This window comes from Ranitomeya variabilis, chromosome 5 (genome assembly GCF_051348905.1).
Source record: "Ranitomeya variabilis isolate aRanVar5 chromosome 5, aRanVar5.hap1, whole genome shotgun sequence".
Classification (NCBI taxonomy): domain Eukaryota; kingdom Metazoa; phylum Chordata; class Amphibia; order Anura; family Dendrobatidae; genus Ranitomeya; species Ranitomeya variabilis.
The window spans coordinates 624,978,251-625,266,608 of record NC_135236.1 but is presented as its reverse complement, the minus strand read 5'-3'; the positions used below and the strand labels follow the sequence as shown (position 1 = coordinate 625,266,608).

Below are 288,358 nucleotides of genomic sequence, written 5' to 3'. Positions count from 1 at the left end.
GTTCTGGGCTGATTCCTGACCTTTCTCAGAATCATCCTTACCCCACGAGGTGAGAACTTCCATGGAGCCCCAAACCGAGGAAGATTGACAGTCATCTTGTGTTTCTTCCATTTTCTAATAATAGTGCCACAGCTGTTGCCTTGCCACCAAGCTGTTTGCCTATCGTCCTGTATCCCATCCCAGCCTTGTGGAGTTCTACAAATTTGTCCCTGGTGTCCTTAGACAGCTCTTTGGTCTTGGCCATGGTGGAGAGGTTGGAGTTGATTGATTGAGTGTATGGACAGGTGTCTGTTATACAGGTAACAAGTTCAAACAGGTGCAATTAATACAGACAATGAGTGCAGAGTAGGAGGGCTTCTTAAAGAAAAACTAACATGTCTGTGTAAGTTGAATTCTAGCTGGTTAGTAGGTGATCAAATACTTATTTTATGCAATAAAATGCAATTTAATTATTTAAAAATCATACAATGTGGCTTTTGATTTTTTTTATTTTAAGATTCTGTCTCTCACAGTTGAAGTATATGGGATAAAAATTACACACATCTCCATTCTTTGTAGGTGGGAAAACGTGCAAAATCGGCAGTGTATGAAATACTTATTTTCATCACTGTAAGTACCTTATACTCAAATGTCTTGTTATTCCCTATAACATAATATTCACAGATATGATGAAGATAAAGAGAGACTTTGGCATTTGAATTTTGAAATGTTCTTTTCAAACAATCGGGTGTATGTTTTGTGTTGTTATTTGTGTATGGAACATATAAAATGTTTGTGATTTGTATTTAATATTTCACAATAAAAATGATCTGATTAAAAAAAAAAAAGAAATGGCTGCCTCTCGTATTCTAGCTACTAGTGCATACATAGTGTAAATGTGAGCACATAATGTACATATATTGTCCTGCATCGGTGAATGACCTACAGACCTAATGTCCATTAGTAATTCCACTATTCTGCAGTCCTCTTGCTGCATCGCCCCTGAGCCTCCACCACAATCTTGAAAGGATTCCCAACTAATTTTTCTAATGGCGCTGACTTTGGAAGAAGGATAAGTGTATTTGCAATTATATGAGACACTTCTCTGGTCTGCTGACTCATTTCCATTAATCTAGCACTGCACCACTCCAAGTGCTTCCCGTTAAAGGCACTGCTGCCCCAAAAAATGTTAAATAATCGATCTGAAAAATGTAAATGCATGTAGTTTTTTGTGCCACACAAAAAAAAAAGTTATGGTAGATCCCCAAGTGGTGTCGAGACGTTAAAGTTAAACAAGCACTCTTATCAAAATGATTATTGTCTCAATATATTGCAGTCATCATATTACACGGCATTGTGTACTTACAATTTCTCATTTCTACCCAGCTATTTCTTCTCTTTCCCATTAGGTCTATGACATCACATAAATAAAAACGGACTATCTGAATCCTACTAAGCTCTATATAGACAAAGAAAGTATTTTCCCCCGCGTGAGTCATCACTGCAAAAGTGGGAAGAGCAGCTGGGTCAGGACTTCAAGAGGGGGATGACTCATGCAGCGAAAAGAGACTTCCTGTTTCTACATAGAGCAGAGAAAAGAGAAGAATTAGCTGGGTAGAAAGACAAAATGAGCAATTGTAAGTACACAGTGCTGTATAATATGATGACTGCATACCTCCCAACCATCCCGGATCCAGCGGGACTGTCCCGATTTTGACAGTCAGCCCCGCGATCCCGGGCGGGACATTAGTTGTCCCGCACTACGTGCCTAGGGCGGGGACAATGCAGGGGGCGGCACCTGAGCAAGGTTTGTTGCTGTGTTTTTTTGTTTTTTTTTATAAAAGCTAGGTCACCCCCCCGACCGACCCCTCCCCCCCGGCCGCCCGCCTGCCTCCCACCCACCCTCCTTGAAAACGATACTCACCCTGCTCCAGCGAAGCCTGGTCTCGGCTTCTGCAGCGCTCCTGAATGAGCGGTCACGTTGTACCGCTCATTAAGGTCATTAATATGCGCATATTCATGACCTTAATGAGCGGTATCACATGACCGCTCACGCAGGAAGAAGGTGCTGAGCCGAGAGTCGGGACAGAGCGAGAGGGATGGCCGCGCGGTGAGGAACAGGTAAGTATGAGGGACGGGGGGACAGGGTAGGGGGGATGAAGGAGGACGGTAAGCCGCGCCATTCAAGATGGGAGCGGGGGGGTGGGGTGGGGTGGAGAGATGAGCCATGCATACAGGGGGGGAAAAAATGAGTCATGCATACAGGAGGGGGAAATATGAGCCATGCATAGGGGGGGGAATATGAGCCAAGCATATAGGGGGGGAATATGAGCCAAGCATACAGGGGGGAATATGAACCAAGCATACAGGGAGGGGGGCATATGAGCCATGCATACAGGAGGGGGAAATATGAGCCATGCATACAGGGGGAGGGGGAATATGAGCCATACATACAGGAGGGGGAGGATATGAGCCATGCATACAGGGGGGGAATATGAGCCATGCATACAGGAGGGGGAAATATGAGCCATGCATACGGGGGGGGGGGGAGGAATATGAGCCATGCATACAGGAAGGGGAAATATGAGCCATGCATACAGGGGGAGGGGGAATATGAGCCATGCATACAGGGGGGAATATGAGCCATGCATACAGGAGGGGGGTCATTATACAGTATTAAGCATCATGTGGGATCATTATACAGTATGGAGAACTGTGTGGCCATTATACAGTATGGAGCGTCATGTGTGGCCATTATACAGTATGGAGCGTCATGTGTGGCCATTATACAGTATGGAGCATCATGTGGAGCCATTATACAGTAAGAAGCATCATGTGTGGCCATTATACAGTATGGAGCTGACTTTGTCCTTCTTTCCCTTCCTCAAAAGTTGGGAGGTATGTGACTGCAATGTATTAAGAGGATAAAACCTTGGGTGAGATTCTGTAATATTCAGTATGGCACAGTATATTTTTTATATTCAGGGTAGTAGACTATATTTTATATTCATGATGCACATTACAGTATACATAGGAGAGTGTTAGTTGTATTTTTATGGGGCACAGTATATTGATTATATTTTCTGGGGGCATAGTATATTCATTATACATTCAGGGGACATAGTATAATGATTTAATATTCAGGGGGCACAGTATATTCAAATCTGGCTTTGAATTCACATATAATAACCTGACATCTCTGTTTTCTGTTGAAAAATAATTTCAAAAAATCAAAGATCAGGTCGCAAGTTAAAGGGAATCTGTCAGCAGGTTTTTGCTATGTAATCTGAGGGCAGCATGAGGTAGGGGCTGGGACACAGATTTCAGTGATGTGTCACCTATCAGGCTGTGTGCTGCTGTTTCAATACAATGACTATTTTATCATCAGCAAATTATCATTGTCAGACCGATACCCGCGTGCATCCTCATTTTCCTCCCCTTCTTTCAAGAGGCATAACTTTTCAATTGTACTGTCAAATAGCTGTATAAGGACATGATTTTTTTAGAGGACAAGTCTTTTAAAAGACACTGTTCATTTTACGGTACAATGAACTGGAATATTTTGGGGAAAAAAATTATTTCTCTGTCGATGGAGCTGTGTGAGGGCTGTTTACTTGTGTGGTGGGCTGACCATTGTATTGTTACCAGTGATGCAATGTTTTGATCTTTTTAATGACATTTTTTAAGGAGGTAAGGTGACTGAAAAACCACAACTCTGGAGGTTTTTTTAGTCTATTTTTTCTCTTTACTGCATTTACCATTTTGGTTAACTTTACATTTTGATAGATTTGCAATACCAGAAACGTATATTTTTTAAAAAAATTTCTTTATTTTTAATGGGTGAAAATTGGGTGATTCAAGTTTCTTTATATATATATATATATATATATATATATATATATATATATATATATACAGTGGGGCAAAAAAGTATTTAGTCAGTCAGCAATAGTGCAAGTTCCACCACTTAAAAAGATGAGAGGCGTCTGTAATTTACATCATAGGTAGACCTCAACTATGGGAGACAAACTGAGACAAAAAAATCCAGAAAATCACATTGTCTGTTTTTTTAATCATTTTATTTGCATATTATGGTGGAAAATAAGTATTTGGTCAGAAACAAAATTTCATCTCAATACTTTGTAATATATCCTTTGTTGGCAATGACAGAGGTCAAACGTTTTCTGTAAGTCTTCACAAGGTTGCCACACACTGCTGTTGGTATGTTGGCCCATTCCTCCATGCAGATCTCCTCTAGAGCAGTGATGTTTTTGGCTTTTCGCTTGGCAACACGGACTTTCAACTCCCTCCAAAGGTTTTCTATAGGGTTGAGATCTGGAGACTGGCTAGGCCACTCCAGGACCTTGAAATGCTTCTTACGAAGCCACTCCTTCGTTGCCCTGGCGGTGTGCTTTGGATCATTGTCATGTTGAAAGACCCAGCCACGTTTCATCTTCAATGCCCTTGCTGATGGAAGGAGCTTTGCACTCAAAATCTCACGATACATGGCCCCATTCATTCTTTCATGTACCCGGATCAGTCGTCCTGGCCCCTTTGCAGAGAAACAGCCCCAAAGCATGATGTTTCCACCACCATGCTTTACAGTAGGTATGGTGTTTGATGGATGCAACTCAGTATTCTTTTTCCTCCAAACACGACAAGTTGTGTTTCTACCAAACAGTTCCAGTTTGGTTTCATCAGACCATAGGACATTCTCCCAAAACTCCTCTGGATCATCCAAATGCTCTCTAGCAAACTTCAGACGGGCCCGGACATGTACTGGCTTAAGCAGTGGGACACGTCTGGCACTGCAGGATCTGAGTCCATGGTGGCGTAGTGTGTTACTTATGGTAGGCCTTGTTACATTGGTCCCAGCTCTCTGCAGTTCATTCACTAGGTCCCCCCGCGTGGTTCTGGGATTTTTGCTCACCGTTCTTGTGATCATTCTGACCCCACGGGGTGGGATTTTGCGTGGAGCCCCAGATTGAGGGAGATTATCAGTGGTCTTGAATGTCTTCCATTTTCTAATTATTGCTCCCACTGTTGATTTCTTCACTCCAAGCTGGTTGCCTATTGCAGATTCAGTCTTCCCAGCCTGGTGCAGGGCTACAATTTTGTTTCTGGTGTCCTTTGACAGCTCTTTGGTCTTCACCATAGTGGAGTTTGGAGTCAGACTGTTTGAGGGTGTGCACAGGTGTCTTTTTATACTGGTAACAAGTTTAAACAGGTGCCATTACTACAGGTAATGAGTGGAGGAAAGAGGAGACTCTTAAAGAAGAAGTTACAGGTCTGTGAGAGCCAGAAATCTTGATTGTTTGTTTCTGACCAAATACTTATCTTCCACCATAATATGCAAATAAAATGATAAAAAAACAGACAATGTGATTTTCTGGATTTTTTTTTCTCAGTTTGTCTCCCATAGTTGAGGTCTACCTATGATGTAAATTACAGACGCCTCTCATCTTTTTAAGTGGTGGAACTTGCACTATTGCTGACTGACTAAATACTTTTTTGCCCCACTGTGTATATATATATATATATATATATATATATATATATATATTTAAATTTTGAAAAACGTTTTTTTCCAACTATTTATTTTGTCCCCTAAGGGGACTTAACCTGTGATCATCTGATTGCTTATACCATTGACTGACATACATTAGTACTGCAGAATATAGTGTAAATCACCTGCACCTACCTTCAGCAGACCGCCAGCTGCCATGGTGTTTCATCGGTCCCCCATGATCTCATCGCAGGTGACCGTTGTGTGTGCCCCCAGACAACTTCTCCATTTAAATGTCGCTATCAGCGGTATCTAAATGGTTACCACAAATGATCGTAGCTCAGCTCCTGAGCCCCCTTCACACACGCTGATGCCAACACCGACCTACATGTACATCCTTTTGCGCTAAGGGGTAAAGGTTCCTTTAAAGGGATCTTGTCATCACATTTATACTGCCCGAAGCACAAGCAACATGAATCAGACAATGGATCATCACAGCCAGTTTCATAGTAGAGAGTAAACTGTTGTGAATTTGGATTCTGGGCTCCCCCGGTGGCCGCTTGTGGAATTGGACTTGTCATCCTCTTTCCTGTTTCTCCTGATTCCATCAGTAGTGGGTGTCGCTATTTAAGCTCATTTCTCTGGTGGTTTCTTGCCGGTCAACAATGTTATCTGATGCCTCTCAGTGCTTGTTCCTGCTTCTAGACAACTACTGATAAGTTGGACTTTTGTCCATGTTTTGTTTTGCCTATTTGTTCCAGTTCGCAGCTGAAGTTTTGTTACTGTGTCTGGAAAGCTCTCGTCGATCAGGGATTGCTACTCTGGCGTTATGAGTTAATGCCAGAGTTTAAGGTAATCTCTGGATGGTGTTTTGTTAGTATTTTTCTGCTGACCATGAAAGTATACTATCTGTCTTCTGCTATCTAGTAAGCGGACCTCAAATTTGCTAAGACTATTTTCCTGCTGCGTTTGTTGTTTCATCTGAACTCACCGTCATTATATGTGGGGGGCTACTGTCTTCTTTGGAATATTTCTCTAGAGGTGAGCCAGGTCTTATATTTCCCTCTGCTAGCTATTTAGGTCTTAGGCCAGAGCTGGGCATCTAGCTATAAATAGGAAATGCTACCTGGCTATTTCTAGTTGCGCGGCAGGCTTAGTTCATGGTCAGTATAGTTCCATCTTCCGAGAGCTTGTCCCTCTATAGGCTTGCTATGATCTCTGCCTGCAGAGATCATGACAGTTTGACCGGCCCACTAAAGTGTTAAAGACCCAGGTTGAGAAAGGAGAGTTATAAGAAGTCTGCTGGAATTTTTTTTTTTTTTTTTCCTCCAGTCTGCCTTGCTGCAGTCTTTTTTCTCTCTCTCCTCCTAATCTCTGTATGCTCTGTGTGCACCTGACAATAATGGATCTCCAGAGTGTAACTGCGGGTTTGAATAATCTCATCACGAAAGTACAAAATTTACAAGATTTTGTAGTACATGCTCCGGTATCTGAGCCGAGAATTCCTTTGCCGGAGTTCTTCACAGGGAATAGAGCTAGCTTCCAGAATTTCCGAAATAATTGTAAGCTTTATTTGTCCCTGAAGTCTCGTTCAGCTGGAGACCCTGCTCAGCAGGTTAGGATTGTGATTTCCTTGCTCAGGGGTGACCCTCAAGATTGGGCCTTCTCATTGCCAGCAGGGGATCCTGCGTTACGCGATGTGGATGCGTTTTTTCTGGCCTTGGGCTTGCTTTATGAGGAACCTCATTTGGAACTTCAGGCAGAAAAAACTTTGATGGCACTATCTCAGGGGCAAGACGAAGCTGAAGTTTTCTGCCAAAAATTCCGTAAATGGTCTGTGCTTACTCAGTGGAATGAGTGCGCCTTGGCGGCAACTTTCAGAGAAGGTCTCTCTGATGCCGTTAAGGATGTTATGGTGGGGTTCCCTTTGCCTGCAGGTCTGAATGAGTCCATGACAATGGCTATTCAGATTGATAGGCGTCTGCGGGAGCGCAAACCGATGCACCATCTGGCGGTGTCTATGGAAAAGACGCCAGAAAGTATGCAGTGTGATAGAATTCTGTCCAGGAGTGAGCGACAGAATTTTAGACGGAAGAATGGATTGTGTTTCTATTGTGGGGATTCTACTCATGTTATATCGGCATGCTCTAGGCGTACAAAGAAGCTTGATAAGTCTGTTTCCATTGGCACCATTCAGTCTAAGTTTATTTTGTCTGTAACCCTGATTTGCTCTTTGTCATCCATTGCCACGGACGCCTATATTGACTCTGGCGCCGCTCTGAGTCTTATGGATTGGTCCTTTGCCAATCGTTGTGGTTTTGATTTAGAGCCTTTGGAGACTCTTATTCCTCTGAAGGGGATTGACTCCACCCCATTGGCTAATAATAAACCACAATACTGGACACAAGTAACCATGCGTATCAATCCGGATCACCAGGAGATTATTCGTTTCCTGGTGCTGTATAATTTACATGACGATTTGGTACTGGGATTGCCATGGTTGCAGTCTCACAACCCAGTCTTGGACTGGAGAGCTATGTCTGTGTTGAGCTGGGGATGTAAGGGTATTCATGGGGACGTACCTTTGGTTTCTATTTCGTCGTCCATTCCCTCTGAAGTCCCTGAGTTCCTCTCTGATTATCAAGACGTCTTTGACGAACCCAAGCTTGGGTCGTTACCTCCGCACCGTGAGTGCGATTGTGCCATAGATTTGATACCGGGTTGTAAATATCCAAAGGGTCGTTTGTTTAATTTGTCTGTGCCGGAACATGCTGCTATGCGGGAATATATAAAGGAGTCTTTGGAAAAGGGACATATTCGTCCATCTTCTTCTCCCTTGGGAGCTGGGTTTTTCTTTGTCTCAAAAAAAGACGGCTCTTTGAGACCATGTATTGATTATCGGCTTCTGAATAAGATCACTGTTAAGTATCAATACCCATTGCCATTGCTTACTGATTTGTTTGCTCGTATAGAGGGTGCTAAGTGGTTCTCTAAAATTGATCTTCGTGGGGCGTATAATTTGGTGCGGATCAGGCAGGGGGATGAGTGGAAGACCGCATTTAATACGCCCGAGGGCCACTTTGAGTATTTGGTCATGCCTTTTGGTCTTTCTAATGCCCCTTCAGTTTTCCAGTCTTTTATGCATGATATTTTCCGCGATTTTCTGGATAAATTTATGATAATATATCTGGATGATATTCTGATTTTTTCTGATGACTGGGACTCTCATGTCCAGCAGGTCAGGAGAGTTTTTCAGGTTCTGCGGTCTAATTCTTTATGTGTGAAGGGGTCTAAGTGCGTTTTTGGGGTCCAGAAAATTTCCTTTTTGGGGTATATTTTTTCTCCCTCTTCCATTGAGATGGATCCCGTCAAGGTGCAAGCTATTTGTGACTGGACTCAGCCCTCCTCTCTTAAGGGTCTTCAGAGATTTTTGGGCTTTGCCAACTTTTACCGCCGATTTATTGCTGGTTTTTCGGATGTCGTTAAACCACTGACTGATTTGACCAGACAACGCGCTGATGTTGCTAATTGGTCCCCTCATGCTGTAGAGGCCTTTCAGGAGCTTAAGCGCCGTTTTGCCTCTGCCCCTGTGTTGCGTCAGCCTGATGTGAATCTGCCTTTTCAGGTTGAGGTTGACGCTTCGGAGATCGGAGCTGGGGCAGTGTTGTCGCAGAAAGGTTCCGACTGCTCCGTCATTAGGCCTTGTGCCTTCTTTTCTCGCAAATTTTCGCCCGCAGAGCGGAATTATGATGTTGGGAATCGGGAGCTTTTGGCCATGAAGTGGGCGTTTGAGGAGTGGCGCCATTGGCTCGAGGGGGCTAGGCATCAGGTGGTGGTATTGACTGACCACAAAAATTTGATTTATCTTGAGACTGCCAGACGCCTGAATCCTAGACAGGCGCGCTGGTCTTTATTTTTTTCTCGCTTTAATTTTGTGGTGTCATACCTACCGGGTTCTAAGAATGTTAAGGCAGATGCCCTTTCTAGGAGTTTTGACCCGGACTCTCCTGGTAATTCTGAACCCACAGGTATCCTTAGGGAGGGAGTAATTTTGTCGGCCGTTTCTCCTGATCTGCGGCGGTCCTTGCAAGAGTTTCAGGCGGATAGACCGGATCGTTGTCCGCCTGATAGACTGTTTGTTCCGGATGATTGGACCAGCAGAGTCATCTCTGAGGTACATTCTTCTGCATTGGCAGGTCATCCCGGAATTTTTGGTACCAGGGATTTGGTGGCAAGATCCTTCTGGTGGCCTTCTCTGTCACGAGATGTGCGAGTCTTTGTGCAGTCATGTGACGTTTGTGCTCGGGCCAAGTCTTGTAGTTCTCGGGCTAGCGGACTGCTGTTGCCCTTGCCTATTCCTAAGAGGCCTTGGACACACATCTCGATGGATTTTATTTCAGATCTGCCTGTTTCCCAGAAGATGTCTGTCATCTGGGTGGTCTGTGACCGTTTCTCTAAAATGGTCCATTTGGTTCCTCTGCCCAAGTTGCCTTCTTCTTCTGAGTTGGTTCCTCTGTTTTTTCAGAATGTTGTCCGATTGCACGGTATTCCTGAGAATATTGTTTCTGACAGAGGTACCCAATTTGTGTCTAGATTTTGGCGGGCATTCTGTGCTAGGATGGGCATAGATTTGTCTTTTTCATCTGCTTTTCACCCTCAGACTAATGGCCAGACCGAGCGGACTAATCAGACCCTTGAGACATATCTGAGGTGTTTTGTCTCTGCTGACCAGGATGATTGGGTTGCTTTTTTGCCATTGGCAGAGTTCGCCCTCAATAATCGGGCCAGTTCTTCCACCTTGGTGTCCCCGTTTTTCTGTAATTCGGGGTTTCACCCTCGATTTTCCTCCGGTCAGGTGGAATCCTCGGATTGTCCTGGAGTGGATGCGGTGGTGGAGAGATTGCATCACATCTGGGGGCAGGTTATGGACAATTTGAAGTTGTCACAGGAGAAGACTCAGCGTTTTGCCAACCGTCATCGTCGTGTTGGTTCTCGGCTTTGTGTTGGAGATTTAGTGTGGTTGTCTTCTCGTTTTGTCCCTATGAGGGTCTCTTCTCCTAAGTTTAAACCTCGGTTCATCGGCCCTTATAGAATATTGGAGATTCTTAATCCTGTTTCTTTCCGTTTGGACCTCCCTGCGTCCTTTTCCATTCATAACGTTTTTTCATCGGTCGTTATTGCGCAGGTATGAGGTACCTGTTGTACCTTCTCTTGAGCCTCCTGCTCCGGTGTTGGTTGAGGGTGAGTTGGAGTACGTTGTGGAGAAAATTTTGGACTCTCGTGTTTCCAGACGGAAACTCCAGTATCTGGTCAACTGGAAGGGTTACGGCCAGGAGGATAATTCTTGGGTCAATGCATCTGATGTTCATGCTTCTGATCTTGTTCGTGCCTTCCATAGGGCTCATCCTGGTCGCCCTGGTGGATCTGGTGAGGGTTCGGTGCCCCCTCCTTGAGGGGGGGGTACTGTTGTGAATTTGGATTCTGGGCTCCCCCGGTGGCCGCTTGTGGAATTGGACTTGTCATCCTCTTTCCTGTTTCTCCTGATTCCATCAGTAGTGGGTGTCGCTATTTAAGCTCATTTCTCTGGTGGTTTCTTGCCGGTCAACAATGTTATCTGATGCCTCTCAGTGCTTGTTCCTGCTTCTAGACAACTACTGATAAGTTGGACTTTTGTCCATGTTTTGTTTTGCCTATTTGTTCCAGTTCGCAGCTGAAGTTTTGTTACTGTGTCTGGAAAGCTCTCGTCGATCAGGGATTGCTACTCTGGCGTTATGAGTTAATGCCAGAGTTTAAGGTAATCTCTGGATGGTGTTTTGTTAGTATTTTTCTGCTGACCATGAAAGTATACTATCTGTCTTCTGCTATCTAGTAAGCGGACCTCAAATTTGCTAAGACTATTTTCCTGCTGCGTTTGTTGTTTCATCTGAACTCACCGTCATTATATGTGGGGGGCTACTGTCTTCTTTGGAATATTTCTCTAGAGGTGAGCCAGGTCTTATATTTCCCTCTGCTAGCTATTTAGGTCTTAGGCCAGAGCTGGGCATCTAGCTATAAATAGGAAATGCTACCTGGCTATTTCTAGTTGCGCGGCAGGCTTAGTTCATGGTCAGTATAGTTCCATCTTCCGAGAGCTTGTCCCTCTATAGGCTTGCTATGATCTCTGCCTGCAGAGATCATGACAGTAAACATAATTGGAAAAGCCATTAAGTGTCTCAGTGGCCTAGAAGGTCCCCGGCCATCTGTCAGTTCACTGGCCTCTGCCCTCTTAGTCAAAGGGAGCGGGGCGGAGAGAAGCTGGCCAAGGACCGGCATCAGAATGATCAGCTGAGACATTGTGTCCATGGCCGGCATATCAAAGTATTGGGGCAGCATGAATCTCATGAAAGATTTCCTTTAAAAGATATATTAGTGGCTCCACAGGTCACAAGGCTGGGTTTGATCATTATACTTTATTATTGGCCAACGTTCACATTGGTTATGTCTCGTGTATTTGGAGTAAGGACAAGAATGAGTGAATTACCTCTCTGGGATGTACGGCCAGCAGCGTATCAGTCACTTCAATGACCGCTTCAGTCCAGTGTTCCCCGAGTGTGGTACTGATCATGTCCTCTATTGCACTATTTAAGACATCCATTCCTGAAAGATAAAGACAGGCACTTCAGTTGTTCTTACTATGTACTGTATATACGGTAATAGTTGCTCCCGGTATATGGGTCAAACCTATTTGTCTGACTCCATTCACCTAAAGTGTTTGATTGATAGAGAGGAAAATTCTCTGAGGATATAAAATAAATTTGACTTAAAGGACCCATACATGATGTGAAGGTGCAAACAGTACCTAACTCATGAACAGCAGCCCCGCTTTACTCTAACATCCATTTACAATGTCATTTTTCACGAAGTTGCCTTGTTATCTAGATCACCAGGATTCCAGAGGTAGCGCACAGCAGTTATGGCTATGCTTGCTCTGGTGCAGAAATGCTCAGTATATCTGCCAACTCATCCCCATTTAGGCATTGTGTACATACACAGACACACACACACATATGAATAAATACACACACGTATGTACATACTGCACATACACATGTATATACATACATACACGTATACACACATACTGCACATACACATGTATATACATACATACACATATACACACATACTGCACATACACATGTACATACGGTACACATCAGCATGTCTCCTCTTCTGTTCCTTTGGACTCCAGCAGTTATAGGACCTTTGGTGACAACATGGCGACATGACCGTGATCTCACCAAGGTTCCTTAAGCAGTCAACCTCAAAATAGAAACACTGGGGACCCCTAAGAGAGTGGGGGCCTTTGGCAATTGCCCAATTTCCTCCCAAAGCTGGCCATGATTTATTTTTGAGTAGGGCTTATATTGCAAGCATACTCCAAAAATCCTGTAAAATCATGCTATGGCTTATTTTTGGGTTAGGTTTGATTTTTGGAGAAACACAGTACATATGGAACAGAACTGCAGTATAATGTAGGATCTCATATGACCAGAACCTTCAGGATTTGAAGAGTGTTTGTGTGGAAGAGTGGGCCAAAATCACAACAGAGCAATGCATGCAACTAGTTTCTCCATACAGGAGACATCTTGAAGCTTTTATCAACAAAGGCTTTTGTACGAAATATTAATTCAATTTCAGTAAGCCTTTTCAATACTTGTTCTCTCTGTCATTTCTCATTATTACACATAAATTAATTTATGGATATCTACAGTTTGATTTCTTTGCATGTGTGGATTGTGTTCAACACTTATCTCACCCGCTATATATACATATATAGTAGTCAGATAGATCGATAGACACAAACACACACACACATGTGTATATATATATATATATATATATATATATATATATATATATATATACAGTATATAGTATTAGTCAAAAGTCATGCAGTTGTTTCCTTTTTCTTATTGGAATGTGCACATTGTAGATTCAAACTGAAGGCATCAAAATTATGAACGAGCAAATGTAGAAACAAGGAGTAAAGAAACATGTGTGAAACAAAATAGAATGTGTTAATCATTAGATTTCTTAAAGTACTCCCTTTTTACTTTGATGACAGCTGATAAGGAGGACGAAGATGATGAGATACAGTTGTCGCTAAGTCTTGCTGCTGTTAAGTCACAACGTTAGGAGGACCATGGTGCGGTGGTGGAAGATGAAGTGGTGGATGATGAAGTCACTGACCCAACTTGGGAAGCTGACATGTAGAGCGAGGCCAGCAGCGCTAAAGGGGAGAGATCAGCAGCACCAAAACAGACAGGAAAAGGCAATGGGGTGACCAGACGGACAAGGCAGGAAACTGTTCCGCAGAGTACCGAAATTCATGCATTTCTCCGTCAAAGAGTTAGGTGTTCCCCAGTTTGGGACTTTTTTAAATAAAGTTCTAAGACTAACAAAATGGCAATTTGCAACCTGTGCCATGCCAAGATCAGCAGGGGCACGACCACTAGGAACCTAACCACCACCAGCATGATCAGTCACATGCAATCTAAGCACCCGATATGGATGGCCAATCCTCTGGCTCCACAGTTAGTGCCATCGAGTGACACCACTACCTCTCCCCCTGTGCTAGGTGCTTCCCAATCCCTGTCCTAAACACTGGCGCAGATGCCTCCTGCCCTGCACCTATCCTTGCACATTCTGACTTACCATCATCAGGCACTTTCAAATCCTTGTCCCAGCCCAGAGTTCAGCTGTCCCTATCCCAGGCCTTGGAATGAAATAGAAAGCTCCCAGCCACCCACCACAGTCCCAAATGCTAAACGGCACATTCCCAGGCTTGTAAACACAGAGGATTTCCACTAACTCATGGCGGTAGCTGTCCCTCGGTACTCGGTCCCCAGCCACTACTTTTTCTGCCGCTGTGGCGTCCCTGCCTTGTACCAACACGTGTCCAGGAACATTACCCATGCCCTAACCAAGGCACTTACTGGCATCATCCACTTAACGACCAACTCGTGGACAAGCACTTGTGGCCATGGACACTACATTTCCCTGGTAGCACACTGGATGAGCATTGTGGAGGCTGGGGCCGAGTCACAACCTGGCACGGCGAATGTGTTCCCGATGCTGAGTATTTCCAGCCCTACTTCTATCAGGGTTTCCTCCACCTCCTACAGCAGTTCCTGCACCCCATCCTGCTCCTCCTCCATCTCCGATGTGGTATCTCAGAGCATATTATCCAGATCAGCCAGAAGTGACTTTTGGACCCAGTGGCAACCTCCCTCTGGCTCTAACTGACACACCTGGACCTGGGTATTTATAGACTCCCAGTCTGTTTCAGGGAGTTGCCGGTGATATACACATGTACCCCTTGTGAAGGCTTGGAGCTATTGCAGTCTGCTTACTTCCTCTCTAGTGCTGTTGGAGGACGTTTGGTGTTACCTCTCTGAGTCTGCTCAAGATAAGTTGCTTCCCCGTTGTTTGTCTCCCTTCTCTTTAGTGTACAGTGGTGATTGACAAGTGCTGATCCCCCTTCCCTACACAGGCCTTAGCTCTAGGGATATACAGGGCTTAGGTTCATGCTCGGTGATTGGTGTGGAGCCAATACACTGTGTTCCAAATTATTATGAAAATTGGATTTAAGTGTCTTAAAGATTTAATTGTTTTGTTTTTCAAATAAACTCGTGGATGGTATTGTGTCTCAGGGCTCAATGAATCACTGAAATCAATCTTAAACACATGTGATAATTAGTTTTCCAGGTGATTCTAATTAAAGGAAAACTACTCAAAAATGATGTTCCACATTATTATGCAGGTCACAGGTTTCAAGCAATATGGGAAATAAAAAAGATCTCTCTGCTGCTGAAAAGCCTTAAATAGTGCAATGCCTTGGACAAGGTATGAAAAAATTAGATATTTCACAAAAACTTAAGAGTGATCATCATACTCTGATGAGATTTGTGACTGAAACAGAGCACAGACAGAGTTCATGCAAATAAAGGCATAATGAGGAAGTTTTCTGGCAGACAAATTCATTGGATTAAGAGAGCAGCTGCCAAAATACCATTACAAAGCAGCAAACAGTTATTTGAAGCTGCTGGTGCGTCTGGAGTCCCTCGAACCTCAAGGTGTAGGATCCTTCAAAGGCTTGCTGTGGTGCATAAGCCTACTATTCGGCCATTCCAAAACAGTGTTCACAAGCAGAAACGGCTGCAGTGGGCCCAGACATACATGAAGACTAATTTTCAAACAGTCTTGTTTACTGATGAGTGTCGAGCAACTCTGGACGGTCCAGATGGATGGAGTAGTGGATGGTTGGTGGATGGCCACCATGTCCCAACAAGGCTGCGACGTCAGCAAGGAGGTGGAGGAGTCATGTTTTGGGCTGGAATCATGGGGAACCAGCTGGTAGGGCCCTTTAAGGTTCCTGAAGGTGTGAAAATGACCTCAGCAAAGTAAATAGAGTTTCTGACTGACAACTTTCTTCCATGGTCTAAAAAGCAGAAAAGTGCCTTCAGGAACAAAATCATCTTCATGCATGACAATGAATACCTCTGAGTCATTGGCTGCTATGGGCATAAAAGGAGATAAACTCATGGTGTGGCCACCATCTTCCCCTGACCTCAACCCTATAGAGAACCTTTGGAGTATCATCAAGCAAAAGATCTATGAGGGTGGGAGGCAGTTCACATCAAAACAGCAGCTCTGGGAGGCTATTCTGACTTCATGCAAAGAAATACAAGCAGAAACTCTCCATAAACTCACAAGTTCAATGGATGCAAGAATTGTGAAGGTGATATCAATAAAGGGTTCCTATGTTAACATGTAACTTGGCCTGTTAGGATGTTTTGGAGTTAAATAGCTTTTTTGTTCAGTGAATGTGACCTCCTAATGCTGCAAATTCCACAAATGAGCATTTTCAGTTCTTTAAAACATATCAAATGTTTAGAAATTCTACTGTGCCTAATAATTTGGAACAGTGCATTTTGAGTTTTTGTTCATTTTGGAGATTATACTGTTATCATTGGGAGGTTTCTTCAATAAAATTCGATGTATACTCTAATGGGTGATGACTTTTATTAGACTGACTGTCATTTGCACTGACCATTTAGGAAAATCCGAGAAAAATGTAATTTGCATAATAATTTGGAACATAGTGTATAGGGACGGTAGGGGAGGCAGGGTGCTATTAGATCAGCCTAGGTTTCTCCACTCCTGCTTTCCCTAGCATTTGGGCTTTCTTCCCCTCATGTTGCACTTAGTCTTCCCACACTGTGCATGACAGTTACTTAAAGGAATAATAGACCAGACAGATCTGTGGTTGTTGCCGCTGAACCTCCAACCAGGCATGATTGTGTGTGATAATGGTTGTAATCTGGTGGCGGCTGTGAAACATGGCAAGCTCACACATGTACCATGCTTGGCACATGTGCTCAACTTGGTAGTTCAGTGGTTTCTGAAAACATACCCAGATTTGCTAGAACCTCTGGTCAAGGTATGACGCATCAGCGCCCATTTCCGCAAGTCGGCTACAGCTGCTGCCGCTCGCTCTGGCAGTGCTGAAGCAGCGCATACAAGTGCCAGCTCACCGACTGGTGTGCGACTTGACCACGTACTGGAACTCCACACTTAACATGTTGGCAAGGCTTTGTGAGCAGAAGAGGCAAGTGGTTGAGCACCAGCTCCAACACGCTGGTGGCTATCGCAACAGAGGCTAGTACCCACACAACCTTCTTTCCATCTCTCCTACGTGGATTGACTGAGGATGGGAATGAGGAGGAAGAGAAGGAGGAGGAGATGGAGAGTTGTCATCATGGTGGAGACAGGTAAGTGTTGGCTGTATGGAGCTTGGCACATATGGCTGACTTTATGTACCTCTGCCTTTCCCGTGATCCTCGCATTACATTCATCTTGGCCAAAAAAAGAGTACTCGTTATTCATCCTGCTAGACCCATGCTACAAGGAGAACTTTGCATCTAGTATCTCCACTAAAAGCACATGAAATCTTTATGTGGCATATTTACTTATTAACAAAATAGAATATCATTAACCTCAATTGTATTCAGGTTTGGACTGGCCCACAGGAGAACAGGAGAATCCTCCGGTGGGCCCCTGTAGAAGAGTGGGTGGGCCACCACCCGCTTATATGACCAGTACTTGGCACAATATACTTGAATCACTATGTGCAGATAAAGGCAGCATCTTATTCATGTAACATTCTACACATTTCATTGCTATATACATTTTTGATTGAGGATAATGTCACATTTGCATATTGCCGAAAAGTGGGGGCCTGGAATTGGTTCCTAGTGGGCCCTTGGCATCCCAATCCGACACTGATTGTTTAAGTACTGTGTCAGTCTGAAGAATAACTCACCCATTGGTTTTGAGACAGGCAGACTGCCAAGGTAAAGCACTTCATATTTCTGAATGGACTCCCGCACGGTGTCCAGAATATCAACTAGAACAACAAGATACTACAAACTGTCATCATTACATACAGAATAATACAGATATAAAGAACAAAACGTGACACTAAAATGCTAATAGTCATCCAACAGATGATCATTGTACAGTTATTCCACATTATTTGTAGAAAATGAGTCTGTTTGTTGAGTTCAGGTGATGCTTTTTGCTTTTAGTACCCACTTTGCACCTGTAAGTAGATGGAAATGCTGCCCATGTTCCCCATTGTAGATGTGTGTATTGTTGAAATGTGGTATTATGTTTGTGTGTATAATAATCTGTATTGTTAGTGATGAAGCTGTATTCTGCCCAGCAACAGGTAGTTATCTGTTGTGAATTAGACTTTTTTGGCTCCCTCTAGTGGTTACTAGTGATATGACTCTGGGATTTCCTTCCCTCTGTTTGCACCCAGCTGGGTCGTTACTTCAGGGGTGTTGCTATATAAACCTCCTGGAACCTTAGTCCAGTGCCTGGCATCGGTGTTATCAGACACATTCTGTTTGCTCCTGTTTGCTGGTCCTGGTTCGTGTTTAATTAAGCTAAGTCTTGCTTCTTTGTTTTTTGGGTTATTTGTTTGCTATCATTTTTGTCCAGCTTGTACTAAATGTGATTCCTGACCTTGCTGGAAGCTCTAGGGGGCTGGTGTTCTCCCCCCGGGCCGTTAGACGGTTCGGGGGTTCTTGAATTTCCAGTGTGGATATTTTTGATAGGATTTTTTGCTGACCATATAAGTTATCTTTCTATATTCTGCTATTAGCTAGTGGGCCTCTCTTTGCTAAATTCCTAGCTCATTCTTATGTTTGTCTTTTCCTCTTACCTCACCGTTATTATTTGTGGGGGGCTTCTATCCAACTTTTTGGGGTATTTCCTCTGGAGGCAAGAAAGGTCTTTCTTTTCCCTTCTAGGGGTAGTTAGCTCTCCGGCTGGCGCGAGACGTCTAGGATCAACGTAGGAACGTTCCCCGGCTGCTGGTATTTGTGGTGCTAGGATTAGTTATATGGTCAGCCCAGTTACCACTGCCCTATGAGCTGGTTTTCTGTATTTACTGACTTAGCATTATTCCTGAGACCCTCTGCCATTGGGGTCATAACAGTATGCCAGGCCAATATTGAATGTTTAAAGCATTGCAGAAGTGGGATAATAAGAAAGGAAATTCTGAGGTTTTTTTTTCCTTCCTTCTCTTCCTCCCCTTTACCTTTGAGTGGCGTGTGCTTGCTGCAGACATGAATGTGCAGACCTTGATTACAAGTGTTGACCAGCTGGCAGCTCGTGTGCAGGGTATACAAGATTTTGTTACCAGTAGTCCTATGTCTGAACCTAAAATACCTATTCCGGAATTGTTTTCTGGAGATCGATTTAGGTTTAGGAATTTCAAGAATAATTGTAAATTGTTTCTTTCTCTGAGACCCCGTTCATCTGGAGATTCTGCTCAGCAAGTTAAAATTGTTATTTCTTTTTTACGGGGCGACCCTCAGGATTGGGCTTTCTCGCTAGCGCCAGGAGATCCGGCATTGGCGAATATTGATGCGTTTTTTCTGGCGCTCGGATTGCTTTACGAGGAACCCAATCTTGAAATTCAGGCAGAAAAAGCCTTGCTGGCTATTTCTCAGGGTCAGGATGAAGCTGAAGTGTATTGCCAAAAATTTCGGAAATGGTCCGTGCTTACTCAGTGGAATGAGTGTGCTCTGGCCGCAAATTTCAGAAATGGCCTTTCTGAAGCCATTAAGATTGTGATGGTGGGTTTCCCCATTCCTACAAGTCTGAATGATTCTATGGCGCTTGCTATTCAAATTGACCGGCGTTTGCGGGAGCGCAAAACCGCTAATCCTCTGGTGGTGTTGTCTGAACAAACACCTGATTTAATGCAATGTGATAGAATTCAGACTAGAAATGAACGGAAAAATCATAGACGTCAGAATGGTTTGTGTTTTTACTGTGGTGATTCTACACATGTTATATCAGCATGCTCTAAACGCCTAACAAGGGTTGTTAGTCCTGTCGCCATTGGTAATTTGCAACCTAAATTTATTTTGTCTGTGACTTTAATTTGCTCTTTGTCTTCTTACCCTGTTATGGCGTTTGTGGATTCAGGTGCCGCCCTGAGTCTTATGGATCTGTCATTTGCCAAGCGCTGTGGTTTTGTTCTTGAACCGTTAGTAAATCCTATTCCTCTTAGAGGTATTGATGCTACGCCATTGGCGGAAAATAAACCGCAGTTTTGGACGCAGGTGACCATGTGCATGACTCCTGAACATCGGGAGGTGATTCGTTTTCTTGTTCTGCATAAAATGCATGATTTGGTCATTTTGGGTCTGCCATGGTTACAGACCCACAATCCAGTCCTGGATTGGAAGGCAATGTCTGTGTCAAGTTGGGGCTGTCAGGGAATTCATGCTGATTCCCCGCCGGTGTCTATTGCTTCCTCTACTCCTTCAGAAGTTCCTGAGTATTTGTCTGATTATCAGGATGTATTCAGTGAGTCCAGATCCAGTGCTCTGCCTCCTCATAGGGACTGTGACTGCGCCATAGATTTGATTCCAGGTAGTAAATTTCCTAAGGGAAGATTATTTAATCTGTCAGTACCTGAGCATGCCGCAATGCGTTCATATATCAAGGAGTCTCTGGAGAAGGGGCATATCCGTCCATCCTCTTCCCCTCTTGGTGCGGGATTCTTTTTTGTGGCTAAGAAGGACGGATCTTTGAGACCTTGTATTGACTATCGGCTACTGAATAAAATCACTGTAAAATTTCAGTATCCTTTGCCTCTCTTGTCGGACTTGTTTGCCCGGATTAAGGGTGCCAAGTGGTTCACCAAGATAGATCTTCGTGGTGCATACAACCTTGTGCGCATTAAGCAAGGTGATGAATGGAAGACTGCATTTAATACGCCCGAAGGTCATTTTGAGTACTTGGTGATGCCTTTTGGGCTTTCTAATGCTCCCTCAGTATTTCAGTCCTTTATGCATGATATTTTCCGGAAGTATCTGGATAAATTTATGATTGTTTATCTGGACGATATTCTGGTTTTCTCTGAAGATTGGGACTCACATGTGGAGCAGGTCAGGATGGTGTTTCAGGTTTTGCGTGAGAATGCCTTGTTTGTTAAAGGCTCAAAGTGTCTCTTTGGAGTACAGAAGGTTCCCTTTTTGGGGTTTATTTTTTCCCCTTCTGCTGTAGATATGGACCCAGTCAAGGTCCGAGCTATTCATGAGTGGACTCAACCCACGTCAGTTAAGAGTCTTCAGAAGCTCTTGGGTTTTGCTAACTTCTACCGTCGTTTTATCGCTAATTTTTCTAGCGTTGTTAAACCTTTGACGGATATGACCAAGAAAGGTTCTGATGTTGCTAACTGGGCTCCTGCAGCCGTGGAGGCGTTCCAGGAGTTGAAGCGCCGGTTTACTTCGGCGCCTGTTTTGTGCCAGCCTGATGTCTCACTTCCCTTTCAGGTCGAGGTGGATGCTTCTGAGATTGGGGCAGGGGCCGTTTTGTCACAGAGAGGCCCTGGTTGCTCGGTAATGAGACCATATGCTTTCTTCTCTAGGAAGTTTTTGGCTCGAGGGTGCTAAGCATCGTGTGGTGGTCTTGACTGATCACAAAAATTTGATGTATCTCGAGTCTGCTAAACGCTTGAATCCTAGACAGGCCCGCTGGTCATTGTTTTTCTCCCGTTTTGACTTTGTGGTCTCGTATTTACCAGGTTCAAAGAATGTGAAAGCTGATGCTCTCCTGGAGTCACAGAACCTGTTGGTATTCTTAAAGAAGGAGTTATTTTGTCAGCCATTTCTCCTGATTTGCGACGTGTGTTGCAGAGATTTCAAGCTGGTAGACCTGACTCTTGTCCACCTGACAGACTGTTTGTTCCTGATAAGTGGACCAGCAGAGTCATTTCCGAGGTTCATTCCTCGGTGTTGGCAGGTCATCCGGGAATTTTTGGCACCAGAGATCTGGTGGCTAGGTCATTTTGGTGGCCTTCCTGGTCACGGGATGTACGGTCATTTGTGCAGTCCTGTGGGACTTGTGCTCGAGCTAAGCCTTGCTGTTCCCGTGCCAGCGGGTTGCTCTTGCCCTTGCCTGTCCCGAAGAGGCCTTGGACACATATTTCCATGGATTTCATTTCTGATCTCCCGGTGTCTCGGGGTATGTCTGTCATCTGGGTGGTATGTGATCGCTTTTCAAAAATGGTCCATTTGGTGCCTTTGCCTAAGCTGCCTTCCTCTTCCGATCTGGTTCCTGTGTTCCTTCAGAATGTGGTTCGTTTACACGGCATTCCTGAGAATATTGTGTCTGACAGAGGATCCCAGTTTGTTTCCAGGTTCTGGCGATCCTTTTGTGCTAGGATGGGCATTGATTTATCGTTCTCGTCTGCCTTTCATCCTCAGACTAATGGACAAACTGAGCGAACTAATCAGACTCTGGAAGCTTACTTGAGGAATTTTGTTTCGGCAGATCAGGATGATTGGGTGACCTTCTTGCCGTTGGCTGAGTTTGCCCTAAATAATCGGGCTAGTTCCGCTACTTTGGTTTCGCCATTTTTCTGCAACTCTGGTTTCCATCCTCGTTTTTCCTCGGGACATGTGGAGCCTTCTGACTGTCCTGGAGTAGATTCTGTGGTGGATAGGTTGCAGCAGATCTGGAATCATGTGGTGGACAACTTGAAGTTGTCACAGGAGAAGGCTCAGCGTTTTGCCATCCGCCGCCGCGGTGTGGGTCCCCGACTTCGTGTTGGGGATTTGGTGTGGCTGTCTTCTCGATTTGTTCCTATGAAGGTCTCCTCTCCTAAATTTAAGCCTCGCTTCATCGATCCTTACAAGATATTGGAAATCCTTAATCCTGTGTCCTTTCGCTTGGATCTTCCGGTTTCGTTTGCCATTCACAACGTGTTCCATAGGTCTTTGTTACGACGCTACGTTGTGCCTGTGGTTCCTTCTGCTGAGCCTCCTGCTCCGGTGTTGGTTGAGGGCGAGTTGGAGTACGTGGTGGAGAAGATCTTGGATTCTCGTCTCTCCAGGCGGAGGCTTCAGTATTTGGTCAAGTGGAAGGGTTATGGTCAGGAGGATAATTCCTGGGTGGTTGCCTCTGATGTGCATGCGGCCGATTTGGTTCGTGCCTTTCACGCTGCTCATCCTGATCGCCCTGGTGGTCTTGGTGAGGGTTCGGTGACCCCTCCTTAAGGGGGGGGTACTGTTGTGAATTAGACTTTTTTGGCTCCCTCTAGTGGTTACTAGTGATATGACTCTGGGATTTCCTTCCCTCTGTCTGCACCCAGCTGGGTCGTTACTTCAGGGGTGTTGCTATATAAACCTCCTGGAACCTTAGTCCAGTGCCTGGACTAGTGCCTCCTGGAAACACATTCTGTTTGCTCCTGTTTGCTGGTCCTGGTTCGTGTTTAATTAAGCTAAGTCTTGCTTCTTTGTTTTTTGGGTTATTTGTTTGCTATCATTTTTGTCCAGCTTGTACTAAATGTGATTCCTGACCTTGCTGGAAGCTCTAGGGGGCTGGTGTTCTCCCCCCGGGCCGTTAGACGGTTCGGGGGTTCTTGAATTTCCAGTGTGGATATTTTTGATAGGATTTTTTGCTGACCATATAAGTTATCTTTCTATATTCTGCTATTAGCTAGTGGGCCTCTCTTTGCTAAATTCCTAGCTCATTCTTATGTTTGTCTTTTCCTCTTACCTCACCGTTATTATTTGTGGGGGGCTTCTATCCAACTTTTTGGGGTATTTCCTCTGGAGGCAAGAAAGGTCTTTCTTTTCCCTTCTAGGGGTAGTTAGCTCTCCGGCTGGCGCGAGACGTCTAGGATCAACGTAGGAACGTTCCCAGGCTGCTGGTATTTGTGGTGCTAGGATTAGTTATATGGTCAGCCCAGTTACCACTGCTGCCCTATGAGCTGGTTTTCTGTATTTACTGACTTAGCATTATTCCTGAGACCCTCTGCCATTGGGGTCATAACAGTTATCAGAAACAGTTAGGACTAGCCCAGAGTGGGAGGGGCTAAAGTAAAGAGACAGAGAGAGAGTTTACTGTCAGGATTTAGACAGAGCCTAGCTTGTACCTAGGCCGATTACTCAGCAGAGCCGCATGACGTGGTGTCCCTAACGTGAGAAGAGACCAAGAGGATGGTAGTGTGATCCAGAGGAGAGACAAGAGAAAGTGACAAAAAGAGGAGTAAGTGATTCTCCGGAGACGAGGTCTGAGGCAGGCAGCCCAGCAGAGGAAAATCAAGTGTGCAGGTCCAGGAGGTAATGGGACTTATCAGAGCAAGGAACGTGAAACAAGGCAGTAGTTCTAAAGCGTCGGCGAGCAGAGAAGCTCAGCAACAGCCATAGTGGCAAGGTAGCTTCCCTAAGGGGAAAAGGACGCGGAACCGTGAGTTGTAGTACAGTACTCTCACTTACTGACTGCAGTACCGTCGTTGGGGACGAGGGAGGTTCCTGAATTACTGCGCTGGGTAATGGTGAAGATATAGCATTGAGTTAGGCAGAACAGAAAATGTATATGAAGATGTTGAAGATATTCCATGCACTAAGAGAAACGTTCATGTATCTATGCACCCGCTATCTGTTGTACATAATACCTATTAAGTAGTGATGGGTGAGTAGCATTGTGGCTCGGGTCTCCCCGAGCACGCTCGGGTGGTTTCCGAGTATTTTTGTGTGCTAGGAGATTTAGTTTTTACTTGCCTCAGCTGCATGATTTAAGGCTGCTGGACAGCCTGAATACATGTGAGGAAAATCAAACGTCTATCAAAAATGGATCATTTTTGGATTGGAAGATCTGGCCCGACCGCCGGGTCTCCAGATCTGAGCGAACTACTTCATAGGCATATAGTGTAAGAAATCATTATCGAATATTGTTCACCTCGGCAGCTATTTTTTTATAGATCCAATTCATTAAAAGCAAAAAAATAAATCAAAAGGAAAAAATAAAATACGGTAAGTGGAAGTAAAACATGATAACAGGACCACAGTTTTTTCATATTCAATTCCATGGATACAAATAGCTCTGCATGGGAGGTGTATAAGCAAAACGGTAAGATATTTTTAACTGTTTGCTAAATAGATTTATTTTTAATTTAAAAAAAAAGTCTTCCGAGTGGCGTCACATGTATCATACCACATGCGCTATTTGTACCAAATTCACACCTTGTAGAATAATGCATTTTTTGGACTTTTCTTGTTTTGTACAATGAAATGTTCTACTTCTTTTTTCAGACTGTTACACACCTTGTACGGGTAAGTCTTCCGGTGAGATGGTCTCTAAGGTAACAGACCGGGTGATGGTATTATTGGCAACTGCTCTTTCTGCCATGATCTGAAGGGGGTAACAAGACAAGATTTACTACAACATGGTTTAAAATAAAGAAGTTGTCCACTACTAGGAAAACCCCTTCTTATACCCCACTCTTGGCCCTGATAAAATAAATAAGCCTATACTCGCCTCTCGTACCGGTGCTGTTCCAGCGGTGTCGGCACTCGCATTCTCAGGGCTCTCGAGCAGTTGTTATGACACAAGAGTCTGGCACCCATTGTTGGCGTCACTGTCTCCGCCTTTGGACAAACTGAACATCACGAGGAAGTCAGAGCTTCTCTCTCACTTCCTCTTCCTCAATTTGTCCGAAGGTGGAGGCGGTGACGCCAAGAATGGGTGCCAGACTATTGTGTCATAACAACTGCACAAGAGCCCTGCGAATGCTGACACAGCTGGAACAGCGCCCATACGAGAGGCGAGTATACTTTTTTTATCATCACTAAACATTTAGATCAAGAATGGGTTGTACTAGTGGTGGACAAACCCTTTAACAATGAAGTCATTTCTACATAACATCATAAAAGAAGTTGTCCCATATCGGACGTTTGCCGATGGATTCCATATCTATCAGACATTTTTGGCATATCCAGTGGACATGCCATAAATGTATGAGATATAAATATTCTTTAACCATATTAATATATGAGCATAGGTAAATATTATAATACAGGCTATAAATTCTATATGCACCAACAAGAAATATGGAAAGGATACACACAGATAAAATTGAATATAATTGTGGAGGAGGGAGCAGTCAGATCCCTACTCCACCAGCCCGTCTGTATAGAGATTGGAAAATCTACAAGTCACATGACGTTTTCAGGTCATGTGACTTGGCAGCAGGTACAAACTCAGCAACAGAGGAGAAGGAATAGCCAGTGGGATGCCCGTGTAGGTCCTGCTGGGGCGAGGACTCCATACAGTGTACGTGAAGCAGTATCATGCTGTGTGGGTGATACTGTGGGGGCATCATATTCGGTGGTGGGATACTGTGGGGTACTGTAGCATGGCTATTTAATCCTGATAGAACTAGATTAAAAAAAAATACTAAATTGAATATCAGGCAGGAAAAATTTAAAAAAGATTATGCAGCCATTCTCGCATGGATTGTCATAGTAAGTACACCCGCTTCATTGGGTCATTCACCAGCCTCATTGGGTCTAAGAGATCTATTTAGTAATATATGCTGTTTATATTTTGTAATCTGTTGAAATACCCCTTTAATGCTTCCTAAAAGGTGAGCCAAATATTAAGAATTCCTGTTTACCTTGGAGCACATATCATGGAGGGCACTGGCAATGGCCTTGGCTGGGACATCACAATGGAACACATGGCACTTCAGCATGCAGGTATCTTTGTCATTAGCCACAAATGCAAAGTCCCTAAAAGAACACATTATTATAAATATTAATATTATAAAAGCAGAAGTACATGTGAGGAGCCTGCATGGCCTAAACATGCTACCATGGGCTGTAGCATCTCTGGACTTGTCTCCCATCGATCACATCTGGGATGTCATTGGTCGGCAGTTGCAAAGGAGCTGCCAGCAGTGGATTTTGATTATGTGTCCAAGTGCATTCAGCTGGGCAGATCATTCTTCAATCATTAATAACCTCATTGATAGCAGCTAAGGCTGCAACTGTGGGGATTTCTGCACGTGGGCAACCTGTTATATCACACAGGGCACCGGCCACCAGCCTACAGTTGGCATCATCTCTGACTCACGTCACCAGAGCTGCAGCCAATCACTGAGATCAGCAGCTCATGTCATCTACACGGGTACTAGGATGGGTTTGTGTCCTTTCTTTGAAAAACATAGAACACGTACGTGAAAAATTTAGATAGAACTTAATGAGGTTGGATGAAAGGTCATAACACTATAGAGAAGGAGTTAAGAGGAAGGTCTTCCGCTTTATTAAGCAGCGCAGAAAGGCACCGCCAACATGAATGGGTGCCATGTAATATTCCACCTGCTTCTCAGAAACATGTACAGTTTATACCAGGATTATATACAGATAGTACCAATCAGCTGATTGCCAGAAGAAGCCCTGGTGGAAGAAGGAGCATTCTTGGCTGTAAACTGCCCCTTTCTCAATAGCTTGCTACAGCTAGTCACTTGTCACTGGCTAAAATGAGACAACATGTCCGGGTAGGAAGGCAATGACTATAGCAGAAAGAGGGGGCCGGCAGAGGACCCAAAAATGTCAAAACCAGACAGGGTTAGTATTGCGATTATAGCCTCTTTTCTTAATTTACATAATTCTACATTGTTTTCAAAATTATTTTGCGTAGCTGGAGAACCACTTTAATTTCATCTTCTGTTTGTTTGTTTTTTTTAAATCAGAGCCTTATTGAAATGGACATTAAGTTACTTATTAATGTATATTTTCATGTATGCTAGGAAAAGGTATAAACTATGGAAAATATTTGCACTCAATCTATATCTTTACCCTGTGCCACAGTGCACCTTAGGCCCCCTTCACCAGTCGTTGTTTGCTGTTCAGCGTTAGACATTAGGCCTTAGCGTTTACATATGCAATGCAGTTTTGGTCCAAACACGTGCATTTTTTATTGCTTTCTCCAGTTTGCACAGCACCAAAACAAACTCAAACATAGATCCCTAGCCTTGTCCAGGCGCTATCTATATAGAACTAACCCTGGCTACTCATACGCGGCTAAGCTAGCATCAGCTCAGTCAACCAAAACAGCTATTGTCTATAGCAACCACTGATACACACGGACTGTGCAGACTCTTCTCAGACAGGGACTCTGTACTGTCTCCCTCTTCAGCTCCAAGACACATCCAGTCTGGTCAGCTTCCCTGAGCTGATTAAGGAGAACAGCTAGCCTGGTTTTATTCATGGCTAGCCAGCTGATTTAATCAGAACCTGTAAAGCTAAGATTTAACCCTAGCCTACCAGGCTTTGCTACACCATTATAACCTGTGCTGCTATACATATGTTCTCTTTTTACCGGCAGCATGGATGACAAGGGCCAATACAAGTCTATGGGTCAATGTAAAACAAGATGGCATCCGTGTGGCATCCATGTGCCATATGTGTTTAAGATTGCAAAGTATAGGAGAATACTTGTAATTTCCTTTTCCATATCGGAAAACACTGATGATGCACTGATCCAATACACTGATGACACTGGTACTATTTCTTCAAGTACCAATTTTTTCCGGATGTGTGAAGGAGTTTTTTATAGACTACCCTATTCAGTGAAACTGTGCCCTCAAGCAGACTTTTTTTCCCCCATCATGACTGGGCAGATTGCTAATTAAGCTCACTGCCCAATCTATGAAAGAAATGTGTAGCCCAGCTGCACTGTTCTATCTCCCTGCATTCATCTCTAGGACCTGTATAAGGAGATGACAGGAAGCAAAACTATCAGTCAGTTCAGCTTCCTGCTACTAACAATGGGGTCACTAGGAGGAAAGTGAAGGTTGCATATGAAGGCATCACAAAACCTACAAGAAACAAAATGAGTGGCCTCCCTTTCCTGAGCTGGTAATTACATTTAAAGGCTTCCCTAGACTGGGGTCCACTGGTTGGGACTCGGTCCTTTTGTCTGCCATTATTCACACACTGAGGTCAACTCTGACACATGGTAAGGTTTTAATATTAGACAGTGTAGGACCGTCCCAATCAGAGTCACCTTGTCAATGGTGGGATGGCTTTTATGCTATTTTTGGTTAAAAAACAGTATTACTAAGAACTCTGTGTTATTCAAATGCACTTTTGCTTTTTACTTATTTAGCTACAGCAGGTTCTTTGCTCATTTTGTTTCTTGTAGGTTTTGTAGGTTTTAGGGCCAATGTGCACTTGCGTTTATGTGCTGCATGTATACCAACTCAAACAAAGCTCAATTTTTGTGTATGTTTTTATATGAAGGCGTCAGTAAAAGGGAGGCATGGAGAGCAATCTGAGTAGATGGGAAGCTGGGTTGTCAACTGTCCATAAATTTATGGACAGTCTGTAAAAATCCTGGCTTTTCTCTTCCTTCCAACGAAAAAAACACCATCTGCAAGTACAAAGTTTGTACTGTGCATGCGCAGTGTGTCCCCTATGTGCCATATATAGAACCGCAGTGTGTGTCCTATGTGTGATATATACAAGCGCAGTATGTGCCATATATACAGCCACAGTGTGTGTCCTATGTGCCATACAATGAAGTAAATAATTATTTGAACCCTTGCTGATTTTGTAAGTTTGCCCACTGACAAAGACAGGAACAGGCCATAATTTTAAGGGTAGGTTCACTTTAACATTGAAAGATAGAATATTAAAAACAAAATCCAGAAAATCACATTGTATAAATTATATACATTTATTTGCATTTTGCAGTGAGAAATAAGTATTTGATCCCTCTGGCAAACAAGACTTAATACTTGGTGGCAAAACCCTTGTTGGCAATACAAGGAGAAATACCGCCACAACATAACTAGTGTACTGAATAATAGTGACCGAATAATACTACATGCAGGGGATAAATACTGCCTCACCATGACCAGACCACAAATTGCCACCACATAGTGACCGAATAATGACACATGCAGGGGATAAATACTGCCACACCGTGACCAGACCACAAATTACCACCCACATAGTGACAGAATACCACCACATACAAGAGACAAATACTGCCATATTGTGACCAGACCACAAATTACCACCACATGGTGACCGAATAATACCACATACAGGGGATAAATACTGCCATGCAATGACCAGACCACAAATTACCACCACATAGTGACCGAATACTAGAATACTGATCATAAATCAAAACCACAATACTAACAACACTGTTATTACCATAAGTGACATTATACACAAGAGATCTGTATATAGTGTATAGGTAATACAGTGATCACCAGTGACATTATACACAGGAGCTCTGTATATAGTGTATAGTATAAAGGTAATACAGTGATCACCAGTCACATTATACACAGGAGCTCTGTATATAGTGTCAGTGTACAGATAATACAGTGATCACTAGTGACATTATACACAGGAGCCCTGTATATAGTGTATAGTGTACAAGTAATACAGTGATCACCAGTGACATTATACATAGGAGTTCTGTATATAGTGTTTAGTGTACAGGTAATACAGTGATCACCAGTGACATTATACACTGGACTTCAAGAACATTGTGCTGCTGGGGCCAGCGTGTACCGGTATTTCAAAGCAGTTGGAAGCCCTACTGGAATTCCAAGTGGATGCCCCTGTCGCGTCCAGAGCCCACGGTCTTGCATAGAAACTGCGAGGCATATGGTGTCCTCTGACGTACAGGGAAGATGGACAGAGAAGGTTGTGGATCCCAGGTGCACTGCTGATGTGGACAGAAAATTCCTGAGACTGACAGAGTCAGTGAGCTTAGAGAAAGTTCAGGAGGAACGAGTGGTAGAGCTGAAGATGCATTGTTATAAGGCAAGTAAGAAACATGAAGTGCTGTGCTTATCCCACGTTACACCCTGATGAACTTGAACTGAGTGAGCACCAAATGTTTTCTTGTTGCAGTGAACTTGGTGTCCCCTGAATTATGTGCAGTGGCTCCTGAGGATGGGGGCCGGGAGACAGAGGTGGCCTGGGGCCTAAAAATTAGTATGATGCACCCCACACCTGACAGCACACTGGGACTGGGACACTGTGTTCCTGTGCGGCTTTTAGCAACTTTACAAGATTACATAGCAAAAACTTGCTGATAGATTCCCTTTAACATTTTGGGTCCACGGTCAGCAAGTTCTCATATCTTAACCCCATTGAGAACCTGTGGACAAACCTCAAAAGGCGAGTGGACAAAAAAAAAACCAAGGAAATTGTGATAAACTTCAAGCTCTGATTAGGTAAGAATGGGTTGTCATCAGTCAGGATTTGGCCCAGTTATCAGGGCAAAGTGCAGAAGTCTTGAAAAATGGGGGTCAACACTGGAAATATTGAGTCATTGCATAAACTTGATGTATTTGTCAATGAAAGTGTAAAAACTTAGGAAACAGCTAAACCTACATCAAAACCTCCAAAAAACCCTCAAATTTGGAGATCACAGAGGCCCCTACCCGGCGCTGTCTGAGCCCTGTGCCGAGGGAGGCTTCTTGAGGAGGAGACGAGCGGCCAGGGAGCCGGGAGGCAAGGAGGGGGATTGCGGCGCAGCGCAGAAGAGCCCGGTGAGTCGGGGAACACCGGCGGAGCAGGGGGAGACCGCCATTACATCGGCGGCCATCACCGCACAGAGGCCACCGTGACTCAGACGGCCCACTGACTAAGGACGCTCACGCCGCCTATCACTACCGTCCCCTCACACTTGCCTCCTTCATATCGCTCTCGCCGGGTGCAAGCAGTGAGCAGGGTCCTGTGGAGGACCGGAGCGGTGGTTGCCCTGGTCCCCCCTCCTTCTTCTCTAGCTCTCCTTTTGGCGCCAAAAGTCGCCATAATACACAGGAGCCAGCTCTGCTCCTCCACACGGTCACTGAACCGTCCCTGGGTGCAGCGTTGGATAGTGTGTGCTGCCCAGCCCCTGCAAGGCTCCAGATTATCCCCCTAAATAAATAAATAAAGGGGAGATCTCCCTGGGGAGAGGTTTCTGCTAGGTGTGGAGTGAGATACCTGATGTAACTCCTCGGATTTCGCATGTACCCACCGCGGCCAACTATTAGCCTATAAAAATCACTTATGTCCATGGGCAAGTCCAGAAAACGCTTGGAAGTACTTTTGGACTCTACAGCCCACTCCACAGATATGGATCGCTTCTTAACCACTAATAAGCAATACAGAAACACTAGATCTCAGTCCTCCAATAAGATTTCAGAGGACCGTTTATCTTCACAAGACTCAATGACCCCACACAACTCTCCTGAAAGGGCAACTGAGGAAGGTGATGATAGCAATGAACTTCCTGAGGACCTGAACGTATAGGATCTCGGCAAATTTATAAGATCCCTCCCCACCAAAATAGACTTGGAGAAATTTGCTTGTAGAATAGAAAACTCCTTTAAAAAGGAGCTCCAAGCCCTAAAATCAGAATTCACAACCAGGGTGGAAGAGGTAGAGAAAACTCAGGAACTCGTATTGCAAGAGCTGCAAACTCACAGAGAGATCATAACAAGTCATACTTTGAGATTGGAAGAATAGGCAACCGGAATGGAGGACCTAGAAAACCGTAACAGACGTAACAACATCAGGATCCGTGGTCTACCGGAGTCCATAGGCCCATCTGAACTAGACCCCACAGTTCAGAAATTATTTCTTGAAATCCTAAATGAAGAGGGGACAGGTGCCATAGAATTTGACCGAATTCACAGATCCCTTGGCCCAAAACCACAATCAGACTCAAGGCCCAGAGACGTTATTTGCAGAGTACACTACTACAAAACTAAGGAGTCTATAATGCTGGCCGCTAGACGGAAGGGTACAATCCAATTCTGTGGAACACAGATTGTAATACTCTCGGACTTGTCCAGGCGAACCCTGCAACTGAGAAGGGCTCTGCGTCCACTTCTGTCCCTCCTCCAGGAAAAAGACATTCCTTATAAATGGGGCTTTCCATTCCAACTGATAGCCTTCAAAGGAGGGAAAACAGCTACCTTTCGTAATCTAGGTGATCTGGCCAATTTCTTAGGTACTTTCGAGTTGCCGATGACTTCCCTGCCTGACTGGCCAAGCTCTCCTCAGCTTCCAAATATATCACCGAGATGGTCAAAGGTCCCACGCTCCAAGCACCACAAGAAACATGACTTGCCATCAGATCAGACCTGAGAGTTTTTTTCCTTTTTCTTTCTTTTCTCTTCTTTTTTCTCTAAATTCTGTTTGCTCTCAATGCGATTTAAATTAACCACTCTTGCCCTTCTGAGCCACTCTAACTTTGGGCTTGCTATGTGATGGGATTTAGTTATGTTCCGTTATATGAACCGCCTCCATACAAGTTAAATTTGAATGTATATCATTGATGTTTGGTATAATACTGAGGTTTTATTAACTTAATTTTCTTCTTCAACATTTGTATTATCTAGTTAGGGAGCTACCTATGCTGTATATAGTGCTCTGTGCTGTATATATATTGCTCTGTGGGCTGTGCTATATATAGTACTCTGTGGGCTGTGCTATATATAGTACTCTGTGGGCTGTGCTGTATATATTGCTCTGTGGGCTGTGCTGTATATATTGCTCTGTGGGCTGTGCTGTATATATTGCTCTGTGGGCTGTGCTATATATAGTACTCTGTGGGCTGTGCTGTATATATTACTCTGTGGGCTGTGCTGTATATAGTACTCTGTGGGTTGTGCTGTATATAGTACTCTGTGGGCTGTGCTGTATATAGTACTCTCTGGGCTGTGCTGTATATAGTACTCTGTGGGCTGTGCTGTATATAGTACTCTGTGGGCTGTGCTGTATATATTACTCTGTGGGCTGTGCTGTATATATTGCTCTGTGGGCTGTGCTATATATAGTACTCTGTGGGCTGTGCTGTATATATTACTCTGTGGGCTGTGCTATATATAGTACTCTGTGGGCTGTGCTGTATATATTACTCTGTGGGCTGTGCTATATATAGTACTCTGTGGGCTGTGCTATATATAGTACTCTGTGGGCTGTGCTGTATATATTACTCTGTGGGCTGTGCTGTATATAGTACTCTGTGGGCTGTGCTGTATATAGTACTCTGGGCTGTGCTGTATATAGTGCTCTGTGGGCTGTGCTGTATGTAGTACTCTGTGGGCTGTGCTGTATATAGTACTCTGTGGGCTGTGCTGTATACTACTGTTTGGTCTGTGCTGTATACTACTGCGTGGGCTGTGCTGTATACTACTGCATGGTCTGTGCTGTATACTACTGCGTGGTCTGTGCTGTATACTGCTGCGTGGGCTGTGCTGTATACTGCTGCGTGGGCTGTGCTGTATACTGCTGCGTGGGCTGTGTTATCTACTACACGCGCTGTGCTATATTATGCAGGCTGTGCTATATACTATGCGGGCTTTGCTATATACTATGGGGAGTATATTATATTATATGGGGGAGGCCATGTTATGTACTATGTGGCTGTGTTATATACTATTGTGGGGGTATATTATCTTCTATGGGGGAGGCTGTGTTATATATTATGGGGAGGCTGTGTTATATACTATGGGGGGCTGCATTATATATTATGGGGAGGTGGGCTGTATTATATTCTATGGGGGTTACATTATACTCTGTGGGGTGGCTGCATTATACTCTGGGGTGGCTGCATTATACTATATGTGGGCTGCATTATAGTGTATTGAGGACTATGGGGAATACGTTATACTATATGAAGAACCATGGGGTGTATTATACTATGGGAAGTGAATTGTACTACATGGATGACTATGGAGGTGCATTATACTATATGGAGCACTATGAGGAGTGTATTATACTATGTGGAGGACTGAGCAGTGTATTTTAATATATTGAGGACTATAGGAAGTGTATTATACTATATGGAGGACTGTGGAGCACATTATAATATATGGAGGACTATGGGGTGTATTTTACTAAACAAGTAAAATGCTGCATATTCAGATTGTTTTTGCTGGAACAAAAATCATTGTTCTCAGCAGCACATCGTGGGTGTAAACTGTAGATGTGCTGCTTATAACATGATACTGTATGGTGATCTGTTAGTGATCGTTCTGTCCCATCATTATTCCTCAGTTGGTGGAAAGAGGCCGGGAAACAAGCGTTGAACAACTTCCGTATTGTCAATCAAACTCATTTAGCGGCCTGAACTCAGCGCACGTAAATGCAACAGAAATGCTTTTGTGTGATGTGCAATATGTTAGCATTTGGGGCCCCATTTTAAACTCTACCTAGGGCCCCACTTTGCCTAAAACCGGCCCTGCCTACAAGTGTACAAAGATATTATACAGTCACCATGTGACAAGTGGGCCTGTGTAACTTCAAATGCCAGGGCTGAATTTTAGTCCCTGTCCGGCCCTGGATCCAAGTGTCTCCTTCATACATTCAGATCTTCGTTGTGCGCTGACCATCAAGAGAGAAGCTATAAACTACTGTCTCGATGGTATAGATGCCCGGACAGTATCCACAGCACAATATGTTCCCATCCACTCCAGATGTTTGTTGGAGGTGTTGGACTGAAAAGGGATCGTACTCGCATATTTGGTGGTCTTGTCCTCCCATTCATAAATTCTGGAAGGATGTATTTGATCTTCACAACAAATTATCCCTCTATAGGATGCAGCCGGCTATAGAGCTGGCCTTGTTATCGTTATGTGATCTCTCCATTGCCAGGTTTAAGAGAGGTCTTCTTAGGGTACCGTCACACAGTGAAATTTCCATCGCTGCGACGGCACGATTCGTGACGTCGCAGCGTCGTATGAATATCGCTCCAGCGTCGTAGACTGCGGTCACACTTTGCAATCACGGCGCTGGAGCGATGCCGAAGTCCCCGGGTAACCAGGGTAAACATCGGGTTACTAAGTGCAGGGCCGCGCTTAGTAACCCGATGTTTACCCTGGTTACCAGCGTTAACGTAAAAAAACCAAACAGTACATACTCACATTCCGGTGTCTGTCCCCGGCTTTCTGCTTCTCTCCACTGTGTAAGCGCCATAGCCGGAAAGCAGAGCGGTGACGTCTCGCTTTCCGGCCGGCAGGCGCTCACACAGTGGAGAGAAGCTGAGACGCCGGAGGACTGACACCGGAATGTAAGTATGTACTGTTTGTTTTTTTTACGTTTACGCTTGTAACCAGGGTAAACATCGGGTTACTAAGCGCGGCCCTGCGCTTAGTTACCCGATGTTTACCCTGGTTACAAGCGAACACATCGCTGGATCGCTGTCACACACAACGATCCAGCGATGTCAGCGGGTGATCAAGCGACGAAAGAAAGTTCCATACGATCTGCTACGACGTACGATTCTCAGCAGGGTCCCTGATCGCTGCTGCGTGTCAGACACTGCGATATCGTAACGATATCGCTAGAACGTCACGAATCGTACCGTCGTAGCGATGGAAATTTCACTGTGTGACGGCACCCTTAGACACTTCCTCACAGCCACACGCAACCTGATACCTCGGTATTGGAAACAATCCAAATCTCCATCGCGCTCTGACCTTGTTATGGAATTGAACCACATATATAGAATGGAGCAGTTGATTGGGCAGGACACAGGAACCCTGGACAGAGTGCTGAACATATGGTCTCCATGGATCATGTGCAGAGAGACTCCGGATTTGATATCTTGGATAGAGCATGGTTGATTGTAGACGGGAAACCAGGTCCTATTCCGCACCCTCCCTTGTTCCTCCCCTCTTTCCCCCCTTTCTCTCTTCTTTCTTCTCTATTTTCTCTCAAACATAATTAGAGTTTAAGCTATTTTGAAATTATCACATAACGCTATCATATAGTTGTTTCAGCTCGTACAGTGTAATCGACTCCTTGGGTTCACACTAAGGAGGACAGAAAGTATTTTAACAACTGAAGTTACAGACAATAAAATGCATTGTGATTTAAAGTAAGTGCTAGCACTGAAATTGTTTAATCACATATTTGTCTGATGATGATTGGATCTGTCATGAATATTTTCTTGCAATTTGTTTCAATAAAATATTTACACAAAAAACTTAGGAAACACTTGTAATTGTACTTCAGTGATCATAGAAACATCCGACTAAGGATCTAAAACCACTGAAGCAGAAAACTGTGTGAAAAACAAAATTAGTGTCAGTCTCAAAACTTTTAGCTATGACTGTCGAGACATTAACCCTCTATTCCCCTACAGTATTAGAGATAGCAACATTGACCCCTTCTCTGCTTCAGACCCCAGAGATGAAACTATAAATCTATTAAATGGGTTACTCATGACTATTTCATTTTTTCTCATGGAGCCAATAACTGACAGGCAGGTCCTATCTAACTATCTGCTCTTCTTGGCCCTGTCTCAGGACAGTAATGGACCACTCCTGCTGGCGATTCTACTGCTTCATTTGACCTCGCGTCAACAGAGCAGCTCTTCCTCTTCTAGAATGCTCTGGCGATGGGGCATCACTGCCGTTGCCATGCTGATTGATGGCCGGATTCCTGCAGTTAGGTGGCGGGGAGCTGGCTGTCAATCAACATGACAACGCCCCCATCAACAGAGCAGAACAGAATTAAAGCAGCTGCTCTGCCGACGTGATGTCACTGAGGCTGCAGAATCGCCAGCAGGAGCAAAGTGTGACCACTCAGAGACGACAGAGATCAACCTATAAGAAAAATATAAAATAGTTCCATAAAACCACTTTAACTACCCTAATTCTGGCAACATACACTATATATATATTGTTACATGCATGTACATTAATATTTTTTCCACTCTGTCGGAATGTCCAATTTATAAGGAACAGCTCCCAGATCTTCTAACTTCTGCTTGCTAATGACAAGGGAATAGAGGGAAGACTGCTTACGAATACAGTATGATGCTTGGATACAAGTCATACATGAAGAAAGCCAAGAGACTTGTATGGGAGGGCTGGCTGCCCTTGCTCAGAGCTTGTCTCCAGCATGTGTCACGAATGAGCTCATAGCAGCTGCCCTTGGGTACAACTACTTTGGTTGTTTATGTGGCTCCCGCTGATGACTCATAAGATAAACTGAAAAAAAGAATGAACTCTGCATGGATTTACAAAGCTTGGCAGCAGTGCAGACCATCAATTTAACCATGTGAACACCACTGATAAATGCCTTGTTCCATTACTGTCACACATGGAGATAGGTCACAATGCTATTATTGCGTGGGGTGAGAAATCCAAATTTACAATGACATTTTCAATAAAAAAAAATCTGGAAAAAAACTGATACTGGAAATTAACATTTCTAACTGTAGTTTTATGAAACCAGTATATGTAGAGTAGGTGGCACATGCAACACCCCAGGGAACCAGTTGTTGCAGTGATGTTACCTTCCTTTCGGGAATGATGATGTCACACTTGGAGTCAAGGGAGATTCTATCTATCAGGTAAGGCACTCGCATTCAACACATCTGAATCTAGGCCAGGAGGGGGAGCTCTGGACCCGAATTCAGGGGAGCTTCCTTACACTTTATGTATCCTGGTCTGGAGGAGGTGTCTTAGCCAGTCAGAGAGGAGAGTAGAAGGACGTCTGGAGCAGACGTAGGGACTGAGCAGCCACGAGGGAGCTGCTATCCCTGGAAAGAGTGAGAAGGAGAGTTGAATTGTGGAGGAGCTTAGAGGGAAGATGCACAGAGGAGGAAGAGGCTCATCAGGGGAACAGCGGAAGGACACCGTGATAGCCAGAGCACAGAACCGGGTACCAGGAGCCAGAGGCTATAGTGGGACTCAAGGACACTTAGCAGAACCGGAGGGCATAGGACTGTATGTCGATTGCCTGCATCAAGTCTGGGGTGAAGCAGTAACCTTAGAGCCTGGGGCATGATAGAGACTCTATAAACAGGCTCGAACTGCCTATCGTACAGACATCTGTATTAGGACAGGAGAGTGGGGACTTGCACTGAAAATCAAGCGGCAGGGACCTAACCAACTAAACAGCGCTAGTAGGAAAGGCTTACGGACCTCACCTGGGATCTCCTATTGCCTCCAAGCCGGCCGGACCACAACTACCCTGCACTTGGTACCCTGGACTGAGGACTACTACTACCATCAGTAAACCAGGTAAAGACTTTGCTAACCTGTGTCCTCGTCCTTTGCTCATTTATTGGCTTACACCATCTTGCCATACACTTGGGAAGCCCTGGGGACCCCGCTTCACCTGTGGGAAGCGTCACCATCTTGCTGCATACCATCACCCCAGAGGACCCCTTTAAGCAGCGTCGGTCCTCACTGACCGAATACCACAGGTGGCGTCACGAACATAGACATTACAAATCCCTTTAAAGACCTTTCCCTTTAATTGGACGCCCATGGCCACAGACCGGGTTGCAGTCACCGTGAGCTCCCCTTTAAGACCGGACCCGGTACCGAGTACCCCGCTGCCCTTTGTGGGGCGCTCCACACACCCAGTGAAATGAGAGTATAACACGGCTCCTACGCAATGTTTTATCGGACAGCACTTGGCTCATTATTATACTATGGGGCAGCTCTGATCAGTGATATACCTCTGTGCAGCTGTCACCCAGCGTACGGTGAGCCGCCGGCCAGTCCGTGCATTGCAGGCCGATCTCGCTCCGAGTTATACGGCTGTCTGACTATGCCCTTACTCCAAGACGTAGGCTACGTTCCCACGATGAGCTTTTGGAGAGTTTTTGACGTTACAGATTTTCTGCACCCATTAAGTAATATAGGTTTCCGCATTTTTCAAAAAATAAGCAATATAAAAAAGTCACCAAAAACTCGTGGGAACGAAGCCTAATGCTATTCTCTGGCTGACAACGAAATAACAATGCCGAATTAACTATAGGAATTCGATGGCCTCAGTCGGATGTCTGGTCTTCCCTCATCTGTGGAAATACCGGACGGTTTTCCATCAGTGTGCTGGATCAGATTTTCATTAGTGTAAGGCCTTATTCACACATTAGGATTTTTGATCAGTATTTCTATGTGAAAACCAGGAAGCCTCCAAAACACAGAACAGGTGTTAATCTTTCAATTATAGTTTTTCTCTGTAAATTCCACTCCTGGTTTTGGCATAGAAACACTGATACAAAATACTGAGTAAATACTGACGTGTGAATGAGGCCTTAGCTTTTCCATCATTTGCCAAGGAATCTGACGGAGTTTCTCCTTGTAAACTATCAGTAAAACACAGAGAAAATAAATGGATAACTTGGATCAAAAGATGAACATGCCTCACAGAAAGAATCAGCTGCGATCCCCATGCTGTAACGTCCGTATACTCCATTGTTTTTCCCTGCCCAGGAGCTGTGGTATGATCAGCCCATGGTCCTGCACGGTCAGACACAGCCATTACACAGTACACAGCAGGGGCACATTCATAAGATTATCTCAGGGACATTTTTTAAACACATCCAATTGAGGAACTTATTATTATTATTCCAAAATCTATTGATTAAAATGCACTTTTGTTCATGGGAAAACCCCTTTAATGTCATAATCTAAACTATTTTCTAATATACTTGAATTAAAAATTCCCTAACTACATAATCTAGCTGCTTTTTTTTGAGAATCACAGTGCATGCTGGGATACCCAAACAAGTCATCATTAGGGGCAGACGCTGCGGTCATTGCTGCAGCCCCTTGCCTAAAGCGAAGCCTCGTCTGTGATCTCTGTGTTCAGGGTCTGGGCTAGTCCCTGTGTGATATGCACAAAGACACAACCCGCTCTCGTACAGCTCAGATTAGTAGTAATGAGCCGGCAACAGAGCGCACTGTCAGTGACTTGACTTGTGGGGGTGGCGCTGGGCGCTGCTCGCCTGTAATCTTATAGCTCTTCACTGATTATATAGATTAACAGATATCTCCAAATTTTAGTTATCTAAATTCACAGACTAACCCAATTGGAGATATATATATATATAAAAAACTTTTATTATTTTGATTATAATTCATAAATTTACACAATTAGAAATTCAAATTACTCTATAATCTCCCAGCTATAGAAGTTCTTAAGGTAATTGGTAGATAATTGGTTTTACCTTATATATTAATTTACTAGTCGGAAGTATATCAGTAATCAAAATAATAAGTTATTTTTTATATATCACTCCAATTGGATTAGTCAATGTAATCTTATAACACATAGTAACAGTGCGCTCTGGTGTTGGCTCTTTACTACTGATCTGAGCTGGTGAGAGAGCGCACTGTCATTGTGCACATTGTGCAGGGACTAGCCCAGACCATGACACGAGCGTCACGAAGTGTCATCAGTATCAGGGAGGCGGCAGGGGCTGGAGGCAACTACTGCAGCCCCTGCGCCCTGATGACGCTTTGTTTGAGTACCCCGGCATTCAATGGGGATTCTCAAATAAATTGTCATCAAAAGGGAAGTTGTGAAAAAAGAGAAGCGGTTAGATAGCGTAGTTAGGGAAGGATAGAGACTTTTATATTCAACTCTATTAGAAAATAGTTTATATTATGGAATTAAATAGATAGGGATTTAGGATGAAAATTAGGTTGGATTTTGGACCAACCCTTTAAGCTTATGTCTCTTCCTGGTGGGCACGGACTGAATACATGGTCGCACCAGATTGTGTGACTACCACATGACAGGCCTCACTTTCCACAGCTTTCTACATTTTGCTTTCATAAACAGCAATTGTGTAAATCGGACTACAGAAAAAGCATTCATCACGGACAAATGTGGCTATTATAGGATCGCATTGGGAAAAGTACACAATTCAATGAAGGATGATGCTAGAAAAGTAGTGGCTTACCTGTCCCTTCATGATTCAAGGGAGAAGACAAGGCAAAAGAAAAAGAAAAAAAAAAGCCGCTTTTACAAAGCATTAAATATCAGCTGATTGATAGTCAAGATAATAAATGTCTGAAAACAATCACGTCTACTGCAGATTATGTATAAGGGATGTTGGGCCTCTTCAATAGGACTTGCCAGCTTCATCGATGGTGTTTTTTAGGAAATGCATGTATTTTACATGAAGCACAATTTGGAAAGTTTTTTTGTGTTAGAAATAGGGTATGTCCCCATACACTGCTACCACTAGTTAGAGATCAGGAGCAATAACGGAGGAATGGCGCAGGGCAGAGACCCTGATTCCAGTGAAGTGTCACTTACTGGGCAGCTTGCTGTAGTTTTAATAAAATCACTGTTTTATCATCAGGAGATTATCACTAGAGGACTGGTAATCCTACAGTCAGGTAGTCCTAGAACTAGTGAACCTGCTACCATGCTGTCATAGAACTAGTAAACCTGCCTCCATGTAGTCCTAGAACTAGTAAACCTGCTGCCGTGTAGTCCTAGAACTAGTAAACCTGCTGCCGTGTAGTCCTAGAACTAGTAAACCTGCTGCCGTGTAGTCTTAGAACTAGTAAACCTGCCGCCATGTAGTCCTAGAACTAGTAAACCTGCTGCCATGCAGTCCTAGAACTAGTAAACCTACTGCCATGTAGTCCTAGAACTAGTAAACCTGCTGCCATGCAGTCCTAGAACTAGTAAACCTGCTGCCATGCAGTCCTAGAACTAGTAAACCTGCCGCCGTGTAGTCCTAGAACTAGTAAACCTGCCGCCATGTAGTCCTAGAACTAGTAAACCTGCTGCCATGCAGTCCTAGAACTAGTAAACCTACTGCCATGTAGTCCTAGAACTAGTAAACCTGCTGCCGTGTAGTCCTAGAACTAGTAAACCTGCTGCCATGCAGTCCTAGAACTAGTAAACCTACTGCCATGTAGTCCTAGAACTAGTAAACCTGCTGCCATGCAGTCCTAGAACTAGTAAACCTGCTGCCATGCAGTCCTAGAACTAGTAAACCTGCTGCCGTGTAGTCCTAGAACTAGTAAACCTGCTGCCATGCAGTCCTAGAACTAGTAAACCTGCTGCCATGCAGTCCTAGAACTAGTAAACCTGCTGCCATGCAGTCCTAGAACTAGTAAACCTGCTGCCGTGTAGTCCTAGAACTAGTAAACCTGCTGCCATGTAGTCCTAGAACTAGTAAACCTGCTGCCATGCAGTCCTAGAACTAGTAAACCTGCTGCCATGCAGTCCTAGAACTAGTAAACCTGCTGCCGTGTAGTCCTAGAACTAGTAAACCTGCTGCCATGCAGTCCTAGAACTAGTAAACCTGCTGCCGTGTAGTCCTAGAACTAGTAAACCTGCTGCCGTGTAGTCCTAGAACTAGTAAACCTACTGCCATGTAGTCCTAGAACTAGTAAACCTACTGCCATGTAGTCCTAGAACTAGTAAACCTGCTGCCATGCAGTCCTAGAACTAGTAAACCTGCTGCCATGCAGTCCTAGAACTAGTAAACCTGCTGCCGTGTAGTCCTAGAACTAGTAAACCTGCTGCCATGCAGTCCTAGAACTAGTAAACCTGCTGCCATGCAGTCCTAGAACTAGTAAACCTACTGCCATGTAGTCCTAGAACTAGTAAACCTGCTGCCGTGTAGTCCTAGAACTAGTAAACCTGCTGCCATGCAGTCCTAGAACTAGTAAACCTACTGCCATGTAGTCCTAGAACTAGTAAACCTGCTGCCCTGTAGTCCTAGAACTAGTAAACCTGCTGCCGTGTAGTCCTAGAACTAGTAAACCTACTGCCATGTAGTCCTAGAACTAGTAAACCTGCTGCCGTGTAGTCCTAAAAATAGTAAACCTGCTGCCATGCAGTCCTAGAACTAGTAAACCTACTGCCATGCAGTCCTAGAACTAGTAAACCTGCCGCCCTGTAGTCCTAGGACTAGTAAACCTGCTGCCGTGTAGTCCTAGAACTAGTAAACCTGCTGCCATGTAGTCCTAGAACTAGTAAACCTGCTGCCGTGTAGTCCTAGAACTAGTAAACCTGCTGCCGTGTAGTCCTAGAACTAGTAAACCTGCTGCCGTGTAGTCCTAGAACTAGTAAACCTACTGCCATGTAGTCCTAGAACTAGTAAACCTGCTGCCGTGTAGTCCTAGAACTAGTAAACCTGCTGCCGTGTAGTCCTAGAACTAGTAAACCTGCTGCCATGCAGTCCTAGAACTAGTAAACCTGCTGCCATGTAGTCCTAGAACTAGTAAACCTGCTGCCATGCAGTCCTAGAACTAGTAAACCTGCTGCCATGCAGTCCTAGAACTAGTAAACCTGCTGCCATGCAGTCCTAGAACTAGTAAACCTACTGCCATGTAGTCCTAGAACTAGTAAACCTGCTGCCGTGTAGTCCTAGAAATAGTAAACCTGCTGCCATGCAGTCCTAGAACTAGTAAACCTGCTGCCATGCAGTCCTAGAACTAGTAAACCTGCCGCCCTGTAGTCCTAGGACTAGTAAACCTGCTGCTGTGTAGTCCTAGAACTAGTAAACCTGCTGCTGTGTAGTCCTAGAACTAGTAAACCTGCTGCCATGCAGTCCTAGAACTAGTAAACCTGCCGCTGTGTAGTCCTAGAACTAGTAAACCTGCCGCTGTGTAGTCCTAGAACTAGTAAACCTGCTGCTGTGTAGTCCTAGAACTAGTAAACCTGCTGCCGTGTAGTCCTAGAACTAGTAAACCTGCTGCCGTGTAGTCCTAGAACTAGTAAACCTGCTGCCATGTAGTCCTAGAACTAGTAAACCTGCTGCCGTGTAGTCCTAGAACTAGTAAACCTGCTGCCCTGTAGTCCTAGGACTAGTAAACATGCTGCTGTGTAGTCCTAGAACTAGTAAACCTGCCGCCGTGTAGTCCTAGAACTAGTAAACCTGCCGCCGTGTAGTCCTAGAACTAGTAAACCTGCCGCTGTGTAGTCCTAGAACTAGTAAACCTGCCGCTGTGTAGTCCTAGAACTAGTAAACCTGCTGCCGTGTAGTCCTAGAACTAGTAAACCTGCCGCTGTGTAGTCCTAGAACTAGTAAACCTGCCGCTGTGTAGTCCTAGAACTAGTAAACCTGCTGCCGTGCAGTCCTAGAACTAGTAAACCTGCCGCTGTGTAGTCCTAGAACTAGTAAACCTGCCGCTGTGTAGTCCTAGAACTAGTAAACCTGCTGCTGTGTAGTCCTAGAACTAGTAAACCTGCTGCCGTGTAGTCCTAGAACTAGTAAACCTGCTGCCGTGTAGTCCTAGAACTAGTAAACCTGCTGCCGTGTAGTCCTAGAACTAGTAAACCTGCTGCCATGTAGTCCTAGAACTAGTAAACCTGCTGCCATGTAGTCCTAGAACTAGTAAACCTGCTGCCATTCAGTCCTAGAACAAGTAAACCTGCTGCCATGTAGTCCTAGAACTAGTAAACCTGCTGCCATTCAGTCCTAGAACAAGTAAACCTGCTGCCATGCAGTCCTAGAACTCTAGAAAAATGGAGATATCACTTCAGGCCCAGACAAAATTGTCTGCTAATGTTGATACTTATGGATAAGTCATAGCAGCAAGTGAGGAGAGATATCTCCATTCTTTTGTGAAGGTTATGGCTATTAATGTAAAACTTATCAGTGTTTATATTATATTTTTCTGCCTATACAGCTACTCATAGGGCATCCAAGGGTCAGCTGTCGTGGGGTGGGGGCGTCATATCCGCTGAGCAGTAGGGTGCCAACCCCCACAGTTAGGCAGTAGTGTGAAAGCAGGGAGCAGCATAGTGAGGCTATTTATGTACACACTTTAGCACTTTTCTGTCTGTGTTTCTCACCCTGCCACAGTCTGAACTTTGGCAAGTATCAGCCATTATCGGTTTTGTTATCCTCTATCTCCTGTTTATCTATTTGTCAGTGTTGTATAACTGTTAGCCCAATTGAGACACCAGTTTAGGGCGACTATAGGAGATTTAGGGGCAGCCGACGCGGAGCGTGGGCGCCAATCTCGTTTGTGTATTAGGGTGCCAACCTCCGCTGATAGGCAGTGTGATACAGGTACTGTGACAGGGGTATATTTAGAGAGCACGGCTGTCTGTTGTGTTTGACTGTGGTTGTTTTTTCATGGTTTTAAAGATATTGAATAAAGTTATGTCTTATCTTGTATAGCAATAGGGATTAAGGTCATTTATATTGTTCTTGTTGATTTCCCAGGACCTTGAGTTTAATATTTTTTGAGTTTTTCTGCATTTATAATAATGGTATTTATAATGTGGCATAATTCCTACACTGTGCACACATCTAAAGCATTGCATCAGTTGTCCTTGACCTAGTTTTAGCAGGATGACACAGGACACAGATATATTCTTATTCATGCATGGTTCAGGGCTCCTTCAAAACGGAAGAACACATTTCCAATATTTTAGCATTAATCTGTGTTACAGCTGGATACTACCCAAATATTGTCAATTGCCCAATGCCCAAGTACTCGGCAAGCAAAATGTATTTATTAAAGTGGATGTCCCCTTTCATAAAGTTGTACAGTATTGTCCCCGGCTGCAGTTTTTTAATAAAAAAAAGCAATACATGCTTTACTCTGTGTCCAGCAGCTGAGTCTCTGGTGCTTCTCCCGGTGTCGGCTTTGGCAGTGGCGTCACATGACTAGAGTGACAGCCAATCAGTGAGGTCAGTGGTTCTGACCGGGGCGCTCCCTCTACATGGCCAGAGCTGCTGTTGATGGAACGGCACCGCAGACAACACCGGGAGCATCGGCGCAGACTGAGCGCTGACCCAGAGACGGTGAGTACAGTGCTTTCTTTTTATTACTTTTTTTTTTTTTTTTCTAACAAACTGTGGCAGAGAATGAAGATTTTCTGAAAAGGGACAACCCCTTTAAACATGGCTGAGTAAAATCTTCACGGAATCATGAATTGAATAGAAGTTGGAACACTTAAAGGGATACAGAGAGTTATTCACCTAAAGCCATAGTGCTAATCTGCAGGTAAATTCCTTTCCAAAACACATGCGGCCGTCTAACGGGATGTGGGGGTGCAGGAAGAAAAATGAGTCTCCTTACAGCGCCATTTATCTGGGCTGCACTGGAGGCAGTGAGAGATCAGCATGCTCTACATGCAGGCACAGACTGTCACGATTCGCAGATGTCACTCGAGGATGATTGGGTGTGATTAGAACGCTTGTACTGGGAACAGCTCGCTGACTATTCACTGCTGTGGTGACCCCCAAATGACAGGAGTCCGGCATCTAAAAGTAGAATGTAACGTCATTTATCCCTACATTTAAGCAGTGTACAAGCGTTGGTAAAGTGGTGTAGGAGCATTGATAAAGCGGTTTACGAGCGTTGGTAAAGCAGTGTACGAGTGTTGGTAAAACGGTTTATGAGTGTTGGTAAAGCGGTGTACGAGCATTGGTAAAGCAGTGTATGAGCATTGGTAAAGCAGTGTACGAGTGTTGGTAATACGGTGTACAAGCGTTGGTAAAGTGGAGTACAAGCATTGGTAAAGCGGTGTACGAGTGTAGTGAAGCGATGTACGAGTGTTGGTAAAACGGTTTAAGAGCGTTGGTGAAGCAGTGTACGAGCGTTGGTAAAGCGGTGTACGAGCATTGGTAAAGCGGTGTACAAGTGTTGGTAAAACGGTGTAAAAGCGTTGGTAAAGCGGTGTATGAGTGTAGTGAAGCGATGTACGATTGTCGGTAAAGCGGTGCACTAGCGTTGGTAAAGCAGTGTACGAGCGTTGGTGAAGCGGTGTACTAGCGTTGGTGAAGCGGTGTATGAGCATTGGTGAAGCGATGTACTAGTGTTGGTGAAGCGGTGTACTAGCGTTGGTGAAGCGGTGTATTAGCGTTGGTAAAGTGGTGTATGAGTGTTGGTAAAGCGGTGTACTAGTGTTGGTGAAGCGGTGTACTAGCGTTGGTGAAGAAGTGTACTAGTGTTCGTAAAGCAGTGTACAAGTTGGTGAAGCGGCGTACGAGCATTGGTAAAGTGGTTTATGAGTATGGGGAAAGCGGTGTACTAGTGTTGGTAAAGCGGTGTACTAGTGTTGGTAAAGCGGTGTACTAGCATTGGTAAAGTGGTGTACGAGTGTTGGTAAGGCGGTGTACGAGCGTTTGTAAAGCGGTTTATAAGCTTTGGTAAAGCGGCGTACTAGTGTTGGTGAAGCGGTGTACTAGCTTTGGTAAAGTGGTATACGAGCGTTGGTAAGGCGGTGTACGAGCGTTGGTGAAGCGGTGTACTAGTGTTGGTGAAGCGATGTATGAGCATTGGTGATGCGGTGTACTAGTGTTGGTGAAGCGGTGTACTAGTGTTGGTAAAGCGGTGCACGAGTGTTGGTAAGGCGGTGTACGAGCGTTGGTGAAGCGGCTTACGAGCATTGGTAAAGCTGTTTATGAACGTTGGTAAAGCGGTGTACTAGTGTTGGTGAAATGGTGTACTAGCTTGGTAAAGTGGTGTACGAGTGTTGGTGAAGCGGCCTACGAGTGTTGGTAAAGCGGTTTATGAGTGTTGGCAAAGCGGCGTATGAGCGTTGGTAAAGTGGTGTACTAGTCTTGGTGAAGCGGTGTGCTAGTGTTGGTAAAGCGGTGTATGAGCGTTGGTAAAGCGGTGTACGAGAGTTGGTAAAGCGGTTTATAAGCATTGGTAAAGCGATGTACTAGCGTTGGTAAAGTGGTGTACGAGTGTTGGTAAGGCGGTGTACGAGCGTTGGTAAAGCGGTTTATGAGCGTTGGCAAACCGGTGTACTAGTGTTGATGAAGCGGCGTACGAGCGTTGGTAAAGCGGCGTATGAGTGTTGGTAAAGCAGTGTACGAGTGTTGGTAAAGCGGTATATCAGTGTTGGTAAAGCGGTGTACGAGTGTTGGTAAAGCGGTGTATGAGCATTGGTAAAGCGGCGTATGAGTGTTGGTAAAGCGGCGTATGAGTGTTGGTAAAGCGGCGTATGAGTGTTGGTAAAGCAGTGTACGAGTGTTGGTAAAGCGGTGTACGAGTGTTGGTAAAGCGGTGTACGAGTGTTGGTAAAGCGGTGTATGAGCATTGGTAAAGCGGCGTATGAGTGTTGGTAAAGCGGCGTATGAGTGTTGGTAAAGCGGCGTATGAGTGTTGGTAAAGCGGTGTACGAGTGTTGGTAAAGCGGTGTATGAGCATTGGTAAAGCGGCGTATGAGTGTTGGTAAAGCGGCGTATGAGTGTTGGTAAAGCGGCGTATGAGTGTTGGTAAAGCAGTGTATGAGGATAAAACCAAAAAGAATTCCCAATTGGGTCTAGGCAGAATAACCAATGTAAAAATTAATTATGTAGAAAAATAACCACCAATAATATATAATTGCCCAGAAATACCAATGAGGAGAAAAACAGGGTATTAGTGAAAATATATAAATTTATTGCACATATAAGGATATACAAACAAAAAGGTACATAAGGTAGGAAAACAGCTGAAGAATATCGGCAATATGATGGTAAATAAATGCCGACCAGACAAAATAAGAACTGTGTGGTCACCAGTATTACAGCACTGGGCGCAATAGAAATATATACGCCATAGCACTACACTAGTCTGATCCTACCATCAGGGGTTAGATGGTATCAGTGGTAACCATAGTAAATGGCTAACATGTAGGTTCAAATAACGTGCTGGACATGAAGATAAGCGAAATGGTACATAAGTAAAGTGCATATAAGCAGTCCGCAATAAACAACCCAATGACATAAATCAGTGAACCATTTTACCTTCGGACATAGTGCAGGCTGTATGCTGGAGCACCGGTGAACCGCACAGAAGCCTCGACGCGCGTTTCACCGTCCTCGGCTTCGTCGAGCGTTGGTAAAGCGGTGTACACCTTTGTGTGCGCCTCACCATAAATCCTACTCCAGCCCCTGCTGAAGTAATACTTGCGGCATAGCACACCACCGTTCATCATGAATCTGACAAGCGGCAGTCATCACGCCCCCACCCGCCCCAGTTCCACCCATTTCAGCGGAACTGGGAGACACCAATAATCCCAATTTTGCGACTTTTCAAAGCTTTTACATTAGAATTCTGGAGTGAAAATGTTGATGAATCGGGCTATATGGCTTTAGGTAAATAGCTTTTTTGTCATGACACGTTCCCTTTAAGATCTTATAAGATGAGGAAAAAAATTATGTGATATTTGTTGTTTCAGAAACAGCGCCATTCTTGTACATGGGTCGTATGTGGTATTGCAGTTCAGTTCCCATCAAGGAAATGCTTGTTAGGAATCACCGGGAAGATCTGCAGCGGACAGTGGAAAATACAATAGAGCAGACCCCAGGGCAAGTTAAGCCATACTCCTTATCAGTGGCACCCCCATCAGTCCTGAGAATGGGGCTGTGGATCTCTGAGGACAGGGCTCTGTAATCTCTTCTTGAGTGGAGGAGAGGTGCACATGCTTAACCACCGGACCATTCATTGTCTATGGGACTGTAGGAGAAAACCAAATTCTGTACTCCAGTATTTCCAGCAGTCCCAGATGACTGTGGTGGATGTGCACTTCCATTCCATTCAATATTGGTTGGTTGGGGTGCCAGGGGTTGGACCCCCAGTGAGTCATTCCCCATACTATGAATATTGAAAGGAGAACTTTTTTGAGGAAAATAACCCTTTAAGACTACTAAAGCAAAATACAATATTCCTTTAATCTGGCATCAATGTGACGTTATAGATGCTTGAATATGAAATATTCTGGATTATTAGACGATTGCAGAAAAATATAATTGTACTAATTTGATTCATTCTTCTGCTTCTTGACTTGAGTAAATCCATATGACACCAGATTATAGTGATGGTAAATCATTATATATAAATTATAACTGGATGAAGACTGTAACCAATAGTCATTCCTTAAACAACTCGGAATAATAATTTCTGTTCTCTGTATTTTATATTGGAGTGCATCTGATAATGAACAATAATAGCATTATACCTTCCGTTATTGCAGCCAACACCCCATACTCGTATGTTGATGATGGGTTGAGAGTGGATTAAACTGTGATCTAATGGATCCACCAAGCTCATTGTATCTTTCTTTAAAATCATAACCATATTTTGTCCCTAAAATATAAATAAAAGTAATGAAAATAATGCAGAAATCAGAAATGGAAATATGGTTTAGATCCAACATCCAAGCATGCTCTACTAACGAGATCAGACTCTAGTAACATTAATGCAGTAGACATTTCATGCAATTTAGCCAACCAGTACATATTTTAGTTGTTCCTTTCTCAAGCAGAAGCCATGTTCCTGTTTTGGGCTATGTGCACACACAGAGACTTTTTGCTAGGTATTCAGAGTAGAAACTGAGCAGAACCTCCAAGTTTTTGAGGAGTTTTGCCTTCTAGAGGAAGATGTGGAGAGTTTCTGTTCAGTGGCTACAGTATGTGCACACAACAACTTTTAAACTCAGGAGAACCCGACAAGTTTTTCAAGCAGAAGCCACTTCAGCAAACGTTCCTGTTTTGGGCTACAGTATGTGCACACAGAGCCTTTTTGCTGGGTATTCAGAGCAGAAACTGAGCAGAACCTTCAAGTTTTTGAGGAGTTTTGCGTTTTTGAGGAGGATTTGAAGAGTTTCTGCTCAGTTTCTATGTGCACACGAAAACTTTTAAACTCAGGGTAAGGCCACGTACACACCTTCAGTATTTGATTCAACCAAACCCATATATGGTACATATAGGACTAAGGAAGAGATCCCACAACTTATCAAGATAAAACCAATAACTTTAGTAATCAATGTTAAAAAAAAACATATAAAAAAGCAGAAATGCCGTTTAGGGGACGCTGAGCACTATAACAAACCAGGCGGCTGAGGAATATAAACTACCTTACAAAAAATGGATAACTTCACAGGGTATGTACAGATCCAGTGATAACCTATAATAGGTGCACCACCACAGTGTATATCAATATAGATTAGTATACTAGAGACTGCTAATATAGAAACCCCTCACATAAGATTAATTGTAGCACCACAAGGTAAAGAAATAGTAAATAGCTACACAATACACATATAAAAGAAGAAAGCACCAAAAACCAACCATACAGTCCAATATGACGAAGGCAAAGAGCTGAAACACGCGTTGGGGAGGACGCCATCTAGGAGCCAGGGATCTACAGTTTCAGGCTGGAGTCACACACAACGTATACAAATACGGCCCGTTTTTTACAGACCAAATACGCAGAAATGTTCCCTGAACAGCGATCCGTTTGTCATCCCTTGGCAAGGTGTGGCTGCGTATTTTGCACATGTAAACCTCCGTATGGCATCTGTACGGTGAGATTTTATTGCCGGCTTGCAAAATGGACATAGAATGGATCCATGGGCTCAAATATTCGTGAAAACATATATACAGTCTATATATATATATATATATATATATATATATATATATATATATATATATATATATATATATATATATACATGTTAGTGAGACACATACAGTACAGACCAAAAGTTTGGACACACCTTCTCATTTAAAGATTTTTCTGTATTTTCATGACTATGAAAATTGTACATTCACACTGAAGGCATCACAACTATGAATTAACGCATGTGGAATTATATACTTAACAAAAAAGTGTGAAACAACTGAAAATATGTCTTATATTCTAGGTTCTTCAAAGTAGCCACCTTTTGCTTTGATCACTGCTTTTCACACTCTTGCCATTCTCTTGATGAGCAATTGAATTACCGGCTTTTATGCTATCTAGCTCGGTATTAAATATAAATACTTATATATATGTGTGTGTCAATGACATATATATATATATTCATTCTTTCTATGTGTAGACATTTATTTTAGCTATTCTATTCTAACCTGTCAGTGTGATTTTACTGTACACCGCGCTGAATTACCGGCTTTTCTATAGGACACCGCTGCGTATTTCTCACAAGTCAAACGTGTGGTCCGTGTGTAATCCGTATTTTTCTCGCCCCCATAGACTTTTATTGATATATCCACTATATAATCGTCTAATTCTGTCTGTTTGTCTGTAACGGAAATCCCGCGTCGCTGATTGGTCGCACCAGCCGCCCGTGACTAATCAGCAACAGGCGCAGTCCAGCCTTAGTTCAGTCACATTTACTGAACAAGTTCTGTCAGTCACAGTGCCACGTATTTCAGTCACGTTTACTGAACAAGTTCTGTCAGTCACAGTGCGACATAGTTCAGTCACGTTCACTGAACACGTTCTCTCAGTCAGAATATTCTAGAATACCCGATGCGTTAGAATCGGGCCACCATCTAGTATATATATATATATATATATATATATATATATATATATATATATATCCAAGTTCAAAGAAGAAAAGAATATGCGGCACTCACCCCAAGATAGCAGTGAAGTTCGTGGACTTTATTGGAGAAAATATATGAAATACATCCGTCAGGACATCAGAAGTGCAGGTATACAGGAGGGTGCGATATTGGAGTCCGTACTCCAATACCGCACCCTCCTGTATACCTGCACTTCTGATGTCCTGACGGATGTATTTCATATATTTTCTCCAATAAAGTCCACGAATGTCATTGCTATCTTGGGGTGAGTGCCGCATATTCTTTTCTTCTTTGAACTTGGATTTTCGCTTGACATTTTCATGCAGAGCACCAAAACCCTTAGCATTCGTGACGCCTGATTACCAGCTGTCCACCTTCAGTCCTGTCTATTGGAACTTGCATTGCTCTAGTGCCGTTCTATTTTTCACACTTGTCTGTGGTTATATATATATATATATATATATATATATATATATATATATATATATATATATATATACACTTACACCCATGTTTTTCATACCAGGTTCACACTTTTTGTGATATTGCACTAGCACTTCTTTCATGGGTACATTTACTTGTTGTTTAGTGATCTTTGCACATATGCGATATATACACCGTTGTGTTTCACCCAGTTCTATTTTTATTTTTTTTACCCCTGGGTGTGCGTCCATTTAGTACAACTTTGTATCTTTGCATTGCAGTCTATATCATTATTTTTCACCTGTATTTATTTTCCATTTTTACCTCTTTTTACTTGAACTAAATTTCAATAAAATTATATTATATTGGACTGTATGGTCGGTTTTTGGTGCTTTCTTCTTTTGTGTTGGCAATTTCCCAACTCTGCATGCAATTTTACACTGGTCCAGCTTCTTGGTAGTAGGAATTCGATATATGGGTTTTTTTTACTCCAGATTCACTTACCACTAATTATTCCCTCACTACCACGTAGCATTCCTTTGTTGTTCTTATTGTTGACAATACGCATATAGCACGGAGTAAAAATGCAGTTCCCTTGAATATGGTAAAGCAAAAGCTGACCGCAAGTGCTATAAATAGCTAATCCAGATTCCCATACATCTGAGGAAAATGCGTCCAACCATACATAGGCAAAGACAGATGACATTGTAAAAAAAAAAATTACCTATGGAGTGAAGTGTGCTCCTGGCATCCCCTCACCCCGACGCGCGTTTTTTTTTAATGTTTTTTCCAATTGTTTTTTGTAATGTCTCTCACTGTCATTTTCTGGTTGTTTTGCTGGCAGGAAACACGGAACCGCTACATAACGTGACGAGAAGCAAGTGGGAGTCATATGTAGGACCTGTAAGCAATGAGAACTGGGAGCCTTGGAAGCCCCTAAAGATGTTTCTCCTAACTATACCGAAAGAGCCACACAATTATATATTCTTCACCATACATATTACACAACATCCAGAACTCTTTTCACCTTCTATCGAATTGCCTGGAAATTAGGGGATACTGGGCCTAAGTGGTTTAGTTCCTACACAACTGTATGGTAATCCCCATCACTCATGACCCTAAGACTGGTCTACTATTTATTGACTCTGAACAATACCAAGAACTGTAGATTGACTATTCCTGACTGAAGCTCTATATCCTGAAAATGTGTGGCCAGACATTGGATGTCATCAAGAGTGCCTACCATCTCGCAATGGAACTCAGTTCTACAAAATCCTTCATACTGTTACTACTATGTACTAAATATGCATATATTGCTTCCTGGTAATGATTTATTGGACATCAAAACTTGTTAATTTGCTGTCCCTGTAACGTATTTGATCCTTTATATATCCTCAAACTAGATTTGATTTAAAAACAAAAAGAACGCTTTGCTGTTCATATTTTGTTTTATGCTCAGGTGTTTGAGCTTCTTTTATGCTCTTTGGGCTTTCAAAAGAGGCCAAGCATTTAAAAAAAGACCATATTTCTAATTTTGAAGCATTTTCTGCTAGGAAGATGCCTAACACTTTTTAATACAAGTCAAGGGGAAAGCTATAAAGACACCGTAAGATTTCCTCACATATTTTTATGCATTTTTTATCGTTGCAACTTCAAAAAAAAGTACAGTTTTCTTTAAAGGGGTTAACCCATGAACAAAGTGCACTTTAATCAATAGATCTTGGAATCATAATCCACAATTGGATGTGTTAAAAATGTTCCTGTGCTGAGATAGTCTTATAAATGTGCCCCTGCTATGTACTGTGTAATGGCTGTCTTACTGTACAGGGACATGTACTTTGTTTGTGGGACAACCCCTTTAATTTTGACTGGAATGCAAGAAACATGAGGAAAAAGGCAAAACGTATGTACAAAAAAAAGATGGTGGAAAGAAAAGGTTCAGGCAACAACCTTCCCCAAAAAACAATTGCAAAAGACACTTTTGGTTTACAAAACTCCAGAGAAAAGGAGAGATTCCTGAAGAGTTTTCTGCTTGAAAAACAGATGTTTTTAAGTGCTAGAAAATGATGCAGCGTGGACATATTCTAAAGATGGAAAAACTGGGACAACTTAGCGCATACATTGGCCAATTTATGTATACCCAGCAGCAGCGATAAGGTATTCACATTAAGATTGGTTCCTAGCAAAGAGAATCGCCTTATCGCGGCTGCTGGGTACACAAGAATTGGCCAATTTATGCGCTAAGTATTCTCGCTTTTTCCTATTATCTAGAGCAGTAATACAATTCATATTTCATATATTTCATGCTATAGTGCTATAGAGTGCTACTTTATTTGTTGGTTATATATGGAGGTGGCTGCTCTTAGTTTGCACCTATTCACACCTTGTGTCTGTTTGGAAGTGACGGTCAGTCTTTTGATATTTGTATACATAGGCTCTCTGACTGAGCACTTCACCCCTCAGCCTCTGGCAGTTTTAATTACAGCAGGATCCTACCTTCCCATATAATTGTAGGCTTCAGCCTAGGAGAGGATTCACATTAGGATAGGTCCCAGCAGAGATATTTGCCTTATTGTGGTTGCTGGTTACACATGAATTGGCCAATTTATGTGCTAAGTATTCTCGTTCTTTAGCTTTTTCAAGAGTAGTAATGCAATTCATATTACATATATTTCCTTAAGATGTCAGATGTCTACTAGAGGCAAACATCTATACACACACAGACACACAGTGCAGCCAGTATACAGTATAAAGGGCACTGTATTAAAACTAGCAAGTAACAACACATAATTATTCCTGATCTTGGATCATGGGTGATTTGTAATATCTTACAGAAACATGCACTACCCACAGCCAACGATGCCTTTCTGCACGACTCAGAGCTGGAGTGCCACTATATATTTGTTAATGTATTTACACCAGTTTTGTGATGTAAATACATAAAAAACATGCCATTTGACTCAAATGCCAAATTTATGAAGCACCTGTGCCAAATTTTTCAACACAAGTGTCAAGCGCAAAGCATTTATATTTTTCTCTTTAGTGATTGACAGCCTTTCTTGTATGACTGTGTGAAACCTGAATAACTGTCAGTCAGGGCTGCCTACTAGCTGTCAGTCACTTAATAGGACAACCCAATGGACTCCTAAGCATAAAAATGCTGGGAATGAAATGCATAAAAAATAAATTGTAATGAATATTTTCCCACGTAACCATACATCAGTCTGTTCAGCTGCTGGTGGCTTAAAGCTAACTTCTATACCAAAATTAAAATTGTAATAAACAAGACTGATGCTACTGTCATTGGTGCATTTTGACCCCTGATTTGCACAAAATGGTCACCACAATCTCAGATTTCTCTATGAAGAGCATTCTTAGGAAGTCCAAGACATACGTCTACTCGTTACACAGCCCCATGATACACCAGCATCAATTTTGTCAGCATTGTGTCCGTCTAGACTTGTCCTCCGTAGGAAAGTCTGAGACTGCGGGTGCCATTTTAGACCAGAAGGCAAGAACTATGGCAGGACGATTTTTGAGGAGAGCAGGTATGAGTGACTATAAAGAGGACCTGACATTTGCCATAAATATGTCATTTTACCTGGCATAAATGCCGCTGTTCTCCTGAATCTTGATGGTGGGAGAGTTTCCATGACTCTTTGTTCCCAAGATACGGACCCCATTTCAAGGGGACATGATCATCAACTCTTCTTCGTAGGCATGCATTTCAGGATCATGCCCCTTGGGATACAAGACTAGATTTACATACAGGGAGTAAAAAGGAAAAGGGGGTCATATCTTAAGAATGGAGAGGAGAAAGAACAAAAAATAGCTCCAGATTCAGAAGAACGGTGGCATTTATGCCAGTAAAAAATGACATTAATGGCAAGTGTCAGGTTCTCTTTATTGTTAATTACAATTACATAGAGATCTAGAGCTGTAAATCGCCTAATTGCTCCAAAGGGAAAGTTGGCTGTTCCTCTCCCCAAGTATGTGCCCCTCAGTTACAGATAGCATTTGTGTATAATAGCCACTCACCTCGTTGGAGGACAGGTCACTGCTATCACTCTTGGTGTGGGCAAGCTGCTGAATACAGTTATTCACTGTAATACTGCTCTTCCCAGGAGCCAGATCTTCTTCAGGAATTTCCACCCATCCGAGACAGTGAACTGCAAAACTCTGAAAGAACAAAATATATTTTGAATGTATTTGTTCCTTAGTCCCGATACTAATAGGGTAAGATATACAAATATATCCTTGCCCCTGCATATAGGCTGTACAAAAAAAGTCTTTACATTGGTGGCCCTACAGGACAAAATTGGGAAAAAGAAAACATTTTTTCTCAAAATGAAGAGGTCAAGTGTATCTAGATGTAATCAGGCAGTGTAATGACTGCAGTGTAGGCCTGATGCAATATTAGAGGGGTATTGTTGACCCTTTTATGAAATTAAGTGGACCAAACAATCAGATGTTCACCACATGCTGTAGCCCCCAACAATCAGCTGGGGAATATACGCACCATGGGCCATACATTCACTTCAAAAATTGTAAAACAAAATGATAAAAAACAAACTGAGGTAAAATTAAAAGTGTGTGGGCATATAAACCATAAGAGTGATGCTAGTAGATTCATGTAAACCTTCTCCCATCCCCCCATGTAATTCTGCACAGACCATCCTTCTATAAAGCCACCATAATATTACCAACAATTGGGGGGAGCTAAGGGTCTCCTACATTGTGTGGGAATGTGAGAGCCTGGTCCGTGGCTGTGGGTGGACAGGTGGACATTGCCACCAGGGAGGGATTTGATATTTGCTAGGACTTCTTTCTCTATAGATACAAGAACTGTATCAAAAATGTGTAATTCCTTATTTCTATAAAGTGTTGATTATTGTTATAAACTCCTAACTAGATGGCTATCTAGTCTTAAAGGGAATCTCTCAGTGGGATTGACCCTCCTAATCCGTCTATATGGACATGCAGGTCATGGGAAGCTGAAAAAGGTGATACTTCGATATCTGTGATCCGATGTGTTATTCCAGATAAAGCCACGTTCTTAACATGTAAATGAGCAGTTAAGATCTATGGGCCAGACATAGATCTTCCTGAGAATCTGCCTCCAGAGATTATTTGAAATTAAAGGTGGCGTTATCAGTGTGAGACATAAGGATGAGGACAGCAGACTGTCAGTCATTACATGTCTCACATGCCACCTCCCATTTGAAATAATCTTTGGAGGCAAATTCTCATGGAGATACATGTCCTGCCCATAGCCTGGAACAGCTCATTTACATATAAGAAAAATGTAAAAATGTGGATTTCTCTGGAATAAGACATCAAATCTCTGATATCAAGGTATCATTTTATTTAGCTTCCTATAACCTACATGCCCATATAGACGAGGAGAGTTGATCCTACTGACAGATTCCCTTTAAGGAGGTTTTCTGATTTTCATTTTGTAAGATTTAATTAAAGAGGTACCATCAGATCACCTACAAGTCCAAATTTCTGCATCCATAGTAAATCCCTGATTGCATTCAACACCTCTCTGCCCATTTAATGGGTTGTATACTTGAAAACTATGTTTAGGTGTACAATTCTATAGAACCTACTAATGTACTTTTGTAAAAAAAAAAAAAAAAAAAAAAAGCTCCACTTCCAGCCCCTATTCTTGATTTATGAGAAAGTCTGCACACTATCAGAGCTGTGTATGAAGAGGCGGTGAAGTAGCCCCCTTCTCTGTCCCACCAAATGAATAGAGAACGCGGGCTGGTATAGCTACCGAGATGAGCAACACTCAACCTGCCCCCTTTACACGTGGCTATTATAATCGCAGGCCCACCTCAGGAAAAACAAAGTGTTACTGCTAGCACCAAGGGTGAAAGGAGAACCTGGCTTCCCATGACCCCAGGTTTCATAGAATTGTATCAAGAATGGTATCTAAAATGTTTAATCATCTTAAGTAGACTATTTAATCCCATTCAGCTGTAGATTAGAATGTATATTGTTATTTAACCATTACGTAGTTCAACCTTACTTACAGCTGTGCTCAAAACTTTACATACCCCGGCAGGATTTTTGCTTTCTTGGCCTTTTTTCAGAGAATATGAATGATAAACACCAAAACTTTTTCTCCACTCATGGTTAGTGGTTGGGTGAAGCCATTTACTGTCAAACTACTGTGTTTTCTCTTTTTAAATCATAATGACAACCCAAAACATCCAAATGACCCTGATCAAAAGTTCACATACCCCATTTCTTAATACCGTGTATTGCCCCCTCTAACATCAATGACAGCTAGAAGTCTTTTGTGGTAGTTATGGGTGAGGTTCTTTATTTTCTCAGATGGTAAAGCTGCCCACTCTTCTTGGCAAAAAGCCTCCAGTTCCTGTAAATTCCTGAGCTTTCTGGGTATGTAAACTTTTGAGCACAACTTTATATTTAAAACCTTTTTAGGACTAAGATCTGGATTCTTGAAGAGTTATCAGAATCAAAAATTATCCCCTATCCAGTGGTCAGACCACTGCCAGTTCTGAGAACGGGCTCTGGATCCCAGGACCTGTATGCAGTACCCATCCAGTACATGCTCTGGCTCTGCTCCATTCATTGTCAATGGGATTGTGAAGTACAACGCTCTGCCATTTCCATCAGTCTAATAGACAATGAATGGAGCAGAGGTCAAGCATGCGATCTGCTCCATACAGTTCTTGGTATCCAAAGCCCTGTTCTCGGGATCTTGGGGTTCCAGTTGTCGGAACTTCAGCAATCAGTAAATTATTTCCGATCATATGGAATACATAACCCAGAATTGCTTATTTTCAGAAATACTGTATAAGTGTAGAAGGTCGAGGAAAGAGGATGCATTCTGGATGGAAGGATATTGGGATAGTGTGCTACATAATACTATGGGAGACTTTGCCTGTATTAGACAAATATTTTTAACAATTATTACCTTACTACCTGGTTCATTGATATTGCGAAATAAATCTTCATCATGCCAATGAAGGGAAGGCCTGGAAATAAAAGATTCATTCAAAAACAAGTATTCATGAATTTAGTGCGCACAACCCTGAGACATTATTTCCTCGTCTGTAGAGGATCGGCTGAGATATTGGCATTTTATCACTTTAAACTTAACTTTACCCATGGTAAAATGTTTACTTTCTCATAGATTGAACAGACTGATATTATGTCATTTTACCAAAGGTCACCACCAAAATTGATGCGCTTCCTGTCATCACATTGACAAAAAGGGATCTTGCCAGAAAACAGAAAGATGCCTATACTTCCGCAATAATAAAAATGACATTTCCAATTTCTGATTTACTGACATATTAAATGTTTGGTGGAAACATACTGTACATTAAATGTTAAAAGTTACCTTAGAAGAACAAACTCTCAACAGCTACAATATACGACATCTTACCGTCTGTCTGAAGCCGATGCCGTTCCAGGCTGAGCAGAACCATTAGTAAGTGACATCCTATGGACTTTCTGAAATAAGAAAAAAGTTCCAGGATAGTCAACGAAGTAGATCTCTAAAGTATGACATGGGTCTAAGAACGGATCAGTAGTGTGGGTAGAAGACTAGATTACTACAAGCCTTCTACCACATATAATGGATACCATTTTCCATTGCCAAATAGAGAATGGATGTTGAGAATTCTATCCGACAGGACATATGACCGCTGCAGCCAATCACCAACCTGTTACCGCCAGTGATTGAATGGAGCCGTCAAATGTCCTTTTGTAGACACATCATTGCGGCAGCAGGATATAGAGACCGGTGGGAAACCAGGCAGAATGGGAATGACCAGGGATCTATAATGTGAATATTGTTTTCCATTTTACTCACCAGATATTAATTGTCTAACTACATGGTAATACTTTATATACAGTAAAGAGCGATCTATTTGTACACATGACTTACCTTTTCCTGAATAGTTCCTAAGGTGTTAGGTATTCCTGAATTGTACATTGGGTGCTGCCACTGAGTGGTCCCCGTAGGCACATGCCAGTAATAAGTGCCAGAAGAATCACGGATTGTCCTCCATCCTGGAGGAAGGTCAGAATCAGCTTCAAGGGTTTGATCACTCCAAAGGTTATCTTAAAAAGCACATACAAGACAACGTCAATTGGTAATGTCATACGAGTATGCTAATGGCACAAAGTAGTTATCTGTTCGAAAAACTACATAAAGGGTTGTCCACCTTTAGAAACAATCATTTTTACCTAAATGCACGTATCTGGGGCTAAAATGATTTTTGCAATTGGGTTTAATTAAATATTTTGCACCGTTTGGCTCCTGTAGCCTCTGTATTACACTGCAGAACGAGATAACAGGATTGGCCACATTATCTATACTTTACCAGACATGTTGAGGACAAGATTTTGTGGCCCTTACTATTGTACAGGTATGACAGATGACAATGGTTTGTTCATAGCTAGGGCTGTCAATCAAAATGTTGACAGCCCAGCGTGTCCCAGCCTAGATTGGACGACTGGGCTGTCACTCAAAATACTGACAGTCCGGAACACTCCAGATCCTATAGGGCGGCTGAGCTGTCACTCGCAGCATCCCTAAGCCACAGTGATTGATGAAACCGTGACATAAATAAAGTAAATACCACCATGCAGTGCTCAAATAATAGCAGAGTCCCTAGGCCACAGTGCGTGATGTAACCTTCTAGGCAACCAGACCTCCAGGCTTCCCAAGAAACCTAGAATGATCTGCATTCACGGATTGGTCTGGAACCAAGAATCTTTCCTCCGATCCGTAGCCTTTCCAATGATTGAGGTACTGGAGGGAATTTCAGACCCTCCGAAAACTATAATTATAGAAAAATGGCAAGATTGCAGTGGATTGATTGACCCGACTGTTAACGGAAGGATTGAGAAACCAGTCCTCCTGTTGATCTGCAACAAAACACCTCAAAATTTGCTGCAAAGATTGATTTGTCCTGTTTGACTATTGGTTTCAGGGTGGAAAGCAGAAGACAATGACAAATCAGTCCCCAGTTTCTTACAAACAGTTCACCAAATAGATATTTTAGACAAATTGCACTCCCCTATCAGACACAATGCTAAGAGGAATTCCATGTAACTTCACCACGTGACAAATAAACAACCTAGAGAGTGTTTCCGCATTAGGTAACCCTGACAAAGGAATAAAATTAGCTTTTTTACTGAATCGGGCAAGCTCCACCCAAATAACAGTTTTCCCATAAGACAGAGGCAAATCCGTGATGAAATCCTTGGACAAATAAGTCCACGGTCTTTCTGGAATTGGCAATGGAACCAATACTCCCGCCCCCGGTTATGACAGATTTTAACGTGTGTGCAGACTTTAATAGCAGATAGTATACAAAATCTTTAATATCATTACTCATAGACGGCCACCAAAAGAGTCTGGAAATAGCTTTCTGCATCGCTGCGACCCCAGAATGACTACTCAAAATGCAATCATGAAACGCCTGTAACAGATGCAATCTTAAGTAAACAGGTACAAATAACTTGGACTTTGGAGTGGCAGATGGGCCAACAGAGTTTTATGCATCTAAAGGTACCTTCACACGAAACGACTTTGTAACGATATCGCTAGCGATCCGTGACGTTGCAGCGTCCTCGCTAGCGATATCGTTTCGTTTGACACGCAGCAGCGATCAGGATCCTGCTGTGATGTCGCTGGTCGCTGAATAAAGTCCAGAACTTTATTTGGTCGTCCGATCGCCGTGTATCGTTGTGTTTGAAAGCAAAAGCAACGATACCAGCGATGTTTTACACTGGAAACCAGGGTAAACATCGGGTTACCAAGCGCAGGGCCGCGCTTAGTAACCCGATGTTTACCCTGGTTACCAGCGTAAAAGTAAAAAAAAACAAACAGTACATACTCACCTGCGCGTCCCCCAGCGTCTGCTTCCTGACACTTACTGAGCGCCGGCCCTAAAGTGAAAGTGAAAGCACAGCGGTGACGTCACCGCTGTGCTGTTAGGGCCGGAGCTCAGTCAGTATCAGGAAGCAGACTCTGGGGGACGCGCAGGTGAGTATGTGCTGTTTGTTTTTTTTACTTTTACGCTGGTAACCAGGGTAAACATCGGGTTACTAAGCGCGGCCCTGCGCTTAGCAACCCGATGTTTACCCTGGTTACCCGGGGACCTCGGCATCATTGGTCTCTGGAGAGCGGTCTGTGTGACAGCTCCCCAGCGATCAAACAGCGATGCTGCAGCGATCGGCATTGTTGTCGCTATCGCTGCAGCGTCGCTTCGTGTGAAGGTACCTTAAGCTTTCAACTCTGAGGATAGCACAGAAATCACAATGTCCTTAGGGAGTATAAAGGATGGAGATTCTGGAGGCGAAACTGAATCAAAACTGAGGGACAATGCGTTAGCCTTCACATTCTTGGGTGACCTATACTTATTGCAGCCTAATTTCCCTGACGATATCTGACTATTCCTATGACGCTGCACAGTAGGAAAGAGGCGGAGGTAGATGAGAGAGAGCCGCAGAGAAGTACTGCGCATGCCCAAGATTCCCAGCACCGCAGTGTGAATAAATCAGAAGAGACTGCGGGGCGGGATCTCGGGCAGTGCGTCCACACAGGCACAAGAAGGAAGACATCATGTGATGTCAGTGGACAGGCAGCGCTAACTGCGCATGCCCAAGAAAAAAGATTACAGCGCAGGCGCCGGGTAAATAACTGAACACTGAGGAGGCGGCGCCCTGAAGAAAAGAGGAAATGACTGATGGCTGTGAGGCGTCTGTGTCAGTGGGGAAATACCTGCCCCCCCTGACAAACTAGAGGTATGAGGGACAAATTATAAAAACGATTCTTTCAGCGGTGGAAGGGACCCGAACTAAAAGAGCCACCTTGGCAGAATGCAGCATTAGTGCTGCACAAGGTGGCTCTTTTAGTTAAAAACGTCTGGGGGGGGATGACAGGTTCCCTTTAACAGCGATTCCCTTAACTCACGATTCCCAACAACATAATTTCTTTCAGAAAAATGCACATGATCTCAAGGTTCTGGTGTTTTTCAACCAAATCTTGAATCACTTGAGTCAGGTTCGCCACATGATCATGAAGTGTGTAAATGAGATCCATGATGGCAAAACATAGCAACGGGTCAACTGTAATATGACGATGAGTCATTACTCATGGACAAGCCGTGATACAGGGTAGTCAGGGGGTCCAAGGTAGGTAAGACACCAGGAGGGCTCATAGTACAGTGGGGCAAGACAAAGGCTTAGTTAAGTTACAGTCCAGGGTCAAATGTCAGGAGTGTATTTCAAGATAAGGGGATAAGAGAAACATATAGATAGAGGCCAAGTCCGGCGTCAGGTACGTGAGGTCAGAGAGCGTCAAGAGCAAAAGGGATTACACACAAGAATAGTCAAATCCAAGGTCCAGCAACAAGATCAGGAAATCAAACACACAGCAAAGAACACACATCACTGAGCAAAGCTGCAGCTGACAATGGTCTGCTCATAGCTAGCCAGCTAAAAAGCTAGCAACGTAACACGACAAGGAAAGCCCACAGAATAGGCCAGATTGAGCAGCAGGGCTGCCAATCAAAATGTTGACAGCCCAGCACAACCCAAGCCTCAGATTGGATGAGTGGGCTGTCAGTCACAGTACTGACAGTCTAGCACACTCCAAATCCTATAGGTCGTCTGAGCTGTCACTCACAGCATCCCTAAGCCACAGTGATTGATGAAACCGTGACATAAAAAAATAACCACCACCATACAGTGCTCAAATAATAGCAACATACAGTGCCTCAAAGTAAAATAATATCATAACAGTGATATACAAATTTTTAGCATAAACCAGCAGTGTTCGGGCATCTATATTGCCCTATTCATCAGAGGCATCGCACACCTTAAAGGGATTTTTCCAAGAATTAACCCTTTTCACCCATTCACAGGTTTGGTGATGAGGCTGTGAATGACAGGAAGTTCATTCACAAAGACGGCAGTCTATCGTTGTGAGTCGATGTGCAGTCGAGCATGTGCACTGTCGGCTCACTGTGTTTATGTGACAGATGTAGATAGCCGAGTGCAATACCTGACAATCTATGACAGACCCATAACTTTTTTTTATAGTAGTCGTGTAGATACTTGGCTGCTTCTCCATTCAAATGAAAAACATGGGACCCTCAGGATCAGGGGGTGGCCACTTAGTGGGATCCCGGAGGTCAGACACTTAGCACCTCTGAATAGGTGGAAAGCCTCTTTCAGGCCGACCCTGGTTGGATAGTATGTAATTCCATATAGCAGAAAAACAAATTGGCTAACATAAGGCTGATCTCAAAACAGAACTATTTCTCCCCAGTCACAGTATGCTGCCTGGTTTACTAAGGTGCAGAAGATTCAGGATCTTAATGGAAACAAGGACGGCTCACACCAAGATATTGATAAGTCAAGTATCCCACCTAGTACGCTCCTCCGAGAATTGTCACTGTATCTGCTCATCTAAAGAGCAAAGCTAAAAATACACGAAGGTTAGCTGCCTTCCCTTCTAAACTCAATCATGTTGACACGCTGCAGCTTAAAACCTATTAGAAAATTGGAAAACCGTCTCCTAGCTACAAGGCACGTCATGTCAGGATCATGCTGTGCACGGGCCTAGCGTGCAAAACAGAGACTGATCTGTGATTACTGAGCAAGTGCAGCTGCGGCACGTCAGATCCCAGATAAACATATAAGGGGATAGACAGACAGATAGGAGATAGATCAATACTCAGAAAGGTATCAGATAACAACTTGCTCCTGTTCACACTTGCTTTATACTGTTCAGAGGAGCAGGTCAGCTTTTTGTAGACTACAGCTGGAGTTGGTGACTGCCTGCATAGTTGATTGAGCACAGTGTTTTGGGTCAGTGTGCCGTCAGTGTTTTGGATCAGTGTGCCGTCAGTGTTTTGGGTCAGTGTGTCCTCAGTGTTTTGGGTCAGTGTGTCATCAGTGTTTTGGATCAGTGTGTCATCAGTGTTTTGGATCGGTGTGCCATCAGGGTTTTGGATCAGTGTGTCATCAGTGTTTTGGGTCAGTGTGTCATCTGTGTTTTGGGTCAGTGTGTCATCAGTGTTTTGGATCAGTATGCCATCAGGGTTTTGGGTCAGTGTGTCGTCAGTGTTTTGGATCAGTGTGTCGTCAGTGTTTTGGATCAGTGTGTCGTCGGTGTTTTGGGTCAGAGTGTTATCAGTGTTTTGGTTCAGTTTGTCGTCAGTGTTTTGGATCAGTGTGTCATCAGTGTTTTGGGTCAGTGTGTCATCATTGTTTACGATCAGTGTGTCATCAGTGTTTTGGGTCAGTGTGTCATCAGTTTTTTTAGTCAGTGTGTCATCAGTGTTTTGGGTCAGTGTATCATCAGTGTTTAAGATCAGTGTGTCATCAATGTTTTGGGTCAGTGTGTCATCAGTGTTTTGGATCAGTGTGTCATCAGTGTTTTGGGTCAGTGTGTCATCAGTGTTTTGGGTCAGTGTGCCATCGGGGTTTTGGATCAGTGTGTCATCAGTGTTTTGGGTCAGTGTGTCATCAGTGTTTAAGATCAGTGTGTCATCAATGTTTTGGGTCAGTGTGTCATCAGTGTTTTGGATCAGTGTGTCATCAGTGTTTTGGGTCAGTGTGTCATCAGTGTTTTGGATCAGTGTGCCATCAGGGTTTTGGGTCAGTGTCTCATCAGTGTTTTGGGTCAGTGTGTCATCAGTGTTTTGGATCAGTGTGCCATCAGGGTTTTGGGTCAGTGTGTCATCAGTGTTTTGGGTCAGTGTGTCGTCAGTGTTTTGAGTCAGTGTGCATCAGTTTTTTTATGATATGGCAAACAAAAAATAAATTACAAAGTGCTTCTCCTATACTTTGCAATATTAAACACGCACAGCACACGGATGGCACATGGATACCATCCGTGTGCTGTACGTATTTGACACAGACAGACCTATAGACTTGTATTGGCCCTTGTCATCCGTGCTGCTGGTAAAAAACGGACATGTCTCTATGTGGTTTACACGATCACACGTGCGTGTAAAAACATGGAAATATGAAAAGCAGCATAGATTATAATGGGTATGTGTGGCATCCATGAAAAGAATGCATACCACATGTACAGGAAACACGGAAGTGTGAATGAGGCCTAAGGTAAATGTCTATGGTCCTCCACATTGACTAATTCCTAGTGTCCTCAATGCTGACAAATACAGGCAGACCCTTACCCATCTTGTAATACCGTATAGTAGCCTGATGGGCTCCGAACTTATTCTGCAGCAGGACAATGACCCCAAACATACAGCCAATGTCATTAAGAATTATCCTCAGCATAATCAAGATCTCATCATCATAAAGTCTGTCTGGGATTACATAAAGAGACAGAAGAATTTGTACAATTAAATATCCTCAGAAGATCTGTGGTTAGTTCTCCAAGATGTTTGGATCAACCTCCCTGTCGATTTCTATCAAAAACTGTGTGCAAGTGTACCTAGAGATAATGAAGGCAAAGGGTGCTCACCCGGAAGGCCAACTTGACTTTTTAGTTTTTCTGGTCAGCTGATCAAAAAGTCTCGGACAGAATTTTTTTTTTTTTTACAAACACATTGTACAAATCATTAAGATTATTAGTGATACATGACTGCAGCCCATAATTCTGATATGAAGACATCAACTGCATTCACTGTGGACTGTATAATAATGATAATTACAGTCAAAACAATCTGTATAAGTTTCCTCAGCCTCAAAAAAATGATGGCGTCCTTAATTTTTAATAGAGCAAAGCAAAGTCCAGCTCACCATAGTTGACATCTCTGGATACTCGGAGCACGGAACCGCTGTGTCAGGGCGTAGAAGGATCAAAGAAGAAGGAAACATCCAGCTCAACGAGATATCTCGTTGAGCTGGATGTTTCCTTCTTCTTTGGTCCTTAATTTTTCCAGTATATAGTGAAAGTCTTGGTGTCCTTTTAAGATAATCTCCAGAGGAGTACCAAGATGGCAGCGACGGGAGCTTTCAGCAAGACCCATCTCTTATGGTAACCCATCAATCCCACACAATCAACTAACGGGGGAGCGCAACTGTGAGTGCCAGCACCGGTGATCGTGCAATTTACATGCTGCTGTCTGTCAGTGGTGGACACAGACAGAAAAGGGCCCCATTCAAGAACACTCTATGGGTCCTATGCAGTCCAATAGCTCATCATAATGCACGATTTCACCTGGTTTGGAGCTAGAAGCGAGCCCCCTTATCTCTTGGGACCCTGGGCGCCTACACAGGTTGCACCAATGGTGTGTCTGCCCTTGGTTAGAACAGTACAGCTCGTTACATCTGAACATCCATGTCCCACAAGACGAAGCTCTGTGTCAGGGAATCCGATCCCCGATGGCCGATGAATCAGCAGGATCTCTCGGCTTGTGGGCATCAAAAGCATCTTTTCATCATTACATATTGATCACTTAATGATCTTTTTCTGTATGTTCAGCTTAAACAATAAGTATCCCTGACTGTCCAAGTCTCAATGTTGTCTCCTATGAATTCATATTTTCTTTCTATTTTGTTTCATATATGGAAAGTTTGATGCCGGCTCATGGGCAAAAAGTATAAAAAAACCAAACATATATTTTAGCATTAACATAGAAATCTGTTCCGTGTTGCTGACAGCAAGAAGGATTTAATAGAGAAAATAAAGGTTCTTATCTGGAGGATTATGTGTAAAATACGCCCTGTTTGGCAGATTGGCAGCGTACTTGTGTGTTTGCCCACATATTCGCTGGCGTAAGCTGATTGGCGAGTCAAAGAGCTTTTAAGCTGCGCAGGGATGGCCAGGTTAACCACTGATTGCCTGGGTGGTATTGTATAAGGAAAAACATAAAACGAAGTTCCACGATAAACTTGGAGCATTGTTCAAAATGTTGTCTGTCTGTTGTCTATAACCCATTAGTCACCTGCCAAATGAGGAGTCTTTTACAATGGACAAGACCTTATTATACCAGTTTACCTCACTAAGGTTACATAAAGAGGCCACTATTTGTAAGATAATGCCTATTTACTTCCATATACAGGTGCTTCTCACAAAATTAGAATATCATCAAAAAGTTAATTTATTTTAGTTCTTCAATACAAAAAGTGAAACTCATAGATTATATAGTCATTAAGAACAGAGTGATCTATTTCAAGTGTTTACTTCTGTTAATGTTGATGATTATGGCTTACAGCCAAGGAAAACCCAAAAGTCATTATCTCAGTAAATTAGAATAATTAACTAAAAGTACCTGCAAAGGCTTCCTAAGCATTTAAAAAGGTCTCTTAGTCTGTTTCAGTAGGCTCTACAATCATGGGGAAGACTGCTGACTTGACAGATGTCCAGAAGGCAGTCATTGACACACTCCAAAAGGAGGGTAAGCTACAAAAGGACATTGCTAAAGAAGCTGGCTGTTCACAGAGTGCTGTATCCAAGCATATTAATGGAAAGTTGAGTGGAAGGAAAAAAGTGTGGCAGAATAAAGGTGCACAAGCAATGGGGATAACCGCAGCCTTGAAAGGATTGTTAAGAAAAGGTCATTCAAAAATTTGGGGGAGATTCACAAGGAGTGGACTGCTGCTAGAGTCATTGCTTCAAGAGTCACCACACACAGACGTATCCAGGACATGGGCTACAAGTGTCGTATTCCTTGTGTCAAGCCCCTTATGACCAACAGACAACGCCAGAAGACAAAAAGGAAAAAAAGTTTGACGCACTGTCAGCATCGACAGACAACGCCAGAAGAGTCTTACCTGGACCAACGAAAAAAAAGAACTTGCCTGTTGCTTAATGGTCCAAGGTGTTGTTTTCAGATGAAAGTAAATTTTACATTTAATTTGGAAATCAAGTCCCAGAGTCTGAAGGAAGAGTGGAGAGGCCACAATCCAAGCTGATTGAGGTCTAGTGTGAAGTTTCCGCAATCAGTGATGGTTTGAGGAGCCAAGTCATCTGCTGGTGTAGGTCCACAGTGTTTTATCAAGGCCAAGCGCAGCCGTCTACCAGGAAATTTTAGAGCACTTCATGCTTCCCTCTGCTGACAAGCTTTTTGGAGATGGAGATTTCATTCTCCAGCAGGACTTGGCACCTGTCCACACTGCCAAAAGTACCAATACCTGGTTTAAAAACAACAGTATCACTGTGCTTGATTGGCCAGCAAACTCGCCTGACCTTAACCCCATAGAGAATCTATGGGGTATTGTCAAGAGGAAGATGAGAGACACCAGACCCAACAATGCAGATGAGCTGAAGGCTGCTATCAAAGCAACCTGGGCTTCCATAACACCTCAGCAGTGATACAGGCTGATCGCCTCCATGCCACTCCGCATTGATGCAAAAGTAGCCCCGACCAAGTATTGAGTGCATTTACTGAACATACATTTCAGTAGGCCAACATTTTGGATTTTAAAATCATTTTATGAGCTGGTGTTATAAAGTATTCTAATTTACTGAGATAATGACTTTGGGGTTTTCATTGCCTATAAGCCATAAATCATGAACATTATCAGAAATAAACACTTGAAATAGATCACTCTTCTTGTAATGTCTATATATAATATATGAGTTTCACTTTTTGTATTGAAGAATTTAAATAATTTAGCTTTTTGATGATATTCTAATTTTGTGAGAAGCACTTGTATATCAAGTACGATGTTGGTTGGATTCGTGCTCCCACTATTCTTGTTGTTGTGACTGGTGGACAATACTGTAAATAATTTTCAGTTGTTTTCTATAAAGCCAGTTTCAATTGTACTTAGAATAAAATAACTAACAAATTAAACCATAATGAAATAGCAAACATACAAAACATAAAAACTCTCAATGGCGCCCCTCATGAACAGAATGATAACTAAATCTAACCCTGCAACAACGGAATATCAGACTTAGCTTATGTAGCATTGAGGGAGAAAGCATAGCAAATGCCAAAAATAGTCTGTAACCCCTAATATCCCATAAAATAGAAACAAATAGTAAGAGGGTATACAAACAATACAAAACTTATAGGTAAAGCAATTCAGACTTTAGCATGGATGCTGTTGTCAATGGTAACACAACCCACAGTAAGAGCAACAATACCTAGAGCGCTGTTGTCAGTGATAGCAGTACCTACACTAAGAGCAAAAAAATTTGAAGTACTGTTGTCAGTGATAGCAGTACCTACAATAAGAGCAACAATGCCTAAAGTGCTGTTGTCGGTGATAGCAGTACCTACACTAAGAGCAACAAAATTTGAAGCACTGTTGTCAGTGATAGCAGTACCTACAATAAGAGCAACAATGCCTAAAGTGCTGTTGTCAGTGATAGCAGTACCTACACTAAGAGCAACAAAATTTGAAGTACTGTTGTCAGTGATAGCAGTACCTACAATAAGAGCAACAATGCCTAAAGTGCTGTTGTCAGTGATAGCAGTACCTACACTAAGAGCAAAAAAATTTGAAGCACTGTTGTCAATGATAGCACTACCTACAATAAGAGCAACAATGCCTAAAGTGCTGTTGTCGGTGATAGCAGTACCTACAATAAGAGCAACAATGCCTAAATCTCTATTGTCAGTGATAGCAGTACCCACAGTAAGGCCCGGGATCACACATGCGAGAAACACGTCCGAGTCTCGCGTGTTAATACCTGGCACTGCACCCGGCACTTGGACAGTGCCGGGTATTAACATACGAGACCCGGCCGTGTTTCTTGCATGTGTGATCCTGGCCTTAGTACAACAATTCATAAAGTGCTGTTGTGAATTAGAACACTACCCACAGTAAGAGAAACAATACCTAAAACGCGGTTGTCAGTGATAGCAGACCTACACTAAGAGAAAACAGGTTCTCCATGCATGTGTCGTGACTGTCACACAGCCGCAACACATGCAACTGCAACACCGATCAGCTGATCGGCTGGCGCAATCCAGGAAGCCGGGTTCCCTCTGCAGCTTATTCGGCAAGCAGTATAGCTTGCCGAATAAGAGGGAACCCGATCAAATTTGCTCATCTCTACTCATAGCGTCAGTTTTCACAATGTGCACACATGGCCTAACACGCATTACTGGAAGCTTGTGGGGTAATGTGTCAGCCTCTAGGGAAGATTTAGGCTATGTTCACATGTTGCGTTTTTGCTGCATTTTTTTTTCTGCAGGCAAAACCTGCTCTCTTAGCAGTAATGAAGCTGCTTTCAAAAAGCAGGTTTTGTTGATTTTTTTTACGTGTTTTTTCTGCTTTTTTGCCGTTTTCATTGTTTCTTGTGCATGCTGATAAAGTTTAGTGCCCCCCCAAAAAACATAATGCTATTTCCTTAAGGTTTTTGAACTAAAAATTCAGTAAAACCTGATGCCTGCGGGTTTTGCTGTATTTTTGCACTTACTCATTCTTTTCTATGGGTGAAAAAACGCAGAAAAAAACGCTGAAAGAAGTGACAAGCTGCAGTTTGAAAAATTTTAGCACTTTTCCAAATCAGTCAGAAAAAAAAAAGTGTGTACATGAGATTTCTGAAATCCCAGAGCTTTTTGCCCCCTTCCTGATTTCCTATTCTTTTGCATGTTTGTCACACTTAAATGTTTCAGATCACCAAACAAATTTAAATATTACACAAAGAAAACACAAATGCAGTTTTTAAATGAAGGTCTCTATTATTAAGGAAAAAGGAAATCCAAACCTACAGGGCCCTGTGTGAAAAAGTGATTGCCCCTTAATCCTAATAACTGGTTGAGCTATTCTTAGCAGCAACAACTGCAATCAAGCATTTGTGATAACTGACAATGAGTCTCTTACGATGATTTGGAAGAATTTTGGCCACTCATCTTTGCAGAATTTTTATAATTCAGCCACATTGGAAGGTTTCGGATTTCCGGGTTTTAAAGTCATGCCACAGCATTTCAATCAGATTAAGGTTAGGACTCCAAAGTCTTAATTTAGATTTTCTTAAGCCATTCAGAGGTGGACTTGCTGGTACGTTTTGGATCATTGTGCTGCTGTATAACCCAAGGGCGCTTCAGCTTGAGTTCACGAACAGATGGACGGACATTCTCCTTCAGGATTTTTTGGTATACAGCAGAATTCATGGTTCCACTTACCACAGCAAGTCTTCCAGGTCCTAAAGCAGCAAAACAGCCAAAGATTATCACACTACCACCACCATATTTTACTGTTGGCATAATGTTCCTTTTCTGAATTGCTGTGTTACTTCTAACACCAGATATAATGGGACAGACACCTTCTAAAAAGCTCAACTTTTGTCTAGTGGGTCCATAGATTATTCTCCCAAAAGTCTCTGGGATCATCAAGATGTTTTCTGGCAAAACTGAGATGAGATGAGCCTTTATGTTCTTATTGCTCAGCAGTGTTTTTTGTCTTGGAACTCTGCCATGCAAGCCATTTTTGCCCAGTCTCTTTCTTATGGTGCGGACATTAACACTGACCTTAACTGAGGCAAGTAGGGCCTGCAGGTCTTTGAATGTTGTTGTGGGGTCTTTTGTGACCTCTTTGATGAGTCGAAGAACAGTCTATCTATAGAGCTAGGCGACTCAATGAGAATAAATATAAATTATGGTATTTCCATACAAGCAATATAAGAGATATTAGCGATAATATTCCATGAAAAAAGTTTTATAGGAAAAGATATAGTCCCAGTGACATAGTTCTAATCAATATATAGTTGCAACCAATTAAACAAATGTAGAAACCTTGATAGTAAGAGTGAACTCGAAATTGTAACAAAATCAAGAATTTAAGATAAAGTGCTTAGTGCCATAATGCAAAATAAAGTAATACACATATAAGCATATATATGTGGGCGTCCATTTAAATTTATTCTGATTGAGTCGCCTAGCTCTATAGATGCAACAAAAAAGAAGCTGCTCAAAAAATGCACACCACGCAAAATGAGACAAGAATGATAATGTACTAATACCAAAGGGGAATTTTTATTGACACATAACAACTTCAAAACATGTAAAACATAATTAAAAACAGTACAGTCGTCAATTGGCACATGACCATATCACGTGTGCAAAAATACAGAATACAAGTCTGCAGAAACCGGTATATATATAGCAAGGGTCCCTTTTGGCTCATGGAGCTAGCAAATCTCAATCAAATAGGTGCACCACCCTTATAAGAGCCCAAAAACGGTCCACCAACCTGGGAAAACCAATAGAGCATCAGTGCTCACCTGCAAGGCAAAGCCACTGAAATACAGCAGCGCAAGAAATGGCTGATAGAGTCCCGGGAGGTCCAATGTCCCTGATAAGACAAAAGAGCTAAACATACCCAGAAGAAAGAGGGCGAGCACACCGGAGAAGGGCGACACGCGTTGGGCGTTTTTCTCTTTTTGGCACACATCTTGCCTGCGTCTGGAACCGGTGTGCTCGCCCTCTTTCTTCTGGGTATGTTTAGCTCTTTTGTCTTATCAGGGACATTGGACCTCCCGGGACTCTATCAGCCATTTCTTGCGCTGCTGTATTTCAGTGGCTTTGCCTTGCAGGTGAGCACTGATGCTCTATTGGTTTTCCCAGGTTGGTGGACCGTTTTTGGGCTCTTATAAGGGTGGTGCACCTATTTGATTGAGATTTGCTAGCTCCATGAGCCAAAAGGGACCCTTGCTATATATATACCGGTTTCTGCAGACTTGTATTCTGTATTTTTGCACACGTGATATGGTCATGTGCCAATTGACGACTGTACTGTTTTTAATTATGTTTTACATGTTTTGAAGTTGTTATGTGTCAATAAAAATTCCCCTTTGGTATTAGTACATTATCATTCTTGTCTCATTTTGCGTGGTGTGCATTTTTTGAGCAGCTTCTTTTTTGTTGCATCTGCTTTGTTGGCTGCTTTGTTGCACCCCGTTTTTATATCTTACTATAGGTTATATCGGTAGTGCGCTCTATTTTTTGCAATGCCTAGCTCTATAGATAGACTGTTTTTCAACTAATTGTTATCTAATTCCTGTACGGACGTGGCACTATGGTGTCGTCTCCCGTTTTTAATTGTCTTCGTCTTTATTGCATTTGCTTATTTATATAATATTTTGTGAATAAAAATTGATAATTTTTAACCCAGCTCAGTCGTCCATTTTCCTTCAGTTTTCTTTAAGTATCATATGGTAGAGCTTGCTTATTATATGCCCCTTTTTGGTTTACTTTTCGATGAGTCGTTGCTATGCTCTTGGAGTAATTTTGGTTGGCCGGGAAGGTTCACCACCTGTTCCATGTTTTCACCACTTGTGGATAATTAGCTCTCACTATAGTTCGCTGGCGTCCCAAAGCTGTAGAAATAGCTTTACAAGCTTTTCCAGACAGATAGATCTCAATTACTTTGTTTCTCCTTTGTTCCAGAATTTCCTAGGACCGCGGCATGAAGTCTAGCTTTTGAGGAGCTTTTGGTCTACTTCACTTTATCAGGCAGGTCCTATTTAAGAGATTTCTTGATTGAGAACAGGTGTGGTGGTAATCAGGCCTGGGTGTGGCTAGGGAATTTGATCTAAGGTTCCAAAAGATGTGATAAACCACAGTTAATTTACCATATGTTTTAAGACGGGGACAATCAGTTTTTCACACAGGGCCCTGTAGGTGTGGATTTCTTTTTTTTTCCACTTAATAATAAAGTCCCTAATTTAAAAACTGCATTTTGTGTTATTTTTGTCTAATATTTAAATCTGTTTGGCGATCTGAAACATTTAAGTGTGTCAGACATGCAAAAGAATAGGAAATCAGGAAGGGGGCAAACACTTTTTCACACAACTGTATATGGAGAGAGAAGACAAGGGTCAGACACCATCAAACTATAGGGCTATCACTTTATACCCCGACCTGTCATAATGGAAAGGAAGGAGGGCTGGGGTCTTTACGATGAAATAAATGAAGATTTTACCATCAAACACTATGGAACTACAGGTTGCTATGATGGTTTACAATGTAAAGCTGAGAAGAAGGTAAAATAACAAGTGAATTTCTTAAAACAACAGGATGATAATAAAGTGTAAAATAGGCGTTGTGGCCTGTGCTGGTTGTGGGCAAACACTGGCAGCAGCGCTCGTGTGCATGATCATAGGTCATCACTGAAGGACTAAAAGACTGACAGCAGCAGCCTGACCAGCAGGGTATTTTCCAGGTAAATATAACTTATTTTGCTATTTTATTGCTTTTTGGCCATTAAAGAAAAAAAAAAAACTTTAACATTAGCTGATCTGAGATGTAAAATAACAGATGATTATTACTGAGTATCTCGTAGAATCAGAGGATTTCTATGCCTTTCTCTGCATCAACAATTCACGATGACTAAACTTTTTTTTTTCCATCCTTCTGATTATGAAAGTACTAACATCGGCCTTTTAAGTTCTAACATGACTCATTTAAAATACGTCAAAATAAGTGTTTTATTTCTAAAAGTGTGAAAACACTGAAAGATCATGGCATGCTGAGATTTAAAAGAGCAAACTATGTTCTTTAGTAATGAAATTATTACATTTCTTCGAGAAGACACCCACGTGAAATGACACATTTAAGTACTTGGGAGAATCAACAAAAATCTCATTATTGTCTTGCATCTGTACCAGTGAGATCCTTAACCTCTTCCCAACTTGCGCTGCGTAATGTGCCTACCTGCAAACCGCTATTTCTGGTCAGCACGTCACCAATCGCTGTGATTGGCCAATCAATTCTGACCAGCCAATCACAGTGATGTGACCATAATGTAAAAAAAAAAATTAATGTGACACGCTGTGATTGGTGCTGTCTGAGAAAAGCACCAATCACAGCAGTCACAACGGATGGGGTGACGGTGACGTCACCTCTGCTGATTAACCACTTTGGAGCAATAGCTACTGACCAATCGTCGCCAATAGGGTGGATTTAAAATAGTGATCACCGCACTGCACACCAACTTTTCCTCAGATCTGGCTTTCGGGGCGGTTGTATACTCCCTCTGTGTACCTGAAAGAAAGGAATATCATTGGTGGCCAGAGTGATCCTCCTGCGATCCAGTGCTGTGCTACATGCTGCCTGTGCGCTGGCTGCGGTATGACCGATCTGTGATCACAGCAACAGCAGTTTCCACACGCCGGCACTGACTGACAGCCGGCTCTACAGTGTATCGTGGTGAGGCAGCTGTCAGTCAGTGCCGGGGAATGCATGAATACAGTTCATTTCCTCCTGGAAGACGCATGCCTTTAGTACGCTATTAAACAGCAGATTAACCCTATATCTGCAGATTAATAGCGTTGTGGGACATGACAGGTTCATATTAACATAACTAAATCCTAGACACATCAATCTAGAGCAGCAGTACTACATGTATTAATGTGCATGTATTTATGTATTAATGTACATCCCCGAACCTATGGTCTCCTTCCTCATTATCATGTAGCCTGCAAGGGCAGGACCCTTTCTCCTCTGTACTGTAACGACCAGAGGTCCGAATAAGATCCAGTGGGTCACAAATCGAGACTGAGGCAGAAATAACAATACTGTCTTTACTAAAATGACAATTGGAGTGAGATTTAGTATTGAAGGAAACAGACTGAAATTCCCTTTGAATTACACTCATTCATCCAGAGATGAAATCAATGTACCAATCTCAAAGTTCCCGCTTTGAGTGTGTTACACTGAGGTTTAGAATAAATGTACCTATCCAAAAGGTCAAACAAGGTCCTAAGAAAACAGTTGTAAATCGGATGAGGTGGTATTATGGGACCCCCTGGGATGGCACACTGAGTATAAACAGTTCAAAACCCACAATAACAATACATATAAATACAATAAATATAACAGAAGTTCTTAAACACTTAATCTGGGGATACCCGGGTATCTATTACTACGGTACCGTTAACCTGAGGTGAGTCTCTACTCATTCATATAATTTGCATCGGCATCAGCCAGTCCCAAAATCTTCAGCGCCACAACAACCACAGGAAGACAAGGTACAGCGTCTTGTCGGCCGATGCCAAGCCCACACACCGGAGACTTACAGTTCTGAAGCCTAAAGATACGGTCCGGAATAGCACTTCAATGGGGCTTGTCGGGATCCCTCTCAATATGAATGGAACAGGATACCGTCTCTCCTCCAGCAGTCACTCACAAATTCTCCTGAGAGCAAACCTCCTGAATCTGCACAGGATAAATGTTTTCTGTTGCTTTTCAGCTCAGCACAGCAGAGACTCCACAGAGCTCCAAAAAGTTACACAGCTCTCATGGATGCTCTATAATTGTTCCATAACAGAACCACAGGTTCATCAGAGGAAGGGGTTAACACCCTCACTAACACGCTGGCAGCAAAACAGTCTTTAGGGTATGTGCACATGTTGCAGATTTGCCTGTGGCATTTCCTGGGCAGATTCTACATCTTTTGGCAGAAAACGCAGGTAAAAATCTGCGCCTTTTTGATGCGGATTTTAATGCGTTTTTTTCATGCGGATTTGTATGCGTTTTTGAAAGCTAAATAAAGATCTATTATTGAACAGAAAAAAAAAGAATTGTGATGTCATTTCTTGTCCAACCTCTTCATTTACATACTCCATTAAAGAATAATGTTTACGCACACAGAAAGAAAGATAGATAGATAGATAATAGATAGAGATATAGAGCTATAGATAGATAATACCAAGCCTGATGTTTAGTAATAAAAATAATAAAATGGTACATAAAGAGTTAAATAAAGACACACACACACGCACACACAATCTCCGTTTGGCCGGGGTCACACTTGTGAGAAACTTGCACGAGTCTCGCACCTCAATACCCGGCACTCGGGACCGGAGCATTCAACTACATAGAAATACATGCAACCGTATGCTCCAGTCCCAAGTGCGGACGACAGCGCCGGGTATTGAGGTGAAAGACTCGTGCGAGTTTCTCACAAATGTGACCCCGGCCTTAAACGCAATATCTGTTTCATTTATTTAAAAAAATGGTGCTAGAGAGGGAAAGCCAGCGACTGGGGGCCAGTGTTTATAGCCTGAGAAGGAGTTAATACCCATGGATCTTCCCAGGCTATGAATATCAGCCATTCATTCATTCATTCATTCAACCTGACTTACACTACACTACAAACACCAACCTGACATACACTACACCACACCACACACCAACCTGACATACACTGCATCCTTTCCATATGCGACATGGTGTCCGCTAACGATTGGAGCTAATTTTTCATTCAAAAAGTCAAATGGCGCTCCTTCCCTTCAGAGCCCTGCCGTGCGCCCAAACAGTGGTTTATGACCACATATGAGGTATCAATGTACTCAGGAGAAATTGCTGAACAAATTTTAGGATCCATGTTATCCTGTTGCCAATGTAAAAATGAAAAAATTGAGGCTAAAAGAAAATTTTTGTGGAAGAAAGTACTTTTTTTATTTTTACAGATCAATTTTTGAAGCACCTGGGGGTTCAAAGTGCTCACTATGCATCTAGATAAGTTCCTTTGGGGGTCTAGCTTCCAAAATGGGGTCACTTGTGGGGGAGCTCCAATGTTTAGGCACACAAGGGCTCTCCAAACGCAACATGGTGTTCGCTAACAATTGCAGCTAATTTTCTATTCAAAAAGTCAAATGGCGCCCCTTTCCTTCCGAGCCTTGCCGTGCACCCAAACAGTGGTTTATGACCACATATGAGGTATCGGTGTACTCAGGAGAAATTGCCCAACAAATTTTAGGATCCATTTTATCCTGTTGCCCATGTGAAAATGAAAAAATTGAAGCTAAAAGAAAATTTTTGTTGGAAAAATTTAAATGTCCATTTTTTCCTTCCACGTTGCTTTAGTTCCTGTGAAGCATCTGAAGGGTTAACAATCTTCTTGAATGTAGCTTTCAGTACTTTGGGGGGGGTGCGGTTTTTGGAATGGTGTCACATTTGGGTTTTTTCTGTCATGTACGTCCCTCAAAGGGACTTCAAATGTGATGTGGTCACTAAAAAAATGGTTTTGTAAATTTTGCTGGAAAAATGAGAAATTGCTGATGAACTATGAACCCTTATAACTTCCTAACAAATTTTTTTTTTTCCCCAAATTGTGTTGTTGTAAAGTAGACATGTGGGAAATGTTATTTATTAACTATTTTGTGTCACATAACTCTCTGGTTTAACAGAATAAAAATTTTCAAAATTTTCACCAAATTTCCGATTTTTTCACAAATAAACGCAAAAATTATTTATCTAAATTTACCTCTAACATGAAGCCCAATATGTCACGGAAAAAAATCATCTCAGAATCGCTAGGATCTGTCGAAGCATTCCTGAATTATTACCTCATAAAGGGACACTGGTTAGAATTGCAAAAAATGGCCTGGTTATTAAAGGGAATCTGTCACCCCAAAATTCACCTATAAGCTGAGGCCACCGCCATTAGGGGCTTATCTTCAGCATTCTGTAATGCTGTAGATAAGCCCCCGATGTTACCTGAAAGATAAGAAAAACAAGTTAGATTATACTCACCCAGGGGCAGTCCCGGTTCGGTTCAGGTCTGATGGGCGTCGTCGGGCCTCTCTGACCTTTTCCAGCGTCTGCCCTTAACAGGGCAGATAAACTGCACCTGCGCAGGAACCGCGGCATGAAGCAAAGAAGAGAACGTCATCCTATGAAGATGGGAGGCGCTGGACCCGAACCGAACCAGGACCGCCCCTGGGTGAGTATAATCTAACTCGTTTTTCTTATCTTTCAGGATACATCGGGGGCTTATCTAGAGCATTACAGAATGCTGTAGATTAGCCCCTGTCGCCGGTGGCCTTAGCTTATAGGGGAATTTTGGGGTGACAGATTCCCTTTAAGGTCAAAATAGGCTGGGTCATGAAGGGGTTAATATAGGTAATCAATATCGGATTGGAGGGGCACCCGCAACTGTTCTTGGTGACAGCAGAGTCCGGCAGTGATCACAACGGAATTACACAGCTCCGTCAACGGTGTAGTGGCCGCAGCGGAGTACTGCAGATCTACTCATCTTCATTCGAATAGGGGCGAATGTTCTGTAACCAGTTTCACCTACTATACAATTAAAGAAGCCGTGTAGTTCTGCTCTGCAACTGATCACTGCTGGACAATGCTGGAACAGCTGATACTTGGGAGTGCCGGGTGTTGCACCCCACCAATCTGATATTGATGACCTATAGTAAGGATAGGCCATCGATATAAAGTCCTGGACAGACCCTTTAACTACATGAATAATTTGAAGTGCAAAAATAGGCTCTGATCATACAAGCATCATGGCTCCTGGCACAATACACTATGACGGATCCGTTTTCCACTACACTGATGGACCCTACTGACTTTATTTGGGTCTGTATGGTTTTCAGTATTTTGGACAGCAAGCATAGCACTGTGGATTGTGCATCTTTGCTATACAAAAAATAGATAATTGGTCAAGGGATGAAAAGGGAAACTTTCAGCATGAAAATGCAGTCCAACCTGCAGGCCTCATGCTAGAGAACAGGAGTTGTGAGTAAATATTCAGTAAAACCTGAGTTTTGATCATCTAAACTTCTGCTCTTTCTGAGATCTTCAGTCCAGTGGGCAATCCTAACAGTGCCTGACAGCTAACTCCATACGTACACTAATATAAAGAAAGCTGTCAGTCACTGATAGTCCAGAGTGCGGTCCTAACCGTGACTGACAGCTAACTCCTTACGTACACTAATATAAAGAAAGCTGTCAGTCACTGATAGTCCAGAGTGCGGTCCTAACAGTGACTGACAGCTAACTCCATACGTACACTAATATAAAGAAAGCTGTCAGTCACTGATAGTCCAGAGTGCGGTCCTAACCGTGACTGACAGCTAACTCCTTACGTACACTAATATAAAGAAAGCTGTCAGTCACTGATAGTCCAGAGTGCGGTCCTAACAGTGACTGACAGCTAACTCCATACGTACACTAATATAAAGAAAGCTGTCAGTCACTGATAGTCCAGAGTGCGGTCCTAACAGTGACTGACAGCTAACTCCTTAGGCCCCTTTCACACATCAGTTTTTTGCCGTCAGTTGGATCGACGGATCCATCACAGATTGTGAAAAACTGATGCGACAGATCCGTTTTTTTACGGATCTGACTAGGGGTGATAGCTAAAGGATCCTAAAAAAATTGGAGCATGCTCAGTTAAAAAAAAATTGAATCTGTCCCCGGATTCCGTCATTTGACGGATCCGGCGCCCATAGCCTTCCATTCTAGCAAACTAAGGATTGCGACGGATCCATTGCTGTCCGTTTTTTCGACGGAGGCAAAAAACGTTACTTTGTCATCTCCGGCCACCGGCAAACAATTTTTGACGGATCCAGCGAACGACGGATGAAACGTGAGGCCATCCGTCGCTAATACAACTCTATGAGAAAAAAAGGATCCCGAGGCATTAGCCGCCGGATCCATTGTTTTCTAAATTCGACGGATTGCGACTGATAGCAAACAACTGATGTGTGAAAGAGGCCTTACGTACACTAATATAAAGAAAGCTGTCAGTCACTGATAGTCCAGAGAGCGGTCCTAACAGTGACTGACAGCTAACTCCTTACATACTAATATAAAGAAAGCTGTCAGTCACTGATAGTCCAGTGGACGGTCCTAACAGTGACTGACAGCTAACTCCTTACGTACACTAATATAAAGAAAGCTGTCAGTCACTGATAGTCCAGTGGACGGTCCTAACAGTGACTGACAGCTAACCCATTACGTACACTAATATAAAGAAAGCTGTCAGTCACTGATAGTCCAGTGGACGGTCCTAACAGTGACTGACAGCTAACCCATTACGTACACTAATATAAAGAAAGCTGTCAGTCACTGATAGTCCAGTGAGCGATCCTAACAGTGACTGACAGCTAACTCCTTACGTACACTATATAAAGAAAGCTGTCAGTCACTGATAGGACCGCCCACTGGACTGAAGATCCCAGGAAGAACAGAGGTTTCAATGATTAAAAATATGTTCTCACAAAATTACATATCAATCTACTCCACTCCGCTTGCTCTATACCATGGTGCCCGCAGACTGTATTTTCAGGGTGACAGGTTCCCTTTAATTCAAGTGTGATCGTACTATGAGTAACACATACTAATAAGCACATAATAATAATTCAGTGACGCCAATAAGGCTGGCATAAAAATGGACATGCTGTTACCAGCCCCTTCAGTAGTGAGTAATGCAGCCGTACTTTCCCTGGATCGATAAGCTGCATGACTGGGCAGATTAACCAGCAGGAGAAAGCTGCGCGACGACTAAATCATGAGCGGCGTACATTAATATCATTAGTGCGAGATGTATCAACTGAACAGAAGTATCAGAGGTGGCAGCCTACATAGACAGATCAGCCGCTTACGGTATATGAGGCCATGTGAACATCCTGTCTGCAGTATAAGTCAGGACAAGACGAACTAAACCCTGGAGATCTATCCTCAGACAAATCCACTGTACAGCGCAGGTTTCCCCCCCTGGCAGACGTCGCTGGAGCTAATCTCTGGTGCTGTGCGGACATCGGAGGCTGTCGATTTGATGAACATTTAATGCTCCTATATCCACTCTGCTGATTTCCTGATCCCCTCCAGTCCTGCTTTTTTTTTTTTTTTTAAAGACTATAAATTGCAATGCGGAGATGCTCATGTAGAGACCACGGAATGGACAGTGTTACCGCCACAATATGTTCCATTCTGGTTATGTGGGTTCAAAACAAAATTGTGTTAAGGAGGGCCTGACAGATTCCTTATGCGGCCTGAGTGCAGAAAGGGACAGGAAGGAGCCAATTTATTTGATAGTTTTGGCTGTTTTATTGAATTCAAGAAACCCTAAAAATGGTGTATGGACTTATTTAAAAAGTCAATAAGCTTTTCCATAGTATTGTCCTGTCAAATGATAAATGTGTAGCAATTACTGCTGAGTACTGCACATCAGCTTCTATCCAATGTGTAGTGGCCACCACCGAGTACTGCAGATCAGCCTCTATACACAGTGTAGTGCCCACCACCGAGTACTGCAGATCAGCTTCTATACACAGTGTAGTGACCACCACCGAGTACTGCAGATCAGCTTCTATCCACAGTGTAGTGACCACCACCGAGTACTGCAGATCAGCTTCTATCCAATGTGTAGTGGCCACCACCGAGTACTGCAGATCAGCTTCTATACATAATGTAGTGGCCACCACCGAGTACTGCACATCAGCTTCTATACACAGTGTAGTGGCCACCACCGAGTACTGCACATCATCTTCTATCCAATGTGTAGTGGCCACCACCGAGTACTGCAGATCAGCTTCTATACACAGTGTAGTGGCCACCACCGAGTACTGCAGATCAGCTTCTATACACAGTGTAGTGGCCACCACCGAGTACTGCACATCAGCTTCTATCCAATGTGTAGTGGCCACCACCGAGTACTGCAGATCAGCTTCTATACACAGTGTAGTGGCCACCACCGAGTACTGCAGATCAGCTTCTATACACAGTGTAGTGACCACCACCGAGTACTGCACGTCAGCTTCTATATACAGTGTAGTGGCCACTGCCGAGTACTGCAGATCAGCTTCTATACACAGTGTAGTGGCCACCACCGAGTACTGCACATCAGCTTCTATACACAATGTAATGGCCACCACCGAGTACTGCAGATCAGCTTCTTTACACAGTGTAGTGACCACCACCGAGTACTGCACATCAGCTTCCATACACAGTGTAGTGGCCACCACCGAGTACTGCACATCACCTTCTATACACAGTGTAGTGACCACCACCGAGTACTGCAGATCAGATTCTATACACAGTGTAGTGGCCACCAACAAGTACTGCAGATCAGCTTCTATCCAATGTGTAGTGGCCACCACCGAGTAGTGCACATCACCTTCTATACACAGTGTAGTGGCCACTGCCGAGTACTGCAGATCAGTTTCTATACACAGTTTAGTGTCCACCACCGAGTACTGCAGATCAGCTTCTATACACAGTGTAGTGGCCACCACCGAGTAGTGCACATCACCTTCTATACACAGTGTAGTGGCCACTGCCGAATACTGCAGATCAGATTCTATACACAGTGTAGTGGCCACCACCGAGTACAGCACATCAGCTTCGATACACAGTGTAGTGGCTAACACCGAGTACTGCACATCAGCTTCTATACACAGTGTAGCGGCCACCACCGAGTACTGAACATCAGCTTCTATACACAGGGTAATGGCCACCGCCGAGTACTGCACATCAGCTTCTATACACAGTGTAGTGGCCACCACCGAGTACTGCAGATCAGCTTCTATACACAGTGTAGTGGCCACCACCGAGTACTGCAGATCAGCATCTATACACAGTGTAGTGGCCACCACCGAGTACTGCAGATCAGCTTCTATCCAATGTGTAGTGACCACCACTGAGTACTGCAGATCAGCTTCTATACACAGTGTAGTGGCCACCGCCGAGTACTGCACATCAGCTTCTATACACAGTGTAGTGGCCACTGCGAGTACTGCACATCAGCTTCTATACACAGTGTAGTGGCCACCACCGAGTACTGCACATCAGCTTCTATACATGTTCCCGTGACATGATAAAGAATTAGATTTCTATATGTACCCTATTAATGGGAAAATCACTATACTGGGGAATATAACTGCACCATTAAAAACTTGCTATCCTCTCATACCCACACATGAGGGTGGACAGTTGAGCTTTGTGCTAAATTATCAGATAGCCATGGAGAAGAAATATCTTTCTAAGGAATAGAGATTTTCCAGAAAGATAAGAGCCCCGTGTGCATGCCAAAATGACATTATATACAAAGCGATAAGCTCCTTATCTGCCTCCAATACTCCAGATGGTAAAGCCACTCGAATGTGAGCAGAACACTACGAGTCTGTGCAGACGCATCCGCATGCAGAGGAGCGCACAGCGCACTGGATGCCGCACAGTTCTGTGCCACATTCGTCTTTTATCATTTAGATAATCCAATTTATGAACAGCTCAAAATGATAGGACAAATAAAAATGATCTGCGAGAAAAAATCGGGTGTGATCCCCATTAGAGGACAAGTGTCAAAGCTTTCATTTCAGCACTACCTTCAGCACTACGGAACATGCAGGCGCTATAATAGTGAGCCAAAGTAATAAATACAGTCATTACATTACATTACTGATATACAAACAGTTCTACCCAGTCTCCAGTCATCAAATTATCCAAAGAATCAGGTTTATCACTTCCCTGAGAAAAGTTATACAATTTCATCAGCAGATTCCAGCTGTAATTTTCTTTTACAATGCAATTACGGTACCTAACTTTTCTTTTCATGGTTAGTCCATAAGAGAAATGAATGTTAAACAGCTTTAAAGGGGTTTATAGCCACTCACTTAAAGGGAAAGCTGCCAATCAGTGGTGGGGGCTGTCTTATACAGAGCTGTTTAATAGCAGCGAGTCAACAGACTTAATGCTGCTCAATATTCAGTGATAAAAATTAATATGAAACAATAATAATAGGCGGAATCGGTTCATTCGGACCTTGACAACAATCACAGCATCTCATGTGGCCTCTTGAGAAAATTATTTGCTAACTCCTGCTCTAGTGATAATCTCCTGCTTATAAAACAGTGATTTTATCAAGCAGCCCAGTAAGTGACACATCACTGGAATTAGGGTCTCTGCCCCTACATTATGCTGCTCTCAGATTAAGTGGCAAAGACCTGATGATCGAGACCTTTTAGTATGTTGGTAAGCAGCACTGATGATGATACATCTACACATAGGTGTCTGTTATCATATCCCCCATTCTAATCAGTAGTTATGTGTAAGGCTATGACAGCAGCACTGGTTGTGCGGGCAAAGTTCTCTATGTGCTGCTCCATTGCAGCATACTGCAGGGGAATGGGGTCCCACCCCTAATGTACTGCAACCACATTAAGAAAGTCACCAAAAACCTGACTGTATCCAAGTTTTTAGGTTGTAGAGATGTGGGCCTTTTATGTACTGCTCCATTTTATGGTCTCTACTCAGGGGGTGATGCTCACAGTGCAATGATGCAGCCAACCAACACCGAAGGAAAGAATAGAGGCCATTACCACGGGTATGATGCCTCTTTCACTAATTATGTATTTTTATTATACAGATGCGCCCCTCTGCTTTTATGTTACTCATTCTCTACAGAATCCAAGCACTGATGCCCGGGGCTGTTACAGGTTGCTGCAATGTTGAAAGCCCCCTGTCACTGCCACCTGACGGTACTGTCCTATATGGCAGAAACCTATGTAGTGGAGCTATATTAGAGAACTAGGACTCATTCATCTCCATATTATCTCTCATAAACCATCTTTTATTCTGTGCTTTTCTCAAGCTCTCCCTTTCTGGCAGGTGTTTCCCATTGATTTCCTAGGACTGCATCTTTTTTGGGGGGGATGGAGATAAATATCACTCAATGAAAGTGGCGATAAAGACTCTTCTGTGTGTCAGTGTAAAAACACATCGTAAACTTCATTGTTAAACACTGTTACAAGCTGAATGGAGAAATGGACGACAAATAGTAAATATTTGATATAACTTGTGCTACAACATAAAGAGTGAAAAAAGTATGTCACATAGGTACGTAACCAAGTATCATAACAGTACTGGAAGCAAGTATCATAACAGTACTGGAAGCAAGTATCATAACAGTACTGGAACCAAGTATCATAACAGTACTGGAAGCAAGTATCATAACAGTACTGGAAGTAAGTATCATAACAGTACTGGAAGCAAGTATCATAACAGTACTGGAAGCAAGTATCATAACAGTACTGGAACCAAGTATCATAAAAGTACTGGAACCAAGTATCATAACAGTACTGGAAGCAAGTATCGTAACAGTGCTGGAAGCAAGTATCATAACAGTACTGGAGGCAAATATCATAACAGTACTGGAAGCAAGTATCATAACAGTACTGGAAGCAAGTATCATAACAGTACTGGAAGCAAGTATCATAACAGTACTGGAAGCAAGTATCATAACAGTACTGGAAGCAAGTATCATAACAGTACTGGAAGCAATTATCGTAACAGTACTGGAAGCAACTATCATAACAGTACTGGAAGCAAGTATCATAACAGTACTGGAAGCAAGTATCATAACAGTACTGGAAGCAAGTATCGTAACAGTGCTGGAAGCAAGTATCATAACAGTACTGGAAGCAAGTATCATAACAGTACTGGAAGCAAGTATCATAACAGTACTGGAAGCAAGTATCATAACAGTACTGGAAGCAAGTATCATAACAGTACTGGAAGCAAGTATCATAACAGTACTGGAAGCAAGTATCATAACAGTACTGGAAGCAAGTATCATAACAGTACTGGAAGCAAGTATCATAACAGTACTGGAAGCAACTATCATAAGAGTACTGGAAGCAAGTATCAACAGTACTGGAAGCAAGTATCATAACAGTACTGGAAGCAAGTATCATAACAGTACTGGAAGCAAGTATCATAACAGTACTGGAAGCAAGTATCATAACAGTACTGGAAGCAAGTATCATAACAGTACTGGAAGCAACTATCATAAGAGTACTGGAAGCAAGTATCAACAGTACTGGAAGCAAGTATCATAACAGTACTGGAAGCAAGTATCATAACAGTACTGGAACCAAGTATCATAACAGTACTGGAAGCAAGTATCATAACAGTATAGAACAATACGTCTGCCATATAGCAAGTCCTGTGCATGTTGTATGGCCACACACAGCTTACCTGGTGGTCCAGGGAGCCATGATGAAAGCCAGCATAGATACAGAAGCCTCGCCAGGCACTTAGCTCTTATGTGGGAATCCCAGCCCTAAAACATTACACGACTTACCGTCATAATTGACAATAATGATAGCGAGCATGTAATCCTTCCCCAACATCTTTCCCGATCCAAGGATTCGGACACAACGGGCTGAGGGTGTGTGACCTCCACAGTATCCCAATGATTGAGATGTTGATAATCAAGCCTGAAAGTGAGATGTCATGTGCGTGCTCCTTCCCAGATCAGCCAGCAAAGAGAGGCGAAAAGTCAGCACCCATTTGTGTGTGTTATTCCAGGCAGTGCACTGGGCAGAGGCGAAGCAGGAAAGCAATGGGAAGGCTGGGAGGAGAGGCAGGAGGCAGCTCTCAGTGGATGTTGCATTGGAGGTGGAGCTGTCCAGTGCTGATGAATGATGCTCCAGTGCTGGAGGACACAAGGCTTCACAGTATAAGGCTGCGCTGTCTCCTGTACAGGGGAAATCACCAAATATTTACAGGCACCTCAGTAGCCGCTCCATTCTATATCTTATAGAATAAGTCATACAAACCTTAATAATGAGCCCCCTCCTCTACGTAGGCAACAGGGACGTCATTCCATGGGAAACCTTCTATATTTAGAAGCCTGAAGTGTCACCTGCAGGGTCCCCAGGGCGAGCGAGGCGGCTCACACGAAAAGCTGGAGTTGGCTGATGGAATGACTGCAACAGTCTGAGTGGAGGAGAGAGGAAGAATGATGAGTGGAGGAGAATATTGCACCAGTCTGTTTGCTCCAGTGTAACCTCACCATGTATGCTTGAAATATAAATTATCAGAACCCAGAAAGTGGGAAAGATTTTGTACAAGTGCTTGTTGTCTCACCAAAATAATTACTTGAAAATGTATTTATTTATCAATGTTTTTAATACCGTTTTCAAATATATATATATATATATATATATATATTTTAATAGTACTTTTTTTTTTTAAATGGTAAGTACTACCTAACATGTGCTGCACATCGCTGGGGGGATGGGGGTTCGGGTCTGACTGATGTCGCAAATAGCCACCCTGTCTGGTGCTTGTTGAGCAATTGATGGGCGAGAGCAAGGACCCAGAGCCCCCGCCGATGTGCGGATTGTTTGATCACACATATAGGGCTCGATTCACCAAGACGGGTGTTGATCAAGCCAGTCTTGATGGAGAGGTGTACTGGAGTCAGTCACTCCGGATTCATGAGGAGGCATATACGCCTGTTCAAGAGTCAGGATGTACGCCTGTTGTACGCCTCTGTGCTACTTGTCATGAGATAACAAGTTCAAACAGGTGCCATTACTACAGGTAATGAGTGGAGGACAGAGGAGCCTCTTAACCCCTTCATGACCTTGGGATTTTCCGCTTTTCCGTGTTCGTTTTTCGCTCCCCTCCTTCCCAGAGCCATAACTTTTTTATTTTTCCATCAAGATGGCCATTTGAGGGCTTATTTTTTGCGGGACGAGTTGTACTTTTGAACGACACCATTGGTTTTACCATGTCGTGTACTAAAAAACGGGGAAAAAATTCCAAGTGTGGTGAAATTACAAAAAAAGTGCAATCCCATGCGTTGTTTTTTTTTTGGCTTATTTGCTAGGTTCGCTAAATGCTAAAACTGACCTGCCATTATGATTCTCCAGGTCATTACGAGTTCATAGACACCAAACATGTCTAGGTTAGTTTTTATCTAAGTGGTGAAAAAAATTCCAAACTTCCCTAAAAAAAAATTGCGCCATTTTCCGACACCCGTAGCATCTCCATTTTTCATGATCTGGGGTCGGTTGAGGGCTTATTATTTGCACGCCGAGCTGACGTTTTTAGTGATAACATTTCGGTGCAGATACGTTCTTTTGATCGCCCGTTATTGCATTTTAATGCAATGCTGTGGCGACCAAAAAAATGTAATTCTGGCGTTTCAAATTTTTTTCTCGTGCACTGTTTAGCGATCAGGTTAATCTTTTTTTATTGATAGATCGGGCGATTCTGAAAGCGGCGATACCAAATATGTGTAGGTTTGATTTTATTTTTATTGTTTTATTTTGAATGGGGCGAAAGGGGGGTGATTTAAACTTTTATATTTTTTTTTTATTTCATTTTTTTTAACATTTTTTTTTTTTACTTTTGTCAATATCCCATAAAATATAACTTTTATTAAGCAGCATTAAAACAACCAAACGAACAACAATGGTGAAAAGTAGGGGAATGCATAAGCGTAAATGACCCTATATACGGACCGGAACACAAACACCAATCCTGCTACATTTTAGTAGGACAAATTATGATGAATATCCATAGCTGTAAAAATAAATATTAAGTCAGTGCCACAGCTTTGCAAAGATAACATCAGCCACAAGGTGTAAATACATTACCAGGTCTAGGCAGGATAGGTGAGTGACCGGACCCGAACCCGACGCTCTCCAAACTCAATATGGCATTCACTAATTAATCCAGCAAATTCTGCTTTCAATAAGTCAAATGACACTCCTTCTTTTCCAAGCCCTGCTGTGCGCCAAAACAGTAGTTTTCCTCCACATATTGGATATCTGCATACTCAGGAGAAACAAATTATATGGTGCAATTTCTCCTGTTACCCTTATGAAAATACAAACCTTGGGGCTAAAAAAAAACATTTTTGTGGCAAAAATGTGATTTTTTTAATTTTCACAGCTCAATTTTATAAACTTTTAAGAAGCACCTGGGGGTTGAAGGTGCTCAGAACTCATCTAGGTAAGTTCCCAGAGAGTTCTAGTTTACAAACTGGTGTCACTTGTGGGGGGTTTCCACTGTTTAGGCACATCAGGGGCTCTCCAAACGCGACATGGAGTCTGCTAATTGTTCCAGCAAATTTCGCATTCAAAAAGTTAAATGACTTTCGAGCCCTGCCATGCGCCCAAACACTGGTTGTTGCAAACATATGGGGTATCGGCATGCTCAGGAGAAATTACACAACACATTTTATTTATTAACTATTTTGGGTGACATATCTCTCTGGCTTAAGGGCATAAAAATTAAAAGTTTAAAAATTGCAAAATCATAAACGCAAGTCATATCGAAGAAACTTTACCACTATAGTGAAGTATACTATGCCTTCAAAAAACTTTCTCAGAACCAGTGGGATCCGTTGAAGTGTTCCAGAGTTATTACTATATAAAGTCAGAATTGTAAAAATTGGCCTGGTCACAAAGGTGAAAACAGGCTCCAGGGTGAAGGGGTTAAATATAATACAACAGCAATAAAGGGTGCATGTAAATGGTCATTCACCAAAAAATATATATTTGTAGAGTTTATTATCAACCAAACACAGAACAGAAATGAAAACATTAAAAAAAATGCAACCGATGCATTCAAAAAAGGTGACAATAGGGTGAAAATAACCCAAATCCTCTATCTGCCAATGAATGCAGTAGATAAAATAAGGTGCCCCAAAGGAACATGCACAGATCAAATACCCACAAAGGAAACAAAATAGATAACTTAAGTCATAAGTTTGTCATGTGCTACACACAACAGATCCCTACCGTCCCTGCTACAGACACCAGATCCCTACAGTCCCTGCTACAGACACCAGATCCCCACAATCCCTGCTAGACACCAGATCCCCACAATCCCTGCTACACAAAACAGATCCCTACAGTCCCTGCTACAGACACCAGGTCAACACAGTCCCTGCTACAGACACCAGATGCCCACAGTCCCTGCTACAGACACCAGATCCTTACAGTCCCTGCTACAGACACCAGATTCCCACAGTCCCTGCTACACAAAACAGATCCCTACAGTCCCTGCTAAACGCAACACATCCCTACAATCAATGCTACAGACACCAGATCCCTACAATCCCTGCTACAGACACCAGGTCAACACAGTCCCTGGTACACACAACAGATCCCTACAGTCCCTGCTACATGCACCACATCCCTACAATCCCTGCTACAGACACCAGGTCAACACAGTCCCTGGTAAACACAACAGATCCCACAGTCCCTGCTACAGACACCAGATCCCTACAGTCCCTGCTACAGACACAAGATGCCCACAGTCCCTGCTACAGACACCAGATCCCTACAGTCCCTGCTACAGACACCAGATGCCCACAGTCCCTGCTACAGACACCAGATCCCCACAATCCCTGCTACAGACACCAGATACCCCACAGTCCCTGCTACAGACACCAGATGCCCACAGTCCCTGCTACACAAAACATATCCCTACAGTCCCTGCTACAGACACCAGATCCCTACAATCCCTGCTACAGACACCAGATCCCTACAGTCCTTGCTAGACACCAGATACCTACAGTCCCTGCTACAGACACCAGATCCCTACAATCCCTGTTACAGACATCAGATCCCTACAGTCCCTGCTACAGACACCAGATCCCCACAGTCCCTGCTACAGACACCAGAACCCTACAGTCCCTGCTAGACACCAGATCCCTACAGTCCCTGCTACAGACACCAGATCCCTACAATCCCTGTAAAAAAACCAGATTCCTACAGTCCCTGCTAGACACCAGATCCCTACAGTCCCTGCTACAGACACCAGATCCCTACAGTCCCTGCTAGACACCAGATCCCTAAAGTCCCTGCTACAGACACCAGATCCCTACAGTCCCTGCTAGACGCCAGATCCCTACAATCTCTGCTAGACACCAGATCCCTACAGTCCCTGCTAATTATTATTATTTATTATTATTCATTTTTATAGCGCCATTTATTCCATGGCGCTTTACATGTGAAATGCGGGGCAAATATAGACAAACACATTAATAACACCAGATCCCTACAGTCCCTGCTAGACACCAGATCCCTACAGTCCCTGCTAGACACCATATCCCTACAGTCCCTGCTACAGACACCAGATCCCTACAATCCCTGTTACAGACACCAGATCCCTACAGTCCCTGCTAGACACCAGATCCCTACAGTCCCTGCTAGACAACAGATCCCTACAGTCCCTGCTACAGACACCAGATCCCTACAGTCCCTGCTACAGACACCAGATCCCTACAATCTCTGCTAGACACCAGATCCCTACAGTCCCTGCTAGACACCAGATCCCTACAGTCCCTGCTAGACACCAGATCCCTACAATCTCTGCTAGACACTAGATCCCTACAGTCCCTGCTACAGACACCAGATCCCTACAGTCCCTGCTAGACACCAGATCCCTACTAGACACCAGATCCCTACAGTCCCTGCTACAGATAGCAGATCAATACAGTCCCTGCTTGACACCAGATCCCTAGTCCCTGCTACAGACACCAAATCCCTACAGTCCCTGCTAGACACCAGATCCCTACAGTCCCTGCTACAGACACCAGATCCCTACAGTCCCTGCTACAGACAACAGATCCCTACAATCTCTGCTAGACACCAGATCCCTACAGTCCCTGCTACAGACACCAGATCCCTACAGTCCCTGCTAGACACCAGAACCCTACTAGACACCAGATCCCTACAGTCCCTGCTACAGATACCAGATCAATACAGTCCCTGCTTGACACCAGATCCTTACAGTCCCTGCTACAGACATCAGATCCCTACAGTCCCTGCTACAGACACCAGAGCCCTACAATCTCTGCTAGACACCAGATCCCTACAGTCCCTGCTACAGACACCAGATCCCTAAAGTCCCTGCTACAGACACCAGATCCCTACAATCCCTGCTACAGACACCAGATCCCTACAGTCCCTGCTAGACACCAGATCCCTACAGGTCCTGCTACAGACACCAGATCTCTACAGTCCCTGCTAGACACCAGATCCCTACAGTCCCTACTACAGACACCAGATCCCTACAGTCCCTGCTACAGACACCAGATCCCTACAGTCCCTGCTACAGACACCAGATCCCTACAGTCCCTGCTAGACACCAGATCCCTACAGTCTCTGCTAGACACCAGATCCCTACAGTCCCTGCTAGACACCAGTTCCCTACAATCTCTGCTAGACACCAGATCCCTACAGTCCCTGCTAGACACCAGATCCCTACAGTCCCTGCTAGACACCAGATCCCTACAGTCTCTGCTAGACACCAGATCCCTACAGTCCCTGCTAGACACCAGTTCCCTACAATCTCTGCTAGACACCAGATCCCTACAGTCCCTGCTAGACACCAGATCCCTACAGTCCCTACTACAGACACCAGATCCCTACAGTCCCTGCTACAGACACCAGATCCCTACAGTCCCTGCTACAGACACCAGATCCCTACAGTCCCTGCTACAGACACCAGATCCCTACAGTCTCTGCTAGACACCAGATCCCTACAGTCCCTGCTAGACACCAGATCCCTACAGTCCCTGCTACAGACACATGATCACTACAATCTCTGCTAGACACCAGATCCCTACAGTCCCTGCTAGACACCAGATCCCTACAGTCCCTGCTACAGACACCAGATCCCTACAGTCCCTGCTAGACACCAGATCCCTACAGTCCCTACTACAGACACCAGATCCCTACAGTCCCTGCTACAGACACCAGATCCCTACAGTCCCTGCCACAGACACCAGATCCCTACAGTCACTGCTACAGACACCAGATCCCTACAATCTCTGCTAGACACCAGATCCCTACAGTCCCTGCTAGACACCAGATCCCTACAGTCCCTGCTAGACACCAGATCCCTACAGTCCCTGCTACAGACACCAGATCCCTACAGTCCCTGCTAGACACCAGATCCCTACAGTCCCTACTACAGACACCAGATCCCTACAGTCCCTGCTACAGACACCAGATCCCTACAGTCCCTGCCACAGACACCAGATCCCTACAGTCACTGCTACAGACACCAGATCCCTACAATCTCTGCTAGACACCAGATCCCTACAGTCCCTGCTAGACACCAGATCCCTACAGTCCCTGCTAGACACCAGATCCCTACAATCCCTGCTACAGACACCAGATCCCTACAGTCCCTGCTAGACACCAGATCCCTACAGTCCCTGCTACAGACACCAGATCCCTACAATCCCTGCTACAGACACCAGATCCCTACAGTCCCTGCTAGACACCAGATCCCTACAGTCCCTGCTACAGACACCAGGTCCCTACAATCCCTGTTACAGACACCAGATCCCTACAGTCCCTGCTACAGACACCAGATCCCTACAGTCCCTGCTACAGACACCAGATCCCTACAGTCCCTGCTACAGACACCAGATCCCTACAGTCCCTGCTACAGACACCAGATCCCTACAGTCCCTGCTACAGACACCAGATCCCTACAATCTCTGCTAGACACCAGATCCCTACAGTCCCTGCTAGACACCAGATCCCTACAGTCCCTGCTACAGACACCAGATCCCTACAATCTCTGCTAGACACCAGATCCCTACAGTCCCTGCTAGACACCAGATCCCTACAGTCCCTGCTAGACACCAGATCCCTACAGTCCCTGCTAGACACCAGATCCCTACAATCCCTGCTACAGACACCAGATCCCTACAGTCCCTGCTAGACACCAGATCCCTACAGTCCCTGCTACAGACACCTGGTCCCTACAATCCCTGTTACAGACACCAGATCCCTACAGTCCCTGCTACAGACACCAGATCCCTACAGTCCCTGCTACAGACACCAGATCCCTACAGTCCCTGCTACAGACACCAGATCCCTACAGTCCCTGCTAGACACCAGATCCCTACAGTCCCTGCTAGACACCAGATCCCTACAGTCCCTGCTACAGACACCAGATCCCTACAATCTCTGCTAGACACCAGATCCCTACAGTCCCTGCTAGACACCAGATCCCTACAATCCCTGCTACAGACACCAGATCCCTACAGTCCCTGCTAGACACCAGATCCCTACAGTCCCTGCTACAGACACCAGATCCCTACAGTCCCTGCTACAGACACCAGATCCCTACAGTCTCTGCTAGACACCAGATCCCTACAGTCCCTGCTAGACACCAGATCCCTACAGTCCCTGCTACAGACACCAGATCCCTACAATCTCTGTTAGACACCAGATCCCTACAGTCCCTGCTAGACACCAGATCCCTACAGTCCCTGCTAGACACCAGATCCCTACAGTCCCTGCTACAGACACCAGACCCCTACAGTCCCTGCTACAGACACCAGATCCCTACAGTCCCTGCTACAGACACCAGATCCCTACAATCCCTGCTACAGACACCAGATCCCTACAGTCCCTGCTAGACACCAGATCCCTACAGGTCCTGCTACAGACACCAGATCTCTACAGTCCCTGCTAGACACCAGATCCCTACAGTCCCTACTACAGACACCAGATCCGTACAGTCCCTGCTACAGACACCAGATCCCTACAGTCCCTGCTACAGACACCAGATCCCTACAGTCCCTGCTAGACACCAGATCCCTACAGTCCCTGCTAGACACCAGATCCTTACAGTCCCTGCTAGACACCAGATCCCTACAGTCCCTACTACAGACACCAGATCCCTACAGTCCCTGCTACAGACACCAGATCCCTACAGTCCCTGCTAGACACCAGATCCCTACAGTCCCTGCTACAGACACCAGATCCCTACAGTCCCTGCTAGACACCAGATCCCTACAGTCCCTACTAGACACCAGATCCCTACAGTCCCTGCTACAGACACCAGATCCCTACAGTCCATGCCACAGACACCAGATCCCTACAGTCCCTGCTACAGACACCAGATCCCTACAGTCCCTGCTAGACACCAGATCCCTACAGTCCCTGCTAGACAACAGATCCCTACAGTCCCTACTACAGACACCAGATCCCTACAGTCCCTGCTAGACACCAGATCCCTACAGTCCCTGCTAGATACCAGATCCCTACAGTTCCTGCTTGACACCAGATCCCTACAGTCCCTGCTACAGACATCAGCTCCCTACAGTCCCTGCTAGACACCAGTTCCCTACAGTCCCTGATACAGACATCAGCTCCCTACAGTCCCTGCTAGACACCAGATCCCTACAGTCCCTGCTACAGACACCAGATCCCTACAGTCCCTGCTAGACACCAGATCTCTACAGTCCCTGCTAGACACCAGATCCCTACAATCCCTGCTAGACACCAGATCCCTACAGTCCCTGCTAGACACCAGATCCCTACAGTCCCTGCTAGACACCTGATCCCTACAGTCCCTGCTAGACACCAGATCCCTAGAGTCCCTGCTAGACACCAGATCCCTACAGTCCCTGCTAGATACCAGATCCCTACAGTCCCTGATTGACACCAGATCCCTACAGTCCCTGCTACAGACATCAGCTCCCTACAGTCCCTGCTACAGACATCAGCTCCCTACAGTCCCTGCTACAGACATCAGCTCCCTACAGTCCCTGCTAGACACCAGATCCCTACAGTCCCTACTACAGACACCAGATCCCTACAGTCCCTGCTACAGACACCAGATCCCTACAGTCCCTGCCACAGACACCAGATCCCTACAGTCCCTGCTACAGACACCAGATCCCTACAGTCCCTGCTAGACACCAGATCCCTACAGTCCCTGCTAGACAACAGATCCCTACAGTCCCTACTACAGACACCAGATCCCTACAGTCCCTGCTAGACACGAGATCCCTACAGTCCCTGCTAGATACCAGATCCCTACAGTTCCTGCTTGACACCAGATCCCTACAGTCCCTGCTACAGACATCAGCTCCCTACAGTCCCTGCTAGACACCAGTTCCCTACAGTCCCTGATACAGACATCAGCTCCCTACAATCCCTGCTAGACACCAGATCCCTACAGTCCCTGCTACAGACACCAGATCCCTACAGTCCCTGCTAGACACCAGATCTCTACAGTCCCTGCTACAGACACCAGATCCCTACAATCCCTGCTAGACACCAGATCCCTACAGTCCCTGCTAGACACCAGATCCCTACAGTCCCTGCTAGACACCTGATCCCTACAGTCCCTGCTAGACACCAGATCCCTAGAGTCCCTGCTAGACACCAGATCCCTACAGTCCCTGCTAGATACCAGATCCCTACAGTCCCTGCTTGACACCAGATCCCTACAGTCCCTGCTACAGACATCAGCTCCCTACAGTCCCTGCTACAGACATCAGCTCCCTACAGTCCCTGCTACAGACATCAGCTCCCTACAGTCCCTGCTAGACACCAGATCCCTACAGTCCCTGCTACAGACACCAGATCCCTATAATTCCTGCTACAGACACCAGATCCCTACAGTCCCTGCTACAGACACCAGATCCCTACAATCTGTGCTAGACACCAGATCCCTACAGTCCCTGCTACAGACATCAGCTCCCTACAGTCCTTGCTAGACACCAGATCCCTACAGTCCCTGCTACAGACACCAGATCCCTACAATCCCTGCTACAGACACCAGATCCCTACAGTCCCTGCTAGACACCAGATCCCTACAGTCCCTGCTAGATACCAGATCCCTACAGTTCCTGCTTGACACCAGATCTCTAGTCCCTGCTACAGACATCAGCTCCCTACAGTCCTTGCTAGACACCAGATCCCTACAGTCCCTGCTACAGACACCAGATCCCCACAATCCCTGCTACAGACACCAGATCCCTACAGTCTCTGCTAGACACCAGATCCCTACAGTCCCTGCTACAGACACCGGGTCCCTACAATCCCTGTTACAGACACCAGATCCCTACAGTCCCTGCTACAGACACCAGATCCCTACAGTCCCTGCTACAGACACCAGATCCCTACAGTCCCTGCTACAGACACCAGATCCCTACAGTCTCTGCTAGACACCAGATCCCTACATTCCCTGCTAGACACCAGATCCCTACAGTCCCTGCTACAGACACCAGATCCCTACAATCCCTGCTAGACACCAGATCCCTACAGTCCCTGCTACAGACACTAGATCCCTACAGTGTCTGCAAGACACCAGATCCCTACAATCTCTGCTAGACACCTGATCCCTACAGTTCCTGCTAGACACCAGATCCCTACAGTCCCTGCTAGACACCAGATCCCTAGAGTCCCTGCTAGACACCAGATCCCTACAGTCCCTGCTAGATACCAGATCCCTACAGTCCCTGCTAGACACCAGATCCCTACAGTCCCTGCTACAGACACCAGATCCCTACAGTCCCTGCTACAGACACCAGATCCCTACAGTCCCTGCTAGACACCAGATCCCTACAGTCTCTGCTAGACACCAGATCCCTACAGTCCCTGCTAGACACCAGTTCCCTACAATCTCTGCTAGACACCAGATCCCTACAGTTCCTGCTAGACACCAGATCCCTACAGTCCCTGCTACAGACACCAGATCCCTACAGTCCCTGCTAGACACCAGATCCCTACAGTCCCTACTACAGACACCAGATCCCTACAGTCCCTGCTACAGACACCAGATCCCTACAGTCCCTGCTACAGACACCAGATCCCTACAGTCCCTGCTACAGACACCAGATCCCTACAGTCTCTGCTAGACACCAGATCCCTACAGTCCCTGCTAGACACCAGATCCCTACAGTCCCTGCTACAGACACATGATCACTGCAATCTCTGCTAGACACCAGATCCCTACAGTCCCTGCTAGACACCAGATCCCTACAGTCCCTGCTACAGACACCAGATCCCTACAGTCCCTGCTAGACACCAGATCCCTTCAGTCCCTACTACAGACACCAGATCCCTACAGTCCCTGCTACAGACACCAGATCCCTACAGTCCCTGCCACAGACACCAGATCCCTACAGTCACTGCTACAGACACCAGATCCCTACAATCTCTGCTACAGACACCAGATCCCTACAGTCCCTGCTAGACACCAGATCCCTACAGTCCCTGCTAGACACCAGATCCCTACAATCCCTGCTACAGACACCAGATCCCTACAGTCCCTGCTAGACACCAGATCCCTACAGTCCCTGCTACAGACACCAGATCCCTACAATCCCTGCTACAGACACCAGATCCCTACAGTCCCTGCTAGACACCAGATCCCTACAGTCCCTGCTACAGACACCAGGTCCCTACAATCCCTGTTACAGACACCAGATCCCTACAGTCCCTGCTACAGACACCAGATCCCTACAGTCCCTGCTACAGACACCAGATCCCTACAGTCCCTGCTACAGACACCAGATCCCTACAGTCCCTGCTACAGACACCAGATCCCTACCGTCCCTGCTACAGACACCAGATCCCTACAGTCTCTGCTAGACACCAGATCCCTACAGTCCCTGTTAGACACCAGATCCCTACAGTCCCTGCTACAGACACCAGATCCCTACAATCTCTGCTAGACACCAGATCCCTACAATCTCTGCTAGACACCAGATCCCTACAGTCCCTGCTAGACACCAGATCCCTACAGTCCCTGCTAGACACCAGATCCCTACAGTCCTTGCTAGACACCAGATCCCTACAGTCCCTGCTAGACACCAGATCCCTACAATCCCTGCTACAGACACCAGATCCCTACAGTCCCTGCTAGACACCAGATCCCTACAGTCCCTGCTACAGACACCTGGTCCCTACAATCCCTGTTACAGACACCAGATCCCTACAGTCCCTGCTACAGACACCAGATCCCTACAGTCCCTGCTACAGACACCAGATCCCTACAGTCCCTGCTACAGACACCAGATCCCTACAGTCTCTGCTAGACACCAGATCCCTACAGTCCCTGCTAGACACCAGATCCCTACAGTCCCTGCTACAGACACCAGATCCCTACAATCTCTGCTAGACACCAGATCCCTACAGTCCCTGCTAGACACCAGATCCCTACAATCCCTGCTACAGACACCAGATCCCTACAGTCCCTGCTAGACACCAGATCCCTACAGTCCCTGCTACAGACACCAGATCCCTACAGTCCCTGCTACAGACACCAGATCCCTACAGTCTCTGCTAGACACCAGATCCCTACAGTCCCTGCTAGACACCAGATCCCTACAGTCCCTGCTACAGACACCAGATCCCTACAATCTCTGTTAGACACCAGATCCCTACAGTCCCTGCTAGACACCAGATCCCTACAGTCCCTGCTAGACACCAGATCCCTACAGTCCCTGCTACAGAAACCAGACCCCTACAGTCCCTGCTACAGACACCAGATCCCTACAGTCCCTGCTACAGACACCAGATCCCTACAATCCCTGCTACAGACACCAGATCCCTACAGTCCCTGCTAGACACCAGATCCCTACAGGTCCTGCTACAGACACCAGATCTCTACAGTCCCTGCTAGACAACAGATCCCTACAGTCCCTACTACAGACACCAGATCCCTACAGTCCCTGCTACAGACACCAGATCCCTACAGTCCGTGCTACAGACACCAGATCCCTACAGTCCCTGCTAGACACCAGATCCCTACAGTCCCTGCTAGACACCAGATCCTTACAGTCCCTGCTAGACACCAGATCCCTACAGTCCCTACTACAGACACCAGATCCCTACAGTCCCTGCTACAGACACCAGATCCCTACAGTCCCTGCTAGACACCAGATCCCTACAGTCCCTGCTACAGACACCAGATCCCTACAGTCCCTGCTAGACACCAGATCCCTACAGACACTACTAGACACCAGATCCCTACAGTCCCTGCTACAGACACCAGATCCCTACAGTCCCTGCCACAGACACCAGATCCCTACAGTCCCTGCTACAGACACCAGATCCCTACAGTCCCTGCTAGACACCAGATCCCTACAGTCCCTGCTAGACAACAGATCCCTACAGTCCCTACTACAGACACCAGATCCCTACAGTCCCTGCTAGACACCAGATCCCTACAGTCCCTGCTAGATACCAGATCCCTACAGTTCCTGCTTGACACCAGATCCCTACAGTCCCTGCTACAGACATCAGCTCCCTACAGTCCCTGCTAGACACCAGTTCCCTACAGTCCCTGATACAGACATCAGCTCCCTACAGTCCCTGCTAGACACCAGATCCCTACAGTCCCTGCTACAGACACCAGATCCCTACAGTCCCTGCTAGACACCAGATCCCTACAGTCCCTGCTACAGACACCAGATCCCTACAATCCCTGCTAGACACCAGATCCCTACAGTCCCTGCTAGACACCAGATCCCTACAGTCCCTGCTAGACACCTGATCCCTACAGTCCCTGCTAGACACCAGATCCCTAGAGTCCCTGCTAGACACCAGATCCCTACAGTCCCTGCTAGATACCAGATCCCTACAGTCCCTGCTTGACACCAGATCCCTACAGTCCCTGCTACAGACATCAGCTCCCTACAGTCCCTGCTACAGACATCAGCTCCCTACAGTCCCTGCTAGACACCAGATCCCTACAGTCCCTGCTACAGACACCAGATCCCTATAATTCCTGCTACAGACACCAGATCCCTACAGTCCCTGCTAGACACCAGATCCCTACAGTCCCTGCTACAGACACCAGATCCCTACAATCTGTGCTAGACACCAGATCCCTACAGTCCCTGCTACAGACATCAGCTCCCTACAGTCCTTGCTAGACACCAGATCCCTACAGTCCCTGCTACAGACACCAGATCCCTACAATCCCTGCTACAGACACCAGATCCCTACAGTCCCTGCTAGACACCAGATCCCTACAGTCCCTGCTAGATACCAGATCCCTACAGTTCCTGCTTGACAAAAGATCTCTAGTCCCTGCTACAGACATCAGCTCCCTACAGTCCTTGCTAGACACCAGATCCCTACAGTCCCTGCTACAGACACCAGATCCCCACAATCCCTGCTACAGACACCAGATCCCTACAGTCTCTGCTAGACACCAGATCCCTACAGTCCCTGCTACAGACACCGGGTCCCTACAATCCCTGTTACAGACACCAGATCCCTACAGTCCCTGCTACAGACACCAGATCCCTACAGTCCCTGCTACAGACACCAGATCCCTACAGTCCCTGCTACAGACACCAGATCCCTACAGTCTCTGCTAGACACCAGATCCCTACATTCCCTGCTAGACACCAGATCCCTACAGTCCCTGCTACAGACACCAGATCCCTACAATCCCTGCTAGACACCAGATCCCTACAGTCCCTGCTACAGACACTAGATCCCTACAGTGTCTGCAAGACACCAGATCCCTACAATCTCTGCTAGACACCTGATCCCTACAGTCCCTGCTAGACACCAGTTCCCTACAGTCCCTGCTAGACACCAGATCCCTAGAGTCCCTGCTAGACACCAGATCCCTACAGTCCCTGCTAGATACCAGATCCCTACAGTCCCTGCTTGACACCAGATCCCTACAGTCCCTGCTACAGACATCAGCTCCCTACAGTCCCTGCTACAGACATCAGCTCCCTACAGTCCCTGCTACAGACATCAGCTCCCTACAGTCCCTGCTAGACACCAGATCCCTACAGTCCCTGCTACAGACACCAGATCCCTACAATCCCTGCTACAGACACCAGATCCCTACAGTCCCTGCTAGACACCAGATCCCTACAGTCCCTGCTACAGACACCAGATCCCTACAATCTGTGCTAGACACCAGATCCCTACAATCTCTGCTAGACACCAGATCCCTACAGTCCCCGCTAGACACCAGATTCCTACAGTCCCTGCTACAGGCACCAGATCCCTACAGTCCCTGCTAGACACCAGATCCCTACAGTCCCTGCTAGACACCAGATCCCTACAGTCCCTGCTACAGACACCAGATCCCTACAATCTCTGCTAGACACCAGATCCCTACAGTCCCTGCTACAGACACCAGATCACTACAATCCCTGCTACAGACATCAGATCCCTACAGTCCCAGCTACAGACACCAGATCCCTACAATCTCTGCTGGACACCAGATCCCTACAGTACCGGCTAGACACCAGATTCCTACAGTCCGTGCTACAGACACCAGATCCCTACAGTCCTTGCTAGACACCAGATCCGTACAGTCCCTGCTACAGACACCAGATCCCTACAGTCCCTGCTAGACACCAGATCCCTACAGTCCCTGCTAGACACTAGATCCCTACAGTCCCTACTACAGACACCAGATCCCTACAGTCCCTGCTAGACACCAGATCCCTACAGTCCCTGCTACAGACAAGAGATCCCTACAGTCCCTGCTACAGACACCAGATCCCTACAGTCCCTGCTACAGACAAGAGATCCATACAGTCCCTGCTAGACACCAGATCCCTACAGTCCCTGCTACAGACACCAGATCCCTACAGTCCCTGCTACAGACACCAGATCCCTACAATCCCTGCTACAGACAAGAGATCCCTACAGTCCCTGCTACAGACACCAGATCCCTACAGTCCCTGCTACAGACAAGAGATCCCTACAGTCCCTGCTACAGACACCAGATCCCTAGTCCCTGCTACAGACAAGAGATCCCTACAGTCCCTGCTACAGACACCAGATCCCTACAGTCCCTGCTACAGACACCAGATCCCTACAGTCCCTGCTACAGACACCAGATCCCTACAGTCCCTGCTACAGACAAGAGATCCCTACAGTCCCTGCTACAGACACCAGATCCCTACAGTCCCTGCTACAGACAAGAGATCCCTACAGTCCCTGCTACAGACACCAGATCCCTACAGTCCCTGCTACAGACAAGAGATCCCTACAGTCCCTGCTACAGACACCAGATCCCTACAGTCCCTGCTACAGACACCAGATCCCTACAGTCTCTGCTAGACACCAGATCCCTACAGTCCCTGCTAGACACCAGATCCCTACAGTCCCTGCTACAGACACATGATCACTACAATCTCTGCTAGACACCAGATCCCTACAGTCCCTGCTACAGACACCAGATCCCTACAGTCCCTGCTAGACACCAGATCCCTACAGTCCCTACTACAGACACCAGATCCCTACAGTCCCTGCTACAGACACCAGATCCCTACAGTCCCTGCCACAGACACCAGATCCCTACAGTCACTGCTACAGACTCCAGATCCCTACAATCTCTGCTAGACACCAGATCCCTACAGTCCCTGCTATACACCAGATCCCTACAATCCCTGCCACAGACACTAGATCCCTACAGTCACTGCTACAGACACCAGATCCCTACAATCTCTGCTAGACACCAGATCCCTACAGTCCCTGCTAGACACCAGATCCCTACAGTCGCTGCTAGACACCAGATCCCTACAATCCCTGCTACAGACACCAGATCCCTACAGTCCCTGCTAGACACCAGATCCCTACAGTCCCTGCTACAGACACCAGATCCCTACAATCCCTGCTACAGACACCAGATCCCTACAGTCCCTGCTAGACACCAGATCCCTACAGTCCCTGCTACAGACACCAGGTCCCTACAATCCCTGTTACAGACACCAGATCCCTACAGTCCCTGCTACAGACACCAGATCCCTACAGTCCCTGCTACAGACACCAGATCCCTACAGTCCCTGCTACAGACACCAGATCCCTACAGTCCCTGCTACAGACACCAGATCCCTACAGTCCCTGCTACAGACACCAGATCCCTACAGTCTCTGCTAGACACCAGATCCCTACAGTCCCTGCTAGACACCAGATCCCTACAGTCCCTGCTACAGACACCAGATCCCTACAATCTCTGCTAGACACCAGATCCCTACAGTCCCTGTTAGACACCAGATCCCTACAGTCCCTGCTACAGACACCAGATCCCTACAATCTCTGCTAGACACCAGATCCCTACAGTCCCTGCTAGACACCAGATCCCTACAGTCCCTGCTAGACACCAGATCCCTACAGTCCCTGCTAGACACCAGATCCCTACAATCCCTGCTACAGACACCAGATCCCTACAGTCCCTGCTAGACACCAGATCCCTACAGTCCCTGCTACAGACACCTGGTCCCTACAATCCCTGTTACAGACACCAGATCCCTACAGTCCCTGCTACAGACACCAGATCCCTACAGTCCCTGCTACAGACACCAGATCCCTACAGTCCCTGCTACAGACACCAGATCCCTACAGTCTCTGCTAGACACCAGATCCCTACAGTCCCTGCTAGACACCAGATCCCTACAGTCCCTGCTACAGACACCAGATCCCTACAATCTCTGCTAGACACCAGATCCCTACAGTCCCTGCTAGACACCAGATCCCTACAATCCCTGCTACAGACACCAGATCCCTACAGTCCCTGCTAGACACCAGATCCCTACAGTCCCTGCTACAGACACCAGATCCCTACAGTCCCTGCTACAGACACCAGATCCCTACAGTCTCTGCTAGACACCAGATCCCTACAGTCCCTGCTAGACACCAGATCCCTACAGTCCCTGCTACAGACACCAGATCCCTACAATCTCTGTTAGACACCAGATCCCTACAGTCCCTGCTAGACACCAGATCCCTACAGTCCCTGCTAGACACCAGATCCCTACAGTCCCTGCTACAGAAACCAGACCCCTACAGTCCCTGCTACAGACACCAGATCCCTACAGTCCCTGCTACAGACACCAGATCCCTACAATCCCTGCTACAGACACCAGATCCCTACAGTCCCTGCTAGACACCAGATCCCTACAGGTCCTGCTACAGACACCAGATCTCTACAGTCCCTGCTAGACAACAGATCCCTACAGTCCCTACTACAGACACCAGATCCCTACAGTCCCTGCTACAGACACCAGATCCCTACAGTCCCTGCTACAGACACCAGATCCCTACAGTCCCTGCTAGACACCAGATCCCTACAGTCCCTGCTAGACACCAGATCCTTACAGTCCCTGCTAGACACCAGATCCCTACAGTCCCTACTACAGACACCAGATCCCTACAGTCCCTGCTACAGACACCAGATCCCTACAGTCCCTGCTAGACACCAGATCCCTACAGTCCCTGCTACAGACACCAGATCCCTACAGTCCCTGCTAGACACCAGATCCCTACAGACACTACTAGACACCAGATCCCTACAGTCCCTGCTACAGACACCAGATCCCTACAGTCCCTGCCACAGACACCAGATCCCTACAGTCCCTGCTACAGACACCAGATCCCTACAGTCCCTGCTAGACACCAGATCCCTACAGTCCCTGCTAGACAACAGATCCCTACAGTCCCTACTACAGACACCAGATCCCTACAGTCCCTGCTAGACACCAGATCCCTACAGTCCCTGCTAGATACCAGATCCCTACAGTTCCTGCTTGACACCAGATCCCTACAGTCCCTGCTACAGACATCAGCTCCCTACAGTCCCTGCTAGACACCAGTTCCCTACAGTCCCTGATACAGACATCAGCTCCCTACAGTCCCTGCTAGACACCAGATCCCTACAGTCCCTGCTACAGACACCAGATCCCTACAGTCCCTGCTAGATACCAGATCCCTACAGTCCCTGCTACAGACACCAGATCCCTACAATCCCTGCTAGACACCAGATCCCTACAGTCCCTGCTAGACACCAGATCCCTACAGTCCCTGCTAGACACCTGATCCCTACAGTCCCTGCTAGACACCAGATCCCTAGAGTCCCTGCTAGACACCAGATCCCTACAGTCCCTGCTAGATACCAGATCCCTACAGTCCCTGCTTGACACCAGATCCCTACAGTCCCTGCTACAGACATCAGCTCCCTACAGTCCCTGCTACAGACATCAGCTCCCTACAGTCCCTGCTACAGACATCAGCTCCCTACAGTCCCTGCTAGACACCAGATCCCTACAGTCCCTGCTACAGACACCAGATCCCTATAATTCATGCTACAGACACCAGATCCCTACAGTCCCTGCTAGACACCAGATCCCTACAGTCCCTGCTACAGACACCAGATCCCTACAATCTGTGCTAGACACCAGATCCCTACAGTCCCTGCTACAGACATCAGCTCCCTACAGTCCTTGCTAGACACCAGATCCCTACAGTCCCTGCTACAGACACCAGATCCCTACAATCCCTGCTACAGACACCAGATCCCTACAGTCCCTGCTAGACACCAGATCCCTACAGTCCCTGCTAGATACCAGATCCCTACAGTTCCTGCTTGACAAAAGATCTCTAGTCCCTGCTACAGACATCAGCTCCCTACAGTCCTTGCTAGACACCAGATCCCTACAGTCCCTGCTACAGACACCAGATCGCCACAATCCCTGCTACAGACACCAGATCCCTACAGTCTCTGCTAGACACCAGATCCCTACAGTCCCTGCTACAGACACCGGGTCCCTACAATCCCTGTTACAGACACCAGATCCCTACAGTCCCTGCTACAGACACCAGATCCCTACAGTCCCTGCTACAGACACCAGATCCCTACAGTCCCTGCTACAGACACCAGATCCCTACAGTCTCTGCTAGACACCAGATCCCTACATTCCCTGCTAGACACCAGATCCCTACAGTCCCTGCTACAGACACCAGATCCCTACAATCCCTGCTAGACACCAGATACCTACAGTCCCTGCTACAGACACTAGATCCCTACAGTGTCTGCAAGACACCAGATCCCTACAATCTCTGCTAGACACCTGATCCCTACAGTCCCTGCTAGACACCAGATCCCTACAGTCCCTGCTAGACACCAGATCCCTAGAGTCCCTGCTAGACACCAGATCCCTACAGTCCCTGCTAGATACCAGATCCCTACAGTCCCTGCTTGACACCAGATCCCTACAGTCCCTGCTACAGACATCAGCTCCCTACAGTCCCTGCTACAGACATCAGCTCCCTACAGTTCCTGCTACAGACATCAGCTCCCTACAGTCCCTACTAGACACCAGATCCCTACAGTCCCTGCTACAGACACCAGATCCCTACAATCCCTGCTACAGACACCAGATCCCTACAGTCCCTGCTAGACACCAGATCCCTACAGTCCCTGCTACAGACACCAGATCCCTACAATCTGTGCTAGACACCAGATCCCTACAATCTCTGCTAGACACCAGATCCCTACAGTCCCCGCTAGACACCAGATTCCTACAGTCCCTGCTACAGGCACCAGATCCCTACAGTCCCTGCTAGACACCAGATCCCTACAGTCCCTGCTACAGACACCAGATCCCTACAATCTCTGCTAGACACCAGATCCCTACAGTCCCTGCTACAGACACCAGATCACTACAATCCCTGCTACAGACATCAGATCCCTACAGTCCCTGCTACAGACACCAGATCCCTACAATCTCTGCTGGACACCAGATCCCTACAGTCCCGGCTAGACACCAGATTCCTACAGTCCCTGCTACAGACACCAGATCCCTACAGTCCTTGCTAGACACCAGATCCGTACAGTCCCTGCTACAGACACCAGATCCCTACAGTCCCTGCTAGACACCAGATCCCTACAGTCCCTGCTAGACACTAGATCCCTACAGTCCCTACTACAGACACCAGATCCCTACAGTCCCTGCTAGACACCAGATCCCTACAGTCCCTGCTACAGACAAGAGATCCCTACAGTCCCTGCTACAGACACCAGATCCCTACAGTCCCTGCTACAGACAAGAGATCCATACAGTCCCTGCTAGACACCAGATCCCTACAGTCCCTGCTACAGACACCAGATCCCTACAGTCCCTGCTACAGACACCAGATCCCTACAATCCCTGCTACAGACAAGAGATCCCTACAGTCCCTGCTACAGACACCAGATCCCTACAGTCCCTGCTACAGACAAGAGATCCCTACAGTCCCTGCTACAGACACCAGATCCCTAGTCCCTGCTACAGACAAGAGATCCCTACAGTCCCTGCTACAGACACCAGATCCCTACAGTCCCTGCTACAGACACCAGATCCCTACAGTCCCTGCTACAGACACCAGATCCCTACAGTCCCTGCTACAGACAAGAGATCCCTACAGTCCCTGCTACAGACATCAGATCCCTACAGTCCCTGCTACAGACAAGAGATCCCTACAGTCCCTGCTACAGACACCAGATCCCTACAGTCCCTGCTACAGACAAGAGATCCCTACAGTCCCTGCTACAGACACCAGATCCCTACAGTCCCTGCTACAGACACCAGATCCCTACAGTCCCTGCTACAGACACCAGATCCCTACAGTCTCTGCTAGACACCAGATCCCTACAGTCCCTGCTAGACACCAGATCCCTACAGTCCCTGCTACAGACACATGATCACTACAATCTCTGCTAGACACCAGATCCCTACAGTCCCTGCTAGACACCAGATCCCTACAGTCCCTGCTACAGACACCAGATCCCTACAGTCCCTGCTAGACACCAGATCCCTACAGTCCCTACTACAGACACCAGATCCCTACAGTCCCTGCTACAGACACCAGATCCCTACAGTCCCTGCCACAGACACCAGATCCCTACAGTCACTGCTACAGACTCCAGATCCCTACAATCTCTGCTAGACACCAGATCCCTACAGTCCCTGCTAGACACCAGATCCCTACAGTCCCTGCTAGACACCAGATCCCTACAATCCCTGCTACAGACACCAGATCCCTGCAGTCCCTGCTAGACACCAGGTCCCTACAGTCCCTGCTACAGACACCAGATCCCTACAATCCCTGCTACAGACACCAGATCCCTACAGTCCCTGCTATAGACACCAGATACCTACAGTCCCTGCTACAGACACCAGGTCCCTACAATCCCTGTTACAGACACCAGATCCCTACAGTCCCTGCTACAGACACCAGATCCCTACAGTCCCTGCTACAGACACCAGATCCCTACAGTCCCTGCTACAGACACCAGATCCCTACAGTCCCTGCTACAGACACCAGATCCCTACAGTCCCTGCTACAGACACCAGATCCCTACAGTCCCTGCTACAGACACCAGATCCCTACAGTCTCTGCTAGACACCAGATCCCTACAGTCCCTGCTACAGACACCAGATCCCTACAGTCCCTGCTAGACACCAGATCCCTACAGTCCCTGCTAGACACCAGATCCCTACAGTCCCTGCTACAGACACCAGATCCCTACAATCTCTGCTAGACACCAGATCCCTACAGTCCCTGCTAGACACCAGATCCCTACAGTCCCTGCTAGACACCAGATCCCTACAGTCCCTGCTAGACACCAGATCCCTACAATCTCTGCTACAGACACCAGATCCCTACAGTCCCTGCTAGACACCAGATCCCTACAGTCCCTGCTACAGACACCAGGTCCCTACAATCCCTGTTACAGACACCAGATCCCTACAGTCCCTGCTACAGACACCAGATCCCTACAGTCCCTGCTACAGACACCAGATCCCTACAGTCCCTGCTACAGACACCAGATCCCTACAGTCTCTGCTAGACACCAGATCCCTACAGTCCCTGCTAGACACCAGATCCCTACAGTCCCTGCTACAGACACCAGATCCCTACAATCTCTGCTAGACACCAGATCCCTACAGTCCCTGCTAGACACCAGATCCCTACAATCCCTGCTACAGACACCAGATCCCTACAGTCCCTGCTAGACACCAGATCCCTACAGTCCCTGCTACAGACACCAGATCCCTACAGTCCCTGCTACAGACACCAGATCCCTACAGTCTCTGCTAGACACCAGATCCCTACAGTCCCTGCTAGACACCAGATCCCTACAGTCCCTGCTACAGACACCAGATCCCTACAATCTCTGTTAGACAACAGATCCCTACAGTCCCTGCTAGACACCAGATCCCTACAGTCCCTGCTACAGACACCAGATCCCTACAGTCCCTGCTACAGACACCAGATCCCTACAGTCCCTGCTACAGACACCAGATCCCTACAGTCCCTGCTACAGACACCAGATCCCTACAGTCCCTGCTACAGACACCAGATCCCTACAGTCCCTGCTACAGACACCAGATCCCTACAGTCTCTGCTAGACACCAGATCCCTACAGTCCCTGCTACAGACACCAGATCCCTACAGTCCCTGCTAGACACCAGATCCCTACAGTCCCTGCTAGACACCAGATCCCTACAGTCCCTGCTACAGACACCAGATCCCTACAATCTCTGCTAGACACCAGATCCCTACAGTCCCTGCTAGACACCAGATCCCTACAGTCCCTGCTAGACACCAGATCCCTACAGTCCCTGCTAGACACCAGATCCCTACAATCCCTGCTACAGACACCAGATCCCTACAGTCCCTGCTAGACACCAGATCCCTACAGTCCCTGCTACAGACACCAGGTCCCTACAATCCCTGTTACAGACACCAGATCCCTACAGTCCCTGCTACAGACACCAGATCCCTACAGTCCCTGCTACAGACACCAGATCCCTACAGTCCCTGCTACAGACACCAGATCCCTACAGTCTCTGCTAGACACCAGATCCCTACAGTCCCTGCTAGACACCAGATCCCTACAGTCCCTGCTACAGACATCAGATCCCTACAATCTCTGCTAGACACCAGATCCCTACAGTCCCTGCTAGACACCAGATCCCTACAATCCCTGCTACAGACACCAGATCCCTACAGTCCCTGCTAGACACCAGATCCCTACAGTCCCTGCTACAGACACCAGATCCCTACAGTCCCTGCTACAGACACCAGATCCCTACAGTCTCTGCTAGACACCAGATCCCTACAGTCCCTGCTAGACACCAGATCCCTACAGTCCCTGCTACAGACACCAGATCCCTACAATCTCTGTTAGACACCAGATCCCTAAAGTCCCTGCTAGACACCAGATCCCTACAGTCCCTGCTAGACACCAGATCCCTACAGTCCCTGCTACAGACACCAGACCCCTACAGTCCCTGCTACATACACCAGATCCCTACAGTCCCTGCTACAGACACCAGATCCCTACAATCCCTGCTACAGACACCAGATCCCTACAGTCCCTGCTAGACACCAGATCCCTACAGGTCCTGCTACAGACACCAGATCTCTACAGTCCCTGCTAGACACCAGATCCCTACAGTCCCTACTACAGACACCAGATCCCTACAGTCCCTGCTACAGACACCAGATCCCTACAGTCCCTGCTACAGACACCAGATCCCTACAGTCCCTGCTAGACACCAGATCCCTACAGTCCCTGCTAGACACCAGATCCTTACAGTCCCTGCTAGACACCAGATCCCTACAGTCCCTACTACAGACACCAGATCCCTACAGTCCCTGCTACAGACACCAGATCCCTACAGACCCTGCTAGACACCAGATCCCTACAGTCCCTGCTACAGACACCAGATCCCTACAGTCCCTGCTAGACACCAGATCCCTACAGTCCCTGCTAGACACCAGATCCCTACAGTCCCTGCTACAGACACCAGATCCCTACAATCCCTGCTAGACACCAGATCCCTACAGTCCCTGCTAGACACCAGATCCTTACAGTCCCTGCTAGACACCTGATCCCTACAGTCCCTGCTAGACACCAGATCCCTAGAGTCCCTGCTAGACACCAGATCCCTACAGTCCCTGCTACAGACACCAGATCCCTACAGTCCCTGCTAGACACCAGATCCCTACAGTCCCTGCTACAGACACCAGGTCCCTACAATCCCTGTTACAGACACCAGATCCCTACAGTCCCTGCTACAGACACCAGATCCCTACAGTCCCTGCTACAGACACCAGATCCCTACAGTCCCTGCTACAGACACCAGATCCCTACAGTCCCTGCTACAGACACCAAATCCCTACAGTCCCTGCTACAGACACCAGATCCCTACAGTCTCTGCTAGACACCAGATCCCTACAGTCCCTGGTAGACACCAGATCCCTACAGTCCCTGCTACAGACACCAGATCCCTACAATCTCTGCTAGACACCAGATCCCTACAGTCCCTGCTAGACACCAGATCCCTACAGTCCCTGCTACAGACACCAGATCCCTACAATCTCTGCTAGACACCAGATCCCTACAGTCCCTGCTAGACACCAGATCCCTACAGTCCCTGCTAGACACCAGATCCCTACAATCCCTGCTACAGACACCAGATCCCTACATTCCCTGCTAGACACCAGATCCCTACAGTCCCTGCTACAGACACCAGGTCCCTACAATCCCTGTTACAGACACCAGATCCCTACAGTCCCTGCTACAGACACCAGATCCCTACAGTCCCTGCTACAGACACCAGATCCCTACAGTCCCTGCTACAGACACCAGATCCCTACAGTCTCTGCTAGACACCAGATCCCTACAGTCCCTGCTAGACACCAGATCCCTACAGTCCCTGCTACAGACACCAGATCCCTACAATCTCTGCTAGACACCAGATCCCTACAGTCCCTGCTAGACACCAGATCCCTACAATCCCTGCTACAGACACCAGATCCCTACAGTCCCTGATAGACACCAGATCCCTACAGTCCCTGCTACAGACACCAGATCCCTACAGTCCCTGCTACAGACACCAGATCCCTACAGTCTCTGCTAGACACCAGATCCCTACAGTCCCTGCTAGACACCAGATCCCTACAGTCCCTGCTACAGACACCAGATCCCTACAATCTCTGTTAGACACCAGATCCCTACAGTCCCTGCTAGACACCAGATCCCTACAGTCCCTGCTAGACACCAGATCCCTACAGTCCCTGCTACAGACACCAGACCCCTACAGTCCCTGCTACAGACACCAGATCCCTACAGTCCCTGCTACAGACACCAGATCCCTACAATCCCTGCTACAGACACCAGATCCCTACAGTCCCTGCTAGACACCAGATCCCTACAGGTCCTGCTACAGACACCAGATCTCTACAGTCCCTGCTAGACACCAGATCCCTACAGTCCCTACTACAGACACCAGATCCCTACAGTCCCTGCTACAGACACCAGATCCCTACAGTCCCTGCTACAGACACCAGATCCCTACAGTCCCTGCTAGACACCAGATCCCTACAGTCCCTGCTAGACACCAGATCCTTACAGTCCCTGCTAGACACCAGATCCCTACAGTCCCTACTACAGACACCAGATCCCTACAGTCCCTGCTACAGACACCAGATCCCTACAGTCCCTGCTAGACACCAGATCCCTACAGTCCCTGCTACAGACACCAGATCCCTACAGTCCCTGCTAGACACCAGATCCCTACAGTCCCTAGACACCAGATCCCTACAGTCCCTGCTACAGACACCAGATCCCTACAGTCCCTGCCACAGACACCAGATCCCTACAGTCCCTGCTACAGACACCAGATCCCTACAGTCCCTGCTAGACACCAGATCCCTACAGTCCCTGCTAGACAACAGATCCCTACAGTCCCTACTACAGACACCAGATCCCTACAGTCCCTGCTAGACACCAGATCCCTACAGTCCCTGCTAGATACCAGATCCCTACAGTTCCTGCTTGACACCAGATCCCTACAGTCCCTGCTACAGACATCAGCTCCCTACAGTCCCTGCTAGACACCAGTTCCCTACAGTCCCTGATACAGACATCAGCTCCCTACTAGACACCAGATCCCTACAGTCCCTGCTACAGACACCAGATCCCTACAGTCCCTGCTAGACACCAGATCCCTACAGTCCCTGCTACAGACACCAGATCCCTACAATCCCTGCTAGACACCAGATCCCTACAGTCCCTGCTAGACACCAGATCCTTACAGTCCCTGCTAGACACCTGATCCCTACAGTCCCTGCTAGACACCAGATCCCTAGAGTCCCTGCTAGACACCAGATCCCTACAGTCCCTGCTAGATACCAGATCCCTACAGTCCCTGCTTGACACCAGATCCCTACAGTCCCTGCTACAGACATCAGCTCCCTACAGTCCCTGCTACAGACATCAGCTCCCTACAGTCCCTGCTACAGACATCAGCTCCCTACAGTCCCTGCTAGACACCAGATCCCTACAGTCCCTGCTACAGACACCAGATCCCTATAATTCCTGCTACAGACACCAGATCCCTACAGTCCCTGCTAGACACCAGATCCCTACAGTCCCTGCTACAGACACCAGATCCCTACAATCTGTGCTAGACACCAGATCCCTACAGTCCCTGCTACAGACACCAGATCACTACAATCCCTGCTACAGACACCAGATCCCTACAGTCCCTGCTAGACACCAGATCCCTACAGTCCCTGCTAGATACCAGATCCCTACAGTTCCTGCTTGACACCAGATCTCTAGTCCCTGCTACAGACATCAGCTCCCTACAGTCCTTGCTAGACACCAGATGCCTACAGTCCCTGCTACAGACACCAGATCCCTACAGTCTCTGCTAGACACCAGATCCCTACAGTCCCTGCTAGACACCAGATCCCTACAGTCCCTGCTACAGACACATGATCACTACAATCTCTGCTAGACACCAGATCCCTACAGTCCCTGCTAGACACCAGATCCCTACAGTCCCTGCTACAGACACCAGATCCCTACAGTCCCTGCTAGACACCAGATCCCTACAGTCCCTACTACAGACACCAGATCCCTACAGTCCCTGCTACAGACACCAGATCCCTACAGTCCCTGCCACAGACACCAGATCCCTACAGTCACTGCTACAGACTCCAGATCCCTACAATCTCTGCTAGACACCAGATCCCTACAGTCCCTGCTAGACACCAGATCCCTACAGTCCCTGCTAGACACCAGATCCCTACAATCCCTGCTACAGACACCAGATCCCTACAGTCCCTGCTACAGACACCAGATCCCTACAGTCCCTGCTAGACACCAGATCCCTACAGTCCCTGCTACAGACACCAGGTCCCTACAATCCCTGTTACAGACACCAGATCCCTACAGTCCCTGCTACAGACACCAGATCCCTACAGTCCCTGCTACAGACACCAGATCCCTACCGTCCCTGCTACAGACACCAGATCCCTACAGTCCCTGCTACAGACACCAGATCCCTACAGTCCCTGCTACAGACACCAGATCCCTACAGTCTCTGCTAGACACCAGATCCCTACAGTCCCTGGTAGACACCAGATCCCTACAGTCCCTGCTACAGACACCAGATCCCTACAATCTCTGCTAGACACCAGATCCCTACAGTCCCTGCTAGACACCAGATCCCTACAGTCCCTGCTACAGACACCAGATCCCTACAATCTCTGCTAGACACCAGATCCCTACAGTCCCTGCTAGACACCAGATCCCTACAGTCCCTGCTAGACACCAGATCCCTACAGTCCCTGCTAGACACCAGATCCCTACAATCCCTGCTACAGACACCAGATCCCTACAGTCCCTGCTAGACACCAGATCCCTACAGTCCCTGCTACAGACACCAGGTCCCTACAATCCCTGTTACAGACACCAGATCCCTACAGTCCCTGCTACAGACACCAGATCCCTACAGTCCCTGCTACAGACACCAGATCCCTACAGTCCCTGCTACAGACACCAGATCCCTACAGTCTCTGCTAGACACCAGATCCCTACAGTCCCTGCTAGACACCAGATCCCTACAGTCCCTGCTACAGACACCAGATCCCTACAATCTCTGCTAGACACCAGATCCCTACAGTCCCTGCTAGACACCAGATCCCTACAATCCCTGCTACAGACACCAGATCCCTACAGTCCCTGCTAGACACCAGATCCCTACAGTCCCTGCTACAGACACCAGATCCCTACAGTCCCTGCTACAGACACCAGATCCCTACAGTCTCTGCTAGACACCAGATCCCTACAGTCCCTGCTAGACACCAGATCCCTACAGTCCCTGCTACAGACACCAGATCCCTACAATCTATGTTAGACACCAGATCCCTACAGTCCCTGCTAGACACCAGATCCCTACAGTCCCTGCTAGACACCAGATCCCTACAGTCCCTGCTACAGACACCAGACCCCTACAGTCCCTGCTACATACACCAGATCCCTACAGTCCCTGCTACAGACACCAGATCCCTACAATCCCTGCTACAGACACCAGATCCCTACAGTCCCTGCTAGACACCAGATCCCTACAGGTCCTGCTACAGACACCAGATCTCTACAGTCCCTGCTAGACACCAGATCCCTACAGTCCCTACTACAGACACCAGATCCCTACAGTCCCTGCTACAGACACCAGATCCCTACAGTCCCTGCTACAGACACCAGATCCCTACAGTCCCTGCTAGACACCAGATCCCTACAGTCCCTGCTAGACACCAGATCCTTACAGTCCCTGCTAGACACCAGATCCCTACAGTCCCTACTACAGACACCAGATCCCTACAGTCCCTGCTACAGACACCAGATCCCTACAGACCCTGCTAGACACCAGATCCCTACAGTCCCTGCTACAGACACCAGATCCCTACAGTCCCTGCTAGACACCAGATCCCTACAGTCCCTGCTAGACACCAGATCCCTACAGTCCCTGCTACAGACACCAGATCCCTACAATCCCTGCTAGACACCAGATCCCTACAGTCCCTGCTAGACACCAGATCCTTACAGTCCCTGCTAGACACCTGATCCCTACAGTCCCTGCTAGACACCAGATCCCTAGAGTCCCTGCTAGACACCAGATCCCTACAGTCCCTGCTACAGACACCAGATCCCTACAGTCCCTGCTAGACACCAGATCCCTACAGTCCCTGCTACAGACACCAGGTCCCTACAATCCCTGTTACAGACACCAGATCCCTACAGTCCCTGCTACAGACACCAGATCCCTACAGTCCCTGCTACAGACACCAGATCCCTACAGTCCCTGCTACAGACACCAGATCCCTACAGTCCCTGCTACAGACACCAGATCCCTACAGTCCCTGCTACAGACACCAGATCCCTACAGTCTCTGCTAGACACCAGATCCCTACAGTCCCTGGTAGACACCAGATCCTTACAGTCCCTGCTACAGACACCAGATCCCTACAATCTCTGCTAGACACCAGATCCCTACAGTCCCTGCTAGACACCAGATCCCTACAGTCCCTGCTACAGACACCAGATCCCTACAATCTCTGCTAGACACCAGATCCCTACAGTCCCTGCTAGACACCAGATCCCTACAGTCCCTGCTAGACACCAGATCCCTACAATCCCTGCTACAGACACCAGATCCCTACAGTCCCTGCTAGACACCAGATCCCTACAGTCCCTGCTACAGACACCAGGTCCCTACAATCCCTGTTACAGACACCAGATCCCTACAGTCCCTGCTACAGACACCAGATCCCTACAGTCCCTGCTACAGACACCAGATCCCTACAGTCCCTGCTACAGACACCAGATCCCTACAGTCTCTGCTAGACACCAGATCCCTACAGTCCCTGCTAGACACCAGATCCCTACAGTCCCTGCTACAGACACCAGATCCCTACAATCTCTGCTAGACACCAGATCCCTACAGTCCCTGCTAGACACCAGATCCCTACAATCCCTGCTACAGACACCAGATCCCTACAGTCCCTGCTAGACACCAGATCCCTACAGTCCCTGCTACAGACACCAGATCCCTACAGTCCCTGCTAGACACCAGATCCCTACAGTCTCTGCTAGACACCAGATCCCTACAGTCCCTGCTAGACACCAGATCCCTACAGTCCCTGCTACAGACACCAGATCCCTACAATCTCTGTTAGACACCAGATCCCTACAGTCCCTGCTAGACACCAGATCCCTACAGTCCCTGCTACAGACACCAGATCCCTACAGTCCCTGCTACAGACACCAGATCCCTACAGTCTCTGCTAGACACCAGATCCCTACAGTCCCTGCTAGACACCAGATCCCTACAGTCCCTGCTACAGACACCAGATCCCTACAATCTCTGCTAGACACCAGATCCCTACAGTCCCTGCTAGACACCAGATCCCTACAATCCCTGCTACAGACACCAGATCCCTACAGTCCCTGCTAGACACCAGATCCCTACAGTCCCTGCTACAGACACCAGATCCCTACAGTCCCTGCTAGACACCAGATCCCTACAGTCTCTGCTAGACACCAGATCCCTACAGTCCCTGCTAGACACCAGATCCCTACAGTCCCTGCTAGACACCAGATCCCTACAATCTCTGTTAGACACCAGATCCCTACAGTCCCTGCTAGACACCAGATCCCTACAGTCCCTGCTAGACACCAGATCCCTACAGTCCCTGCTACAGACACCAGACCCCTACAGTCCCTGCTACAGACACCAGATCCCTACAGTCCCTGCTACAGACACCAGATCCCTACAATCCCTGCTACAGACACCAGATCCCTACAGTCCCTGCTAGACACCAGATCCCTACAGGTCCTGCTACAGACACCAGATCTCTACAGTCCCTGCTAGACACCAGATCCCTACAGTCCCTACTACAGACACCAGATCCCTACAGTCCCTGCTACAGACACCAGATCCCTACAGTCCCTGCTACAGACACCAGATCCCTACAGTCCCTGCTAGACACCAGATCCCTACAGTCCCTGCTAGACACCAGATCCTTACAGTCCCTGCTAGACACCAGATCCCTACAGTCCCTGCTACAGACACCAGATCCCTACAGTCCCTGCTAGACACCAGATCCCTACAGTCCCTAGACACCAGATCCCTACAGTCCCTGCTACAGACACCAGATCCCTACAGTCCCTGCCACAGACACCAGATCCCTACAGTCCCTGCTACAGACACCAGATCCCTACAGTCCCTGCTAGACACCAGATCCCTACAGTCCCTGCTAGACAACAGATCCCTACAGTCCCTACTACAGACACCAGATCCCTACAGTCCCTGCTAGACACCAGATCCCTACAGTCCCTGCTAGATACCAGATCCCTACAGTTCCTGCTTGACACCAGATCCCTACAGTCCCTGCTACAGACATCAGCTCCCTACAGTCCCTGCTAGACACCAGTTCCCTACAGTCCCTGATACAGACATCAGCTCCCTACTAGACACCAGATCCCTACAGTCCCTGCTACAGACACCAGATCCCTACAGTCCCTGCTAGACACCAGATCCCTACAGTCCCTGCTACAGACACCAGATCCCTACAATCCCTGCTAGACACCAGATCCCTACAGTCCCTGCTAGACACCAGATCCTTACAGTCCCTGCTAGACACCTGATCCCTACAGTCCCTGCTAGACACCAGATCCCTAGAGTCCCTGCTAGACACCAGATCCCTACAGTCCCTGCTAGATACCAGATCCCTACAGTCCCTGCTTGACACCAGATCCCTACAGTCCCTGCTACAGACATCAGCTCCCTACAGTCCCTGCTACAGACATCAGCTCCCTACAGTCCCTGCTACAGACATCAGCTCCCTACAGTCCCTGCTAGACACCAGATCCCTACAGTCCCTGCTACAGACACCAGATCCCTATAATTCCTGCTACAGACACCAGATCCCTACAGTCCCTGCTAGACACCAGATCCCTACAGTCCCTGCTACAGACACCAGATCCCTACAATCTGTGCTAGACACCAGATCCCTACAGTCCCTGCTACAGACACCAGATCACTACAATCCCTGCTACAGACACCAGATCCCTACAGTCCCTGCTAGACACCAGATCCCTACAGTCCCTGCTAGATACCAGATCCCTACAGTTCCTGCTTGACACCAGATCTCTAGTCCCTGCTACAGACATCAGCTCCCTACAGTCCTTGCTAGACACCAGATCCCTACAGTCCCTGCTACAGACACCAGATCCCTACAATCCCTGCTACAGACACCAGATCCCTACAGTCTCTGCTAGACACCAGATCCCTACAGTCCCTGCTACAGACACCGGGTCCCTACAATCCCTGTTACAGACACCAGATCCCTACAGTCCCTGCTACAGACACCAGATCCCTACAGTCCCTGCTACAGACACCAGATCCCTACAGTCCCTGCTACAGACACCAGATCCCTACAGTCTCTGCTAGACACCAGATCCCTACATTCCCTGCTAGACACCAGATCCCTACAGTCTCTGCTAGACACCAGATCCCTACATTCCCTGCTTGACACCAGATCTCTAGTCCCTGCTACAGACATCAGCTCCCTACAGTCCTTGCTAGACACCAGATCCCTACAGTCCCTGCTACAGACACCAGATCCCTACAATCCCTGCTACAGACACCAGATCCCTACAGTCCCTGCTACAGACATCGGGTCCCTACAATCCCTGTTACAGACACCAGATCCCTACAGTCCCTGCTACAGACACCAGATCCCTACAGTCCCTGCTACAGACACCAGATCCCTACAGTCCCTGCTACAGACACCAGATCCCTACAGTCTCTGCTAGACACCAGATCCCTACATTCCCTGCTAGACACCAGATCCCTACAGTCCCTGCTACAGACACCAGATCCCTACAATCCCTGCTAGACACCAGATCCCTACAGTCCCTGCTACAGACACTAGATCCCTACAGTGTCTGCAAGACACCAGATCCCTACAATCTCTGCTAGACACCTGATCCCTACAGTCCCTGCTAGACACCAGATCCCTACAGTCCCTGCTAGACACCAGATCCCTAGAGTCCCTGCTAGACACCAGATCCCTACAGTCCCTGCTAGATACCAGATCCCTACAGTCCCTGCTTGACACCAGATCCCTACAGTCCCTGCTACAGACATCAGCTCCCTACAGTCCCTGCTACAGACATCAGCTCCCTACAGTCCCTGCTAGACACCAGATCCCTACAGTCCCTGCTACAGACACCAGATCCCTACAATCCCTGCTAGACACTAGATCCCTACAGTCCCTACTACAGACACCAGATCCCTACAGTCCCTGCTAGACACCAGATCCCTACAGTCCCTGCTACAGACAAGAGATCCCTACAGTCCCTGCTACAGACACCAGATCCCTACAGTCCCTGCTACAGACAAGAGATCCCTACAGTCCCTGCTACAGACACCAGATCCCTACAGTCCCTGCTACAGACACCAGATCCCTAGTCCCTGCTACAGACAAGAGATCCCTACAGTCCCTGCTACAGACACCAGATCCCTACAGTCCCTGCTAGACACCAGATCCCTACAGTCCCTGCTACAGACACCAGATCCCTACAGTCCCTGCTACAGACACCAGATCCCTACAGTCCCTGCTACAGACACCAGATCCCTACAATCCCTGCTACAGACAAGAGATCCCTACAGTCCCTGCTACAGACACCAGATCCCTACAGTCCCTGCTACAGACAAGAGATCCCTACAGTCCCTGCTACAGACACCAGATCCCTAGTCCCTGCTACAGACAAGAGATCCCTACAGTCCCTGCTACAGACACCAGATCCCTACAGTCCCTGCTACAGACACCAGATCCCTACAGTCCCTGCTACAGACACCAGATCCCTACAGTCCCTGCTACAGACAAGAGATCCCTACAGTCCCTGCTACAGACACCAGATCCCTACAATCCCTGCTACAGACACCAGATCCCTACAGTCCCTGCTACAGACACCAGATCCCTACAGTCTCTGCTAGACACCAGATCCCTACATTCCCTGCTGGACACCAGATCCCTACAGTCCCTGCTACAGACACCAGATCCCTACAATCCCTGCTAGACACCAGATCCCTACAGTCCCTGCTACAGACACTAGATCCCTACAGTGTCTGCAAGACACCAGATCCCTACAATCTCTGCTAGACACCTGATCCCTACAGTCCCTGCTAGACACCAGATCCCTACAGTCCCTGCTAGACACCAGATCCCTAGAGTCCCTGCTAGACACCAGATCCCTACAGTCCCTGCTAGATACCAGATCCCTACAGTCCCTGCTTGACACCAGATCCCTACAGTCCCTGCTACAGACACCAGATCCCTACAGTCCCTGCTACAGACACCAGATCCCTACAATCCCTGCTACAGACACCAGATCCCTACAGTCCCTGCTACAGACACCAGATCCCTACAGTCCCTGCTACAGACACCAGATCCCTACAGTCCCTGCTACAGACACCAGATCCCTACAATCCCTGCTACAGACAAGAGATCCCTACAGTCCCTGCTACAGACACCAGATCCCTACAGTCCCTGCTACAGACAAGAGATCCCTACAGTCCCTGCTACAGACACCAGATCCCTAGTCCCTGCTACAGACAAGAGATCCCTACAGTCCCTGCTACAGACACCAGATCCCTACAGTCCCTGCTACAGACACCAGATCCCTACAGTCCCTGCTACAGACACCAGATCCCTACAGTCCCTGCTACAGACAAGAGATCCCTACAGTCCCTGCTACAGACACCAGATCCCTACAGTCCCTGCTACAGACAAGAGATCCCTACAGTCCCTGCTACAGACACCAGATCCCTACAATCCCTGCTACAGACACCAGATCCCTACAGTCCCTGCTACAGACACCAGATCCCTACAGTCTCTGCTAGACACCAGATCCCTACATTCCCTGCTGGACACCAGATCCCTACAGTCCCTGCTACAGACACCAGATCCCTACAATCCCTGCTAGACACCAGATCCCTACAGTCCCTGCTACAGACACTAGATCCCTACAGTGTCTGCAAGACACCAGATCCCTACAATCTCTGCTAGACACCTGATCCCTACAGTCCCTGCTAGACACCAGATCCCTACAGTCCCTGCTAGACACCAGATCCCTAGAGTCCCTGCTAGACACCAGATCCCTACAGTCCCTGCTAGATACCAGATCCCTACAGTCCCTGCTTGACACCAGATCCCTACAGTCCCTGCTACAGACATCAGCTCCGTACAGTCCCTGCTACAGACATCAGCTCCCTACAGTCCCTGCTACAGACATCAGCTCCCTACAGTCCCTGCTAGACACCAGATCCCTACAGTCCCTGCTACAGACACCAGATCCCTACAATCCCTGCTACAGACACCAGATCCCTACAGTCCCTGCTAGACACCAGATCCCTACAGTCCCTGCTACAGACACCAGATCCCTACAATCTGTGCTAGACACCAGATCCCTACAATCTCTGCTAGACACCAGATCCCTACAGTCCCCGCTAGACACCAGATTCCTACAGTCCCTGCTACAGACACCAGATCCCTACAGTCCCTGCTAGACACCAGATCCCTACAGTCCCTGCTAGACACCAGATCCCTACAGTCCCTGCTACAGACACCAGATCCCTACAATCTGTGCTAGACACCAGATCCCTACAATCTCTGCTAGACACCAGATCCCTACAGTCCCTGCTACAGACACCAGATCACTACAATCCCTGCTACAGACATCAGATCCCTACAGTCCCTGCTACAGACACCAGATCCCTACAATCTCTGCTGGACACCAGATCCCTACAGTCCCGGCTAGACACCAGATTCCTACAGTCCCTGCTACAGACACCAGATCCCTACAGTCCTTGCTAGACACCAGATCCGTACAGTCCCTGCTACAGACACCAGATCCCTACAGTCCCTGCTAGACACCAGATCCCTACAGTCCCTGCTAGACACTAGATCCCTACAGTCCCTACTACAGACACCAGATCCCTACAGTCCCTGCTAGACACCAGATCCCTACAGTCCCTGCTACAGACAAGAGATCCCTACAGTCCCTGCTACAGACACCAGATCCCTACAGTCCCTGCTACAGACAAGAGATCCCTACAGTCCCTGCTACAGACACCAGATCCCTACAGTCCCTGCTACAGACACCAGATCCCTACAGTCCCTGCTACAGACACCAGATCCCTACAATCCCTGCTACAGACAAGAGATCCCTACAGTCCCTGCTACAGACACCAGATCCCTACAGTCCCTGCTACAGACAAGAGATCCCTACAGTCCCTGCTACAGACACCAGATCCCTAGTCCCTGCTACAGACAAGAGATCCCTACAGTCCCTGCTACAGACACCAGATCCCTACAGTCCCTGCTACAGACACCAGATCCCTACAGTCCCTGCTACAGACAAGAGATCCCTACAGTCCCTGCTACAGACACCAGATCCCTACAGTCCCTGCTACAGACAAGAGATCCCTACAGTCCCTGCTACAGACACCAGATCCCTACAGTCCCTGCTACAGACACCAGATCCCTACAGTCCCTACTACAGACAAGAGATCCCTACAGTCCCTGCTACAGACACCAGATCCCTACAGTCCCTGCTACAGACACCAGATCCCTACAGTCCCTGCTACAGACACCAGATCCCTACAGTCCCTGCTACAGACACCAGATCCCCGCTGTCTCTTCTCCCTATACACTACGCTTTTCTTTTTCAATCCCTAGGAATAGCAAACGATCGCCGAGGAATGGATCGTACCACGTGCCGGAGACCACAGAGAACATGGATCCGACCGCCAGCAGTGTGACTGTAAGTGCGCCTGCGCTGGCCGGACAAGATGGCGGATGACAAGGTGAGTGCGGAAAGAGCGGCTGTGTGGAGACATTGTGTGTGCCCGGAAGGACTGCCATTACTGCAGACACAGGGCCGGCTCAGGGAGCCTCTGACTGACACTGTCCTTACATGTAGCCTCCTGTGGCCGGCGCTGTACACAGTGCTGCCATGCTCTGCAGAGCCCTGTGTGGCCCGGGTGACTCCCAGCTGAGGTGCAGCATGGCGGCCTCACTGCACCGGATCCTGCGGGCAACTCGTGCTGTCATTGTGGGGGACTGACACTGAATCCAAGGGTCCAGAGAATCCTCCTCCCCCTGTCCGGCCATTTAGCAAATATACCCATCTGTATGGTAACACACCGACTAAGGCTTCATCTGGGGTATTCTCAGATTTTCTCTGCCATTGGTTTTCACAATTTTCCCATGTAAGTCATGTCTGTGCCCCCCCCCCCCCCTTTTTCTCCTCATTTTAATTGATTATTTGTTTTTTTACCGATTTAATAAGAAATATATATATATATACCGGTGAGTGTGTATATACACACACCCACCCCCGGCTGTTCATGGCCCTGTAGGTGTTTCCATTGTCTGCCCAGTCAGTAGCTCTGCCCGTGACCCTCGTTACCACTGAGCCCACTGGCTGCAGCGCTGTCTGCAGTAATATACTGGGAGCAGTGGCAGCGATTCAATGCTGGACCAAGGGAAGACAAGTAAAGCACAGTTTGGGGTATTTTTTAAGACAAACTGCTGTCGGGGCTCTTGGGTTTTCTTTCAATTGGAAAATCGCTTTAACATCAATAATTTTTTTTTTTTTTTTTGCATTTCCGTTTTTTATTTTCCTATCAACCTATCCATATGATGGCTTATTTTTTTTTTTTGCGGGACTTGTTATAGTTTTTAATCGCATCATTCATTTTGCTATATGGAAAATGGGAATGAAAAATCCAAGTGAGTTGAAATGGTGAAAAAAACAAACGAACAAAACCTAGCGTAACTTTTCCCTTATTTTGGGGGGTTTGTTTTTACAGTTTTCGTTATACAGTAAAAATGAGCTGTCAGCTTGATCAGGTTTATTATTTATTCATTTTCCTCGCTTATATGGCGCCATCATTTTCCACAGCACTTTAGAGATTGTAAGCCCCAATGGGGCCGGTGATGACGGTCTAAACTCCCTATGAAGATGTCTTTGGATTGTGGGAGGAAACCGGGAACTGGACCCCAGTGCTAACCACTGAGCCATCATTAGTACAGTAAAGGTACCGTCACATTAAGCGACGCTGCAGCGATAGCGACAACGATGTCGATCGCTGCAGCGTCGCTGTTTGATCGCTGGAGAGCTGTCACACAGACCGCTCTCCAGCGACCAACGATGCCGAGGTCCCGGGTAACCAGGGTAAACATCGGGTTGCTAAGCGCAGGGCCGCGCTTAGTAACCCGATGTTTACCCTGGTTACCAGCTTAAAAGTAAAAAAAACAAACAGTACATGCTCACCTGCGCGTCCCCCAGCCTCTGCTTCCTGACACTGACTGAGCTCCGGCCCTAACAGCACAGCGGTGACGTCACCGCTGTGCTTTCACTTTCGGGCCGGGCTCAGTCAGTGTCAGGAAGCAGACGCTGGGGGACGCGCAGGTGAGCATGTACTGTTTGTTTTTTTTACTTTTACGCTGGTAACCAGGGTAAACATCGGGTTACTAAGCGCGGCCCTGCGCTTAGTAACCCGATGTTTACCCTGGTTACCAGTGTAAAACATCGCTGGTATCGTTGCTTTTGGTGTCAAACACAACGATACACGGCGATCGGACGACCAAATAAAGTTCTGGACTTTATTCAGCGACCAGCGACATCACAGCAGGATCCTGATCGCTGCTGCGTGTCAAACTAAACGATATCGCTAGCGAGGACGCTGCAACGTCACGGATCGCTAGCGATATCGTTTAGTGTGACGGTACCTTTAGGGCTCATGCACATTACCAGTTTTCTTGAACGAGTGGTATCCATGGTCTACATAGGTAGCACTGGTACATAATGTTACTTTATGGGGCCGTGCACATATCTCATTTCTTTTCCTCTGATGTATTGGTTGGAGACGTGTCTGATCAAAATCTGCAATGCAAGTTTATGGTTATGTTCACACATTGAGTATTTGGATGCAGACTTTTATGCACCATTTCTGCATTTTTGACCTGCGTTTTTCACCTGAATTTTCTGATGTTTTTGGACAGCAGTGAATGCTATAGAGATATAGGCAGACATATAATTGCTCAATCCCTCGACATAATAAAATTGCACCCCATGAAGCTTATGTTACAGCTTCTTTTGATCAAATAAATGCAAACAACATTAGGTCCCCCAGATAAGGTAAAGCAGACAGCTGTGAGCTCATATTATCAGGCTGGGAAGGTCCATGGTTATTGGGCCCTTCCCAGCCTAAAAAATGCAACCCACAGCCCCCCATATTGGTGCATCACATGAGATGCGCCAGTTCTGGCACTTTGACTTGGCTCTTCCCGATTACCTTGGTGCAGTGGCAGTCCGGTAATGGGGCTTGGGGTTGATGTCAGGTGTGAATTGTCCAAAAACACAGCTGGCATTAAGCCCTGGTGTGAGTAATGGAGAAGTGTCAATCAGACACACCCATTAATAACCAAGTAATAATAATAAAGAAAAAAAAACAAACCACCAGGTCGAAGGTGGGCCATGCAATTCCTACTGAGACTCGTTCTGATGGTTGCAATTAGGTTTCTGCCTAGCTGTCACACTCTTCAGCGAATAATGTGAAGATCCTTTATTGGTACATCAGTTTAAAGGGATATGCATATTTAAACCATTGAAAAAGAGAAAATAGAGGAATGTGTAGGATGCAAAAACCGATCCACGGCACAATATAAAAACATAGTTGTCAATGGTAACTAAAATTTACTACAAAATGCCATCCATATATACCCGAAGACCTCTGAATCAAGCCAACACATTGGTCGTAACTATGAAATGAATAAGTATATACACACTGAATATAAAATTTAAATAATGGATGGTTATGTGGTGCATTGTAAATGGGGTATATCAAGTATATATTAATCCAAAAGAAAGTAAACTGGGTGTGTGCAAATAGTTCTCTAAGGTGTGACAGTATGGAAGCCTCACAAAGGGAGAACTAAGCCAGTGCAAACACATGAGCGGACCAAGGTGCGAAATCAAATAGCAACCACACAACCAAAATATGTTCAATACACCTGTAAACGATGCAGGAGAATAGTTACCATATGAATGTGCCCCAGGGACAACCAAGGGGGCATTTGACTCTTATTGACACCGAGGCCAAATGGGTTACTTGTCACGGGCACCCTGAATACTCAGTGCTTACCTGAGCAACCTAGGCAAATGCGAGTAAGGAAGCGATCACTAGTTTTCTATATAGCATTCACTGCAGTCTAAAAATGCTTAAAAAAACCCAATTATTTTTAGATCTGCTTTTTTATTGCTGTTTTTGACTCTTCATTGAAGTTAATAGGTGAAAACACTCTGCAAAAACGCTGAAAGAATTGACAAGTCTGCAAGTCGCAAATAAGCGACGTGTGCGTGAGACTCCAGGACACTCTCACTTTGCTGGCATAAGGATTCCCTTCATGTTTTTGTGAGAAATCCGCACGGGAAAAAACCCACAATGTGCGCATGGCCTATGGGTCCGTGAAAAAAAAACTGGACCTAGCTCGGATGTCGTTTTCACGGACTGACAGAATGGAGAAGGTGGAGAAACTTTTTTTTTTTTTTTTTTGTTTTCCCCTCTCCACGTCTGGGGAAAAAAAACTGATGCCACTATGATCAGAATAATTGGACCGTTTTTCTTGTATGTGAATAAAATGGTTGTGTGAACCTACCCTTTCCAATGTCAAACATGGTGGTCTCGGCCTTGTTGATTTATCTAGTAGTCATGATGTGTCCACCATGTGCATGTGACTTATGCGGCCAATCACTAGACTCTGCTGTCGCTTGTCAAATCAACAAAACTGGAGGAACTATTGGTGACTATACTATTCTTTTATCTGCTTTAGTGATTTTTTTTATTCCGCAGTACCCTTCCATTTTTTTTTTACTTGACTTTGTTAGGAAAAAAAACGTTTTTTTTTGTTTGTTTTTTAAGCCACCAAACTTACTTTTCTAATTTTCCTTTGAATAAGTTTTTGTAGAGCTGCCAACAAAATGAACGGTTTAGTTTTTCATTGATCTCCAGAAACCACCTGGACATTTGGACGATGCTCATCCAAGTACAGAGGTTTTTAGTGAGAATGCAATGGAATGTACGGTAGGTGTGGGGTAAATTACATAGTGTCATGCAGGAGGTCTAAAGGCTAGGTTCACACAGTTTGTGTTTTTTGAAGCAGATCCACTTTAAAATTCAATTAAAAAAGCTACATACTCAAGATGTGACTTGTCAACTTCTTTGATTCGGATTCTTTATGGAATTTGCTTGAAACTTGACACTAGACTGCAAAAAAGTGTAAAACACAAAATAAACTCATCAGATCTGAAAACCTCACCAAAAGCACAGGAAGGCAGTGTGCACCCAGTCTTGTTACTGAGTGTTCAGAGCAGAGACCAGGGCTGTGGAGTCGGAGCCCATTTTGGTGAATTCTGAGTCGGTGTCATGGAAATTGAGGAGTCGGAGGTTTGGCTTACCGACTCCACAGCCCTGGCAAAGACTAAGGGTATATGCACACGATCTGGTCAGTATTTTACATCAGTATTTTTCAGTTGTCATGTGCTTCTATTCTACTTTTCCACTGATTTTTCACTCCTGGTTTTGGCTTACAAATACTGATCTAAAAAACTCACCACTCAGTGTGTGCACGTGGCCTAAGACTCGGGGCAGGAAACGTACATTACTAGCACCACTCCATAGCTGCAATATAAGGGAAAGCGCTGGAGTGGTGCTTTGTTTGGCTAGCACTCAGACAACACACTGACCAATGTGATTCAATACTGTTGGTCGCTTGTATGATTTATTTTTCTTTGCCCCACTGTCGCATTATGCACTACTTTCTTCTGAGTCTCAGATTTGACTCTCACATTCAAGTCTGTGGTGCATTAAGAAAAAAAAATGGATCCCACAAAAAACATCTGAGTGGCATCTGTTCTTACAGACAGATTTCTATTATAAGGCCAGTGTCACACTATTGTATAGCATCTGATGCGATCTGCTAAGGACCCCAGCTTCTGCGAGTGTGAGCCGTGCAACATGCTAATAATCGCAGATCTGATCTGCCCCCTAACACTGGGCAGAGTGTTATGTGATGTTTTATCCCATAGCACTGGTCCATGTTATATGGTAGTGTGACTCCGGCCTAAAGATAGGAAACTGTATTTGATCATGTATGTGTTTTAGTGTAGATATATTATATCGGATTACACACAGATAAGGCTAGTTTCACACTAGCGTTTTGCTGGGCTGCGGACTTCCTCTGTGAAGCCCCGCCCACGGCCGCTCAGCTCCGCCCACTTCCGCATTCGGCCTGGTACCTATCTTTAACGTTAGGTACTCAGGTCGTGTGGATGTATGCGGATGCCTCCACATGCGTTGTTTTGACGATGCAGCGACCCGCGTAAAACGCCGCTGGTTGGAATTTGTTTTTTTTTTCTGCAGTGTCAAAACGACGCATGCGGAGGCATCCGCATACATCTGCACAACCTGCGTGCCTAATGTTAAAGATAGGTACGCAGGCCACATGCGGAAGTGGGCGGAGCGGAGGTGCGGCCATGGGCGGGGCTTCACAGAGGAAGTCCGCAGCTCAGCAAAACGCTAGTGTGAAACTAGCCTAAAAAGGGACACACAGATGAAAATCGGATGAAATGTAGAAAAACATTGAGTTTTCTGGATGAAGTTTGGACAATTTTTCATACGCTCGTTGGCAGCCAGCCTTATACTGATATTTGGGAGGCAGAATGAACAGAGAAACAGCGGATAAATAATTGCCTTTTTAAATTTACTTTACTCCTTTTGCTGTGCAGTATAAATAAGATTATTCAGGTCAGTATTATTACAGTGATACCAGATTGCTAATTATTTATCTGCTTGATTCACTTAGACAATTGGCTATGCCATGGTGCACCAAGCAGCTGTACTTGGTTCGAGCTGTCATACTGTGGTGGCAGTGCCATTTAATCATGCAATTTTGTGCGATGACCGTTTATAGGGAACTTCTCACCAGTTTTTTGCCTTCTAACTGTCAGTCACCTTTAAAATCACGTAAATGGGGTTCCTAAAACCTCTTTATACATTGAGGTGCCCCTGTATATTGTGTGGTTTGATCAGATCTTGCCCAGTGCTGCCCCAGTCCCTTTAAATGCTGCCTCTATCTGCGTGGAAGTGGATGAAGTATTGTTCCTGCACAGTGGAGTCAGAGACTTGCGCAGACTCGCTCTGCCCTATTGAACAGCCACGAGCTGGTGATGTACAAGTGAAGCCTGCACATTACATGACCTCGTGCTGCTGGCGTGACACTTTGAGCACTGTGTGAATGACGTAGGATACATCATCCACTTCTGTCCAGATAGAAGAGGCGGCATTATTATGGACCGATGCTGCGTTTGAAGGAACTGGGTGCCGCTGAGCGTGATCTGTTTTCGCCCATCAGATCGGACAATACAATTTGCATACAGTGCAAGACATGAGTAAAGCACGTATGCAGGGGCACCTCCAAGGGGTTGTAGGAATGCCTTTTGTTTGAGTTTAAAGGTGATGAGCAGGATTATAAGGCAAAAATAATGGTAACAGGTTCCCGTTAAAGCAATTACGTACATGTCTGACAGAATGTGGTACTTCCCTGACGTACCTGTATGTGATTTCGTGGAAAGAGGTTAAAGGGAACCTCACTGGAGTATAATGTTGTATGAATCAGAGCCGGCTTGTCCGATTGAATCCAGGTATGTCTTACTTGGAAATATGTTGGTGTTTTAGAGAAAACATAGTGTGAAAAGCTGTCCGGAAACATTAGCTAGACTAGAGACTAGATCATTGCATTCCCATCCGGCTTCTACCCGGTCTGTTCCGGTTATTAACAGGTCTCGCCCTGTGTACACATGGGCAGCATGAATCCAGTGACCGGTTACCTGTAAAAGAGCCTCTAAACTGCAGCTGATATTCTGCTATGATTGGGCAGATTTATTACGTAATGCTCCAGATTTCAGTTCCAATTTCCTTCTAGTTTGTGGATATTTGATCAATCCACGTGTTATACAATCAGTGCGGTCTGAACTCTCTTTGGCCTTAATACTTGTAGAGACTAGTGATAAGTGAGTACACTCGTTACTCGAGTTTTCCGAGCATGTTTGGGTGATCTGAGTATTTAGATTGGATGTGCTCGTAGATTATTTGTGTTCCCGCAGCTGTATGATTTGCGGCTGCTAGCCAGCCTGAGTACATGTGGGGGTTGCCTGTTAGGGAATCCCCACATGTATTCAGGCTGTCTAGCAGCTGCAAATCATTCAGCTACGGAGACACTAAATCTTTGAGCACTAACAAATACTCGGGAGACCACCTGAGCATGCTCGGAAAACTCGAGTAACGAGTATACTCGCTCATCACTAGTAGAGACTTTATGCGATAGCTGCTTTTGCAGGTTTCAAGCAGTGAACGATAATATAGCTGCAGGTTTACATGAGAAACTGTTTCCCTGCAAAAGTAAGTGATTGTGTAAAGATCATTTAAAAGGCCGCCATGGCTGCTGTGCTTCATTGGCCTCTATTCTTGAACGCAGCCTAAAGATGTTTACTAGAGGTTGTTTTGGGCATGTTCCTACATGGCAGATTTTTTGCAGTGATTTGAGACTGAATACTTAATCTAATACATACAGTGGCTTTCGAAAGTATTCAACTCCCCTCATCCTTGGTGTTTTACCTACAGTATTTTGTTACATTACAAGCTATGATTAAATATTTTTGTAATCCGTTTCTTTGTGTGATCCATCAGAACTACAAAAGTTGGTGAAATTAGAAAATTATAGGCATAAATTACATTTATGGGTTCAAATAACTACAAATTGGCATGTGTATATGTATTCACGCCTTTTGCTTTGAAGCCTCTATAGATTTCTGGTGCAAGCAATTACCTTCATAAGTCACATGCTTGGTAACAGGAAGTCCACCTGTGTGCAATCTAAGTGTGATATCATGGTCTGTCAGTATTTTACCCTTTACTTTTTCTGAAAGGCCACAGAGGCTGCAACACCTTGAAGACCTAGGAGCTCTCCAAACACGTCAGGGACAAAGTTGTTGAGAAGTATACGGCAGGGTGGAAAGAACATGGTACCACAACAAACCTGCCAAGAGAGGGCCACCCACCAAAACTCTGTCCTGGCAAGTAGGGCATTTATCAGAGAGGCAGCAGGGAGACCAAAGGTAACCCCGAAGGAGCTGCAGACTTCCCAAGCGGGGACTGGAGTATCTGTCCATGCAACCGTAATAAGCCGAACACTCCATAGAGGTGGCCTTTATGGAAAAATGGGCAGAAAAAAAGCGTTTACTTACAATTTGTGTGTAAGGCTCGTTTTGAGTTTGCCAAAACACGTGGGAGACTCCCCAAATGTGTGGTGTAACCCACACAGCTCATCACCCCAAAACACCATCCCCAGAGTGAACCGTGGCAGCATCATGTTGTGGGGATGGTTTTCGGCAGTAGGGACAGGGAAAATGGTCCATGTCGAGAGGAAGATGGATTATGTGAAATACAGGGATATTTTTAAAGGGAACCTGTCACCTGAATTTGGCGGGACAGGTTTGCGGTCATATGGGCGGGGTTTTCGGTTGTTTGATTCACCCTTTGCTTACCCGCTGGCTGCATGCTGGCCGCAATATTTGATTGAAGTTCATGCTGTGCCTTGAGCACGGGCAGTATGCTTTGCCCAACTGCGGGCAAAGCCGAAAAGCATTAGTGCGCATGCGTCGGCGCACTATGTCCCGGAACACAGCGAAATACTTCCGGGACATAGTGCGCCGGCGCTTGCGCACTAATGCTTTTCCCACAGTTGGGCAAAGCATACTGCGCAAGGCAAGATTGCCTTGCGCAGGCGTGTACTACGGAGGACACAGCATGAACTTCAATCCAATATTGCGGCCAGCATGCAGCCAGCGGGTAAGCAAAGGGTGAATCAAACACCCGAAACCCCCGCCCATATGACCGCAAACCTGTCCCGCCAAATTCAGGTGACAGGTTCCCTTTAAGCAAAACCTGTTTTAGTATTTGAGACTGGGACCATAGGTTCAGCTTCCAACAAAACAATTACCCAAAGCATACTGCTAAAGCAACACTCGAGTGGTTTAAAGGGAAAAGTGTAAATGTTTTGGAGTGGCCTAGTCAAAGCCCAAACCTTAATCCAATTGGGAATCTGTGGTCAGACTTGAAGATATCTTTTCACCAGAAGAAGCCATCTAACGTGAAGGAGCTGGAGCAATTTTGCCTTGAGGATTGGGCAAAAATCCCAGTGGCAAGATATGGAAAGCTCATAGACTTATCTAAAGTGACTTGCAGCTGTAATTGCTGCAAAAGGAGGCTCTACACAGTACTGACTTTAGGGGGGTGAATAATTATGCACACTGAAGTTTTCAGTTATTTATTGTTTGCGTCACAATAAAAGGAAAACCAAATGTTCACAGTTGTAGTCATGCTCTTTACATAAACTGATGCAACTCCTCAAAAAATAGTAAAATTCCTTGTTGTGAGGTAGCAAAACACGTAAAATGCCAAATGGGTTAATAGTTTCACAAACCACTGTATGAGTGCTTCAATGTGTGTGTAGATCTCTTCAACCCCATGCCTTCAATTGATGGAGGGAGTCAGACATTTGAGCATCTGATATGCTGCTTTTTAAAGCTGTATATTCGCTTTTCAAGAAATTGGTCACCAAGTAGTTGGATACTTGTATAAAAAAACCCCCACATACTCGCCCTGCTCGAGCCCAGCGCCAGCTGCTCTCGCTGCTTCTGTGATTTGGCTGCAGTGGTGACGACACGGCTACACCGCACATCTCTGCATTGGCGGCTTTGGTGCAGATAACACGAGCAGCTGAGCTCAGTGATTGCCTACACCAGTAATGCCCACTGCCACCCAGACCAAAGAAGTGTTGGAGCTGGTGCTGGACCTGTGCACCAGTAGTTACCATCTGTCTTTCTTTTTACAAGCATACAATTGTTTCGGGACCACTTCATTTTATATGCAAAATGACTTAGGCTACGTTCACATTTGCGGTCAGCGCCGCAGCGTCGGGCGCCGCAGCGGCGCCGCATGCGTCATGCGCCCCTATATTTAACATGGGGGCGCATGGACATGCGTTGTGCTGCGTTTTGCGCCGCATGGCCGCAAGCGTTGGACGCAAGAAACGCATCAAGTTGCATTTTTTTTGCGTCCAACTTTCGGCCAAAAAGGACGCATGCGGCGCAAAACGCAGCGTTTTAGCGTGCGTTTTGCCGCGGTTTTGTTTGCGTTGTGCGCTGCGGCGCCGACGCTGCGGCGCACAACGCAAATGTGAACGTAGCCTTACAGGGACATCATTGTTGGGTCATTGTGCGTGGAGAAGGCCCAAGCCTTGTGCGGTAAAAGCCAGCTATGGTACATAGCCAGCATGTGTTTCTAACAGTGGCAACCAGGCTGAGGTTCGATCGCTGCTGTTACCCATACCTGCAGGTTAATAGTGGTTTTTCTGATGACTGGTTCATGTTCTAATATTAAAAGAAAAGCACAAGACCAACATTTCTTCCCATCTCGGATGAATTCTAGTCCGATGTTATACAAGGACTTGTATTGGAGCAGCTGCTCGGTAACAGCGCACTGCTGGCTGCCAGGGAGTCCGGAGCCAGACTTCTAATTAAATCTCCAATGATGTGACGTACCACAATTTGATTTCCCCATCTGCTTCTCTTATTATTTTCACAGGGATAATCTGGTTGATGGGGATTTACTAATCTGCTGTAAATGTATCCACTTTGCGGTTGACTGCAGCCCCCCAATCTAGGCTGAAAGGATCTCAGATAAACATTGACTCTGAGAATGTAACGCTTCTACAGGTTCTCCTCCATCTAACCATATGGGGCAGAAGCCGTCACTTGGAAAACACGGTGTCTATAGAAGGAGATCTGTTGGGATGCTTGGGTTTAGTAGGACCGCCATAATAGATGGAAAATGAAAGTACACTTATTACAGAAGTGCATATAGCAGTCACCCCATGTGCTTGTTGTAGAATTGCTCACATTTTCCAGAAGTAGGGCAGATTATTACCCTGCAGAATACAGACTACCATGTGCAGCATGCTGTATCCTGCCTATATAACAGGCTGACAGCAATGGCCATGTGTCATGAGAGGATGGACAATTTTTTTTTTTTAAGATTTCTCTGTCGATTTGGCATTACTGTCAGCCATACAGAAGTGATTCTTGCTGGATAAGTATAATTGGAGAGTGACGTGTATGTTTTTAAATATGCAAGGATGGATTCACGCTTATCTCACCCTGGAATAATTCCGATTTTCACACTTGCCATGTTTGCTTTCGTTTATACTCTATGAAATGGTTGTACAAAATTCTGCAATAAATGGACCCGCATTTATCTCGGGAAGTGGCCCTGTTGCATGCAGCCAGGATTGGAGAGATGGATGATGCACAAGTGCGCTCGTCAGTGTGTGGAGCACCCGTATGAATGAATAAAACAACCGCTTTAATTATCTTCCATTACATTGTATCAGATGTAATTATTGCTGCAGGTTATGATGCATTCATACTGTACAAGTATGGCGAACGAGCATTCTTAGAAACGTTCCTTTCCCAATAGGCTTGGGCTACAGTGATTTTTAGCAACGACCCGTCACGCGACCAATGTTCACTATGTGCCACTACTTGATTGCAGCATAGTATACCGCATTCACTTGTACTGCTCTACGTTGTAGCAATAAGACATATAGAACTTTGGCCATATGACACAGATGACGTGTAGCCCTAGCCATATTCGGGCAATGTAATCAGGCTGGCAGCCACCTGACAAACAAGCAAAAATGGTTCTTATTGCTTTATGTACATTCTATGCAGCAGACTTTTCATTAAAGGGAACCTATCACCCCCCCCCCCCCCCCCCCCCAGGCGTTTGTAACTAGAAGAGCCATCTTGTGCAGCACTAATGCTGCATTCTGACAAGGTGGCTCTTTTAGTTATTGTTCGTTGCACTGCAGAAATGATCCCTTTTGAATTTGGTCCCTCATACCTGTGAAATCAATCGCCAGGGAGGCAGGTCTTTCCCCCCTCATCCAAACGCCTCCCAGCCGTCACTCTGCGAGAAGGGCGCCGCCTCCCCGGCGTTATTCAGTTGTCCAGGCGCCTGCGCGGTCATATTCTGCCTTGGGCATGCGCAGTTCGCGCTGCCCGACAACTGACATCACTTGATGTCTTGTTTACTGCACCTGCCTGCACGTGCAGCCCGAGATCACGCGCGGCCTGAGATCACGCGGGTGCACGCAGGCACAGTAAACAAGACATCAAGTGATGTCAGTTTTCGGGCAGCGTGAACTGCCAAGGTAGAATATGACCGCACAGGCGCCTGGACAACTGAATAACGCCGAGGAGGCGGCGCCCTTCTCGCAGAGTGACGGCTGGGAGGCGTTTGGATGAGGGGGGAAAGACCCTCCCTGGCGATTTCACAGGTATCAGGGACCAAATTCAAAAGGGATCATTTCTGCAGTGCAACGAACAATAACTAAAAGAGCCACCTTGTCCGAATGCAGCATTAGTGCTGCACAAGATGGCTCTTTTACTTAAACGCCTGGGGGGTGACAGGTTCCTTTTAAGGGGTTTTCTGATCCTTCATCAATAGGAAGCTATATGGAATGATAAAGAATGATTGGGATGAATTAATAAGCAAAATGCTCCACAATCCTGGCTCAAGTTACACACAAAAACTCACTTAAAAGCTATATAAGTATGTCAACCGAAAGGTGGCATCATGTAGTAGGCAGCTTCAGTGCACTTCACTGATAATCCTAAAGTAATTATAACCGCTGGGGTGTTTGGGCATTCATATTGGTCTTTGGTAATAAAACCTTGTGCTTGCATTCATCTATTCCCTTGTGTTTCTAGGATTCCCCAAAACTAAAGGACCTTGTGTTTCTCAAAAATCAGCTAGCAGGCCTGCAACGTAAACTGGAGAACGAAGTACAGGCCGGAGTATCTCAGGTAATATGTTTGATCTGTCCTACAAATGGCAGCACTTCCCAGATGTTCACACTCATTGCTTCCAACAGCTCAATAAATGATTTATGGAAATATAGATGTCAGCAGGTGGTTTACATTATTGGTTGGGCAGTGGCATGTAAAAGTTTGGGCACCCCTGGTCCAAATGACTGTTATTGTGAATAGTTAAGCAAGTTGAAGATGTAATGACCCATTAAAGTTCTAAAGGTAAACATGACACATTTCCTTTTCTATTTTAGGCAACAACAAAAAAAAATGTTGTTTTTAAAAAATGACAGGAAAATGGACCAATGCAAAAGTTTGGTCACCCTTGGCGATTTGTGTGCTCAGATAACTTTGACCAAGGTTTCAGGCGTTACTTAGCCTGTTGGGGTTATGGCTTGTTCACTATCATCGTTAGGAAAGGCCAGGTTATGCAATTTTGCCAGCTTTTTAAAAAAACAGCCTTCTCTAACCTTGTGGCAAAAACAGCAGCCATGGGTTCTTCTAAGCAGCTGCCTAGCACTCTGAGAATGTTGGAGGCCCACAACGCAGGAGAAGGCTATAAGAAAATGGCAAAGAATTTTCAAGTTGCCGTTTCCTCAGTTCGAAAATAAGAAATGGCAGTTAACAGGAACAGTGGAGGTCAAGATATAATCTCGAAGACCAAGCCAAATTTCTGTGAGAGCTGCCCATAGGATTGCTAGAGAGGCAAATCAGAACTTCTGCTTGACTGCGAAAGACCTTCAGAAAGATTTAGCAGACTCTGGAGTTGTGGTACATTGTTCTACTGTTCAGAGACACCTGCACAAATATGGCCTTCATGGAAGAGTCATCAGGAAACAAAACCTCTCCTGCATTCTCACCATAACAAGACTGATCCACTTTGGAAACAAGTCCTGTGGACCAATGAGGTTAAAATAGAACTCTTTGGCCCCAATGATCAAAGGTAAGTGTGGAGAAAAAAGGGCACAGAATTCAGGAAAAGAACATCTCGACAACCATTAAGCATGGGGGTGGATTGTGGTTGTGTTGCAGCCAATGGCTCGCGGAGCATTTCACGGATAGAGGGAGGAGTGGATTCAATGAAACTTCAGCAAATTCTTGATGCAAACATATCACCATTGGTAAAATAGCTGAAGTGGAAAAGAGGATGGCTTCTACAGATGGATAATGGTCCTAAACACATGTCAAAATCCACAATAGGCCTCAAAAGGACCAAGCTGAAGGTTTTACAATGGTCCTCACAGTCCAATGATCTGAATATCATTGAAAATCTGTGGCTAGACCTCAAAATAGCAGTGCATGCAAGACGACCCAGGAATTTCACAGAACTGGAAGAATTTTCCAAGGAAGAATGGATGAAAATCCCTCAAACAAGAATTGAAAGACTTGTCTGGCTACAAAAAAGTGTTTACAAGCTGTGATACTTACAGAAGGGGGTGCTACTAGGTAATAACTATGCAGGATGCCTAAACGTTTGCATCGGCTCAGTTTCCTTTTGTAATTTTTAAAATGTAAGCAATGAAAAAAATGTTTCTTTTTATTTTTTTTCCTAAAATACAAAGGAAATGTGTCATCGTTAATTTTAGGCATTTTAGAGATCATTTCACTTTCAACTTGCTTAACTGTTCACAATAACAGTAATTTTGACCAGGGGTGCCCAAACTTTTACATGCCACTGTTTGTACCTGGTTTGGGCAGAAAGTGGTAATATACGGTCTCTGCCGGGGTGTGAAACTTAGGCCATGTGCACACGTAGGTCAGGTCCCTGCGGGTTCTCCCACAGCGGATTTGATAAATCTGCAGGGCAAAACCGCTGCGGTTATCCCTGCAGATTTATCACGTTTTGTCTTGCGGTTTCCGCTGTGGGTTTACTCCTATACTATTGATGCTGCATATGCAGCAATATGCAGCATCAATAGTAATGTTAAAAATAATAAAACATGGTTATATACTCACCCTCTTACGTGCCGATCTCCTCGGCGCTGCACGCGGCGGTCCGGTTCCAAAGATGCTGTGCGAGAAGGACCTTCGTGACGTCACGGTCATGTGACCGCGACGTCACGGTCATGTGACCGCGATGTCACCGCAGGTCCTGCTCGCATAGCAAACCTGAGACCGGATGGCCGCGTGCAGCGCTGAGAGGTGAGTATATCATTATTTTTTATTTTAATTCTTTTTTTTTTTTTACCGCAAATATGGTTCCCAGGGCCTGGAGGAGAGTCTCCTCTCCTCCACCCCGGGTAGCAACCGCACATTATCCGCTTACTTCCCGCATCGTGGGCACAGCCACATGCGGGAAGTAAGCGGATCAATGCATTTCTATGTGTGCAGAATCGCTGCGATTCTGCACAAAGAAGTGACATGCTGCGGGTTGTAAACCGCTGCGTTTTTGCGCGGCATGTGCATAGCGGTTTCCCATTGGTTTACATGTTTACTGTAAACGCAATGGAAACTGCTGCGGATCCGCAGCATCAAAATCGCTGCGGTTCCGCGGTAAAAACCGCAACGTGTGCACATAGCCTTACACTGCAGCTCACTCCACCATACATATTTATTTATTTATTTATTGTTTAAGTTTTTGACATGGGACTTACTGCCATGCTCTCTTCAGACAAGAGATGAAAAGGTTTGCACCCATTCACGACTCTACTACCAGCATATAAGAGAATGAAGGATAAGTCAGGGAGTTTGCATCAGGCCATTTCAAATTACAGGGATAATCCCATTTTATTAAGGGATAGCATATTTCAGGGACATGTCTTCACTTTATGGTCCTTGCGAGTCCAAACTCTCAGCTCTGACCAAAAAATATTGTACAGTTTATTAAGATTAAAGGGTTTTCCAGTTTCGAAAAATGCCTGTCCACCTGGTGCAGCTGATCAGTGTCTCGAGTCGTCAACTCTGGTAGTGCCACCGAGCTCCATGATTTACTGTAACGCTGTCAGTGTCAGCGCTTTAACAATATGTCCATGTTTCACAGTCAACCCCTGTGTATGATGCTCATTTTTTCTCATTTTATGTTGGTGGCTTTCTTGAGTGGAGTGATTAAATGAATAGGTCCCTCTGCCCATTTTATTCTCGCCTCTCAGGGTTCCATGTGATCTACTAGAGGTCAAGAGTTTGACCCCTCTGCCTCATGGCTGCCGTTTTTCTGACAATCCATGCCCAGGGGTGCATGACCAGGGGTGGAATATGTCATGTGCAGTTCCACACAGAGTTTTATAGGAGACCACTAAGGACAGTCACCATGCACTTATGCCACCTGCTCAATATACTGAAAAAAGTGCAGCACGCAAAAGGGTCTTACCCAAGTATGAGGGATAAAGATAGGGGAGTCATTCTCAACTTGGGAGGTTGTGTGTGACACATCCACTATATAGCGTACAGGAATCAATTCATACATTAAAAACAGGGATAATGGATTTCAAATACACTACTGAATCCAAGATCCGAAGACAAGATGGTTAATTGAAAGTGGTTTATTGTCAAAGCGTTTCAAAGTCGGTAACGAGTCCTTCCTCAGGACAACCACATGTGGTTCAAAATCAGTAATGACTCCTTACTCAGGACAACCACGTGGTTCAAAATCAGTAATGACTCCCTCCTCAGGACAACCGCATGTGGTTCAAAATCAGTAATGACTCCTTCCTCAGCACAACCACATGTGGTTCAAAATCAGTAATGACTCCTTCCTCAGCACAACCACATGTGGTTCAAAATCAGTAATGACTCCTTCCTCAGGACAACCACGTGGTTCAAAATCAGTAAAGACTACCGTACTTCCTCGGGACAACCACATGTGGTTCAAAATTGGTTGTGACTCCATCCTCAGGAAACCAAATGTGGTTCAAAATCAGTAACAACTCCTTCCTCGGGATAACCTCGTGGTAGTCCTGAGGAAGGAGTTGTTTACAGACTTTGAAACTCATTGACAATAAGCCACTTTCAATTAACCATCTTGTCTTCAGATCTTGGATTCAGCAGTGCATTTAAAATCCACTATTACTGATTTTATGTACCTGCTTATTATTCATACTAAGGCTACGTTCACACGATCCTTTTTTCACTGCGGATTTTTCAGGTCCTTTTTTGGAAAATCCGCATTGAAAACCGCAGTGCTTTTTTTCTGCGGATTTGTGTCCTTTTTCTACTGCGGATTCCACTGCGGGTTTCCAACTGCAGTTTCCTATTGGTGCTGTTGGAAACCCGCAGCGGAATCCGCAGAAAGAATTGACATGGTGGTACTTTTTTTCCGCAGAAAATCAGCGCGGATTTTCTAGCGGAAAAAAGGATCGTCGGCACAGCGGATTTCGTTTTCCATAGGGTTACATTGTACTGTACCCTGCATGGAAAACGTCTGCGGATCCGCAGCTGCAAATCCGCTGAGGATCCGCAGCAAAAACCGCATCGTGTGAACGTAGCCTAAGGGGTCACTTGGGTAACTCCTTTTGCATTTTCCTATTTTGCCTGTTCTGTGAATTATATGGACTGTTCTGTGCTTGGTAATGTTACATCTGCAGTGAAGATTAAGGCTACGTTCACACTAGCGTTGTGCGCCGTTGCGTCGGCGACACAACGCACGCAAAAACGCTGCGTTTTACGACGCATGCGTCGGTTTTTGCCGAAAATCGGACGCAAGAAAAATGCATCTTGTTGCGTTTTCTTGGTCCGACGCTTGCGGCAAAAAAGACGCATGTGTCGCACAACGCAACAAAAAAAACGCATGCGTCCCCCATGTTAAGTATAGGGGCGCATGACGCATGCGTCGCCGCTGCGTCGCCGACGCAAACCCGACGCACATTAGCTTAACGCTAATGTGAACGTAGCCTAAGTGATTTGATATACATAGGCCTTACACACACCCCCCCCCCCCCCTGATATACAGGTATGGGATCTCCTAGTAAAATGCAGTTGTCTAAGAGGATGAGAAACCTCCTTATACATGGGTCTATTCTGCCACGTTTCTCCTGTTTTTGTGATTTCAGCGGATTGCTAATGTTGCTCACTAATAGTGACCCGTCCCTGCTTATTATAGAATGGCTTGGTATGTGTTCAGCAGAGTCTACCGTAGTCTTCATTTACGATTGTCCTTGTGTTTTATAGGAAGGCACTCTTCTCAGCTCTCCATTTCTCAAGGGATTCCTCGCTGGCTATATCGTTTCCAAACTCAGGGCTTCTGCTTTCCTCGGTTTTGTGGTGGGAACGTGCACAGGAATCTATGCTGCCCAAGCCTATGCAGTACCCAACGTGGAGAAGACGATCAAGGACTACCTTAGTTCTTTAAGAAAAGGACCGGATTAGACTGGAAAGAAAGTGCTGATACTCTAATATCCGCTCCTTCAGTGCTCTAAGTGCTTTACTGGAACTCTTCACAATGCTGGCTGCTTGGTAATTGCATACAGGCGCAACGTGTGCAACTGTCTGCAGTCGGTGGCAGGGGCGAGCTCCGCAGATACACCATGCTGCTAGGTGCTTTCATTTTCCTTCTCTACAGTTAATGCAAACCATATTTAGGATGAAATATTAGAGCCGAGATATCTCACCATTTATTGGCACAGTTATCCTTTGCCAGGCAACGAGCTGATTACTAGAACACTCATATTTTTATTTTTGGGGGTCAGATTGCACATATATATCATACAAATGGCTTTTTTTTAGCTCAGATATAACCTGACGTGTCTCGTTTTCTCCAAGCATTTATTTCTGTATCATAAATTTCACAAACACTTTTTAATTTGTTGATAAATAAATGAATTGTGATGCCAATTCTGGAAACATCTGTATACCTGCCTCTATACAGGACATACCAGCCTTTTACATAGTACAGCAGGGATGTTTGTCACTAATATGGGACCTGAGGAATCCTTGCGTTCCTCTGCCGGTGAGATGCTCAGGGGGGCACTCTGGGGACTAATGCTAGTGGTCTCTGTAGTCATTTATGGCTCTCATGCTCCTCTGATATCCTTGTGCAGAGTTGGAGGACAGATTCCCTTCAGTTCCTCTTCGGTAGTCCTTCTAATTGAATTATCCAAGCTGATGATATCTGGGGTGATGCTTCTGATCTGGGATCGCAGGTCCATGCAGTTACCAGTCCCATGGCGACTGGCTATTCCTTATGCTCTGCCTGCCGTCCTGTATGGCAGTAATAATAATTTGGTGGTTCACATGCAGCACTTCATGGACCCCAGCAGTTTCCAAGTCTTGAGTAACTTAAAGATTGTCAGTACTGCTGTGATGTACAGCATCTTCCTACGTCAGCATCTCTCCATCAGAAAGTGGCTTGCCCTGTCCTTACTGACCTCAGCGGGGGTGGTTTACAGCTATGGTGGCATTCAAGATCTAGAGGAACAAGCCTCCGACCCTCACCTATACATCAGCCAGCCAGGTCTCCTCCTCATGGTGGTCTACTGCCTGATTTCTGGACTGTCTGCAGTTTACACCGAGGTGACACTGAAGGCTCAGAAAATCCCATTAAACCTACAGAACATTTTCTTATATTCGTTCGGTATAATTGTGAACTTTCTGCTTCACTTTACGGGAAGTCACCGCGGTGGTTTTCTAGATGGCTTCTCCATTTGGGTTTGGCTTATCATCATAAGCCAGGCACTCAATGGCTTGATTATGTCTGCCGTAATGAAGCACAGCAGTAACCTCACCAGACTGTTCATCATTTCCTTCTCCATGCTTGTAAATGGACTGTTATCTTACCTGCTGCTCCAGCTCTGGCTCACTCCACTGTTCTTTATTGCAGTTCTTCTCATTGGCTTTGCTGTCTATTTGTTCTATGGCATCACATGAAATTCTGAGAGATAATGTTGCATTTAATTTGGTCTGTATATTACCAAAGAATTATGGGGGAAAATGAGGTTTTCTAGGATATGCTTTCAGTATCACTTCAACAGAGGTCTAACTCTCCACTCCATGCTAATGCACATGGGAACATGTTGTGTGAAAAGAAAAAAAAAAAAAAGCTATTAACCTGCAGATATGGGGTTAATCTGCATGTTAATAGCGTTCTGAAACTGCTCGGCGCCTGCACTTAGAGCCCCACCGCCGGGAGGAAATGAAGTTTTTCCCCACCCAGGGTTCGGGTTCCAGTCCTATAGGTGGCGCTGACTCAATGTATATAGAGCGGTGGCGGTAACTGTGTTCTTGACACTGACTGACAGCTTGCTCGGCATGACTGAAACACGAACACTGCAGTTTCCTCCCGGCGGCGCAGCTCTAAGTGCTGGTGGTGTGCAGGACCAGAACTAGATTAACCCAACATCTGCAAGTTAATAGTGTTTGTTCTTATATGTCAGGTTCCCTTTAAGGCTCCTGTGACTAAAGATCATCTTTAATTTGAAACCACTACCCCGTCCAATCAGTGCTCCTCTATCATCTTTTTGCTTTTGGCAAAATGCATCTACCTTTCTGTCAAAATTTTTTTTTTGTTTTTTAATAAAATAGAAGAGATCTGTCTTTAGCGTTTTTTCATACCGGAAGTTGCTGTTGGCTGATTTCTGTATTGCCTGTTTAGTCCCAAAGACCTGCTTAATGTGACCTGCTGGTGGGCTGCTTGTCCAGACTTCAGTTGGTTAGATTTTTCGGCGATGTAGCCGTATGAGGGTTTTGCATTCAGAGTACTGGGAAAAAAAATTCCAAGTGTGGTGAAAATGCAAAAAAAAAAAGTTCAGTGCCTGAATTGTTGGTTGGGTTTTATATTTACCATGTATACTATATGGTAAAACTGACCTGGCAATATGATTGCTCCGATCTGTACGAGTATGCAGATAACAAACATCTATAGCTTAGTTTTTTTAATAAAGTGATGGAAAAAGTCTAACATTAGTATGAAAAAAAAGTTTTAGCGTTTGTCACCATTTTCCAAAATCAGTAACATTTTCATTTTTCAAGATCTGGGGCTGGGAGGGGACTTATTTTTTGCCTTCATCGCCTATTATTGCATTTTATTGCAATGTTAACCATAAACCCATAATTCTGGCGTGCTTTTTTTTTTCTCGTCACGATGTTTATGGATTATTCTATATTTTGACAGATCAGACCTTTCTGAAAGCAGTGATAACAAACATTGTGAGCCCACATCAAAGGCAGGGACACGACGTATGACGTAAATATACACAAGTATTCTCTCGTTGCTGCACTCAGGATGACAGGTTGGGATTTATGTAGTCTCTAGCCTCATGTATACATAGCATCCTGCTCTGACCCCAGACACCAGAACGGTGGAGTTTATATAAAGAGGAGAAGTGCAGGATGACAGGAGCAGACAACTCGCAATGTGACCAGATGAATACAACAAACTGTCTATGGATCTGACTTTAGAAAGTGGTAACAGGTAGCTGTACTTGTATAATTTTAAGGCGCTGTTCACTTAGTCTTTTGAGCCTACAGCAGAGGTATACCACCAATGGAAGGCCGACATATCCCACTGTATAGGCATAAAATGGGATATGTCGCCCATAAACTCCAATTGATAAAACAAAACTGCAAGTAACGTGAAACAGTAGGTACAGTTTACTTCCATTATGGGTAGTAATTAGTGATGAGCAGGTCTTATCCGAGCATGCTCGGGTGCTAAGTGTGCTCAATAAATACGTTCTAGTCCCCACAGCTGTTGGACAGCTGCAACACATGCAGGGATTGCCTGTTTGTTAGTCAATCCCTACGGGTGTTCCAACTGTCGAACAGACGCTAGAGCCATGCAGCCGTGAGGGCTTGAACATATTTTTCGAGAACGCTAAAGACAGCACCAGAGCATGCTCGCATATCACTAGTAGTAATAAAAAAAAACCAAACCTATAGCATTGAATTTGCCAACTAATCATTTTTGTGTGTGTTTTCGGTTACATAATTGTTGTTTTTTTGTAATACAATGGTTGTCTCTGACTCTCTCCTCCCAGTCTTCCCCGGAACTCCGAACACTAAAATTGATATCCGGGAGAAGACTGCGTTCAGCGCTGGACAGTAACTGTCCGTGAAAACCCCAAACTTTAAAGTTCGTGCTCGCTCATCTCTACTTTTTGTTGCTGGAGGCAGAGATAGCTTTGTTTCTTCAGCATTGATGGAGCACAGGGGCATTGAAGTAGGCCAGATTCAGCCATGTTGGCAGCTTTAAAGCAATGATTACAAGCTCAGGAGTAAAGAACTTGTAAGCACTGTGATCCTAGCCTAGGAGGCCAAGCTGATGAAGTGCAGAGATGGCAGGTAAACTAGGCAAATTCAAATTTGAAAACAAAGGGATTTTAAAGAAGCACTACAATTTTTAGTCCCTAAACCTGTCTAAATGTGTAATATAAGTGCAATAATATAGTCACCATCTTGCCAGGTCCCCTTCTCACTCACATGATTAAAGTGTAAGTCTATGGGGCATCAGAACGGGGCTAAATAGTCTCACATTGTAAAAGACTTCCGGCTCACATACAAACCCCAGTGTGACCCGGTGAATTGGAATTTCAATCACGTGAGTGAGAAGACTGGAGCGGCGCTGGAAACCAAGGAAGGCAGCATTTTATTTACTTACATTACAAACACATTGAGATACATTTAGGGAAAATAATGTTTCTTGAAATTGCTGAAATACAGAGTGTGGCAGGGCTGGCGACGGCCGTTTCGCGCCCACCTGGCGCTTCTTCTATAAGTTTTAAAAATGCTTGTTTTTCACAAACACTTTACAATTTTACCCATTCAAGAACTTGAATATAACCCTGGGATGGCCCCAATGTATTATGATAAACAGATTTTATGATGCTCTTCTCCCTGAAGTCCGTTTTTGTTGGTACCAGTCTATTAGTTGAGTTTAGTTAGAGTCGTTTGACGCAAAATGTGTCCTACATACAAATCAGGAAAACAGGGTTGTCTTCCAGAAAAGAGCCATGTCTTCAGCTTTAAAACTTTTTTTACCAATTCTCAACTTCTTCCCATTAGAGACTTGCAAGGAAGTGTCTTAAAAAAAGCTTCTAAAGGTTACTGAGAAACATTTCTGTTCAGAAAATATCCATAGGGCTCTATACACCGGGCTTTTCCATGCAACCTATGGCATACCAGCTTTTGTGGGACTATAACTTCCAGCATGTCCTGACAGCTGAAGGAATGTTGTGAATTTTAGTTTGTTTACAACTGGAGTGTGGAAGTTTGCTGACCTCTGGACTAGTGAACACGTGTATTCTAAGGCTGGGTTCACATTGCGTTAGCGCAATCCGCTAGCGCTAAACGGATTGCCCTAACGCAATGTTTATTTAGGGGCCGTGTTTGGGGTCGCGTTAACGTCCCCACTCTCGCAGATCCCCGATCTGCGAGAGCGGGGAACGGACCTCGGGCGCGCCGCGGACGCTGCAAGCAGCGTCCGAGGCGCGTCACAGAAGAACGGCACATCACTAGCGCGAGCCGAAAAAGGCACGCGCTAGTGATCCGAAAAAGGCACGCGCTAGTGATGCGCTGCAGGAGAAATTGACATTGCTGTCAATGGGCACGCTAACGGCCCCGTTGCACGGCGTTAATTGCGACATTTTCGCCGTGCAACGCTGTCCGTTAGCGTGCACACATTAACGCAATGTGAACCTAGCCTTACCTACCATTTCTTCTCTTGGGAGATACCATACAGGCTTTGTACTCTTCTTTCATGGACGAGCGACAGAAGTTCTTATGTCAGCTTTGTAACTTGCTTGTTAGAATGCAATATTGCACAGTGAGCTTCAACACCTGATATCTATGCATTTTTGCTTTTTTTTTCTATTAGAAAGCCTAATGAAATCCTTATTTATGGTGAACATGCTTTTGTAATACAGAATAAAATGTATTTTTCTTTTTCAACTTTTGGCCTAAACATTTTGTGTGTCATGTAATCTATTACATAATGGTACAGGACTGACAGTATTGAGGTTTAGGAATAATAAACCTAAAAGTCTATCACTTCTTTCCACTAATTGTCTGAAGCCATACTGCAATGTTTTGTAAACCATTTTGAGAACATGGCCAAATAATGAGGACAGGAGAGCTGAAGCTCTGGGCTTGGGACTGGATGCCGTCAGTAGCATGCTACATGCATGCCTCTTCAGGAGACCTTTGCTTCCTGAGTCTTTGGATTGCAAGTGAATTCTGCTCCACAATCCACATAAAAAAAAAAACACTTCTTCTACACTTGGAACAAACTCGCCCTTTTTTCTTGTTGTTTATTTTACTTTTTTTTAGTGTGCCCCAAATCCTCTTTCTGGTATGATTGGTTACATTTTTACCAGAATGCATACATTTATTAACCGGTCCTATGGACTTATAATTGGAGCTGTTATTTTCCTCTTGAAAATAGCATGGTAGATTGGGCTATTAAAGGAGAATTCTCAAGTTGTCTCTTGTGCAGCTCAGAGCTTTGCAGTCTCCTTACTTCTTGGTTTCTGATAAGGCAGAGTCTTCTTGAGGGACAGGTCTGGTGAATAGTAGAACTGTAGTATTAGTTGAACTATAAAGCTCAGCACAAATTCTGCTATAACATATTCAGTGGGTTGTGTAGGAGCATGCATGTTTATCACTGTATTTACACAACGGTGAGGCATTTGATCAAGCACACAGCTCCCGGTGGCAGAATAGAGCTGAAATTAGCAGACATGGTGGGCTCGTGGTTTATAACTACATGTCTTCAGAAGATGGGAGGAAAGTGAGCAGCTAACTGCTGTACAGATATCGATGGACTAGAGAGAGGTGGTTGGCATGTTAAGTACTAACCCCTCTACTTGACAAGACGCTGAAGACCGGAGCAGCTCTGCACCGAGTCACCGGCCACAGGGCCAGGATGGGTCCCAGGAGAACCAGGAACCCGGTGATAACAGGTACCACCAGAAACATGTCCGTTACACTGCTACAGGCTTCCCCATTTTTAAAACCCTAATTGGCCTAATTTCACACTGGGCATTTTTTTTGCTGTTTATGATAATTATCAACTGCTTTTCACGGTACCAGCAAAGCCTATGAGATTTCAGAAATCTCATGCACAGTTTTTTTTTGTCATCAGTATTTTGTGCTTTGCATGGGTTTTTTTTTGGACATAGAGCATGTCGCTTTCAGCATTTTGTCAGCGTTTTTCACCCACTGAACGCAATGGGTGATGAAAAAAAAAATGCTAACAAAATGAAAAAAAGTAAGTACAGCAGTATATGAAACCCATTTATTTTTGTGATGTTTCCAGGTTTGCCACGTTGTCTTGGTCACCTGAGATGGCAGTTGGGATTAGTACAGTTGAATTTGTCATGCATACAAAGTAAACGTTGGCCAACCAAGGCGTGAAATTGAACAATGCCTGTGGCTCACCAAGTTGTGAGATTGCACAATACGTGAGCAACTCAATGGCAGACTAAAGTGTGAAACTCCATACACTCCCAGTGCCTTAGGTAAATTATTTCAGACCAATTCATCCCCCTCAGCTGTTAAATTTGTATGTGTGTTTTTTGGTGAACATACAAGTGCTTCTCACTAAATTAGAATATCATCAAAAAGTTAATTTATTTCAGTTGTTCAATGCAAAAAGTAAAACTCGTGTATTATATAGTCATTACAAACAGAGTGATCTATTTCAAGTGCTTATTTCTGTTAATGTTGATGATTATGGCTTACAGCCAATGGAAACCCAAAAAGTAATTATCTCAGTAAATTAGAATAATTAACAAAAAACACCTGCAAAGGCTTCTTAAGGGTGTAAAAAGGTCCATTAGTCTGTTTCAGTAGGCTCCACAATCATGGAGAAGACTGCTGACTTGAGAGATGTCCAGAAGGCAGTCATTGACACACTCCACAAGGAGGGTAAGCCACAAAAGGTCATTGCTAAAGAAGCTGGCTGTTCAAAGTGCTGTATCCAAGCATATTAATGGAAAGTTGAGTAGAAGGAAAAAGTATGGTAGAAAATGGTGCACAAGCAACCGGGATAACCGCAGTCTTGAAACAATTGTTAAGAAAAGGCCATTCAAAAATTTGGAGAGATTCACAAGGAGTGGACTGCTGCTGGAGTCATTGCTTCAAGAGCCACCACACACAGACGTATCCAGGACATGGGCTACAAGTGTCATATTCGTTTTATTAAGCCACTCATGACCAATAGACAACGCCAGAAGTGTCTTACCTGGGCCAAGGAGGAAAAGAAATGGACTGTTGCTCTGTGGTCCAAGGTGTTGTTTTCAGATGAAAGTAAATTTCTCTTACCCCCATGACGGCACCACGGAGAGAGAGGGATCCGCCCTCTGGGACAGGAAACCTACAGGTGAAAAAGGCGGTACCTCTCTCCCACATCAGTTCGGTTTCCTGTCCCTGACGGGGAACCTGCAGCGTGGTACGTCATGGGATGCCAGGGGTCCATCGGTGCGGTTATTGGCAGCGGGGGGCCCTGCTTTGGATTCGATGGCTAATCCTCCCCCGAAGGCCACGATCCCAGGGTCGGCGGGCCTTGTGCGTGAGCGGGGGAGAAGCAGTGAAGAAAGACCCAGTCTGCTTCTCCCCCATGAAAACTTAAACAGCTGGTAATAGGTGACGGTGGTCACCTGGTCCCTTACCGCCGGTTCTCCCGCTGGATAGCGTGCTCATCCAGGGGTCCCTCCGCTGGCGCCGGCGGGCCCTTGGGATCCTGAGGCTGAAGCGGGTCGCCTCCAGTGTGGTCTGCAGGCGGGCCGGGACCGTGCTCCCTCTGGAAAAGATGGCGGCGGCAGAACATGCACGTGCGTGCCGGGCGCAGAGCATTCTGGTAGTCCCAGAGTGGTCGGCGCAGGGGTCACTTCCGGGGCGGCGCACGGCATCTCTGGGTAATGGGCCCAGAGGTGCGCCACCCCACTTATACATAAAAGAAGGCAGAAAACAGATGGCCGGTGCTCTGAAAGGTCTCACCATGAGTGAGGTAGAGCAACCGGCAGAAGAAACTCTGCAGACCCCGCCAAAAAAGTGCCAACCTCAGCAGCAGCAGCACCATCGCCAGCAGCGGCGACAGCACGATGCTTCTTCCCAGCGTCGCATCTCGGGATCGCAACGTAGGAGAGGCTCGGGTGGATCCAGCAGACCTGCAACGGTTCAAGTTGAGGAAGCTACTCCTACGCCAGAACCGGTATCCCCCTCAAATTAGGAGGGTAAGTGATCTTCGTGAATGCTCAATTTCTAAAAAGGGGGTTTATTGTGTTTTTCTTAGGGGAAGAAATGTACAGCGAAAACCAGGCACAGAGTTTGCCCGATCTGCTAGGTAGAACTGCCCACTACATGGGTAAAGAAACTCTGTGCCATAACTCTGTGCCATATGCATAGAAAATACCATTTCCGAGTCCCGAAGATTCGCATCCGACTTAAAACAATTAATTAAATCCCAGGTAGAGGATGCGTTAAAAAGTGTCAAAGGCTTAAAAAAGAAACGTAGATCCAAACATAGGTCCCCGGAGCCAAGTTCTAGTGAAGAAGATAGTGATACCTCTGATGCAGACAGTTCGCTTTCCTCTCTATCGTCCTCTTCTTCCTAGGAGGGGGGTCGCAATTTCTTTCCCATTGAGGAGACAGACGCTTTGGTAAAAGCGGTAAGAACTACCATGGGACTAGTAGAGGCTAAATAAAAAAAAACTGCACAAACTTTGTTTAGCGGTCTGGAACAAAGGAAACGTAGAGCGTTTCCAATAAATGATAAAATACATGCCCTAATAAAAAAAAGAATGGAAAAGACCAGACTAAAAAGTCCTCTTAACCCCGAAAAGGAAATATCCTTTTGATGACCCAGCCTGTTCTTTCTGGAGTAAAGCACCGAAACTGGACGTCGCTATAGCAAAAGCTTCGAAAAAATTTGCTTTACCTTTTGAAGGTATGGGGACCCTAAAGGACCCTATGGATAAGAAGGCTGAGGTATTTCTAAAAGGTTCTTGGGAAGCCGGGGAAGGGGGGGGGGGGGGGGAATAAAACCGGCTATAGCCGCCACATGTACAGCCAGAGCATTAATGGTGTGGTTGGACCATCTACAGTCACAACTAAAAGATAGATCCCCGAGAGAATCAGTATTAGATTCAATCTCAATAATGAAAGGAGCAGCAGCGTTCCTAGCGGACGCATCTATAGACTCTGCAAGACTGGCGGCAAGAGCTGCTTCTTTTTCAAATGCAGCTAGAAGGGCTTTATGGCTCAAATGCTGGCCAGGGGACCTACAAACAAAGTCCAAATTATGTTCCATACCCTGTGAGGGGGAATTTCTATTCGGCCCTACCTTAGATGATATCCTGGAGAAAGCGGGGGACAAGAAGAAACCCTTCCCGGGGTTCCCTAACCAGTTATATAAACGGTCCTTTCTGAACAGGAAATTCATGCGTAGAAGGCCCCCAAAAAATCAGAAAGAAGGATGGGACGATAAAAAAATTTAAGGGAAAAGGCTACTTGTTCAACAAGCCTGACACCAAAAAACAACCCCAATGAAGGTGGTCCCCAGGTGGGAGGAAGACTGGCACACTTTCTTCCAGCCTGGGAAAGAATATCAGGGAGCCTATGGACCCTAAATATAATAAAAACAGGGCTGAAACTAATTTTTCGTACAATGCCGTCTCGTCACTTTGTCATGACACCGCAGAGGAAACCAGAAGCCGAACAGCTCAGCCTTCAAAAGGAGATACAAATGCTTTTAGCAAAGAATGTCCTACAGGAGGTCCCAAGCCAGGAGAAAGGCATGGGGTGATGGAACTTACAGGACAATAATACATTTAAAAAAATTGAATCAGTACCTAGTGACGGAGAGTTTCAAGATGGAAACAATAAAGACGTGTGAGAACGCTTTATCCGTCTTGTTTTATGACTGTCATCGATCTAAAGCACGCATACTACCATGTGCCTATACACCCAGACTACCAGAGATTTTTCAGAGTGGCGGTATTAATGCAGGGAGAGTTAAAGCACTACCAATACAGGGCCCTTCCTTTCGGTCTAGCCATAGCCCCGAGGGTATTCACGAAGTTGATGGCCAGCGGTCATGGCTCACATAAGAGAGCAAAACATATTAATAGTTCCTTATTTGGACGACCTCCTGGTAGTTGGCAAAACTCCCATCCACTGCACTCAACAATTAAACAAAGTAATGACATCCCTGACAAATCTAGGTTGGATGTTGAACCTAGCAAAGTCAAGAATCATTCCAACCCAAGTACAACAATACTTGGGTTTAATAATAGACTCAAACCGGCAAGAATGCCGCCTTCCAGGGGGAAAAGTTTCAAATATGATCCAACTGATAGAACAACTCAGGAAGTCTCCAGTAGTAACTCTATGCAAAGCAATGTCCATACTGGGATCGATGACAGCCTGTCTACCAGCAGTCCAATGGGCCCAGAGTCACACCAGAGACCTCCAGTGGGAGATCTTAGAAGCAGATTCTATGTTAAAAGGGGATTTAGAAAAGCACTTAAAAATCTCCTTGCAAACAATACATTCCCTAGCTTGGTGGGTGGATCCACACAATCTAACCAGGGGTGTTCCATGGGTATGGCCAACATCTATAACCCTAACCACCGACGCGAGTCCTTGGGGTTGGGGGGCTCATGTGGACAACCAGGTTGCTCAAGGGCCATGGTCGGAAGAGGAAAAACTAGGTTCTTCCAATATGAAAGAACTTCTAGCGGTAAAATATGCACTCATCCACATCCTACACTCCCTCCATTCCCATCACGCCAGGGTATTATACAACAAGGTGGTGGTGGCCTACTTGAATCACCAGGGGGGCACGAGATCTCGTACGCTGATGGAAGTAACAAAATCCATCCTATTATTAGCAGAGGCCAATCTGTTGTCACTGTCAGCCCTTCACATCAAAGGGACGGAGAACCAAACTGCAGATTTTCTAAGCTGAACACAACTCAAACAGGGAGAGTGGGAGTTGAATCAGGCAGTCTTCAACCACATAGTGCAATTGTGGGGTCTTCCAGAAATAGATTTATTTGTGAACAACCAAAACCGAAAGACTCAGGCCTTTTGTTCAATAGACCCACGCGGGAACCCAGTAGCCCTAGATGCATTTTCCATGGAATTTTCATCTAGCCTATGTGTTTCCCCCAATAGCGCTAATTCCTTTAGTGTTGAAGAAAATCAGAGAGGACGGAGCGAGAGTCATCATGGTAGCTCCTTTCTGGCCAAAGAGGGCATGGTTTCCATGGCTAAGGATAATGTCCATAACAGATCCCTGGGTCCTTCCAGAAATTCTGAACCTGCTGTATCAGGGGCTGGTAAATCACCCGCAAGTAAAGAACTTGCATATGACGGCCTGGAATTTGAAAGGAGCCTTCTAATCAAGAGAGGATTCTCTTCAAATCTAGTCTCCACTCTCCTGCTAAGTAGAAAGCCAGTGACTACTAGAGCGTATGGGAAGGTTTGGCGAAGATTTTTATCAGCATCAGGTGCCAATTTATCTGAAGAAATCCCAATTAAAAAAGTGCTAGAATTTCTTCAGAAGGGGCTAGAAAAAGGCTTATCAACGAGCACGCTTAAAGTCCAGGTAGCAGCTCTGGGCGCCCTTTACAACTGTGATTTAGCGGGGAATCGCTGGGTGAAAAGATTCATTAAGGCCTCGACAAGATCTAGACCAGTGGTACACCATACTTCACCTCCCTGGGATTTAAATTTAGTCCTCTCTGCACTGACTAAAGCACCTTTTGAGCCACTGTCACAAGCCTCTTTAAAAATATCGCTTAAAACCTCCCTTCTGGTGGCGCTAACATCGGCACGGAGGATTAGTGACATGCAGGCCCTATCAGCGTATCCACCTCTGACACGCATACTAGACAACAGAGTAATCCTTAAAATCGATCCATCATACCTTCCTAAAGTGGCATCACATTTTCATAGATCTCAGGAGATCTCGCTACCCTCCTTCTGTCCAAACCCCAGAAATGAGAAAGAGGAACATCTACACACACTAGACTTTAAAAGATGTTTAGTCCAATACCTAGCGGCCACAAGAGACTATAGGAAGGATAGGGCTCTGTTTGTGTGTTTCCAGTGTCCAAATAAAGGGCATAAAGCATCGAAGGCCACTCTTGCGAGATGGATAAGGGACGCCATCATCCTCGCGTATTCATCAAGTAATGAGGACATTCCAGAGGAAGTCAGAGCTCATTCAACCAGATCGGTGGTGACCTCCTGGGCAGAGAGAGCAGGAGCACCAATCGAACAGATATGTAGGGCAGCCACTTGGTCGTCTCCTTCCACATTTTTTAAGCACTACCAATTAAACTTGACCCCCTCTTCAGACCTCACTTTCGGCAGAAGGGTTCTAGAGGCAGTGGTCACTCCCTAATGTACATCTATGAAATTCTCTCCGTGGTGCTGTCATGGGGGTAAGAGAATATCGTAGTTACTTACCGATAACGGTATTTCTCTGATCCCATGACGGCACCCGTACATTCCCTCCCTTCACGTGTGAGTGTGAACACTAGAGATAGTCTTAATACTTAGTCACGCGGTGCCTCTGATAAGTTAAAATTAAAACTTTTTGTTTGATAACGTTTAAGTTACAGCTGAAGTTCTGTTAAGGCTCTGTAAACCAACTGATGTGGGAGAGAGGTACCGCCTTTTTCACCTGTAGGTTTCCTGTCCCTGAGGGCGGATCCCTCTCTCTCCGTGGTGCCGTCATGGGATCAGAGAAATACTGTTATCGGTAAGTAACTACGATATTTGCATAACATTTGGAAATCATGGTCCCAGACTCTGGAGGAAGAGTGGAGAGGCACACAATCCAAGCTGCTTGAGGTCTAGTGTGAAGTTTCCACAATCAGTGATGGTTTGGGGAGCCATGTCATCTGCTGGTGTAGGTCCACTGTGTTTTACTGAGACCACAATCGGTGCAGCTGTCTACCAGGAAATTTTAGAGCACTTCATGCTTCCCTCTGCCGACAAGCTTTTTGGAGATGAAAATCTCATTCTCCAGCAGGACTTGGCACCTGTCCACACTGCCAAAAATACCAATACCTGCTTTACAAACAACAGTATCACTGTGCTTGATTGGTAGCAAACTCGCCTGACCATAACCCCATAGAGAATCTATGGGGTATTGTCAAGAGGAAGATGAGACACCAGACCCAACAATGCAGATGAGTTGAAGGCTGCTATCAAAGCATCCTGGGCTTCCATAACACCTCAGCAGTGCCACAGGCTGATCGCCTCCATGCCACGCCGCATTGATGCAGTAATTGATCCAAAAGGAGCCCTGACCAAGTATTGAGTGCACTTACTGAACATACATTTCAGTAGGCCAACATTTCAGATTTTAAAATTTTTCAAGCTGGTGTTATAAAGTACTCTTGCTTCTATCTATATAATAATCTAAGGGGTACTTCCGTCTGTTAGTCTGTCTGTAACGGAAATCCCGTGTTGCTGATTGGTCGCGACCAATCAGCAACAGGCTTAGTGCGGCCGTGAATTGGCCCCTCCCTACTCCCCTCCAGTCAGCGACGGTGTGTCGCCCCATCCCGGACCAACTTTTTACTATTGATGCTGCCTATGCAGCATCAATAGTAAAAACATATAATGTTAAAAATAATAATAAAAATAATAAATTGTGCTATTTTCACCTTCCGCCGTCCACTGATGCACGCGATGCTGCCAGCTTCCGTTCCCAGTGATGAATCGCGAAATTACCCAGATGACTCACCAGACCACTCACGAGACCGCTAAGTCATCTGGGTAATTTCGCAATGCATCACTGGGAACGGAAGCTGGCGGCAGCATCGCGTGCATCGGGACAACTTCGGTGCATGCCGGAGGGTGAATATATAACTAACTTTTTTATTTTAATTTTTTTTTAACAGGGATATGGTGCCCACACTGCTATATACTGCGTGGGCTGTGTTATATACTGCGTGGCCTTTGTTATATACTACGTGGGCTGTATTATATACTGTGTGGGCTGTTATGTACTGTGTGGCCTGTGTTATGTACTGTGTGGCCTGTGTTATGTACTGTGTGGCCTGTGTTATATACTGTGTGGGCTGTGTTATATACTGCCTGGCTGCTATAATATACTATACATAATTAGTCCAAAAATATATAGCATAACACATTCAAAATTACTAAGTAACACAAGACCTCTCTAAGAAACTCATATAGATAGGCCACAAGAATGTATAGTTAAAAAATACAAACTTTATTTCAAACAAAATAAAAAAGTATCTCAATTATAAATATAAATATAAACACATGAATGTAATGTTAATGATGCCTCCAATCTAACATAGGTCCTGGTGAAAAAAATCCATACAGTATCTAAATCTCATACAGTATAAACATATCATTCGATATGCTACCTAGTGGCTATTAATATACACTCACCGGCCACTTTATTAGGTACACCATGCTAGTAACGGGTTGGACCCCCTTTTGCCTTCAGAACTGCCTCAATTCTTCGTGGCATAGATTCAACAAGGTGCTGGAAGCATTCCTCAGAGATTTTGGTCCATATTGACATGATGGCATCACACAGTTGCCGCAGATTTTTCGGCTGCACATCCCAAAGATGCTCCATACAAGGCAGGATGGATCCATGCTTTCATGTTGTTTACACCAAATTCTGACCCTACCATCCGAATGTCGCAGCAGAAATCGAGACTCATCAGACCAAGCAACGTTTTTCCAATCTTCTACTGTCCAATTTCGATGAGCTTGTACAAATTGTAGCCTCAGTTTCCTGTTCTTAGCTGAAAGGAGTGGTACCCGGTGTGGTCTTCTGCTGCTGTAGCCCATCTGCCTCAAAGTTCGACGCACTGTGCGTTCAGAGATGCTCTTAGGCCTACCTTGGTTGTAACGGGTGGCGATTTGAGTCACTGTTGCCTTTCTATCAGCTCGAACCAGTCTGCCCATTCTCCTCTGACCTCTGGCATCAACAAGGCATTTCCGCCCACAGAACTGCCGCTCACTGGATTTTTTTTCTTTTTCGGACCATTCTCTGTAAACCCTAGTGATGGTTGTGCGTGAAAATCCCAGTAGATCAGCAGTTTCTGAAATACTCAGACCAGCCCTTCTGGCACCAACAACCATGCCACGTTCAAAGGCACTCAAATCACCTTTCTTCCCCATACTGATGCTCGGTTTGAACTGCAGGAGATTGTCTTGACCATGTCTACATGCCTAAATGCACTGAGTTGCCGCCATGTGATTGGCTGATTAGAAATTAAGTGTTAACAAGAAGTTGGACAGGTGTACCTAATAAAGTGGCCAGTGAGTGTATATGCATCAATATGATAACGGCAGCTATACAGACAGGTTAAAGTGCATGGTGCCCATGTTTTTATATATATATATAACCGTGGCTTATTTTTTATTTTATTTTATAACGATACCACACGATTAGAAAAAAATCTATGGTGTACCCATACATATAATTAGCCACTGATATGCCTCAGATACTCCAAAGTCAAATACCGATATCAAACTTATTGGACTGATCTGCTCAGCCTCCCTGTAATAAAGTGCAAATGTGCTGACAGGAGGTACTATAGAGGAACCTGTGTCAGAGATCTAACAATAGTGTTGTAGCTTAGCAGACCAAAGTCCTCTGCATGCGGTATATAGGCTCCCTGTAATAGAGTGCAAATGTACTGACAGGAGGTACTATGGAGGAACCTGTGTCAGAGATCTAACAATAGTGTTGTAGCATAGCAGACCAAAGTCCTCTGCATGCGGTATAAAGGCTGCGCACTAAAAGAACTGAAACCTGTGGCATAGTTACCAGGATAGAAGACACCAGACCTGAGAACCCCTACGCGCGTTTCGATGTATAATCTTCTTCCGGGGGCATTATACATCATGCATGCAGAGGACTTTGGTCTGCTATGCTACAACACTATTGTTAGATCTCTGACACAGGTTCCTCCATAGTACCTCCTGTCAGTACATTTGCACTCTATTACAGGGAGCCTTTATACCGCATGCAGAGGACTTTGGTCTGCTAAGCTACAATACTATTGCTAGATCTCTGACACAGGTTCCTCTATAGTACCTCCTGTCAGCACATTTGCACTTTATTACAGGGAGGCTGAGCAGATCAGTCCAATAAGTTTGATATCGGTATTTGACTTTGGAGTATCTGAGGCATATCAGTGGCTAATTATATGTATGGGTACACCATAGATTTTTTTCTAATCATGTGTGGTATCGTTATAAAATAAAATAAAAAATAAGCCACAGTTATATATATATATATATATATAAAAACATGGGCACCATGCTCTTTAACCTGTTTGTATAGCTGCCGTTATCATATTGATGCATATATATTAATTAATAGCCACTAGGTAGCATATCGAATGATATATTTATACTGTATGAGATTTAGATACTGTATGGATTTTTTTCACCAGGACCTATGTTAGATTGGAGGCATCATTAACATTACATTCATGTGTTTATATTTATATTTATAATTGAGATACTTTTTTCTTTTGTTTGAAATAAAGTTTGTATTTTTTAACTATACATTCTTGTGGCCTATCTATATGAGTTTCTTAGAGAGGTCTTGTGTTACTTGCTATAATATACTGCCTGGCTGCTATATATTACGTGGCCTGTGCTATATACTATGTGGCTGTGCTATATACTATGTGGCTGTGCTATATACTATGTGGCTGTGCTATATACTTTGTGGCTGTGCTAAGCGCGACGTACATACATACATATTCTAGAATATCCGATGCGTTAGAATCGGGCCACCATCTAGTACTGAGATAATGACTTTTGGGTTTTCATTGGCTGTCAGCAATAATCATCATTAACAGAAATAAAAATAGATCACTCTGTTTGTAATGACTCTATATAATGAGTTTCATTTTTTGTTTTTAAGAACTGAAATAAATGAACTTTTTGATGACATTCTGATTTTGTGAGAAGCACCTGTAGGTGGCGAGATGACTTCATTGCATTGCCCTGCCTCTGTCGGCCCACTGTAAAAGTCAGATGAGGAGACAGAGGCTGCTCTTCTGGGTATACAATAGGTACAATATTAATATTTTCATATTATTGGGTTGTGGGGCCATCGTACTATATAGGCATTTTGGGGGACATAATTCAGTATCTATAGTATAATCGTCCCCATAGCTCACTATATAGAGTTGTGAGGACCATCATATTATATACAATCATGGCTGAGAGTGTTGGCACCCTTGATATTGTTCCAGAAAATGAAGTATTTCTCACAGAAAATTATTTCAATTACATTTGTTTTGATATACACGTGTTTATTTCTTTTGTTTGTATTGGAACAACACAAATATGCAGAGAAAAAAAGGCAATTTGGACACAATTTCACACAAAGCCCCAACAATGGATGGAACAGAATTGTTGGCACCTTTCCTAAATTGTGGGTAAATAATTCTGTTTCAAGCATGTGCTGTTTGTTCAAACTCACCTGTGGCAAGTAACAGGTGTGGGCAATATGAAAATAAATCACATCTGAAGCCAGATAAAAAGGGGAGACGTTGACTCAATCTTTGCATTGTATGTCTGTGTGTACCTCACTAAGTATGGAGAACAGAAAGAGGGTAAGAGAATTGTCTGACAACTTGTATCCTTGAGATTGTTGATATAGTTCAATAATTTTGGTTCTCAAGTCCATCTCCAGAGATCTTGATGTTCCTTTTTACACGGTTCGCAACATAATCACAAAGTTTACAACTCAAGGCACTATAGCTAATCTCCCTGGAAGTGGATGGCGGAGAAAAATTGATGAAAGGTTGCAACGCAAGATAGTTTGGATTGTCGATAAGCATCCCCAATGAAGTTCCAAAGAAATTGAAACTGTCCTGCAGGTTCAGGGTGCATCAGTGTCAGTGTGAACTGTCGACATTTGAATGAAATGAAAGGCTATGGCAGGAGACCCAGAAGGACCCCTCTGCTGACACAGAGACATAGATAAGCTAGACTACACTTTGTCAAGATGTACCTGGGAAAGCGTCTTGTGGACCGATGAGACCAATATAGAGATTGTGTAGAGGCTCCTGCAAAGATAAGAACACCCTGCTTACTTACAGTCTAATATGATGGTGGTTCAAAGGTTTTTTTTTTTTTTTTTGGGGGGGGGGGGGGGGCATTTTTGCTGCCTCTGGCACTGAGTGCTTTGATTGTGAGGAAGGCACCATGAAATCAGAATATCACCAGCGGATTTTGGGTCGCAATGTAGTGCTCAGTGTCAGAAAGCTGGGTTTGCATCCTAGGTCATGGGTCTTCCAGGAGGACAATGACCCCAAAACATACTTCAAGAAGCATCCAGAAATGAATGGAAACAAAGCGCTGGAGAGTTTTGAAGTGGCCGGCAATGAGTCCGGGTCTAAATCCCACTGAACACCTGTGGAGAGATCTTAAAGGGCCACTGTCACCCCCTCCAGCCGTTATAAACTAAAAGAGCCACCTTGTGCAGCAGTAATGCTGCAGTCTAACAAGGTGGCTCTTTTAGTTTTTGCTTCTGTTATTCCCTCAATACAGCATTTTATAATTTTCCATAAATACCTATCTTTGTACCTGGAGGCGGGTCTGAAGCCTCCTCTGTGAAGCGCCCAACTGCCGTCACTCATCTCTTCTGGGTCGATGGTCGCCGCCCCCTGTGCGCTGTTCTTCTTAAATCCGGCGCCTGCGCTGTGTGTGCCTGCCTGGGGCAGGTGCAGTGTTCATTGGCCATCATAGCTCAGATGCCGGGTGCCTGACTGCGCCTGTGCGGGCAGTGCGGCCACCCTGTTACTGAATCCCCGCCCCGCACTGTGTTATGCATTATGCACAGTGCGGGGCTGGGATTCCTGGGCAGCTTCCTGCACAGACCGACGCTGGAAGGCGGGGAACCTGGGGGAGCATCTGACAAGCACAGTGCGCATTCCCAGGAATCCCAGCCCCGCACTGTGCATAATGCATATGCAGCGCCCCAGAGTCCTGGTCGTTGCAGTACTGTGGCTCCGCCACTATGGGGAGCTATGGTGCGTCCGATGGCACTGAAGGAGTTCATCTGATCAGGTATCACAGACACCAATACATTTCACAGCCGGGCCTCCGGGGGGAGCTAAGGGTGCTATTCACTAGGCCACTCCCCACCATAGTGGGTAAACTGGGGGTCAGGCAGGAAGTTAGATCAGAAAGCTGACTGGGTTGGAACCAGGCAACACCTTGTGGCAGAGGGTGTTGCAGGGGAAGATACAGTAGGGTCTCTGTCAGGGGTGGGATCCTGACAGAGGCTTGGCAATGAGAACGAACGTAACGGGACCGTGCCTGCTCCGGGTAGCGGCGGTGCCCAAGAAAGGATAAGAAGAGAGATAGATTGTGCTGAGTGAGAAACGGGATCACGCAAAGGAGAAATACCAGTAGGAGTCGTGCTGTAAGACCGAAGCAACATCCTACTGAGGCGCACTACCGGTGGCCGGAACGCCGAGGGAGTAGAATAACATTCAGCTTCAAGCAATACTCCAAACAGCGGCAGGGCAGTCAGTCTCAGGCGGGCTGCCTAACTCAAATCACCTATGAAGTCTTGGGAGGCAATTGCGGGAGAGGGGCGTCTCTAGGGTCCCGGAAGAACTCCAGGCCTACCCGTCAAACGGGTGCCGTTCCTACCCGAACCTCAGGGAGGGACGGAGGATTAGCAGAACATCATCTAATCGAGTTGTGAGGCAACATCAGAAACAGACACAACAGTTGTGGGGTACTTTCCGTAAGCACAGCAGGGAAGGACTACAACACATAGCGGTAGGGGGAAGGCACAGATTTCCTCCTGTGAAGAGAACTCTGGAAGTGCCATTGGACCGGCCGGACTTGCGCAGCCTGGTGAACCGTATTCTGGACTGAGGACTCAGAGATCTTCAGTAAAGAGGTAAAGAGACTGCAACCTGGTGTCCTCATTATTTACCGCGATCTGCACCCCACAACTGCACCGTTACAACACCACTTATTGCACCGGACGTCCCCCACTGGCAGACAGGGCCACGGACCGGGTCTAGCCACCGTGACAACCCCAGGACTGAGACCCAGAGGCCCGGCTCCGGGTACCCCTCGGCCCTGCGGCAGTGTGGGGGCGCTCCACATAACACAGTGCGGGGCGGGGATTTAGTAACAGGGTGGCCGCACTGCCCGCACAGGCGCAGTCAGGCACCCGGCATCTGAGCTATGACGGCCAATGAACACTGCGCCTGCCCCAGGCAGGCACGCACAGCGCAGGCGCCGGATTTAAGAAGAACAGCGCGTAGGGGGCGGCGACCATCGACCCAGAAGAGATGAGTGACGGCAGTTGGGCGCTTCACAGAGGAGGCTTCAGACCCGCCTCCAGGTACAAAGATAGGTATTTGGGGAAAATTATAAAATGCTTTATTGAGGGAATAACAGAAGCAAAAACTAAAAGAGCCACCTTGTTAGACTGCAGCATTACTGCTGCACAAGGTGGCTCTTTTAGTTTATAACGGCTGGAGGGGGTGACAGTGGCCCTTTAAAATTGCTGTTGGGAGAAGGCGCTTTCAAATATGAGACACCGGGAGCAGTTTGCAAAAGAAGAGTGGTCGAAAATTCCAGTTGAGAGATGTAAGAAGCTTGTTGATGATTATAGGAAGCAATTATTCCAAAGGGTGTGCAACCAAATTTTAAATTGAGGGTGCCAACAATTTTGTCCAGACCGGTTTGGGGGTTTAGCGTGAAATTATGTCCAATTTGTCTTTTTTCCCCTCTGCTTTTTTGTGTTGTTTCAATAGAAACAACGGAAATAAACGTGTATAACAAAACGTGTAATTAAAATATTTTGCTGGGTGAAATACTTTCTAGAACAATTTCAAGGCTGCCAACACTTTCGGTCATGACTGTATAAGGGGGCTGTGGGGCCTCATACTATCTCTTTTGCCTCAGAATAACGCTCGACTGCTCTGTCCTTCAAAGTGCACATCTAAGCTCTCGCCACATCCTGCCATCTCCAAGTGAAAAATATTTCCAGAATCCATCATTTCCTCAACCCTGAATCTACTAAAATATTACTGCATGTTTTCATCATCTCCCACATCAACTACTACAAATCCTCCTTTGTGGCCTCCCTGCAGCTCTCCAGTCCGTCCTTAACTCTGCTGCCTGACTTATCTACCTCTCTCCTCGCTACTTCTCTTCTTCTCCCCTCTGCAAATCCCTTCATTGGCTCCCAATTCCCCAGCGTATCCTGTTCAAAGTACTGATATAGACCTAAAAAGATACCCATATTTTGTCGCTTCCATATATCTCCAAACTAATCTCCCCAATTGCCTCCAAATCTTCTGAGTGTCCCATCCTCTGGAATTCTGTGCCCCAACACGTCCGATTATCATCCACATTCGGAACTTTTAGACAGTGTGAAAATGTATCTCTTCAAGAAGTTACAGCCTGCAACAACCCACCTTACTACCACCAGAGCTGCCAAAACCCCCCAATGTACTGCCTCCTTCCACATTACAATGTAGATTGTAAGTCCACAAGGGTAGGACCCTCTCCCCTGTGTACTAGTCATTGTTAGTTTTTGGTATTTGTGTAGTGTCTTTTATAGCGGTCATATTATAATATGTATTCACCGTGTAGTGGTAATGGTAGTGGATATTTTGTAATGGTGGTATTTGACCCTTGTATGGTAGTAATTTTGGTAATATTGGTCTTTGTATAGTGTGTTTTAGGGTTAGCAACAGGGGTATACTGTATTAATATATGTATAGATCTTTTTATTGGTTGGGGGGTGTATAGGGAGACTTTCGGGCTTGGACCATAGCAATGCCACTCAATCGCACCATATGCCATACAGTCTGCAGAGCCATGTATCCAATCATATCCACAGTGTACTGAGGAGTGCATCTAATTCCATCCTGTGTGATATTCTATGTATGTACCGTAATCACATTCTGTCATACACTCCCCTGAGCCCTGTGTCTAATATCATCATGCGTGAAACAGTCCACTGAACCATCCTGTAAAATACAGAGTACTAAGTAGTACATCTAATACCATATGTTATAATTGAAAATTTACAAAGAGGAAAATGGGCCGCTGCAAACGTCTGGGCACCCTGCATGGTTAGTATCTAGCAACGCCCCCTTTTGAAAGTATCACAGCTTGTAAACACTTTTTATAGCCATCCAAGAGTCTTTCAATTTTTGGTTGCGGGATTTTCATCCATTCTTCCAGTGCTGTGAGATTCCTGGGTCATCTTGCATGCACTGCTATTTTGAGGGCTAGCCACAGATTTTCAATGATGTTCAGATCAGGGGACTGTTAGGGCCATTGTAAAACCTTCAGCTTGTGCCTTTTGAAGTCTATTGTGGATTTTGATGTGTGTTTAGGAGCATTATCTATTTGTAGTAGCCATCCTCTTTTCAACTTCAACTTTTTTTTTTTTTACAGATGGTGTTGTTTGTATCAAGAATTTGTTGAAATTTCATTGAATCCATTCTTCCCTTTATCCATGAAATGATCCCCGTGCTATTGGCTGCAACACAACCCCAAAGCATGATTGTTTTTTTCCAGAAATTCTGTGTCCTTTTCTATTCACACATATTATGGCCAAAGAGGTCTATTTTAACCTCATCTGTCCACAGGACTTGTTTCCAAAATCCATCAGTCTTGTTTAGATATTCTTTTGAATACTTCTGATGCTGAATTTTATGGTGAGGATGCAGAAGAGGTTTTCTTCTGATGACTTTTCCATGAAGGCCATATTTGTTCAAGGATCTCTGAACAGTAGAACAATGTACCATAACTCCAGTCTGCTAATTGTTTCTAAAGGTCTTTTGCAGTCAAGCGGAGGTTCTGATTTGCCTCTCTAGCAACCTTTTAATCAGCTTTCACAAAAATTTTGCTTGGTCTTCCAGACCTTATTTTAGCTGAAATTGTTTAATTTCATTTCAAACTGAGGAAAGGGCAACTTGAAAACTCTTTGCTATCTTCGTACAGACTTCTCCTACTTTGTGGGCCTCCACCATTTTCATTTTCAGAGTGCTAGGCAGCTGCTTAGAAGAACCCATGGCTGCTGTTTTTTGGAACAAGGTTAGAGGAGGCTGGGTTTTTATAAAGCTGGGAAATTTGGATCAACTGGCATTTCCCTAATGATGGTGAACAAGCCATAACCCTAACAGGCTAATTAAGATCTTAAACCTTGGTCAAAGGTATCTGAGCACACAAATGTCCAAGGATGCCCAAATTTTTGTATCGGCCCATTTTCCTTTTTGTAATTTTTAAAATGTAAAAGATGAAAATATGTATTTTTGCTTTTGCCTAAAATACAGAGGAAATGTGTCATCTATAACTTTAGGCTTTCTAGAAATCATTTAATCTTTAAACTTGCATAACTGTTCACAATAACAGTAATTTTTACCAGGGGTGCCCAAACGTTTTCATGCCACTGTACGTCCACTGTTATGTACAGCACCGTATATTATTACAGGGTATCATCTCTTGTTATGTACAGCACCGTCCCTTACATAGCGTATTTCTGTTATTGTTAATCACACTGGCTTCTCTTTATTACAGGGTCCTCTCTTGTTACATATAAAATGACTGCTGATGGAGAAGGAGGTGACTAAAAGACAGGTCCATCAGCCTCCTTCATTAGAAAAGAAGCTTTCTCAGGTTCCACCAGCCGTCATTTCATTATATGTTTAACAAGAGAGGACACTATGTGATAAAGACAAGAGAATTTGGTATGTAAGGAACGGTGCTGTACATAACAAGAATGTAATAAGGGGCGGCAATGTACATAATGAGAAGAGATTATATACGCTTAGTTATCACTTTTGCCTGTGACATAGTCTCCAACATGCTGTAAAAACATTGTTCTTCACCAAATTGCTCCTGCACCATTGGAGAAGTTTCTCTTGGAGGATGTTGAGATCCCATTCTTTATTCAAGGCCGTGTCCTTAGGCAAAATTATGAGTGAGCCCCCTCCCCTGGAATTATTTATTATGCTCTCTTACATACCGCAATTACCGTAATCACACAGCACTTTAGAGACATCATCATCGCTGTCCCCACTGGGGCTCATAATCTAAATTTCCTATTGTTATGTCTTTGGAGTGCGGGAGGAAACCAGAGTGACCGGTGGAAACCCACACAAACATGGAGAGAACATACAAACTCCTTGCAGATGTTGTTCTTGATGGGATTTTGAACCCTTGGATAAAAAGCAGCTCCACACATGAATGGTCTCAGGATGCTTTACTGTTGGCATGGCACAGGACTCATGGGAGCGGTCAGTTTTCCATCTCAGGGCATCCATTCCTCCACATTTCCCAAACAGTCTGATGGGGGCTTCTACAGAGAAAATAACTTTGCAAGAAGTACAATGATTGGACTCCAGAGGACTGAAGACAAGTTATTTTCTCCAATGAAGCCCCCATCAGACTGTTAGGGACATCTGGAAGAATGATTATCTGGAGAAGACAAGTGAGCACTACCTTGAGTCTCGTGCCATGCCAACAGTAAAACATCCTTGAACAGTCGCCTGCCAACATGGGATAGCTTGCCTTCTGTGTTGAAACAAACCATGAAGTGCCACAGGACTGGCAATGGGTAAAATCTATAACAAGAAAACTTTAGATAAAAGTTCCCACGACTCTTCTACCCAGGTGACTGCTGCAATCACTGGCCCCAGTGGTGTTTGGCACCGGTCCGCTGAACTGGCTGCAGCAGTCACGTGGGTAGAAGGGCGATATTGCTGCAGCACACAAAAAAATATGGGGGAGCAGTGGATTGCCTTTATCAGATGAGTAACGGTTCTTCTTCTAGGATATTTCTCTATGCTTCTATACTACATTCAGTAGTCACTCAGGGTTTCTTCATGTCATTTCTTTCCAGCGCTGTTAAGCCTGAAATGGGACATTAAGGACACAATTAAACTCAATAATGATCAACCTTTTCTGAAATACAAGGATAAGTATTTGTCATTATTGTGACCAACACGGTTCTGGATTATCAGACTTTCTGAGCTCTTGTAAGTTCAGATGTAGATACTGTAGGCACACAGAAGGGTGTGTGCTTGTATGAATACCTATTTTTTGTTACAATACATACACACATGCTTCCCTAAATGGACTCAGATTTCAATGTTAAGGTTCAAAGAGTTTGTCCACTACTACAGAACCTCTGCTTAATCAATTCAGGGTCCCATAGAAAATGAAATCAATGGATACTCCAGAGCTGCAGCGGTGTTCCATCTCGGTCTGCGATGCTATTCCCAGTGGGTTACATGACATTGTTGTGTCACGTGACCACTTCACCCAATCAGGCACTGCTGATTGGCCACAGAGATGACATGACACAATAGCAGCACTGACATTCCTGGAACGGCACCATAGGGATAGGTGAGTATCCATCTTTGGGGCCCTGAATTGATTCAGCTGGGGTTGTTCAGTAGTGAACAATCCCTTTATTGTGGAATCAGCTCAACTATACGGATTCTTAAAGATTGTAGGAAAGTCAGTGGGCGCAGTATAAACATGTATAGTGCCGCATATCGGAAGTAGCAATCCTAAAAGTCAATATTAACCCTTTAAAACCCTGCTGTTCTGTTCGGGTCATAGTGACCCGAACAGACTTTTTGCGGCCCTGTAGATTTTTTTCTGTAAGTCTGTAAAACTTGAGACTCCTTGACTTTTCCTCATTTGGGGGGGACCTACCTATGAGTATTTTTTTTTATTTTTTTTTTCGTTTACTTTTTGCTACACGCAAAAAGTTACACTTGTTGTGTTCTGGTCATAGTGACCCGACATCGTTTTTTACAGCTGTGAGGCCATATTTTCAGTGAAATAAAGGAGTTATAACCTCAGTTGGGTCTATTTATTGCATCTACTATTGTATATCAATTGATTTATTTCCTAAATTATTTCAATGGGGTCGTACACGCGCTCTACCGGGGGTATGCATTGAGATCTGCGCACCATAAAAATGGCTTTATATTGATTATTTTTGGTGCGCAGTCTATTCTAAAATGTAGAGTGCATCTGGAGAAATCACTAGGTGTGCACTACACGTGTATATTCTGCGCAGAACGGACTGCTCAGAACGCGCTAAGACGTTTTTTTTTTGTAAAGCTGAGCTGTAAAGTCTTGCAAATAATTTTTTTTTGCTAAGTAAGTCTGTCTTCCTGGCTTATCTGCTTGTTTTCAGAAGGGTTCTTATCTTCTTTGCTCTTATCAGTACAAAAAAATAAAAACGTCATACTAATGAGTACCAACCACCATGATAATGAAGTAAGTACACGGGAAGATAGAAAACCAAATATGATCTAGGACTACAATGCAACCAAAGGTGGTGTAGACACATTAGACCAACTCATTGGTACATATTCCTGCAAAAGAAAATCAAATCGGTGGCCAATGATTCTCTTTTACAACATTCTGGATTTGTCAGCCTATAATTCTTTTGTGTTGTGGAGGGAAATCAATCCCAATTGGAACCCCAACAAACTCCATAAAAGAAGACTATTTATAGAAGAACTGGGGAAGTCACTGGTTAGGCATTATATTGAGAACAGAAAAGTTACACCAAGAACAGAAGCAGCAGCAGGCCTGGTACAAAGCATCTATCAACATGCCCAGGACAGTGAAGCCATGTCCTCCACAAGCGCTTCTACCCCCATGGCCTCTTCCGGCATCAAAAGAAAAAGATGCAGCTATTGCCCTTCTACTTGTGACAGCAAGACGAGTATAACATGTTCTGGCTGTAAAACATTTCTATGCAAAAATCATGTGTATTGTTTTTCATGCAAGAATCCGTAAATTTATATGATCATGTAAATATATTCACATTGTAATGTTTATTATCTTTAATTTTTTATCACAAAATGTTTGATTTGATTGTTTTTTTTTTGGTTTTTTTTTACAAAATATGTGTAGTTTTCTATTTTCGTTTTGCTCATTGATCTGTTTTTTCAGAATAAAAACAAAAAAAAAAGATTTCTAGTTCATTTTTCTTTTTTTTTTTACTACCAAACATGTTCACAAACAGTCTAGTAAGCAAAAAGTATAAAAAAAATGGAGTTAGAGTGTCTAAAATCAAGGTTTAATAAGCCGGGTCATAGTGACCCGGAACACTACAAGTGTATAGTAAATGCGAACAAAACAGCAGGGTTTTAACGAGCCTTGTCACATGACTTAGGATGAAAGCCAAACCAGAATCTCAATTCAGTGTTAGGCTATGTGCACACGATGCAGATTTGTAGTGTTTCCGCATCGTTTTTTCCTTGCGGAAATGCTCCAAAAATGCAATGGATTACTTAAGCAATGTTAATCAATGACATTCCTGAAGTGTTGTGCACATGGAATTTCTGTCCTTATGTGCAGAGTTTTATTTTCCGCAGCATGTCAATTCTTTTTGCATTTCTGCAGGTGTAAAAAAATTGGCGTATTTGCTTCCAAAAACGCTGCAGAACTGTCAAAGGTAATGATGTCTGATGGAGGAGCTTACAAAACCGCATGAAAATCCGCAACAAAAAATCTACAAAAATGCAACAAAAACGCATGGATTTTCCACTGCGTTTTTCTGCCAAGATATGCAGAAACCTTTCAGAAATTTCTGCAAGCAAATCCGCACATAGCCTCAAGCCTCTCACCTAGCCAAATCCGATCTCTTTGTGCTGACGAGGGGCAACATCCCAAAGCACAGGGTCTGCAAATTGAGATTTTTAATGTTCATGTGTTAAAGGGGTGGCCCAAAAACAAATTAATTTTCATCCTAAATCTATTTAATGTCATAATCTAATCTATGTTCTAATACGCTTTAATAAAAAATGTCCCTACCATTCCTTGACTATATTTGCGTTATTATTTTTCCTATTACCGTACTTCCTTTTTGATGACGCTTCTTTTGAGAATCCTAGTGCATGCAGGGATACTCAAACGAAGAGTCATAATGGGTGAGAGGCTGCAGGAGCAGTGCAGGTCTCTGCAAGCTGGGTACTCTTTTTACTACTCGCACTGTCAGTGCACTCTCTTGCTGGATCATTACTTCTGATCAGAACCGATGAGGGAGCGCACCGTCACTGTGCATATTGCAAAGTGACAAGAATCTATTGAGCATTTGTTGGAATTCACAACTGATGCATGCTCAGCAGAGCACGGACTAGCCCAGACCCTGAAACAGAGGTCACTGCTAACTCTTCATTTCAGAGAGGGGGCAAAAGCTGCAGCAGTGGCCTCAGCCTCTGCCCCCTGATGTTGCTGTATTTCAGTATCCCAGCATGCACTTGGATTCTCAAACAAAGCATCATCAAAAAAAGAAAAAAAAAGGCAGTTAGATTCAGTAGTGAAGGAATGGTAGGGACTTATTAATTAAAGTATATTAGAAAATAGAGTAGATTATGGCTCCAAATAGAAAGCGATTCAGGATGAAAATTAATTTGTTTTGTACCACCCCTTTAAGGTGTAGGTTAAATGCAATGGACATATGTCAACATTCAACCTGAAGTTCAAATAATCAAAAGGATCCAGCGCGCCCTTTCCAAAATTAATCCAGTCAGTGTGGAGCCCTGGCAAGCACGCCACGGCATGCTGTAGTGTTCAGAACGCTTTGGTCTTTATGGAGGGCATTCACTTCAACCTTTTGCAAAGTATGCATATTTTTTCACTTTTTTAATGGATTAAATAAAATTTGATGTCTTTTATGTATTGTGAAAGCTGGATCCTATATATTTCTTGAACATTTACCCTAATCCATTCAGGACCTGGTCATTTTTTGTTTTTGCGCTTGTTTTTTCCTCCTCTTTTTCCAAAGGCCTTAACTTTTTTATTTTTCCATCAACATGTTCATACGAAGGCTTGTAAAGGGACAAGTTATATTTTTCAATGACACCATTTATTTTAACGTATCTGAAAAAAAAATGGCTGCCATACCTGCTAGAATAAGAGGAATATGCAGGTGCACATATACTCTGTGGCCATCAACAAACAAAACCTAGAATAAAAACATAGTGTGTGGGCACCCTGAACAAGGTGCACCCAGTCAGGATGGTTCCTGACTCTAGTGAGTCACCTTGATATGTGCCAGCCAGTCCCCAAAATAGATGGGGAGAGAGCAGGACTAGAGTCTATCCGTATTGGGACGGCTGAATATATAATGGAGCACAGCCCGGAGAGGAGGGGGCACACCCCCTACATACTGAGAACAATAAAACAAAAATAAGGGCTGGCGCACCTGTCAGTATGAGGCTAAGGTCACACCATAGTATAAAAGAACCGTCACAGTTCAGTTGCATGTAGAGAAGTGGGACAATTTGTTCTCACTTGTCAGCCGTATACAATCCATTTTTTTTTCTTCAGCAGCTATTAATAATTTACAGTTTCTTATATTACGGAATTGCAATGTGTCTGTAAAAATCGAATGGTATACCGTGGCTTCGTATGACATCCGATTTTTTATATCACGCACATGGGTGACTTATCTGATTTTTCAGAGGAAAATTGTGCATGATTCAATTTTTTACGCATGTAGATTCTGTCAATAAAAAAAAGGTCATCTGTACAGCCTCATGGAATAACATTGGTCCTAGTGTAATACGTTCAGGCTCGGACTGGCCCACAGGACTGCAGGAAAATCCTCTGGTAGGCCCCAGTGAAGGAGTGCTATTACACTTGATTCACAATATGCAGAAAAAGGTATAACCTAATCATTCATTAAACAAGCTAGCCAAATTAATATTACCATACTTAGAAGCAAAAAGTAAATTTGTGTACTGGGGCCAGGTTTACTTTTGCATGTAGCTGAACAGTGGGCCCCAAGAATCAATGTTACTGGTGTGCTTTGGCCAACCCAATCCAACACTAGATATGTTCATTTAACAGATAGTGATCAGACCGAAAATATAGTTGGGCTGTGCATCATGATATACTCAACCTTTCATAGACAGGTCCCAATACAGTCAGGCCCTGGTCCAGCTCTGCCCAGTCTATCTGCAGGCCTGGTTCGCACGTAGCAAGGTGAATCACTAGAGTCAGGGACCATCCTAATTGTCACTGGAATGGCTTTTCCATTTTTTTTTTATAAAAAAATGTTATCTAAGTTCCCTATGTTTTTTTTTTTACATGTGTTACTATTTATTTACTGCAGTGCGCATGCGCATTATTCTTTTATTCCCAGTTTTGTTTGTATCATGTACTGAATAATGGGAACAATTTCAAATGTGGTGAAATGGTGAAAAAAATGTATGCATACATTGTGACATTATTCTTTGGGTTCTGCTTTTATGGTGCTCATTGTAAAATAAAAATGTCAGTAAAAGGACAGTAATACCGAACTTCCACATACATATATATATACAGTTAAAACCAGAAGGTTACATACACTGTATAAAAAGACACGTATGCATGTTTTTCTCAATATCTGACATGAAATCAGAATAAACCTTTCCCTTTTGAGCTCAATTAGGATTACCATAATTAATTTGCCAAATGCCAGAATAATGAGAGCGAGACAAAATGTTTTAAGGCATTTTTATTACTTACTGCAAAGGCAAAAGTTTACATACACTAAGATTACTATGCTGTTAAACAATTCTGAACTGCCCATATGATGATGTCGTGTGTTTGAGAGCTTCTGAGTTAGAGACACACCTGTGGATGTATTTTAATGCACACCTGAAACACACTGCTTCTTTGTGTTGCAAAGAAATCAGCCAAGATATCAGGAAGAGAATTGTTGTCTTGCACAAGTCTGGCTCATCCTTGGGTACAATTTCAAGATACCTGAAGGTGATTGTTCATCTGTACAAACAATTGTACACAAGTACAAACAAGATGGGAATGTCCAGCCATCATACTGCTCAGGAAGGAGATGGGTTCTGTGTCCCAGAGATGAATGTTCTTTGGTCCGACATGTGCATATCAACCCAAGGACAAACGCAAAAGTCCTTGTGAAGATGATGGCGGAAGCTGGTCAATTGTCTCAATATCCACAGTGAAACGAGTACTGTATAAACATGGGCTGAAAGGCCACTCTGCCAGGAAGAAGCCAATACTCCAAAAGAAACATAAAAAAGCTAGATTAATAATTTGAAATGCACACAGGAACAAATGCCTTAATTTTTGGAGACATGTCTTGTGGTCTGATGAAACTAAAAGTGAACTTTTGGGCATAATGACCATTGTTACATTTGGAGGAAAAAGGGAGAAGGTTGGAAGCCTAAAAACACCATCCCAACTGTGAAACACAGGGGTGGCAGCATCATGTTGTGGGGTTGTTTTGCTGCAGGAAGGACTGGTGCACTTCACAAAATAGATGGCATCATGAAAAAAGAAGATTATGTGACAACATCTCAAGGCATCAGCCAGGAAGTTAAAGCTTGGGTGGAAATGGGTCTTCCAAATGGACAATGACCCAAAGCATATTGCCAAAATGGTAACAAAGTGGCGTGGCTTAAGGATAACAAAGTCAATGTTTTGGAGTGGCCATCACAAAGCCCTGATCTTAATCCTACTGAAAACTTATGGGCAAAGCTGAAAATGCCGGTGCGAGCAAGGCGACCTACAAACCTGGATCAGTTACAACAGTTTTGTCAGGAGGAATGGGCCCAAATTCCGACCAACTATTGTGAGAAGCTTGTGGAAGGATATCCCAAACGTTTGACCCAAGTCATTCAGTTTAAGGGCAATGGTACTAAAGGCCAATGAAATGTATGTAAGCTTTTGACTTTGCAGTAAAAAATAAAACTGCCTTAAACATTCTCTCTCCCTTTCATTATTCTGGCATTTGGCAAATAATAATTATGGTAATCCTAATTGACCTAAAACGGGAAAGGTTTATTCTGATTTCATGTCATATATTAAGAAAAAATACATATGTGTCTTTTTATATAGTGCATGTAAACTTCTGGTTTCAACTGTATATACTGTATTTTGCATGTACGTGGTGAAAAAAATACCTGAATTTTGGAAAAATAAAAAGAATAAAAATTTGTTTTGTGTTGTCATCTTCTGAGACCCATTACATTTTTACTTCTCCGACAATGGAGCTGTATAAGGCCTTGTTTTCATGCAGGGCAAACTGACATTTTCTTTGATAACATTTTTGGGGTACATACTATACAGCTTTCATAAAATCGCAATTCTGGCATTATTATTTTTTCTCTTGTTATGGCGTTTACCAGCTGGGTTAATTTTCTAATTTACTAGATTGGACTTTTGCAAACACGGCAATAGCACATATTTAGTTTTTTATTTCTGTATATTTAATGTGAAGAAAGGCGGTGGTTTAAAACATTTTTTTTTAATGAGGTTCAAACTTTTTTTGTTACCTCATTTGTTATTCCCCTAAGCGGTCTTGAACCTGCTACTGTCCGATTGTTTGCATTATATACTGCAATACTATAGTGGAAATCTCGGTCTTTGAAGCTCAGCAAATAGATGATCTGAGAGGAAAACCAAGAGTATGGCTACGGGAGCCTTCTCCAGGCCCTCTGCTGTCACAATAATCCAAAGGTACCTGGCACTCGTATCATGGGGCGCCGATGGGACCTAGGACGTGCTCGCGCTGACTGTGATGTCAATTATTTAATATAGCCCCATCAACCACATGTGGAGGGAGCTTGGCTCCCTATGTGTTCACCCCTATGCAGACGTATAGTTATGCCCATATGTGCAAAGAGTATTTTAAAACTATGAAACTGAGGTTAGTTTGCTCACTGTTCTGTAGTTGCTTGTTCTCAATTTCAAGCTCTTGGTTTCGAGCAGAAAGTTGAACGGCATCCTGGATAGTTTCTTCTAGAAGTTTTCTGTAGCGATGTTCCTGAGCATCCATCTGTTCCTCCAACAATCCCCGATAAGCATGGAATATCTGATCACATCACAGATAAGGCTAGATTACAAGATTATATGGAGAGAATATTTTACATAAATAGACGTTTCAGCCATAACAATAAAACCTCCAGAGTCCTGTCTAATATTCTGTAAGTTCCCCCTTGAGCTGCTTGAGGCATGTATGCCGCATGTCAACTGAAGGTGTCCTGTGGTTCGTGGCATCTAGACATGAGCAGCAGATCCCTTGTGAGGTGGGAACCTTCTTGGATCAGGCTCATCTTTCCTGCACATGTCACAAATGCTCAATTATACTGAGATATGAGGAATTTAGAGACAAATCATCTCCTTGAATTCTCTGTCATAGAACTCAAAACATTCCTAAACAATTTTTGCAGTATGGTGAAAGGGAATTATCCTGCTGATCAAAAGCCACTGTCATAAAGGTGCTACTTGGACTGCAATAATGTCGCACATGGTCTTGCCTCCCTTGTATCGCAGTATAGTCAGCCAGCGTGCATCCAAGGTTGGACTTGGTGAGGCACCTAGTCATGCCCCTTCCGGGCTCTCCTTGGTTCCACTACACAGTCTGTTACAGTTTGCACAGGCCATGGAATCCACTGGCTCTCAGGCTTCCTCCATCTTTGACTTGTTCCAGGAGGTCTCCCGCCAGAAAGACCAACAGGACATATCTTACCTGCAGACATTAAATACCCATCTAGACACGCTGACAACTCCAGCCGCATCCGCATCTGCCCAAGCTGCAACAACATCGAATGTGCCTCAACAGTCTGCCAGCTACGTACCTGGCTTTGGACCCAGTCTGTCTGTTTCTCTATCTCAGAGGTTCATTAATTAGGGTACATACACTACACTTCAAACTCTTAAGGTACCGTCACATTTAGCGACGCTGCAGCGATCCAGACAACGATCCCGATCGCTGCAGCGTCGCTGTTTGGTCGCTGGAGAGCTGTCACACAGACAGCTCTCCAGCGACCAACGATGCCGGTCCCCGGGTAACCAGGGTAAACATCGGGTTACTAAGCGCAGGGCCGCGCTTAGTAACCCGATGTTTACCCTGGTTACCAGCGTAAAAGTTAAAAAAAACAAACACTACATACTTACCTTCCGCTGTCTGTCACCCGGCGTTCTGCTTCTCTGCACTGTGTAAGCACAGCGGCCGGAAAGCAGAGCGGTGACGTCACTGCTGTGCCCTGCTTTCCGGCTGGCCGGCGCTCACAGTGCAGAGAAGCACAGCGCCGGGGGACAGACAGCGGAAGGTAAGTATGTAGTGTTTTTTTTTTTTTACTTTTACGCTGGTAACCAAGGTAAATATCGGGTTACTAAGCGCGGCCCTGCGCTTAGTAACCCGATGTTTATCCTGGTTACCAGTGAAGACATCGGTGGATCGGTGTCACACACACCGATCCAGCGATGTCTGCGGGAGATCCAGCGACGAAATAAGGTGCTGGCCTCCTAGCTCCGACGAACGACATCACAGCAGGATCCAGATCGCTGCTGCGTGTCAAACACAACAATATCGCTATCCAGGACGCTGCAACGTCACGGATCACTAGCGATATCGTTGTTAAGTTGTTCAGTGTGACGGTACCTTTAGCTCAGTTCGTTTCAGATCGGGCCAAGGTGGCCTTCATTATGTCTCACCTCACTGGCGTGGCTTTGGTGTGGCTAAATCCCCTATGGGAGATATGGGATCCTCTAGTGTCTAGGCCTGTCTGGGCAAATTAAGGACGAGCTGGCTGGTCGTGATATACCCACCTCACTGAATTACCTGGTGTCTCTAGCAACACTATAGACATCAGGTTTAAGGAGTGTTCCAAGGAGGTGAACCACGACAGAAGACCTGTATGCCTGGTTCCAACCTTTCAAAGACTGGTCGTGCAGCAAGCCTCAGCTCTGGCACCCTCTCCTGAGTCCATGCAGGTAGACCAGGTGAAGATGACCAAGCATCATCAGGAGGTCCAAGGGTACGAGGGAAGGTGCTTTTGTTATGGCAGTCCTGAGCATGTAATCCGCTCCTGTCCAGAGAGACCAAGAAATGACGGCGGCTAAATCACTCCTATTATCGCTGACTGTCAGTGTCAGTGTCCATGTCCTGTGGCAGCATCCATTTTGTCGAGTTGGCCTACCTCGACTCTGGTTCCACAGGTAACCTCACTCAGCAGGCCAATGTGGAACGATATCAGATTCCTATCCAACGTTTTCCCAATCCCTTGGTGGTTTCTTCAGTGGATTGAAAACACTTTTCCAAACCATCCTAATCGTGACCGAGCCTGTAGAACTTCGAGTAGGAATGCTACACTTGGAGAAGATTAATCTTTATGTGTTGTTGGGCTGGTCTCACCCTCTGCTTCTAGATCTGCCATGGCTCTGGAAACATGATCCAGTCTTTGATTGGATATCCTCAGTAGTACTCCATTGGTCAGGAGTGCAACGAGATATGTTTAGTTCTCATTCGTCCTACGCGATGCCCGGCTTCTCCATCTAATTTACCTGGCTTGCCTGCTGCAAATTGAATGTACGCTGATGTCTTTAATACAAATGAGGCTGAGATTCTACCACCTCATAGGTCTTATGACTATCCTATCGACCTTCTACCAGGCGCTTCTCTATGAGCCCAAATTTATCCTCTGTCACAGGCTGAGACTCATGCCATGCCTGAGTTTGTTGAAGAGAATCTTGTCATGGGATTTATCCAGAAATGTTCTTCCCCGGCTGGAGCAAGTTTCTTTTTTGTGAAGAAAAAGAATGGTTCTCTGCTACGCTGTTTAGATTACAGCCGGGGGTCTCAACCAAATTACTTTCAAGAATAAATACCCTATGCTTCTCATCTCTGAGTTGTTTGATCGTCTTCAAGGTTGCAGAGTTTTCACAAAGCTCAACCTTCAAAGGGTATACAACCTGATCTGAATACATCAAAGATATGAATGAAAGGCTGCCTTTAATACCCAAGATACTCATAATGGCTATCGGGTTATGCCCTTTGGACTCTGTAATGCCCCTGCTGTCTTTCAAGAACTGGTGAATGACTTCTTCCGGGACCTTTTCTATACGTGTGTGGTAGTATTCCGGGACGACATTTTGGTGTTCTCTCCTGATCTGCCTTCACAACAAAGGGATATTTGCCAGGTCCTGCAGAGAATAATAAAGAACCGTATTTACGACAAATACGAAAAGCGCCTATTCGAGCAGATCTGTCTTCCGTTTCTTGGGTACAGCCCGAGACCGGCTTGAAAGTGAATCCCGGGAAGGTATCTGCTGTCTCAATGTGGCCCCGTCCTGATGGACTAAAAGCTATCCAGCAGTTCCACAAGCTATTGCCATCAGTTTATTCCACATTTCTCCTCTCGGACTGCTCCTATTTCTGCCCTGACCTGCAATGGTGCCAGTCCTAAGATATGCAATCCAGAGGCAGAGAAAACCTTTGTGTCTTTAAAACAGGACTTCTCCTCAGCTCCTGTGCTGCATTGTCTGGACAATAACAAGCAGTTCTTTCTGAAAGTGGATGCTTCTTCTTCAAGGGCCGAAGCAGTTCTTACTCAGAAGTCTTCTTCCGGTCACATGGTGACCTGTGGCTTTTTTTCCAAGATCTTCTCTGCTCCAGAAGGCAATTACTCTATAGATGATCGAGAACTGTTAACGATTGCACTGGCTCTGGAAGAGTGGCGCTTCTTGCTAAGAGGAGCTATGCCTCTGGTAGTTTCATATACTGACCACAAGAATGTAGCATATGTGCTATCCGCACAGCGACTTAACCCACAACAAGCCAGGTGGTCTCTGTTGTTCGCACGCTTAAACTTTACACTCCATTTTCATCCGGCAGATAAGAATATCAAGGCAGACACGGTCTCTAGATCCTTCCAGTCTTCCGACCAGGAGCCCCAACACATCATTGAACGCTCCAAAATTTTTATGGTCGCTCTGTTGGATTTGTCTCGGCTCCCTTCCGGAAAGACTTATGCGGCTGAACCAGATAGGAAGCGGGTTCTTCTGTGAGGTCACTCATCTAAAGTGACTGGCCATGCCGGTCAGAAGAAAACGGCTCTCCTCATCTCCCGACATTATTGGTGGCCGACCCAGCACAAGGATATTGCAGATTTTATCTCTGCCTGTCCTTGTGTCCAGAACAAAACTCCAAAACAGATTCCTACCAGTCAGTTACTTCCTTTGCCCATTCCATCTGCTCCCTAGCAGTATATTGCAATGTATTTCAACACCGACCTTCCACTAACGGCCGGGAGTACCATTACCTGCATGGTTGTGGATCGCTTCTTCCAGATGGCCCATTTCACCGCTCTGTTTGGTCTCCCATCTGCTCCAGTTCTTGCAGAGAAGTTAGTTATACATATTTTCCTCCTCCATGGTCTTCCACCCTATATCATCTCGGATAGAGGTGTCCAGTTTGCTTATTGCTTCTGGAGGGCCACCTGCAAATTACTTAATTTCGCTCTGGATTTCTCTTCGGCCAACCACCCTCAATCCAATGGCCAGGTAGAGCAGGTTAATCAGATCCTGACCAACTTCCTGTAGCACTTTCTCAATGCCCACCACAGTGACTGGTCTGAACTCCAGCCATGGGCCGAATTCTCGTACAGCAACCATGTGAGTGAATCTTCTGTCAAATCTCCATTTTTTGTAGTCTATGGTCAACATCCCAATATTCCATTACACTATATAAAGGTCTGTACCTGTAATATGTGTTGTTTATCGGCTTGCATCTGTAAGATATGTTGTTTATGGACTCGTACCTGTAAAATATGTTGTGTATAAGCTTGTACATGTGAGATATTTTGTACTGTGTGTGAGCTCGTACCTGTAAGATATGTTGTATTGTGTATGGGCTTGTTCCTGTAAGATACAGCTCTGGCAAAAATTAAGAGACCACTGCAAAATGTTCAGTGTGTCTGATTTTTCTCTTTATAGGTATATTTTTGAGTAAAATGTTTAAATTGTTCTTTTATTCTATAAACTACTGACAACATGTCTCCGAAATTCCAAGTAATAATTTTTGTATTTATTTTTTGACAAAGAAAATTGTTCAAAATTAAAAAAACAACAAAAAAACAGTGCTTTCAGATCTCAAATAATGCAAAGAAAACAAGTTCATAATCATTTAGAAACAAGAATACTAATGTTTTAACTCAGGAAGAGTTCAGAAATCAATATTTTGTGGAATAAACATGATTTTTAATTACAGCTTCCATGCGTCTTGGCATGCTTTCCACCAGTCTTTCACACTGCTTCTGGCACAAAAATTTAAGCAGTTCTTCTTTGTTTGATGGCTTGTGACTATCCATCATCCTCCTGATTACATTCCAGAGGTTTTCAATGGGGTTCAGGTCTGGAGATTGGGCTGCCCATGACAGAGATTCGTTGTGGTGGTCTGTTATTTTTTGCCAGAGCTGTATGTTGTGTATGGGCTCGTTCCTGTAAGATATGTTGTGTTGTGTATGGACTTGTACCTGTAAGATATGTTGTGTATGGGTTCGCACCTGTAAGATATGTTGTGTATGGGTTCGCACCTGTAAGATATGTTGTGTATGTGCTCGTTCCTGTAAGATATGTTGTGTTGTGTATGGACTTGTACCTGTAAGATATGTTGTGTATGGGTTCGCACCTGTAAGATATGTTGTGTATGGGTTCGCACCTGTAAGATATGTTGTGTATGTGCTCGTTCCTGTAAGATATGTTGTGTTGTGTATGGGCTTGTACCTGTAAGATATGTTGTGTATGGGTTCGCACCTGTAAGATATGTCGTGTATGGGCTGGTACCTGTAGGATATGTTGTTTATGAGCTTGCGCTTCTTCCTTATAAAAGTGACAGAGTAAATCCAGGTCCTTTTCTGCCTCATTCCTTTCCCTTCTTAAAGCTTCTAGTTGCAAAACCATGACAGACTTCTCTTTTTGTAAATGCTGAACTTCTTGCTCCATTGTGCTAATCTGTGAAAAGTTAAAGTACTATAAGTTAGTAACTGTGATATTCAGCAAATGTTATACACAAGGTACAAAACTTTCTCAAGCAAAGGATCTCAGTCCTCAAATGTCAACGGTCGATGATGTTTTGCTTTACTTTTTGATTGCATTAAAAAGGAGAACCCGGACCCTATAAGGGGGTTATAAACGATTGGAAAAACATGGCTGCTTTCTTACAACATAGCCAAAGGTAACAGTTTGTCTCCCACCGCATAGGTTGTCTTCTTCAGTTCACTTCACATCCAAGACACATTTTGAATCCTGTCTTGAGACTTGGACTACATACAGGATTAGCGCTCATGCCATGTATTCTCTTCTAGAAGATTTACTTAGGAGAAGAATATCTCTGGTAAATGTGGCCTACCATGTCTGTGTCGTAGTTTTACTGTTAGGTTATAATACTGGATAATTTTCATACATTCTTGGGATATAAACATTTTCCTCTCAGGTTGTTTACAGCTCATTGCCTTGGAAATCGACCAGCACCTGCTAGACAGCAGAATGTACAGTGCTTACAAGCTCCTTTCTTTTTAGTATGTAAGCACTGCGTTGACGATGTTTCAGTGGTAGACAGCAGCGGTGGTCGGTCTCCTAGGCAATGAGCTTTTAACAAAAGTAAAGTTTTAATATCTCAAGAAGGGCTCCAAAATTTAACTAGTAGTTAAATGCAAAAGTGCTTGATTTCACAAACACTATCCGAAAATATCCATTTATGAAAATGAGAGTGTCATAGAAAATATAAAAAATCCTTGAGGTCCTTCATATCTCCCCTCCTTTTTCCTTTCATCTATCATGTGTTTTGAGGAGACAATGGTGGGTGCATTTATGTAAAACGGCAGTGACACAGCTATGTGAAGCAGATTAATTAAAATGCCTAGATCCTCTTTATGTCCAGGTTAGGCTGGTTTCACATTTGCGGTTGTGTCCGCAGCCTTTGTGCCACAATTTTCCGCATACGTCGTGTATTCCTATATTTAACATTGGGGATGCATGTCTGCGATCGGTTGCGTTTTGCTGCGTTTGACGACGCATGCCTCGTTTCGTCGTCTGTGGTTTGGCGCGGTAAAAGCTACATGTAGTAATTTTAGAGGCGTCAATTTTCCACCTAGAAACGTATGCGGTTGTTAGCGGCATGAATGTGGAAAAAAAAATGCATTGTTGTCTATGTGAACGCATGCGTTGCACCACAGGAAAACATGTCTAGACACTGATTAGCCACCCCCCACATACAACCTGATAAAGGGAGGGAGTGGGCATTTGCAGGTCACTACCCAGCAGACAGACAAGCAGACCAGACGCAGGCAAGAACCTTGGAGCAAACAAGACACTGAACAATGTGAGTACATCCAAGCCAATGTCTTTATTTTCTATTGTCTGTCTCTATATGTCCTAATTTCTGCCATTTTTTGCATCAGAATGTCATCTTCTTCTGAGGAGGAGCAATGGCCTGGGCCTGCACAAGCCGAACATGTCAGTGAAGTGAGTACTCACCTCCACAGATTGGTAAGTATTCACTGTCACATCTACACATATGACAATTTTTTTTTCCTTTTTTTAGAGCACTTCTTCCACTGCTGCAGAGGCTGAGCAGGAGGAGCGGGGTCAAGGTCGGGTGGCGAGGCAGCAGCGTGTACGTATACGTGGCTGACTGTTTATTGTATCCTCACTTTACTATTGGATGCTCATTTCTTTACTTTCCTCTTTCTTTACCTTTTTCTTCTTGACTCCTTTTGTTTCTTGACTTTCAATATTCATGCCAGTTTTCTGTCTCTGTTTTCTTTCTTTTCCTTATGTTAATGTCTCCAACATTAATGTCTTTATTTATTATTTAGGTTCCAGAACGGGATGAGGACCTCATTGACAATGTCCTCCTAATCTCCCTGGTCCATGAGCGAGTCCCGTTGTGGGACACCCGGGTTCCGCAGCACTCGGACAACGTGACGATCCGGCAGCTATGGAATGAGGTGGCCAAAGCGATGTGGGATGGCTGGGACAACGCCCCGAATCAGGTCTGAAATGCATTTTGTAAGTATTTCAATGCAGTGTGATGCAGCAGTGACCTTGGCCGTGATCACACAACTGTGTGTGATGAGAGAAACTCTCAGGAGTTTCTCTCATCACACACAGTTGTGTGATCCCGGCCAAAAGTCCATTGTCTAACCATTCCAACCAGTAACCAGTAAGTATTTTTTGGTGTATTAGGTTGTGTTGTATTGCCTTAATCTGTATGTTTCTATTCCACAGGAGTTGGCTCTTAACTTTTGTAAATGTTTGGTAGTAATGTGTTTTTTTCTTCTTTTTTTCACAGCACATGGAGCAGCACTCTTGACCCTGATTCTGGAGCGGTCCTTCATCAGACAGCCACGGACCCGTCCCAGCCATCCAGCAGCACTGCAGCAAGTGGGCCTGCCACACAGACTGGAGACCAGGAAGCTGGTCCATCAGGTGTTCCCCTGTCTCAGTCCTCTGCCGGTTTTTTTTTTTTTGGCTCTTCCCGGCAGCGGCAGAGGGCCTCGGACAGGTCACTCATGCCGGAGTTTTTGCACTTGAGCTCGGTTTTTCATGATGGACTCAAGGTGATGGGTGACCGACTGGATACTGCCATTAGCCATATGAATATACGTATCCAGGAGGTTACCAAAAGCCTTGACCAAGTAAAAGCTGACCTCCAGAGGCCAGCACATCATTGTTTCAATCAAATTGAACAGGGCATGTCGGAACACCTTACTCCTGATCTCCAGCTTAGTGTCATGCAGGCCTGCAATGCTGCTTATGTGCAGGCTATGCAGCAGAGTCGGTATTTTCAGCAGACAGTGGCGGCATATCCACCTGTTCCTACACTGCACTGTCACGTCAATGCTGAGCTCTGCTGCATACCACTGCACGGCCACCTCCATTCCAAGCACTGCCGGACACCAGTAAAGCACCACCACCATGCTGAGTGCTGTAAGACAGCCCACCACCACCATGACAACTGCTGCTCCTGCTTGGACCTCCTCCACTGCCAACAGCATGCAGCAGCAGCAACAGCAGCAGCACCTGGACCCTGGAATGGCTTTCCGCGCCACCACCATGCAGCAGAAGATGGACCTTGGCATGGCCTTCCCCGCCACCACCATGCAGCAGCAGCCGGACCCTGGCATGGCCTTCCCCACCACCACCATGCAGCAGCAGCCGGAACCTGGCATGGCCTTCCCCACCACCACCATGCAGCAGCAGCAGCCGGACCCTGGCATGGCCTTCCCCACCACCACAACCATGCAGCACCAGCGGCACACAGACCCTGACAGGTCGGCCACCATGACCAGGCTGCAAGAAATTAGCCCACTGAGGCTCCCCAGACTGCAGCGTCGATCCCAAAAAGGGGAAAAAAAAGGCAGCGGACTATCTTGATTCCTCCCCCCTCACCTTCCAGTGTGTCTGTAATGTCAGGTTTGTCTCACCCTTCCAGTGTGTCTCTGTCCTCTTGTGCATCAAGCACCATCCCTGAACTGCCAGACCCCAGTACTTTAATTGCCCTTTCTCCTGCCACCCCTGCGTGGTCCACAGTTAGCCAGGCCTCACATCTTCACACCCCCCCTTTCCAGCACTCTACCCCAAACAGGCGCAGTTAAATAAATTTGTTTGTGGTTCAAAAATAAATAATAATGTTTTTTGCCCCCAATAATGTTTGGTTAACTGTGTATTTCGCCGCCAGCAACACACACCGTGCGCCTAATAAAACAATGCGCCGCACACTTTATTTTTTTTGCCAACTCATAACTCCAGTAGTTATTAAGTAGAACACCGCACCTTTGTGTGTTTAGTATAGAGCTATGAGGTGGCAAAAAAACCCAAAATGACTTGTATTTTCTCCATAATCTCTTACTATGAATAATCTGTGTCGCACACTGAAGAGAAAATGGTGGTAATACAAAGCAGAACAATACTGAACAGGTCAAGTTTAAAAAAAAAAATAAAAAATAAATTATTTATGATGCCTGACCTGCTAAGTATAGAACTGCCTTGTATAACTTCCATTTTCTCTTCTGTGTACGTAATCTATTTCACACAAAGTAAAGGGACGATGGAGGTCATACAAGGCATATCTATAGTCACCTGGACATGTGTCAGAAATAGTGAATTCATGAGGCTGTTATTTGTGCATCGTGAATTCATTATTTCTGACACCTGACTTGATTAGTATAGATCTGTTTTATATTAAACCCCCCATCGTCTCTTCAGTCTGCGTCCAATAGATACTGCAGAACAGAATCAGGACGCAATGATGTCAACTACCTTATCAGTAGCAACCTAAGTGGTTTTTAGAGGAAATACATAGGAGACTCGGTCAAGATATCAAAACACATAGTTTATTAACAACAAATATTAGTAACATTTAAAACATAACTGGTACAGACCCAAACCCAACATGAAATTTGACACAATATTGTCTTGCCATGCCACACATCCAATATCAGAATTAAAAAAAGGCAGCAAATTGGTTCCGCATGTGGCCAACTTCAACAGTTGACCGCAGTGGGTGATACTGGTAATCTGGCAATGGGTTTGCAACTGGTTCATCCAGTTCAATGTTGGGTCGCTCCTTAGCCGTTATGTAATTGTGGAGAACCACACAGGCTTTGACCACCTCATCGACTGTGTCCATTGTTTGATTAATGGCTGTTTCAAGAATGCACCATTTTGAGACTAGAATCCCAAAAGTACACTCTACTGTTCTTCTTGCCCTGGTCAGTCTGTAGTTATAGATCCTTTCAGTGTGGTTCAAGTCCCGGCTGGAATATGGCTTCAGTAGGTTTTCACACATCTGAGAGGCCTCATCCCCAACCATAACAAATGGCATCGGTGGGCCTTGAGTGTTGGGGAGAGGCCATGGCAGCGGAAAATTACAATTTGTGCCATACACACGTCGGCCCATATCAGAGTTCTTGAAAGTCTGGGAGTCATTGCCACAGCCAAAAGCTCCAATGTCCATGGCAATGAAGCGACAGTCCACATCTGCTATTGCCCTGAGCACAACAGAAAAATATTTCTTGTTGTTAAAGTACTCTGTTCCCATTCTGGTGGGTTTGATAATGCGTATGTGCTTTCCATCCACCGCACCCAAACAGTTGGGGAAATCACACACACTCCAGAATTTCTCTGCAATTTCTAGCCACATTTCCTCAATGGGTAGGGGTATAAATTCATCCCGGAGAACGTTCCACAAAGCCCAGCAGGTGTCCACAACTATTCCAGACAGTGTGGAAATTCCAAGCCGCTACTGAAAGTGGAGGGATGATAAGCTCTCTCCGATTGCCAGAAATCTGGAATAAAATAAAAAAATAAAATTACAATCAATTCCATTTATGGTGGTGTTCTGCTAAAGACATAAAGCAAAATACAAGTAATACATGGCAGACCAACAATAATTATAACTGGCTTTTGTTTAGAATTATTACGCACCTTAATGTAACCAGGAGACGTTCCTCTGCTGGAATTGCTCTACGGAGCTGGGTGTCCTGTCTCCGGATGGCTCCTTGGACACGACCAAGCAAATCCTGAAAAGAGTCTTGAGACATCCGAGTATATTTCGGGAATTTGTCCGGGTTGGCATTAAGATCGCCATATAGCGTGTGGTAGGCTCCACGGCACTCCCGGAGTTCAATAATGGGGTGTCTCCAAAAACGCCGACGCGTGTCCTTCTCCATCTTTCTCGATTTCTTTGTTGCTCCCAAGCAAACGCACAGGCAAGAAACAGCTTGATGCTCAAATCCAGGTTGAAATAAAAGCTCTCCATGTGAATATCCATCGTGACACAGGATACAGTAGCAAACTGTTAAGATTTCAGCAGTCCAAGGGTCTATATATAGATATCCCATAATACACGCCCACTGTCTATATATAGATATCCCATAATACACGCCCACTGTAGTCCCATTGGCGTCTTGTTATCTAGATTTTTCTCCTGTTAAATTTTCCACCATGCGCACAGAAAACGCATGCAAAATGCATGGAAAAGTGTGAAAACTCCGCGTTTTCTTAACCGCATGCGTTATCTTATGCGTATAAAGAACGCGGCGTTTGTACGCGTTTCCATGCAGTTTTTCCTGCATTTGCGGTTGCGGATTAAGGCCCCATACACACGTTCAGGAATTGATGCAGAAAATTCCTGTGAAAATCCTGACATTTCTGCCGGATTTCCGCATGAAAACCGCATGCGTTTTTTAGAGCGTTTTTTGCGCGGTTTTGACGCGTTTTTGACGCGGTTTTTCCCAAACATTTCCCAATGCATTAGACAGTGGGAAAACCGCGAAAAAACCGCAAAATTAATGAGCATGTCCGGTTTTTTACCGCAATGCGTTTTTCATGCGGAAAAACGCACATCATGTGCACAGAAATTGCGGATTTCATTAAAAATGATAGGATGCTTAATTTATGCAGATTATTTGCGGTTTTATAGCGTTTTTATAGCGCAAAAATGCTAAAAAACCGCAAATAATCTGCACTGTGTGAACATAGATGCTGCGGATTCTAACGCAAATGTGAAACTAGCCTTACTGAGGAGGATGTCTATTGTCCAGAGAGAGAGAGAGAGAGACAAGAGAAGGTAATTAGGATCTAAGTGGATCAAAGAAGATCTTGTACCCTTTTCAAATAGCTATGGTCACTGCATTTGCAATAAATCAGCAGACAGTATGACTCCGGGAGAAAATTTGGATTATTTGATTTTCTATACATCCAATATTAATGAGACGTACTTTGTTGGCATCGGGATAACTAGGCCAAAAATACACATATTTTCTCACAATTATAACCCCCACAAAAAGCCCCCAATCCATAGAGGTAATATAACCACCAGTAGTAAGGCCATTTTTAGTCTCTAATAGTGATGAGCGGGTATGCTCGTTACTCAGGTTTCTCTGAGCATGCTTGGGTGGTCTCCTAGTATTTTAGCATACTCAGAGCTCAGAGATTTAGCTGATGTCGACGCAGCTGCATGATTTGCTGCTGCCAGACAGCTTGAATACATGTGGGGATTGCCTGTTTGTTAAGCAACCCCCACATGTATTTAAGCTGTCTAGCAGCCTCAAATCATGCAGCTGCGTCGACATAAACTAAATCTCCAAGCACGCCGTAAAACTCGGAGATCACCTGAGCATGCTCGGAGAAACCCGAGTGACGAGCATACTCGCTCATCACTGGTTTCTAAGCGTAGCTAAAATCCAGATAGAGAAGATGACATCAGTCTCGACCTTCGGTGATTGCTGTATGAGGAGTTATTACATAAATTGAGATTTCCTAAAATTTTAAAGGACTGAGTCCAGTCCACAACTGGGACCTTGTGAGGTCATCATAGAGGGGTGTGTGGGTGGGACTCAGGGTCTGATAAAAGATCAATCCCAATTATCATCAGTGTTCGTACAGAGAGTTACATTTCATATATGTAGGGACCCCGTTATTGATGGTCAAATTGAAGCGCTCTCCTTCGGCTAAACTGAATCGTCTCTGCGATCGGTGTAGTAAGTCTCCTGTTAATCTGGAGGTGTATATGCCATACGTTCATAGCTAATTTTCTGATAGCCGGTCTAGTGGTGCAGACAGGCCGCCGCCTTCTCCGATGATCATCGGCAAATCGTGTAATTGTCCGGACGATAGGGGGCAGCAGAGAGCTGTTCGTTCCAAAGATCACAGCGGGTGGTACTCGTGACCTTCCCGGCCTGTGATATCAGTGATTTGTGGGATTAAAAAAGTCCTGACAAATATCAAATCCCTGACAGAGAGTTATGCTCTAACCAGATGCCTGACAAACCTCTTGGATGTCTTTGTCTTGCTCCAATCCGATAATTTCCATCTGTATCAGGGCTCTGTGTTGTTCCTTCAACCACTCCCTTCTTGCTTGTGCCATTAAGAATTCCAGCTCCATTCCCAGACAGTCTGATAGTAACCTCTGCCAAAACAATGTTTAGTCCATTAGACTATTGTCATGATAATTCACATTGCTTCTACCATACATAGTCGTTACCAGTGACGTCATAGGTCTATCTGCTGTTTCGATAAGTTTTCTTTACAATAAGGACTTTTAGTATCAATGTTCATTTGGTGACTGATACAAGCTTCTTCACACATCTTGGTCAATTTTTTGGTATTTGATAAGTGAACCCATCCAAAAATATATTTTCTCTATAATCTGAGAACCAGGGAAGGGTTGAGTGTTGCACTGTTGTCCCCTTGAAGAGAATGGGGACAATGCTGCAATACCCTACTGGTAACTAAACGGTTTTTAAAAAAATGATTACTTGAAAGATGTTTTGATCCGTAGGGTCCAGCTTGTACACCCCGATTGCTGAAGCTAAGTGGCAGAAGCGCTGAGCTGATCCTCGGAGTGTGAGAAGAGCGGTATACAGACTCCTAAAAAGACCACCATGCTTCTGCTCTGAGGAGAACCTATGACCCTTACTTATTACAATCAGTGGGGCTTACAGGACCCAGATCTTCACTCATCAACACTTCTGACATGTAGCTATAACATGTCAATAGTTCTTTACAAGTTTAGTAAAGAACAAGTACTTATGGAATAAGATTTGATATATTTTATATCATGTAATGTTGACTGTCACCGGAAGGTTTCCCATTACCGCTCCGCAGAGGCCTACCTTGTTAGACGTTGTTTCCTGGATGCAGGCATCTCTTGAATTGTATTTTACATTTTCATTCAGGGTGAAGTCACAGTTCTTGGATGATTGTTTTATATCTATGAGGCAAAGCACTGACATTTATCAAAGCTCGGTACTAGTATCACTCATGTAAGGCCATGTCACCAAGTCAGTTTCCCTGTTAACCAGTAGTGGTGTTGTGTGGGTCATGCAAAATGGGGGACTTTCTTGTGTGGGGGTTCTGTCGTAATAGGGTGAATCAACCATATCTCCCACGAGTCTCTTCTGTAAATTTAAATATTCAATATTAAAGTGAATGAGATATTGTACACACCATCGACCATGGAACGATATGCTTCTGTTTGCTAGAATGACCAAACGGGTAGAGGAATAGCGCTAGCCACTCCATGTACCAGATCCCAAGCTTTGACCTGACCTCCACCCTATAACCAATGAACAGGGATATGCTCTTATACGGAGATGATTGGGCCAGGAGGGGGGCTGCTGTTTGGTAGTGAAGGCTTGCAGGAATGGGGAACTAGACAACAAAACCAGGAGGCCAGACAAGGTTCAGGCAAGAGAATGGTCAGTAAACGATATAAGGTCAAAAAGAGGAAAATCCACTATAACCAGGAATGGAAAATGGAGAACGTGTAAACCAGTGAAATAGAACTATATCTGGCAGCTTCCAGCAAGCAGCTAGGAGTATTAGTAGACTGTGGTGCTGACCAGTTGGCCAAGAAGGAAGCTTATTACTCCAACTGACAAGACGCACCCATACTGCCAGGCTAGATGGCACTACAGGGTTCCAGTCACCCTAGTCATCGGCAGAGTCTGCATCGCCCAGAGCTTCTAGTTCCAGTGTTTCCCCCATCACCGCTAGCACAATGAATATGGAGGCGCGTGGTGACAGGAGCAGACATCGCAGAGAAGGTCATGGAAGACATGTGACACACCGTACCTTCACCTTTGCCATTTTCTTCACAGTTCTCATTAAGTTGTTGTTGTCTACTCTGGTAAATCAGGTTGACGAGTCGCTGGTGGGGAGAAGGATCAGTAGTGACAGGTTGCGACATATCTGACGATCGATAACACTGACAATTCTGGCATTCCTAAACCACAAATATAAAAAAAAGAGCTATAAGAACGAGTATGACTGACTGGTGGATATTACAGCACCTACACAGAAGCGAGGACTCATTCTGTCTTGAATGAATGGTTGGGAAAGAAAAAGTAGATAACAAAACACAGAATCCGTCATCAGGTTTTTGCAGCATGATGTAGGAGCAGAGACCCTGACTCCAGCGATGTGTCACTTATTGGGCTTCTCGCTGTAATTCTATTAAATCACTGTTCTATCTGCTGCAGCTTTGATAGTCCTCTCATTGATGAGCTCCTGCTAGATAGTCCTCTATGATATATTGATGATCTCCAGCTTTCATCGTTCCCACTCGGGGCACTTTTTTGCCTATGCACAGTGTAGTGTGAAAACTCTCATTCAATGGTAGGGCAGAGTAAAAAAGGGTTTATTACTAAGAGGACTAGGATAAATGCGGCAGTTAAAAGTTTTTTCTATCAAAACTACAGCTAGAAGCCCAGTAAGTCAAACACCACTGGAATCAGGGTCTTTGTCCCTAGTTTGTGCTACTCTCAGATTGAGACACCTAAACAGATTCCCTTTAAAGGGCTTTCCCACAAATGACATTAATCAATTTTCCACAAGACAGGTTATAAATGTATGATTGTGAGGACTGGTCGCTATTAGTCATGCAGCACCAGGTATTTGAATGAAGAAGTAGTCGAACTTGCACCCGGCCACTTCTGTCCAAATTTATGGGACTGACAGATTTGGCTGAAAATAATGCACTACATTTTGCATCAGTCCCAAGAGAGAGTGAGCAGGTGCGTACTCTACTGCCGCTCCATTCACTCTCCTCATTGCAGTTATGTAGTGTGAACAAACTGGGCCTATTTGAAAGTTGGAGCATGGCCGGGATAGGGCATATCGAAACCACCAAAGAAAATTCATCAAATTTTATGCCATTTTAATAGAGTTAAGTATGCCAGAAATGTACACCAGTCCATGACTAGAGTAACATTTCTGGCAGATGAGAATGGCACTTGAAAGTTGCACCTAATTCATTAAAGGGAATCTGTCACCACATTTGACCTATCTAAACTATTATATGGGCATACAGGTTACAGACTGCTGAAAACAGTCCCCCTGTGTGTCTCATATCAGATGTATTGTTGTTAATAAATAATCTTTTATCACTTTATGTAAATTACCTATTCCAGGCTCCGTGGAGGACGCTGCCCAGAAGATAACTCTGCCTCCAGAGATTATTTTACATGAAGGAGAAGTTACCAGTGTGATGGTTGCTCTCTGCTGTCCTGATTTCACTGCAGAGCTGTGTGTGATTAGACACATCTGCAGGTTCTTGCAGAGCTGCAAAAAATTTGTTTGCAAGAAGACCCATTTCAGTTACATTGTTCTGTGTTAGTAATTGTCTCACAGTGGTAACTCCCCCTTATATATAAAATAAGCTCTGGAGGCAGATTCTCATGCAGATCAATGTTCCATAGCCTGGAAGAGGTCACTAACATATAAGAAAAATATAGATTTCTCTGGAATAAAACATCAGATTGCAGATATCAAGATATAATTGTATTCCGCTTCCTATGACCCGTATGCCCATAGACAGCTTACGTGGGTTGATTCCAGTGACTGATTCCCTTTAATTGGCATGCACCTCTTAATGATTTAGAGGCATCTTACTCCAGTGGTGGCTTCATTAAGACTGGCGTGCACAATGCTAGTGTTTAAAAATCAAGCCAGAAGTCTAGAATTTAATACAAGTTGATTCTTCTAACCTCATGATGGCATCTTTTCTTTTCTCCAAGTTGCCGTGATACTTCTCTCTTTTCTTTCCAACTTTGTCTCTTTACCATCTGTGTGGGAGAAAATAGATAAAATGTATTTTTACTTGCATTTTATAGATATTTCTCTTGGCTGAGACCAAGATACAAATGAGTTATTTAATCAATAATCTGCACTGCAGCCTTAGTGTACAGGGAAATTGAAGCTCAGAAAGAAATGACTGTATTATCAGCCAGCACAAGTCCTATTGCCATGTAGTAGAGGATCATACTGATTGGAAATTATTTTTTTAATCAATTGTTACAAAAACAGTATGACTTGTTTTATCTATGAGAAATGGAAGAGATTTTCTTTGCAATATACATTACTATGTAATTTATACACTTTATTTTTATACGTGGATGAGGCCCAGGATGAGAGCCATATACCAGGATGGGGCCTAGGATGGGAACATATACCAGGATGGGGGCATATACCAGGAAGGGGTCCATATACCAGGATTCAGGACATATACCAGAATGAGGGTCAGATATACCAGGAAGGGTACATATATACCAGGATGAGGGACATGTACCAAGATGGGGTGACATATACCAGGATGGGTGACATGTACCAGGATGGGAGCCATATACTACTATGGGGTCATATACCAGGATGGGGACCAAATACTTGGATGGGGCCATATCCCAGGATGAGGAACATATACCAGGATGGGCTCTACATTACACTATATGGAGGACTATGGGCTGTCCATTATACTACATGTAGGACTATGTGCAGTGCATTATACTACATGGATGACTATGAGGTGTACATTATACTACATGGATCACTATGTGCTGAGCATTATAATGTATGTAGGACAATGGGGGTTTATTATAATATATGGAGCATTATGGAGGGTGCATTATATTCTTTGAGGACTATGGGAAGTGCATTATACTATATGGAGGACTATGATGGGTGCATTATTCTATAGAGGGGGATATGAGGGGTGCCTTGTACTATATGGAGGACTATGAGGGGTGCATTATACTATATGGAGGACTATGCAGAGTGCATTAGGAAATATGGAGGACTATGGGGAGTGCATTATACTTTTGCCCCATGACGTCTGAGTATAATGGTTTACTTTTTTCTACACGTTAAAGAACAGCGGTAGATATATACCAGGATGGAGGATATGTATACCAGGATGGGGCTCAAGATAAGGGACATATACCAGGATGGAGGGCATAAATAAATGATTGACATATATGCCAGGATGGAAGACATATATATCAGGGGGGCCCAGTCCAAATCTTGCACCGGGGCCCATCACCTAGTTACGCCACTGCCTGTGGGTGTACCCTGGGGTACTCTCACACAGCTTGTAGAGTTTGATTCCATACTTGGCACTCTTATTGGGCAGGTATTGCCAGAATTTGAGCCTCCCCTTGAAATGTATTAGGGACTTATCCACGCAGATGTCCCTTTGGGGAACATACACCTCAGCAAACTTGTTGCTGAAGTACTCAATGACCGGCCAAACTTTGAAAATATGGCCAAAGTTAGGGTCATCTCGAGGAGGACATCATCATTGCATAATGCAAAATTTTTTGGATAGCCTCAAATGTTTACGGGTCATAGCCATGCAGAACACTGGAGTGTTGTATAAAACATCAACATTCCAATATTGCCGAAGTTCTGGCTTCCTCACTAACCCCATGTAAGGGACCAGGTCTTCATTTCTTCTGCGTCTATAGCGGTCCAGTTAGAAAATGTTTTGGGCCAAAAATTGCTGGGCATACAAATTTGTCTCGGTCACCATGAGGTTTACAAAATCCTCAGAGAAAAAGACTTTGAAAAAAGTATATTTCTGTGTGGCTATTAATTATTAATTTTTGACTTATTCTTATTCTCAATTCTGTACTGAGCACATTGCCTTTCGCGGACAATACAAAAGCTATTCCTGTATATGCAGCTCAGAGTAATAGTTAACACCATATAGAGAGAACACATGTTCTATGGGACATATATAATCCACGGCTTTTAGGAGGTGGAGGGGGCTGTCACGTGGGGGCTGTCACCTTCACTCTCTACAGACTTCACACAGAAGAAATGAACAGCTGGTAGCCATGATGACTTCTACTCCATAACAAAGACAGACGCCATTTACCATTCAGTGCCATTCAGAATCTCAAATGGACAATCTCTTTGTAACTATTTCACCTATTTTATGTTTTGGTGCAATGTAGTTTTTTTGAGGACAATCCAATAAACCACTACATTTTTTTTTTTAAATAGCATGACATTTTTCTTTAAGAATATTACATCTGGTAAAGAGTCCTGATTAAATAAATGTGTGAAATAAGCATATTTAAGATCCAGTGGTGTGAAATTGGATTCCTGATTGTGAATCTGTGGCTCATAATCTTCGGGGCTGAAGTCCATAAGGGATCATTAACAGTGGGCGCTGGTTCATTTTCTGTCCTGGGGCATCTGCGTGGTAGTTTGTTATCACTTGTGGAAGAGGAGGAAGATGAAAAATAAAAGGAGGTGGCATCCTCTCCCTCACGTGATAAAGACCTATCACAGGTCGAAACGTTGCATTGTGATGACGGAATAAACTTTGTGTTTTGGAATTCATCACCCTGGATTGAACGCTGTTTACTTACCTTTACGTTGTTGATCCTCCAAGTGTGTTCCTTGAAACTTGAACGAGCGTCCATTTTATTTAGTTCCTTTTTTTTTCTGTGGATACCGCTAAAATCAGTGTCCCTAACTTGTACTGCCCTCAGATTACATAGCAAAAACCTGCTGACAGATTCCCTTTAAGTAATGTTCATACTCTTCATAACCTGGGTTCATTTTTAAGTCTGCAGGTTGACTGGACTTTTCTCAGCCCCTGTGACTCAGTATTAAGAGGGGAAACCCATTTGTTCATGTCTTAGACACTCTAGTGCAATGCTCAAAAATTCACCTCTCCCGAGATTCTGGAGTGTCAAAGTAGCCGAGCTGCAATCCCAGGAACAACCCATAGACAGGTGTGCACTGTTCCTGAAAGAAGGCAGCCATTTTTCCTATTTCTAGAAACCCCCTTTAAACTTAATTTACCTATATCTCCATTAGTTTACCTCTACGCTCCAGGTAACGTCATGGTTAGGTTATTCTTTGACATGCACTGTAATAAACGTAGCGAGGACACAATTAGCAGGTAGAAGTCTGAGGAGCTCAGATGCTTTAATATACAGAGATTCTTTAACTCCAGCAAGTGTTTTGGCATTCTGAACTACAGTAATACTCTTTATGCCATTTTCTTTCCTGCTGAAAAAGGTTGCCATGGAGATAGAACTACGTGGCCTTTGTCTGGAAACAATGTCCCCCCAAGGGATCTCATCAGACCAAGCAGAAGTCAAAGATTTTATGATCTGAGCCACAATGTTCTTCCGAAAACCACCTGAAAACTGTTCATTAGTCCAACCAGGCAATTCAATTATTCGAAAAAAAATGTACCGTATTTGTAATTTCATTCATGGTCTACATTCTCCGTGATGTCCTTTATCTACTGAATTCGTTTTTCCGCTGTAGGGGATTAAACACGAGAACATTTCTGAAGGTTTATATAAATCGTACAAATAACTACTACTGTGCACGCCCAGTAAAAAGCAATACAAGTAATTTTTTTTATTAAAAACATTAAAAATATTTTTGGACATTAACCCAACTTGGGAAATTTGCGGTTTTTGGCTTTTATTTCTCTTCCCCCAGGAGTCATGTCTCTTTTTTCCTTTCGACATAGCCATAAGAGGGGCTTTTTTAACCATATAATGTACTTAAAAATGAACAAAAAAAATCCAAGTGTAGTAAAACAGTGAAAAAAAGTCAATTTTCCCACTATTCTTTTTCAGTTTTGATTTTACTGCCTTCATTATTTGGTGAATATGGCCAGGCAGTATTATTTTTCTGGTCAGTAGCAGTGCAGTGATATCAAATTTTTAAGGATTCTTTTATACTGTAGTGGTCAAAAAATAATTCAGAATTGTATTAGAAAAAAAATTGGGTGGGTTTTTGTCACTATTTTCTGAGACCCAGACCAACATATTCCAATTAAACAAACCAAAATATTATATTTTTGCATCATTGCAGCTGTGTAAGGGCTTGTTTTTATTTCCTTTTGATCACCTTTTTTTTCTGATATATTTTTGAACAGTAAATACAACATTTTGATTTCCATTTATTGCATTTTTTTGAGTAGTGTGGTGGCCAATAAACCGCTGTTCTTGTATTTTGCCACTTTTCTTTCTTATTTGCACTTAATGTATGGTTAAAATAATTTCATAGATTTTTAGACTTGATAGATCAGACTTTAATGGACGGTTTAATTTTTATTTTATTTAAAGGGCAATGGGGAGATGATTTAAACGTTTATATTTTTCTTATAATTTTTAAAACTTTTTTTTTTTTTACTTTATTTTTTAAGCCTTATTATGAACTTGAACGTGCGATTATTGATTGCTTACACTATATATAGCAAAACGACAGTATTGCACTATACAGTGAAAATTATGGCATTCTATTAAGTCCACCAACCAGCTGGGCTTCAAAGGGACACAAAGGCAGACACCCAGCTATCAGGATCAACTAAAGATGATTGAACTGTTTGAAATTCAGATTCGCTGGCTTTACTGAATTCTCCTAAAAAAAAATTATTTGCTAAGCATAAATTTGTCCCAAATTTCAATACAGCAAAGCCCATAATTGTCATAAAAATACATGTACAACACTCAAGGGTCTCATAAGACTATAATGAACCTCTTTAATGCACCCTGCGACAAGGGGTAGGCATGGTACTCACCTGTCTAGGATGCTACCTCTTCCCTACCCAAGGCCTTAGGCATTCAGCACAGTGACAGCTGGGCGCAGGCATACAGAGGAACAGGGTCAGTCACTGATATCGCTCACCACTCTCTCGGCCCGGCCTGTGCCCTGATGGTCAATCTCTCTACTCAGTTGTATATGCCTCTATGAGATGCAAATACAATTGATGTGCCGATGCACAGGACTGGAACAGAGGAGCTGTAATTAGCCTCCTGCTGTGTCGGGAATTCCAGCAATCCACAGGCTACTTCCAGCTTGCTACTTGTTGGAGAAGGTACTTCAGATGTCACGAATCAGTGATGCCATCGCACAATCAGGCGCCCTCCGATACACTTCATAGAAGAGGAGATGGTGGACGGGGAGCTTGGATTAGGTGAGTGTAAGCGTTATTTAATTCTAATATTACAGGGGAATATGAAATGAAGGGCTGTGCAAGGGGGCCATGAAATAAGGGGATGTGCAAGGTGAGCCTGTGGTGCAGGTCCGCCATCAGGGCATTACTGCCCTGACGAGCGTATGGGGCCCGATGAGCAGAGGGGACTCGCATCGGGCCCCATCTCTTCTGCTCATTGGGCCCCAGCGGCAGGCTTCTGCCTTTGCAGTAACTGAACCTGCGTCCGAGATGCAGGTTCAGTTAAACTCTACTGCCAAGCGGGCCCGCATGGCAATAGTTAAAAGCCGCCAGCCAATCAGAGGCTGGCAGCTGACATCAGCATGCACATCGCCGGCGAATCCACGCTTGAAATGCCTGAAGGGAACATCGCCACAGGAATGTGGCCAGGTAAGGAGAAAATGTGTTTTTTTTTTCATTTTTATTGAAAGCAGCGAGTCCGGGGCAGAATGGAGACACGGGGGCAGGATGGAGACACGAGGGGTAGGATGGAGACACGGGGCAGGATGGAGGACGTCATCGTAAGAAGATGGGAGGCCCCAGACCGGACAACGACACCCATTGGACCAGAACAGAACCGGGACCGCCCCTGGGTGAGTATAGTCTAACCTTTTTTTTTCATCTTTCAGGATACATCGGGGGCTTATCTACAGCATTACAGAATGCTGTAGATAAGCCCCTGATGCCGGTGGGCTTAGCTCATCTTCGATTTTGGGGGTAACAGGTTCCCTTTAATACCGTGTATTGCCTCCTCTAACATCAATGACAGCTTGAAGTCTTTTGTGGTAGTTGTAGATGAGGTTCTTTATTTTCTCAGATGGTAAAGCTTCCACTCTTCTTGGCAAAAAGCCTCCAGTTCCTGTAAATTCCTGGGCTGTCTAGCATGAACTGCGCAATTGAGATCTCCACAGTGTAGCTCAATGATATGCTGGTAATATTTGGTTATGGTCTGTTGGTACTTGTCTGTAATATTGCAATATTATTATCTTGATATAATAATTATTTAATCTTATATAGCAATATTATTGGTGTTACTAGAAATATTGGTCTTTTAGAAGATCATGATTTCCTCCAGGCAGGGTAATATTAGTAATATATTACATCTGAGGCTCGGGGGTCAGGGACAGCATGAGCCTACGTGATTTCAAATGCCAGGGCTGAATTTCAGTCCCAGTCTGTCCCTGTTGTCAGCAGTTTTGTTCTCCTCGAGATAAGCCACCACCAAACATGTCTAGTTGCGATTATCTCATAGAGAACACATGAGCACTTGGCCAAGCGAGCTCCTGGGTTTGGGAAAGACATACGAGATAGCTGCTGAGACGAACAATGGATTGGCCGGACAGTCATGTACTATGCATGACAGGCTTAAGATCAGGTCTTCCACTGATTCAGGTGGATTTCACATTGACCTTTTATAGACTTCTCAGTGCTCTGAAATTAAAATGATTGAAAAACCTCTTATTGCTTATAATAAACTGGACAATAAGGGGGCAATTTGTCAAGCCCTGTAGTTTACTCCAAAGTTGCAAATTTAGGTGCATGCTATTTTGTGACTTCTTGCTGTGCTTCTGTTTTCAAAAGTACTGAGAAAAGTGTATGGAGTTTAGAAGAAGGAGGTACGGGTTCCCAGCAGAACAACATGACAGAAATGTGTGGACATTATTGCGCCAATGTGAAACAACTCATAGCTTGGCACAGACTTGCCGGTGCCTTCATCCCATTGTACATTTCAATAAGTTGTTTGCGTATTAGAAAATCAAGACTGCTCGCTTTCAGCATCACCCCTGACCATTGGTTATGCGTGGTACTGCCCCTTAGCTACATTTATTTAAATGGGGCGGTGTTGCAATACCTGACACAAGTCATGGTCAGGGGAGCAACGGTTTATGAAAAAAAGCAGACATTTTATTCTAATTCTGGACAACGCCTTTAAACTAGCATAGGAAAATCCAGTCTTTTGTAAATTATCAGATCAACATATGTCCAATAGTACCTAGGGCACTTCACAATAGAAGCAGAGCGAAACGCGCGTCGGGGCAGAGGGATGCCCGGGAACCTCCACCTACCCATCACCTGGTATGTTTTAACCCATATAATGATTGTAATTATGACACTATAGTGATTGTTCACAGCCATATGTTTAATGATTTATATTTGGGACAATTCCTTTTGTAAAAATGTGTATATTTGCCTAAATTGGCAATATTTATTGTGAGTATTGCATTGTTTCATTGGTATGATATTATAATTTTGGTTATTGAGCGTTCATATTGCATACTGTTTACTTGGGGTTATATTTCATCAGTGGGTTTGTTTGTAGGAGATCCTGGGGCAATGAGCCCCTCTTTTTTGGATCTAGCACCTTCTCTTTATGATGCTTTTATTGATATATAAATAAAGATATATTTTATTCAACAAAGTACCAGTGTTGGGGACCCTTTGTTTTCACTCAGAGGTTTCCATTATGTGAATAATGATTTAGTGTGGTACATTAACCCTTTTTGTTACACGGGTTGAGTTATTTGGGGCAAACCATTGTGATTGATATGTCCAATAGTACCTAGGGCACTTCACAATAATGAAACAACCAATCCCATATGAAAATACATACAGGATAAAGACAAGATCCCAAAAATAATATAAAAAACAATATTTTATTAATCACTTATTGAAAACCACATATAAAGTAAGCAAAATGCCGTTAGGGGAAGCTAGAGCACACCATGAAAAAAATGTATTCAAGGGGGAATGATATGTAAAAAAATACAATAAAGGTATTAAAACATACCGAAATAGATGGGGAGCAAATTTATTTCTTGTATAGTCCAAAGACCTCAATAATACATGTTAATAGCATCTTGTTTATACCTCATTATTCCTGAGGGATTTTTGGTTACTATTTTTATACAGATATATTTTCAGCTATATTTATTTATATTTCTATATATGGGTTTTGCAGATGTTATTAAAATGTATTATTGAGGTTTTGGACTATACGAGATATAAATTTGCTCGACATCTATTTCGGTATGTTTTAGTACCTTTATTGTATTTTTTACATGTTATTCCCCCTTGAATAAATTTTTTTCATGGTGTACTCTAGTGTTCCCTATCGGCATTTTGCTTATTTAATATGTGGTTTTTAATAAGTGATTAATAAAATATTGGCTTTTATATTATTTTTGGGATCTCTTCTTTATCCTATATGTATTTTCATATGGGATTGGTTGTTTCTTTTGTAAATTATGTATAAAACTAAAATGCTTCACAAGTGGTGAGAAATCATGGCATTAAACTGCACCTAGTAGGCCACAGCAGTAGATACAGAACTATCAAGGACTGTATGTAGTGATGATAGGGTTCTAGGTATAATAACAGTGATTGTAGCATGGCCACTGACCTGCAGCTCCTTCACTGCTTCCGCCAGTTGTATGACTGCACTTTCCTCCAGGGCGTTATCACTGAGAAGCTGGGATCGCAGATCTTTAATCTTTCCTCTAAGTTTGCGAGCAGTTTCCTCAGGGTCCCAGCGCGTTGCTGAAACTTTTTTTGATATTCCTCTGACACGATCGGCTACTGACAGAGCAGAGAGGATTTCCTTCCCAGACAAGTCTGAAACAACAAGGATAGCCTTCACAACAAGGATAGCCTTCACAACTTTCACACCCCACAATGCCTCATTGCCGGCACAGATGGGGTAGACGTGTGACACATGAGGGTTAGGAATCTAACTAGTTTGTGGAACTACGTATATTGGATGGAAGGTAGTCTATATATATATATATATATATATATATATATAATTGTCTAAGGTCCACTTCCGTCTGTTTGTCTTTTTGTCTGTAACGGAAATCCAGCGTCGCTGATTGGTCGCGCCTGGCCGGCCGTGACCAATCAGCGATATTGGGACGGGATTTAAACACCCCTTCACTTTTTACTATTGATGCTGCCTATGTAGCATCAATAGTAAAAAGATATAATGTTAAAAATAATAATTAAAAAAACAAAACATGATATTCTCACCTTCCGGCGTCCCCAGCAGCTTTTCCCGCTCCTCACAATGCTCCGGTCCCAGTAATGCTTTGCGATAATGACCCCAGATGACGTAGTGGTCTCGCAAGACTGCTACATAATCACAGGTTATTGCTGCAAAGCATCACTGGGAACGGACCTGGCGGGAGCATTGCTAAAGGCCTGGGCTGGATCTGGGGGCCGCCGGAAGGTGAGTATATCACTATTTATTTATTTTAATTATTTTTTAACAGGGATATGGTGCCCACACTGCTATATACTACGTGGCTGTGTTATATACTACGTGGGCTGTGTTATATACTGCGTGGGCTGTGCTATATACTGCGTGGGCTGTGCTATATACTACATGGGCTGTGCTATATACTACGTGGGCTGTGTTATATACTACGTGGGCTGTGTTATATACTACGTGGGCAGTGCTATATACTATGTGGCTGTGCAATATACTACATGGCTGTACTATATACATGGCTGTGTTATATACTATGTGGCTGTGCTATATACTATGTGGCTGTGTTATATACTATGTGGCTGTGTTATATGCTACGTGGCTGTGCTATATGCTACGTGGGCTGTGTTATATACTACGTGGGCTATGTTATATGCTACATGGCTGTGCTATATGCTACATGGGCTGTGTTATATACTACGTGGGCTGTGTTATATGCTACGTGGCTGTGCTATATTTCTCTGCTGTATCTGTGCATCTTGAATCGTGGTATGTGTTAAAGGGGGAGCCCACTGAGACTCTTTCACCCGGGGCCCTCAAAAACCTGGAGCCGACCCTGGCTTCACTGATTGGTCGCACCCGGCCGGGCGCGACCAATCAGTGGCAGGTGCAGTCTGGCCGCGAATTGGTGCTGGATTTGAACCACGCTTCGCTGATCGGTACCGCCTGGCTGGCCAGCCGAATCCTGTGTGTTCATTGCATTATTCTTAAATCTTTATAAATAAACTACATTCATATTCTAGAATACCCGATGCGTTAGAATCAGGCTACCATCTAGTATTTCCCTAACCAGGTAGAGTCCTGGAGGCAAACAGTCCATTGTATGTTTTTTTTTTGCATCATTAAAAAATGGGCAGGGCGCAATAACATTAAGTATCAAAAATGTTATGTTTCTACGGAATACTAGATTTTTGTTTAATAAAACATATCTTTGGTCAAATTTACCTTCAATGTTCAAGCAGGTAAGTAAAATAGTCAAGCTGTTTCCCTCCAAGGCTTCTTTTAAAAGTAATGGAAGTAATCTCTCGTTTCGTTCAGTTTTTTCTAAGACATGTAACAGTGGCCATGTGCTGCTAAAGGGAGCAAAGGATAATCATTACATGGATTATAAGAGGTAGTACCAAGAGCAAATGAAGAACAATGCTGTTAGGAAAATCAAGAGTTAAAAGTTAAAGCAAACTGGATTTCCAAGAGATGTTCTCATAGCCGGGACAAAAGGATGTTTGTAGATTTGGACTTTTCAAACACCTCTTTTTGGGATAGAAACTGCGATCTTGGATTTATACAGAACTTGTGGGTTAGATAAGCAGGCATAGCCAGGGGAGACAGTTCAAGACGGCATAGTCACTTCAAGTATCTTTTGTATGATAACTAACATTGCAAGAAGTTAATTACGCAAATTGATATTAACCAATAAGAAATAGACAAGTATATCTGAGTGACTATATTGTGTTCCTTTATGACATAATCTCCCAAGGCCTCTAATTGAGTATTGACTCGGTAACATGTTGTGAGGCAGTGACCCTTGTTACAGCTAGGGAGCGCTGTTTGTTCTCCCCAGGATGCGCACAGAGGCGTAGTGAGGCCATGAGGGGACGTTGTAGTTGCAGGTGTAGCTGTGATTACAATTGTTAAAAGCCCTGTAGTATAGAGAGTTGAGTCTGAGGAGTCTCAGGTGTGTTAGGGCCAGAGTGAGGCCTGACAACCCACAGCATACACAGTGGTGCTGCTGTCCACGATGACTGGTCACAGATGTGGACAGGTTTTGTGCCCGGAGTTGAACCGGAGGTAGACTGTCCTGTGCCCGAAGGAAGGACTGGCATGTGTCACAGCTGCAGACAGGAGGATGTCAAGGTCTGTGTACGGCGGTGATACAGCGGTGCAGGACACCCACGGAACTAGTCAGAGGAGAACTAGCGTATGGAGTGCTGCAATCTAAAGGATGCTGTTATGAACTGGTGTGAATTGAACATTGATAATATGCACAGAAGTTATATGCTTGGAACCTTTTCTGTGTGAAGATAACGCATTGAAGAGACTTTTATGTTTGGACTTTGTGGGTCATCACTGGCTACCAATGCACTACAGTGTTCAGTAGTTGTTTGGGAATTGCCGCTATCCTGTTACTTCTATTTCCATCTTCTGCTCAGACTTTCGTGATTTCCATAATTTGCATCTGCTCAGGTTAACCCATCGATTGCTGCAAGCTTAACAAACTACTACAACAATCTACTTACATTACTGCATCTTCTGCTTGTTATCTTGCTGCAAGCATCAAGAACTGTTTTTGAGACTATTCTCACTATGTCACCATCTGCTATGGATTGTATAAACTGCATCTGCTCTATTTAACCGATCTGTGTCTTTTGGTGTTTACAGCTTCACTTATTTTTCTGCAATCCAGCATAACCTATTGTCCAAGTACTTGTTGTTCTACATACCTAAGTTCTAACTTGCCTTGAGTCCATGTGTCCACCCTGACTTGCGACTTCATTAATCAACCTCACCAGTTGAGCCTAAGAGAATACTCATGTCATGGATTCCAAAGGTGCAGCAGCAACACCATTGCCATTGGATATGGAAGATATATCTGGACTGGTTTTGAAACTTGCTGTGAGACAGCAGGAAATTTTCTAGGATGTGCAAGACATCTCAGCACGTATGTATGTGTTACACACCAGGGTCCTGGTTGTTACAGTGGCATTGCTTTCCTTATGGGGAGAGTGATGTCACGCTTGGAAGCGAGGGAGGATCTTCTTTATCAGGAAACCACAAGCATACAACATGTTCACACTCCAGGCCAGAAGGGGAAGCTCAGATCCAGCTTGTAGGTGGCTCCCCTATATATATATTCTGGTCTGGAGAAAAAGTCAGTTAGTTCCTGTCAGAGAGACAGAGGGGAGAGAAGCAGAGGGGTCATGCAGCCACAAGAAGGTGCTGCAGCTCCTGAAGGACAGAGACAACACAGAAAGATGGACAGATTTGTAGAGAGCATGCAGGAGAGCGAAGCACAGGCGAGTGACAACTGGGGAGAACAGCTGCGATTTGGCTACCTCCCTGAGAAGCGCAGAAACCGGTAGCCGGAAGACCAAGGTTGTGAGGGACTCCAAGACTTACAGCAGAAACGGAGGATCAAACCGCACATAAGACAGAATCGGTTTGTTGGTTAGAGCGGCTTTCACATCCTCAAAGGCCTTTTGTGGTTGAGGACCCTAATGAATGGGACGATTCTTGAACTCTCGAGATGTGCCTCTCAGCAGCTCGTTAAGGGACCGACCAAATGTGCAAACCTGAGGATAAACCGTTGGTAATATCCCACTAGTCCCAAAAAGGCTCTCGCCTCTTGCAGTGATTTTGGCTGAGGCCACTTCTGGATGGCCTCAATCTTACTAGCAGCAGGCTGTAATCCTTCAGGAGTCACCATATGACCCAGGTATTCTGTAAGGTCTTGGAACAATTGGCATTTCTTGGGTATGACTTTCAGGCCATGGTCTCGAAGTCGCTGCACGACCTGTCGTAGTTTTTGCAGATGATCATCAGATGACGTCCCAAACAGCACCATATTGTCCAAATAGATCAACGCTCACTCAAATTTCAGGTCCCCCAGGAAATGTTCCATTAGCCATGGAAATGTTCTGGACGCATTTGAAAGACCAATGTAATAGAATAAAAATCCGGCACTCAAAAATTCATGCAATTTTAATTATTTATTTTGTGATCCCAACACAAATCAATCCATAACGTAACGTTTCGGTCTATTTGACCTTCATCAGACTAAGATACAGAAAGAAAAAACAAAGAATAAATAATAAATCCCAAATCCATATTATTATATATACACCAAATTCATCAAATACAATAAATCCCACATGATACATACATAGCAATTTAGAATCATGTTCATAATTTTGCAGCAGCTATTTATATATAAGGCTAAATTGTTCACCAAGGTTTCACGGATAATTATATTTGTCTCAAGCCCAGCAAAATACAGCATTTTAACAATAAAAAAATAAAAGAAAAAATCCAAGATCAATTTATTTCTATAGCCCAATCCCAGCAATCGATGATATACGGCATAGGTATAGTTGATAATTAGAGTAACTCCTGTCAAAAGAGATGCTGCACATATTACATAATGAATATCACATATCGCACATCCTTCATAATCCTATAGTCCTGTCCTGTCCTATGATATCCCATATAATAAATAAAACCCAAAAAATAAGGCGCTTACCACTAGATGCAGTGACAGAAAAAAATGACCTATAAGGAACATGTGACTCCATCGGGAGTTCTACAAAAGGAAGTAAAAGAAAAATTCAGCAAAAAGAACGGAAAAAGAAAGAAAGAAAAAGATAAAGTGCATATTCCAGTTAGTGTCTAAAAGTGCTGGTGGGCAGGAGGAGCTTACCGCATAAGTGTCAGGTGGTCCAAATGTTGCTGACCGCAGGGAGCGGCGTGTGGTATGTCTGCATGCCATGCTGACACCGCGTCTGTGCTAAATAGCCCTTAACCCGGAAGTGACGTCAGAATAAGCGACTGAAACGCTAGGTGGAACGCAACAAAGAAATCGGCGCTACAGGAAGTACGTCACCGCAGTGTCTAAGGGTCAGAACTCCTCTATGGAACGCTGTTATGGGACGCAGAAGTAGGCGGTGAATCTCCCAGTGAAGAAGGGAAGTCAGAATCCACAGTGAATCGAATATTCAGCGCTGGAACATGCGGATCAGGTGAGTATAGTGTAAAATAAAGAATCAATTGGCTGCCTAAAAGGAACAGAAAAGTAAAAAGAATAATTAAACCAGAATGAATAAACTGATATTACAATGAGCATCCTTTATTCCTAATGTGAATAACATCAGCGGATTACTAACAGCATAAATTATACCACGCATCATTTTTTCTTGATATGAATATATGGGCTATATCTGAATATATTACATAATATCTCACTGATTGCTAGGATTGGTATAACATATAAACAAGAAAAAATAAAAAAGTAATTAGTAACAAATGGCGCAAAAACACCACACTTGATATTAGTCTCTGGGTCAGGAATTTAACATTAATAAACATCTATAACTTTAATCCTAACTTTGAGGATAAATCAATCTCAACTAAAGTATTAGAAGAGACCTGTAATATTAAAGTCCCTATTCAAGCCCTTGGGTTCCAAACTTTGTAAAAAGTGGATCCAATAAGCCTCTCTTTGTAAAAGTCTTTTATTTAGGTTGCCCCCTCTTCTATTCAGAGTAATCTGTTCACTAAAAACCATAATTGCGCTACCGAATGTCCTGCCTCATGAAAATGATGTGGAATCGGAAGGTGATATTTCCCACACCGAATGTCCGATTTGTGATGTGAAATACGATCCTTGATCGCCTGTGTTGTTTCACCTACGTAATTTTTGCTGCAGGGGCATTTTATCGCATAAACTACTTGTTTAGAATCGCAAGTAAAAAATCCTTGGATAGGGATATCGGTACCTCTCAATGGATGTGAGATCTTAGGACCTTTCAATACATTAGCGCACTGTGCACATTGTAAGCACGGAAAAGTCCCTTTCCGTGGTGTTTGTAAAAATGTCTGTCGTGCAACACTAGAAGGTGAACCGATGTCTGCTTTTATGATTTTGTTCTTTAAATTACTCGGCCGTCTAAAACAAGGTAAAAAAGGAACTTGAAATTCTGGTGTTCCTGGGAAGCTATCCTGCAATATATGCCAATGTTTGCGGATCTTGTTGTGGAGTTTATACATATAAGGATGAAATGTATGAACCAGGGGAATCCTCCCAGATGATCCTGAACTCCTGTCTCGGCTTACATTATTACGGCATTGGCGCAATATATGACGTGGATAGCCCCTTTGTATGAATTTATTTTTCATCTCATCCAGACGCTGCGAACATAAAGTTGAGTCGCTTACAATCCTACATACCCTTTCAAACTGGGAACGAATGTCCGATTTGTGATGTGAAATACGATCCTTGATCGCCTGTGTTGTTGCAGCGCCCCAGAGTCCTGGTCATTGCAGTAATGTCGCTCTTCCACAAGGGGGAGTGATGTTATGTCTGATGGTACTAAAGGAGTTCACCTTGCCAGGTATCACAGTCACACACTACACTTTACACTCCAGTCCACCAGGGGGAGCAAAGCTTCTATCTACTAGGGCACTCTTCACACACAGGTAAAACTGGTGGGTTGGATAGGAAGTTAGCAAGAGAAGCAGACTGGGCTTCGACCAGACAACATCGAGGGAGAAGCAGCCTGGGTTTGACCCAGGGAGGTCCTGTCAGGGGTGGGATCCTGACAGAGGTCTAGCAAGAGATAGAACGTTACGGAGCTGCGCCTGCACATCATTGCGGCAGCATCCTAAGAAAGGACACGAAGCAAAGTATATTGTGGAGAGTGAGAACCGAAGTCACAGCACAAGGAGATAATACCGGGAGGAGTCGTGCCCCGAGGTCAGCAGCCTCCTTCCGAGGCACGTAGCCGGTGGCCAGAACACCGAGGGAGTACTGACTCTACGCATTACTCCAAACAAAGGCAGGACAGTCAATTCCAAGTTGGCTGCCCAACCTAAATACCTAAGAAGACACGGAGGCAATTTTTTTACCTTGTTTTAGACGGCCGAGTAATTTAAAGAACAAAACCATAAAAGCAGACATCGGTTCACCTTCTAGTGTTGCACGACAGACATTTTTACAAACACCACGGAAAGGGACTTTTCCGTGCTTACAATGTGCACAGTGCGCTAATGTATTGAAAGGTCCTAAGATCTCACATCCATTGAGAGGTACCGATATCCCTATCCAAGGATTTTTTACTTGCGATTCTAAACAAGTAGTTTATGCGATAAAATGCCCCTGCAGCAAAAATTACGTAGGTGAAACAACACAGGCGATCAAGGATCGTATTTCACATCACAAATCGGACATTCGGTGTGGGAAATATCACCTTCCGATTCCACATCATTTTCATGAGGCAGGACATTCGGTAGCGCAATTATGGTTTTTAGTGAACAGATTACTCTGAATAGAAGAGGGGGCAACCTAAATAAAAGACTTTTACAAAGAGAGGCTTATTGGATCCACTTTTTACAAAGTTTGGAACCCAAGGGCTTGAATAGGGACTTTAATCTTACAGGTCTCTTCTAATACTTTAGTTGAGATTGATTTATCCTCAAAGTTAGGATTAAAGTTATAGATGTTTATTAAATTCCTGACCCAGAGACTAATATCAAGTGTGGTGTTTTTGCGCCATTTGTTACTAATTACTTTTTTATTTTTTCTTGTTTATATGTTATACCAATCCTAGCAATCAGTGAGATATTATGTAATATATTCAGATATAGCCCATATATTCATATCAAGAAAAAATGATGCGTGGTATAATTTATGCTGTTAGTAATCCGCTGATGTTATTCACATTAGGAATAAAGGATGCTCATTGTAATATCAGTTTATTCATTCTGGTTTAATTATTCTTTTTACTTTTCTGTTCCTTTTAGGCAGCCAATTGATTCTTTATTTTACACTATACTCACCTGATCCGCATGTTCCAGCGCTGAATATTCGATTCACTGTGGATTCTGACTTCCCTTCTTCACTGGGAGATTCACCGCCTACTTCTGCGTCCCATAACAGCGTTCCATAGAGGAGTTCTGACCCTTAGACACTGCGGTGACGTACTTCCTGTAGCGCCGATTTCTTTGTTGCGTTCCACCTAGCGTTTCAGTCGCTTATTCTGACGTCACTTCCGGGTTAAGGGCTATTTAGCACAGACGCGGTGTCAGCATGGCATGCAGACATACCACACGCCGCTCCTTGCGGTCAGCAACATTTGGACCACCTGACACTTATGCGGTAAGCTCCTCCTGCCCACCAGCACTTTTAGACACTAACTGGAATATGCACTTTATCTTTTTCTTTCTTTCTTTTTCCGTTCTTTTTGCTGAATTTTTCTTTTACTTCCTTTTGTAGAACTCCCGATGGAGTCACATGTTCCTTATAGGTCGTTTTTTTCTGTCACTGCATCTAGTGGTAAGCGCCTTATTTTTTGGGTTTTATTTATTATATGGGATATCATAGGACAGGACAGGACTATAGGATTATGAAGGATGTGCGATATGTGATATTCATTATGTAATATGTGCAGCATCTCTTTTGACAGGAGTTACTCTATTATCAACTATACCTATGCCGTATATCATCGATTGCTGGGATTGGGCTATAGAAATAAATTGATCTTGGATTTCTTCTTTTATTTTTTTATTGTTAAAATGCTGTATTTTGCTGGGCTTGAGACAAATATAATTATCCGTGAAACCTTGGTGAACAATTTAGCCTTATATATAAATAGCTGCTGCAAAATTATGAACATGATTCTAAATTGCTATTGGGATTTATTGTATTTGATGAATTTGGTGTATATATAATAATATGGATTTGGGATTTATTATTTATTCTTTGTTTTTTCTTTCTGTATCTTAGTCTGATGAAGGTCAAATAGACCGAAACGTTACGTTATGGATTGATTTGTGTTGGGATCACAAAACAAATAATTAAAATTGCATGAATTTTTGAGTGCTGGATTTTTATTCTATTACATTGGATATAGGGGTTGGCATCCCTTCTCTGAGCACCTGATCTACTAAGGAGTGACGTGTCAGTCTATTTGCATTTGAAAGACCAAACGCCATCCTGTTGAACTCGTAGAGTTCCATCGTGAAAATGAATGCTGTTTTTTGTCTTGCCTTTCTCTGCCACTGAAACTTGCCAGTATGCAATGGCCAAGTCAAAGGTGGAATAGTTCTTATCTTGACCCAGAGTGGATAACGTTCCTTCGATTCGAGGGAGAGGATAGGAGTCCTGTACTGTGTGAGCATTTCATTTTCTGTAGTTGATACAGAATTGCAGGGACCCATCCATCTTACGTACCACGACAACTGGAGCCGCCCAAGGACACTGGCACTCTTGCATGACCTGGTTGTCCAATATGCTGGCCACCAGGTTCTTTACTTGATATAGTTTTGGGGGAATATGACGATAGCGCTCCTGGATTAAAGCTGAAACTTCTCACCATCTGCTGAATGACCCTTTGAGTTGGCCAGTGGGTTGTAGTGCGTTGACAGTACCGCTGCCCGTCCCTTCCTTAGTGAACAGATGGTGATCCAAATCCCGTAATATGTTCATTCCCAAGTTCACGCCCATTCCCCTCCTCCAGAACTACTCCTTTGGTTTTGATTTCTTGGCCGAATAACTTCACTCTCATCCATACGATTCCCTTCATGAGCAGCAGCCATTGTTAGCTGCTGTACGACGAATAATGCTCTGTGACAAAGTCACTGGCACAGTACTGGAGAGGAGGTATGTTTCGCTAAGGGTGTTAGTTTCAGTGATAGCAACCTAGCAGACCAAGTGCTGAAAGGGGCTAATCAGCCATGTTCAGTGTTAGGTTGATTGAACAGCTGTAGAGTGGGAGGAGTCCAGAGAATAAATAACCAGCCTTCTAGACCATTCAGTGTGGGGTGGTCCTGGAGGTGGGAGCTCTGGAGCTGTGTTTTCATGTTATGGGAAGATGAATCTTTTGTTATTTGTTCCTCAAGCAGGCAGATTCCCGTAGCAACAAGGACTGTGCTATATGTTTTTGTTTTCCTATTAGGCCAGGAAGGCAAGGTTTGTTTTGCTAATATTGCACTGGTCTATGCAGTATTTTTAATAAATCAGTGGAAGATTTAAAAAGACAACGTTCCTGTGTCTACTTCTATGTGCAGCCAAGTGAGCCGATCTACCACAGTTGATGCTTGAAGTGCGGGCACAAAAAATAAGCTGTCACACAGCCCCATATCCTGAAAAAAATAAATGTTACCTGTTTTGGAAAATGGTGATAAATACATTTTTTTCTTACAAATTCTCAATTGTTTTTCACCACTTAAATAAAAAAAACTATACATGGTTGGTAATAATCACTCACACAAAAGAACATAAGAGATCATAAAATCCCCAGAGATGACCATTCCCAAAGTATTCAGTAGAAATAAATATTAAGAATTCCAGCTTCTTAATTATTAGACCAAAATAATAAGACTCAGTATAACAAGGTTAAATTATATGCACCAGTACTTAAATGACCAGGTACTGTATGTAACAAATTGAAAGGTTATTGAAATGTAATGTTCTTGTTTATTCTTAATAAAAACCTATTTAAATAAAAAAAAAAAAAATGACCAGGTACAGCAAAGTCATATATGTACCAGAATCTCAACCTACACTGATGCAACCAAATATGGCAATATGCATAACATACAGGTGCATCTCCCAAAATTAGAATATCATCAAAAAGTGAATTTATTTAAGTTCTTCAATACAAAAAGTTAAACTCATATATTAGATAGAGTCATTACAAGCAGAGTGATGTATTTCAAGTGTTAATTTCTGTTAAAGGAAATCTGTCACCCCAAAAATCGTATATGAGCTAAGGCCACCGGCATCAAAGGGCTTATCTACAGCATTCTGTAATGCTGTAGATAAGCCCCCGATGTAACCTGAAAGGTAAGAAAAACAGGTTATACTATAATCACCCAGGGGCTGTCCGGGTTCGTTTCGAGTCCGATTGGTGTAGCGGTCCAGGTGCGGTGCCTCCTATCTTCATACGATGACGTCCTCTTCTTGTCTTCCTGCCGCAGCTTCAGCGCAGGCGTACTTTGTCTGCCCTGTTGAGGGCAGAGCAAAGTACTGCAGTGCGCAGGCTCCGGGAAAGGTCAGAGAGGCCCGGCCTGATGCCGGTGGCCTTAGCTCATATACGATTTTTAGGGTGACAGATTCCCTTTAATGTTGATGATCATGGCTTACAGCTTATGAAAACCCAAAGTCATTATCTCAGTAAATTAGAATACTTTACAACACCAGCTCGAAAAATGATTTTAAAATCCGAAATATTGGCCTACTGAAATGTATGTTCAGTAAATGCACTTGTGGCGCCCCAGGGTCCTGGTCATCACAGTGGTATTGCATTCCTCCAGGGGAGAGTGATACTACATTTGGAGGCAAGGAAGGATAACTGCATCCAGGTATCACAAACATGCAACACATTCACACTCCAGGCCACCAGGGGGAGCTTCTTCTCCTATTTATTAGGTCACTCCCCATATATATATATATATAACTGGTAGTCTGTAGGGGGAGTTAGTGAGTTGCTGGCTGAGCTCAGCTCAGGTAGTTCCAGACATCTGTCTGAAGAAAACAGAGGGTCCACGGAGCTGTGCATGCCCTAAGAGCTGCAGCTCCCAGAAAGAGACATTTTGAAGGCAGAATTGTATTGCAGCAAGCGTGAAGGAAGTCAAAGCAAAGGAGAGGATACCAGAAGGTGACCATCCCCGAACAGGCTACTTCCTCCTGAGGTGCAGAACACTGGTAGCCAGAAGTACCTCTACGCCTTATTTCAGAGACCGGCAGCACAGCTAATTGCAGGTTACTTGTCCGCACCTACACCCAGGAGGCACGGTGACACCCCACAGAGCCGGGTTATCTAAGAGACCCTATAAACAGGCTCAAGTCACCAGTCATACGGGTTTTGTCCTTTCCTATACGGGGGACAGAGAGAGAGAAACACCACATCTGTGAGACCCTTATGTGAAGCCATAGGCAGTAATTGACTACACCACTGCAGCGCAAGGGAAGGCTACTGATTTCCACCTGGACAAGGGGACTCTGGACTTTCCTCCAAACTGGCCGGACTCTGCCTGCCCTGTGATCTGGTGCTCTGGACTGTGGATGCTGAAGTCTTCAGTAAAAAGTAAAGAGACTGCAACCTTGTGTCCTCGTTCTTCTCTGCGCCTCTCACCATACCACCATCTACACACTGGGAAGCTCTGGAGATATACTTCACCTGTGGTAAGGCATACCATCCAGCTGCCATAACATCACCCCAGCAGACCCCTTTAAGCAGCGTCGGTCAGCCTGACCGAATACCACAGGTGGCGCCACGAACATAAACCTTATCCTTTTAAAGACCTTTTCATTTTATATGGATGTCAGCCACCATGACATTCCCCTGTGAACCGCAGGACCCAGTACTGAGTACCCCACGGCCCCTGGGGGCGCTCCACACTCAATACTTGGTCGGGGCTCTTTTGGCATAAATTACTGCATCAATGCGGTGTGGCATGGAGGCGATCAGCCTGTGGCAATGCTGAGGTGTTATGTTAGCCCGGGTTACCTTGATAGCAGCCTTCAGCTCGTCTGCATTGTTGGGTCTGGTGTGGTGGAATCTATGGGGTTAAGATCAGGCTAGTTTGCTGGCCAATTAAGCACAGTGATACTGTTGTTTGTAAACCAGGTAATGGGACTTTTTGCAGTGTGGACAGGTGCCAAGTCCTGCTAGAGAATGAAATTTCCATCTCCAAAAAGTTTGTCGGTAGAGGGAAGCATGAAGTGCTCTAAAATTTCCTGGTAGACGTCTGCGCTGACTTTGGTCTTGATAAAACACAGTGGACATACACCAGCAGATGACATGGCGGTGTTGTGGAAACTTCACACTAGTCATCAAGCAACTTGGATAGTTTGTCTCTCCACTCTTCCTCCAGACTCTGGGACCTTGATTTCCAAGGACTAGTGTCAAGTATAACAGACTGTTCTTCCTTGAATTGGATGCCTCTTCCATTGTTGTAAGAGTAGTTATTGCACAAAATTTTCAATATTCAATTTTTAGCTGTGACATCTTGGCTATAAAATTAGCCCTTTTGGAATGGTGACACCTACTTGAATGAGCTGTTACCTATATTCAGACATGGCTTGGTGATGTCTTTTCTCCTGGTTTGCATTCATCCTCACCTCCCATCCTGCAAAGAAAAGCTACAGGTGTGGCATTCTAATATAAAAAATCCGAGTGGCGCCAAGTATTGCAGGGTTAATAATACTGCTGCGAATACAACAATCACCACTTACGATTGTATTTGACCAAGATCAATCTAAGCAAGATATAAGAATAATATATCGGTATTCGCGCTGATTTAACCCTAATAGGGAAAGATCAAATATAATAGTCCATGAGATGCAAGCTAAAAGAGTCAATCAATGCATGAGTAGCCGCTGTAGTGTAGTCATGCATTAACTAGAAATCGCCCCTTCGGGGTTGACATAAATTTACCTTTCAATGCTTGTACCATAAAACTAGAAAACCATCTGAGTGCTGGAAAGGTCCTTACCAGGAAAAGAAGTTCGTGCAGGCGAAGGAATGCTTTGCTGAAGGCTGCAGTCCAAGAGTTTGGCTAGCAGGCGACAGCTGCCCCGGCCAGTGGCAGAGTGCCACTCCTCTAGGCTCAACGTGTAGGCAGGCATCCTGTCTAGTGCATGAGGTGAGAACGGCGCTGGAGCAGGACCTGCGTGACAGGGTGAGCAGCGTGACCGCGCACGTGACTAGAGGTACGGTACGGATGGCGGTAGGGACCAAACAACCGATGCATTTCAGAGACGTCTGTCTCCTTCCTCAGGGATCCTCTAGTCACGTCCGCGGTCACGCTGCTCACCCCGGCACGCAGGTCCTGCTCCAGCGTCGTTCTCACCTCATGCACTAGGCAGGACGCCTGCCTGCCTGCACGCCGCTACACGTCGAGCCTAGAGGAGCAGCACGCTGCCACCGGCCAGGGCAGCTGTCGCCTGCTAGCCGAACTCTTGGACTGCAGCCTTCAGCAAAGCATTGCTAGCCGAACTCTTGAACTGCAGCCTTTAGCAAAGCATTCCTTCGCCTGCACAAACTTCTTTTCCTGGTAAGGACCTTACCAGCACTCAGATGGTTTTCTAGTTTTACGGTACAAGCATTGAAAGGTAAATTTATGTCAACCCCAAAGGGGCGATTTCTAGTTAATGCATGACTACACTACAGCGGCTACTCATGCATAGATTGACTCTTTTAGCTTGCATCTCATGGACTATTATATTTGATCTTTCCCTATTAGGGTTAAATCAGCGCGAATACTGATATATTATTCTTATATCTTGCTTAGATTGATATAGGTGTGGCATTCTATCCAGATTTTTTGACCCATGTGATGCCTCTGAAGATGCAACATAACATGTAATTAAACCTGAATCTATCCTTGCTACATTTTCTTTTCCTTCCAATTCTACACCTAACAGTCATTATCTGGTCTCAAAAGCACTACTCTCCCTGACAGAAGTTATGTCGCTTATCCATGTTATGTAAATAAAAGCTTATAACCTGACATTATATTCATCCATTGGTTGTATAAATTATTCTTTTGAAAGCTGAAACCCTCCGAAATGTGGTTTAGGTTAAGAAAATAAATTGGCATCAAAGCAGAAATATTCAGTTAATGGACCCAGAATGGTCTGATTTTGACAAGACAAAAGTTTTGTCACACACAGAAAGCAATGTGATATTCAAACAAATAATTAACTTAAAATACAAATATGCGTTGCATAACATTGGTGAATGAAGTTGTGTTGCTATTAGAGTCATATTTAATATTTTGTGTGACTTCCATGAGCTTGAAGGACTGCATCCATGCGGTTCAACAATGATTCATACAATTTATTAATGAAGCCATCAGGAATAGCAAAGAATGCAGTTTTACATGCCTCCCAGAGTTCATCTAGATTCTTTGGTTTTGTCTTCCAAGCTTCCTCTTTCATCCTACCCCAAACATGCTCAATGATGCTCATGTCTGGTGACTGGGCTGGACAGTCCTTGAGCACCTTGATCTTTTTTGCCTGGAGGAACTGTGTTGTAGAGATTGATGTATGAGATGGAGCACCATCCTGCTGCAGAATTTGACCCCTTTTATGATTTCGAATATAAGAGGTTGCTAATACGTCTTGATATTTTAGGCTATTGATATTGTCTTCCACCTTGCAAATGTTTCGCATACGCCTATACTGAATGTAACCCCAGACCATGATCTTTCCACCACCAAATTGTTTTCTGGGTATATTTTGGATCCATACGGGCTCCAGTAGGTCTCCTGCAGTATTTGCGGTGGCTGTGGTGTATTTCTACTGAAGATTCATCAGAGAAATCCACCGTCTGCCACTTTTCCAGCGTCCATCTGTTTAGCGGGCTGTGGGACTTTGCAAATGTCACACATTTTTTTATTTGCCTTTTGTTTAGTGCTGGCTTCTGGGCACTGATTCGACCATGGAGGCCATTTTGAGACAGAATCCTACAAACTGTTCTATTTGACACAGGGACTTGAGGTGACCAGGCCTGTTGGAGCTCTGCTGCAGTGGAAGAGGGGCTTGCTTTGGATTTTCTAACCAACAAACTTTCTTCCTGAGCAGTTGTCTTGCGGGGTCTGCCAGACCTGGGCTTGTCAAACACATCTCCAACCTCTTCAAATCTTTTTTTAATTCTTTGTACTTGATGCTGAGACATATTAAAGGTGCCAGCTGAGAACCACTGGTGACTGAACTGCTGTGAGCACAGCCTCATTGAAAAATTCTCACGGTGCTAGCGGGGATCTCACCGAGGTCATGGCAGTTCAGCCCGGCAGGGAACGCAGCCTCAGTGACAGGAGGTAACCTCGATGACATCACCGCCGATCACTGAGGCTGCGCTCAAGAAAAAAATTAAATTTTTACCACTATAATGTTGTTTTTGCCCCAGATTTTACATTATCACAAGGAGAAATAGGTAAAAATGACCGCATAATTTGTTATACCATTATGAAAATGTCAGTACTCTATATGTGGCTGCACAATACTGCTTAGCCACACGGCGAGACTCGGGAGGGAAGGAACACTATTTTACTTATGGAGAACAAATTATCGTATACTAGTTTGTGGACTCCATATTCTGAGCCCCTAAATGCCAGAAGAGTAAAATCCCCCTGAATTGACACCAATTTGGAAATTAAACCCCTCTGGGAATTTATCTACAGTTGTAGTGATGGTTTTGACTCCATGGGTGCTTTCCAGAAATGAGCAGCAATGGATGTTGCTAAGTGAAAATGCAAATATGCCATTGTAGTGCACAGTACATTGGAGGGCCGGCAGGTTTGCATTTGCTAAAGCCCAATGGATGCGGTCCATTGCTAGTAACTCAATGGTATCCCTGGTTCAAGCTCTTGGAAAAAAGCAGTTACTGAAAATTGTAGGTCTGAAATTGTTTCTGGGGGGCCCCTGATATTAATCCAGCAGTCTCGATTTTCAACATTTTCCAGTTTGTTGTTTAGGGAGTGGATTTCTTCCTGAGGCATCTCTATCCATATGCGTTGCACTCAGCAAGGAAGGAGGGTTTAAGGTTAAGTCATTGTGAAGAGAATGAAAGTCTATATGTCAATATGGTGGAGCAGATTAAATCTAGGACAGCAGTATGTATTGTAGATCAGTGTGATTTAGTGTATGGGTAGGTGAAGTCTGCCAAGAAATACAGCTTAAACTCAGAGTAGAGAAATGACTAATTCTGTCTAAAGTGGTTTATATCAGAGGTGCAATTAGGGAATACCTCAAGATGACAGCAAAGTATAACTAATTTTGAAGTCTATAGTTCTCAATGAGACATACAACGCTGGGTTTCTGGAGGAAAATCGACTCTGCTGGAGGATGGAGCTCAGGCAGACTTGGAGAAGAGGGCGGCAAAGAGTTCTACAAAAACAGCAGTAAGGCCCACCATGACAAAGAGCTCCACAGCTTCAGATCCAACTTGTTTTATTTTACCAAGGGTAACATGAGACATTGGACCCCAAAAGTTGTGGTGCAATTTGTCCTGAGTACGCTGATACCCCATATGTGGGAGTAAACCACTGTTTGGGCGCATGGCAGAGCTCGGAAGGGAAGGAGCGCCGTTTGATTTTTCAATGCAAAATTGGCTGGAATTGAGATTGGACGCCATGTTGTATTTGGAGTGCCACTGATGTGCCTAAACAGTGGAAATCCCCCAATTCTAACTCCAACCCTATCCCCAACACACCCCTAACCCTAATCCCAACCCTAACCATAACCCTAATCACAAACCTAACCCAAACACACCCCTAAACCTAATCCCAATCGTAACCCTAACTTTAGCCCCAACCCAAACCCTAACTTTAGCTCTAACCCTAACTTTAGCCCCAACCCTAACCTCAACCCTACCCCAACCCCAACGGGAAAATGGAAATAAATACATTTTTTTATTTTATTATTTTTCCCTAACTAAGGGGGTGATAAAGAGGGTTTGATTTACTATTTATAGCAGGTTTTTATAGCGGGTTTTTATGTTTGGCAGCTGTCACACACTAAAATACACTTTTTTGTCATGTCGGACGCTGTTCAGACCAGGTCGTCCGACAGACAGCGGTAATTCCGCTTTTGACCACTATTTACTCATTGGCGTCTGCTAGATTTTGTCTTGCTTTTCCGGGGTTAATTTACCTGATCCTCGGATTGGAAGCTGGGCCATTTCCATGGCCTTTAAATAGTTCTTCTGATTATTGGGCGTCGCCGATTATAGCTTCTGTCTTGCGCATTTGTTATCTCGGTCTGGAGTGTAGAGCTGGTCGTTGGAGTATCGTTGCTGGTGGTGTATTTTCCCTTGTCTTATTTACTCCTTCCTATATTTGTGTTTATTTTCCCCTGCACATTTATAGTGTATTCCTGAGTGACTGCAGCGTGATGTATATTTTCCTTTATCCTTGTCTGTGCTAACTGTGGGTACTGGTGTATTGCATTCACTGGGTGGAGGGCGGAGGTTTCCAGCTCAGGGTTGTATCAGGAGGCAGGGTGAGGTTCGAGGCCTGAACATGCACACCATCAGTGTAAACTTCAGGTAGAGGGCCAGTCAGTATTTCCCTAGTTTTAGGGAAATTGCAGGGGCCCGGGTTATAAGCTCTCACCCACCTAGTCTCCCCGTGACATTTTTATTGCAAAAAATAGTTTTTTCATCACCACATTTTGAAAGCTATAATTTTTCCATATTTTGGCCCACAGAGTCATGTGAGGTTTGGCTTTTGCAGGACCAGTTGACGTTTTTATTGGTACCATTCTCGGGCACATAACATTTTTTACCGCTTTTTATTACAATTTTTGTGAGGCAGAATGAACAAAAAACAGCAATTCGTCAATTTCTTTTGGGGGGCGTTTATACCGTTCCACGTGTGGTAAAATTGATAAAGCAGTTTTATTCTTCGGGTCAGTACGATTACAGCGTTACCTCATTTATATCTTCTTTTTTGTTTTTGCGCTTTTATACAATAAAAAGCTATTTTATATTAAAATAATATATTTTTGCATCGCTTTATTCTGAGAGCTATAACTTTTTATTTTTCCACTGATGGAGCTATATGGCAGCTCGTTTTTTTTTTGGGACAAGATGACGTTTTCAGTGGTAATGGTATTTATATCCATCTTTTTGATTGCGTGTTATTCCACTTTTTGTTCAGCGGTATGATGATAAAGCATTGTTTTTTGGCTTTTTTTTTAATGGTGTTTACTAGAGGGGTTAATTAGTTGGACAGGTTTATAGGTCGGGTCATTACGGACGCGACAATTCCAAATATGTGTACTTTTATTGTTTAGATTTTTTTTAATTCAAATATTTATTTAGTGATAGAATAAATATTGATTTTTTTATTATTTTTATTAATATTTTTACAATTATTTAAAAAAAAAATGTTTATTTCATTCTTACTTTTACACTGTGTCCCACTATGGGACACACATTTTGTGCAGGCTGATCGCTTCAATAGCATGCAGATCTGGTCTGTGACCGATCCTGGTACTTAGTGCCGGGTGTCAGCTGTGACTATCAGCTGACACCCGGCCCCGATAGGCCGCACACCACCCGTGTGCGCGGCCGATCAGCTATGACGTACTATTCCATCCATGGTCAGACGGGCCCAGCCCACATGGACGGAATAGTACGTCGGATGTCAGAAAGGGGTTAATTTAAAGTTTAGTAGTTTTCCAAAATTAATCCAGATTGTGAAAACCCCACAGGGATGTGCCAGAGAATGTCAGAGGGGGCAATTGATGCTGGAGGGGTGTGGTAGACAGGATGGTGGAATGAATGGATGATGAGTTTTGTGGTATAGTATATTAGAGGGGCATGTTAGACATGTGAATTAGTGGACAGAATGTTGGGGTAAAAGAATGTAGGGAGGAAAAGAGAGAAAATAAATATTAAAGGTGAGAAAAAAAGGAGAGAAAAAAGAGAAGAACATAAAAAAGGAGAAGCAAAGAAAAGAAAGGACACAAAAAAGGAGGAAAACAAAGGTGGACGGGCAGGGGGAGAAGAAGTGGAAGGGGTATAAGGATGTGACAGAGACTGTCATGTTCCTGCCCCTGAAGATAACTATTGTGTAGTGTGAATACTGTCATGTGTTTTTACAATGTTTTATAGTGTCATATGAGATCTGAAATGTATAGAGTGTAATGTAACTAATGTATAATGTTACAGGTACAGATGTTGCTGTGTGGGTATTACAAAGGTAATGCGTGTTAAAGACTGATCTACTTGAACTGTTCAGTAAAGTTGAACTTGTTAAAAGGAAACAGGTGTCCACTGATATGTATCTGGCTGGTCCTAGAACTGAGGACGTGGAGACAGTGAAGACCTCCAGCCTGCAAGTGAGTACAATGCAATGTACACAGCACAACACATATGGACTGGGGCACGATTTATACAGCTACCGTCCTGGGCATCATACAGAAGAACTCGATATGAGAATAGTGTATGAATAGGTATAGAAAAATGCAATTACCCACAAGGGCCATAAGGAGTGTGGAGAGAATTCCTTACGGCCATTATGGTGGTGTCAATGTGACTGTGGGAGGCAAAATGAACCATGTAAACCAGTCAATTTTCCTTTCCCTAATCCTGACCAAGAACGTTACAGCTTCTTCAAATCAGAGAGTGACACCTCCACTGGACACCGCAAGAGATCCCGTTCTTTATCCAAGCAACGTAGAAAAGGACTCCAATATGCAGTTTTACCTGTCAATCAAGGAGCAAGAAACTGAACCTGGGGGATAACATTTTTAACTGTGCCCTCTCCCCTGCTGAAATGAACGTTCTCATTCTGCCAATTCCGAACAGCGATTAATTCCTATCGGATTGGGATTTATACCAATTCAACCACAATATCAGGTAAAGGACTCATTTTATTTAGGAGGCCCCCATCAATAGAGTGCCTCCACCTGCGGGCTCCTCTGTTCCTTTGCTCACAATTTCCTCCTTGGACTTATGCAATAGTCCACAGCAATTAGACATAGAGACTCCGATAAACCGTATTGGCAGCGATATCAAACAATGCTGACTTCTATAGGTGCCATACCTTTCGTGGCAGTCCCAGTTTCCAGATGCTCTGTATCTCGCACAGTTTCTGCATTGAATCTTATATTTTCTTAGAGCAATCCATTTACCTGAAGAAGGTCTAAACTGAGACCGAAACGTCATATATGTTCATTGTGGATTGCAAATATCTAATCTTTTTTTCTATATTAATTGAGTGACACGTTCTTCATACATATTATATTACGGATTGGGCTCCTACTTGTGCACCAGCTGTCTGGAGTGCCATGCTCTACTAGTAGTGATATCAAACAACACTTACACCAACAAAGACTAGGCCTTTACCCAACACACCAGAATATGTCTATGGACGAGATACAAATGTTGCACCAATTAAATAAATATATATATATATATATAGCCATTAAACTAGTGGACAGAAAGGGAGCCAGAGTAGTCAAGGACAACACTCACATTGCCTCAATGAGATACACCGCCAATTAGCCGACAGGACAATTTACAGGAAGATTTTGAGGGACCCAATGTCTACCATCAGGAATAGAATCCACCACACGCTATCTGCCTATCTGAATAACAATACTATTATCCCATCACCGCTTGAGTGTCTTCTACACCTTGCATAAAAGTACCGTTACACTAAATGACTTACCAACGATCACGACCAGCGATACGACCTGGCCGTGATCGTTGGTAAGTCGTTGTGTGGTCGCTGGGGAGCTGTCACACAGACAGCTCTCTCCAGCGACCAACGATCAGGGGAGGGACTTCGGCATCGTTGAAACTGTCTTCAATGATGCTGAAGTCCCCCTGCAGCACCCGGGTAACCAGGGTAAACATCGGGTTACTAAGTGCAGGGCCGCGCTTAGTAACCCGATATTTACCCTGGTTACCATTGTAAAAGTAAAAAAAAAAAAAAAAAAACACTACATACTCACATTCCGATGTCTGTCACGTCCCCCGCCATCAGCTTCCCGCACTGACTGTGTCAGCGCCGGTCGTAAAGCAGAGCACAGCGGTGACGTCACCGCTGTGCTCTTCTTTACGGCCGGCACTGACAGTCAGTCACACACGCCGATCCAGCGATGACAGCGGGTGATCAGCGACCAAAAAAAGGTCCTGATCATTCCCTACGACCAACGATCTCCCAGCAGGGGCCTGATCATTGGTCGCTGTCACACATAACGAGATCGCTAGCGGGATCGTTGCTACGTCACAAAAAAGCGTGACGTTGCAACGATATCATTAACGAAATCGTTATGTGTGAAGGTACCTTAAGATACACAAATTACTCATCAACCCTCCAGTCCGCTCCATAGTGGCTTCTACTGATTCTATCCTATGTCCCCTATCAATTTACCTTGAAAAGATTCTTATCCCTCTCACTAAAAATACACAATCTTTTCTAGAGGACATGAGCTACTTCCTTCAGATCATTAACAACCTGACCTCAGTCCCTCCAGACAGCCTCTTGGTGACTCTCAATGTCAACAAAAGGGCCTTGAGGCCAAATCCAATGTACTATCTAGATCCAATATGCACATCAACTCCACCTAATTTTGCCTATACCTTCTGAAGATCGTCCTACATGAAAACTTCTTTTTATTCGGCAATGACTTCTACAGCAAGTCCAAATCTCTGGCACCACAATGGGATTGAATATAGCCGCGACATATGCAAATTCCTACATGAGCCCTGTTTGAAGACTGTCATATCTACATAACAAGCTCTTTTTCAGCATTCCATTTGTTGGCACAGATACAAAGATGAGATATTCTGCATATGGCACGTCACACTCAGCTATCTCTAAACTTTTTTTCCACATTGAATTCCATCAGCCCAAACTCCATTTTACCCTTATGCCAATGCCAACCAAATATCCTTTCTTGACACACTGGTACTTATGGATATGAAGGGACATGTCTCCTAAGACCTCTACTCCAAATGAACAGATTACAACAGATTACTCCACTACTCCAGCTGCCCCCCCAGGTCTACAAAAAAAGTCTCACCAGATCCCAATGCCGGGGGATTTCTTGGATTGTGACCAACAAAATTAATAGACTGAGCAACATATCTCTGAAATTCAGAGCAAGAGATTATTCCACACATTTCCTTAAACGGAAAAAGAGTAGGCCCTCACTACACGGTCCCCCCTTCCCGAGCCTACACGCCAGAACAAATGCCTTTTGTGCACACCCATAATTCCTTGATGCCTAAAATCCACTTGATTATCCACATGTACTGGCCATTATTCACTAGTAATTATACCAACATTGAGGCCTTAAAATCTCCAGCTCTTATGTGTACTAAGAGAACCCAAAACATCAAGGACCAACTTGTATGAGCCGAAATAGGCAGTACACAGAAACAACCCTCTTAACGGTTTCTCAATACCAGCAAAAGCAGCACGTTCCTCTGCTCTAATATAATTAAATGGAATGATGTCACAGATCCCAGGGCAGGAAAAACATACACCATAAAGGGATATTTCACTTGCTACTCTAACTTTGTCATATACATTATTAAATGCCCCTGCGGCCTTCTTTATATTGGCGAAATCAGCCAGGATATCAGGGATCACATTGCCAGCTACAAATCTACCAAATGTTATGGTAAAACATGGTTACCATTACCCCCTCAATCTCTATTATGCCAGGGACTCAGTGTCTCAATTGTAATTTTAGGTGATTGATTGAGCAAATACCTAGACCCTGAGGGGGGCAACGACATCCAACTACTCAAAAGGAAGCCTTCTGGATCCACATCCTGCAGACCTTGGCTCTAGGGGGCACAATAGGGAAATTGACTGGCTAACATGATTGCCCCCACAGACACGTTGACCCCACACTATTGACCATAGCAGATCCTGTCCACACTCTTTACGGACCTATTCATTCACTCTTCTCATACTCGGTTTTCCCTCCACTTCTTCTCCTCCCCGTCCCCATTTGTTTTCCTCCTTTTTCTTTTCTTCCCTTCTCCTTTCTTATTTTCTTCTCTTCATTTTTCTCCTTTTTTCTCACCTTTATACTATCTTTTCTCTCTTTTTCTCCCTACATCGTTGCACCCCAACATTCTGTCCACTATTTCCCATCTCTAACACGCCCCTCTAATGTTCTATACCACAGGCCTCACCATCCATTCATTCTATCATCCTGTCCACCCCCTTCAGCATCAATTGCCCCCTGTGACATTTTCTGGCATGCCCCTATAGACATATAACCATCTAATACTATAGAGAAAAATAAAGTACATCCAGCAAGGGGTCCTCATAAAAATCCCTATTTTATTGCAAATCCATAAAAACTCCTGATGTAGAGTAAGAGCAGATGTGTTTCGGACTAACCATCCTTAGGCCGGGATCACACACAGCAAGATACGGCCGAGTCTCGCAGGTTAAAACCAAGCTCTGGCACCGGCACTCCAGAGCAGAGCGTGCAGCCGCATAGCAATACATGGAGCTGCACGCTCTGCTTCGGAGTGCCGGTGCCAGAGCTTGTTTTTAACCTGCAAGACTCGGCCGTATCTCGCTGTGTGTGATCCCGGCCTTAGTCGAAGAAAAAGGAATTTTGGATCGGTACAGGAGTGGAAGAAAACTTGCTTTTATTTCATTGATTAAAATAAGGGAAAGGATATCCATGGTGAAAATAACAGCCGATCTTACGTGTTTCAGGTATTGCTGCCCTTCGAATATACACCCTAACATAATACAAAATACCACATATGTAGGGGACAGGGACCTGGTGAGCTGTGCAGACGGGTGGAACCATTGTTGCCGGGAGTCGGGGTTCCGGGGGACGGATTTGAGGGGTGCATGGGAAGCCAGGCTCATGTGACAGGAGGAAGAGTGACGCAGGGAGAGGAGAGGATAAAAAGCAAAACGCGCGAAAGCAGGGGCAGAGAAGCGCGGGAAATCTCTGAGGAGAGGAAACTGCAGCGCAGTTGTTGTGAGTGTGCAGGCCGCAGTGAGACTTGCTGGAAGCAGGGGGAAAACGTGCAACAGACACTGCGGGCAACTACCAGAGCCCCCAAAAAGAGGCGCATTCGTCGTCAGCGACCCCCCAGGCAGAGGGGTAGTGCTGACCAGCTCAGGGACAGTATTACCGCGCTCCCTGAGAGCACCTTGCCAGAGAGTGCTACGGACTCGCATGGTTTCGTCTCAGCTGTGACTGATACTGATTATTCTCCTAATCCTCCTCAAAAAGACTCTTCTCTGGACTGGGAGGCTGTTACCTCGGATCAACGTCCGCCTGCAGGAGGGAACGCAGCACCGCAAAAGACATTCTGGACTCGACTCTACACCTGGGCCCATCGCCAGAAGACACCTCCTTCCTCCGCCATCAGGACTATGGCGTTGTCGGAGCCTCACCGTCAGGACTACATCGCTGAACCAGCACTGATAAGTGACCGTTGTTGACTTTATCTTAGTAGGGAGTCACTAGTGAGGCGCTGCCGCGTTCTACGGGTATAGTTCAGGGCGGTCATATAGTAATTAGGATTTACTGCGAGATTGTGTTCTTGTATATAAGTTCCCTGCGTGGAAAAACGTTTGTCATCTTTTTGGTTGGAAGTTAAAAAGAAAGTTAAAAACGCTATTTGCTTTCTGGCTCCTATTTGTCCCTGCATCCTTCTTTACCTGCGGTCCCTACATTTGGCGTAGTCGGCAGGATGCAGGATCCAAAGAAGGAGCCAGAAGATACGGAGGATGGGGCTGGGCCTAGAGCTTCTCTCTCATTGGGGGCCATGTTAAACAATTTGCCCAAGTTTAATGGGAGCAACATGTTGTTGTGGAGCTGGACTGAAAGGATGAGGGGGCTGTTGAGAATGCATCCTATGACCCCAGCCCTGGAAGCAGAGGTGGCCATTATGGCCTTAGACGGAGAGGCTCGGGATTCAGTGATGTTGAGACCCCCCACAGAGCAGAATACTTTTACCGGGGTGTTACATGTGTTAGAGGGGACGCACGGGGATCCCACCGACGTGGGAGAGCTGCGGGCCCGGTTGTTTGGACGGCGACAAAAAGAGGGCGAGACTGTCACTCAGTACATGAATGCTCTGCAAGAGCTAAACATTGCAATCGTGCGCAAAGATGGTATGGGGATGGGACATGTTGACGTGACCCTGCGCGACCAACTGGTGACGGGACTGCGGGATGAGTTGACCAAACAGGCTCTACGTGAACGAGTGCGGGTCGACCCGCGCCTGACTTTCTCCGACATAGGCAATGAGGCCCGCACCCGGGAGCAAGAGAGGGGGGGTGACGGTCCTGACAGGAGAGGCTCGGGTTATCCAGACCGCTGCACCAGGAGGGGGTGAGCCGTCGTGGGTTCAGGAGATGCGGCAGGAGCTCAAACAAATCCGAGAGGAACTGGCCGAAGTTTAAAAAAATGCGCGAAGCCCAAGGGAGCTACCCCGGGGGCAAGGGTCTGGGAGTCCAGCTTGTGGCGCTCGTTCAGGATATTATCCGCTCCCCGGTGCTTGCTATGGTTGCGGGGAGGCAGGACATTTCGCACGGGAGTGCCCCCGGAGAGGGAGGGCCTCGTCACGGCGGCCGTTAAACTAGAGGACTCCGAGCTAAGGGGACGACGCTCGGAGTCAGAATCCCCGCGGATGGGTGGTGAAAGTCCCGAAAATTTGGTTGCCAGCTGCCCCCTGGTTTGGGCAGAGTTTGAAGGGCGGGCTGTACGTTGTCTGGTGGACACCGGATCTCAAGTCACGACGATGCCCGAGGCCTATTTTAGAAAACACTTCCCTGTGTCAGTCAGACCCCAATGGGGCCCCGTAATCCGGTTGCAGGCCGCCAATCAGCTGCCCATCCCAGTGGAAGGGGTCACCTGGATGCAAATATCTTTATGTGGGAAAGACCTGGGCCGCCGGGGGGTTGTGTTGACGCGGGGGGATCCCAGCCCACAACATATCGTGACTTTGGGGATGAATGTATTGAAGGACTTTGGCAGTTTGCTGTTAGGGGAGACCACACAAGAGACACTCAATCAGTGGGGGACCAGTACACCTCAAGGCTCCGTGTTCAGACAGTTAGTGAGGGAAGTCCGTGTGCAAGAGACCTTTCAGGAGGGAGACATACTAGGGAAAGTAATCACCTCCCCGACAGCAGAAGTGACGTTTCCCCCAGGACAGACTGTTATATCCCTGCCCATCCGAGCTCGCATCCCTCTGGAAGGAGTGCAAGTGCAGGTTGAGCCCACCTTTACGTCCCCTTTGCCCACAGGACTGCTGGTGGCCCGATCTCTGGCTACTGTTAAAAATGGGGCCGTACCAGTGCGATGTGTGAATGTGGACGAACACGATGTTGTGCTACGGGTCCGAAGTGAGATGGCCAAAGTGTTACGACCGTTAGAAGTGATGCCTCCTCCAGATACTTTACAGTTAAAGGTGGATTCCCCTGATCCCTGGATGGTCAGTGTCCGGTCTACACAGGATCCTGAGCTGATAGCGTTCCGAAAAGGTCAAACTATTCTGGAACATATGCGAGCAGAATTACCGGGTCTGGATCCATCACAAGTCTCGCGAGTGCAGCGGCTCCTTGGACACTATGCTGAAGTGTTTGCGCAACATGAAGATGATTTTGGCTGTACCACGGCCATCGAACATGGAATTCCGACCGGAGATACAGTGCCCATCAGGGAGCGGTACAGACAGATTCCCCCGCAGATGTACCAGGAAGTAAAGACGTTGTTAGGCCAGATGCTACAAAAGGGAGTGATCCGCGAGAGTCAGAGCCCGTGGGCTGCCCCGATCGTGCTGGTGCGGAAAAAGGACGGCACGCTCCGGTTCTGTGTGGACTATCGTAAGCTAAATGCATGCACCGTCCGAGACTCTTATCCACTTCCCCGTATCGAGGAGTCTCTCTCCGTGCTGGGTCGGGCCAAATATTTTTCCACCTTAGACCTAGCCAGCGGATACTGGCAGGTCCCGATGACAGAAGCAGATCGTCCTAAGACAGCGTTCATCCTTCCCATGGGACTATTTGAGTTCAATCGAATGCCGTTTGGGCTGGCCAACGCTCCAGGCACCTTCCAACGATTAATGGAGCGGTGTCTGGGGGATTTGAACTTCGAGGCCACTCTCATTTATCTGGATGACATCATCATCTACGCCCCAACATTCGAGGAACATCTGTGCCGACTGGAACAGGTACTAGACCGGTTGCTGAAATACGGGCTTAAGGTGAAGCCCCAGAAGTGTCACTTGTTCCGGGAACAGATCGAGTACCTGGGGCATGTGGTGTCCGCCGAAGGAGTCCGGCCATCGCAGGAGAAGATTGCTGCAATCCAGGAGTGGCCCACACCGGAGACCGCTAAGGATGTACGGGCGTTCTTGGGCCTCGCTGGGTACTACCGGCGCTTCGTGAAGAATTTTGCTCGCCGTTCTCACAATCTACAAGTCCTGCTGAAAGGAAGCTCCCCCAAGGAACGGGGAAAGAAGATACAATGGCAGGAGTCACAAGAAGCAGCGTTCCGGGACTTGAAGACAGCTCTCATGGAGCCGCCGGTGTTGGCTTATGCGGACTTTTCGCAACCGTTCATCCTACACACCGACGGCAGCTCTCAGGGATTGGGGGCTGTGTTGTCTCAGGTTCAGGATGGGCGGGAGAGAGTGATCGCCTATGCGAGTCGGTCTCTTCATGACTCTGAGTTGAACCCAGACAATTACAGTTCTTTCAAGGTGGAGCTGCTGGCCGTGGTGTGGGCTATGACGGAGCGGTTCGCTGAGTACCTGGCCGGTTCCGAGGTGCTGATACGCACGGATAACAACCCATTGGCACATCTGGAAAATGCAAAATTGGGTGCCCTAGAACAGCGCTGGGTAGCCCGGATGGCCAAGTACAGATACCGTATCCTTTACAAGCGAGGAGCGGAGAATGTTCATGCTGACGCATTATCTCGTCTGCGGAAGAATCCCCCAAGGACTAACCGAGATGAGGAGCTGGAGGGAGAAGAAATCCCCTACGCCATCGGGGGCGCTACTCGGACAGCTGTGAGCCGGGAACAGACCGGGAACGGAACGGCTACAGGACTGTTGGTTCAGAGTCGGGACGAATGGATACGGCTGCAACAGGAAGACCAGGAACTAGCTCCATTGCGACAGTGGATAACGAATGGTCTATTGCCCGTGAGAAGCCCTGGACAAACTCTCCCGTCAGACCTGAACCTTCTTCTGCGGCAGTGGGAGCGCCTAACTCTTCAGGACGGGCTCTTATGCCACTTAACCATGGCTCAGGCAGATTCCGAGCCGACCTGGCAGATGGTCTTACCAGGGCCCGTGGTGGCCGCAGTTGCTAAAGAAGCTCATGAGTCCGGGGCACACTTCGGAGTGAAGAGGACGTTTAAGTGGCTGCAAACTCGGTTCTATCATCCTCGGCTGCTTGCGGAAGTACAAACTGCCTGTAGACAATGTCGACAATGTGAGCTAACCAAGTCACCGGAGGAAAGGGCGCCTGTGCAGAGCATCACGACGTCTGCCCCTTTTGAAGTATTAATGATAGACTACATTACCATTGGAGCAGCGCATCAAGGCTACGAACACTGCCTCGTTATGGTAGATCATTTTTCAAAATTCGCGGTAGTCACCCCTACCCGTGATCAGACAGCTGAGTCGGCGGCGAGCGCTATCTGTAAGAACTTTATTCAAGTTTACGGCTGTCCGAGGCGAATACATTCGGATCAAGGCGCCTGTTTCTTGGGCAAAGTCATGGAAGAGCTGCATCGCCTCTACGGCATTGATAAGTCACGCACCACACCGTATCATCCCCAGGGAAATGGGGCTTGTGAGCGGTTTAACTGGACTTTGCTTCAAATGCTGCGTGCGCTAGAACAAGATCAGAAGGCCCGCTGGCCGGAGTATGTGTCGGACCTAGTGTGGGTCTACAACAATAGAGTTCATCAAGTCACAGGACGCACCCCGTATGAAGTGGTCTTTGGGCGCCCAGGAAAAGGCATGACAGATCTGGAACTGTCTTCGGAGGAAGAAGGCCCCCGAACAGGGATGGCTTCGTGGGTGCGTGATCATCGGCATCGGCTGCAGACCTTACACCGACTGGTACACACTCGAATTCGGGAAGTGGAGCATCGGAGCACCCCTACAGCAAAACCACCAGAGTTCCAGCCAGGTGATCGAGTACTCGTTCGAGAGCAAAGACCGCAAAACAAGTTAGACCATCGTTGGGAAAAAACACCCTATCGGGTGCTTCGCCGTATAGACCCGCATGGACCTGTATATGAAGTGCAGTCTGAGGCCCTCGGAAGTACAGGTACTCGCATTCTTCATCGCAACATGCTCCGGTTGTGTCGCTCTGTTGACTCGGACACCCCGGAATCCGCAATCAGGGAAGAGCCACCTACGACTGAATCCCCCAACAACCATTGGTGGGATGAAGAAGATGATGAAGAAGAAGAACGGCATCAAAATACTCCCCCTATCTCGACTACTACACTACCCCTGACCAGTCACTCTTCCGCTGACGACATTTCCCCAACACCCCCTATACAAGGACCCGAGCCACGACGTTCTGAACGTTCTACTGCCGGTAGACCCCCAACTCGCTACAGTCCTGACTTACACACCAGACAGACCCAAGTGTGGAACAATCCGTCAGGTGGGCGACCTGTCAGTGCGAAGGCCTCGCCCAGGGACTGGCGAGCATACAGGGTGGGGGAATGTAGGGGACAGGGACCTGGTGAGCTGTGCAGACGGGTGGAACCATTGTTGCCGGGAGTCGGGGTTCCGGGGGACGGATTTGAGGGGTGCATGGGAAGCCAGGCTCATGTGACAGGAGGAAGAGTGACGCAGGGAGAGGAGAGGATAAAAAGCAAAACGCGCGAAAGCAGGGGCAGAGAAGTGCAGGAAATCTCTGAGGAGAGGAAACTGCAGCGCAGTTGTTGTGAGTGTGCAGGCCGCAGTGAGACTTGCTGGAAGCAGGGGGAAAACGTGCAACAGACACTGCGGGCAACTACCAGAGCCCCCAAAAAGAGGCGCATTCGTCGTCAGCGACCCCCCAGGCAGAGGGGTAGTGCTGACCAGCTCAGGGACAGTATTACCGCGCTCCCTGAGAGCACCTTGCCAGAGAGTGCTACGGACTCGCATGGTTTCGTCTCAGCTGTGACTGATACTGATTATTCTCCTAATCCTCCTCAAAAAGACTCTTCTCTGGACTGGGAGGCTGTTACCTCGGATCAACGTCCGCCTGCAGGAGGGAACGCAGCACCGCAAAAGACATTCTGGACTCGACTCTACGCCTGGGCCCGTCGCCAGAAGACACCTCCTTCCTCCGCCATCAGGACTACGGCGTTGTCGGAGCTTCACCGTCAGGACTACATCGCTGAACCAGCACTGATAAGTGACCGTTGTTGACTTTATCTTAGTAGGGAGTCACTAGTGAGGCGCTGCCGCGTTCTACGGGTATAGTTCAGGGCGGTCATATAGTAATTAGGATTTACTGCGAGATTGTGTTCTTGTATATAAGTTCCGTGCGTGGAAAAACGTTTGTCATCTTTTTGGTTGGAAGTTAAAAAGAAAGTTAAAAACGCTATTTGCTTTCTGGCTCCTATTTGTCCCTGCATCCTTCTTTACCTGCGGTCCCTACACATATATAGGATACAATTGCAGAACATGTGACTATATGTCATTACTTTAAACCACCTAATGTGCCACAAAGTGCAAGTGCAAGAAGAGTAAGGTGAGACATGGTTCACACCATTAACCTCAAAAAGTGTTTTTTATCCAAAAGGCACAAATTCGTACACAAAATTTATAGCGATAGAGAAAATGTTAGAACAATATTATGATATGATAGAAACATGCAGAATGTGAAATGGGAGCAGAATATAATGGTCTCAGAATATGAGCATTGTACCATTCTTATAAAGAAAGTTGATCTGGATTGATTCACTTTTTGATAGCCAGGTTGGCACTCATTTGCTGTATCTTTTATTTTGTATGGACAACCCCCTGAACTTTTATATATTGTATGTATGTATCACATTATGCAATCCTCACTATGTTTGTTCATATTGTTTGGCACTCATGCTTTGTTTTATTTTCTCCCCCAGCGATTCTGTGACAATGACCTAGAAGGGGTGTCGAAACATTAATATCTTGTCACATATCTTCCAGCACCCTTGATGTCTTTGTATATATCTGCCTTTTACTTTCACTTGTAATAAAACCCTTTGCGTCACTTGGGCTTCACAACAACTTTACTTATTTAGTAAAAATAGTCAATTTGCAATTTAAGTAAATTGGTGACCACTTATATAGATACTACTTCGGTAGTGATTAGTGGTTTGGAGACAAATGGCTTCTAACCATAGACCTAAGAAACCAGAGAATGGAACAATTAACAGTATGATAGATAAAGGACATATAAGAACATAGAGGATATTTTTAATTTTGGTTGACATGCTGATTTGTAAGAAAAAAGCTGGATTTTCCCAGATGTCACTCAGGTACTGTTATACGTACATATTTTCCTTGGTTTGTAAAGATTTCTCGCTAAGTTCAAAAATCTTCACCATGGATCGCACATACATTGACCCTGTGCTGTTTCCTCTTTCACTTCTCTCCACTGTAATTTTAAACAATGTGCTGCAAATGAATAAATGACATATATTAGATTGATATATACGCATACACGCAGTGGCTTGCAAAAGTATTCACCCCCTTGGGCATTTTTCGTGTTTTGCTACAGCACAACCTGGAATTTGTTTGTTTTTTTTAGGGTTAATGTAAAGAGCATGCCTACACCTGTGAACATTTGGTTTTATTTTTTTGTGAAGCAAACAACAAATAGGACAAAATAACTGAAAACTTCAGTGTGCGTAACTATTCACCTTCCTAAAGTCAGTACTTTGTAGAGCCTCCTTTTGTGGCAATTACAGCTGCAAGTCGCTTTTGATAAGTCTCTATGAGCTTTTCACATCTTGACACTGGGATTTTTGCCCATTCCTCATGGCAAAACTACTCCAGATCCTTCAAGTTAGATGGTTTCCACTGGTGAACAGTAGAGTTGAGCGAATTTCTTTGGGTTCCCTCTTATTCGGCAAGCTATAGCACTTACCGAATAAGTTGCAGAGGAAACCCAGCTTCCTGGATCAGCTGATCGGCACCACAGCTGCATGTGTCACGGCTGTGTCACAGTCACAGTACATGCATGGAGAGCCTGTTTGTTGGTTCAAAAAGACCAATGAAAATAAAAATGGTATTTCTGGAAACAACATCTTCTCCATCTTCTCAAAAAAAGACGCCATTCAGCTCCATTAGTAGAAAAAGTTACAGCTCTCAGAATAAAGCGATGCAAAAACATTGTTTTTTCTATAAAATTGTTTTTATTGTGTAGAACGACAAAACATTAAAAAAAATGATACTAATGTGGTATCACTGTATTCGTGCTGACCTTTAACAATGAAGCTGTCTTACTACTTTTACCACACAGTGAACGGCATAAAAAAATATTCCTGAATTGCTGTTTTTTGTGTATTCTACCTCTCAAAAATTGGAATAGAAAGCGATCAAAAAATGTTATGTGCTCAAAAATGGTACCAATAGAAACGTCAACAAACATGCCCTCACCTGACTCTGTTGGCAGAAATATGTAAGAATTCTAGCTCTCAAAATGGAGATGCAAAACGTTATTTTGCCAAAAAAGTGTTTTTTGGTGAGTAATACCAGCCAAGTATTAAAGAAAAACTGTATAAATCTGGTATCCCTGTAATTGCACCGACCCGAAGAATAAAGTTGTCTAATTTACTTATACCGAACAAAGAACGGCGTAAAAAATATATAAAAGAAATTCTTCACCTGCTGTTGATTTGATGGTTGATCGCAGTAAGGCTTGGCTGACATTTATTCTGCCTTGAGTGCTTACACCGGGGTTTCCATGTAAATCTCTGAAATACGTAATTCAGATGGAACTCCTGATGGAAGATGCACTATAATGAGGTAGATGCAGGCACTGTGGATACCAATGTAAGGAGGAGAGCCAATCCTGGTGTGCGTTTTCAGGGACGAGTCCCGAAACATCGGTGCTGTCACCTCAATTGCAGGGGGATAAGCTTAGTTCCCAGGACAGCCCTTTGAACTTGAGACCAGGGGGCGTGGAGAATATAAAAGGGCGATAGTACGCGGGAACCAGCAGAGTGGTGGCGGGAAACTGTAGTGTATGGAGGTCCACTGTGAGTCCTCCCTTGCCGTTCAGTCGAGACAAAGTAGGCTCAAGCCTGAGGGGCCTACGGAGACTTACCAGAGACGATAGGCAGAGACACCTCCCGGTAGCCCTGACAGTTTCCACTCCCTCATGGCCGCTGAGCAGCAGTGTTCCCCCTTCACTTCCCGACCACAAGGGGCACACCTTGAGGTGGGACCACCAGGCCACAGACCAAAGATGGTGGCCTGATATATCTGCTCCTGCATACTACTATAGCGCCGTACCGGCGCTTAAAAGAAAGGACTGTCACCTTTCCAGTGGTTCCCTTCTTGGATCCAGGACCTGCGACTGGACATCTCAGGATCACCGACAGCATCGGGACCCAGGACGACTACGGACCCTACAAGTGTACGAGCCGGGACGCCTCCGTCACCATCACAGAGACTGCTTCTTATCCACGCCAGATTCAATAGGTTTAACACCTTTGAACTTTCCCCTACCCAATCTTACAACCGTTGCTCCAAGTTTACCCAGTATAGCCTGTTCATCCTCCCCTCCATTTATCCTCTCCCTGTGTGGAGTAACGCTGTTACATTAAATCCCTTTGTTAACCCTTGTTCTGCCTCCGATCGTTACTGCATCCCAGAGCCTGCCTTCACCGTCTAGCTTATATCTAGTCTTTTTTTTTTGCACCAAACAGTGCTCCTTCCCATCCGAGCCCTGTTGTGCACCCAAACATTAGTTTTCCCCCACATAAAGAGTACTCAGCACAACAAATTGTATTCACCATTTTCTCCTGTTACCATTGTGAAAATGAAAAAATTGGGCAGAAACTACATTTTTGAGGTAAAAATGTATTTTTTCATTCTCACGACTCAACATTATAAAATTCTGTGAAGCACATCTAGACAAGTTTCTTGAGGGTTATAGCTTCCAAAATAGAGTCACTTGTAAGGGGTGTTGACTGTTTAGACACATCAATGGCTCTCCAAACACGGCATGGTGTCTGTTATCTATTCCAGATAATTTTACACTCCAAAAGTCAACTAGCGCTCCTTCCCTTCCGAGCCCTGCCGTGCTCCCAAACATTAGTTTTCCACCACATGTGGGGTATTGACGCACTCAGGCCAAATTGCAAACACATTTTATGGACCATTTTCTCCTGCTACCTTTGTGAAAAAGAAAAATTTGAGGCTAAAACAACATTTTTGTGGGAAAATTCTATCTTATTTTCATGGCTCAATGTTGTAATATTCTGTGCTCCTGCTCTGCCATGCGTTCAAACAGTACTCCCCCCCCCCACATATGGGGTATCCACGTACTTGGGAGTAATTGCACAGCAAATTTTGAGGTCCATTTCATACTGTTAACCTTTTGAAAATAGAAAACAAATTGCAGCTAAAGTAACATTTTTGTGAAAAAAGTAAAATGTTCATTTTTTTCGTTCCACATGTCATGACTCTGCTGTCGGGTATCCCAGGGACAGGGGCTCCTACCCTGTTCCTAACGCTAGGGGCACCCTAGCTATCCCTGTTCCCTGGATAACTTCTAATGGTGAAGATGCTGGGGCCAGGTACCTTGCAGAGCTCCTGAATCCACCCTCAGTCTGTTCCCTTCCCAAACGCAGGGAAAAGGGAAGTATTAGTAAATGGCTATACACAAACCAGACTAACATTGTAATAAGAACAAAGGTAAAGGAAAGTGTCACGGATCCCACTCCGTGGTGTCTCTAATTTGTCTCGTACTCGATCTCAGCACGTGACTTGGGGGTTGTGCCTGCAAGGGTAAATCTATCTCCTCTCTCAGTCCAGCATTCAAGCTCTGTCCTATGCTGTAATGGGAGCATAAATCACACACCGACCCAGGCCACACACCCGCTCATACACGCTGCCACCACTCACCGAATACACGGGCGATGAGTCCCGGAAGTTACTAATACTGTCTACCACTCATACGGATCATACAGTTTAAGGCTATGGATTCTTTTAGAACATTCAAGGTTCAACTTGTTAAAATTTTATGTTTAAATACAAAAATGTTCATATAAAAATATGATAATAAAAAGACATACAGGTATGCAAAACAGTATAAAATAAACAGAAGAAAACTTACAGAAATGTCTAACTTTGTAGTCTGCTTTCTGCTCCCTGAGGGGGGTGAATATGGAGTTGGTGGAACACATCAGCTTCCCAGGCTGCCCTCACATGTGAACACAATTCTATGTATACAGGCCTAATTTATAGCTTTACTCTGGAGGTCAGATTTCTAGACCAGCCCCTCAGGTTAATATCATAATTGCTTGTTTTTTGAATAGACCGCTGCGGCTCCCCAAATGAATATATTATTTGCTCTGAGATTCCCTGTGTAAAAGTTCTCACAAATAGATAGTGTCAGGCTGTAATTGACATCTGTAATGGGGTCTATCAAGCTGGGGTACCTCTTTCAGTAGCACCCCGTGTTTCAGGAGGTCCACTTTGCTTTGGCTGGAATCTGAATGAAGGACGCTGGCTGGAATTCCTTGATTACATGAGAGCATATAAAAGCTGACTGCTTCTCCACGTATTTCCAGTCTCACACCCCTTTATTCACAGGACACAAAATATATTACACAGATACAGAGGGCAGGCCAATAGAAAAGCAGCAGGCCAGACATACATTACAATAGCCGCAGGGGGACGGAGCCGGCCGATATTTACTGTGGGAATTACAAAGGTGGGGGGAGGACAGAAGGGGCATATCTTGTCCCCTCTGCCCAGGGGCGCAGCCTGTGGGCTGATGCATCTCACATGGAACCTATTATTCATACATATAACTGCACAACATATTCTGGGTGCTGAGTGGTTCCGTAACACGTAACACGGCTACCCTTTTCAGCGATGCGATCGGCATACACAGTCTGATCCTTAACGGATCGGTTTGGGGATGACCGAAGTTTATGGGGTTGGTACAAGTTCCGTTTGTCGACTTAGTCCATCGGCGTTACCGTTTTGTTTGCCGGGTCTGTAGTGGATGGTGAAGTCCAGAGGTTGTAGGGTTAAACTCCACCGCAGTAATCTGGCGTGGTCTCCGGAGACCTGATTAAGCCAGACTAGGGGATTATGGTCCGTTAGGAGGGAAAACTCGTCCATACAAATATGGTTGCAACTTTTTGAGTGCCCATACTACCGCCAGGCACTCCGTCTCGATGGCCGCATAGCTTACTTCACGAGGCAGTAGTTTCCGACTCAGGTAAGCTACCAGGTGTTCTTGGCCGTCTGGCCCGACTTGGCTCAGTACTGCCCCCAATCCAAACATAGAAGCGTCTGTGTGAACAAGGAAACGTTTAGTTGGATCAGGTGCGGCCTTTAGCTGGCGGAAGGCTTCCTCACACTCTGAGGTCCAGGTTACCTGGCGGGGTTGGTTCTTTCGAGTCAGATCAGTGAGGGGCTTGGCTACGCTGCTGTAATTGGGAACGAATTTCCTGTAATACCCTGCTGTCCCTAGAAACGCCATGACTTGGGTTTTAGTGCGTGGGGTGGGCCATTTGGCTATGGCCTCAATCTTGGCTGGTTCTGGTCGCTGTTTCCCACTTCCCACCCAATGCCCTAAATACTGAACCTCTGCTTTGCCCACGTGACACTTGTTTGGGTTCAGGGTGATTCCGGCCTTGTGGATCCTGTCCAATACTGTCTCTATGTGATTTACATGCTCTTCCCATGTCGCGCTGTAGATGGCGATGTCGTCCAGGTAGGCACAAGCATAGTCCTGGAGACCATCCAGAAGCCGGTCAGCCAGCCTCTGGAAGGTCGCCGGGGCATTCTTCATCCCGAATGGCATAACTCGAAACTGGAATAATGCCGAATTGGGAATAGCGTCAGGACTAAGGGGAATCTGCCAGTAGCCTTTGCATAGATCGATGGTGGTCAAATACTTTGCCCCCGCCAGCCGGTCTAACAACTCATCCACACGCGGCATGGGATACGCATCGGTAACTGTTTTCTCATTGAGCTTACGATAGTCTACACAAAACCGTGTAGTCCCATCCTTCTTGGGCACTAAGACTACGGGGGATGCCCAGGGACTATCTGACTCTTCAATGACCCATAAACGCAACACCTCTTGTATCTCTTGTCGCATCCCTTCTCGTACAGACTCAGGGACGCGGAAGGGGGGTTGTCGCGGGGGGGGGCAGATCCTGGGTCTCAACCTTGTGTTGTGCCAGGCGAGTGTACCCTGGTCTCCCCGAAAACATCCTCTGTCGCTGCCTCAACAACTCCTCCGCCTGCTGTTTCTCCCGGGGGCCTAGGTCTTCACCCAAGTGTACCTGGTCCCATGTTTCAGACTGAGTCCTTTCCCCTAAGACATCAGGCAAGGGAAGTCCGGCTAAATCCTCTGCTTCAGGTGCACAGATGGCCACTTCAGGGCGCTCCCGGTAGGGCTTCAGCATATTCACGTGGAACATGCAGATAACCCTGGGGTCGTCACAATCGGCGACATTATAGGTGGTGTCGGCTATTTTCCCCACTACCTGGTAGGACTCCTGCCATGTAGCTTGGAACTTGTTCTGCCTAGTGGGCTCTAACACCAGGACCTTCTGCCCTATTTCCAAGGTGCACTCACTGGCCCTCCGATCGTACCATACGCGCTGGCGCCGCTGGGCCACCTGCATGTTCCCATGTACAGCCTGGGTCAGCTCCTGAAGGCGGTCTCGGAATTCCAGCACATAGGGTACAATAGGTACCCCTTCTATGATGCCCTCCCCTTCCCAGTGTTCTAGCACTAAGTCTAGGGGTCCCCTTACCCGTCTCCCGTATACCAGGTCGAACGGGGAGAACCCCGTGGATTCTTGGGGCATCTCCCGATAGGCAAACATGAGGTGAGGCAAAAATTTCTCCCAGTCCCTGTAGGTCCGTTAAAGCGTTCACACAACCCATTGGTTTGCGGGTGGTACGGGGCACTTCTAATGGACTTTACGCCGCACAGCTTCCACAGTTGGTTGGTCACCTCTGCTGTAAACTGGGTACCCTGGTCCGAGATAAGCTCCCAGGGAAATCCAACCCGTGAGTAAACCTGGAGCAGGGCAGCCGCCACCGTTTCTGCCAATATGTTAGGTAACGCAACCGCCTCTGGATACCGTGTGGCATAATCTACCACTGTCAATATATACCTTTTCCCTGACGGACTGGGTTTGTCTAACAGCCCTATCAGATCGACCGCTACTCGGCTAAATGGTTCCTCCACAATGGGGAGGGGGCGTAATTTGGCCTTGCATCGATCTCCCCTCTTGCCAATGCGCTGGCAACTGTCACAGGTCTGGCAGTACTGACGAACATCATAGGTTACCCCCGGCCAAAAGAAGTTTTGTGTCAGACGATGCCTGGTGCGACTGACGCCGAAGTTCCTGGCCAAGGGTATGTCATGAGAGATTCGCAGTAACTCCTGCCTATACTTCTTGGGAACTACCAGCTGTCGTTTTATAGTGGGGCTCATCCCTGTGTGGTGCTGCTCTGTGATCCGGTAGAGGAGTCCCTGCTTCCATATAAACTGTTCCCCTTCCAGTACCCCTCTCCCCTCCTGTGCCTTCCCTCGATATCCCTCCAATGAAGGATCCTCAAGTAACTCCCTCTTAAATTCATCTGGGGTGGCCCAAGAAATGTGTCTGGCTATGGGAATACATGTAGGGCTGGGATGTCTTACATGGGCCTCCTCTGAGTGTGATTCCGCCTCCGCAGCTCGAGCTTGTCTCCGGGTGGTCACAGGATATGTCTCAGCCAGAGGGGCAACCGAGAAGGCAGACAACATGGGCCCCAAGTCATTTCCCATCAAGACATCTGCAGGCAAATCCTCCATCAAGCCGACCTCAACAAGGCCATCCGCGACTCCCCAGTTCAGGTGAATCCTGGCAGCGGGCGGTTGATTATCTGCCCGGGCTGCCTGCACAGGGTCTACTTCATGCAGCACTTCCTCCATTTCTTCCACCCCTTGGTTAGTTGTAGCCCCCAATGCTGGGTCAGCTTCGCCTTGGTAGCAGTGTACAGCAGCCAGGCTGAAGGTAGCTGTTCCCGCCTTTGGCCACTGGGTATGCTGAGTCCGGTTGGGACATTGTCTTTGCAGGTGGCCCAGCTGATGGCAGGTGTGGCATCGCGCCCCAGGGGAACTGTGGTAGGCCGGGTTTCTAGCTGGTCCCCCTACAATCTTCGGTGGTTTGGGGCCCTCCAGGTCCATGGGCGGACCCTTAGTGACCATCTTTGATCCGGACAACCGAGGCCTCCTGGCATCATGATGTTCATCAGCCAGATGAGCGGCTTCCTCAAGAGTCATTGGCCGCCTGTCCCGAAGCCATTCCTGTGTCTCGGGGGTTAGTCCATTAAAGAATCGTTCTAACAAGAAGAGCTGGAGGACGTCCTCCTTAGTGGTTGCTTGGCTCCCTTGTACCCACTGTAGCAGTGACCGTCGTAATTTACAGGCCCATTCAGCGTGGGTATCGGTTACTCATTTTATAAGTCCGCAGAACTTTTGGCGGTATGCCTCTGGTGTCAGCGCATAGCGGGCCAAGATCACTTCTTTGATCCGCTCATAGTCCATACAGTCCTCATCAGGTACCGTGCGATAGGCGTCCGCTGCCCGGCCTGTCAGCTTGCTGGCCAGAATCTGAACCCGTTCCTCCGGCTTCACTTGATGAAGGGCACGCTGCCGCTCAAAGTCCTGCAGAAAGCCATCAATGTCTTCCTCTGCCTCCCCCAACTGTTGGAAGGCATTATACTAGATCTTTTTGTGGCTTACTGTTGAAGGTACCTGGGCGGAGGACAGAGCTCCCCCTGCTCGCTGACTCTCCCCTCTCCGCTCTGCCATCTCCATCTTGGCCAGCTCCACTTTGGTCCGCTCTGCCATCTCCATCTTGGTTAGCTCTATCCTGGTCGCTCGGCCATCTTTTCCTTCAGATCAGTACGCACATCAGCCATCACCTCTCATATGATCTCTACTGCAGGGTTTGGGCCATAGAGCGCCAGTCTGTACTTTACCTCCCTCTGGAATTCAGTCTCCTCCACGTTCACTTTGGGGGGGGCGCTGCACTGTCGTGTTCCATGATGGCTGCTATCAAATCCGCTTTTGTTTTGTTGCTGGCGATTAACCCTCGGGCTTCCACCAGATCTTTTAATGTAGTCCTCTTTAACTTCTGGTAGTTGTTTTCCATTCATTCCTTTCCTCCTGTAGAAGGGGCATCACATCCTGCTGTCTGCCACCAGTGTAACGGGGTCTACCAAGCTGGGGTACCTCTTTCAGTACCACCCCGTGTTTCAGGAGGTCCACTTTGCTTTGGCTGGAGTCTGAATGAAGGACGCTGGCTGGAATTCCTTGATTACATTAGAGCATATAAAAGCTGACTGCTTCTCCATGTATTTCCAGTCTCACACCCCTTTATTCACAGAACACAAAATATATTACACAGATACAGAGGGCAGGCCAATAGAAAAGCAGCAGGCCAGACATACATTACAATAGCCGCAGGGGGCCGGAGCCGGCCGATATTTACTGTGGGAATTACAAAGGTGGGGGGAGGACAGAAGGGGATATCTTGTCCCCTCTGCCCAGGGGCGCAGCCTGTGGGCTGATGCATCTCACATGGAACCTATTATTCATACATATAACTGCACAACACATTCTGGGTGCTGAGTGGTTCCGTAACACGTAACAACATCTCTCTTCAAAGAGCTAGGAGATGTCAAATGTTTCCCTTTTTTCTTGATTCCCAGCATGACCCCCTGGCGAGAGGGGAGACAGTAGTCTGCCTTCTCAAGATAAGTATACTGTGACCTTTGTGAGGCCTGCAGTTTCAGGACAGATGTTGAACTACTGCTAGTTACACATATAAGCCTAGACATATGTCACTACACACATATAGATATTTACATATTTCACCACAGAAAGTATCAATCATACAAAATTCACTCACAAACAACAGAGGAAGAAACCGGGTAGTGAAGGATGGGGAAAAACCAAAGTAGGAGAAAGAGAGGATTTGCACTGTTATGATCCGGTGACCTTGGAGCCGCATGAGACTTTCTCAGGAGCAGGTGGAACCTGTACTGACCGCAAACCCTAAACTGTCACCGCAACTAGAAGTAGCCGTGGGGTGTACCTAACACATCCTAGACACCTCGACACAGCCGGAGGACTAAATACCCCTATAGATGGAAATGGGAATTCTATCTTGCCTCAGAGCAGAACCCCAAAGGATAGGCAGCCCCCCACAAATATTGACTGTGAGTATTAGAGGAAAGACACACGCAGGCAGAACTCAGGATTTAGCAAAAGAGGCCACGCTAGCTAAATAGGAAAGGATAGGACAGAATACTAAGCGGTCAGTATTAAAACCCTAAAAATATCCACAGCAGATAATACAAAAATTCCACCATCTAACTAAAGACATGGAATGTATATCTGCATCTCCTGAGAATCCAACTTGACTGAAATATCCAAACACAGTCTAAGCTGGACAAGAAAAAACATTGAATAGTACTGAATTGTAAAGCACACAGCATGTGTGCTGTAGAAACAAAACCAGACACTTATCTTTGCTGATTTGGCAGCAGTGCTGGAGGAACCAGACAGAGATGCAAAACCTCCAAGAACAATGGACAACTGGCAAGGGCTAATGAATCCTGCACACCTAAATATCTCAGTCAGAGCTGCAATCAGCAGGGACACCTGCCCAGGATTGCAACCCAGGGACAACTGCATTACTACCAACAACCACCGGAGGGAACCCAAGAGCAGAGTTCACAACAGTACCCCCCCTTGAAGAGGGGTCACCAAACCCTCACCAGAGCCCCCAGGCCGATCAGGACGAGCCAGATGAAAGGCACGGACCAAATCAGCAGCATGGACATCAGAGGCAAAAACCCAAGAATTATCCTCCTGGCCATAACCCTTCCATTTAACAAGGTACTGAAGCCTCCGCCTCGAAAAGCGAGAATCCAAAATCCAAAATCTTCTCAACCACATACTCCAACTCCCCATCAACCAACACAGGGGCCGGAGGATCAACAGAGGGAACAACGGGCACCACATATTTCCACAATAAAGATCTATGGAAGACATTATGGATAGCAAAAGAAGCCGGAAGGGCCATTTGAAAAGACACCGGATTAATAATCTCAGAAATCCTATAAGGACCAATAAAGCGAGGCTTAAACTTAGGGGAAGAAACCTTCATAGGAACATGACGGGAAGACAACCAGACCAGATCCCCAACCCGAAGCCGGGAACCAACACACCGACGACGGTTAGCAAAACGTTGAGCCTCCTCCTGTGACAACACCAAATTGTCCACCACATGAGCCCAAATCTGCTGCAACCTGTCAACCACAGAATCCACACCAGGACAGTCAGAAGACTCAACCTGCCCTGAAGAAAAACGAGGATGAAAACCAAAATTACAAAAGAAGGGCAAAACCAAGGTAGCCGAACTAGCCCGATTATTAAGGGCAAACTCGGCCAATGGCAAGAAAGCCACCCAATCATCCTGATCAGCAGACACAAAGCATCTCAGATAAGTTTCTAAAGTCTGATTAGTTTGCTCGCTCTGGCCATTTGTCTGAGGATGAAATGCGGAAGAAAAAGACAAATCAATGCCCAGCTTAGCACAAAAGGCCCGCCAAAACCGAGAAACAAACTGGGACCCTCTGTCGGACACAATATTCTCCGGAATACCATGCAAACGAACCACATGCTGAAAAAACAACGGAACCAAATCAGAAGAGGAAGGCAATTTAGGCAAAGGCACCAAATGGACCATCTTAGAGAACCGGTCACAAACAACCCAGATGACCGACATCTTCTGGGAAACCGGAAGATCAGAAATAAAATCCATAGAAATATGCGTCCAGGGCCTCTCAGGGACCAGCAAAGGCAAAAGCAACCCACTAGCACGGGAACAACAAGGCTTGGCCCGCGCACAAGTCCCACAGGACTGCACAAAAGAACGCACATCACGTGACAAAGAAGGCCACCAAAAGGACCTACCAACCAAATCTCTGGTACCAAAAATACCAGGATGGCCAGCCAACACAGAACAATGAACCTCAGAAATCACTCTACTAGTCCATCTATCAGGAACAAACAGTTTCCCCACTGGACAGCGGTCAGGTTTGTCAGCCTGAAATTCCTGAAGAACCCGTCATAAATCAGGGGAAATGGCAGAAAGGACCACCCCTTCTTTCAGAATGCCGACCGGTTCAAGGACCTCAGGAGAATCAGGCAAAAAACTCCTAGAGAGGGCATCAGCCTTAATATTCTTAGAACCCGGAAGATACGAGACCACAAAATCAAAACGGGAAAAAAACAAGTACCATCGAGCCTGTCTAGGATTCAGCCGCCTGGCAGACTCGAGGTAAATCAGATTTTTATGATCGGACAAGACCACAATACGGTGCTTAGCTCCCTCGAGCCAATGTCGCCACTCCTCAAACGCCCACTTCATAGCCAACAACTCCCGATTGCCGACGACATAATTGCGTTCAGCGGGTGAAAACTTACGGGAAACGAAGGCACACGGTTTCATCAAGGAACCAACAGGATCCCTCTGAGACAAAACGGCCCCTGCCCCAATCTCAGAAGCGTCAACCTCAACCTGAAACGGAAGAGAAACATCTGGTTGACGCAACACCGGGGCAGAAGTAAATCAGCGTTTAAGCTCCTGAAAGGCAGAGACAGCCGCAGAGGACCAATTCGTCACATCAGCGCCTTTCTTCGTCAAATCAGTCAAGGGTTTAACCACACTGGAGAAGTTAGCAATGAAATGGCGATAAAAATTAGCAAAGCCCAAAAATTTCTGAAGGCTCTTCACAGATGTGGGTTGAATCCAATCATGAATGGCCTGAACCTTAACCGGATCCATCTCTATAGATGAGGGAGAAAAAATAAAGCCCAAAAAAGAAACCTTCTGCACTCCAAAGAGACACTTAGACCCCTTCACAAACAAAGCATTATCACGAAGGATCTGAAATACCATCCTGACCTGTTTCACATGAGACTCCCAATCATCGGAAAGAATTAAAATGTCATCCAAATATACAATCATGAATTTATCAAGATAAGTCCGGAAGATATCGTGCATGAAGGACTGAAAAACAGATGGAGCATTAGAGAGCCCGAATGGCATCACAAGGTATTCAAAATGGCCTTCGGGCGTATTAAACGCAGTTTTCCATTCATCACCCTGCTTAATACGAACAAGATTATATGCCCCCCGAAGGTCAATCTTAGTAAACCAACTAGCCCCCTTCATCCTAGCAAACAAATCGGAAAGCAGAGGTAAAGGGTATTGAAACTTGACCGTGATCTTATTCAAGAGGCGATAATACAGGGTCTCAAGGAGCCATCCTTCTTAGCAACAAAAGAAAATCCTGCTCCCAACGGTGAAGAAGATGGCCGAATATGTCCTTTCTCCAAAGACTCCTTAACATAACTCCGCATGGCGGTATGTTCAGGCACAGACAGGTTGAAAAGTCGGCCCTTAGGAAACTTACAGCCTGGAATCAAGTCAATCGCACAATCACAGTCCCTATGCGGTGGAAGGGAACTGGACTTGGGCTCATCGAATACATCCTAAAAATCAGACAAAAACTCTGGAATTTCAGAAGTGGAAGAAGAGGAGATTGACATCAAAGAAACATCATTATGAACCCCCTGACAACCCCAACTAGTCACAGACATAGACTTCCATTCCAACACAGGATTATGTGCCTGCAACCACAGAAAACCCAGCACGACAGCATCATGTAAATTATGCAACACCAGAAATCGACACTCTTCCTGATGGGCTGGCGCCATGCACATGGTCACCTGTGTCCAGAACTGGGGCTTATTTTTAGCCAAAGGTGTAGCATCAATGCCCCTTAAAGGAATAGGGTTCTGCAAAGACTGCAAGGGAAAACCACAACGCCTGGCAAACTCAAAGTCCATTAAGTTCAAGGCGGCGCCTGAATCTACAAACGCCATGACAGAAAATGATGATAATGAGCAGATCAAGGACACAGATAATACAAATTTAGGTTTTCCAGTACTGATGGTAACTGAACTGGTGATTCTCTTTGTATGCCTAGGGCAGACTGAAATGACATGAGAAGCATCGCCACAATAAAAACACAACCTATTCTGACGTCGGAATCCCTGTTGTTCCGTTCTAGACAGAATCCTATCACACTGCATTGACTCAGGCATCGGCTCTGAGGACAACGCCACAGCGCGCACAGTTCTGCGCTCCCGCAAGCGCCGATCAATCTGAATGGCCAGAGACATAGAATCACTCAGACCGAACGGCGTGGGAAACCCCACCATAACATCTTTAACGGATTCAGAAAGACCCTTTCTGAAAATTGCCGCCAAAGCATCATCATTCCATTTAGTCAACACAAACCATTTTCTAAATTTCTGACAATACAATTCTGCCGCTTCTTGACCCTGAGACAGGACCAACAAGGTCTTCTCCGCTTGATCCACAGAATTTGGTTCATCATATAATAATCCTAAAGCCTGAAAAAAGGCGTCTACATTAAGCAAGGCCGGATTCCCAGATTCCAGGGAAAATGCGCAATCCTGAGGATCACCACGCAGCAGGGAGATGACAATTTTAACCTGCTGAATGGAATCACCAGAGGATCGAGGTCTCAGAGCAAAAAACAGTTTACAGCTGTTTTTAAAACTCAAAAATTTGGACCTGTCCCCAAAAAACAAATCAGGAGTAGGAATCTTAGGCTCTAAAACTGGAGTCTGAACAATATAATCAGAAATACCCTGTACCCTAGCAGCAAGCTGGTCTATGCGAGAAGCTAATCCCTGTACGTCCATGCTAGCACAAGACTCCTCAGCCACCCAGAGAAAAAGAGGGAAGAAAAGACAAAGCAGGCTACAGAAAAAAAAAGGCTCTTTCTTCCCTTCTTCTCAGATGAATTTAACTCATTGTAGGCCAGTTGTACTGTTATGATCCGGTGACCTTGGAGCCGCATGAGACTTTCTCAGGAGTAGGTGGAACCTGTACTGACCGCAAACCCTAAACTGTCACCACAACTAGAAGTAGCCGTGGGGTGTACCTAACACATCCTAGACACCTCGACACAGCCGGAGGACTAAATACCCCTATAGATGGAAATGGGAATTCTATCTTGCCTCAGAGCAGAACCCCAAAGGATAGGCAGCCCCCCACAAATATTGACTGTGAGTATTAGAGGAAAGACACACGCAGGCAGAAATCAGGATTTAGCAAAAGAGGCCACGCTAGCTAAATAGGAAAGGATAGGACAGAATACTAAGCGGTCAGTATTAAAACCCTAAAAATATCCACAGCAGATAATACAAAAATTCCACCATCTAACTAAAGAAATGGAATGTATATCTGCATCTCCTGAGAATCCAACTTGACTGAAATATCCAAACACAGTCTAAGCTGGACAAGAAAAAACATTGAATAGTACTGAATTGTAAAGCACACAGCATGTGTGCTGTAGAAACAAAACCAGACACTTATCTTTGCTGATTTGGCAGCAGGGCTGGAGGAACCAGACAGAGATGCAAAACCTCCAAGAACAATGGACAACTGGCAAGGGCTAATGAATCCTGCACACCTAAATATCCCAGTCAGAGCTGCAATCAGCAGGGACACCTGCCCAGGATTGCAACCCAGGGACAACTGCATTACTACCAACAACCACCGGAGGGAACCCAAGAGCAGAATTCACAACATTGCACACAACCAAAACCTAGCAACAGTCTTAGATAAATCCACCAAATGCCTTCTTAAACAACACACCACCAACTCCTGAACCATGCAGCAATGAATCTAACTATGTCCAGTTTATATAGGAGAGGAAAGTGGCCAACAGTGAATAGCTGAGAGCCTTAAGGCAGATAAGCTTGCAGGAGCTCTCAACTGAGTAGATTAACCCCTGCACTGCTAGAAGAAACCTCCACCATTTAATATGAAGGTGAAGTGCTTCTAGTCAGTGCAGGAGTAGGAGAAATCAGACGGCGCAGTCTTCTGGCTCCTCTCTGAAGTCACAACCCCTTGACAGCACAGTAATTTAATTCCTGTGAAGGATCTTAAGAGTTAATAAACTTCTTGACTGTGGTTTTGAGCACCTTAAGGCCTCTTTCATACGTCCGTTTATTTCCAGTACCGGAAAAACCTGTATCGGAGATATCCGTGTGTGTAATACTTGCGACAGACATGTGCCACTCATGTGCCGAATCAGTACTACACGGACGGCCGCCGGGGAAGAAGCGATACAGTAAGCGCTGTTCCCCGGCGGCGGGTGCTGAAGACGGCTCTCATCATTCTCCTCTGCTCTGCCGGCAATCGGCGCGAGCAGAAGAGAATGATGAGAGTTATATTGAAGTGAGAACGATGACAGCAGGTGGGGGCTTTTGGGACTATTACTCCCATCATCTAACACCTGCTGCCGCTAATAACAGTGACAGCAGGAGCGGATGATCGGGGTATTCCTCAGCCGCCGCCTGTGATATAACTAAATAAATGAATGAAAAACCAGGTGTGGGTTCCCCCTTATTTTCTTTAACCAACCAGGCAAAACTCACAGCTGGGGGCTGCAACTCTCAGCTGTCAGCTTCAGCAAGGTTGGTTTATCAAGAATAGAGGGGTCCCCACGCTATTTTTTTAAAATTATTTAAATAAATAATTTTTAAAAACGGCATGGGGTCCCCCCATTTTTGACAACCAGCCTTGCTAAAGCTCACAGCTGGGGGCTGGTATTCTCAGGCTTTTAAGGGGCCATTGATATAGGCCCCCAGCTTAAAAACAGCAACCCGCAGCTGCCCAGAAAAGGCCAATTCTGGTGCTTTGCCCTGCTCTTCCCACTGGCCCTGTAGCAGTGGCAAGTGGGGTTCATATTTGTGGGGTTGATGTCACCTTTGTATTTTCAGGTGATATCTTGGCACAGTCCAGGTTGAAAACTATTTAGCCCCCAGACATGGATTACGGCGTGGGACAAAACGACGGACAGGTATCGTATATTGTTTTTTTTGTTTTGCTTTTTTATTACAGGAGATCGAGGGCTTCAGTGGAATTAGGCGAGGTCGTAAGTATGGTTTAATTGAGATTATTAAAGGAGTCTGTGTCATTTTTTCAATTAAAGGACTTTTTTCTGGCTGTGTCTTAATTTAACATATAACTATAGGATTAGTAATGGAGAGGTGTCTTATAGACACCTTTCCGTTACTAAGCTGTGGGCTTCATGTCATCTGACAATACAAAGGTGAATACAAAGGAATCATATCAACCAAAATTTACCTCTTACAGGAACCACAATATTTGAAAAAAACAAACAAAGGGAAAGGTTAGAGTGTTCCAGAGTTATTACCACACTGGTCCGATTTGGAAAATGAGGCTCAGTCATTAACTTACGAAGTGACTCAATCCTTAAGGTGTTAAACCACCCGAGTGTTGATTTAGCAGCATGCTTTCAGTCATTGTCTTGTTGGAAGGTGAGCCTCCATCCCAATCTCAAATCACTGACAGACAAGTAAGTTTTGCTCAAGAATAGCCCTGTACTTCATACCATTCATCTTCCCCTTGACTCGGACCATTTTCCCTGTCCTTGCAGCCGAAATACTTCCCCACAGCATGATGCTGCCATGACCATGTTTATTGTGGGGATGGTGTTCTTGAGGTGACGTGTAAGTAAAGGCTTTTTATGCCCACTCTTCCATAAATGCCACCTATATGGCGTGTACTGCTTATTGTGGTCATATGGACAGATACTACAGTCTCTGTTTTGGGAACTCTGCACCTTCTTCAGGGTTACCATGGTCTCTGTGATGCCTCTCTGATTAAAGCCCTCTTTGCCAGGGCTAAGAGTTTTGTTGGGCAGCAGGTTTGTTGTGGTACCATGCTCTTTCCATTTGATGATGATAGATTTGTTGGTGCTCCGGAGTTATCAGAGATTGAGATATTTTTTTGTATAACCCAACCCTCTCTCGTACTTCTCAACAACTTTTCCATGACTTGTTTGGAGATCTCCATGGTCTTCATGGTGGTGTTTGGTTATTGGTGCTTCTTGCTTAATGGCGGTGCAGCCTCTGTGGCTTTTCAGAAAAGTATATACTGACAGACGTGTATATACTGACAGACATGTGACACATAGATTGCACACAGATGGACTTCTTTTCACTAAGCATGTGACTTTTGAAGGAAATTGCTTACACCAGAAATATTTAGGGGCTTCATAGCAAAAGGTGTGAATAGATATGTACATGCCTATTTTTTATTATTTGACCCATAAATGTAATTTCTATCTGTACCTTTCTCACTTCATTTCATCAACTTTCACCATATTTCAACACAGGTTCCGATGTAACAAAATAGGTAAAAAGCCAAGGAGTTGAATACATTCGCAAGCCACTGTATATATAGTATGAACTTTCCAGACATTTCTATCATCCTCCTTCCCTCTTTGTAATAGTTTTTTAGATCTGAAAATAAGAGCAGAATTGGCTTAGGAGGTCTCTCAGGGAAGTACTGCTGATTAGGTGGAGCTGGCTTTGCTGGAAGCATAGACCAGCTATATTACTCAAAAATGGCGGCAGGCCACACCACTGCTATGGGGCCCGTGAGCCAGGGGCCGAGTGTCAGCGCCCGCATCAAGCCCCCCTCTCTGCCCATCAGCGCCTGCACGCATAGAATGATGATGGGGGTGAAGGCATCTGCTGATGCTTCCTCCTCCATCATCATTGCTCAGAAAATTATAGATTATAATAACTGTATTGATTATTTTCCTTATGACAAGGGTCTCTTGTGGACTGTAGAAGGGAAAAGCAGTATAGGAATAAAGCTGGGCTGATACATGTCAGCTAGTAAACCAGCAGCATTGTGGGCAAAGATCTCACCTTCAGTGTGTATTACTGTTATCTTTATTTGTTTTCTTCAGAAGTTTTAGGAATGACTGCGCCTTTATGATTTTAAATCAAGTATTTGGAGCTTTTAATTAATGAAAAGCATGCCATAAAACAAAGTGCATGGAAACTCAATTGAGAATTGAAAAGTAATTTTGTGACATACGTATAATTTTGGTCCTCTAGCTGCTGTCGTCCACAACGGTATGAACTATATGCGTCGTCTGGACTGGTGATCATCATTTCGGTGGCCCCATCAATAGCCCTATGAAGGGAAATGTTTCACTTGCTTAAACAAGACAAATAAAAAGGCTCAAAAAGCTAATGGTGACTATTGTGAAATGTTGACTATAGTAGTAGGTTACAGCATGGTGCAAACTGTTTAGGTCATTTACTAAATTATTGAGGTTAACAAACAGTATATTGTGTACATTAGACCTTGGTGAATTAAAGGGGGCAACTTTGTGTTAAGAATTGTTAGTTTGTACACTGATGAGCAAAAGGGTAACGATGTTTTGAACTTTTGACTTTCAGGCTCCATATTATCCACTTCTGCTTCAAACGTGAGACTACCATAATTTTATAGACAATTATCTTGGAAATCTCATACATAAATTTGACTTGCAACTATTTACTATATGATTAGCTATGCAGATTCTTGTTATGTCACTGCATTGTTACTGTTTTGCTCCTAAAAATCAAAATTTAATTTTTTATTATTTTGACAGTTTTTTATAAATCCACCTTTGGCTTTCAACACTGCCTCAATCTTGGCATTCTCTCGATCAGATTCAAACATGTCTCGATCAAAATCTGATCCCAGATCTCTTCACATTCCCAAAGTTGGTGGATACTGGTCGACTCACTTGGGTATGTATACAGCTTTTAAACTTTCAACTCTAACCACAAGTGTTCGATTGGGTTGAGGTCTGGGGACTGTGAGGGCCAATCCAGCACCTCTACTTCATTGTCATTAAACAATTTCTACGCCAATCTTGATGTATGCTTCAGGTCATTGTCCTGCTGGAACACTATGTCGTCCTTTTCATACCCATAGTATTCACATATAGCTCAGTATTGATACATCCATCGATCCTGGTTAACTATCCATTGCCTTTGATTGTGAAACAACCCTATATCATCAAGCTCCCTCCACTGAATTTGACAGTTTCTTGATCCGTTAGCCACTTTTTCCCGTTTCATCCAGACCCATTTGCACCAATGATAGCCTAGTCTATTCACTTTTGTCTCATCGCTCCTAATCACCCGTTTCCAATCTTCTACTGTCCACTTTTTGTACTTTATCCCAAACTCAAGAATACGCTTCTTATGACAATATTAAGTCGAGGCTTCCTTACTTTTTTTGGAGCCACCATTCCAAACATGTATATCATGTGTCACATGGCTCTTGCATGGACATCTGTGATCTCAATATTATGAAGCATATGAGCCATCTCCACTGATATGTTTGTCACGCCATAACTGATAGACTGTCATGCTCCTAGGTTCAAACCCTTGAACCTGTATTTTATTGTCGGCTTCTCTGTTCGCCGAGCTACAGCAGACACACCTTTTCTCCAGTTGTTTAGGTTCCCTTATTCTGGCTGCAGTCTTTTAACATAATACAGATGTTTCAATTTGTCTGCCCTATCAACTTTTGGGCACAGCTTTATATTATTTCCCCTGCTGGCATTTCCTGCTGGTGATAGTTTCATGTGGATGTTCAACCATTCTGCTGTATCTTAAAGCCAGACAGTAAAATTCCAGCTAGGATTTATCTCCTTGCTGTTTCTGTTCTTTACTCTGCAAAGACGTTATGTTTCTTTTTAGGAAGTAGGCAGCATATAATCTAACAGTACGTACTTTATTTTGTATTTCGTGGTTTACTTTACTCACTCTGGGATATCTCCTTTTTTCAGAAAGTTTTCCCTTTCGTATGTAATTTACACTGCGCACTGCCCTCCAGTTCTTTAGCAGGAACGTTAAGTGATTGACGGCCTTTCAGGCAGCGTAGGTCCAGGCTGTCATCTTCTAGTCCATGCTTAGGGCTTTCTCACTCTGGTCAGGATCTCTAGTCTGTACAGGAACCAGCAGGGTCAGTTGCAGTTTTTTAGTTTGTTACTTATTTTATCTATTATTCTATCATAACTTAGACCTTGTATCGAGCTGACTTGTTGACTCCAATATTTAGCCTGGACATATACCTTTTGGCTTTTGAATGAATGGATGGACTTCATTTCGCATTTTTCCAACTGCCATAGCACTCACACGATGCAGTTTGGCCGAGAGACTGCTATCGATGAGCTGGATGATGCTGTTTCTCTTATCTTGGGAAATGTTCTTCATGGCTGCTCCTCAATTCGAACCATTGATCTTTTGCTTGGGAATTAACCTAATAACACACTGAGCTATTAGAGAATGTGAGAACAGGTTGTATTTTGTAGTATATAGGAAAAAAAAAGATTTTTCCACCACCAGGAGCGAAACAGTAACAATGTAGTGACATGACAAGAATTTGCATAACTAATCATATGCTAAATCGTTGAAAATTAAATTTATGTATGAGATAGCCAAGATGTTTGTGTGTAAAATGAAGGTAGTCTCACAGTCAAAGCAGTAGTGATGGCGAGATATGGAGCCTGAAAGTCAAAAGTTCAAAACATTGTTACCCTTTTTCTCGTCAGTGTATGTGTGAGGGATAGGCATTACCCGTATACACAATAGATACAGTGGGGCAAAAAAGTATTTAGTCAGTCAGCAATAGTGCAAGTTCCGCCACTTAAAAAGATGAGAGGCGTCTGTAATTTACATCATAGGTAGACCTCAACTATGGGAGACAAACTGAGAAAAAAAATTCCTGAAAATCACATTGTCTGTTTTTTTATCATTTTATTTGCATATTATGGTGGAAAATAAGTATTTGGTCAGAAACAAACAATCAAGATTTCTGGCTCTCACAGACCTGTAACTTCTTCTTTAAGAGTCTCCTCTTTCCTCCACTCATTACCTGTAGTAATGGCACCTGTCTAAACTTGTTATCAGTATAAAAAGACACCTGTGCACACCCTCAAACAGTCTGACTCCAAACTCCACTATGGTGAAGACCAAAGAGCTGTCAAAGGACACCAGAAACAAAATTGTAGCCCTGCACCAGGCTAGGAAGACTGAATCTGCAATAGCCAACCAGCTTGGAGTGAAGAAATCAACAGTGGGAGCAATAATTAGAAAATGGAAGACATTCAAGACCACTGATAATCTCCCTCGATCTGGGGCTCCACGCAAAATCCCACCCCGTGGGGTCAGAATGATCACAAGAACGGTGAGCAAAAATCCCAGAACCACGCGGGGGGACCTAGTGAATGAACTGCAGAGAGCTGGGACCAATGTAACAAGGCCTACCATAAGTAACACACTACGCCACCATGGACTCAGATCCTGCAGTGCCAGACGTGTCCCACTGCTTAAGCCAGTACATGTCCGGGCCCGTCTGAAGTTTGCTAGAGAGCATTTGGATGATCCAGAGGAGTTTTGGGAGAATGTCCTATGGTCTGATGAAACCAAACTGGAACTGTTTGGTAGAAACACAACTTGTCGTGTTTGGAAGAAAAAGAATACTGAGTTGCATCCATCAAACACCATACCTACTGTAAAGCATGGTGGTGGAAACATCATGCTTTGGGGCTGTTTCTCTGCAAAGGGGCCAGAACGACTGATCTGGGTACATGAAAGAATGAATGGGGCCACGTATCGTGAGATTTTGAGTGCAAACCTCCTTCCATCAGCAAGGGCATTGAAGATGAAACGTGGCTGGGTCTTTCAACATGACAATGATCCAAAGCACACCGCCAGGGCAATGAAGGAGTGGCTTCGTAAGAAGCATTTCAAGGTCCTGGAGTGGCCTAGCCAGTCTCCAGATCGCAACCCTATAGAAAACCTTTGGAGGGAGTTGAAAGTCCGTGTTGCCAAGCGAAAAGCCAAAAACATCACTGCTCTAGAGGAGATCTGCATGGAGGAATGGGCCAACATACCAACAACAGTGTGTGGCAACCTTGTGATGACTTACAGAAAACGTTTGACCTCTGTCATTGCCAACAAAGGATATTTTACAAAGTATTGAGATGAAATTTTGTTTCTGACCAAATACTTATTTTCCACCATAATATGCAAATAAAATGATAAAAAAACAGACAATGTGATTTTCTGGAATTTTTTTTCTCAGTTTGTCTCCCATAGTTGAGGTCTACCTATGATGTAAATTACAGACGCCTCTCATCTTTTTAACCCCTTCACCCCCAAGGGTGGTTTGCACGTTAATGACCGGGCCAATTTTTACAATTCTGACCACTGTGCCTTTATGAGGTTATAACTCTGGAACGCTTCAACGGATCTTGGCGATTCTGACATTGTTTTCTCGTGACATATTGTACTTCATGATAGTGGTAAAATTTCTTTGATATTACCTGCGTTTATTGGCAAAAAAAATGGAAATTTGGTGAAAATTTTGAAAATTTTGCAATTTTCCAACTTTGAATTTTTATGCCCTTAAATCACAGAGATATGTCACACAAAATACTTAATAAGTAACATTTCCCACATGTCTACTTTACATCAGCACAATTTTGGAACCAAAATTTTTTTTTGTTAGGGAGTTATAAGGGTTAAAAGTTGACCAGCAATTTCTCATTTTTACAACACCATTTTTTTTTAGGGACCACATCTCATTTGAAGTCATTTTGAGGGGTCTATATGATAGAAAATACCCAAGTGTGACACCATTCTAAAAACTGCACCCCTCAAGGTGCTCAAAACCATATTCAAGAAGTTTATTAACCCTTTAGGTGCTTCACAGGAATTTTTGGAATGTTTAAATAAAAATGAACATTTAACTTTTTTTCACAAAACATTTACTTCAGCTCCAATTTGTTTTATTTTACCAAGGGTAACAGGAGAAAATGGACCCCAAAAGTTGTTGTACAATTTGTCCTGAGTACACCGATACCCCATATGTGGGGGTAAACCACTGTTTGGGCGCATGACAGAGCTTGGAAGCGAAGGAGCGCCATTTGACTTTTCAATGCAAAATTGACTGGAATTGAGATGGGACGCCATGTTGCGTTTGGGGAGCCCCTGATGTGCCTAAACATTGAAACTCCCCACAAGTGACACCATTTTGGAAAGTAGACCCCCTAAGTAACTTATCTAGAGGTGTGGTGAGCACTTTGACCCACCAAGTGCTTCACAGAAGTTTATAATGCAGAACCGTAAAAATAAAAAATCATATTTTTTCACAAAAATTATCTTTTCACCCCCAATTTTATATTTTCCCAAGGGTAAGAGAAGAAATTGGACCCCAAAAGTTGTTGTACAATTTGTCCTGAGTACGCTGATACCCCATATGTGGGGGTAAACCACTGTTTGGGCGCATGGGAGAGCTCGGAAGGGAAGTAGCACCGTTTGACTTTTCAATGCAAAATTGACAGGAATTGAGATGGGACGCCATGTTGCGTTTGGAGAGCCACTGATGTGCCTAAACATTGAAACCCCCCACAAGTGACACCATTTTGGAAAGTAGACCCCCTAAGGAACTTATCTAGATGTGTTTTGAGCGCTTTGACCTACCAAGGGCTTCACAGAAGTTAATAATGCAGAGCCGTAAAAATAAAACAAAATTTTTTTCCCACAAAAATTATTTTTTTAGCCCCCAGTTTTGTATTTTCCCGAGGGTAACAGGAGAAATTGGACCCCAAAAGTTGTTGTCCAATTTGTCCTGAGTGCGCTGATACCCCATATGTGGGGGGAACCACCGTTTGGATGCATGGAAGGGCTCGGAAGTGAAGGAGCGCCATTTGGAATACAGACTTAGATGGAATGGTCTGCAGGCGTCACATTGCGTTTGCAGAGCCCCTAATGTACCTAAACAGTAGAAACCCCCCACAAGTGACACCATGTTGGAAAGTAGACCCCCTAAGGAACTTATCTAGATGTGTGGTGAGTGCTTTGACCCACCAAGGGCTTCACAGAAGTTAATAATGCAGAGCCGTAAAAATAAAACAAAAATTTTTTCCCACAAAAATTATTTTTTTAGCCCCCAGTTTTGTATTTTCCCGAGGGTAACAGGAGAAATTGGACCCCAAAAGTTGTTGTCCAATTTGTCCTGAGTGCGCTGATACCCCATATGTGGGGGGAACCACCGTTTGGACGCATGGAAGGGCTCGGAAGTGAAGGAGCGCCATTTGGAATGCAGACTTAGATGGAATGGTCTGCAGGCGTCACATTGCGTTTGCAGAGCCCCTAATGTACCTAAACAGTAGAAACCCCCCACAAGTGACACCATGTTGGAAAGTAGACCCCCTAAGGAACTTATCTAGATGTGTGGTGAGTGCTTTGACCCACCAAGGGCTTCACAGAAGTTTATAATGCAGAGACGTAAAAATAAAACAAAAATTTTTCCCACAAACATTATTTTTCAGCCCCCAGTTTTGTATTTTCCCGAGGGTAACAGGAGAAATTGGACCCCAAAAGTTGTTGTCCAATTTGTCCTGAGTGCGCTGATACCCCATATGTGGGGGGAACCACCGTTTGGATGCATGGGAGGGCTCGGAAGTGAAGGAGCGCCATTTGGAATGCAGACTTAGATGGAATGGTCTGCAGGCGTCACATTGCGTTTGCAGAGCCCCTAATGTGCCTAAACAGTAGAAGCCCCGCACAAGTGACCCCATTTTGAAAACTAGACCCTCCAAGGAACTTATCTAGATGTGTTGTAAGAACTTTGAACCAAGTGTTTCACTACAGTTTATAACGCAGAGCCGTGAAAATAAAAAATCTCTTTTTTTCCCACAAAAATTATTTTTTAGCCCCCAGTTTTGTATTTTCCCAGGGGTAACAGGAGAAATTGGACCCCAAAGGTTGTTGTCCTATTTGTCCTGAGTACGCTGATACCCCATATGTTGGGGTAAACCCCTGTTTGGGCACACGGGAGAGCTCGGAAGGGAAGGAGCACTGTTTTACTTTTTCAACGCAGAATTGGCTGGAATTGAGATCGGACGCCATGTCGCGTTTGGAGAGCCCCTGATGTGCCGAAACAGTGGAAACCCCCCAATTATAACTGAAACCCTAATCCAAACACACCCCTAACCCTAATCCCAACAGTAACCCTAACCACACCTCTAACCCTGACACACCCCTAACCCTAATCCCAACCCTATTCCCAACCGTAAATGTAATCTAAACCCTAACCGTAACTTTAGCCCCAACCCTAACCCTAACTTTAGCCTCAACCCTAACTGTAGCCTTAATCCTAGCCCCAACCCTAGCCCTAACCCTAATGGGAAAATGGAAATAAATACATTTTTTTTATTTTTCCCTAACTAAGGGGGTGATGAAGGGGGGTTTGATTTACTTTTATAGCGAGTTTTTTAGCGGATTTTTATGATTGGCAGCCGTCACACACTGAAAGACGCTTTTTATTGCAAAAAATATTTTTTCCGTTACCACATTTTGAGAGCTATAAATTTTCCATATTTTGGTCCACAGAGTCATGTGAGGTCTTGTTTTTTGCGGGACGAGTTGACGTTTTTATTGGTAACTTTTTGGGCACGTCACATTTTTTGATCGCTTTTTATTCCGATTTTTGTGAGGCAGAATGACCAAAAACCAGCTATTCATGAATTTCTTTTGGGAGAGGCGTTTATACTGTTCCGCGTTTGGTAAAATTGATAAAGCAGTTTTATTCTTCGGGTCAGTACGATTACAGCAATACCTCATTTATATTATTTTTTTATGTTTTGGCGCTTTTATACGATAAAAACTATTTTATGGAAAAAATAATTATTTTTGCATCGCTTTATTCTCAGGACTATAACTTTTTTATTTTTTTGCTGATCATGCTGTATGGCGGCTCTTTATTTGCGGGACAAGATGACGCTTTCAGCGGTACCATGGTTATTTATATCTGTCTTTTTGATCGCGTGTTATTCCACTTTTAGTTCGGCGGTATGATAATAAAGCGTTGTTTTTTGCCTCGTTTTTTTTTTTTTTTTCTTACGGTGTTTACTGAAGGGGTTAACTAGTGGGCCAGTTTTATAGGTGGGGTCGTTACGGACGCGGCGATACTAAATATGTGTACTTTTATTTTTTTATTTTTTTTTTATTTAGATAAAGAAATGTATTTATGGGAATATTTTTTTTTTTTTCATTATTTTGGAATATTTTTTTTTATTTTTTTTTACACATTTGGAAAAATGTTTTTTTACTTTTTTACTTTGCCCCAGGGGGGGACAATACAGGTCGGTGATCTGCCAGTTTGCATAGCACTCTGACAGATCACCGATCTGAGAGAAGTGCAGGCTGCTTCATAGTGCCTGCTCTGAGCAGGCTTCTGTGAAGCCACCTCCCTCCCTGCAGGACCCGGATCCGCAGCCATCTTGGATCCGGGTCTGGAGCAGGCAGGGAGGGAGGTAAGACCCTCGCAGCAACGCGATCACATCGCGTTGCTGCGGGGGGCTCAGGGAAGCCCGCAGGGAGCCCCCTCCCTGCGCGATGCTTCCCTGCACCGCCGGCACATCGCGATCATGTTTGATCGCGGTGTGCCGGGGGTTAATGTGCCGGGAGCGGTCCGTGACCGCTCCTGGCACATAGTGCCGGATGTCAGCTGCGATAGGCAGCTGACACCCGGCCGCGATCGGCCGCGCTCCCCCCGTGAGCGCCGCCGATCGCGCTGGACGTACTATCCCGTCGGTGGTCATACGGGCCCACCCCACCTCGACGGGATAGTACGTCCGATGTCAGAAAGGGGTTAAGTGGTGGAACTTGCACTATTGCTGACTGACTAAATACTTTTTTGCCCCACTGTATGTATGGAAACATACATGCATTACTTTTGATGTTTACATTAAGACTTACATTCCAAGAGCAGATATGTAGACTGCCGCAAGGTCTTGATTGCAGGGATTAAATAAATCCATGGCTTTTCCTTCAGGGTTAAACTGAACAGCAATAAAAAGATAGGTTTCAAATAGGCTGTACTATACAATTAATATTTCATTACAAAATACTGTCCTCCAGTAGCAATCAGCCAAGATGGAATGGTGGATGGATCTGGACACTTGAGCTATTGACAGAGTATATACACTGGCTTGCGAAGGTATTCACCGCCTTGGCTTTTTACCTATTTTGTTACATTACAACCTGTGTTCAAATATTTTTGTAATCCAATTTGTGTGTGACACATCAACACTACATAATCGAAGTTGGTGAAGTGAAGTGAGAAAAATATAGGCATAAATTAAATGTATGCGATCAAAGAACTAAAAATTGGCATGTCATGTGCATATGTATTCACCAACTTTGCGATGAAGCCTCAAAAAATTTCTGCCAGCAATTACCTACATAAGTCACATGCTTAGTGAAAGGAAATCCATCTGTGTGCAATCTGTGTCAAATGGTCTATCGGTATACACACAACTTTTCTGAAAGGCCACACAGCCTGCAGCACCATTAAGCAAGAGGCACCACTAACCAAACAACACCAAGAAGACCAAGGAGATCTCCAAACAAGCCAGGGACAAAGTTGTTGAGAAGAGCAAGTCATGGTTGGGTTATAAAAACTTCGGAGCACCTTCAAATGGAAAGAACATGGTACAACAAACCTGCCAAGAGAGGGATGTTCACCAAAACTCTCAGCCTGGGCAAGGAGGGCATTATTCAGAGAGGCAGCACAAAGACCAAAGGTAATCCTGATGGAACTGCAGAGTTCACAAGCAGAGACTGGAGTATCTATCCATATGGATAGAGAGAAAGGGAAAGAGAGAGAGTGAGAAAGATTTTTTCCTTTTCTTAGCAGTTCCTGAGTCTCTCTCTCTCTCTTTCTAAATAGTTTATGTCAGGTACCAGAACCCCAACTTCCACATGTCTGTCCATTCCTACATATGACCTCAATAAGCAATACTCCATAGAGGTGGCCTTTATGGAAGAGTGTGTACAAAAAGCCTTTACTTACACAAAACTTGTAAGGCTGGGTTCACATTACGTTCTAGCAGTCGGTTAGAAGGACTGTGTTCCGCCGCGGCATAACGCGGTGTACTGCAGTCTGTTAACACTGCCATTAAGCCCTATTTCGGGCACATCGCTAGCGCACGCCCAAAATGGGTGTGCGCTAGCGATGTGCCGTCATTGAGTGACGGACCCTGGGATGCGGGCTGCAGCATTTCCAGGTCCGTCACCGCTAGCACAGATAGAGCATCTGCGCTAGCGCGATGGCATGTCAGCACTTGCTCTATGCATGGAAGAAGGTGCTGTGGTCAGATGAGACCAAAATTGAACTTTTTAGCCACCAAGGTAAATGCTATGTCTGGTGCCAAACAAACTCAGCTCATCACCCCAAGAAAACCTTCCCCACAGTAAAATATGGTGGTGGCAGCATCATGCTGTGAGGATGTGCAGCAGGTACAGGGAAAATGGTCTGAGGTGAGGGGAAGATGGATGGTTCAAAAAACAGGGGTATTCTTGAGCAAAACATTTTCAGTCTGTTAGTGAATTTAGACTGGGATGGAGGTTCACCTTCCAACAAGACAATGACACAAAGAATACTGCTAAAGCAACACACGAGTAGTTAAAGGGGACACGCATAAATGTTTTGGAGTGGACTAGTCAAAGCTCAGACCTTAATCGAATTGAGAATCTGTGGTCAGACTTGAAGATTATTGTTCACCAGAGGAAACTATCTAACCTGAAGAAGCTGGAACAGTTTTGCCTTGAGGAATGGGCAAAAATCCCAGTGGCAAGATGTGGAAAGCTCATAGAGACTTATCTAAAGTGACTTGCAACTGTACGTAATTACCACAAAAGGCGGCTCTACAAAGTACTGACTTTAGGGGGGTGAATAGTTATGCACACTGAAGCTTTCAGTTATTTTGTCCTATTTGTTTTTTGCTGCACAATAAAAGGAAAACCTAATGTTCACACTTGTAGGCATGTTCTTTACATGAACTGATGCAAACCCTAAAAAAAACTGTGAAATTCCAGGTTGTGAGATAATGTAGCGCCCCCACTGCCGCAGGGCCGAGGGGTACCCGGTACCGGGCCTCTGAGTCTCTGCCCTGGGGTTGTCACGGTGGCTAGGCCCGGTCCATGACCCTGCCGGTCCAATGGCACCTCCAGAGTTCCCGTTGCAGGTGGAAATCTGTGCCTTCCCTTCTAGCGCTATGTGTTGTGGTCCTCCCCAGCTGAGCTTACGGGATAGTCCCCACAACTGTAGAAACCACCGGAGACTAGATGGAGGTGGACATGACTTGGGGATGGGTGGACCGAGAACTCCTGCAGCTTTTGTTTGTATTGCGGTATAGATTTTAAACAAGAGTGTTGTTGCTTTAAGAGGAAGTTTAGATGTTTGTGCCTGGTGTATTACTGTGAGGAGGGTGGGGCTTATATAGGGGAGGCAACTCTGGCTCTCCCTCTCTCTCTCACAGGATGGACAGGAGGAAACATTACCCGCCCTCCCGCCCTGTTTATAATCTTTGTCCTTAAACTTTTTAATTATTGCTTGTATAATGATAAATGTTTTATTGTATTTTTGAATTTGTCATTGTATATCTTGTACCATGTTCAATTGTATATTGGCTATAAAGAGTTATTATTTGTGGTAACCTTCTAAGCCCAAGGGAAGGGCAATCCTTCAGCCATGGTTCCCTGGAGGTTTCCTCCACAGGGGGTTTTTCCTCTCCTGAGCGCTGTAGGATGACTCTTTGTGAGTCGGGGGTTTGCCAAGTTTAGTCCCATTAATGCTTTTGCAGGGACTTCTAGTTTTTAAGTTTACAAAAATGATTTAATTATTTATAAAAAAAAAAAAAAAAAAAAAAGGTGTCAAATGAGACTTGGAATATTTAACCCGTCACGGCTTTGTGGTTTAGGAGTCAGGTGGAAGTTGCAGACAAGTTAAGGTGGACTCATTTTAACTAATAGAGGATGTAAAACCTCATGGTGGTGAGCAGGCTCGGCTTTGGTGGCCAGCCTCAAGGACGTTGTAATGGTAACATCAATCAGGGGCGGGCACAGTGGTTAAGCACAGGAGTGAGGATAATAGGGTCATTGGTGCCCTGAAAGTTTACTGGCTCTGCTTGAATGGCAAGCCAGTGTGTGCCGCCCCTTTATGGCTGTCTGTCCTGGTGCTGTATGTCAGACAGATGGGGATATCGCAGTACTTGTGAATCCCAATGTACTAGCACTCCACCTGACTCCTACTGTGATTATTTAATCCTGTGATTTGAATAAAAGCTGTGGCCATTTTGACAACCAAAATAATGTGTTTTGTGTATTTATTTTAGTACCTAGGTTTACAGTAGTTATGGTGGTTTTAAGAAGGAGTGGGGTCCATCCCATATCCAAAAGTCATGTGTCTGTTTCTCGTGTTCCCTCACAACAACTCGATTAGATGATCTTCTGCTAATCTTCCGTCCCTCCCAGGTGTTATGGTTGGGACGCACCTGTATGACGGGTAGGCTCGGAGCTCTTCCGGGACCCTAGAGTCGCCCCTCTCCACAGGTTGCCCCCTATGTCTTCTTAGGTGATTTAGGTGAGACAGCCCGCCTATGACTGACTGTCCTGCCATTGGTTTGAAGTATTGCCTGAAGCTATATATAGTAATACTTCCTCGGCGTTCCGGCCTCCGGTTGTGCGCCTCAGTAGGATGTTGCCTCGGTCTTACAGCACGACTCCTACTGGTATTCTCCTTCTTGCTTTGATCTCGTTTCTCACTCAGCACAATATATCTCGCTTCTGATCCTTTCTTAGGGCACCGCCGCTATGCTGAGCAGGCACGGTCCCGTGACATTCTTTCTCGTTGCCAGGCCTCTGTCAGGGTCCCAAACCTGACAGGGACCCTACCGAATCTTCCCCCACAACACCCTCTGCCACAAGGTGTTGCCTGGTTCCAACCCAGTCAGCTTTCTGATCTAACTTCCTGCCTGACCCCCAGTTTACCCACACGGTGAGGAGTGGCCTAATGAATAGTACCCTTAGCTCCCCCTGGAGGCCCGGCTGTGAAATGTATTGGTGTATGTGATACCTGGTCAGATGAACTCCTTCAGTGCCATCAGACGTACCATAGCCCCCCCTTAGTGGTGGAGCCACAGTACTGCAACGACCAGGACTCTGGGGCGCTGCAATAACAAAACACAAAACATGCCAAGGGGGTGAATATTTTCACAATCCACTGTAAAATATGTCTTGGATAATAGAAGGGATTACTGTGTTGGGGTCAGTCTGAACTGTACAACTCGTGCTTTTTACTACCTCTAAGGTCGGTTTCACATGTCTGACATTCATGTCCATATAGTGGAAAACTGCTGAACAATGCAGGATGCAAGTCCTATAAAGGCCAGAGTTATTCTTCATGACGGGAATGTTTTTAAATGGTTATGAAAAGCAGCCCATTAGAAAAAAAAAGGATGACAGATCACTAGCCAATGTTTCCATTTCGATCCATTTTAATCTGATTGCCCAGAAACAGATGTTGATTGCTTATATGACCTTAGTTACAGCAAATCTTACTGCGTCTAAGTCTGTGATTATGAAGCCATTTATTACTTACCTGCATAAATGCTGCTGTAATGAGACACTCCTCATTGCTGAATGAATTAACTCCCTGAAATACTTGTTCCAGGACCTGATAAAACCCAGATAAAATGCTGAAATCATTATGAAATCATTGTCTTCAATTAGATCTGTCCTCAGGCTATGTTTTTTATGAAAGCGCCGCACAGTATAGGAACACGTCTGCTCTCCTTTTAGCCCAAACAGTGCAAAAATATTGGACCATTTGGCTAATAGAAGTGATTCCATGATACATCGGAGACACGTGTCAATGAAGGGCGTATGCCACTTAATGAATTTGGCACATCTTTTGAGTGACATGCGCCTCTATGTGCCTCGTCAGAAATGGTACTCCAGTCAAAGACCAGAGTAGCATTTCTGCCATATGGTATAGCTGTAATAGTATGCAGGTACTGAGTGTGTCACCACGGAACAGACAGACCAACAGTTAAGGGGTTTAATAACAGGAATCAGGATCTCCTCACAGGGAGGAAGCAATGGAAAATAACTAGCAATAAAAGTGCAAAAATATGGGATTCAAAGAATGTAACAGAATTAAGCAGGATTTTCTTGAGAAAAGAACACTTATCAGTCTGATGAGGACTTGCTTGAAGGGTCGTCTTCTCCAACGTAGGCGCCGAGAAACAGTGGCACTTGTCGTCCCTCTGTAGTCCGTGGGCTGAGTAGTCTCTATGAGCCCGCTGCATGGGGTTTCGGGAGTTAATGTGATATGCACAGGCTCTGAGTCTTTAGCTTTTACAGCACAGCCAGGAATCAGGGGCTCTGCACTGTTAAGTCTCTCACCAAGAATCACAGTCTCTGTACTGATACCGTGGGGACCAGGGGGTTGAAGTCTCTGCACGGGCCAATGTCTCTACATGGGTCTCAAAGCACCTCCCTCCAGTCACACCAGAATCCGCTTTCATATACTCACAAGATGCAGTCTTTCTGGGCAATCTCCCTCTATTTGTCCTCGACCGGGAGCTCTCTCTCCCGGAGCGCAGCTGCACCCTGCTCTGACCGCTGCTCACGCTGCTCTGACTCTTGCGCACGTGCCTTTCCCGCTCTCTGCCCGGCTTCCTTCCTGTCCCAGTCTCTAAGTCTGCCCCCCCCGGGAACCTGCAGCACAGCTCAATGGTTCCAGGCACAGAGCCGAGAAGGTAACCGCCCTAATGAACTTTCTCTTCGTTGTGGTTAGTGAAATCTAGCATCTTTTTGATGCTTTTGGATTTTTTTCATGGAGTTTCTGCACCTGGAAACTCAGCAAGCTGCTGTAGATTAATCTTTTAATTGTCCTACAGATTTCTATTAATATTGTTACTGAGTGACTCCTCCATATAGTTCAGTTCTATTTTAATAGTTCTTTTTATTAATACGGATACGATATGTACATATTAAACTTTCACAGAGTTTGAGCCGAGTGTAATTAGCATAATTGACCCGATTCTCTCCCATGAGAGAACATCCGCCAGTGTGACCTAAGAGGTATGACGGCTGCACTCATTTCCACATCAGAATGTGAGCAGAACCACAAGTACTGATATATATACGGTATCGCACATGTGACATCGCCGGCGGAAATGAGAGGAACCAAAATAACCCTTTAATGTTAAAGAGAATCAGGCTTTTCACTTTGAATTTAGCTTTTTTTTCTGGACAACGTATCAAAAAAATCACAGACACTAAATACCTGGTAAATGAATCCAAATTGATTCTTATGATTCCCATGTAAGAAGTCCATGCCATGGTTGTGACACCCATGAAGCAGAATAGAGGTGTTGTATCCCGAAGGTACTGTGTTCAACATGGACTGAATGAGTTCAGAAAAGAACTTGTCCTTCAAAATAAAGAAATATTTTAAAAAATACAAATCTGTAGTCTGTTAATATGGAATCTGGATACAAAACAATAGGGAATTTTTAATCAAGGCCTAGTAAGATTATCCGACACCTGGACAGAACTATTTACACGAATTGAAAATCCTGGCCCAACTAAAAAACTTTAATTAAAGCTGATCTGTCGTCACATTTCACAATACAAAATGGCGTTTTTAAAATGGCTTTATAATTCTTTTTCCTGGAAAATAGTAAAAATATTTTTTTTAAATAAAATGCAGCCTCCATTGGGGAACACAAGGACAATGGGTGTTACCTGATGCCACAAGGAGGCTGAGATTAAGAATTACAAAAGTCGTTTCTTCCCCTGCAGGCTACATCCACCTATAGATTGGACTAAACCAAGAACTGAGATAGCACAATCATTCCATCAAGGCCATAAGGCTATGAGAAAGAAATTTTACGGTATTAAAATTCTCCTTTTAGTGAAAAGGAGCCTCCAAAGAAAGCTCTTGATTTGAGAATTGGAGGCCAGAGACCTCTGAATAGAATGGAGAAGATTGATCCTTGACCCTAAAAACTGGTCACGAGCTGAACCTAGCTCTAGGTTATACTTGCAGATTCACATTTGTCAAGGAACTGTGAACAAATCCACAGCGGAAATTTTCTGTAGTGTGTGAAAATGGACTAATGTTTCTCTCATTATTTAAAAGACTTGATCAGGAGCCTGGATGGTGTTGAACAACGTTATTACAACCATACCGTAATATATATGAATGAGGAGGACACTTTGACAGGGGTAATTCTGGATGATTTGGGGGATACCAGGGGGCCTTTGCGACGTGGAATGAGAGTCCTGGATCCAAACTGTAGAACCCTGGGATTCATCTTGGATGAACGGAACGACGTCCAGGATGTCCCAGTGTTAACTTTCAATATCTGGCAATGGATCTCGGGATAAAGGTACGCCTTTCTTGTGCACAGCCATTCTATACTGATATAGTTGGCAGACCAGTTGTCTAATCCTGGTACTGGAAAAAAAACACATGAGATTTGTTCTCAGCCCAGTGAAGGACGTGGGAGACTTCCATGGATGGTTTGTTATGATTTCCATGTTTGTCTGGAAGCAAACTGGATCTCCTGGCATTCTACCTTGCCTGTGGAGAAGCGATAGATGGATGGTTATGATATCCAATATTTGATAGGTTGCAGAGCTAGTATTGACTGCAACAGCCTGGGACTTTGTGCCAGAGCAAGACTATCCAAAACCAGAAGACCTGGCTAATAATAGATTCAGTAAAAACCTACAAGAACTAAGAGAAAGGGGAGCCACCAGAGAACACAAGAACAATCCAATGGATTAGAATGAAAACTGAGCAGTCATCAACTTGTCTAGCATGGAGAAGGCCAGGAAACTGACTTTTGGGAGTCTGATTGATAGCCGGATGTCTTGACCTCTGACTCCTAAGGATAAATCTTTGCTATGGATAAAACAAATAGTAACCTCATGGAAGGGAGCACTGGAGTTAGGTAAAATGGGATCTTATTTTGGGCCAGCCACAATATAATATGAGAATCCATGGGCATATGCAGGCATTCTAAGTTCTCAGGCCTAGATGGGGCAAGAGAGAAAATCACTTAATTAGAAGTGGGCTAAATTCTCCTGGAATGTAGAATACTCATGGACCTTTCACATACCAAAGGAAATCGTTTTCTCTTTTAGGCTATGTGCACACATCCGGAATTGCCACGGAAATTTCGTAATTCCGCAACTCCCTGCCGCGGGTAAAACGCATGTGGAATTGGCATGCGTTTTCCCGCTAAACACTAGCGTTTTGCAAGCATAATTAGCTTGCAGAATGCTAGCGTTTTCCAAGTGATCTGTAGCATCGCTTGGAAAACTGTTTGATAGGTTAGTCACACTAATCAAGCATAGTGTTTGCCAAGTGTGCCTATGCAGTATCAATAGTAAAAAGATATAATGTTAAAAATACTAAAAATAACAAAAAATCGTGATTTTCTCACCTTCCGTCGGCCCCCGCAGCCTTCCCGATCCTCGCGATGCTCCTGGCAAATCCCATTCCCAGTGATGCCTTGCGACAATAACCCCAGATGATGTAGCATCACACGAGACCGCTACGTCATCCAGGTGATTCGCACAATGCATCCCTGGGAACGGGAGCTGCCGGGAGCATCGCTAAGGCCTGGGCTGGATCCAGGGGCCGCCAGAAGATGAGTATATAACTATTTTTTATTTTAATTCTTTTTTTTACACAGGATATGGTGCCCAGTCCCTGGAGAGTCTCCTCTCCTCCAGACACTGGGTACCATCCGCACATGATCCGCTTACTTTGCGCATGGTGGGCATAGCCCATGTGGAAAGTAAGCGGATCAATGCTTTCCTATGTGTGCAGAATCGCGGCGATTCTGCACAAAGAATGAGCATGCTGCATATTTTTACGCAATGCGATTCCGCAACGAAAAATATACGCAGCATTAGCACAGCATTGCGGAATCCCATTGAATTCCATGGGTTGTGTTGTGTTGTGTATGCGTTTTCGCTACGAAAAAATGCGGCAGAAACTTATAAAATTCGCAACATGTGCACATAGCCTTAAAGGAGCTAGGTGTGTCTGTTGGTGACATGAACTCACAAATGCAATGGAGTATATGGCAAAATTACAGAGCCAGACACATCTTGAAGACATGCTACAGACCCCGAATGAGATGGGCCTACTCAGAAAGAAAACCAAACAGTAGAAGTGAGAAGATAGAGAACACCTAGTATTCTCTGAGTCAGACATCATGGACCGTGGCATGCCTGATGTCCTATGAAAGAATAAGAACTACCACTTCAAAAATGCTCTATGGAGAGCTAGAAGTTCTGAGCCTAGTGCCCGGGCAGAAAGTTGGAGTGCCACTAGGGCGCAGGTAAGCAGCAGGTTTCCTCATTTATTCGGGAGTAGACATCATAACTGACCGTCTAGGATAAAACACAGAAAAGAGGGACCTATCTGGCAGGTCCTACGACTTTCTGGACAATGTCTAGGATAAACTCGGAGGTGAATTTTTTTGGCTTCTACCTGACTCAGAGATAATCTCTGAGTGTAAGAACTGATAGAGCTGTGTGTACTCAATGCATGTCAGTCGCGTCCGTAAAATGGACACTGTGTAGAGAATAGTAGAGAATCTGGGGATCTATCTGAAAGACCACTAGATAAAAGGTCAGCTGTAAAGGAGGATATGAGGAGACCAGACAATAGGGCATCTGGGAATATCTGTCCTGGCGTCTGAGATCTGTGGTCAAACAAATGAAGTAAAAAAATTCTTAATGATTGTTGAAGCATCTAAGAGTACCTTTCACTGATTTGAAGGACGATTACACTCAGCATCCTTCAACTGCAAGGTAATATGAGGGACTTCAGTGAAGCGGTCACCCATGTTCTTCGAATTAAAGGAATTGTCTATGCCAAAGTCAGAATCTGAATCTGACTCCGAGTTATGGACCACTCTTCTTTTGAATACTGTTCCAGGTCTCTCACATTTGAAGGATGCCTTCTTTCAGCAGCAATTTTAAGATCTCTCCACAGGTGTTCAATGGGATTTCGATCTGGACTTATTGCTGGTCACTGCGGAACTCTCCAGTGCTTTGTTTCCATCCATTTCTGGTTGCTTCTTGAATTATGTTTGGAGTCACTGTTCTTCTGGAAGACCCATTATGTAGGATGGAAACCCAGCTTTCTGTCACTGGTCACTACATTGTGACCCAAAATCCTTTGGTAATATTCAGGTTTCATGATGTCTTGCACACAGTCAAGGCACCCAGTGCCAGAGGCAGCAAAACAAATGCAAAATATCTTTGAACCTCAACCATATTTGACTGTAGATACTGTGTTCTTTTCTTTCTAGGCCTCATTCCTTTTTCAGTAAACAGTAGAATGACGTGCTTTACAAAAATGCTTTATCAGAGTGGATTCAGGAGCTCAGCAAAGTACATGGCCCTGGAGTATTCACCATTAGAAGTAATCAAGGGAACAGGGATAGCAAGGATGCCCACTAGCGCTAGGGACAGGGAAGGAGCTCTGGTCCCGGGATATCCAACAGCAGAGTTGTGACACAAGAAGTTTATAACTTATGACACTGTATCTAATCTCCCTGGACATGGACGGCAGAGAAAAATTGATGAAAGGTTGCAATGCAGGATAGTCCAGATGGTGGATAAGCAGCCCCAATCCAGTTCCAAATAAATTCAAGCTGTCCTGCAGGCTCCTCCTGGGGGAATGTCTTGTGGACAGATGATTAATCTGTTCCCTCTCTCCCCCACCCAGGAAAGTGGGGAATAGTAGTGTAAGAAAATACACAAATCAGACTAACAAGGGAATACCCATATGTATGTGCCCATATTCCACTTGAATAAAGCTTAACTTAATCGTGATGAAGCCAAATAAACTATAAATCCACAAAATTGTAATATATATCAATTAAAGGGTTGGTCCAATACCTAAAATAATCTTTCTAAATATCGATTTTTACACACTACATACTTTTGTAATTGGCTTTATTATACAATACCCTACACTACTCCTTATTATACTAATCCATAAATGTGTTGTTTTTTCACTTCTCTTCCTGGGCTGTTATGTTTGTCTCAAATGAGACTTCACAGGAGGCTGGGGCTGCACTCACTTCTCTGCAGCGTCTATTATCCTTCCTAGAACAGAACTTCATTCAGGCTCAATGCTGCAGTTACTTAATACAGTTTTTTTCATCGCCTCTCTCTGAAGGTGTCCTGGATCTATGGCGCTGATAGACGCTCTGAGAGATGTGATTGCTTCTGTTCCCGTTGCCACAGCTACTAACGGTGAAACAAAACATTGCCAGGGGATGGTGATAGAGGCAGTATAAGTGACACCAGCGCCCCCTGATAACGATTATTTTGAGGGCAGCGATAGAAGCTGTGGGGCGGCGCTGGTGTCATTTACCTGCTTGAAGATTAATAGTTACTCAGACTTTGCAGAGCCGATAGAAGAAGAGTGCTGGAGCTGCACTCACCTCTCCCACAGCTTCTATCAAACCATGGATCCAGGACAGGGTGTAAAAATTTAGAAAGGTCATTTTAGTTACCGGACCACCCTTTTAACTTTAACTTATCAATTATTTTACATACCTGTCCACTTTTAAAATTGATGACACTATCAAAAGTGAAGTGGTATTCCTGAAAACATGAAAAAGGGGGAGTTCAAAGTTTCTAATGGAAAAATAGTTATTAAATAACTAGTCTGACGTAAAATATTGTGAGATACAAAGGAAGGCTGTTTTGCTCCCTAAGTACCAAAACAAATTATTAAATTTGATACTGTTGATTTTTCTTTGAGAAGGAAACAAGAATAAAATATTTAAAGTTTAATGTTTTTTAAAACATGGAAAAATATTTAGAATTGAGAGTCCTCAGTGGTTGATACCTTTTAATGGCTAACTGAAAAGATGGTAACAAATTGCAAGCTTTCGAGACTACATACGTCTCTTCATCAGGCAAAGACTAAAACAAATTCTGAAGAATCACATATTTATGCACAACATAGTATAGGAATAAAAAAAATTAAAAAAAAGGGTGAGGGGAAAAAAAAACCATGTTGTGCATAAATATGTGATTCTTCAGAATTTGTTTTAGTCTTTGCCTGATGAAGAGACGTATGTAGTCTCGAAAGCTTGCAATTTGTTACCATCTTTTCAGTTAGCCATTAAAAGGTATCAACCACTGAGGACTCTCAATTCTAAATATTTTTCTATCTACTGGCTAACACGGTACCAAGATATATTTCTTTCCTGTTTTAAAACATGAAGATTTATCTTTTAGGACAGTTAGTCAATAGAGAACATAGCCACAACGGTCACCAGACTTTACTCAGATGGACTTGTTATTTTGGGGATTATCACAGATTATGTATTTTCAAGAAAACCATGTGAAGCTGATAACATGATTAGAATTTAAGTATTTAACCTTTAATTACCAGTGAACTTCACGGGAGGACTAAAATGACAGCAGACCACCGCCTGTCATAATAACCCATCGGTTCCCTGCGATTGTGTCAAAGCAGATAGTTGGGAGTCGGCCTACTTGGGCACCGGCGTACGTTCCATGTAAATGCCGCTGTCAGAGTTGATAGGGGCATATAAATGTTTAACAGCCATGGCCGGAACTAGGTGCCATCTGCTGCTCTCAGAGACATATGCGGGCTATTTAACAGGGGAGGGAGATCATCTCCTGAGCCTCCTTTATACCGAAGAACCCCTTCCCAGGGTGCAAATTCAATGCCATTTTGAGGGAAGGGGTTACACTGTATGCCCCCTTCTGCACCCTACGTATTTATGCCAGGAACATGGGCCCCAATTCATCATTGCCTTTGCACCTTTTCCTTATCTAGTTTTGTGTCTTTTATCTGCCCCCAACTACTTCTGTTTGCGACATTCTTAAAGTCTATTTTATGTGCTCGCCTGTTTTTTTGGGGGGTTTTTCACTTTGTGGGCAGACTTTAGCCATTCCAGATGTTTTCACCTGATTCACCACTTGCGAAGTTGCAATATTTGCTCAACTTCGCCTCTGTCCCCTCTTGGTGTACTTTTGAGTAGGCCTGGATTTTGTCTCAATTTTTAAAACTTTTGGAGCCAAAGGTCACAAAAACAGGTCACAAATCAGGACAGGAATAAAACCTGTTCATGACTTTGAGCCAAATTCATGAATCGCCTGCCCAATTTAGATGAATTTGGCACAAAAAACGGCAACTAATACCACAAGACAAAAAGGGAAAATGACTTAAAAAACTGCAAATGATGAATGGGGGCCGTAGGCTTTACCTTAGTTTCACTGTCAGTTTTATCTCTGAAAATTAAGCTCTTGTGGTCGTCAGTGACTTGTATAGTTTTTTCTTGTTCTGCAAATAAAACAGACACTTTATAGAATTTCAGGAATAGGTGAATCCGTGTTAATCTCACATCCAATAACCCAGTACTTACCCTATACACAAATGTGACAGATCTAGAAACTGGAGACTGAGCAAAAGAAGCAATGTGGAGAATAATAAGCTGATGGTCTATGGCAATATTTATTTTTACTCACTTATAAAAACATCATCATCACTGTCCTCATTATCTAAATTCCAGATATCAATATGTCTATGGAGTGTGGGAGGAATACGGAGAACCTGATGAAAACCCTTTATTTAAAGGGAATCTGTCACCATCTGAAAGCAACATAATGTAGGAAAAGAGACCCTGAGTCCAATAATGTATCACTTAAATGTAGAGTGCAGCAGAGCTGAGAAAGCTGCCCCCGCCCACACTAGGCCCTCTGTGTTCATAGTCTATTAACAGTGAGCTGCTTATCACAGGAGGGGGCAGAGCCACTCTGCAGCTAGTCAGAGCAATGATGTCCTTGGGATAAAACCTTCATTATAAGTAAACAACAGCACACAGCCTTAAAAGTGACTCATTGAATTCAGTGTTTTAACCACTATTTCATGGTGTCCTCAGATTCCATAGCAAATACCTGCTGACAGATTCAATTTAAAGGCGTTTTCCAATGTACAAAGTACATTTTAATTAATAGATCTTGGAATAAAAATAAGTTCCACAACTGGAAGTGTTAAAAAAAATGTTCCTGTGCTGAGACAATCTTATAAATGTGCCCTGCTGTGTACTGTGTAATGGCTGTGTCTGATCGTACATTGACATGGTCTGATCATACCACATCTCCTGGGCAGGGGAGGACCTGGGACATTATAGCAGGAAGGGGCCCAGGATGAAGGACATATATTACTGGAAGGGACCAGGATGGGGATATTACATCATGATGGGAGACATTATTACTGGAAGAAGTCCAGTATGGGAGAAATACATTACTGGTAGGAGCCGAGGATGGGGAGATTACACTATGATGAGGGACATAAATTACTGGAAGGATGGGGAATATTACTGGCCCAGGATGGGGGATATTATACCAGGATGAGTGACATTATTATTAGAAAGGGTCCCAGATGGGGGATATTATTCCAGGAAGGGGTCAGGATAAGGACATTATTACAGGAAAGAGCTTAGGATGGGGGACATTATACCAGGAAGGGGTCATTATTACATTGGGGGTGGGCAAAACATTTATTCATGGGATTTAGAACACTACAAGGGGTAATACATTTGACCTACATGTAGATGGGGCCCAGGTCCAAAATTTACATCAGTCTCTAGTTACTCAACTGTTATGGAGTGTCATGCATCTGTTTCTTCACATGGTGAAGTGAGGGTGATGGAGGGAATATATTTGCCACTTTTTCTGCCATAATCTTAACCCTTTGTCCACCATGCTCAACTTAAAAATTTAAAAAACTGTATGAAATCATGAAATTACGTATTACCTTCTGTCTGCCAGAGTCCCACTATAGCCTTCACACACACTTCTTGTCCAAGCTGTAAGAAAAAGGATACTGTTTAAGCAAAGGTCACGCTATCAGTTTTTGGTCAGTATTTTATATCAGTGTTTGTAGGCGAAAACCAGGAGTGGAACAATCAGAGGAAAAGTATAACAGAAACATATGCACCACTTCTGTATTTATCACCCACTCCTGGTTTTGGCTTACACATACTGATATAAGACTGATAGTGTGACCGTAGCCTTAGAGACAGATAGACAATTCTGTGTCGGGCTAGGGGCTTACGAGCTTGCAGGGGTTGCAATGCATTAAATGCTACTTACGCTTTTGCACAGACTTTTTTTGTTCTTGTTTACTTGGTAAAGGAAAGGTTAAGCAATTTTCCAAATAATCTTAATCAAAAAATTCTATCATTTTTCTGCTGCAGATTTCGGCAAATCCCTTACAGCAGCTTGCGAAAATATTCATTCCCCCCCCTTGGCATTTTTCGTGTTTTGCTTCCTCTCAGATGGAATTTCCCTGATTTTTTGAGGGTTCGCATCACTTCATGTAAACAACCTGCCAGCACCTGTGAATATTTGGTTTTCTTTTATTGTGAAGCAAACAACAAATAGGACAAAATAAATGAAACCTTCCTTGTTCATAACTAATCATCCCATAAAGTTAGTACTTTGTAGAGCCTCCTTTTGCGGCAATTACAGTGGCAAGTTGTTGGTTTACACATCTTGCTACTGGGATATTTGCCCATTCCTCAAGGCAAAACTGCGCCAGCTCCTTCAGGTTGGATGGTTTCCTCTGGTGAACAGATATCTTCAAGTCTGACCACAGATTCTCAATTGGATTAAGGTCTGGGCTTTGGCTAGGCCTCTCCAAAACATTTACACATTTCCCCTTAAACCACTCGATTGTTGCTTTAGCAGTATGCTTTGGGTCATTGTCTTGTTGGAAGGTGAACCTCCATCTAAAGTCTCAAATCACCGACAGATTAAAACAGGTTTTGCTCAAGAATATCCTTGTATTTTGCACCATTCATCTTCCCCTCAACTTGGATCACTTTCCATGTCCATGCTGCCGAAAATAATCCCCACAGCATGATGCTGCCACCACGTTTCACTGTGGGGATGGTGTTCTTGGAGTGATGAGCTGTGTTGGTTTAGCGCTAGACACAGGGTTGACCTTGGTGGCTAAAAAGTTCAATTTTGGTCTCATCTGACCACAGCCCTTTCCTCCATACATTTGGGGAGTCTCCCACAAGTCTTTTGGCAAACGCAAAACAAGCCTTACAATTTTTGTATGTAATTAAATGTTTTTTTTTCTACCCACATTTCCATAAAGGCCACCTCTATGGAGTGTGCTCCTTCCTTATTGTGGTCGTATAGAGAGATACTCCAGTCTCCTCTTGGGAACTCTGCAGCTCCTTCAGGGTTACCTTTGATCTCTGTGCTGCCTCTCTGATTTCGGCCCTTCTCGCCCAGGCTGAGAGTTTTGGTGGGCGATCCTCTCTTGCCAGGTTTGTTGTGGTACCATGTTCTTTCCATTCGATGATAATGGATTTGATGGCGCTCCAGGGAATCATCAGAAATTGGGCTATTTTGTTAGAACTCAACCTCGACTTGCACATCAATTTTGTCCCTGACGTGTTTGGAGATCTCCTTGCTCTTCATGGTGTTGTTTGGTTACTGGTGCCTCTTGCTTAATGGAGTTGCAGATGTTTCAGAAAATCTGTGTATATACTGACAGACCATGTGACACTTAGATTGCACACAGGCGGACTTTCCTGTCACTAAGCTTGTGACTTATGAAGGTAATTGCTTGCACCAGAAGTTTGTAGGGCTTCGTAGCAAAAGCGGTGAATACATATGGACATGCCAATTTTTTAGTTATTTGATCCCATAAATTAAATTTATGCCTGTATTTTTTTTCACTTCACTAACAAATTAGACTATTTAGTGGTGATGCATCACACACAGATCAAAGTACAAAAATATTTAAACACAAGTTGTTCTATAACAAAATAGGTAAAAAAACATGGGGGTTAAATACTTTCGCAAGTCACTGTTTCTAGCTGAGTGCATAGCAACAAAGGTACAAAATTGCATGTGCGTTACTAATAGGCTGTAAACCAGATGCTCTGCATTGCCTGTGTGAATGACTCCACATACAGACTATTATGTTTTAGTGCACTAATGCCAAACAGCCAACACTGGATTGAAAGTGGTTGTTTCATTGGTATTGTTGCACATGTGTTTCTGCCATTATTGGGTCTGCTGCACCCTGCCAGTGCATTTGTTTTGGAGGCTTCAGCAGGTAATCATCTCTGCTTTTTTCTCTGTGACTTTTTTCAAATTTTTGGAGGATTTTTTAAGTCCTCTTTTTGTGCCTGTGAGCTTTAAAAATCCATCACAGGTTATTCAGTCTCTGCTTCCCCTTCCAACACTCAGTGTAAGGGAAGGTTCACACGACCAATGCCTCCACGTACATGAAAAACGGTCTGATTATTCTGATCAGATTTTGATCCCAGTTTGATCAGAGCGGCATCAGTTTTTCTCATATGTGGAGAGAAAAGAAAAAAGTTTTTCCACCATGTCCTTTATGTCAGTCTGTGAAAATTGGACCCCTAGGATCAAACTCAAACATGTCTCCAATTTTTTCCGCAGACCACACAGTCTGAGGAAAAAAAATCGGGCATGTGCATAGCCCCACGGAATATCATAGGTACAAGTGTTATCTGTGAAAACCACAGATAGTAACAGTACAAGAAAATCCAAGGAGAAAGAAGACACAGATGTCTGTGGAGAGGGGGGAAAGCATCTAGAGTCTCAAAGAGTATAGAAAAAAACAGGCTATAGAAAAAGAGGAAGCACACACAGAGGAAACAAATGCAGGATAGAAGCTGTACTTATCCACAAGCTAATGACGACTGCAGCATTATAGATAGACACAGACCTCACATCAGCCTATATTACTGGGAAATAGATTCCCACAAGAGAAAAATCTACAACAGGCTGTAAAATGCAGAAGACAAAGACTTTATTAAATAAAAGTAACCGCTAATATATTGTATATAAAAATCTTTTTGTTTTCCCATCTCAAAGACGTCCATCATAATCTTGAACGTAAATCTTGGTCTGCCACGGCACACTTCTTTTTTTGGTAGAGAAAGGATTCCAGAAATCTAGTGACTGAGAATAGCTCAAGGTGATCCCACTATTACATCTATCTGTCCTTAGGGCTCTTTATGAGACAAGGTTTTTAAAGATTAATTGCAGGCCTTACAAAAATGCATTCAGTAAGTGGTTCTCCGAGTGTCACTGACCCCAGCCAGGTATATTCTGGTTGTCAAAATGCCCGAGATGTTTCATAGTTCTAAGGTTGAAAGAAGACACAAGTCCATTATGTACAACCTGTAACTCTCAGTGGTTTAGATATTAGTTGCTCACTTTATTCCTTTCATGGCACCATGACGCCATTGTATGATCTCTCTCTAAAGGACATAAAACGCTATCACAACATGTACTTTTCTTCTATTCATTGCATACAATATTGACTGGAGAAAGTGCCTACCTGTCCGATGTCCATCTTGCTGTGAGAAAACGCTGTGAAAGATCCGGTGTAGAATTACCCTACATTATTAAGAGGAGTTTCTAATTGTACTGATGGCAGCTGTTCACTTCAGGTTCCATTTGACTTGATCAGAAAAGCAAAACAAGCGGAAAAGAAAGATCCATCTGCAAACCTGGAGATTTCAGTCTGGTTGCTCTCCTAGGAGGGGGCTACAGCTTTAGGTCACACGGTGCGCCTTCAGGTTGCAATATGAATTTGCACAAGACAACATTTGTAAATTAAAAACATTTTAACTTGAGCCCATATTCTGTAAAGTTCTAGTAACTGGTTCCCAAAACGCTAAAATGGCGCCAAAAAAACTGTTAAGGAACTGAAGAAACGCTGCAGCCCAATCAATTTCAGGGTTAATTGAGGTCCCAGAGTTTGGATTGGTTGGAATATCCCATTTTTTAAACTTGATTTATTGAAGATTATACAACATAACAAGGTTTCATCATGGAACAGAAGAAAAAAACATTACGTCTCATTGCTCACTAATACTGTCTGGCAAAGTTAACCTTGTCTTAAAGGAGTTGTCCAGTCTTGTAGTTCAAGTCTGGAGTCAGTCTATGTCACTGTGAACTTGTGAACCCATTCCGCATGCAGGGGGTGGCTGGAACGTGACTGCAAGTTTGCGATTTGCATACATGCAGTCACATGCTGACTAGGTGGTACGTGAAGTCGGAATGTGGCCGGAAGTATGCAATTGTTCCCACACTCTGCACACTATGAGGATTCGCAAGTTGAATAGAGTGACTTCAAGCTTGATCCCCAAGCCTGGAAATCCCTTTCACATACCATGGGTGTAATATCTTAGCCAAAAGCATAAGACACCTATGTCTCATGTTATAATCTTGAGATAATACTCCTCATTATCTGTGGACTAATGTGAGTCAAAGGAGAATCAAACCAAGGCTTCCAAACCTTATCACATTTTTGAGGATAATGTCTACTTTCATATACCACCCTCTCATAGGAAGCTGCAGTATTTACCTTATAGACTGAGTGTGAAATCCGCGGGGGTCGTCACTCCATCCATCTCATGGCGACAGCCTTTGGGCCAAAAACATAGTCTCCCTAAGAAGGGTAGGGAGGCCAGGTCTCCTCAATGAGGATTCCCAATAAGCACCCCTCTGAGAGTTGTACAGGAGATTGTACGACCTCCTTCCAAAAGTCTGCAATGCCAAATCGGGTGTATAAATCGCTCGCCTCTTCCCCACACCTATGCCAATCTTCAGTGGTGGATCTACCATATATAGCCGACTACATGACAGACAGCACTGATGGACTATATACCATTTTATTAGCTTGTTATTAAATCCTGGTAAAACATATAGTGGGGCGGTTGTCATCTGGCCCCCGGGGGTAGTCGTGTGAGTGGGCCGCCCTTTCCACACTGCTGAACAGGGGATAACAGGTTATGCGTTCTCCTTCGCCATCTTCCATACAATGCACCAGCTCCTTTCCCAGGTTTACAGTTTGTATTTTGTTTCTGGAAACATGTACAGCAAAGAAATGGGGAGAAGTTGGAATTGCCTGCATTTTCCTAGGGGTAGTGTCATACGGGTCCAGGTGTGTCGCTATGACCCCGATACCGTTTCCTCGCTTATACCCACCCCTGGGGGACGCACGTAGAGTTGTTGCTCCTTGTACCATGGCCCAATACCTTGTCCCAAGGTCTCCCTTTTCCGCTGGACAGTACGATTCCTAGACATGAAAGCTTTTCCTTGCAGGGGTCTCCACTTGTGATGTCCTGCCGACTCCGTAACTAGTTTCCTTCCATACTGAGCCTCAGTCCTGCCACCAGGAATTTCAGGGTCCTATACTGGCAACAATATCGGGCCCCTTTTGAGACTCCACCCTATCTACAACTCCATCTATCCTCCCATCCTGGCCCTATATGTGTCCTCCCATCTGGGCTCCATATGTCTCCATCCTGCCCCCCATGTCCTTCGACCACGGCCACATGTGTCTCGATCCTGCCTCCATATGTTCTCCCATCCTGGCCCCATATGTCTCCATCCTGCGCAGTGACTGGCTGGTGCCTGCGCAGAATATTGATAAAGACTGCACATAAAAGGGCGGATAAGATTCACATAACCCCACAAGTGGACGGTGCATGCGAGGAATGACAGCGCCGCAACTGCACGTCACAGGACAGTGTGACGCTGATGGGAGGTGGGTGCCATTATACTGTAGAGAGGAGGCAGAGATTTCTTCCATGCACCTCACTCCCTGGAGCCTGGAAGAAATTAATAACATATAACATTAAAACTGCTTTTCTCAACATCTACACTGCAGCTATGCGGCATACAGGTAAAACTATTTTAACCATTCTATTACCTGTATGCCCATAGTAATAGCTTAAATTCTTCCAGGGGGTGACAGATTCCCTTTAATTTACTGAGCCTCAACCCCTGATAATGTCATGGAGAGACTTTTGTGTACTTGAACTGTACTGCAGGCTCTGACTACAGGCATAAAATACTGATAGAAATACACTGCTGTGTACAATGTATGTTTTTGTATTCTACATTCAGAATAAGAAATTTTTTCATCCTATAAAATTGCTGAAAAATAATGATGAAAAACACTTGATAATATAATTTTTTTTTTTGCTTTCTTGGTCTTTTTTTCAGAGAATATAAATAATAACACCAAAACTTTTTCTCAATTCATGGTTATTGGTTGGGTGAAGCTGGTTGGGTGAAGCCATTTACTGTCATACTACTGTGTTTTCTCTTTTTAAATCATAGTGACAACCCAAAACATCCAAATGACCCTGATAAAAAGTTCACATACCCCATTTCTTAATACGGTGTATTGCCTCCTCTAACATCAATGACAGTTGAAGTCTTTTGTGGTAGTTGTGGATGAGGTTCTTTATTCTCTTAGATGGTAAAGCTGCCCACTCTTCTAGGCAAAAAGCCTCCAGTTCCTGTAAATTCCTGGACTTTCTAGCATGAACTGCATGCTTGAGATTTCCCCAGAGTGGCTCAATGATATTGAGGTCAGGAGACTGAGATGGCCACTCCAGAACCTTCACTTTGCTCTGCTGTAGCCAATGACAAGTCGACTTGGCCTTGTGTTTTGGATCATTGTCATGTATTTGCTGATAACGTGCTGCATTCATCTTTCCTTCAACCTTGACTAAGTTTCCTGTGCCTTTGTAGTTCACACATTCCCAAAACATCAGCGATCCACCACCGTGCTTTACAGTAGGAATGGTGTTCCTTTCATCATATGCCTTGTTGACCTCTCTTCAAATGTAACGTTTATGGTTGTGGCCAAAAAAGTTCAATCTTGGTCTCATCACTCCAAATTACCTTGTTCCAGAAGAAGTTTTGAGGCTTGTCTCTGTGCTGTTTAGCGTATTGTAGGTGAGATACTCTGTGGCATTTGCGCAGTAATGGCTATCTTCTGGCAACTCAACCATGCAGCCCATTTTTCTTCAAGTGCCTCCTTATTGTACCATCATACAGGGAGCAGGGAAAGGGATTAGTGGTGCCTCACCGGAATCCGGATGAACACAGGTGCCAGGAACAAGTGGCTGGATACCACTCATTAACAATAGCAAAGGAAGGAAAAAAAAAGTTCCAGCACCAGGCATCTCTTCATTAAAATCTTCAATATTTTATTTCCATGTCAAGAATAAAACATCATGTTTTATTCACACAGCCCCTTATTGTGCATCTTGAAACAACCACACCGCTAGTTTTCAGAGAGTCCTGCATTTCAGCTGATGTTATTTGTGGGTATTTCTTAGCAACCTGAATATTTTTCCTGGCAGTTGTGGATGAAATTTTTGTTGGTCTACCTGACTGTAGTTTTTTATTTTACAGAGCCTCTGATTTTCCATTTGTTAATCACAGTTGGAATGCTGCTGACTGGCATTATCAATTCCTTGGATATCTTTTTTGTATCCCTTTCCTGTGTTATACAGTTCAACTACTTTTTCCCATAGATCCGTTGACATTTTTTTTTCTTTCCCCATGACTCACAATCCAGAAATGTCAGTGGCTGGATGAAAGAGGCAAGAGTCTGTCTGGATCCCAGAAACTCACTCAGCTTTTATGTACACACTGATTACAAGCAAACAGGTGAGGATGTTATCTTTAGTAGCCATTCAAACTCATTTGTGTCAACTTCTGTGCATGTTATCAGGCCAAAATCACCAGGGTATGTAAACCTTTGATCAGGGTCATTTGGATGTTTTGGGTTGTCATCATGATTTAAAAAGAGAAAACACAGTAGTGTGACAATAAATGGCTTCACCCAACCACTAACCATGAGTGGGGAAAAAGTTTTGGTGTCATTATTCATATTCTCTGAAAAAAGGCCAAGAAAGCAAAAATTCTGCCAGGGTATGTAAACTTTTGAGAACAACTGTATCTGACATCATCTCACAGCACAGCACTGTGTGGTTACTTATTACTATTTCTATGGGTGTTTGTTGCCATCTTGTGGCCAGTTTCCAACATTGCACTGATTACAATTTTATACATTTTTTTGCTACTTGTATATATCTCCACGCATGCGCACACTGTGACCCAGATCTTTGCCGTCACCGGCATCTTTATGTGCCTTGAGATGGCGGGTCACATGCTTCATCACAAGG

General features: G+C 44.7%; 4 protein-coding genes and 1 long non-coding RNA gene across 5 annotated transcripts in view; 2 read left to right on the top strand and 3 right to left on the bottom strand.

Annotated features, from left to right (window-relative positions):
- Positions 1-89,733, bottom strand: part of APBB3 (amyloid beta precursor protein binding family B member 3) — a 110,460-nt gene extending 20,727 nt beyond the window's left edge. Inside the window, exons 1-11 of the mRNA XM_077266129.1 lie at positions 89,577-89,733; positions 89,099-89,494; positions 61,269-61,444; positions 60,765-60,832; positions 60,291-60,351; positions 57,377-57,517; positions 50,560-50,687; positions 26,517-26,631; positions 25,165-25,252; positions 17,853-17,936; positions 12,006-12,121 (exon numbers count right to left, since the gene is read on the bottom strand). Of these exons, the coding sequence (XP_077122244.1) occupies positions 12,006-12,121; positions 17,853-17,936; positions 25,165-25,252; positions 26,517-26,631; positions 50,560-50,687; positions 57,377-57,517; positions 60,291-60,351; positions 60,765-60,832; positions 61,269-61,444; positions 89,099-89,147 (1,026 nt within the window). The 5' untranslated portion in view covers positions 89,148-89,494; positions 89,577-89,733. The remainder of the gene's footprint in view (positions 1-12,005; positions 12,122-17,852; positions 17,937-25,164; positions 25,253-26,516; positions 26,632-50,559; positions 50,688-57,376; positions 57,518-60,290; positions 60,352-60,764; positions 60,833-61,268; positions 61,445-89,098; positions 89,495-89,576) is intronic.
- A 37,270-nt stretch (positions 89,734-127,003) lies between these two features.
- Positions 127,004-147,054, top strand: LOC143776613 (SLC35A4 upstream open reading frame protein). Its single transcript, XM_077266128.1, has 3 exons — positions 127,004-127,063; positions 140,155-140,250; positions 145,357-147,054. Exons 1-3 carry the CDS (start codon positions 127,049-127,051, stop codon positions 145,552-145,554), a joined length of 309 nt encoding a protein of 102 aa, XP_077122243.1. The 5' UTR covers positions 127,004-127,048; the 3' UTR covers positions 145,555-147,054.
- On the top strand, positions 146,086-147,051 carry SLC35A4 (solute carrier family 35 member A4). The gene has a single exon (XM_077266127.1). It carries the CDS (start codon positions 146,086-146,088, stop codon positions 147,049-147,051), a length of 966 nt encoding a protein of 321 aa, XP_077122242.1.
- Positions 147,055-163,470: 16,416 nt separating the features above from the next.
- On the bottom strand, positions 163,471-265,258 carry LOC143773894 (uncharacterized). Its single transcript, XM_077261193.1, has 13 exons — positions 265,194-265,258; positions 256,459-256,557; positions 237,725-237,847; positions 206,940-207,067; positions 205,134-205,345; positions 196,476-196,553; positions 194,563-194,713; positions 193,602-193,699; positions 192,758-192,895; positions 184,765-184,932; positions 178,861-179,011; positions 169,778-171,054; positions 163,471-163,674 (listed from the first exon to the last, which is right to left on the bottom strand). The coding sequence occupies exons 1-12, from the start codon at positions 265,253-265,255 to the stop codon at positions 171,014-171,016; spliced, it is 1,449 nt and encodes a 482-aa protein (XP_077117308.1). The 5' UTR covers positions 265,256-265,258; the 3' UTR covers positions 163,471-163,674; positions 169,778-171,013.
- Positions 265,259-269,877: 4,619 nt separating this feature from the next.
- Positions 269,878-280,151, bottom strand: LOC143773893 (uncharacterized). Its single transcript, XR_013215434.1, has 5 exons — positions 280,123-280,151; positions 278,570-278,646; positions 276,882-276,929; positions 271,570-271,716; positions 269,878-269,952 (listed from the first exon to the last, which is right to left on the bottom strand). It is a non-coding gene; the product is annotated as an uncharacterized LOC143773893 (long non-coding RNA).
- Between the last annotated feature and the right edge of the window lie 8,207 nt (positions 280,152-288,358).

Bases quoted from the DNA above. Each gene is read 5' to 3' on its own strand.
- LOC143776613 (XM_077266128.1), top strand. The intron at 140,251-145,356 runs GTAATATGTTTG...TGTGTTTTATAG, and splicing joins TACAGGCCGGAGTATCTCAG to GAAGGCACTCTTCTCAGCTC.
- SLC35A4 (XM_077266127.1), top strand. From the start codon at position 146,086: ATGTTTGTCACTAATATGGGACCTGAGGAATCCTTGCGTTCCTCTGCC.
- LOC143773894 (XM_077261193.1), bottom strand. From the start codon at position 265,255: ATGGATTTATTTAATCCCTGCAATCAAGACCTTGCGGCAGTCTACATA. The intron at 256,558-265,193 runs GTAAGTCTTAAT...TTCCCTTCATAG, and splicing joins TACATATCTGCTCTTGGAAT to GGCTATTGATGGGGCCACCG. The intron at 193,700-194,562 runs GTACGGTGTGTC...TTTGCCTCATAG, and splicing joins AGAAAATGGCAAAGGTGAAG to ATATAAAACAATCATCCAAG.